This window comes from Dipteris shenzhenensis, chromosome 22 (assembly GCF_047967505.1).
Source record: "Dipteris shenzhenensis isolate YYH24624 ecotype China chromosome 22, Dip_SZ_1.0, whole genome shotgun sequence".
NCBI classification, from domain to species: Eukaryota; Viridiplantae; Streptophyta; class Polypodiopsida; order Gleicheniales; family Dipteridaceae; genus Dipteris; species Dipteris shenzhenensis.
The window spans coordinates 21157813-21437616 of record NC_141617.1 but is presented as its reverse complement, the minus strand read 5'-3'; the positions used below and the strand labels follow the sequence as shown (position 1 = coordinate 21437616).

The window sequence follows — 279804 nt, the reverse complement described above, 5'->3', positions numbered from 1 at the left end:
ATCTCTTCAAATCGAATAGGTTTAAAACGTTTATATAGTTTTTTAATCGTGAAAAGCACCTATATGCTTTTAGTGCTTTAGTCAAAAGCTTAGCGTTTACATCAAACGAAATCAAGGGCATAAGATGAAACCATATCAAGGGCTTAGATTCATGACACGTGGTCTTCTTTTTCAGAGGATCTTCCGACTTATTCAGTGCCCACTCATCTCTCAAGACTTCAAGTTCCTCTCTCTCTCTCTCTCTCTCTCTCTCTCTCTCTCTCTCTCTCTCAACTAAAAATAATTGAACAATCAACAGAACATAATTGAAAGAACTAAAAATTACAAAAGAAGTATTCATTAAAAAGACACAAACAAGTAAACAAAATTGAACTATCAAAACTTGAGTTGCAAAGGCAACAAAAATGCAAAATGCGAAAAAGAGAGGGAATGCGGGACACAAAAAGAGAGAAGAGGGAATGTGGCACATGGAAAGAGATGAGAAGAGGGAATGTAGAAAAGAGAGGGAATGCGGAATGTAAAAAAGAGATGGAATGTGGAATGCGGAATGCAAATAGCCTACATTTCTTGCTCTCACATTGTGAGGAAGACAAAATTCTCATGAACATAGCCATAGTCATTATGCAATTGAACAAAGTGATACTTACAGTGAACCTAAAAGCCAACACATGTACATTGTTATTGAAAGTATGGCAACCTCTCACATAATCAAAGGACGAATGCAATCACCATGTTAACAATGCAGAAGAAAATGGTCAAGACCCATGGTGTATTGATAGTGATGTATCATCTCATATGATTGGACATAAGGGATGGCTTTGTGAGGAGCTACGAATGTCATCTATACAGCTGACAATAATGCAACCTTTGTGAGGAGCTATGAATGTCATCTATACAGCTGGCAATACGTGAACCCTTATCCAAGGAAAAGGAAAAGTACCTATGAATAACGTTACAAGACACAAAGGATTGGTAAATGATGTACTATGTTTCAAAACTCAGCAAGGATCTCTTGTTAATTGGAAAAATGAAAGATAAAAATTATAGCATTATCTTTTATAAAAATATTGCATAATTAGAGACAAATAAACCAAAGAACCATTTTATTTATTTTTGACTATTTTTTAGTATCTGAACTTTGCTCAAAATTCCTTGCCAAATGAAAAGTTTACTTTCTCAAATTAGCATTCCCAAATCAAAATTTTATTTTACGGGGCTATCCTTTCCATGTAAAAAGCTTATCTACTCACACAATTGTTTTGCACTAACAATGAAAAAACTAGGAAATATAATTCTCATCTTAGTATAAATTTTATTTTTAAGAATTCTCCTTTTAAAACTTAACCTTTTCTCTTTATTAACAACTTAACAGTTTAAATAAATAAAAGTAATTTAAATGCATGAAAAAATATTGTGTGTGTGTTGTTAAGGCTCAGGCATGACATTAATTTATCATAAGAGTCCTCTAAAATCTCCAAGAGGAAGGAAGGGGGAAGGGAAGGGGAGGAGGAAGGGAAGGGAAGGGAAGGAAGGGAAGGGAAGGGGAAGGGGAGAGGGAGGGGAAGGAATGGGGAAGGGAGGGAAGGGGGAGGGGACGGAATGGGGAAGCAAAGGAGAGAGGGAAAGAAAGGGGAAGGGACGGAGGGGGAAGGGAAGGGAAGGGGAGGGGGGGGGAGGGGAGAGGGGAGGAGAGAGGAGGGGGAGAGATAGCGGAAGCGAGAGAGGGGGAGGGGGGCACAATCATGGCTACAGTACCCCCCCTTCTTCCCCCTCTCTCTCCCCCTTCACTCTTTCCCTTCTCCCTCCCTCTTCTCTCCCCTCTCGTGCCGTTGCGGTCGCATGAGGCATCAATATCACCCACCTTAAGGCTCTTTCAAATTATAGTGCCTATCAAATATGGTTTGGATGGTTGGGGACACATTATTCCTTTTTTTTCTACCACCCGTCATGCATAAACATGCTTCAGAGTGCCTTATACGAATGTGCGAGTCTCTAGTGTGCATGATAGCTTGCACGTGCCTCGATATCACTCACATTAAGGCCCATGCAAAGTATCATGCCCATCAAATATGGTTTGCATGGTTGGGAAAGCATCATACTATTTTTTGGACCACTCCTCATGCACAAGGGTTAAAACACGCTTTGGGGTGTCTTATTCGAATGTGGGAGTATCAGCTAGGCACGATACTTTGCACACATTGAAATTGCACCAGACTCAAGGCTTGTGCAAATTATAATGCCCATCTAATACAGTTTGCATGGTCGAGGAAGCATTATACCTTGTTTTGTAATCACCCATCATGCACAACGGTTTAAAAACATGCTTTCAAGGTGCCATATTCAAATGTGCAAGTCTCTGCTGGGCATGATACTTTGGAGGAGCCTTGAAATCACACATTTCAAGGTGGGCATGTGCAAAGTATTGTGCCCATCGGATATGGTTATCATGGCCAGGGATGCATTTTACCATGTTTACACCACCCATCATGCACAACGGTCATAAAACACGCATCATGGTGCCTTAATCAAATGGGCAAGTATTTGATGGGCATGATAGTTTGAACATGCCTCAATTTCATACACTTTAAATTTTTTGCAAAGTATCATGTCGATTGGATATGGTTTGCATGGTCAGGGATGCATTATACCATATTTTTCACCACCCATCATGCACAACAATAAAAAAACATGCTTCAGGGTACCTTATTCAAATGAGCGAGCCTTTGATGGACAAGATACTTCGAAAATGTCTTATTTTCAATAACCTTACAGCATGTTCAAGGTATTGTGCACATTAGATATGGTTTGGATGGTCAAGGATGCATTATACCATGTTTTTTCACCACCCAACGTGGACAAGGGTTGAAAACATGTCTTATTGAAATGTGTGAGTCTTGTGGGCATGGTACTTTGCACATGCCTTAATATCAATTATTTTACGTCAACTAAAAATTATCATGCCCATTGGATATGGTTTTCATGGCCGAGCTTGCATTATATCTTATCTTTTCATCGTTCGTTGTGCACAAGGGTAAAAAATACGCTTCGGGGTGCCTTGTTAAAATGTGCGAGCCTCTTTGTGTGGGTCTTCATGGTGACACACGTGTCGTGGGGATGTTGAAGAGATGCCGATGGAGCCTCCACTCCAAGCTACTCCTTGTGAGAGCAATGTAAGGCACGAGCCATTCACAAGTGTCACTCAAGCGGCCTCTAGATTGTTGCAATGTGTGTCCACGAGAGAAAGAGGGAAGGGGGAGAGGGGAGAAGAGAGGGGAGAAGGGAGGGAGAAGGAGATGGGAAGAGGAGAGTGAAGGGGGATAGAGTGGCAAACACAAGGGCACTACAATGGAAACAAGGGAACACCCAAAACACTCTTTTGGAAGAGAAGAGGGAGCTTGTATTTAAACTTGTGCAAACAACAATGAAGACCAAAGTCAACCATTTGGCCTTTTATACAAGTAACCTTTTGAAGGGAGGGCCAACCATAATCTCTTATACCACTCTCCCTTCTCATTCTTGTACCATTCTCTTGGGCCCATCTAGCTCCAAGACACAATCCTGGCTCTACAGACTTGCCACTGTCCATCAAATCACATCACTTAACCAGTGGTGGCATATTGTTAACCAATCTGTGAACATGCCCCCCTTCTTGTTGATCTCGATCCAATCCTCTGGATCATGCAACATTCATGGTTGTTGGATAGTTATCAATGAATAAATGCAAAGTAGTCTTTCGTGTGCACTGGGCTGAATCTTCTTCTGGTCCATTGCAACAACGGGATGTAGTGACTCCTTGTTATGAAATTCTTGCTGTAAGTATGGATGAGTGATTCATCTGGAACTAGCACTTCAGGGTTTGAGTGAGCTGAGTTGAGTACTTGTGACCATTCAAAGAAGGAATAAGAAAAAGGAAAAGAAAAATCTAAGGGGTAAGTTATTATGAAGAAGGTGTTAGTAGGGATTGATGTAAGATCCTAGTGGTGTTAGTGTTAGCAGAGTAAGTAAAGTGCATTCTCATGCTCCTCACAAGTCCCATATTTGATTTGGGTGGGACTTGTAATGGATTCTCATCAGATTATGTCCTTGTCATGCCATGTTTGAACGTTTAGAGTTGTGCATGACATTTTGTCTTACTTCTCTGCATTGAAGTTCCTTTAAAATCCATTTTATGGATTACATTTCATTGAGGTATTTGCTTGGAAGTATTCGAGCCCAATAAGGTTATGGCACCATCTGGAGCTTCTTTTTTTCTTTTTTTTTCAGAGTAATCAAATCGAGAGGAGTCTGAGAATATATCATACAAACCCCTAAAATGAGGACTATGGCTAAAGAGGTTTATAGAAGGGGGATTCTAGGAAAGGCTTCTAAGCTAGAACTGAAAGAAAATAAAAATAAAGAGAAGAGGATGAGTAGAAGTTAGATAGTTAATGTGGTGAGGTTAGTAAAGGAATGTGAAAAAAGCTTTGAAGGTCATAAGAAACTCATCCAAACCCATATTGGTGTAATCACCTTCACCTTGGAGTTGAATGCATCCTCGAGAGTTGCTTGTGGGGAACCACTTGTCGTTCCATGAGCCCTAAATTGCCCTTAATTAGCTGATGTGGCTCCTTTTATTGGCCATTTTACTTGATTGGATGGATTGGACGGTGCATGCAATGGTAGATGTGGCCTTTGTTGATAAATGGGTTGAGGAATTACCCTAGGATAATGACATTGGGATGTGTCATGATTTCCCCAATGATCACAATGGGCACAATAGAGTGTTGGCCTAGCTCTAAGATGAGGGCATTCCTTAGTGGGATGATTTCCAGTGCATACCCCACACCATAGGAGCATCTTTTGGTGCTTCTATATTCCATTGTCGGCTCAACTTGTTTAATAGATCTGTGGCCAACTCTTCCATGTTGAGCACCTTGGGCACAATGCTTCTATCCCTAGTTGCTTCTAAGGTTGAAGCCTGTGCTATTTGGGACATATCAGAGTAAGCAAAGGATTTATCCTTTTGGGGCGTCTCCCTCATTTTATCCCCTAAGCATATCGTTGTCTTGCTGCATAGCTCAAACGTTGTGGGATTCATAGCAAACAAATGATCATGCAGCTTGCATCCCTAGTTGCTTCTGAGGTTGAAGCCTGTGCTATTTGGGAAATATCAGAGGAAGCAAAGGATTTATCCTTTTGGGGTGTCTCCCTCATTTTATCCCTTAAGCGTATCGCTGTCTTACTGCATAGCTCAAACGATGTGAGATTCATAACAAACAAATGATCATGCAGCTTAGCATCCCATAGCCCTATGAGGAAGCGTGACAGAAGCTACACATCACTCATCCTCTCATGGGGTTCACATCACGAGTTCATATGTTTAATCCTAGTGATATAGTCTCTTAAGGACTCAGTGTCCTTCTGCTTCACCTCATAAAGCTGGTTAAGCAGGCTTCACTTGGGACCACTGGGGGCAAACCCCACAATAAAGGAGTTATGGAATGTGTCCCAATTTATTTTCTCCTCAGGGTTTAAGGCTCTAAACCATTGTCCAGCCTTGTCGTCAAGACTCAAGCTAAAAGCATTGACCTTGTCTAGATCCCCAATATCATCAAAGGTGTCACAGATTTGTTCAAATCTCTCAACATGGGAGACTAGGTCTCCTTCTCCTACAAACTTGGTGATTAGCTTGGAGATTGTAATAGGCTTGCTCCTTGAAGGGTTGGTATCCCATCTTGGAAACATTAGTGGTGGAGCGGCTGCCCCCCTTCCTATTCATCTACGAGGACTGTTTGTGATATAGGAGGAGGTTATGGAATGGTGGGCCTTGTCTCGTACATTGGTGGTCCTGATGAAGGGTTCCATGGATTGGATGGCACGAGGTTGGGATGGGGGATCCACGCCCACTAGGCATTTGCATTGTGACTTGGGTTGGGTTGGGCTGGGCCTAACAGGTTGGTGGACTGGAGGTCCTCTAAGGAGAGGTATGTTTCGTGTAGGCATAGGGCACTTGTTGGGTAGGGAATATCTCCCATGTTTTGTTGCCAAGGAGGTATCATAGGGGCTTCTGAGGTGGAGGGTCTTAATTGTGGACCTTCAAGATTACTTCTCTGCCCCCTTTGCTCTAGATTGTGGGACCCCCTTGTGAGAATGTGGGTCCCAATCCCTCCCCATAGGATTGTCTATCATCAAAGAATTGGTATGACAGGGGTTGATTGCCATTAGGTATCATGGGACATGCCTCCCTGAGTATTTCTTCTGACATCGGTGGTTGGGCTGGCATTTGAGCCTTTGACATTGTTCTAATCTGTCCAGCAAATGGGTTTAGCCACTCTACTGGGTCTGTTAATCCAAACCTTCCCATGATATTGGAAAAGGTTTCCCCTAAGGTGGTTGCTGATGTAGATGGGGTAGGAGAGTGGAGATCAGTGGGAATGGAATTCAGAGCCATTGAGGCTCTAACATTAGAGGGTTCACCCATGTCTCTATCTTGACTCATGGACTCTTTCGAGCTGTGTACAATTCAGCTGGTGGTGGTTCTTACAATGAGTGAGAACCGGCTTTTGAGCTTACTGACCCTGAGGACGCCAAGCTAGGTATGGAGGTCTACCAGATGGTATTTGAAGCACTGTCTTTAGGCTCAGGGTGAGGTTGTAGGACTCTTCCTGATCTCAAGATCATGTCTTCATTGGCATAGTTGAGGTCCCAATTCTAGGTTGAGTCCACCTTGACACGGGGTTAAGGCAATTTGCATGCAAATTTCATCATTTCTTGATTCTCGAGGTCCCAATTTTCATGTGTTCTTTCCTGATTTTTTTGTTCCCATAGCTATCCCTATGGCCGTGGGGATAGAGCTATGGCAACAACCGACAGGATAGAGTTACAGCAACGAGTCAAAGCTTGTTTGATCGATGGGATAGAGCTATGGCAACAACCTGTGGGGATAGCAAGTCCGCGGGGTAAAGTTAAGGCAACGGCCGGCGGGATAGAGCTATGGCGATGACCCGTGGGGATAGGGCTAAAGTAGATAGCCTTATGGCACCATGTCAACACAAGTTTGACTGATGGGATAGCAAACTGACATTGATTAATTAGGGTGGTGGGTTAGGTACTGACATGTGTCAAGTCGGCGGGATAGAGATAAGGCAATGGCCAGTGGGATAGCAAGTCGGCACTAAGATGACGGGTCAATGCAAGTTTGACCTTTTGGATAGAGCTATGGCGATGGGTCAACACAAGTTTGACCGATGGGATACGGCTATGGCAATGGTCGACAGGATAGTGCTATTGCGTCGACCCGTGGGGATAGAGACACAATTTTGCCGACTGGTTTTTGATAATTTTGTTACATATCAATGCTCCACTCTCGTGTAACTACGCGGGAACCAGCTAACTCTACTTGTAAGCCCCCCATATGAGGAGAAGGCATTTGAGTAGCTCGGTTATCCGGTAGGTCCTGGTTTGGACACCAGATGGGGGCCATGTGTGGCTTGATGGCTGGACAGCTTTAGATAGAGTTGGAATACTGCCAACCAGGCTACATGCAAGTGCGGGAAGGCATCCCATGACTGACCGCACTGAGGGTAGATGGAGATTTCCCGAGGCAGCCCACTCTCGGGCTGTAGGGCCCATTTGGAGACCCAGATGATCCCGGATGGTTGTGGGCCGAATGGATACCGTAGGTTAGTTGCTCTATTTTGCACCATGGTTCTATCGTGTGGTCGGTGGCCTATTTCGACCCCCAATTGGCCATTTTGGGCAGACTAGGTTGGTCTCCCAATTGAGTCTAACTGACTACGACTGGTGGCTATATAAGAGCAAGCCTGTGAAGCCCATATTCATCACTGGCTACAGCAACCTTGATTCCTTAACATCCAGCCTCCGTCCTCTACTGTTTCCAGCACGCCATCGAAGCTTCTCTCACAAGAGCGCATGGTTGGGAGGCAGCGCCATCTATTGTATCAATTTTACAGTAATCAAATTTTTGATTCTCCATACTATTTGCTTTTCTCTCTTGCATACGAGATCCTGTTATCTGTTGAGCACAAACGTTGTATTGTTTTCTTACAGATTCTTGATGATTTGGAAGTTTTTGTTCATGTTTTTTTGTGATGGGAGGATGCTAAACTACCTAATCTACCTACCCAATGAAAAAAACTTGAAAGAAAAACATTTAAATGCCAAAATGTAAGATTTCTTAAGGGGTGAGTGTTAACACACAAAATAACTTCGAAATTCAGCTTGATTCTTCATTTTTGGTTTTTTTTGTGAGTTTTGACATCATACACTCCTTAGCAATCTCACAAACTAAGTTCCTATCAACTCAAAACACTAAAAAGCATGAAAAACAAGCTTCAAATGATAAAAAAGACTCTCCAATAGAAAATGACAACTTTCCTAACTTTTTCGTCCAAAACTCTCACTTCTTCACTCTTTCCTCTCCTACAACTCCACTAACAAAGCTCCAAGTTAAGCTTGAAGCCTTGTGCAATGGGTAGATAATGAAGAAAGACAAGTGCAATGCAAAAGCATACCTTCATTCCCCAACAACGGCACAAAAAATGTGTGGGTCTCGACGGTGACACACGTGTCGTGGGGGGATGTTTGAAGAGATGCCAATGGAGCCTCCACTCCAAGCTACTCCTTGTTAGAGCAATGCAAGGCATGGCACGAGTCGTCCACAAGTGTCATTCAAGCAGCCTCCGGATTGTTGCAATGTGTTTCCACAAGAGAAAGAGGGAAGGGGGAGAGGGGAGAAGAGAGGGGAGAAGGGACGGAGAAGGATCTACGTTCAGTCAAAATAAAACCAGCAAAGCAATATGACTTTTGACAGAAAGAGTGATGATTTTGTCTAGCATAGGATTTTGGCTGGGCACAATCTAGGAGGTGAAATCCAACCTCCTTTTTGGGGATACTCTTCCTAGATCTCTTTAATATGAAAGGAAATATTTTTAATTTTAGACTGCTGAGCCTAAGAAATCATCTAACCCAAGGGTACTCAAGAATGTGCTTAACAAAGCGATTTTGCTTGTTGGCCATATCTAGAGAGTTATGAATCTTCAACTACAGTTTTGTTCCTAGTTGCTTGCTCGACTGGCGTCACAAATTGGTGCGGGGGGTGATTCTGTGTGAGTGACCAGTTTAGAGGCAGAAGTCATGCAGTTGCGGATGGAAAATGAGACTCTATGGAGTTAGTAGGAGTGGGTGCGGCAACTGGAGGATAGGGTGGCGGTTCTTGAAGCCCAGGTTCAAGTGGCAGAAGTGCATTCAGAGGCCACTCAATAGCTGCATTCGGAGTATGGGTCGGGCACTGAGCATGAGTTGCTATGCCAACGTACTACCAATGCACTGGTAGAGTACTTAAGGGCATTTTCAAGGAATGTAAGTGTCAATATGGAGCATATGGGCTCGCTTCTAGAAGCTCTTCAAGGAGATGTGTGGGCAGAATGGGACAAACAGGTGGCAAGATGGAGTGTGGTCGTTGTTCTGCAAACATGTCGAGAGCTAGTTCCACACGAATGCCAACCCCGGATGAGGAGCTGGTGCAAGTTTCGGTCCACAAAAGGGTCTGCAGTTGTTGACTGGTTCTAGACCAAAGGGGTCTAGTACATCTTTTGGTGGTGGTGGTGCAGATAAGGGGAAAGGAGTTATTGCGAAGTCAATGCAGATTGCAGAGGATTGGCAAGCCAAGGATGAAGAGTTGGCAGATGTAATTGTGGAAGTCATTCGCAACAACAAAAGAGTGGGTGCGCTGAAGTGGCAAATGCATTCACTATGTCTGTGGTTGGAATTGTGCGCCCATTCCTTCAGTCTGTCACTCCCTCCTCATCCTCCTTGGTGGAAAGAAGCGGATAAGTTTTTGGGAAAGTTTTATAATAAGCACATGCCTTTTCCTAGATTGTCGGATCCTCCTTCTTATGAACCGATGGTGATTCAGAGACCAGCGATGGCACAGGAATGTGGTGGTAGCAGCAGTTACTATTGGGTGCTTAGATAGATGAGGTGCTACCCATGGAGCAGTGGCTTGAACAACAGGTGGTGGATAGATCTAAACCGCATCCTTTGTAGCGGTTGACAAATCTCGAGCAAGATTGTAGACATAAAAGGCGGTTACGGAAGAGGCAGCTAGAGATTGCGTCTACTAGTGCTGGTTCGAGTGGAGCTCAACATTGCTAGGAATTCAAGCAAAGAACATATATTCTATTATATTTGCATCAAACATATTAATCATATAATTGATCATTCTTGGTATTATCCCAGCTACTAAGGAAGATTACCTCCTCATTTGGCAAATGCAAATGCACAAGCTTCACCAATTGTAGTAAATTATGTGGTAGTTCAAAAATGGCAAAATAGATGATTTACTGGCTCAACAAGAAGATTTTCCAATCAAAACATCAATTGGGGGAATCAACAAAGAAACTTAAATTGTGATTATTGCAGTGTAGGACACAAGCAAAGACCTAACTATGAATTGTGGTGCAAACACAGAACAAAAAGGGATATACCCATTATCAAAATATAACAATAGAGCTCCTCCAACTTAGCAATAACAACAAACTCAACTCCAATTAATGCAACCATTATTCAAGAAGTTGAAAATACGGACACAAAGCCCACATCTTCAAATTAGGTACCAGGTACTACCACAATATTATAGTAGTCGATAAGTAGTTTGAATAATTACACATAGAATGTGATTGTTCTACATGCATGCAAATAAAAGATATGAATCAACTCAGATTTCATAGATTGTAATTCAACATTTGTGATAAAAATCATATCAACATCAATCTCTTAAAGCTATTGATTTTTTTTGGGTAATTTCATTCGCTATAGCACCATTGCCTTCCATATTGTTTTCCAAGTTTGCATGTTGTTGTATATGATTATACCATTCATTATTAATACAAATTCTATTTGCAACATGCAATAGTGTATGTACAAGATGGTGCATTTCTTTCATCATTATCAATGGTCTTACTTTTCCGATTGCATAATTTGATTTGTATTGTAATTTATGTTTTATTCCAACAATTATTAATGCTTCATCATCAAGAAATCTAGGCAAAATGTGTTGGATTTTGGATGTGTTAGCTAAACCATTCACAATATTTTGCATTGTCCATTGTGTGTCAGCTCGCTTATTTGCAAGAATGATATTCTAGGTGACAACAATCATTCCTCTCAATGTCATTAATTTTATCAAATTCATGTGTAGGAAGATTCAATCTTATATGTTGAGGGGAGAAGAATTTTGGATACTTATTTAGTTGTATTTCTTTCTTGAATTCCATAAAATCCTATGTTGGTTTCCATTGAAGGTTGAAGCATTTGAAATTGATTCTTTCTTGTTACCCATTCAAATAGATTTTTTTAAAAAGTTGCATTGCTTCTTAAAGAACATATGATGCCAATCGGACAGTCATCGAATGAGAAAAAGAGCCTCAGAGGCTCCAAAATGTAAACCCTGATCAAAACATAGCAAGAGGGTGTCCGGAAAGGCAAACCCTAATGAAAAAGCAGCAAGATTACACTTCAAAATGATGCAAGATAGCTCCAAAGTGAAAAGCGGCTCCCTGGAACAGCTCCGAATGCTTCAGAGCTCTTGTAGATGTTCGTAGCAGATAGGTGGTGGCTGTAAATGCTCTAGAATACACACAACAGGGCCCAAAGTCCAAAGGCGGTTGCTGTAGGTGCTCCAAAAGTGCAACAACAGTTCTCTGAAGTGATTGGCAGCTCCCTAGAACAACTCTGAATGTTGTAATAGGCCACCACAATGAAAAACGATTGTTGTAGTCATGTCAATCTTCAACAACTGATTGTACAATGCATTGTTCAAGGAGACAACGGGTGGGATGATACACCATGGATGATTCAAGGTGAAGAACTAGTGATACAATGGGAGGACTTTGATTTCAATTCTACTCATTGTGCGGTGATCGAGCTACTTGTTGCATCGAAGGTAATTAAAAGGGTGACATTCTTCGAAGGGTGGGATGCTCCCCAAGCTTGGGGGGAGATTTGGTGCATCTGCTCATTAATTCCTATGGATAAGCTCGTCTTGAATGATTTCTTCTTGATCTCACTACAAAGGTTTCTAAGGCTCGGCTAGTAATGTTTCAACCAAGGTATCCCTTTGTACCTAATCAACCTTTTGCGTCTCATTTTGAGCTTCAAGTTATAATTCTTTTTGGTTTAAAGATAAACTATAAACAAAGGATTGCAAGTTTATTTGGTGCTGAATGTCTTGCTCAAGTATTGAATTCTCCCCACCCTCTCCTTCTACCTATCTTAGACTACCGAAAAACTTGGGATGTCCGAATTTTAGTCTTGGTGTGATGAAATCTTGGCTCCTCCAATTTGATGGTGCATACAAACCTTCGACCAAGGCTGTTGGTGTGGGTGTGAAGCTCAGTTCACCAGGGGGTGAGGTGTATTGTTATAGCAAGTCTGCACCAGCAAGTACTTGCAACTAAGCTGAGTACTCAACACTCATTTTGGGCTACAAAAGGCGCAAGAACACATCAAGCAACTTGAGGTGCAAGTAGATTCTCAACTCATGTGTGAACAGTTAGTGGAAGGTGGAAGGTGCAGAGCAAAGGCTTGGTTCCACAACATCAACAAGCATTGGAACTTTGCCAACAATTTGAAGGGGTAAAAATTCAGCATATCCCTCGAGCTCAAAATATAGTTGCTAATTTCTTGGCATGTGAAGCTTGTACTTCAATCACGCATGAAGCGAGTGGAAGCGCTGCCCCAACAAAGCCGCAAGCCACGAATGAGCGTGATCATTTGTAAGGAATACAAAGGTTGTGGTCATCATGAAACTAAGTGTTGGGTATATTTGATACGAGTTTACCGACTTCAAAAGATCATCAGAAAGGTCCTTAAGGACATTGCACAAAAGAAGGATGCCAAACCGCACACCCCTTGAAGAAACAGCATGGCGACTACAAGAGCTAGAAGAAGCTGAAGGTGATGTGCAAGCTTGAGAGTGCTCTCAACGGAAGCAAGAACGGAAGAAGGAGAGAGAGAGACAGAGAGCCACAAGTTTTGGTGGGTGCAAAACAACCCTAATCTTCTTTTTCATTCATTTATATATGTGTTTGAGTATTGTACATAACCGGGGTAAAGGCACAGTGACCTTTAACCCCCACAACCTCCCACTTAAAGGACAATGTGCCTTTAAGGGAGAACAACCAATGAGCATACTATCCAATGCCCATCAATACACGACAATACTCAAACCGCTGACTAGGTAGACTCTTCGTCAGCATATCTGTAGGGTTATCATCTGTATGAACCTTGACAAGCTCTATGCGCTTGTCCTCAAGTACCTCCCTGATGAAATGGTACCTGACCTCAATGTGTTTGGTCTTTGCATGAAAGACCGGATTCTGTGCTAGCTGAATAGCACTCATGGAATCATTATGCAATGTCGGTACACCTGTATGAATCCCCAAATCTCCCACTAGCCGATCAAGCCATATAGCCTCCTTGCAACCCTCTGTGGCTACAACATACTCAGCCTCTGTGGTAGACAAAGCAATGCACTTCTGTGCACGAGACATCCACGACACTGCACCACCTGCAAAGGTGAACACATAACCAGAAGTGGATCTCCTACTATCCACATGCCTTGCATAGTCTGAATCTGTGTACCCAAGTACACGCATGTCTCCTCTACCAAAGCAGATGCACATCTCCTTGGTACCCTTCATGTACCTCATGATGCACTTAACTACCTCCCAATGCCTCTTTCCTGGATTAGCCATATACCAGCTAACAACTCCCACTGCAAATGCAATGTCTGGTCTAGTAGCTATCATAGCATACATAAGACTCCCAAGTGCTGATGCATAAGGAACCTTGGCCATCATGGCCCTCTCCTCATCTGATTTGGGACTATTTGTATGACTCAGTTTCACATATGGAGGCAATGGAGTACTCACTGCCTTCCCCCCCTCCATATTGAAACACTGCAATACTTTTGTAACATACTCTTTTTGTGAAAGCCAAAGGAGTTTCCTACTCCGATCACGCGTGATGTGCATACCAAGAATATGACCTGCAAATCCCAAATCCTTTATATCAAAGGCCTCATGCAACTTGGCCTTTAATGCATCTAGCTCATAAGTATTCTTGCTAGCCAATAGCATATCATCCACATATAGTGCCAAGATTATCAGGCTATTGTCCTTAGCCCTTTTAGTCTAGAGGCAGTGGTCAATTTCACTCCTTCTAAAACCCTAGGACCGAATGAAAGCATCAAACTTCTGATACCATTCTCTAGGCGCTTGCTTAAGACTATAGAGACTCTTCTTCAACTTGCAAACTAAATGCTCTTTGCCCTTTTCTTCAAAGCCTTCCGGCTGCACCATGTAAATTTCCTCATGCAAATCCCCATGCAAGAAAGCTGTCTTGACATCCATCTACATAAGCTCCATATCCTCTACTACCACTAGTCCAAGCATGCATCTAAGTGTGGTCATCTTCACAACCGGAGAGAATATCTCATCAAAGTCCACACCCTTCTCTTGCTTGAACCCTTTAGCAACCAAATGGGCCTTGTACCTAGGCACATCATCACCTGTGACCTTCATTTTGTAGACCCATTTACATGGCAATGCTTTCTTTCCATGTGGCAAAGAAACCAAGTCCCATGTCTTATTCTTCATAAGTGAACTCATCTCTGATTGCATAGCATACTCCCACTTGCATTGATCCTCACGCATCATAGCCTCTCTGTAGCAAGAAGGCTCCCCGCAATCAGTAAGCATCACATAGTCTACCCCTGGAATAAACTTATCATGCGGTCTAGACACTCTAGAAGATCTTCTCAAGGGCATTTCAGCTTGCTGTCCCACCTGCATATCAGCCACATTTGGCTCATCATTTCCACCAATAGATGATCCATCATCTACCCTTGATTGTATACCTGTGGGAGTACTTGGTGGTACCATTTCTTGCACATTTGGTGCATGGATAGCTTGCTGTCTATCAACATATGCAGGTGGATTCACATCCTGGAAAGTGATTCTCCTCATTTCCACATCCCTCATGGGTATCTTATGCATCTTCTTCTCATTGAAGACTACATCATGGCTGCGTATGATCTTCTTTGCTTCTAGATCCCAGAGACGATAGCCCATCTCTCCTTTTTTCACCATAACCCAGAAAGATGCATTTCCTACACTTAGGATCTAGCTTCTTTCGAAGCTCTTTTGGCACATCTGCATATGCCTCACACCCAAATATATGCAAATGAGAGTAAGAGGGCTTCTTGCCACTCCATGCCTCTTCAGGAATACCACCATCCAAACTCTTACTAGGTGATCTATTGATCACATGCACTGCAGTCTTCATTGCCTCAGCCCAAAAACCACCAGAAAGACTTGCATTGGAAAGCATGCATTGCAACCTTTCTTGAATGGTACGGTTCATCTTTTCTGCAGCTGGATTTTGCTCTGGAGTACAAGGGGATGTGAGCTCCCTCTTAATCCCACGTGTATCACAGAAATGGTGGTACCATTTCTTGCACATTTGGTGCATGGATAGCTTGCTGTCTATCAACATATGCAAGGGGATTCACATCCTGGAAAGTGATTCTCCTCATTTCCACATCCCTCATGGGTACCTTATGCATCTTCTTCTCATTAAAGACTACATCATGGCTGCGTATGATCTTCTTTGCTTCTAGATCCCAGAGACGATAGCCCATCTCTCCTTTTTCACCATAACCCAGAAAGATGCATTTCCTACACTTAGGATCTAGCTTCTTTCGAAGCTCTTTTGGCACATGTGCATATGTCTCACACCCAAATATATGCAAATGAGAGTAAGAGGGCTTCTTTCCACTCCATACCTCTTCAGGAATACCACCATCCAAACTCTTACTAGGTGATCTATTGATCACATGCACTGCAGTCTTCGTTGCCTTAGCCCAGAAACCACTAGAAAGACTTGCATTGGAAAGCATGCATTGCAACCTTTCTTGAATGGTACGGTTCATCTTTTCTGCAACTGGATTTTGCTCTGGAGTATAAGGGGATGTGAGCTCCCTCTTAATCCCACGTGTATCACAGAAATGCTGAAAGTCATGAGAGAGATACTCTCCACCATTGTCAGTCCGTAGGCATTTAAGCGTTCTACCTGACTGATTCTCAACCAAGGCCAGCCATTTCTGAAATACCTGGAACACATCACTCTTCCGAGCTATAGCATAAGCCCACACTTTCCTAGTTGCATCATCAATGAATGTCACATAGTATTTAGCCCCGCCTAATGACCGTGTAGGCATGGGATCACATACGTCTGAATGCACCAAATCAAGCTTTTCAAACTCTTTCTTTCCCCTTCTTTTATGGGTTGAAATAGTCTGCTTCCCATAGAGACAGTGCTCACAAAATTCAAAATCAAAGAAACTCAAATGCGGTACGTAACCCAAACGGCATAAGAGTTTCATTCCATTCTGGCTCATGTGCCCCAACCTGCAATGCCACAAAGAAGTGCTTGGCTGCTCGGTTATTGCAACAACATGATCAAATACCCCTGATACATGTAAGGGATATAAAGTCCCACACTTGGCACCCCTGGCCAAAAGCATAGAGCCCTTCTAAATTTTCCAACTCTGAAAGCCAAAAGTGGTGTGAAAACCAGCATCATCTAGTTGACCCACTGAAATAAGACTCTTGGTCAGCTTAGGCACATGTCTCACATGTTTCAAAACAAATGCAGACCCATTTGCAAAAGAAAACTTTATGTCACCTGCTCCCACTATGTCACATGCATAGTCATTTCCAAGATGCACACAACCTGTCTTTCCACTGTCATAAGTGGAGAACCATTCCCTATGGGGAGTAACATGGAATGAAGCACCAGAATCCAAAATCCAATCCTGGGAATGTGCATCATCTGAAGTGTTAAGTAACTCTACATAAACTAGACATGAAGAGAACGTCATTGTCACTATCATGTGTGACTGCATTGATCTCCTCGATCTTCACTTTTCCTTTGTCGTCCCTTGGACTCTCTTCCTTTTGATTTGCACCCCAATTTGCATTCTTTTTCTTATCCTTTTGCTCTCTTTTCAGCTTGTAGCAATCCTTTTTCATATGGCCCTTCTTGCCACAGTGGTAACACTCAATGTTCCGTGCCTTGGATTTGCTACGAGACTTCCCTCTTTGTTGGGACTTCCCACTAAACTGTGATCTGCCCCTTTGCACATTTAAGGCTACATCCTACTTGTTGCCATCCATAGACTTCCGTATAATCTCCTCGGCCAACAAGCTACCCACAAGATCATCAAATTTTAGTACTCCACTAGGTGCAGAGTTACTGACAGCTGTACGGAAGGTATCCCATGAGGATGGCAATGAACATAAGAGAAATATTGCCTTAGTCTCCACATCAAAATTCATCTTCTGAGCCTGAAGCTGGCTGAAAATAATATTGAATTCATTCAAGTGAGAAGCAATGGAGACCCCTTCCTTCATCTGTAGCTCAAACAACCTCTTCATGAGGTAAACTTTATTAGAGGCAGTTTCCTTCTCATAAGTGGCACACAGTTTCTTCCACAAATCTTCTGTAGTCTGCTCATTTACTACTATGAAATAAATTGACTCTGCAAGATGAAGTCTAATAGTAGACTTTGCTAATGCATCTAACTCATTCCAATCATCCTCAGACATATTTGCAAGCTTAGCTTCAATCCCTGCCAAGGGTTTAATTTGCTTCTTTTGAATAAGCACATCCCTTATTTGTTCTTTCCACAAAGAAAAGTTTGTCCCATCAAACTTTTTAATGCTGAAAAACTCCTTTTCAGACATGGAAGAGGATGCCATGATGAAAATGAAACAAAATCCCAAATGATAGTGCCTGCAAGAGAGAATCACACCAAATACCAGGTGCACCCAAATGTGTATGCCACAATAGAGTGAAATATCACCAAAACTCAAAGCTCAAAGCATCAAAAGATGCATCTGACTCATGTGCATATACTATGCATCCATATGAGAAAATCTGGCCTAAAAGAAAATGCCAATAAGTGCCAAATGACTCAAGCATAAACACCGTCCACTGGCATATGCATCAATAATATCTCATCCAAGAGAGCATAGCACTATCAGTGCATCACCTGCAATGTGTCAAAGCTGTCCCTCAGCATAAAATAGCATCCATGTACAAAGCGTCCATTAAAAAAATAGCATCCCATAAGGCAATTTGGGCCTATCAGCGCATCCAATAAGGACCGCAATGCATCAAATGGCCTATAAATCATCCACTAGAACCCAATGCACACCACGAATGAGCGCACACTGCTCAAACTACAACCAGAGTGATCTGCATAAGGTATGCTCAAGAAATCATAGTCCCACGGTAATGACCGCTACTAAAAATAGAACTTGAGATGCCTCAAAACATGGGTGCCATTGCATAATTGAACTCAACAAGAAAATTTGCAAATATCTCTCTTCTGCCAGTTAGGTGGAAGAAAATCCAAAGGAGTGTCTTGTGGCCTTCAAGCACCGTTGTGTTTCTCTCAACTTTCTTACTGAAGATAGATGGCTGTTGGTTCTTCCCACATTTCTAGAGGGTTTGGCTCAAGTGTGGTATCAGAAGCAAGCCAAAGAAGTTCGCCAAAGTTGGCCGAGGTTGACAGCAGCTATGATCGAGTATTTTGACAAAGAAGAGGAGCCGGAGAATGTGTACCTGCAAGTGGCAAACTTGAAGCAGTCAGAAGGTGAGACAGCGCGTTGATATGTGGATTGAGCGGCCATGCTCCTGGATTGTTTAATTGCCACGCAAGAGGACAACGCCAGATTTTGAGCTGGAATGACTCAGTATGTGCTGGGCTACCTCGTAGTAGGAGCAAGTGATGAATTCTGCCTCAAGCTTAAATGGGAGAATCCAGAAACCATGATGCTAGCACATGAGATTGCTCAAAAGTTTGATAAAGTTCAATCTGACCCCGCTTCAAAGAAGATGATTGTCCCTCCCCTCAATTCTTGCAACAACAACTTGGGGGGTCCAACCCAGGGGCATACCCCCACCCCCATTAGGGATGTATCCACCGCCTCCACGTCAAATGTATTGTCTTCCCTTAGATGCTTACCCTCAACAAGGAGTATATCCTCAACCTCTGCCTAGAAGATTTTCCCAGCCTCACCCATGAGCCCCCCTCCTTCCGACTCCCCCGGCCCCTCCTGCTAAAGAACTCGGAGTTAATGACCTAGCCAAGGCCTTGAATGATCTTTGGCTTGAGATGGTGGGCATCAAAAATCAAGCCAATCACCCTCTAAGAGAACGTGCCAATGTTGTGTGCTACAAGTGCTACCAGAAGGGTCATTATCGCATGGAATGCCCCAATATTCCAAGGGTGAATTTTCTAAGTGAATCAGGCATCGAGGATTCTGACGTAGAGATCCTTGACCTCAGGAAAAGAAGTCGTACCACCTCGGACCCCTCTCTAAACCATGGACCGGGGCTGCCCCCAGAAGAAGGTGTCCTTCTCAGAGCCCTCAGATACTGAGATGGCAGACCCACCAACAAAGAAGACTAAAAGATCTCGCAGGAGTAAGTGGTCACCCTCGGATTTTCCCATTGGCTCGGGGCAAGAGGACTATTCGATCGTTCAGGACCTTGCTCATCGGTCTTTGAGCATCACACTTCCTCAACTAATAGCCCTAAGGTGAGACGTGAGCTACAGCAAGGGCTCTCAACAAGGAGGAGTAAGAAAAAGGAAAAAGTACGAGAGGTTTCTTCTATCTCTGAAGAAATTGATCAGCACCCGCATACAGTAGATGTCATCATAGATAATTGCTGTGTCAAAAGTGTGTGTGTCGATGGAGGAGCTGCATGTAATATCATGGTGCCCCGTATCATGAAGAAATTGAATTTGAAATGCACAAGGCATTCCTCCACTCAAATCAAGGTAGCAAATGGTCGATGACTCACCACCCTAGGAGTCATTGAGGATTTGCCCATCACTGTCAATGGGTTAACCACCACCGTCAATTTCTATGTAGTGGACATCGAAGATACAGGCAGGAGTTACCCAGCCATACTCGGGAGACCATGGTTGAGAAAGAGTGATGCAGTCAGCTATTGGAAGACATGACACATGTCTTTTGGTGCTTCTAAGGAGAAGATCCCGGTGCAACCAGGTGCCACTGAACCAGAAGAAGAAGAGGAGCAAGACAGTGATACTCTCTCATCCTCGGTGTCTGAATCAATGGAAGAATCAGACGGGGGGGAGGAGTTCTCAGAGAAGGAAGTTTATATGATGGGGGTGTCTCTGACCCTGCCACTTGTAGAATAGGTAACATCTAATCCTCAACAGCTTGAATCTATGCTTTCCCTAGACCTCACTCCAAGTGAGAAAGACGAGTTCCTAGAAATGTTCAAAGATTTCCTTGACCTCTTTGCAACTAGCTACCACCACCTTCACCATGTGACTACCATAGAGCACACTGATGCGAAGCCTGTGGCTCAGAAGTATTGGAGATTAGGGCCCCTATAGACCGATGCTTTGTGCTTAGAGTTGTAGAAACTTGTAGAAGCTGGGTTATTATTCCGGTTCACAATACTGAATGGGTTTCACTAGTGGTAGTCACCCCAAAGAAAAACAACAAGTGGCGGGTCTGCATTGACTATAAGAAACTCAATGCGACCACCAAGAGGGACCATCATCCTCTTCCCTTTCAAGACCTCATTCTTAAGAAGATTTATGTAGATGGTGTTTGCTCCATATTTGGGGGTTTTCTTGGAGGTGTTTTTAGATGATTTCTATATATTCTCGACACATAAGGAGCACATCATGAAGGTTAGGTTGGCCTTCCAAAGGGTCAATGATGGAAATGGCAGCCTCAACCCTGATAAATGTACCATTGGAGCCACTCAAGGGAGGTTATTGGGACATATTGTCTCATCCGAGGGCATCAAGCCTTGACCTCAAGAAGGTAGAAGCTATACTCAAGCTCTCCCCACCAACAACCAAATGTCAGGTACGCTCATTTATCAATCTAGTAGGATACTATCGCCGCTGGTGAGAATACCTTCGAGGCATGCTTTTTTACCATCATAGAGGAAGAATGGGAAAAAAATATGGAAATGTCCATTCTTGACCATGCAAACAGGACCCGATGACCACCATGATACTTTGTACGGGCCTCAAACTAGGTGAGTTTAATGCCATGCAAAGTATCATGGCCATCGGGTCCCGTTTACATGGTGGTCCAAGCAGTATCTTGGAGGATATCGATCAAGAAAAGGTGGTCCAAGAAGTATCTTGGGTATCAATAATGCCAATCTAAATCATGTAATAAGAAGCATATAATTAATTCAGTAAGGGGCATACATATAAGGCCACAAGAGTCAAATATGTAATGTGCCTAAATGACCCGATGGCCATGATACTTTATACAAGCCTTAACCTCACCTACTTTGAGGCCCGTGCAGAGTATCATGGCCATCGGCTCCCATTTGCATGGTGAGAATACCTTCAAGGCATGTTTTTGTACTTGTTCATGCTTCTCATAGGTATTTATGGAATCATGTTTGCAATAAAGGCCTTCGGGGGGGAGGGGGGGGGCGGGGGGGGTCATCTAGCCCTTTTTCTGGGCCTTAGTGTTGTGTATTGTTTCTATTCCTCATCTCCTTGCACTCTTCCTTGAAGGGGCTTGAGCTCCCATAGTCTCTACAAGCCCAACAAGTGAATTCTAGCACCAAACCTTCTCTCCTAGGCTACTACGATTTGTCCTAGATCATCCATGCCTTGTTGCAATTGCAACCCATGCCTCCTGTGGGCATCCCTAAGTGCTATGATTTGTCCCAGGTGCTCCGATTCCATGCCAGAAGCCTTTGTTTGTTGTGATTTGAGTTGCTAGCTGTGTTCAAATTAGGGCATCTAACCCTTTCCTTTATAGCACTCTATTGGGTTAGTGCTATGCACATATGATCACACAATGGTGCTATGCACATATGATCACATGATGTTGAGTGTGAACTCTCAACACCTTCCCCCAAGATCAACATCATGAAGTAGGCCTTCCCTCAAGATGATGATTATGGGGAATCGAAGAAGGACTGAACATTACATTCCATCACGCCCCTTTAATGGGAACGTCCTTCCTCTTCATCAAACCAAGAGCTAGTCGGTGTTTCTCAAAAAGCTCTTTACCAAGTGGTTTAGTAAAGATGTCTGCAACATTCTCTTTGCTATCACAAATGCTACAGTGTGATGTCACCAAGTAACACTCTTTCTCTAATGAAGTGCTCTCTAACATCAATGTGCTTTGTCCTGTTGGAATGATATACTGGATTCTTGGCCAATGCTTGAGCCGATTGATTATCACAATATATTGTTGTTGGCTTTGACTCATCAAAGTAATCTGTTTCTGACAATAGTCTTCTGAGCCGTATAGCCTCACATGCACCTGTAATGAGTACTCTATATTCTGCTTCAGTCAAAGACAAAGAAATAGTTGGTTGTTTGTTTGACAACCATGATATATGGTTGATATAGCACCTTGACCAAGGAAAAATGCATATCCCTGTGTCGATCTCCTGGTCTCATGATCTCCGGCATAGTCACTGTCATAGTATCCATGTAACCGTGGATGAGACTTCCTCTGTATTCTATTCCAAACTGTCTTGTACCTCTGATGTATCTCAAGGCTCTTTTGGTTGCATTCCAATGAGACTGTTTTGGATTTACCATAAACTATGCTAGTGAGCTTACTGCATAACAAATATCTAGCCGTGTGATAGTCAGATATATAAGAGATCCAATGAGCTACTTGTAGTACTTATCATTGATTGTAGGCTTTTCTGAATCTTTAGTAAGTTTCAAACTCTATTCCATGGGAGAGGCTGCAATCTTGCAATCTGCCATATGAAACTTCTTTAGGAGACTGTCAACATACTTGAGCTAACTCATGAATATGCTATCTGAATCTCTCTAGAACTCAATTCCAAGACAATAGTGCTTAAGTCGAAGATCTTTCATGTCGAACTCTGCAGCAGCATATAAGTTTTAGCTTTTTGATGAAGCTATCCTTGCTTCCGGTCACAATCAGATCATCTACGTGCAAAAGTGCAATAGTAATGTCTTCCCCTTGAATTTTGTAGTAGAGAGTGTGATCTGTAATGGACTTCATGTATCCCAGATCAGCAAAATACTTGTCGATTCTGCTATACCAACTTCTGGGTGCTTGCTTTAAGCCGTAGAGACTCTTTTTGAGATGGCAAACCATATTCTCCTTTCTTGGTTCAATATAACCTGGTGGTTGTTGCACGTATACTTCCTCGTCTAGGTAACCATTGAGAATTGCATTCTTGACATCAATCTAGTACACATTCCATCTGTTGATTGTCGCTAGTGATACCAAGAACTATATGGAATCCATCTTTGCTACTGAAGCATAAGTCTCATCATAATGTTGACCGTATTGCTGTGCAAATCCTTTTGCAACTAGTTTGGCTTTGTATCTTTGAATACTTCCATCTGGATTGTACTTCACTTTGTATACCCATTTGTTTGCTATGGCCTTCTTTCCTGGTGGAAGGTTGCATAATTCCCAAGTATTATTCTTATACAAAGCATCCATTTCTTCATTCATAGCAGTTTGCCATTCTGGCTTGTCTATTGCATCTTCGAAGTACATTGGCTCTTCTGTAGCCATGATAGTAGTCATAAGAGCATAGTTGGTGGTTTCAACCTGAATTGCTTTGCCTTTCTGAGCATATGTCAATCTGACTTGTGGTCTGCTTTCCCTAATCAACCGTCTGAGCTGCTATGGCTCTGTTGGGGTGTTTTCTGGCAATTCTTGCTCTTCTTCATCAACTTTTTCTATAGATGACTATGAAATCAGTGTGTCTATCTCCTGTGTGTTTGAGGTTTTCCACTCTGATTCCTCATCAAAGATTACATCTTTGAGATAATGACCTTGCGATTGATGGGATCATACAGTTTGTATGCTTTGGTTTCTTCAGTGTAGCCAACCATGATGCATTTGTGTGACTTCGCATCCAATTTTCTACGATGATTATCACGTATGTGGGCATATGCTATGCAATCAAATATGCAGAGATGCTCAATGTATGGCTTGTGTCCAATGAATGCTTCATAAGGTGTCATGCCCTGTATCGGTTCGGTAGGAAGCCGACTAAGCAAGTAGTTTGTAGTGGCTATTGCTTATGCCCAATACTAATTCGAAAGATGCTTCTCACTAAGCATTTCTCTAGCACTATCTGCTAAAGTCCCATTTTTCCTTTCAGCTCTTGCATTCTACTGAGGAGTATCTGCACAAGTAAATTGTCTTCAAATGTCGTGACTTCTACAAAAGTTCATGAATGATGAAGACATGTATTCACCTCCTCTATCTAATCTCATGAATTTGATCTTTCTACCTATCTGGTTTTCTACCATGGCTTTGAATCCTTGAAATCTGGAAAACACTTCAGATTTCTCTTTCAGAAAGTAGACCCAACAATATCTGTTGTAGTCGTCAATGAAAGTCAAGTAGTAAAGTGAACCATTGATGCTCCGAGTTTGGGCATAACCCTATACATCTATATGTATCAAATCAAGAATACCTCGTGCTCGAGAGGTGCTTCTACTGAAGTTGGCTCACTTTTGTTTGCCGAAGCAGCATGCTTCGCAAACTTTTCCAAGAAACTGTAGCTTTGGAATCCCTATTGCCATATTCTAATTCCTGAGATCTAGCAGACTCTTGAAATTGACATGACCATATCTCTTGTGCCATTTTGCAAATAGTGGCATCTATTGCGTGGTTAAGTTGACATGGCATGCATATCTGGTACTATAGCTAGTATTATGTACAAGCGTCCTTCCTTGACACCTTTTCCTCTACTAGCTGAAATCTTTTGGATTTGTCTCTGATAGTGCATTCATCTCCATCGAACATGGCTTGATAGTTGTGTTCAGTCATTTGACCTACTGACAAAAGGTTCTTGCTGAGCTTTGGAACGTAGAGTATATCTTTTACCAATCCTTTTGTACTAGTGAAATTGTTCATAGGGATAATGCATGTTCCTCGACCTAGATTTGGTGTATTATTTGCTATGTAGATGACATTCTTTTGTCCTAATGGTTTCATCTCTACGAACCATTTCTGATGATTTGTCATGTGAGATGATGCACCGCTATTAATATACCAAGGATCTTGTTCTGCTTGGTCGACTTGATAGTTGAAATCCTCTTTTAGATTGCAATCAGTGTCTAGGTACACTGTATCAATTTGCTGCATTTCCTCTTTTGCAAGAAACATATTCCCATGTTTATTTGCAAAATGATTGTGACTGGAATGTCCACCACCACGATGATTTCCTCTACCATGAAAATTCTCTCAATTGCTACTCGATTGACCGCCTTGGTCATACTGCCTCTTGCGGCAATCTCTTTCATAGTGTCCAAACTTATGATAGTAGTTGCACTGGATGTTTGACACGTTGGTGGATGCATTCCCTCGTCCTTGGAATCTTCCTTGATTGGAATGATTTCCTCTTTGCTGATTTTGATGTTGCTGGTGCTGATTTTGCTGATGACTTTGTTGCTGATGATGGCCACTTCTCTAGATTGATCTAGCTCTGCATCTGCCTCTACCTCTACCTCTACCTTTGCTTCTGTTTGACACTATGAATGCCTGATCATTAGAATGACCTTTGCATGCTTGAATGGCCTGAGTCCTGAGTTCTTCACCAAGTAAGATTGATAGAAGTTATTCCAGTGTCAGAATTTGCCGTTGGCTGGCAATACTCTGGACTAGATTCTCGTATCCCTCTCCTAGTCCATTCAGGATGACTTGAACCATTTGTGTTGGATTCATGGTCTCTCCTACTACTGCAAGTTGATTGTTGTAGTCTTTGATTCTAAGTACGTAAACATGACCAGTTTCGCTTCTGTTGCGGAAATTCTGGTTGATTTGGTTTCTCAATGTAAGAATCCTGGAAGTGTTCTTAGACTTGTAGAGAGCTACGAGCATATCCCATGCTTCTTTTGATGTCTTGACGGTGTTGAGCTGTCCTAGCATGATGACATCTTGCATATTCTACTTGATCAGATGATATGCATACTTATCTTTCTTATCCCATTCTGCCTGTGCTCAGGCAATGGCAAGATCTGCTATAGGTGCAAAAACTATTTGTGTAGTTAGAGATTCCACTATAGATCCCGCTATTGGTGCTGTGACAATAGCTACTACTAGTAGCTGGATCATCCAATGGTCTAGGTGTAGATCCATCGACATACTCCCATTTGTCCTGAAGTACAAGAATGGTCTCCATTTGGTGTTTCCATGTGCCATAATTGGAGTTGTCTAGCTTAGCAGATGCCTCCAGATTGAGGTTGCTAGTCGTAGACATGTTGCAAGAAATGTACTCAAAGTGTCATGAAAATCACTATGTGAATCAACTACAAAACACTGACTGTAGCAAGTGAAATCTGAACTATCGGTGAAGATAGAATTGTAATATATAAAATCCGATCTGAATTACAAGGCTTGTGGCAAATGATGCTAGGAATAGCTAAGAGGTTTTACAAGGGTGAAATGATGTGGATAATGCGGTGAAATAGCCGAATAGGCTATACAATGATGGCATGTGTGTGTGTGAAATCAAATCATATGCTATCTTCCCACTGAACAATCAACAATGCCTCTAAACACTCTGAAGTCTACTCACTCAATTGATGAACGTAAGGTTTCAGGTAATGTGATGATGTGAAACCTTATGTGAGCATATGGACTGACTCCGAGTAGGAACTAGTCGAGAATTTTGGGCATGGCTTAGATTGGCAACTTGGAGAAATTCAAAGCGTCCCCTCTATGGTGATCTAGTCTACTCTGATCTAGATCTATACCAACCGTCTATTGATGAAAGAACAAGAAATCATTTCTTTTCTTTGGTTCTTTTTATGTGCTCAGTCAGATGCATCAATGTAGAGGCGGATGTGTGTGTAAGAAGTGGAATTGTCACCGAGGTTCAAAAGTGAGTGATACTTGTGCCAAAATGTGGGTTGATGTGATGAGCATGTAGAGCACAAGAAATCGATTGATTCTTTTTTTTGGAGCACCGTCAAATTCTTCCTAGATCAAGGGATATGACTTGATCTAGGTGGAGGGGCAAAAGGAGTGCAAATGTGCTCAATGATGATGTGACAAATAGGGGGTCACATGCAGTGACTGTGCCTAGCAAGGACTGTGCCTGTGGAGCAATGATGAGGTGGCAGTTGTGTCACAAGAAGTGCCTGTGGAGAGGTATGTGTGCCTGGCTGGCACTGTATGTGCCACATGGCTATTGACTAGTCAAAGGTGACATGGCACTTTGACTTTGACTGATGAGGTGTCAGTGGTGACATGGCAGTGAGGATAAGGGTGTCACGTGTCAGCTAAGGTGGTAGATGAGGTGCCACATGGCGACTAGCTTAGCAAACCAAACCAAATGATAACTTAACCATGGTGTAATCTTATTTGCTGCCACGTGTCAAGGCCTTAACCAAGTTGTGGTGATCCAAGGTTAATTTGACTCAAGGTTAATCTTGCCAACCTTATCCTCAAATCTACCACGTGTTGGGAGGAGATCGATCGAAATCTTTGTAGATGCGTTGGAATCTTTGGAGATTCCGTTCTTCTTTGTTGACTGAGACTTATCTGTCTACGCAGAGGCTGGTGGAGTCATCCGTCGAGGGCATTGGAGCACCCTTTTCTTGGAGGCTTGAAGGTTTCACGGACATGAGAGCCTAGCTTGTGAGGAAGTCGAGTATGGCGCAGGAAGCGATTGTCGTAGGAGCTGTCGTTATAGGCTTTGGATGTTGGGACGTTGCATGCGACACTAGAAGACAAGCAGCTTGAAGACGAGCTTGTAGAACCAACTAGTTGAGAGTCACATTGCTGGGTGGAGAGCTGTTGGAGGCTTAGTGGAAGATCTGGTTGCGTAGGAGCTGTCGTTGCAGAACGTAGGCGGAGCTTTGGAGATGGCCAGAGAGTATGTCAACGAGCTAGTGCTTGGTATTGCAGTGCTGATGGCTGGTGGGAGGCTTTGGCTGTAGCAGTCGTTGGAGCTTGGATGCGTTGGCTGTGCGTTTGGAAGTAGACGTCGACTTCGCTAAAGGAGTCCTTCAAGGAGATAGGTCGATGGCGAGCTGGTTGAGCCGCCTTGCTGCATGGTGAAGACTTGGTCTAGTCACTGAGGAAGCTGTCGGCTAATGGTCATTTGTCAGTGGGTGTTGATTATGGAGCTCTTCATTGCAAGGGTTGTCTTGGACTTGCGAGCTTCCTGAGTGGTGTAGAGGTGGTGACTTGGAGTCCCTCTAACACAACTCTCTCTCCAAACAAAGAGAAGAGAGGGATTCCTTGCATAAGGAAACTTTCTCTCTCAGACAAATCTAGAAAAAGAAAATGCTCTCAAGCTCTCGAAATGACACTCTCTTTCTAACCCGAATTCACAGCAAAAGATCTCTCTCTCACACACAATGAAATCTCTCAACTCAGAATCTTTCAAGACGGAAGAATGCAATGACGAAAATTTCTTTCAAGAACAATGAAACAAATGGAAGGAGATTAACGAAAATCTCTCAAACTCTCATGGATGGAATTTCTCTATCAAAGGAAGCGGAGGTTTTGTCAATGGAAGAGAACACTCAATCTCTCGATCTCTCGATCTCTTTCAAGGGTTGCAATGCCTCAGTGGAAGGTAAGGAAGCTCTGATACCATGACAAAATATGAAGAGGGGAGAGGAGAAGAGTAGAGATGAGGAGAGAGGGCACAGCTAGAGAGCACACCACAAACGACTAACTGTACACTAGATTTAGTTGAAAATGTAGAATATACACAAACCCATTTAGGGTTAGGATAAGGACATCTAACCCTTTCCTTTATAGCACTCTATTGGGTTAGTGCTATGCACATATGATCACATGATGTTGAGCGTGAACTCTCAACATGGGGCTGATGAGATTATATAATTCACTTAGAGGGAGAGTACGAGCCCTTGAAGACCTATCAAATTGGATCACGAGCATGATAGGGGCGAAGCAAGGATGCCCTCTCTCACCACACAATTTGGGTTATACATTGATGAGATCACAACTTTCATAGGTGATGGGTTGCTAGTGGCTGATTTGATGGTACATAATACTGTTGTATGAAGATCCTCCTATCTTCCTCACAGCAGCAAGCCTACAAAGACCCCTGGAGACCCTAGAGGTGTTTTCCAGAGAGAGAAAGAGACCTGACAGTCAACCTTGGCAAGACCAAGGACGTGATCTTTAATACCTCACGGGTAGTGCTTCACTGACACACACACACATAGCATAGATTCTTGAGGTTCTTACTCTACAACCTTGAAAATTTCTCACTCATTTATGTTCTTGCATGCATTTACCCCAAACATCTTAAATCAAAATGTTTATAGGCTCTTAAAAAAAATGTGATGGAAAGCCATTTCTAGAGAGTTGAGTGCAAGATTCAAGGCTAGATTATAACACAAACCTTACTCCTCTCTCGAGCTAAGATTTGTGATCATCGCGGTAGAGCGTAATTTCAATTCAATAAACTCTAAAGTCTCCTTGGTGCATATTGGTTCCCTACATATGAGCCTACTGAAGTGGAACCTCATTGATTTTCTATTAAGGATCCCTATGAAGTCTTCATTCAGTTAGTCAAACTTGTCAGTTAGTTGATTTTGGTTGCCTTCGTTAATCTCTATTTAGAAAAAGCTTTAAATGTCTAAAGGAGGAGTGGATCTGTTAAAAACATTGGGTCTGGATACCAATAGTGTAGATACACCAGCTAGGTACAATAATCAACACAATGCAAGAAAGAACGATCGAAGTCTTGTTGCTGCTGTTAAGCTCATGTAATTAAAAGATGGTATGAAGTTCCTCAAATGATATTTTTGGAATTACATGAAGTTTCTCCAATTATATTTTTGGGCCTACATGAAGAGAAGTAATTTCCAAACAAAATCAATGTAAATGTTGCAATTTGTAATCATTTTACTCCAGAGGTCATCTTGACTAACCTCAATTGAGCCCATCAATTTACTGATAGGACTTGGTTTAGCCATCAAAGGAGTTTTAAAATATCAAAAGCTTTTAAATGTGTCAATTTAACCATGCCACATGGTCCACTATGAGGTTTTATCCAGCCCGATCAAGTAGTATCAGCTGAGCTGCCGTGTGCCACAAATTATCTTGGCATTTGATGAAGATTAGAATTGGCCCCCTCGTATCAAATTTTGCTTGATTAGAATAAGCTAAGCTGTGTTCATAACTCCATGCGTGCAGGAAGGAGACTGGGTTATGGGTCAAGTTCAAACTGAACCAGAGCCGTTGCTAGATTATATCTGCAGGCTTACGAAACGGTACGTCGACAGCCAATATGCGGTATGATTGGGGGGCCTAAATCTAGCCACGCCTAAAAATAGCAGGACACTGAATGATGATGATGCCTAGAAATAGCAGGACACTGAAAGATGATGGCAGCGGCTGACCGTTTTTAAGCGGAGATTTGGCGGGAGGGAAACCACCGGCTGAGCCGGTGAGAGCCGGTGACCAAAGGATATTGCCAGACAGTCACGCCGCAGGCGATACGGCAGATCTACGCAGATCTGCCAAACTTTAAAAGAAACCCACTCTAGCGATTTGCCTGGTGCGCTGGTGGGTCCCAGCCTCAGTACTCGTCACTGTCCCATTGGCTGACACGGAGATCCCCGAATCTGCTCACGCTTTAAATAGCCAATCCGGCCGATTCTGTGGGCCCCCCCGCCTACCTTTTAGCCCTACTTCCACCAGTCTGACGGTGCCCTAACCTCAGTACGGTTGCCAGCGTGGCCGGTCTCCATAACCGCCCCCGCTTTAACTCGTGCCTCGCGTTTGTTAACCCTTGCAGTTAATCCTAACCCACGTGTGACCCCCCTCGCTCGCTTTTATAATAAAGAGTTTTTAAAGCACTTCCAAGCTGGCCGTTCGTTCCTCCTCCTTACGACTTCCCCCCCCCCCCCCGCGGGCAAAGGGAATTTGCCCTTTGAGGCTCTTGAGGCAAATTCTTGTTCCTTGCCTTTTTCAAGAAGCATATTTTCTCATGAGAATTCCTCCCTCGTGTTCCTCTCAGGCTTTAGTGCACACCTTCTTGAAAATGTGGCACCGGAGGCTCTTTGCACAAAGAACGAGATGAAGGGAAGCGCGATTGGACTCCACATTCGCAACCCAAAATATGGAGGTGTCATTTCTAGCACTAGAGCACAATCGTTTCATCAGCCAATGGGAAATGGGACATGTGGTGCTAGCGTTGAACGGGATTGCTGGAAAAAGTACAAACTTCGATGGACAAACCAATCAAAAACCACATGCAAACCTCCCTACAAGTAATCAGACCTATATTGAATGCTGCATTCAATGCTTGAGGCAAGTTTGGCAATTAGGCGTGTAAACAGAAAGAAGGTAACGCACCAATGCTGCTTTTGTTGTTCGTGTGCACTAACCCTCACCTATTTGATTTTTCCTTTTTCAGTGAAAAAAGAGTTTATTATAATACAATTGTGAGTTCAAAAAAAGAGGAAAGAACAACCTTCTGATTCAAGCTCGCATAGTCTCACTATTTTAATTTTGGATTAGATCATTTTCTGTCATCTTTTCTCATGAGAATTACTCCTTTGGGTCGTTGGAGGCCATTCTTTATACTCCGAAGCAATTGTTGTTCCTTGCATCTTTCAACAAGCATATATTCTCATGAGAATTCCTCCCTTGGTTCCTCTAGCTATTTGGATTTGACTGTTTTCTATCATATTTGCTCATGAGAATTACCCCCCCCACTTTTGACTTTTGAATTTGAGCATTTTCTATCATCTTTTCTTGTTGTACAATATGGTCCTATATTCTTTATACTCCCATCGATGTTGAGGCAATTCTTGTTCCTTTCTACTTTCAAGAAGAATATTTCTCTCATTTTTTGGATTTGAGCATTTTCACATTTTCTAATCTGAATTACTCCCTCCAATTCCTCACATTATTTGATTTGAACTTTTTCTATCATATTTGCTCATGAGAATTACTCCCTTAGGTTCCTCTCGCTATTTGAATTTTTTCTATCATATTTGCTCATGGAATTGCTCCTTTGTGTTCGTCTCACTATTTAAAATTTGTATTTGAGTTGTTTTCCGTGATCTTTTCTCATGAGAATTACTCCCTTGAATGTGCACCCTAGTCTTAAAGACATTTTGATTTTTGGGCGTGGTTTTTAAGGCAATTGGTTACATGGATTTTGAGGCGATCCTTATTTCAAGGCTCTTCTTGCGAAAAGCATATTTCTCATTAGAACTACTATCATATGTGAATTTGAGAGTTTTCCATTATACATCTTCTCTCTCAGCTATTACCCTTCCCAACTAATTGAATCTCGATTTTTAAATGCTAGTTATATGTTCCCAACTTCCAAGTCATCCTATTTTCTTTTTACACTGCTTAAAGTGTTGGCCAAGCCTTAGACAAGCCGTAGGCAATTGGATTCCATGATTTAATTTAAATAATCTTCAACCTCTCACCACCAAGGAAGCAATATCTTGAGAATCCATAGAGAGGAGAGCTTTAATAATGTTCTTATTGATGCAGGGCCTACTAAAAGTAGAGTAAGCCCACAAAAGCATTTAAATCATGGTTTTCAAGTGGGTCACCAATGGACTCTACAAGGCCAATTGTGGTGTTTAAAGGCATTATGTCAAAGCTACTCAAAGATCTTGAGATGTTAGTTTTCAAAGGAAAAGTTCCAATATATCTGGAGAAATATATCTAGAGAGCACACTTTTGTATTATACATCCATGTGACTTGATTACTAAGGTCATTATATTCTTAATTCATCATGAATACTTATATCGCTTTACCTCACATGTTTCCAATATAAAGAATATATGCATGAAGGTTTGGTAAATGCATCTTTATGAGTTATCTATTTACACATGATTTATAATGTCAGGGTTAAAGATTTAATCCACACAATAACTTTAATTCATTCCCTTGTCCATTCAAGTTCCCCATTTATGTCTGCTTTCATATTCACTCGTTGAAGACTACATGTTACTATCAAGAAACTCCCATTCATATTTATCTTGGGAAAAAGAATGATTGCAACCATAGAGGAATATATGAATGGGCCATGAAGTTTTGAATCATTTTTACCCCTCAAATAATTATAAGTTGCAACAACAATGTTCAAAAAGTTTATTGTTACATCAGTAGTGTGAAAACATAACCATGACCAGACTAGCAATTTCTTGTGTCGTCTTTGAACTCTGACAATAATAACTACTTTTTTTAAACAAGGAAAGTAATATCCTTCAAATTCCACCTATATTTTTGTTTGATCTAAAATGATTCTATTCTTGTTTAAGTAGAGATATGACTCCCCAAGGTTTACATAATTACCAAACAATAGAAAGGGTTTGCTAATCGATATGCCAATAGACTTTCTCCTAAAGCTTTTAGTAACCATGCATACTATCCTTTGCACGAGCTACATTCATGTGTCCCATGATAAAAGTGATATCCATGTATAGCTTGTTCCAGAAGATCAGTCATGCCTTATGATTGACTACTTATCTTGAGAACTCCAAGCTTTCATTTATTTTCCAAAAATGCAAGTTTGTAGGATATGATTGAGTTTGTGTATGTATTGTGGTTAACTTGGGTGACATCTATAATGATAATGGAGCTATCTAGATTTCAAAATTGAAGTTACCTAATTCACAAGCTATAGGCAAAAGGTAAAATTGTCATACTTTGAATAGAGAAGGATGGAAATGCACAAGGCAATCTCTAAGCTTGATAGCAAGGTCAATTTTGCATCATATTTTTTAAAAAGTTAGAATTAAAGTTGTAAGAGAATAGAGCTGATTAATTGATTGAAGGATTTTTATCTGCATGATCATAAATACCATATGTGAATGCATGATTTTGGCTAGTGTGATACCAAGAAGTTGCTATTTTTTAATATATTAACTTTATAAGCTAAGCATTATAGAGACTCTTATAAATTTTACAATCTTTAGGACCCCTAATTCATAAATTTCAAACCAATGCATATTCAAACTTTCTTTGCTTTTATAGTAGAGCTGTACTTTGAAAACACCATGTCATTGATTATAAACCAACAGATTTGTAAAACGCAAATTATGACTTGCCACCATCAACAATGATGGCATTTTAAATATTTCCATAGCAATAATTAATGCAAAGTATTATTTTTTGATCTTGCCCAATGTGTACTAATCAACTTTGATTCATTAGGTAGATCCCATACCAGCAATGTTGATCTAGATCCAATTTTCTATTAGTACAAACATGCCACTAGATTAGAACATATAAAGTTTTATTTTAATGCTAGCAAATTGGGTGATAATAAACAACCCATTTTCTCTATTTGACTTCATGAAGAGAAATGTCACTAGGTCTCTTTTGAAGCCATTTTCTTAGTATAATTTTTAAGTCTCACCGATGGAATGATATAATAACTAGCTAGCCTTCCTGTATGCTTCTTTGTGAAATCTCATACAAATTAGCAATCCATGAGGCACGGAATAAAATTTTTGTCTTTACTCTACCTTTACCCTTTAAGATCATTGTAAGGCTCTATAAAAAGAGCTCTATAATAAAGTGCCTTCATGAATCTTGAGAAAAATGCCCTAAACTTTCATCAAGTCTTCAGTACAGGGTATACTACCTAGATGTGATTTTTCTTTACATGAAAATATGGAAGGAGAAAGGCGTTATAAGCTGGCTTTTATAGGAAAACATAGATTTACAAATCTATAGTTTTAGCTATGTTAGTACTATTTGTGTGTTTATTAATGATTGAAATGACACCGCTATCTCAATACAGCTGACTATTTAGGGTTATATAACTATTGAAATGAAATCCATATCTCAACGCAACTCAAAATTGCACAACTAACTTTAGTGGATGAAAATCTCAATGGCGCATGGTAGAAATATTTATAGAATATATGCCTCTCCCAATGGGGCCCCTTGGTGTGAATAAACCTGTATATTAATTAATTACTGTGTGCATGGATGGAGAAATCAACCTAAGGCGAGGGGTGCGATGGCAAAATATTTAATCTAAGGCGAGGTTGCATGCGATTGATGTGACAGTGGCTTCTTCGAGAAGCCACCATATCTCAAAGGTTCTGTCGCGGCATATAAGAGGGGAAGGGGGGCTGATAGACAGGGAGGGCGGCTATGAAGCCCTCCCTTCACAAGCAGAAAGAAGGAGAGGAGGGGGAAGAGAATAGTGGGAGGGAGGAGTGGTGAGGAGGGAGAAAGCCGTTGAGGAGGAAGAGGAAGGGGGAGAGAGAGTGGAAGAGTGGGAAGGAGGAGGAGGGGAGGAAGGAAGAGGAGGGAGGGAAGGAAGTAGGAGGGGAGGAGGAAGGAGCGATGAGGAGCAAGGAGGGAGGGAGGAGCAGTGAGGAGGGAGAAAGAGAGAGTGGATCAGGAGGGAGAGAGCGGTTGGTGAGAGCTTTGAGCGGTGAGGAGGACAACAGCCACGATGGAGGGAAGCGATTGTGAATAAATTTGAGTGTTTTAGCTTAGGTTAATCGGGAAAGGGGGTGGCAGAGTGTGGTAGATTAATTAATCAATAGGTTTTAGGCACAAGAGCGACTAGAGCATGAATAGAAAAGGCAATAAAATCATTCATCTTAAGTTTCAGCATCATAATTTGTAATACGCGACCTTTGTTTATCACCATTTGGCTATGAGCAAAATCTAATTCTATTTGAAATAAACATCATAAAGATAATTTATGCTATTAAAAAATGAGCCTTCTTCTTCATATGGGGATTGGGGGGGCATGTTATACACAATCCAACATTAGGATTGCCACATCAAACTTGTTCCAATTCTTTCCATGAAATAGAGTTGTCCTTGATTGACTATAGCTAATAGCTTCAATGAATATAATTATTAAGTCTCCTAAAACCGACAGAAAATGACTTCGGCGGCCACCCTAGTGGCCATTTGGCAAGACATCATCTTCAAGTTATGCACTACCTAGGAGCGTGGCACTCTAGGATCGAGATTTATAGTTGAAAGGTAGGACCACTTCTACAAGGCTTCGCCTGCATGGATTTCTTACACTTCCTCTGGTGCCCTAGGAATAGGTTGTGTTTTCTAAACATCCTTGCATTGTATGGAGGCTAGAAGCATGAGGTTTTTCAAGCATTACTTTTCTCAGGAAAAAAGAAAGTCTCAAACAACAAATGGTACATAATGATACACTATCAAGGGTTATAGATAAACAAAGCAAGAAAAATGTGGGAAAAGCAACCAACCATCTAGTTGTTATAACAATAGGATATATGAGCAAATAGCAATCGAGGATCCTACTGAGAATTTGAAGCTTTTGATAGTTTCACCCTTCGGAGTCACCCACCGCCCTAAAGAGAGATAAAATTGGATTTCACTATGTTGGTAGGCCACCAACTGTCTGCTATATGAAAGATACATAAAAATATGTCCACATCAAAGATAGCAAGCTTGAGCTTAAAAATAAAAACAACAAACTTGAAGTCCCAACAATCTTTTGAATATATCCACAAGTGCCTTTTTTTAATTTGCTTTCAAAAAGAAGACCCAATCTCTCCTCAAGTTAAGTCTAGCAATTGAGGATGGAGACCTACCCATGCAAGGTTGTTGATTGGTTTCTTAGATAACTTGATGGTATTATAGGTTAGGAACCGATGATATTCCCATGGTGGAATGATACCAAAAGTTGGCTATTGACTTATTTGGAGCTTAGACTTTAGGATTTCGGGAAATATAGATTTAACAAAAGATAAACGTAAAAATGCCTTGGACTAAGTAGGATTGGATAAGTTAGGCTAGATTTCCCCTTGCTTGCCTACGGTAAGCATGTTGGTTTACAACTTTGTAGAGCTTAGCTCATTTCTTTCTTTGCAGTTTATGATCCAAAGTATAATTATTGATTAACTTGGTCCAAATATTATGTCTCAATTAGAGCTCCATAGGCAATCTCTCTAAGACTTTCACACATTGAGTTAGTTAGGATGACAAGCCTTATTGGTTGCAGAAGCATGCTTTTGAATTGAATAAAGTTTGATGTGTTGGAAACATTTGGCGTATCCACCATTGAGGGCCAAGGACAAGCTTGCTCATAGCACTCCCAAAGTTGAAGATGCAGATCAAGGATGTTAAGGAGACATTGTTGTCATACTCCCATTCGAAGGTGAAAGCATGGTTGCTATCTGATGGGTGGCATAAAGGCACACTCTAAACAATGTGATTGTGATGGATAAAAATGAAAGGACAAAGCTATCCAGTGTGACCCATGTTTTAATCCAATGATTTTAGACAATGATGGTAAAGTAGAATGGCAATGCATGTGCATATTGCAAAAAAAGATTGGATATTTGCATAGGGTTGTTGGAACAACGCTTATGGCATCCTAGGGCATTTGTATAGGGTTGTTGGAGAAAGTATATGACACCTATTTCATTTGCATAGGGTCGTTGAAGAAAGTCTATGACCCTCTACTAAAAGATGAAAAAAACTTTAATGAAGATGCTATTTTTGAAATAGATTGAGTTGGTGATATCAATGAAAGTGGGTCCATGATTTAAAGGTGTCCTAAAAAGGAAAAGCAAACATTTGTAAGGAGTCTTTGTGTGGTGTAGTAATGTGGTGGACATCCAAGGCCCACCATGACCCTTGAGAACCATGAGTGGTACAAGATCTATAGATTGTGTGCAACACATGAGCATGAATAATTGGAATTGAATCCCAAATCAAACCTTAAGGGGTGTGCTAAAATGTGAGCCCTAGATAATACCTCATTTGGAGTTATTTTGGTGCAATGAATTCAACTTGTAGAAGACATTGTCCAATAACAGATGAGGCTAGCATGTAGTTGAGACTGTTGTTGATAAGGGAGAAAAATAATTGCTACTTAGATTATACTACATAGCATGCTTCCTTTTTTAGGAGTTTAGAAGCAAAATATGATACAATTGATTTCCTCAACTCTTTATTTTGCAATAATAATGACATTTCTACACAAGAATATGTTAGGTATATGTGTAACCAATTATGTTTAAGGCATATCATTAAGATTGATTGCAAACTTCATATTTGTAAATTTGACATTTTTTAAAAGATCTGAAGTAGTAATATTTTGTTTTAATTAAGTTTAAAACAACCATGCTACACCATGATAATAGATGAAGATATCCTTAATCATGATGAGGTCATGCCATCCGCACCCACTGGCTAAGCATCCAACCACTAGTATAACTAATCTTAAGTTCTACCCCTATGATAAGGACTTTTGTCCCTTTAATTATGCTTTACTAATTAGTATTACATGTATTTTGGAGCGTTTGGATTATTCTAAATCCTTTACCAATCATATTTATTCATCAACTATACTTGGGATACCCCTTTAGATCCTATCATATCAACTATAATTGTGACACCCTTTCCTATTCTATCGGTCTAGCTTGCTTCAAGTCATTTATTCACACTTATTCTTTTTAAAAAACTTATCAAATTAGCCACACCCTCCCTCTCCTAACATTAGGAAATTCCTCCTCCCTTGGTCTACCTTCTAGCCATATCTTCAAGACTGTGTACGGTCCCATGACAAAGACAAAGTATATGTAGTGGAGTGATCACATGGGCCCCTCATAGTAGAAATTATCTGATGCAACAAGCTCAAAAGAGTGCCACCTGCCTCCATGGGCATTTAAATGGTCCTTTGGACACTTTAACTAATGAAGAGATATTCAACTCATAGCCATGCCATTCAATATCTCTACTATATGGCCTCTGTATGGCTAGAGGTTACCCACTTGCCTTAAGGAGTCAAAATGTGTAGTTGGGTGCAAAGACATGCAAAATTCAATGGCCAATAATTTCCAAGGAGTAAAGTTACTCATGAAATTTTGTGGCCATGAACTTCCCATGCTCTGACTCAACCCCTCCAGAACTCGGCATGTTTATATAGATTTGGCGAACTCTGGGGGCCTCTTAGCCACCCTTAGGATTGGATACTGCTAGAGGGCTCGAGAAATGCAATTGTGCAAGGTGAGTCATCGGTTGCAGTTCTTTGTAATGCTACACGACAACAAGGTTTTGCCTCGGTGTCACGTCGAGGAGGCAGCATCACTCATTTGATGTGGATCTTTCCTGGCTTGCAAGTGTTTTTGAAGCAGATTTGGGAGATTGGGAGCGCCATGGCAATTGCGTAGACTCGAAAAGGACGAAGATTGGAACATAGCTCCAGGTGAACGAGGCGTTTAATGTTATTGGTGGGTGAAAGAGTGAGATGTGGTGGGAGGCAAGGCAATGCGACTAGGGGCGATGCGAGATTGCAAGTTTTCTCACCCCCACACCTAAGCACGCTATGCTTTGACAAGCTATACAGAAGGTGAGCTTCTGGGGAAATCGAACCCTAGGGCAGGCAGCTCAGGGGGGCGAACACCTGAACAGCGCAAGCCTCAAGGCTTATAGGGATAAGAAAAAAGGAAAACGGGGGAGGGGGCAGGGGCGGGGGGGGGGAAGGGGAGGGCCACGTAGGACGACGCGCGTGAAGCCGTCTTGTTCAAGAAGAAGAAGAAGGGGCGGCTGCTGACGTGGAGGAGGCAGGGGCGTGGGGGGAGGGGGCGGGCCACGTAGGACGACGCGCGTGAACCCGTCTTGTTCAATTGAGCTAAGAAGAAGATCATTTTGCTTATCGTTGCAGCAGCAGCAGTCGCCATAGCCTCATCTTGCCCATTCGCCATCGAAAATCTCTCCATCTTCGCAGTTCAGATCATCCTCGCACTCATCACCTCCTTCCATTCTGGTTTTCCATCTTTTTTCCGCTCATCATCGACCACAGCATCGATGCATTTCGTGCTTTCTGCTTCACCCTCTCACATGGTGTTTCCCTTTCGCAGCTTCGCCCTTCGCGGGAGCCGCAACTCGTCCACGAATCTCCTGCTTGCTATCCGTCACAATGTGCCTGTGCTGCTCAACTTGAACTATTCAGTACATGCAGGTTTCCTCGAGCGCTCAAAATCCACAACACGCTGTGCTATCTTCTGTTGAGAGTCCATACAATCAAAGCTACTTGTGCGGATAGTGGTCGAGCACCAACTTTTATTGCTGTCCTGACAATGGTGGTTATGCGTGTTGCTTGCATTCCACCCACCAGTGGAGAGGCCTTGTCATTCTCTTTCCTTGCGTCTAAGGTATCATCTTTGGCTCCATTTTGTGGTTTCGCTTCTTCAGAGCACTTGCTCGAAGAATCTCTCGTAGCCTTCGTTGAAGCTTTGCAGTTCATTTTTCTGAATCATGCTGATAATTCTTCGCAGTAATCATGGTCTATGGAGCTCTCTACCTACTCAATTCTTGCCCTCCAACTGATCCATTGCGTGCAGCAGGCAAAGCGTAATGTGGCCGTTGCCTTCTTTTTCGCTGGATCTTCATTGCCGCCAGGACGCACGCGAAGGGAGATGCATTCCTATATCAGTATCGGACGTGTGTGATCTCAAAGTTCTTCCTGCAGAATTCTTGTACTGTAAAATCCAGGAAGGAAGGACTCCAAAGTTGATTATGTTCACGCATGCTATTATTAGCATTTTGGCAATGACCGACAGGACTGATACAGGCATCGATATTCACAGGCATCGACATGTGCTTTGATTCTTGCGGTGGATTCTCTCGTGCATCGTCTGTCTTCGAATGGCCGAGGGTGGTGCTCGGACAGCAATCCGTGGACGCTTTAACTGTGCTTCAAAAGCTCAACCAAAGACCAGTTTCTCGGGAAAGGAACACTAGTTTTGCGGGATAGGAATTGAATGTACAAGTTCGCCACATTTTTTCAAACTTCCTTCATGCATGATTCTGCGGGTAATGGACAAGTTCGGCAGGAAGCGTATGACGGCACACAATGCAGAGGATCACGCCGCTTGAAACCGAACACCAACAAGAAACGTAAAGCTCAACAGTCCGTAATGCGAGCTTCCGGGACAAGTTAATCAGATCTGCAGCATTTTGCCTTATCGCAGGACGTGGATACGCGTTTTTGAACGTACTCCACCAGGGACATGCTACCGCATGCTGTCGAACGTTGGATTTTGAGGACGCATTTTTGTAAGAATGGGCGCCGGGGAAGAGTTTCAGAGGCAAGTGTCTCTACCGGAGCTATGTCGCGGTGCTTTCGAACCTTTGCGAAGTGCCATTCCCTCCGAGCTATTGGCAGGATGCCAGAGGCAAGAGCAGGAAGATGGAGATAAGGAAGCAGTCTTGGAACACATCATTTTGGATATGACGGGGACTCCTGTCGCGGAGGAGGATGCTGGAGATGCAGCTCTACAGCGAACTCTCCGCCGTACCAAACGTCTTCTGAGACGCACAAACAGCGTCCTATTCTTTCGTCTCGTGATCATGGTATACCACTCGTTATCATGCGATGCTCCTTGCTTCTTTGAAGCAAGAATCTATGCCTCCCTGAGGATGCTGTATCAACAGTCCCACTTTGGTCCGTATGTATGATACAGAGAAGCATGTTCCTTGTTCACTGTGCGATTGCTACGATTCCTTCCTGCATTTTGAGTTGTCTATAATCTCTTTGTGGGCTTGCAGACAATTGTAAGTGTAAGAGGCTGAGATGCGCAGATACGTTTTGTCTTTTGAAAACACTTGCGATGCTTTTTCCTTTGCATCCTGTAAGACAAGATAGTGTGTTAATGCGCCCCTGCTTTTTTTTCCTTAGAAATGCTCCACGAATTGGTTCGATTCTGAAGATACGGTCGAAGACGTAAATCGTAAGCACGTCTCGTCCTGCGCATGTTGAACTCCACGTGCTCTGCTATCGATTTGAGGATAATAGTGTTTAGATTAACAATTCGTTGAGCATCGAATGGCGTCGCCCATGCCTGTTCCGGCCCCCGGGTCTCCTTTCCGATGCCCATCCTTTGACGTTTCCGATTTGGAAAGAAGTAACTCTTGTGTTGCATACCTGTACATCTGATGCTAATTTGCAGAGCCAGTAAGTGTTTTACCCTCGAGTCTCACTTCTTTGAGCCAAGCCACAATGACAGTCGATCGTTTTATGCTGCGATGGGAGCCATTTGCATGTGTATGTGCGAATATGTAGGTCCAGGAGCATTTCACCTTGTGGGCAGAGGAAGTTTGGCCTTCGTCTATACCTGATAGCGGATCAACTGAGCTACTAAGCCGTTAAAAGTCCGCCAAACGAATTGGGTAATGCGTTGAGAGCGACATTTGAGTCTTGCAAGAACACTTTTTTCTGGTTGCATGTGGTTTTAACTATGCTGTGATGTGAAGACTGGGGTTCATTCAAGATCATGAAGATAGCTTTAAAGATACAAACCACAGCATTAGTATTTTAAAGATGGCTTAAAAGTTTTTTTCCTTCTGCTCACCAAAGGAGAGACGGTGCTCGCCAGCCTTTATTCCTAGGGTGGTTAGCCCGTAAAAGATCAACTAGTTACCAAAGAGGTGGCCTGACGAAACAAAGTGCACACTGCCCAAGGCCTATCCCTGCAAGACCAGGAAGAGGGTTACATACACAAACACTGATTCACATCTTACTGACCCGGATCTAAGGACTTCCTTAAACTGACCCTCTGCCTGGGCAGCTTAAAAGTTATCAACCATGGGTGTTTCAGCATTCTCACCCTGAGCAGAGAACAGAGATGTAGCAACCCAATGTTTTTGACTCCCTCGGGAAGATGTTCCTTGGCATCCTTGACCATGGGTGGGAAATACAGCCTGTATTTTTATATTTATTTTTCCAAGATCGATAGGGGTGTGATAGGGGAGTTCCTTGAAGCATACTTTGGGGCTATGCCACGTATGGAGTTGCTGTGCTTTCTCATGACATGAATTGTTTATCTGGCATTTCAACGTGCTGTTTAGGTTTTTTCTTACTAAAATTCCTTTGACAAGATCTCATGGTAATAAATGTTTTAGTGAAGATGTAATGCCACATATCTCAAAACTCTAATTCTGTTAACGTCTTATTATCTGTCTCCATTGCAACATAGTTTCAGTGGCACATTTTCCTGTTGCCAACGTGGATACTTCTGTTTTCAACATGCTACTAGCTGATTCTGCAAGTACGTCATTTCTCTTGCCTGGTGAGGACTTACACTGGAATTTTCTGCAGGTTCTAGTGGCATGCATGTTGATAGTTACAACTCTTCTCACATGGAACTTCACAAAGACTTTCAGTGGACGCTCGATTAGTAACCTGTCATTCGTCCTACGTCGTCAGATACTGCACAGCAGTCTAAATTCCATATCTTTTGTTCTTACCCAGGCCCATACTTTATCTCTTGCTGTTAATGCCATGCACCGGCAAGTTTTGCTCAAACATGGTAATGACACATGGTCAAACATCGAGGAGGAGGTATTGATTTTACCTTCTCCAACCATGACACCCTTGGTTTTGACAGTCCTTATTCATAGACTGGTTAGTAGTGAAATACTAGAAATCACACTTGTAACTGAGAGGCTCCGCATTTGGAATTAATATATTGCAGTGTCGTATAATTTTGCAAGAGTCACTACAATTCCCTGCTTTAATGCTAATGGACCCTTGGGTATTGACAGTTGCAGAGCATCAACTGGGATTTCTTTCGAACTGAAAAGCAGCTGAGCTCTGTTGCTTTCATTAGCCAGGAAGGCCATGTCACTGACTTCACCAGAGAAGTTAATAATTTGGAGTATCTTTTCTTTGTAAATAAATCCATTGCTGGGAAGAAAGCCATATGGTACTCTCAGGTAAATAGTTAAGTCTCTGAATGCACTTTTTAGTAGGCTCAGTACAGAATTCTAAGCTTTGCACGAGTACAGGTTGCTTTTGGGTTTCATCTCCATCTCATTGATTTTGACTGACTTCATTAACTGCCAAGTTTTGAGCTTCCTTTTCATACTAAGATGGCCCAAGTATCACTTTTCACTGAAAAAGGTTCACTAATCAGAAAGATGCCTTTAGAATTGACTGTGCTAATGCATTTTGCCCTTTCCATGATGGCAACCAATGTCTTCTTCTGCACAAACTCTAGATTAAGTTTCTTTGCTGCTACTATTGTAAGAGCAGCAAACTCAGGTTTAACAAGTCTCCCGCAAACAATATATTATGTCCTTTTCTGCTAGTAGTGCAGAAGCAATAGCCAGCAATTTACTACTTTGAAATTTGGAACATCATTGTATGTGTTCTTTCTGCAGCTCGATTTAATACTTGAAATTTGGTCAACAAGCATCTGTATTTTCCTTCAGTCGACTTCTCCAACTGCCCAGTTTTCACTGAAATTCAGGGCATTGATAACTGCATCACCAGTGTCTGTATATGCTGACAGCTCCTGTTGTTTGACATTGCTTGATGAGCACAAGAAAGGTTTCTATGTCAGGCTGCCTCGAAATTTAGCTCTATCTTATCCTGGGAAAGAACAAGTGCTTTGTATTTTCAAGGGCAAGATTCTTCGCAGTAGAGATGTGTTTGACAGATTCACATTTTTTGTGCCCGTTAACAGTTTTTTATTATTTGGATTTCGATTGAATTATCCCTGTTCTTGTGTCCTGAAGATGATTGAATGTATCGTTCTCGACCAGGTTGTTATTTATGCTGATGTGCTACTGCTCTGACCAGCTTGTGACGGGCTCGCTAAATGGGACTGGGTTGCAGCCTCCATCAAAAACATCAGCTCGACCCTACCAAGATGGATTCATAGATGAGATTGTGGCACATCATGATGTGGTAGACTTCTCGTCTGTTCTCTTAATACCTGTGTTATATTATGCACACAATTGTATTTCTGTGCAGCTATGATAATCAAATGATTGAAAAAACTATATAGGGATTCGAAGTGTAATTAAGCAGGAAAAATAAGCTAAGATAGTGGGGTTTGGGGGTGTTCCATAAAAGAGGGCTAAAAAGGAGGATGTGACAAAAGAGCCACATACGCATCACATACACTCATTTATGTTTTGATGTGACATCTCCACCCCTAATCTACTCAAGCTTTTAAACTTCTTGACTCACATTTGCTCCTCACTCCCCTTCCTCGTACCCTCTTCTCCAGAACTCCCTTTCCCTCTCTTACATTGGTATCAGAGCTCTTTGAATGTTCTTTCATGTCCTGCCCTGCTCTCCTTATTCCTTCAATTCTTCTGTGTGGGCATCATTCTTAGATGTGAGCTGAAGGAACAACCTGCACTGGCAAATCGGGTTACCCCTAGTGAATGGAAGACTGCCCATTATTACGAGAATTTAGCTATGCTCCAACCACCCCTCAGGTCTCAAAACATGGATGACTAGCTCACTAAATTGATTCGGCCCAGCGATTCCCCATTTGATGCTACGTCCCAGTTCAAAGAGAAGAAACTGTGTATTGACTCTAGGGCTTGAAATAAATTGACCGTTAAGAACCAGAACTCGACAGGTGGATGATCTACTTGATATGATGAGAGGCACGAAAGTATTCAGCAAGATAGATCTTAAGTTAGGTTATCACTAAGTGAGGATAAGGAAGATGAGATACACAAGAAGGCTTTTCGTACACCAACCAACTTTTTTGTATGGCCAACGAGGAGCATAAGGATCAATTTAACAAAGTCGTGAAAGTACTTCGAGAAAATGCTAATCACATTCTTGCATCTGTCTTCTACACTCATACTTGCATTGCATACTCTGACAAGAACAAGTCGGGGACTTCGTCGATCATCGATCTTTGAACCTGCAGCTCTTATTGCTCTAGTTTTGATCTGTGCAAGCAAACCATCCCAGTACATAGGTACAACCCACGTACCAAAAGTGAATAGCACCATAATCCTCGATAAAGAAATCGACAGTGTTGTGCAATCCTAAGGACAGCCGAGATGCTACTAGGCACCATGCTTCCAAGGTCTGTTTAAGAATCTTTGCATCTCGCAGTATCCAATCTCGTGGCCTTAGCTCCACTCTTGATTACTCCCAGATTATTCGAACCACCAAGTTGCTCTGGATGTGAATCTTCCACAGAGGGTGCTTGCTTCTGTTGACCTTACTCGATTCCCTAAAACTCAGAATGGACAGTCTAGCAGCCATGACAAGGAAATAAAGGGCTCAGGAGAAGTACATCTATTTGAATTTGGATCACCCGCCTCGCAAGGATACCTGTCCTTCAAACGTAGAGCTGATTTCTACAAGCTTGAACTGAGATCTCCTTTCACAAGGTTCTCACCTTGAGCTTCCAACACTTGTGAGTCTTCCTTAGGGCTTTGATGCCATGTTAGAAAATAGAGGTGGAGATTGCTTGCTACACTCCCTGCAGCAGCGGAAAGCATATGCGCAAAACCCACATACTGCTAATTCAAATCACACTTGTTTCCTTAATGTGTACAAGTGCATATATATGTGTGTGTGTGTGTGTGTAGAGAGAGAGAGAGAGAGAGAGAGAGAGAGAGAGAGAGAGATTGAACTATTCTCAAGGTAGTAGAAACCATATATATATATTGTTCCAAAGTTGGACCAAAACCATGTACAAACGGTGTGCACAGTGTGCCCCGATCTAGCAGCATGGTGCTGCCTTGATATGGACCACTGTGACTCCAAGACTGTTCTCCTACCTCCTTGTGGCACCTTCAAAACACGCGTGTGTGATGTGTTGGCAGTCCAAACTAAGGCTCCATAGACCCTGCAAAGTGAATACGGAAAGCCCCAATGGCATGGCAGCTCTGTTCTTTGTGTCTGCAGACACTCCTTTGTCTTCGCCTTGTGCCTGGCTGCCACATGGAAGCGCTGTTCCTTTGCCTGTCTGCTCCAGTCTTTCTTCCTCCCAACCAGCAGATCCACTCCAAACTGGTCCTGGATGCTGTGCAGGTCAACAGACCTGTTTGCTGCCCTCTGACATGGCCCTGGCATCCCCGCCTTGCTGGCTGGTGCTGACTGGGTCGCATTCTTGTGACAGCTGTCCGTGCTATCTATGCTGTCCGCATGGCAGCTTGCATGCTGGCCATGTGGAAGCTCGCATACCATCCCAAATATGCAGCTCTCAAACCTAGTTGGTACAGTCTCTGCATGTCTAGTCTGGAGCTGCTGAACTTGAACCAATAGGGCAGCTACACTTTCTTGTAATTGAGAGATTTGCTGCTGTAGGAGTTCAGTTTTTGGTTGTGAATTGTGAGAAGGAAAGTTTGATGCATCCATATGCCCTATATGTGAAGTGGGACGAGCTGCAAGAGGTCATGGCGAAGACATAACGTGAGTCTTACAGCAAGAGCACGAAGTGTTAACCTCTAGGCTATACCATCGTGCTCGGAGGGTTTTGGCTGCTTCTTGGAAATACTCATCTTGGAAAGGGAAAGTGTGGAGCAGGGGATGGCAGAATAGGATGAAACCAACTGTGGAAATTTGGCAAAGAGGGCACTACGTGCGAGTGGAACTGGTGTCGAAGCACGTGAAGGAGTATTTGTGAACCCGACAGTCCGGAAGTTGGATGTTGGGTATGGTGATGATATTTGTAAGGGGATGTATCTTGGAGAGGTAGCATTGTGTTATATGACATGTGCAAGGGTTGTACAACATTGTGGCAATTTGCAAAGATTGGTAGGTTGCTATACGGCAGACAAAGAGAGACTGCTATAGGTCGGAGTGAGCAGAGGTAGAGGTGGTGGTGCTCTATGGTTAGGTAGGTAAGGAGAGGCTGTCGTACGGCGAGGCACAAGGGAGAAGTTGCTATCCTTGTGGCAAATCTTAAATTGAAATTTTTGTAAGATTTCAGGGTTTAGTTGCTTGCAACTGTCCTCCAATGTGGGAGGTAGGCCTGTATGTCCCTCAAAGGGTGCCCTCGTAGACATATATATATTGTTTCACATAGGGTGGGTGCTTGGTGCCCATTTGGTCACGAAGCGGTGTGACCCATCACCAAAGGGGTGTGCATCCTTTTTAAGCACCCATTCGTGCGCATCACGTGAAGTATCCCTTTAAAGGGGTGTGTCCTTTTGTAAGGGTGTGTCTCTTCGTGAAAAAGGTAATGTCTTCGTGAAATTGCATCCTTCCAATGTATGAGCATGTCTTTTTGTGAACGGGTGTGACCCTTAGTATGAAGGGTTGTGCGGCTTAATAAGGTAAATCACAAAGAAGGGGTGTGATCCTTCATGAAAAGGTGTGTATCTTGGATGAAAGGGTGTGACCTTTCATTGTTGCAGGTGTGCCTTGGTTGAAGGGATATGTCTCTTCATGAAGGAATGTGCCTATTCAACAAAAAAAAGCATCTTGAGGCCTAGGACAGCCCAAGCATGTGAAGGGGACAAGTACTGTTGTGTTGATTCACGGATGTTAGGGTAGGGAGAGGCCGCTATGGAATCATGTTGGCTGGTTGTTGAAAATTTTCTCACTCCTTTTCTCCATCTCTTCCATGTGTAAATGTGTGGGGCCCCTTCTAGCATGGGCGGGTATCAGGTGGAGAATAAAAGGTGGGGCATTTCTTTTTAGCAGGATGAGTTTACTCCAAGAACACTATAAAAATCCTAGTAATATAATATCATTGATGGTAGCAGAAAGAAGACTGTAATGATAGCAGAATAAGAAACTATTTTATTGCACAGAATGTCTGAAGTGTATGATCCATACAATGCCTATTGTAATAGAAGTGAAGAGCCACACATGAAAACATGTGTGCTCCACGTGTGTGTGCATGAACAGGTGTGTACCTATCCCTTGATGGGAAGGTACATTACAATGTAATGAATAGAAGTCCTCTTTTTAAGCGTATGCCTTTTGCAGAAGAGTTGTGGCTCTTGTGAAGTGTTGTGCCTCATGGGAAGTAACATGTTGAAAGGGTATACCCTTCCACATAAGTGTAAGGCTAAGGAAAGGAATACGTCATGGATCGTAACTAATAGTATGATTTATCTTCAGTTTGATCATTACATGCATCAGAGATAGCAATGATACCTGCAAGCCATGGTATTTGAAATGTGAATGCGTATAGTGTGTTTGAACCAAGTGTCAATGTATTGACATATTTATGTGATCTTTGTGAATGTGATTTGGATGCCCTGTTATTTTAAATGCTTTCTTATCACCAAATGACTTGCTTACAATAACTTCTCTCGTGAATGAAGGTGTGGAGCATGGAAACTGGAGGATCGCAGGAACAGTTTGTTTCTCCCGCAGTTCCTGTGACAAATCCACAGACGAAACAATTTCTGGGCATGACTGTTGTGACCGCTACATATGGACCTCTACATCAGTACTTGTCTACAATTGATCTGATGGGAGGTTATCTCTACTTTTTCCGGTATGGATGTCTGGTATTGGCCATAAGTAATGTGTATAATATCAATGAGGATATAAAGTGTGAATATTTTTTACTGACCTCAACACACTAATATATCTGTTTAATGTCTAACCACAGGAGGAATGCATCTGGTGCCTCAAATCTTATTGCAACCTCATATGACATTCCAAATGACTTTTCAGTAGAGCCTAAAAAGGCATCAAACCCATTTGTTGCAGAAGCAGCTGGATATCTTGAGTCAACTTATGGTAACTTATTGCTGCTGCAGAATGAGACACATGCAGAAAGTGTGAGCCTGAATGGGAGGCTGTTCTACATTGACACCATGCCACTCACGAATCACTTCCAATTCCTTAATCTAGTATGTTCCTTTGTGCTTCTGTGATTGAATACAACGTGCCATGCTTCATAATTGATATTTTCTTAGGGTGATGTTCAACTTTTTAGCAGTTTCTAGCTGTGCCAATATGAGTTTTGATTGCATTTATCTTGTAAAAGACTGCGGTCATCATAGTTCCCAGAACAAGCGTCATGGGTGAGATGGATGCAAGAAGCAGAACAGTCATCAAAGTGTCAGTGGGTGCAGCCATGGGAATATTCGTGATTGGCTTTGTACTCATATGCTTCCTCACAAGGAGAATGAGCACACAGATGCAGCTAAGGCAAGAACTCATTCGCCAGCTTGTAGCGAAGCACAAGGCAGAACAGTCTAGCAATTACAAAAGTCAGTTCCTGGCCAATATGAGGTCAGTTTCTAACCTTGTTTTGTAGATGGATATGGCTGTGATTGTGGACTTCTTTTACCAGAGCTAATGATAGTACGAATTTCATTAAGCTTGTGGATTGGAAGTTTTGGTTTAGTGGCATATAACTTAGACTGCACCAGTTGTTTGATTGAAGCTAAGTGAGTGCTGTGATGCCACTGCTTACCATCTGCAGCAATGATTGAAGAGGCTGATTTGCATAGCTGTCTTATTTTTGCAGTCATGAAATGAGGACGCCAATGGCAGGCATCATTGGGCTTTTAGATATTCTTGCTTGTGATACTTTAACTCCCGATCAGGAGATATCAGTAGCTCAGATCCGTCGATGTGCAACAGGATTGCTTACTCTCGTTAACAATGTCTTAGATATAAGCAAGGTGAAGTGATAGCATCTTCCTTCACCTTAGCAGATTCTTCTTTTAAAGACAGCCTGATTGCATTGATTGGATGTGAAAATTTAAATGTATTGCTGTGGCAGGTAGAAGCTGGTAAAATGGAGCTGAAAGTGGCACCATTCAATCTATTGGATGAACTGGAGTCTTTGGTGGATATGTTTGCTGCACAGTCATTAGGATCCAAGGTTGATGTTACATTAGATTTGTCAGGTCAGCAAAGCTCTGCTCCTATGCACAGCACATGCAGCCTTTTGCAATTGGCCTGGTAAAAGAGTTTTAAGGTGGTGATTGCAGGAAGCTTTCCAATTGTGAATATTTAATATGAAACGTTTCCATGGACATGACTTTTTTTAATAAAAAATGACTCAAGTTACTGATAAGATTGATATTTGTGATATGAACCTTCATAGATTTTAACAGGCTCTACAGTGGACTTATCTTTTCGTCTGATGTGCAGATGATATCCCTCAAGCTTTAAAAGGCGATGTTACCTGCATCCGGAAAATTTTCAGCAATTTGCTGTCTAATTCTGTCAAGTTCACAGCAAGCGGCCATATCTTGATCCGTGGTTGGACAGACCAGTCTCTTCTGTCTGTCTCAAGAAAAAGTATCGATGTTCCTTTTCAGGATGCTGGAGATGCTTTGAAAGGATTGGGCAACCGCCGTCACAGGTCTGCAAGCTCAGAGTCACACAAAGACGAGGAAAAGATTGTATTAGTATTTGAAGTTGATGATACTGGTATGCTATTTCTGAAGTCCAAGTTGGTGTGTTTGTTGATCTGCTGTGTTCGAAAGGCTTGCTTCTTGCTTATATGTTTAGCTGTTTCTGTGTCGGAGGCATGACTTGATAGAGGGTCCTTAGCATTAAAGCACGAATGGCTAACGTTTTGAGACATTAGGAACCTTGACCAGACCTGATCAGATAAAATTTTGGTGGGATCAGAGGCCGGTATGCAAGCCAAGGTCACCTGTAGTGGTACACAAAGCCCAAACATCGACTGGGTTATAGCCAACTGAGGCTTCCAACTATAGAAGCAAAGGTGCACTAAGATGAACAGGTAAACTAGGCCAAGCCTTTTTAGATGGACATGTTGACTGGCTGATCAGCCTGACAAGAAATCAGCCAAGTCAGGAGCTGAGCTGCAGTATTCATCCTAGGAGTTGGCACATCCATGATTTTCTATCAGGCTTCAGAGCTGCAATACAATGGAATTCATACTTTTGCATGTGACAGAGAGAGCTGAATCTTGATTGCAGCATACAGCTGGGATCTGAGTTGGGGTAGTTTAGTTTAGAGAATATTGGTTTTAGTGTTGCTTATACCACAAACAACCTCAAGAGAGGACCACAGGGAAACCATTTTTGAGAAAGCTCGTTTAATAAGCATGGCTGTTAATGGGAAAAATGAAGCTAGAAGGCTTGGGTCAGGTGGCATGGGTAGGCCAGAAAAAATCCAGACTATTTCGTCAAACTGAATAGGAAGATGTTTATGGTGAACTACTCAGGTATCCTGTTGGGAATTACAATGTAGTACCACCTTGCGCACTGTCAGTCTCCTTCAGGTTGTATTGAAGGCTATGTTTTTTAAGCCTTATATTTGCTTTGTTTCAAAGATTGAGGTATTTTCTCTTTTTAAGAAGTGTTATGCACCTGCTCTCTCTCTGAACAGGATATGTGCATTTATAGGATGTTAATCTGAACCTGTTTAAAATCCAAACATGTTATGGGAAGTCTCTTTACAGATCATTTCTTACGACAGATGACAATGAAAGCAGCAAACAACTAGCTCCACTTTTGTGAGCTTTAGTTTTTGATGAAATACTATTGTTGCTGCAGGGTGTGGTATTCCAACAGCTCTGCAGGAAACAGTGTTTGATCGATTCGTTCAAGCAGATTCTTCTACAACAAGAAGTCATGGAGGCTCAGGTCTGGGCCTCTCCATTGTGAGATCTCTTGTAAACATGATGGGAGGAGATGTGCAAATAACTCCCAAGTCAGGACCGGGTACGAGGATGCGATTTCACTTGGTACTAGACAGAGTCAGTCACCCTGAGGATGCTACACTGGAGTCCTGTGTCGAACGGCCTCGCAGCTCAATCTCTCATGATGGGCTCAGTGCTTTGCTAGGGTCCCCTATGAAAAGGTTGGAAGCAGTCAGGATACCTTCACCGGAATTTCTTCACCGAACACGTGTGCTGGTTGCTTTACCAGAGACTGTTACCAAAACTGTCACCGTGCACTGGCTTGAAGGAAGGGGAGTGAGAGTCACTTCTGTGAACATATGGGAAGATATTATCCCTACACTGTGTAAACTATGTAAGACAGCTTTGACAGATTGCAACTCCTTGGCATCATTAGGGCCACTGGAAAAGAAGGGCGGCTCGTGTATGTATACAGAGTCTCCAGCGTCACCCTTTGCATTACCTAGTGGTGGTTCTAGCAGTTGTGTTTCAGAAATTACCCTTGAGAGTAGCCGATGCCCTGTTCTGGCCTTGATTGATGTGGCACTAATGCCTTGTCATATGCCACAAGCCCAGAAGCCTAGTTGGAATGAAGGGCTTGCTAGCTTCAAGGAGGCTTCTTTGAGGGGGTTAGACCCTGCAAAGATCCCAACTGATTTGCAAATTGTTATGGATGCCCTGCAACAAGTTCAGGTTAAGCATGATGTTCTGGTAGCCTGGGTTGCAGCTCCTGACATTGGACCTTGTCTCAAGCAAGCTTTACTATCTGTGTCTTCTTCTATAGTTTTGAAAAAGCCACTTCATTGCAGTCGGATGAGACGATTACTTGCTCTCTTGGCAGACATAGGAAAGCTAGACCAAACTCATTCTGAATCCTTGAGCTATCAATCTAGCAATCCATCTACTCCTCGACTCACTGGTGCAAGTAGTCCTCTGAAGGAAGCTACCACTACATACAATCCTTTACATTCTACAACAGTAAATGTCTCAGATTATATTAGTCGTGATCAGGATCACATGTATCAAGATGAACATATTGACATGAAGCAAGATTGTAATGTAAATTATGAAGATCAGGGTGCCACATCATTTCAAATGGACGGCATGGGGCATGCACCTGGGCAAGGTTATATATCAAGTATCCTACCGGGCACAGCTACAACCGCTGGTTTTCCTCAATCTTCTTTACAAGAACGGCTCTTTATAAGGCTATCCCCTAACAGTGGCCTTGGTCCTGACGACAGTCCAAGTACCCCAGAGTCTCCAACCAGTGGATTGATCACTCCAGAGGGTGCTAATTCCACTGCTGATGGTGTACAGGAGATCAAAAGGGACATCACATATTCTAGAGAGTTGGAGAACGAGTGGAAAGGTCCTGTTATCGACCTCAGAATCCCACATACTGGAAAGGCAACCTCAAAACCTGTAAAGAGTTGCTACATTCCTGATCAGACAACAAGTGAGAGCCCTTCGACAACTGAGCCTCCTAGTCCTCCAGGCAGCAACATGTTCGCAGGGCCAGGGCCTGGTGCACTTGCCAGCATGCACATCCTATTAGTAGAAGACACCCCTGTCCTTCAGCGTCTGGCAAGCATGATGCTTAGAAAGCTTGGAGCTGAGGTTACTGTTGTTGGTGATGGCCTTCAAGCTGTAGAGGCTGTTGCCCAGGTTGTTAAGTCTAATGAGACCACCGGTGCTACTGATGGAACGATTGTACAGGAACCTTCATACAAGAATTTTGATCTCATTCTTATGGACTGTGCTGTAAGTAGCCTCATCCTATATATATAGCCTATGAGTTTCCTGCATTCAAGGTCCTTGCTTTCAAGTTTTAAAGTTCTGCAGTGCTATTTGAAGCTCTTGGATTTTCCATTTGCTAGTTTCAAGGTCTCAGGCCTAACGATTGAATCTAATACATTGATGCAACAGATGCCAGTCATGGATGGTTATGGTGCAACGAGAACAATCAGAGATGCTGAAATCAATACAGGCAGACATATTCCCATTGTTGCACTCACGGCACATGCTTTGGCTAGCGATGAAGAAAAATGCCTCGCTGTTGGCATGGATGCCTATTTGACCAAACCAATAAATTGTAAACAATTGGTCTCAACAGTGCAAAGGTTGGTGTTCAGGGAAAACCATCAATTGTAATTTATGCATAGGCTATATAACATAGCTCAGATCACCATTTTTTCATGGACCCAACATCCCCAATTCGGTCCAGTTATAACCACAAAAGTGGATGTAACACTACATCAAAAAGGTTGAGCCATTTTTGCTGATCCTATTCCATCCATAATCCTGGGATGTGTGCCATGCTTTTGCATATCTGAATGTGAACTAAGATATTGGGGTGCTTGATACAATCACAGCCTGGGATATGAGTTGAATCTGTGGGCCAGCTGCCATAATTTAGTTATAAATCCTTAGGCTTCCAATAGATAGATAGATAGATAGATAGATAGATAGAGAGAGAGAGAGAGAGAGAGAGAGAGAGAGAGAGAGGTTTATTACTGTTTGCATAAGACCAAAAACGAATTGAAACTAACATAAGAGTACCCTCCACCCTCAGGCGTGATGAAGTCTTGAGTTGGCCCATTGTGGTTCGTATTGCATGGGAAATGTGAATTTGTAGGTATCTTGGTAAAGCTGTCTTCACTAAGATGGAGAAAATGTGTAGAACTCTATTTTGGTTGTATATAGTTATAGAGGGATATCCATGTCCTATGGTCGGATGTAGAGGAATCTTTGTGCTATGTCAAGCGCAAGAAGGGAGTATCTAGTGAATATCGATATGGAGGTAAGAAAGTGGTCAATGGACATTCCCTATGAGTGGAATCATTTGAAGACTAGTGTTTACTAGCATTGCTCATCTCCCTCTACGACAAGTTGCATAGATGATGAGAGAGCTAGTCATGGTGATCTCTATGGCTTTGCATCTATCGATACGAATTGTTTGACGTCTAGATAGATAGTAATATGGAATAGGCAGAAAATTTCATCCACAAAGACTCATGCCATAACCTTACCATGGTTTTTTTCCTTGAGTATAATATGAGATTTACACCATCTATGGAATACAAAGTGGGCTCGTGGTGGGTTGAGGCATGACCCATGCAAACAGCTACCTTCCTTCCAAGAAAAGCCCAAACAACATACCCTTCCAAGGATAAGCTCACACAGTAGGAACTTCTGTCGCTTGCCTGCTCAAAATCCATCAAGGATTATCCAACAACTATTCAAAGAGAATACACAATTTCTCTATTAGGTTGGATACTGTTTGTATGTTGGTTGGAAGGCCTTACAAATTCCACATATCAATTGCTAGAATATTATTGTTACCCTATGACAACAAGGATTAGTACAGCAAAAGGAGATCATTGTGTGTGTGGAAACAAGGGTCAATGCAGCCAATGTGAGATCATTGTGTGTGTGGAGTAGCGACAAAGTTCCAATTGTAATAGCTTGAGCTTGAAAGTAGGTGTGAGGAATCCAATAGGATACAAAACTCTCTAGAAAAGATCTTATCATACTTGCAAATTGGTGATCTAGGGAGAGAAAGACTAAAGTATAGAGATGAAGACTAAAAGCCTACACTTTTTGAGGTCCCCTACAAAAAGTATAGACACCCCAAGAGATCTCCTTGAAAAAGTTAAGAACCCCAAGAGGTCTCCTATAAAAGAGGTCCCACCCTTGAGGTTTCCTACAACATGTGTAGAGATTCCTACCCTTGAGGTCTCCTACAAAAGAGGTCCCAACTAGAGTTCTCCTAGAAAATGTGTAGAGACCATACATAAAAACCTCTCAATGGAAGGAAGCTCCCACTCTTCGAGGTTCAATGTGCATTTCACTTTGGCGTACATGTGCTTCATCTCCTTGGGTTCATGCTCCCTCAACACGATTATGTGATAGCATGCTCTAACGTTGCAATCTTCCATCCTCTCCCCTTCTCGTCCTCCTTTGTACTCCTCCTCAACCCTAAACCCCATGAGTATGTGAATGAGACTAGCTCTTCACTTCTCAACTGTGTGACTCTTTCTCAACCCTGAACTTTTTCTAAACGTTGGAACCCCAGTTAGCTTTCTCAACCCTACTCTCCTTTTTAACCTCGCAACCCTTTCCTAAACCCTTTAACTCCTATGGAGGTGAGAACGTACACCAATCTTTGTGATCAATGCTTCTTTCTCATTTAGGCATGCACAAGAACTACTTTCTATGCTTTATCTTACACACCTCACCAGAATACGACCCAGGACATAGCAATTTTGAAGATTATTGGGAAACTTTGTGAAAGTATTACTCAAAGGGAAATACATCATCAACAAATTGGCATTGTTCAAAAAGGACATCATCAATTGGTGAATTTCAACATCCCACAATGGAACCCATATGGGATCAACTTCCAAAGGACTACCTCGAATACATTAATATGTATTCCAGTAATATAATGGACCAACTGGAGTTAGTCCCAAAGAACTTGGCACACAATAGAATGTAATTTAAAGAGATGTTAGTTGCATGGATATACAATGTGCAGTTGCAACCATTATCTACGCATGGTGGGATTCGACCTCTGAATATTTCCAGCTCTCTCTCTTTCTCTCTCTGTCTCTCTCTCTCTCTTTCCCTCCTATACTAATGAAGAAACAAGTGACTATTTTCTATCTCTCTCCCTCACTCATCCCCTCAAACAAAAAAAAACATAGCAGTTCGAAATATAATCTCTCTCTCTATCTACCTATATATATATATATATATATCTTTCCCTTCCTCTATCTATCCCTCCTATACTAGTGAAGAAAAAAGTGTCGAAAATAGTTTTGTAGTTTTAAGTATCATCTACCTCGAATCTTTGCCTCTTTCGTGCCTTTTGTAACAAACATTAAGTAGATAAATTTGTGTCCTTATGGAATGTCAAGAAGAGCCATTGGATGGAGATTGAGAGGCTTTTACAAGCCTTCTTGTGGGTCAAGGAGGGGAGAAAGTGTTCCCTTGGGAATCCCTCAAGTTACCTAAGTTGAAAGGTGGCCTAGATGTTCTTGATGTAGGGTTGATGAATGTTTGATTGTTGTGTAAGTGGGTTCCAAGTCTCTTTGAATGTATGGCCTCTTGGGTGGCAATCACTAAATGGTCCATGGAGAACGAGAGAGCTAGAGAGGTGGGGACCTCGAGGAGTCTCTTGGTGTGACAAAGTGTGTTTGTGGTTTCCCTTGAAGATTGTGGGATTTGATTTAATCTCTGGCCTCATGGAAAATTGTGGGATTTGATTTAATCTCTTGCCTCATGGAAGCCTAGAATGCTTGCATTCATCTAAGGTCTTGGAGAGGGGGATTAGATGCGAGCCTTTGTAAGAAACAATGGTAGAGTTGGGTAGTTATGGTAGAGAATAGACCCTCCATCTCCCTCATCTCCATCTCCATCTCCATCTCCATCTCTACAAACTCATCCTATCTCTTGACCCGAGTTTGCCACCGTAACCCTCACCCTCGTGACCCTCTACTCCATGTCAATTAGTCCATCTCCCTCACCCTCACAGCCCAATCACTCCACCTCCCTCACCCTCGTGACCCTCCACTCAATCTCTCGTACTCGATCTCCCTCACCCTCGTAGCCCACTCACTCCATCCCTCATCCTTGTAGCCCACTCACTCCATCCCTCACCCTCGCAACCATCTACTCCATCTCCCTCAGCCTCACGACCCTCACCCTCGCAGCCCACTCACTGTCATCTCCCTCGCCCTCATGACCCTCTACTCCCTCCATCTTCCTCACTCTCTCCACTCCCTCCACTCCCTCCATCCTCCTCACCATCTCGTCCCTCTTTTATGGTACCAGACTTATATTTTCCCTTAAGTGTTTTCCTAGCCCCTATGGTCTAGGCACTTGACTTGGATGTTAACGAGCAATTCATGCTAGTCTTCGCTTCACCCATCCCTTCGATTTATCGACTCCTTGTTTCCTTCATTAGGGAGCTCCATTCACCCACTTCACCCTTTGGTCTATGAGCTTCTCCTTGGCTAAAGTCCAATCCCCAAAACACTAGTTCTAGGGGTCAACACAACATTGCCATGGCAAAGTGAACACTAGCTTTATTGTCCACTGAAGCAAAATATAGAGGGCTTACGAATACTATATGTGATGCAATTTGGTCTAAAAGATTACTTTTAGGGCTTGAAACTTTATCTCTTGATCCCATTGTAATTTACACTGATAGTATGAGCAATATTCATCTGGCAAATGCCCAGTCTTTTATGTTAGACCAATGCATATCGAAGTGCACTATCACTTCATCTATGTGAAAGTCTTCAATGGTTTAGATTTATCTTGTTCATGTTCCAACACAAGAACTAGTCACAAATATCTTCATCAAGCCACTCTCCTTTAATAAATTCACATACGTTTGACATCAGCTTGATATTCTCTAGAATTAACTATAACTTAAGAGAGGGAAGTGATGGCTAAGTCATATACTCTGCATCACATATTTTTTCCATTGCACTTGCAATTTGTGCACATTTTTTAACTTTTCTTGTCTATAACCTTTGTCTTTAGCATGCTAATCCAATACTCAAGATCTGATTAGCATGAGATTGCATGCTAATCTGTTCTCGCCTTCTTAGAGTCTATAGCCTGCATGCTAACCTGATCCCTAGCATAAGATTGCATGCTTATCTAACAAAGGAGAAAATATAATCGTTTCTTGAATTCTAGCTGCAACAACTAGTGTGTAGAAGATGTTTAATGTTAAAAGTTATTGTGTGCTTGCTTGTGCAAATTAAACAAGAGAGCATTCACATGAGATGGGAGTTTATGGTGGATGTCAATTCTTGATGAATTCATAACATAGGAATCACATGGAAGACAAGACAAAAATGCTTGTGCAACATTGGCTCAAGTTGGTCACTTCTCATTGCACACTTTGGAATATGATAATGTCAATAGAAATTTAGATAGTGTGGTGATTGAGAATGTGATTTTGTAAATGAGTAACTATTGCAACTAGAAGAAACATTGCCTTGGAACATACGTAAGCTCTATCTCCTCAAAAAACCAAAAAACGTAAGTGAACAAATACTCAATTATTTCCCTTCCTTTTGTCTTTCCTGAACCAAACTAGTGTCTCTCCTACTCCTTCTTCTGTGCTTGGCGCTTCCTCTTCAGCCAACAGCGCTTTCTCTTCAGCCAACGCACTTTGTATCTCTCCAAAATGAGCATCCATCTTCTGGATGCTGTAATCGACATCTGCTAAAATAACCTCTAAGGAAACCTTGGACGCCGCAGAGTCGTTTATTGCAGAAATAAGACGCTGGACCTCGGATGCCATGGGCTTAACGAAGAACTTTTTGTACCTGCAACAAATTGAAGTACTGCCTTAGCAAACAGATGTGATTCAACGATGATGGAAACGTTGACCCTCCATCCCCTCAACGTTGAAGACAAACAACAACAATCGTTTAAGACACGCAATCGTTTAAGACAAACAACAAGACCCATCAACGATTGTCTTCAACGCATACAGACAGGGAAACATGACTTCGCAAATTCATTTGACGGAATTAGTTTTTTGGCTTAGCCATGCAGGCGCTGGACGCAGGAACCAGTACGATATGCATGGGGTAGCTCGAAGGGCAGGCAATGTACGATTTAACGATAAGAAAAGTAAGTATCCACTACTCTGCAGTCTGAGGAGGGTTGCAAGGAGTGGAGTTCAGAGCTGGAGCGCGCAAGAGGAACAGTTGGGCGCTAGTTGTTGGCGCGTTGAGACTCTGAGCTTTGAGGTCTGAATCGTCTGATTTTTGAAATGACTAGCGGCCCATGTATTATGAGGTCCCAATGTGGGAGACTAGAAGAAGAAGAAGAAGAAGAAGAAGAAGAAGATGCAGTGGGTGTTGCATCGTCTCTGGCTCTCCATTCGCCAATCCATCCACACCTCCAACTCCCCTCTCCATTATACATAAAGCCTGTTCCATGCTGTGGGAGATCTCTCAATCCAAGGGAGGAAGCTATGAGGACAATTCTCAGAAAGTTTGGAACGGAAGCCATATCCACAAAACCAGTCCAGATGAGAACAAATGCCCTCGCTCCAGAAAAGAACAAATGCAAACGAATGGTCCAACGATCCAACGATAACACAGGAGAGCGTAGTGAGAACTTACCAATCTTTGGTGGATTCCGGGAGCTCCGAGGACATGCGGATGTCCTTAGCCAACTTGTTGTAGGTGCCCACCTTTTTTCTTAAAGTCGCCATTCTGGTGAGTGCCTCCATCGGGACGTCTCGCTCCTGATCGGCCGGCAAAAAGCAAGCTGCCATACGTTTGAAACCGGGGATCTCCAGTACTAGGTTCACCATGGAGATGATTTGCGTAGCAAAGTCTCTCCCACCAACTAGAGGTGCTGGAGGAGCTGCTGGAGCTGCTGGAGGAGGTGCTGGAGGAGCTGTAGGGTTGATTGAAATATTCAAAGTAGACGGAGACTCAACGACGATCTCGGTCTCGAAGGCCATGGCCGAAAAAACGTAGAAATAGGTAGAAGAGAATCATGACGAAGAAGAAGAAGAGGAGGAGAAACCATACCTGTTTTCATCACAGGAAGTGGAGCTGCTCCAATGATACGACGTACTAGACCTTCAAGGACAAATCGAACGCGAGAGGTGCTTTTAAAGTTGCAAAGTTGCATGTCGACGGAAAAAGCCGCTGACGGCCTTTTTAGCTTTGGAGAATAACGGGGCGACATGTGGCACCCACAAAGCCACGCAAGCATTTTGGGGGCCCCAACTAGCCACATGGCACACGCACAAGCGTGCTTCAAGGTTTCATCTTGCTGATCAGTAGGGTGTTTTCAAGCTGGCAGATATCGAGCACCAGTTGGTAAATTACAAAAGAGCTAATTGACTACAACCTAAACTCAATCCAGTGGCCTTTTTGATTCTGCTTGTACATACACTATGGCACAGAAAAAATGAAAAATTAGGTCTGTATAACGAGTGCTAACATCTTTGATCGGTCGTTTATGTTCTAGAAATTCAAGCTGCGATGTAGGTATGCTGTTAGGCTAAGCAAACGTTTATTCAGAATGCTTCAAAAGGGAGTTACTATCCGTCAGCACCCTGGGTGTTTCCATACCAAGGTAAAGGTATGGATAGCACACGAGCTCAATGCTTGTGGAAGAGCATGATAGCTCCTTCTGCCCTGATGCGATGTAAGCATTATATTTTTCTGTAATGACACACGAACAACTCATCCACGAGCTGACAATCATGTTAAGGGTGTGATTGAGTCCGGGTCAAGGTATTACCAGTATGGTTTGAAAAGCAATGAAAAGGAAGGGGGGGATGATAGTTTTCTGCTATGCAGCAACAGTCCATTGGTTCTTTTCCAGGGTTTGACAGTGCATTCATATCAGTCTTGAGTTCTAAGGGAAGCAAATCTACAAACAGCACAGTTCTGAGAATTCCAGACTTTGTTCCATTTATAAATGCATCCCGTTCCGGAATACATATTGCATGAAAAGTTTGTGAGCTGCTCAGCAGTTTTTGTAAAAGTCTTGTTTTTGTAAGGCCTCTCGGCAATATATAGTTTATGGAATATATATGAAGTTGCGACTTTAGTAATCTTGCATTTTTTTGATTTTTTTTCCGAATTGTTTAATCGTTTTGGGTTAAATGTTCTTGCTTGATTGCTTATGAATAAATGCACAGACCTGCCAGAACAAACGGCATGCAAATCAGAATCTGAAATTAGGAGATACGAATTTTTTTAATTAACGACACTCATTAAGCTTGAGTACAATAGAAATATGTACAGATTAAGATTCTAAACTCATTTTACAAGGAACAAGGCAATGGAAGAGAAATTTCTAGAACACATACGCCAAGATCTATCAGAAATAAAATTTACGAGGTTGGTGCAATTGCTCGCCAAAAATGAATACAATAGATATATGTACAAATTAAGATCCTAAACTCATTTTAAGATTCTAAACTCATTTTACAAGGAACAAGGCAATGGAAGAGAAATTTTTAGAACACAAGAACACATACCCCAAGATCTATCTATGTACAAATTAAGATCCTAATTTCCAGTTATGAACAGGGAACAAGGCAATGCAAGAGAATTTCTAGAACGCATATATCAAGATCTATCAAAAAAATTTGAAGGGATTGGGGCAATTTCTTGCCAAAATCTAGCTCAACCTGCTCACATCGTCATGTTCAAGCTCCTTTTGCTTCTAGCTCTCTTTCGTGACTCCTTTGCTTGCCTGAGGGTCTTAGTTATCTTGGGTCTCCTATGTCTTTCATAGCGCCATTAGAGCACCGTTCCAAAGCATGGAATCTACTTGAGCAACAGATTAACGGAGAGAGCAATATTCCTTTGGCATGGTCTCTCTCTCTCTCTCTCTCTCTCACACACACACACACACACATACCCCACTAACCTTTAGGATGCCATTAAATCATACACGACACAAAAGAGTAAAAGAGATAGGTAAGCAAATCGTTAAAATAAGTGAAATTTCAATCCCATAAATTGGTTTTGATGAGCCTTCTAGCAAGCTCTCATGAGCATTTTGATAAGGAAATTAAAAACCATGTCAAAAGACTAGAGTGATCTTGAGATAGAATGACTTAAAGGGAGCGATTAGATTATACAGATTCTATTAGAAAAATTGTAGATATGTCAAAAGAATAGAGTACTCTTGAGACTATAATGAATGAAGAAAGTACAATTGTACATATTCCACCATAGAAGTTGCAAACCATGTTAAAGACTAGAGTGATCTTAGGACTAAAGAGACCTAAGAGAATATGATTAGACTATTTGGTTTCGATGTATGTTCTACCAAGGGAATTGCAAACCATGTTAGAAGACTGGAGTGCTCCTTAGGCTAGAAAGAGTCTATGATCAGACAATTTGGTTCTCATGCACATCTTGCCAAAGGAATAGTGGATCAAGTCAAGAAGCTAGAGTGCTCATGAGGCTAGAATGAGTGAAGAGAATACAATTCGATGATTTTCTTCTCATGACAATTCTACCAAGGAAACTGCAGACTAGACTAAAGGGGTTCTAAGGCTAGAACTACTGAGAGTATAACTAGATGATTTTCTTCTCATTAGCATTCTACCATGGGGAATTATAGACCATGTCAAAGTACAGGAGTTCCATTGAGGCTCAAACAATTAAGAGTACAATTAGATAGTTTGGTTCTCATACACATTCTACCAGAGGAACACATAGCTCATATTGAGAGAGATTTGAGATACTTGGGTCCTAAGTTGTGGAGCTCCTTATCCCCCTACTTTGCAGTGACCAAGCAACACTTCCTAAACTAGGCCCTTAACCCTTGTGTAACAAATTCCAATAGAATCAGGATGCACAAGAGTAATATAATAATAAAACACAATCATATCTGTGTGGAAGACTTTGCAAAACCACTTTTCATATGAAATGAGAACAATTTTGACAATGGATTCAAAAAGACAAAACTACTAAATTTGATGAAAAAGTTTCAAAATGTAAAGTGAAACCCTAAAAATTTATCAAGAGGTAGGCATATTGGAAAAGTTTTTAGAGTGCATAAAATTTTCACAAAGGGTTTAGCTTTGATAAGTCATAGCAAGCATCATTTTTATTGAAGAGGGGAGTCTACATAGCCACCATGCAGTAAGAAAGATGTGGTGAGAACCAGTTTAAACCTTAGTTGGAAAGATAGGTGTCATAAACACACCTCCCTTGTTATCGGGGTCACAATAAAAATAATCATTAACTACAAACTTATAAAGCTTTAATGTAAAAAAAGTGAAGCAAGGCGGAGTGTGCATAAGAAAAGAGTGTTTTATAAAAGCAATGAATTTGGAACATTTATTAGAGGGAGATAATAATTTTAAAAAAATTACAGAGAATTAAACAAAGAAAAGATGGGGAGATTTGTAGCTAAAATTGAGCATGGTGAGGGATCTCCATTTCTTTAAGATACCTTTGTCACCTTCTTTTGAAATGAGCTTGATGATTCCCCCATTGATGTGGTCTGGTAGTTGCTGATTTTTCCTGCCAGGAGAAGCAATACAGTCCAATATCCTCCCATAAGGTTTTGTAGAATTCAATGGGGAGTCCATCCGCTCCAGGAGTCTTTCCTCAGCCATACAATTCCCAGCCTCCTTTAATTCTTTGAGGGAAATATGAGCTTCAAGATAAAGCTTTTTAAAATTTTGTACTAATCTTGATCTGACCTGTTGACAAATAGCCCTAGCATTCGTAAGCTCATCTGAATTTTCCATAGAAGTGGAAAGTAGACCCTAGTAATGCTGGAAAATTATAATAAGGTTTTCTTCTATAGAAGTAGCCTTAGTAAGATCTCCTTTGGTTAAGAAAGGAGTCTCCTCATTTGCCTTTGACATACATATTAATTTTGAAGGTCTCTTTTGTTGGCCTATCAATTTTTCAAACCCACCACTCTCTGAAGTAGATTCTGGTGTCATTAATTCTAATCTATTCCTACACCCTAAGTTTCCTTTTGGCCCTTCTAATCTCTAGTTAAGCTCTCAAGCCACTTTGTCTAGCCTGGCATTGCAAATCTTCCAGCTCTTTTTTATCTTATCCAGTCTTCTAGCTTTGATAATGGCTCTATTTTTCCTGGCTGCTTTTAGAATTCTCTGAGTATTCCCTATTGCTTCAGCCGAAGACACCAGTCCAAGACACTAAAGCTAAGATGTGACTAGCAAAGGAAAGTTTCTAGACACTCTTAACCTGCTCTTGGACTGATTTGAGCTGGAAGAGCTTAGGATCATCTTTAAACCAAGAGGTGTCTTTTAACCATTACCAAAGTTAGTTGTGGTTAACATAGGTTTATGGTCTGATTGCTGTCATCTTTGCTTTCTACCATGTTGAAATCCCCCATAATAATAGAGTTGTTTCCAAATGTGTTTAAGGAGTCCCAAGTGTACTTTTTGGATTGAGAACTAGTAGGAGCATAAACAAAAGTAACAGAGCATTGAATTCCCTTAATTTTGCAATACACATCAACATATCTCCCTATAGGATCACAATAATGACTAATAACACTTTCTTTGAAAAAGGAGAGGATACCTAAAGCTGTACCTCCTCTGTCATCTTCATGTTGTGTGACATGTGTAGAACCGAATTCTTCTTTCATCCATTGCCTTCAATCTATCTTACAAAGTTTGTTTGTAGCTTTCACTGCTCGAAGGGCTAAAAAAGTGGGTGAAAGGGCATTTGACCTCAACCAATGGGCCACTTCCCACCCTCACGTAGGGTCTGTCAAACCATAAACATTAAGGGTGAGGAAAGATACTAGTCTACTTACCATTCTTGCTTCCCCTTGTTAGCCCTGAGGGATGGGCTTTTAGCTATCATATCAGCCTCCTTTATCTGAGATAGTCTTCTCTTGCTCTAGATGGTGAGTGACAATGGCTTTCTTTTGCATAGTGAAATCCTCCCCTCCTATCTCAGGAGGGGGGAGTTCTTCCTCTGAGTTTGGACATCCTCATTCCAGTCTATGACCATAGCATCTAACTGATCGACCTCTTTCTCAAAGTCATGGGACCAATCCACCCTAGTCAAGTTGTCTGTCATGTCAACATTGTTTTCCTGCAGCCTTGTCCTCATCCACTAAAGCATCAAAAGCATTATTAGATAAGGAGGGTTGAGAAACAACCTCTTCAAGAAGGGGCTGACTTGGGCCTTCTTTTTCAACAGTCTTTGGTTCTTGCCTCTCAGCCTCTCAAGGTTGTTTCCCCTTTATAATCCACTTACCTTTTGGAGCTTGAGGAATAGGATGAAGAGGGGCATCTTTGGAAACTTTTGACTTTGATTTTCCTTTGAGGATAGTTCTTAACAAAATGGTCAGCCAAACTACAAAGGAAGCATGAGTGAGGAAGGTTTTTGTACACAAGTGGCACTATTCTCAAAGTGTGTAGTGCCTCAAACTAAGTTGTTAGAGTGAGGGAGTGTCTAAGATTAGCTTGACAGCTATAGCTATTTGTACTCATTTTGGTTCTATTTGCAATACAAGTGTTGTTTGCATCTCTGATTACTATTCCATTTCCTGCAATGCTTCTACCTTACTACACATGCTTTTTTACTCATTTTCAGATGGTTTTATCCACACAACATAGAAAGAACTCTTGATGTATAACTCTGCATCCCAAGCACTGAGTAGGTTTTGCATACCAAGAAACCATCAGAGTGCACTCACTTTGAGCAACATGTCAGTAGTCAACCAAAGGGTGAGAAAAAAAGACCATCAATACCAACCCATACTTGAATTAATAAAAAGGCCTCAATTAAATACAAATAGCCCTACACAGACATGCCTCAGCTTGAGACAACACCTCACTTGAAAGCAACATGACTCAGACTCAAAAATCACATATAAAGAGTAAAGAGTGAGGGACTCGTGACTTAAATAGGTCCTAGGACTCTAGTTGATTCTGGTGAAGTGCCTTGTAAACCCGGATCTAGAAACCCGCAACATTGCTTTTTGTGATTGGACCCTTGGTATGGCCTTTGCTTGATTTTTTCTTCGATTCGAGATTGTGCCATTGTGTGCATCAATGGTAGCTTCTTGGGTTACCAATCTTGATTGCCTAGAACTTGCGCTGGTTGGGTGACTTGGGGCTGACAAATGGAAGCATATCCTCAAGGTTCCAACCCTACATGGACTAATCTTTTCTCAAAACTTGGAGCTAGTTGGCTTCTGACAGCGAGGCTAGAGAGCCTTCAAATTAGTTCGGCGCCTCTTTGGAGCTAGACGTTGGCACTACAAGGACAAGGGAAGGCTGATGAAGAGTGGGAGTTGTGGAGGAATGAGGAACCTCCAACGATTCAATCATCATTTGGAATAAGAGGTTTGGACACCTAGGACTTGGTGGTGGCCAAGGATACATCCCACTAATGTCCACTGGGTGTTGCAACTGGTCTTCTTACCACTATTTCACCACAAGGTCCACTTTTGGATCTACCAATCCTAACTCTTCGAACTTGAACATGTACCTCTGGAACTTGAAGGGAGGCTCTTGCCATTTGGTAGTAGGGCTCTTGTAGACATCCAATAAGTGATGCCACATACTCTACCCAGCACAATGCAGATGGTTTTGTGAACAGATACAAGGCAAGATTAGTTGTCAAGGGGTATGCACAGACATATGGCATTGATTATGAAGAAACATTTAGTCCGGTTGCAAGGATGGCAACTGTAAGAGTAGTCATTGCTATGGCTGCATCAAAGGGATGGTCTTTACATCAGATGGATGTAAAGAATGCCTTCTTGTAGACATCCAATAAGTGATGCCACATACTCTACCCAGCATCTACTCGATCAAGCACAGGAGCTCAACATAGTAGACTAGTAATGTATCCATACTTGGCCTAGGCAAGAGTCTAATATTGTTGATGAGTGCTTGGTGCTCATCCTTGAACTTTGCTTGTTGGCATTGTGCCTTGTCCCTCATTGGGAGATCAAACTCATGGTAGGACTTATCATAAATGGAGATTTCAGGCAGAAAGAATATACTATTGAGGATGGCTACCTACTCTACAATGGTAGAGTATGTGTCCCGGATAATAATGACACTAGGTGCCTATTCTTTTTTAGTGTCATGATAGTCCGAGTGCTGGACACCCAAGAATTCAGAAGACGTATGTGCTTATAAAGAGGCAATTCTTTTGGCCTAGAATAGATAGGACATCTAATATTATATTTTGAAGTGGCAAAAATGCACGTCAATAAGGTTGAATGCCTTAAGGTAGGAGGTCTCCCCCGCACATAGGAGATTCCATCGAGAAAATGGGAAAACATCTCCATGGATTTTATTGTTGGATTACCTAGGACACAAAGGGGGCAGGACTTTGTGTTGGTAATTGTGGATCAGTTGACCAAGATGGCTCATATTATTCCAACAAATGAAGAGATTAAACTCGAGAATTAGGAAGACTATTTGTGGTAGCATATATATAAATTGTATGGGCTACCATTCGGTATTATTAGTGATCGAGATAGCAAATTTAATAGCCATGTTTGGAGGGTTCCATTTATAAGGTTGGAAACTACAGTGAATATGAGCACCACAGATCATCCACAGAGTGATGGTCAAACTAAAAGGGTCAATGAGGTCACCGAGGATATGCTTCGAGCATATGTAAGTAAATGACAAACTAATTGGGAATATTATTTGCCCATATTAGAATCTACATATAATAGTGCCAAACATCTAGCTAGTAATTAATAAATAAATTTCTTGAACAATTGAAAATCTCTTAATTCATTATACAGATCCTATTTTGTGTCTTTAATAATAAAATTTATTTTAACATTATGACCTAAATGAAAAGTGCTATGGATTAAATGCAAAGTTCTATATCCCAAATTCAAATTGCTACATGCTATATGCAAAAGACTATGTGCAAAATGCAAAATGATATGAACCCAAGGAAGGGCATGTTCCTTGGTCTTATAATTTTTGGAGAGGAAGTGTGCCAACTCTCCCCCCATACTATACGTGTGGTTATGTGCTAAATGCGATGTACCATGTGCAAAATACAAAGTGCAATGTGCAAAATTCAAATTACCAAAAGTGCTAAATTGAAACTGCTTTGTGCTAAGTGCAAGTTTAAAATACTATGTGGTGATAAATGAAAAGTCCTATATCCCAAAATACTATGTGCTAAATGCAAAATGATATGAACCCAGGGAAGGGCATGCTCCTTGGTCTTATAATTTTTGGAGAGGAAGTGTGTCAACTCTCCCCCCACACTATACATGTGCTTATGTGATAAATGCAAAGTACTACGTGCAGAATTCAAATTGCTAATTGCTAAATTAAAGTTCTGCTTTGTGCTAAGTTTAAGTTGAAAGTACTATGTGCTAAATGAAAAGTGCTATATCCCAAATTCAAATTGCTACAAAATATATGCAAAATGCTCTCTGCTAAATGCAAACTCCTATGTGCAAAATGCAAAGAGCTATTTACTATGTACTATATTCGAAATGCTATATGCTATATGCTATATTCAAATTGCTATCAACATAAACTAGAGATGTCATAAATTCTGTGTGTGAAATATAAAGTGTTAAATTCGTATTGCTACATACTATATGAAAAATGCTGTTTACTAAATACAAACTGATATGATCCCAAAGAAATGGATGTTCCTTGGTCTTATAATTTAATAGCCTGAAGCGTCCTAATTCCTCTCACACAAACATATAATTTTATGTTAAATGAAACATATTATGTGCTAGATGTAAAGTCTTATGTGCTAAATTTAAATTTCTACATATGTCTTGAATGCGATTCAAATGAACCTTAGAAATTGCACCTTCTTTCGTGTTATAACTTTTGGAAAGAAACTGTGCAAACTCTATCCTCACAAAAACATGAAGAAGGGGATGTTTGTTGGTCTTATAATTTTAAGATATGAATTGTGCTAGCTACTTTGCTATTTGCTAAATTTACTTTTTTAAATACAAAAGGTATAATTTAATGATGTATATAAATTATTATTTACAAATTCAAAATTGTTATCATATTACATAATATAGTCACACCTTATCTCATTTCTAATTAATTAAAACCTTTGTAAACAACCTTGACATTTTGTTTGCATATTATTCAAAGTGGTGAATTTCAAGTCATTCATAACACTCTGATCTACAATGGAAAAATAAATTAGGTACTTCTACTTTAACATATAATTTACTTTACAAATATGAAAAGGTCAGTTATTGAAAGGAGAGAACACGCTTCTCACATTAGCATAGAAAACAAGAAAAGACGATTACAACTGGGTTTCTCTTCATTAGCTATTCATCGATAAATTTCTAAAAGAACGAAACCAGATTACTTCTTTATATATTTCAAAGATGCAATATTGTGTGTTTTGTGGTAGAATAGAATTCAATACTAGATCTTTCACAAAGTTAAAATAAGCATTATCACTACTAGAATTAAGTATCCCACCAAATGACTTATCTAATACCTTCATAAGTTTGAATGTAGAAAATGGCCTAGGACATAGAATAAAAATGACTTGTAAAGCATGCATAGATAGTCCATTCAGAAAGTTGTACTCGGTTCCTTATGATCCAGACTATTTATAGAAATTATTACGTGCGGACATATTTCAAATGCAAATGCCTTTAATAATCAATATATCCCTAAACATTTTAAAAGGTATTTCATCTTTAGTGATAGGTATACTACAAAGGAGATCGATGTTGGATAATCCATTATTATGTTGGAATCTCTAGCACAAAGATTTTGTAGTAACTCAACAAACCTACTATCAACAACGAAACACGTTCTAGCGTTTAACTCTGAACGAACCCCATATTTAAAAAATACTTGACAATGTATGAATGACCACATCCAAAACTAGGAGTAAGTGTTCTTTCTTTAGAAGTTATTTCTGATATTCTTGAAAGGCACTCTGCTGACTCCCCGTCCGACCTTTGAAAATTGCACATGAGGAGAACTACTTGTCATTACTAGAACAAATCAACATGCTACCTACAACTCATCAGTTAAAAAAAAATACATCGCATGAAGTCGGCACTATTGTACTTTGCAGTTCAACAAGAATTATTGAGCATCAACTCATAACATCTATGGAAGGTCTGTCACAATGTGACGAGTTATTTAACACATGAGTATGCATTATTCCCATTTCTCTTTCCTTTCAGATATGGTGCTCATGGTGGCAAGATGTTCTTCAACGTATATTTGAAAATGAGAATATCAACATTGTTCTTCGTGTTTACTCTTTACAAACCATACTTGTTGATGCACGAAATACATCAATCTATTATAATTGCAAAGTGCACTTGCTAATAGATTAAAATCGCCACCAACTAACAAATATGATACTTCAAAAAAGCCCATTACGTGTTTTTCAAAACTCCTTCATGGCTTCAATTGACCTACATTATGATCCCAATATACATAACACAACACATGCGAAATTACTTCAAATGATGAATGAGTTCAAGGACTTAAAAAATGCAACTCTTTCTTCTAAACAACAAGAAATCTACGACAAGATTAATGGATCACCCGTAGGACAAGGAAAATCCATCATTCATGTCATTTGTTGCAATAAAACAAGGAAAATCCATTGTTTTAGCAGCAACAATAGGAGCTGCTACAATGAGACTAAGTTGATTAACAACCACTATCCATCATCCGTTTGCTCTACCAAAGAGACACAATATGTTTTGTGCCTCTTTACCAGTGTCAAATGAACGATACATAGAATTTTAAAATGTAAAAATCATAATAATTGATGAGATCTCAATGATGACATGCCAAACATTAAACACAGTAATCAGACAGCTATGAGAAACTTGCAAGGAAGCAATCTTGCAAACTTTTGAAAATAAAAAGATGCTCTTGTTTGGAGATATGTCCCAATTTCCTTTAGTATGTAAATGCAAGGTACAAGAGAATGAATTTTATAGAAAATGCTATATCAGTAACTTCGGTTTGTAGACAACTACAACCTTTTCATTCCTTCACACCTCAATACGTCACCTACAAGGTCCAACATACATAGAATTCTTAAACATAATCAGGATAAGACAACCAATGGTAGAAGAGATTCAATATTATCTAGGTGATGTGATAATAAGTGATAGTGAAGCAAACAATTTCATTGACAAGGACACAACTATATTGTGCACCCATCAAAATGACTCACGATACTATAATGAGCTCATACTACATAAGAAATTCAATGAGCATCAAATTAAAAGCATCATTGTGACATCTAATGCAGATCAAATCTTAGAATTACAAGGATGGATAATGGATCCCAATTTCCACTCCATGCAACAAATTGCAATAGGAGCAAAAGTCATGACCATAGAAAACATTGATCTCACAATGGTGCTATTACAAGCGTCATATCACTACAAATAGATAATAAAACAAACAACATTTTAAAAATTCATGCCAAGATCTTATCAAAAAATGAAAAAATCACACTAAGACGATCAAAACACAAACGGAAGCTATTAAACTCCATATGGTATCACAAAACAACTTTTCCAATCACTCTAGCATACGCAATAACAAGACACAAGTCACAAGGATGCACACCAAGAGGAAAGGCTCTTGTAGTCATTCAACATCATTTGCACTAGGCCTAACATATGTCATGCTTTGCAAGTTACCACTCAAAACAACTTGCGAATCTTAAATAAAATCAGTTCATCTAATTTCTTTTCGACTTAAGCAATCACTGACACATGTTCGGAGAGACAAAGAAGATATGCTACCAGACATGAAGAATATCTAAACCAAAGGCTAGTGGCTACATCCAACTATGGGAGGCAGAGTAAGTTTAATGCCCAAAGGGGGCTGACAGAGCAACTATCCAATAAGAGCAACTAGCATGAGAAGAGAGACTCGGTTATGCTACCCCAGGGGTGGAAGTTGACTACTATGCAAAGCTAGAAGATTAGAACAATGGTGTTAGGCATCCCAAAAGATTGGTGGGTGAAGGCCCGTCATAGGGTAAATGGAATCTGAGCACTCATCTACGGAGAATTTGGATTTTGAATAGATGGCCATCGCCTCGGTGGAACAAAAAAATGAACATGAAGACCAACTCAAAGAGTGATGAGAACATCTTCGGAGATACTCGGTGATCATACCTGAAGGAATTCACCCAGGAAGGTATGAAGCCAGAAGACCAGCTATGACAGATGGAAAAAGAATCCATTGTCATAAAGACAGGCATGCTTCTGGTGGTGAGAGACGCCACCATAAATCCAATGTGAATGAAGAACAGCTAACGAAGTTTGCCTGAGTTCCTATCAGAACACATAGAGAACCTACTAGGCCGACAGGTATATGACAAGTTGTAATACCAATCAAGTCAAGAGTCTAAAACGATCTCATAATTATGAATTTGACAAAAGGTGGGGAGGAGCGAGCGAGTCAAATCTTCCAAGCAGTAGACCGGCCTACTCGGGTTTTGGGGTGGAAAAATTTAGGTCCAGCTCCAATATCAAGGAAAAGTTCCAAAATTTTAAAGGAACAGGTGATGAAGGTCCTTATCATTTGCAGAGTTTCCTGCATGTCCACCACATCAATGGCACAATGACAGATGAAGAGTACATGGGAAATACATTGTATTTTCCAAGTACTTTAATTAAGAATGCTCAAAGGTGGTTCAATCAGTTTCCAATTGGATATTTTCCTGATTGGTATGCCATGTCACAAGCTTTCTTATGAAGGTTTTGACTAGAGATTAATGAAGAGGACGTGAGAACAAAGTTAAGTGAACTGAAACAGAATAAAGGCGAGTCCATCCAAGATTTTGTGCTTAGGATGAGATATCTTATCAATCAGTTGAGTACAGTGCCAAATGACAAGTCTATGCGATCTTGGTTGATTAAGGTATTTACTAGGTTGATTTGCATAAGCCAGAGATAGTCAATTCGACCAAAACTGCTAAATCGAGCTATTGCTTTGGAGAAAAGTGAAGGTTTTAAAAACAAAGTGAAGAAGAAGAATGCTGAGCGTGATACTGAGGAGACTCCAGCCAAGAAGGACAAGCTAAAAACTGAGTTGGAGAAGGAGTTAAAGAAATAGGGCATTCGAGGTATACCAAGTAGCAATGAAAAGTGGTGTAATAAGTGTTCCACAGGTGGATATGTGGAAGAAGAATGCAAGACTAAGTACTACACCAAGTTTGGCCCCACAATGACTTAGATTATTGGATTAATGGAAAAAATAGACAAGTGTCAGCAAACCAGGTCGCAGCAGCTGTTGATAATCGAGCACCAAGTGGCAAACCTCTGTGTCTTGAGCCAAAGGACAAAGCTAAGAATGGAAAAGACAAGAGTGATTCATCTAAAATGAAATGTTTCTATTGTGGAGAGAACCATTTGCATTTTGGCTAGGCTAATTGGGCGGAACACTTAAAATTCTTAAAGAATAACATGGAGAGAAAAGAAGTAGATCCAAAATGCAGAGCCGTTGTAGCTGACTTGCCTGAAATAGTTAATGCCCAAGTAATTACTCGATCAAAAGAGGCAGTGACAATAGTTGAAGACATTGAAACTTTGGGTAAAGACATCAATTGGAAGGAACTCAAGGAGTTGGTAGCCAAGATTGCAAGGGGGTTGAAAGGAAAGGTAGCTCCAACAGTTGAAACGCCCGAGTAGTTCTAGTGCTCTATTACCAAGCAAGGAGAACCCTCAAGAGCTAGCTTGAAAGAAGAATCCCTTATGCCACAAGAAACTAGTGCAAAAGTAGCCCAAGCATGGGAAACATTCAAAAATATGCAAGTCAGTCTAGCTTTTGCCGAGTTGATGCAAATAGCTCCATATTGCCATGACTTCTTTGCTAAGTAGATCAAGGAATCTACCAAGCAACCCAAAGAAGTACAAACCTTAGCCACTATGCCTATGATTGATACACCAGTTGTGGATGAAGAAGTTCTAGTCATTACTATCAATATTAAGAAGCAGAATATACCAGGTGTAATAATGGATAGAGGATTAGGAGTGAACATCACTTTTGAAGAAATTTCCCAAAGGCTAAAGTTCAAGTCATATCAACCATCACCATTCTAAGTGCATATGGCAAATCAATGACCAGTTGATCCTAAGGGTATGCTACAAGATGTGGTCATATTGATAGGTGGCATCTACTATACAATTAGTTTTATTGTGATTACCATGGAGCAACATGCCTACCCAATTTTATTGGGGAGACCTTGGCAGAAAAGTGCAAAAGTACTCCATGATTGGGATACAGAGGAAATGATTATTAAGACAGAAGGTCAAGATGTGTGTATACCAACCAATCCTCAGAAGGTTTCGAGTTGTTGTCACCCCAAGAATCTAGAAGTCAAAGATCCATTTCCACAAGATGTTGAATTTCGGTTAATGGAGTTGCATATTTTGCCTGTGGGTGAGATAGACATTTTTCAAGTAGTTGCAGACATCAAGCAAAAGTTGAGAGTTGAACAGATTGCTAAACAAAAATATCTTTCTCTGAGCAATTTACAGAGGATATTGAAGGAGAAAGATTTCTAAAATACCAGTAACAATCACACGCCTCGAAAGTGAACAGTTAGTTCCAGAAGCTACACAAGAGTTGAATCTAGGAACACAAGATCACCTAGCCATGATAGTGGTAAGTGCCAATTTTTCTACCGAGCAACTTGGACTGACAAGGGGATCTATTTGTCAGGTTTAAGGATGTGTTTGCATGGAATTACAAAGATTTAAAAGGAGTTTCTCTTGAACTATGTCAGCATAAGATACCTTTAGTTCGAGATGCTATGCTGATTTGACAGCAAGGGTATAGAATGAATCCCAATTATGCTAATGCAAGTCAAAGCTGAATTGGATCAACTTTTACATGCTAGATTCATACACGCCATAGACCATAGTGACTGGCTCTTCTCTACTGTGGTTGTGCCTAAGAAAAATGGCAAACTTTGATTTTGTGTGGACTACGCTCAAGTAGTTCCAAATACATTTCCCATACCTTTCACTGATGGAATTTTAGATCAAGTGGTAGGCCATGAGATGTACTCATTTCTGGATGGCAAATTATAGTGGCTCCTGAAGATCAATCAAAGACTGTAGGGTGCTTATGCTACCAAAGTGATGCCTTTTGGATTGAGGAATGCCCCATCCACTTTTCAAAAGTTTATGATGGATGTAAGAAAAGAATACAACGTCTGTGCTCAGCAGATAACAAGATCTCGTATGCAAGAGAGAAAAGCAAATAGTATGGAGAATCAAAAATTTGATTACTATAAAACTGACACAATAGATGGCGCTGCCTCCCAGCCATGCGCTCCTGTGAGAGAAGCTTCAATGGCATGCTGGAAACAGTAGAGGACGGAGGCTGGATACTAAGGAATCAAGGTTGCTGTAGCCAGTGATGAAATGGGCTTCACGAGCTTGCTCTTATATAGCCACCACTAGTAGTCCGTTAGACCCAATTGAGTGACCGACCCAATCCGCCCAAAATGGCCGACTCGGTCCCGAAATAGGCCACCGACCACACGATAGAACCGGTGCGCAAAATAGAACTGGCCCACAGCCATCTGGGATCATCTGGGGCTCCAAACGGGCCCCGCAACCGCTGCCCTGGGAAATGCTCTATCTACCCTCAGTGTGGTCAGTCATGGGATGCCTTCCCACACTTGCATGTAGCCTAGTTGGCAGTGTGCCAACTCTATCTGAAGTCGTCCAGCCATCAGGCCACACATGGCCCCCATCTGGTGTCCAAACCAGGACCTATTGGATAACCGAGCTACTCAAATGCCTTCTTCTCATAAGGGGGGCTTACAAGTAGAGCTAGCTGGTTCTCGCGTAGTTACACGAGAGTGGAGCATTGATATCTAACACCCCCCCTCAATGTCCACCTGCAAGTGAACTTACTTTTTCGGCCCAATGCCAAGTCGATGAAGATGCCTCTCCAGCAAGTCTCTTCCAAGAGCCTTCGTGAAGATGTCCGCAGCATTCTCTGTAGTCAAACAGTACACCAAGTCGACCTCTCCATCCATGATGAGCTCGCGTACAAAGTGATATTGAATCTCAATGTGTTTTGTGCGAGCGTGGAACACAGGGTTCTTTGCAATCGCCATGCAACTCTGATTGTCACATGATAACTGCGTAGGCTTGTTCTACACTACTGCACCCATGTCCCCTAAAATCCTCCTCAACCACACTGCCTCACAAGAAGCAAAACATGCTGATTTTTGTACTCAGCCTCGGTAGAAGAAAGAGCAACTATGGGTTGCTTCTTGTTGACCCATGACACAGCTCCAGATCCAAGTGAGAAACAGTAACTTGTCATTGATCTCCTGCTGTCCACGTCTCCTGCCCAATCCAAGTCACAGAATCCGGTCAAGATGTTGCCCTTGGTATAGGTGATGCCATAATCAAGTGTACCTTTGATGTATTTCAGCACCCGCATACCTGCCCTCCAATGGTTCTCCCGGGGCTTATTGGAAAACTTGCTTAGTACACCAGTCACAAAACTGATGTCCGGCCGTGTGTTGCACAAGTAAATCAAACTGCCCACAAGACTTCTGTACTTTGCTTCGTCCACCAGTGGTGATGGATCCTCGTTTGAGAGCTTCACGTTAACCTGCATAAGGGTGCCAACTGTCTTGCACTCAGCCATGCCAAATGCCTTCAGTATCTCTCCAGCATACTTCAGCTGTGAGATGATCTGTTTTGGCTCTTGCCAAACTTCAATCCCTAAACAGAAATGCATCAGTCCGACGTCTATCATTTCAAACTCTCTTCCTAGCAAATGCTTTGTCTGCGAGATCTTCTCTTCATGGTTCCCTGTTATGACAAGGTCGTCCACATAAAGTACCACGATCATACACCTACCTCCTTCTTTGAAGATATACAAATTTGCATCAGATGGGCTCCTCCTGAACCCGTTTTGCAGAAAGTAGGCAGCAATCCGCTAGTACCACGCTCGTGGGACCTGTTTCAGCTCATAAAGTGCCTTCTTCAGTTTACAAACTTTACCTTCTAAACCGGGGATCACAAAACCTGGTGGTTGTTCCACGTATACCTCCTCCTTGAGATCTCCATTCAGAAAGGCAGATTTTACATCCATTTGAAACACGGGCCAACTTCCCTGGGCTGCTAAAGCCAAAACACTGCGAATTGTGGTTAGTCGAGCTGTGGGAGCAAAAGTATCATGATAATCAAAACCATATACCTGTGCGAATCCTTTTGCCACGAGTCGAGCCTTGTACTTATCCAACGTGCTGTCGGACTTGTACTTGGTCTTGTACACCCACTTGGTGCTGATTACCTTACATTTTGGTGGACGATCCACAAGGTTCCAAGTGTTGTTCTTCATTATGGAGCCATACTCCGACTACATAGCCTCCATCCTCCTATCATTACCCTATACCTCTTTAAGACGCTTGGGTTCTTCAGCATGGATCACCTCTATCATCAAAGTGTAGTTGACCAAGTGTTCCTGCGCTCTTCTTTGCTCCTCTAATCTCTTGGACCAGCAAATTTCGGATGGTTCCTCCTCAATGGTTGGAGGTTCTGAGATGCCTTGTGCACTCCTCAACTCTCTCTAACACTCAGACATGTAAGGGCTTCCCTTTTTTGGATGTATACTTGTTCTGATAGTCCCGTGAGGGCTTCTTCTTTCTGCTCCCTTTGTCTCCTTCCTCTTGCCCGAACCTCTCCCTCAGTAAAGCTCTCTCTCGCTCTCTCTCTCTCTCTCTCTCAATCCCAATCCTCTCCCTCAACACAGCTTGGATACTCTCTCTCTCAATCTCAATCCTCTTCCTCAACACAGCTTGGATACTCTCTCCTCTGTGTGTGTGTGTCTCTCTCTCTTCTTTATTGAAGCTACCTCAAGAGGCTGCCATTAGTAGGCTGTCGAGGGAAAGCTTATTGGCAGCCTAGATATAGGTGTTCTCTTCTTGCTAATGTTAGTTTTGCCCATTATCTGTTTGTACCTAGACTTATGGAAGATGTCTTGGCTCATGCTTAATTGTAACCATAATCAAACCATAATCAAATGGAGGTGAAAAGTTTTGGAAATGTATATTTTCTTGATGCTTTGGAGTCATGCCAACACTTCATGTACTTATGCCAATATAGAGGGAGACATCATCTTCTGGAGTCTGGACATCAAACGCTAAAAATTATGTTTCATCTCCTTGTAGTGGGTAGTATTATCATTGAAACTGCTATAATTTGCTGAATTTCCAAGGTCTACTCAACGGAACCAGTGAAAGTTAGTAAGACTTTCTAATGAAATTTAGTCAGACTTAATGCAAGATCTTACTAATGTTTGTCCTTACTGTTGGTTGCATGTTGCAGCAACAAGGAGGAAAAATGGCATCTAGCCTTTATAGAGGAAATGGTAAGTGTTAATACTTTTAGGTTTTCTGGATCAGAAGCAGCTCTACCACGCAAGACAGTTTGTGCCAAATTGTTTGGCACCTTTGCTTTGTGAATAGATAAAAGGGGATCAGGGGATGATCTAACTCAAAGAAAGAGGCGAAAGAAGGATGGAAGGAAATGCTATCTTAGGAGGTGCAATCCATGTTGGAAATATCCTGCTATTGCAAAGAAGATGAGGTACTTGCTTTGTTATGATTATTGTTTGTCGTACTTTGCGTCGCTTTTCATTTTTTCCATTTTGATAAGAGTCATGTTGTTCCAGGATCTTCAGGATTTTTTCTCGAAAACGGGATAGTCCTGCGTAATACTATCTGGTGTCACTAGTATCAGGAGAAATTATGCATTGGCCTTTCGAACTGATAGGCATAGGGCTCTTTCATCTGAGGGAATAGCTAACATTCACAGTAGCTTTTGTGAACTTTAATTCAAAGCTTTTGCGAACCTTGAAGTTCTCAGTTGGGAATTCACTGGCTGCCACATGCAATCCCATAAAGTAGCTCGTCGATGCCCTATGTAATCTTATGTCCTTTGTGTAAGGACTCAAAAATTTGCAATGTTCTGATTATCACTTTCATAAAGGATTTTCTCTCTTTTTTCTGGTGCTCATAAGGTCAGGTTTTTTGTAAACTTAACCCCGTCTGCTGATGCGCTGATGTGACTACCAGTCTTATTTTTATCATTTGTGGCCCAAGCCAACTCTATGTTTCCCTAATTACCAGCTTTCAGTACTGAAGTCAGTCACATAAATTTTAGCTTTGAATTCAGGTGAAATTAATACCTGAGTCAAATCATGGCTTTGTTAATGCTTCAAGAAGTCATAAGGTCACATTGAGATCTTCCTGTATGACCTTCCAATATGACATGTGTCCTGCATCTTACCTGAAATGTCTTGCTTGATGGGTAACCATGCTACAGGGTGTGAGGGTTGGCTCTTCTGTTTTTTAGGAGTCTATATCTTAAGGGTGACCTGCAAATGGTTTTATAATGCAAAATAAGATGGTTTTATAATGCAAAATAAGAATCGAGTAGTTCTCACAAAAAGAAATTCAAAATATTGATCAGGTTATCTTGATCATATTCCAAGGATTTGCAGAAGTAGGTTTGAGAGATCAAGACAAGAATACTGGCATTAACATTTGCAGGACTGACTTGCTGTTTTATTGACATGTCTGAGTACTTTTGATTGTTGTCAATTTACTTCTTGGCTTCTGATTGATGCCTATTTACAGGCATCACAGCCATTCCAGATACCACATGTGCCATTTTCTTTCCTCTGTAATTTCAGTGTGGCTCATTAGGACTAATGCAAGAGTCGGAAGCAAGTTGTCAACCTGCCCTTGGAAGGATGCTTTTGATTGACGGAATACATACATGCGTGCGCGGCTCTCCCCCCCCCCTCCCCCCAACAACCTTTTCCCCCCTAACCCCCCCTAAACAGGGGTACACAGCCTTGTGACCATCAGTGCCTTCTTTTACCTTCTGAAATGGGAATGGGATTGTGTGGTCCTCATAAGGTTGAGACTTCCAGGGACATATCCCAGGCCCCATAGTAGTGCCCCTCGTTTCGTACTCTCTTTGAAATTTACGTTGATAAGTTCGTCTCTTTTGTGGACAGACCAAGAGCTCGAGGATCAATTCTAGCACAATATCTCATATACCTATCTTGTTATGTACCAAAAGTGTAACGTTGATCTCAGGAAGAACAGAGAGACTATACATGTATTTGATAGCTTTGTAGTATTTCACAAGAGTGGACATGAAGGTCAACTTGAGTAAAACCAAGGTTATGGTCTTCAACACTAATAGTACTCAGCTTCAGTGCGAGGCTTTCAACGTGTAAGGGGGTAGGTTGGGATAATCAATGCATCTTCATAGCTTACCATGAAATGGGTAGCATAGGCTTACTTGACTAGAGGGCATGCTTCTTGTTGAGATTGGAGAGAGAATGCTTCAGGCACAATTTCAGCACGTGAATACGAGATCACTCCTTTAGTTCCACTGGTGGTCCTATATGTAGGTGCTATTTGAGAAACAAGCCTCAAAGAGGATGAGTGGACTGGTTTTGAGAGGGTATATGTCCTATAGGAATGAGGCATCTATACGCAAGTTTAGTATATAGCTCATTCATTCAATTGAAAGGCTTGTTGCTCCTCCTCGAGCTCCTCTAGTACTATCTCTCCATCATCTTTGGATTTATGAAGAGCTTCTTGTAGCCTACTACATGATAAGTCTCTGGGGAGAAGAGCAAGGTCCCGTGGATATGATTGACTCCCATTCTATGCGCTAAATCTCCTCCTTGCATCAACAAGGTTTGGGATCTAGATAGGGTTCTTGACCTAGATGGAAGACAGTGACAGTGCTGGAGTTGACGTTGATGGGCTTTCCCATCTACATCGTACCCTCTAATAGGAATTTTTTGGCCATCAAGAAGTGTTAATAAACCTACCTTCCTCTCCCTCTCTCTCCCCTTCTCTCTCTAGAGGCACACATGCATACACGTGGAGAAGAAGACTATTAATATTTACCTAAGGCCAAAGAGGTGTACAAATCACCCTTGAGAGGGGATTTAGAGGACCAGGTGTATTTTTAACATGTGTGAAATGTGCCTCATCACCCCCCTCCCTCACACACGCACATGCATGCGCGCGCGCGCGCACACACACACACACACACAAGTCCCAAGGAAAGGGGAAGCCAGTTACAAGCTTTAGAATATCTCATTTTGTAACAAGAAGGCAAGATAAACTAGATCCCACGCATGTAGACAATCATAAAATGATTGCTGTAGAGATGCCCAAAAGAAGTGATATTTATTCCCTAGGGTCCATAGTGCCCAATAATGAGCCCAGTAAATAGGAATATCATATCCCTTCCTGACTGGATGAAAACCCAAACAACCAAAATTGCTTGCCAAAGCAAGCATTAGGAAAACAAGTTTGATGGTGGTGTTGTAACAAAAATAAGAAATCATTAGACTTTGGGCAATGCCAAAAAATATGGGGCATAGACTCTCGCAAGGACAGACGTCGCCTACTATAAGAGGTAGGGGCAATTTGACAGCAAGCTAGAATATGTTCATGAGGGGAAAAACCCAAACAAAACTTACCACAATAAAAACTTTTGTTGTAGAGGGAGTTTTGAAGCTAGCCCAATATGTTGTAAAATTTTCTGCCACCACCAAGAGGTGCGTATCGTAGACCAAATGCGATTGACGTGAAGAGAAACTTGAGGAGGTAGTAAGACTTTATATAAAGAGGCAACCATGATGTCAGCGAGTGATAGTGCATGGCAAACATGATCGTCCGATTGTAAAACCTAGCCGTGTTTAGCAATCTCAATATGAGGGATTACTTGATAACAATCCATAATAAAGGTCTATGTTATTTGGTCTAAAGGCATTTACCATGTGGACAATGTACTTGACGCTACTACAGGAAGATCTCAATGTGACCTTATGACTTCTTGAAGCATTAACAAAGCCATGATTTGACTCAGGTATTAATTTCACCTGAATTCAAAGCTAAAATTTATGTGACTAACTTCAGTACTGAAAGCTGATAATTAGGGAAACATAGAGTTGGCTTGGGCCACAAATGATAAAAATAAGACTGGTAGTCACATCAGCGCATCAGCAGACGGGGTTAAGTTTACAAAAAACCTGACCTTATGAGCACCAGAAAAAAGAGAGAAAATCCTTTATGAAAGTGATAATCAGAACATTGCAAATTTTTGAGTCCTTACACAAAGGACATAAGATTACATAGGGCATCGACGAGCTACTTTGTGGGATTGCATGTGGCAGCCAGTGAATTCCCAACTGAGAACTTCAAGGTTCGCAAAAGCTTTGAATTAAAGTTCACAAAAGCTACTGTGAATGTTAGCTATTCCCTCAGATGAAAGAGCCCTATGCCTATCAGTTCGAAAGGCCAATGCATAATTTCTCCTGATACTAGTGACACCAGATAGTATTACGCAGGACTATCCCGTTTTCGAGAAAAAATCCTGAAGATCCTGGAACAACATGACTCTTATCAAAATGGAAAAAATGAAAAGCGACGCAAAGTACGACAAACAATAATCATAACAAAGCAAGTACCTCATCTTCTTTGCAATAGCAGGATATTTCCAACATGGATTGCATCCATCCTTCTTTCGCCTCTTTCTTTGAGTTAGATCATCCCCTGATCCCCTTTTATCTATTCACAAAGCAAAGGTGCCAAACAATTTGGCACAAACTGTCTTGCGTGGTAGAGCTGCTTCTGATCCAGAAAACCTAAAAGTATTAACACTTACCATTTCCTCTCTGAAGGCTAGATGCCATTTTTCCTCCTTGTTGCTGCAACATGCAACCGACAGTAAGCACAAACATTAGTAAGATCTTGCATTAAGTCTGACTAAATTTCATTAGAAAGTCTTACTAACTTTCACTGGTTCCGTTGAGTAGACCTTGGAAATTCAGCAAATTATAGCAGTTTCAATGATAATACTACCCACTACAAGGAGATGAAACATAATTTTTAGCGTTTGATGTCCAGACTCCAGAAGATGATGTCTCCCTCTATATTGGCATAAGTACATGAAGTGTTGGCATGACTCCAAAGCATCAAGAAAATATACATTTCCAAAACTTTTCACCTCCATTTGATTATGGTTTGATTATGGTTACAATTAAGCATGAGCCAAGACATCTTCCATAAGTCTAGGTACAAACAGATAATGGGCAAAACTAACATTAGCAAGAAGAGAACATCTATATCTAGGCTGCCAACAAGCTTTCCCTCGACAGCCTACTAATGGCAGCCTCTTGAGGTAGCTCCAATAAAGAAGAGAGAGAGAGAGAGAGAGAGAGACACACACACACACAGAGGAGAGAGTATCCAAGCTGTGTTGAGGAAGAGGATTGAGATTGAGAGAGAGAGTATCCAAGCTGTGTTGAGGGAGAGGATTGGGATTGAGAGAGAGAGAGAGAGAGAGAGAGCTTTACTGAGGGAGAGGTTCGGGCAAGAGGAAGGAGACAAAGGGAGCAGAAAGAAGAAGCCCTCACGGGACTATTAGAACAAGTACACATCCAAAAAAGGGAAGCCCTTACATGTCTGAGTGTCAGAGAGAGTTGAGGAGTGCACAAGGCATCTCAGCTCAGATTATTTAGCACATCACTAAAGTCTAATACTATTGTGAAGTGGCCTTCATTACATCATTTTTAGACTGAGTCTGTGGGTCTAGAATTAAAGTCTCTGATTAGAGCTATACCATCTTGATAAACAGCCCATTTTCCTTCCTTTCAAGCTTCTTTTACTTTTATCAATTGTGCATTTCTTACCTTGAGCTGAGTCGGGGTGAGCTCCTCGGAAATCCCTATTCTAGTACCTCTCAGTTTGTTGGTTTGTCTGAGGACTTTGTTCCTTGCTGTCTCGTCATGAAAGATTACTCTTGCTTGTGCCCCCTTTTGGTAGGCAATTTTGGATCCCAATCAACCTAAGGAATTGTCTTCTTGAGATGTTCAATCTTTATTTTCATACTTCCACAATCTAGTGTCGAGTTCTCGGGCAGCCCTCCCATGCGTATAATCTGGTTATTCCTATCTCTGGTTTCTTGCACACCATGGAAAGGCAAAACACGAGCTGTATGGGGGCCTTGGCAAGCTGGGTACAACTCAATATTTTCCCAAGCCAGCCAAAATGGCTACACGGATTCACATGGCTGCCTGGACACACCTCGAACATTGTGCCACTTGCAAAAGTCAAAGTTCTCCTACAAACTGATGTGATAGGTAGGAAATGGTGGTGGTACTTGTCTATTTCATGACATACAAGCATTCACTAAGGCGGGATGCAAATAGGATGCAAGGGGGAGCCTCTGATACCGATCCAAAGGCAAGTGACGGGGGAGATAGATTGCCAGAGACTTAGGGCACTACCCTATATCAACAATACTATTCTAATTATATTCTTCGGGATCTTAATTTCCTTAATAGAAGTTTATAGACTGTAATAGCCAAGCTGCAGCCTTGTTGTGATCCCTTTTTATAATGTTTAGTCTAGGGCACTGCACCATCATATTTGAATGGGCAGATTCACATTTATTCCTCTAATACAAGAAAACTTTCTGTATTCTACCTCTGAATTATAATTTTGGTATGATTTTGTATTTCAAAATGAAATAAGAACGTGTATTATATGTGCCATAATGCTTTGATTTTATGCTATAGTTTTGATTCTAGGTGTTTAACTGACTATTGCACTGCACTGTATACTATTATGAGGTTGTGATGTTACCTCAGCCCCATGAGGCCCATCTGGCAGGGCAGAACAAGTTTCAGCTCCCAATTTGTTTGTTTGCTGCTGTAATGGTGCTTCAGCATCGATAGCCCTATCTTTCAAAATAAAGCCACCTTCATTAGCCTTCACTAGCTCATCAATTCGTTGAAACTGCCATGTCCAATCTGTATTGTACAAGAATTGACGTAGATCAAATCTGTTGTCCTCAGGAGAAGACCTCTGTATGAAAAAAAATACAACCCACCTGTCAAATATGAACATCTAAGGTCTACCAAATCCTAGGACTATACAAAATTAAAAAGTAAAAGACCAACAATTTTAGCTACAAAAAACCTCTGACTCACCTGCTTGAATAACAATGAAATACTGTGCAGCCTAGAAATTAGTTTTTAGTTTTTAAAGCATTTAGGCTGTTTCCCAAACAGTTGATCGAATGGATCAAAGGAAGGGATGAGGTAAGGGAAGCAGGCAGCAGCTGCATCAGAGGTTTCAAGAAAAGTCTAGCTTTATCCACGTACAATCCCCAGGTCCCCCTTGGCCCCTCCTGTCCCCTCCCTCTTCCCCCTCTCTTTTCCATTGTCACCTCCCAGCCAACTCACCTTCCCACTCATGTTCCGTCTTCATTAGGCACTACGATAGAGGTATGGGCTCCCTGATGAGGGACACTTTCTAGCAGGCGTTTCCATTGAGGAGGCTGACAAGGGTTTTCTATCAAGGATGACCAACAATCTCTAGAACAAGTGCTATAATTCTTATAAAGTGTATACGAGTTACAATGGCCAAAAAAGGGACTCGTATATATGAGTTACCATTTCATTATTCATGTTAACCGTCCAAAAACATGGTTGGTTCAGAAGATACGGACCCTAAGGTTAATGTGTATAACCCACCCAAACGTTTTGAATTGTGGCCATAGGACTACCATCATCAAACAAAACATGAATTTTCTGAGCTGCTGCTCCTCCCCGACCTTGCTGCTGCTCCCCTCCGCCTCAGCCGTACGATTGTATGGCCTGCTCTCCCTCTCCCCTCTACCATACGGCCTCTCCCTCTCCCCTCTGCACTCTCCTCTCAGCCTCGCCGCCCTCTCCTCTCCTCTCCCTAGCCTCTCCTCTCTACCTCGCCCTTCTTCTCTCCTCTCTACCCGCTCTCTCTACCCCGCTCCCTTGCTGCTCCCTTGCCGTATGGCCGTACAGCCTCCTCCCCGCCTGCCCTCTCTTTTCCGCCCCTCTCTTTTCCGCCCCTCTCCTAGCCTCTCCGCCCTACCCTCTCCTCCCTACCCCTCTCTTCCTCTCCGCCTACCCTCTCCTCCCCCTTCCCTAGCCTCTCCGCAGATCAGAGAGCAGAGTATGCCTTTCATGCCGGAGAGTCATTTTGGACACAAAAGGGAGATAGGGTCAACAAGCAGTTCTTCTCTACTCTTGGCCCCAAACATAGTAGGGAGAGCGTCTCACAGCTTGTTGACTCATGCGGAGTTCTTTAGACACATCCAGATGCCGTCTTGCAAGTTGCCACTGATTTCTATGCCTCCCTTCTTACAGCAGATCCAAACACTCAGGCCACAGATGATGCTAGAGTGGTTATTTGGCGACACTTACTTGGGTTGGTGACAGGAGATATGATTGTTTCACTTGACGCACCCTTCACCAACGTAGAGTTCAGGACTGCTTTCTCTGCCCTTCACAAGGGCAAGTGTCCTGGTTCAGATGGACTTACTCCCTTATTTTTTAATACTTTTTGGGATCAGATTGGGGATCACATTACCTCAACCCCGCAGGGTGTATGGGACTCTAGTGAGATGCCAAACTCACTTATGGAGAGCCTCATTCATTTGATTCCGAAAGTGGATTGCAGGAATTTAGTGTCTTAGTGGAGACCGATTACCTTGCTGGGTACCTTGTACAAAATCCTAGCTAAAGCTATCAGCCTTCGTTTGCAGCCCTTTCTACCAGATCTTATCTATGATACGCAGATGGGTTTTGTGCATGGCAGGAGCATCTTTGATAACTTCGGATTGGGCCATGCATAATGGCCACAGGCTGTGGCCATTCTACTCTTGGACTTTGAGAAAGCTTATGACAGGCAGCAGACTGGGGCTTTCTGGAGAGCACACTTGCTCATTTTGGCTTCTCAGATGCATGGATCAGAGGGGTGTCAGCCCTCTACAAATCAGCCCACAGCTAGGTTATTAGTGGAGTCAGGGGAGACAGGTTTGAGATTACCAGATCAGTCCATCAAGGATGCCCCCTAGCCTCCTTTTTATTCCCTTTTTTTTTTTTTTTTGCAAATAGAGACTTCTATTAAGTATTAAAGAAAAACCGTTAGAGCAAGCTCCATACGGGATACATCATGCAATGCACGAAAAGCTCAAGAGCCAAAAAGAAAGGATTGGGGCTGATAGTGCCATCTCAATCCGGTAGAAACCTTCGAGAAAAAGGAAGAACCCCTCCAAACTCAAAGAAATATAGTCCTTCTAGAAGAGGCTGCCCGTGAAGGGCCCTGCATGCTAGTCCATATGGCTATCAAAGTGTGAACCATGTCAGTCCAAATACCCGTGAACACCTGTAATGGGTGTATCTGGGTGCCATCCAAGGCCTCAGTACATCTGGCTCTCCAAATGTGCCAAGAGGAAATGCTAGCCAAAATCTCCCAAGAGGTGTCCACTGAAACATGAGAAGCTCTGAAGGGAGTAAGTGGTACATCCTACAGAGAGAGCAGGGCTCTATCACCTGCCGGCGGACCGAGAGTGCCCAAGAAGAAGGCTCACCTTCATAAAACACCTGGGGCCCGGTAAGAGATAACCATGTGACCAAGCCCCAAGTCATGAAGAAAGGGGAAGTGTGAAAGATGCTGAGTATCCGAGCAACCCCTTTCCAAACCTCGCCTAACTGCAGTCCCAAAGGCAATGTCGCACTGACTCCTCTGCAGAATGACATCGAGGACAAGTGGGATCAGCCCCAAATCGTGATCTCCACAGGTTCACTGCAATCCCTCCACGAATAGAAAGCCAAAAGAAAAGAGTGATCTTTCTATTTCTGAGGGATTTCCAGAGCCTCCTCCAAAAATTTCTACGCAAATCTGCATCCGTGCACTCTAGTACTCTCTTGAGCATGCAAGCCCGGTGACTGGTAATTTATTACATGATGAAGAAGCTTTCCCAATGGGGGGCTCTGAAGGGAATCCAACCCCTATTGTTCAGCTGAAACCTCCTGGCATTACCAACCGTGAAACAAAAGAAGGGAATCCCCCTCTCTCGGTGCCCATGATCTATCCATTCCCACTCTCCTGGGTCCCACTACAAGCACCTGATAGGTGCACCTCCATATAACCACAACCTCCAGGATCCCAAGGCCAAGAGCAGAGGGTCGGGGTCTAAGTACCACTGCAAGCCCGCTCCATGGTCCACAAAACCAACAATCCTGACAGGCTGAAAGGCAACCTCAAGAAGAATGCCATCCTTGGATGTAGAAAGTAAACCTCCATTCCCAACATCAAAGACCAATGCATCTTCCCCAAGACCTCGTTGAGCGATCACCTGTAAAGGAACTGATGTCCTCGAAAAAGCCTCCATCCAATTGGTGGAAGTAATCGGCAGCTCAATTGTCCATTCCACCGAGATGGCTGCATCTATCTGCTGAATCCTGCGTGCTACCCCTCTGAGGTGACTCACGGACTGCAGTCTCTGATCCTCAGGTAGCCTGATAAAAGATTTCCAAGTGCCTACTGTCTAGGCGGGGCCTCTCTCCCATTTAGACTACTGCATGTAATGGGAAGTGCCCAGTGGTCTGGCATGCTCGTCAAGAATACTATCATTCCAAATGATCGGCTGCCTATCAATCTCTTCGACGGTAGAAGATGGAATCCTTCGAAGAGTGTTCCTGAAGCTCCCCCAAGCTTTCAGGATGGCAGTCATGAGAGGAGAGGCAGGAGATCTGAGAGGGGCTGATGTGAAAATCCAGCGAGGGCTGTCCACCCAATCATCTCCCAAGGTTGGTGTGCAAGCCTGAATGCGTCCAAAAAAGAAATCCTTCCAAGGTTCCTGCCCCAGGCATGAGTCCCCTCACCACCACCTTACAAAGCAATGCCCTGCACTGCAAGTCCGGGTCAATGATATTAAGGCCCCCTTCACATGTAGGGAGAATAATAGTCTTCCAGGCCACCCTTGCTGCAACATCTGTTGTGCCATCAAGTCCACTCCATAAAAAATTCCTGACTGGTCTGATTAGCTGAGTGATGCAATCCCTAGACCGGCACCAACAAGAACACACAAACCACGAGGTGGCCAAGAGGACCTGGTTCACTACCACAACTCTAGATGCAAGGTCGAGTTTGGCAAAGCTCCAAAATAGGAGCTTTTTCCTTATACTTTCTAGTACTGGGGCAAACTGCTGTGCTGGAGAGATGTCCAATCTTACCTGGCATCCCAAATACCTGATAGGAACACCCCTCTGAATCCATGAAAAACCAATGTCAACTCCCCAACCTGGAGTGTCCTCATCACTGATCCAAAAGCCAAAGAATTTATGCCAGTTAATGTGTGCCCCTGCAGCTAAGCAAAAAATATCCAAGGCTGTCCGGAAAGAATCAAGTGACTGCAAGGAGGCCGAATAAAAATAGCAGTGTCATCAGCCAACTCACAGTCAAAAAGCTCCTGCTCCTATCTCAAGGGCAGTCTCAGCCCAAAAAGCTCAGCCTGAGATCTAAGGAAGATACTCATAGCTTCTGCCACAAAAAGAAAGAGGAAGGGGGCTAAAGGGCATCCCTGACGAACTGATCTAGAAATCTGAAACCTGTCACCCCTTACTCCTCCAATCAAAACCTGGCTGTGGGCTGATTTGTAAAGGGAGGCCACCCCTTTGATCCAAGCATCTGAAAATCCAAACCGTAGAAGAGTGCCCTCAAGAAATCCCCAATCTACTCTATCATAGGCTTTCTCGAAGTCCAAGAGTAAAACTGCTAGCCTCTGCCCACTCTGCATAGCCCACTCTGTGGCTTCCCAAAAGGAAAATATATTATCAAAAATGCTCCTGCCATGCACAAAGCCTTTCTGAGTATCATGGATGAGGTCTGGAAGAAGGGGCTGTAGGCGGATGCTGATCGCCTTGGCAAGGATTTTGTAAAGAGTGCCCAAAAGAGTGATGGGTCTCCAATGGGATACAAAATTCCTGTTGCCACCTTTCGGGATAAGGTGAATGAGTCCCTCGGTTAGTGAGTCAAGCATCTCACCCGAGTCCCAAATGCCCTGCAGGGCTGAAGTAATATGATCACCTATCATATCCCAAAAGGCTATAAAAAAAGGAGTAAGACCATCGGAACTAGGGCATTTGCCCTTATGAAGGGCAGAGAGAGCAGTCTTGAATTCTGTGTTGGTAAAGCGTGCATCAAGTGAGCATAACATCTCTAGGGTGAACAACACAGGTAAACTCTGCCAAACTTCATCTCTAGCCACCTCTCTGGCCTGTGAGTTCGGATCTCCGGAATGAAGGGAGGTATAAAAATCTGTCGCTAAATGCATGACGGTTTCCGGATGGGACTACAAAACGCCGTCAGAGTCAATAAGCTGCCTGACACTCTCTCTACTATGTCCGGGACCAAGTGTAGGGAAAAAGTGTTTATTAACTCTCCCTCCCATCTGTATCCGAAAGGACTCCCGTGCATGGAAGGCATACTCTGCTCTCTGATCAAGCAAGGTCTGCAAGTGAGCCCTTGCCGTAGCAAGGCGCTCCTGTATCCAAGCATCTGATGGTCGTTTTTGCTCCTCCCTCTGAAGGGCTGCCAACTGCCGGCGGATACCGATCTCTCGCCTGAGTACCTCACCTCGCCGAGCACTAGCAACGGAGTGATAGAAGTTGCTGATATTGGCAAGTGCTGTGGCCACATGTGAAGGACCGGCCACCCCTCCCTGCAAATGAGAAACCCAGATCTCCAACACTGCCTCTGTGAGAGTCTCATCTGTGTATAAGGCGTCTGGGATCCTGCTACTGTGAGACCGTCCTCTCAGATGAGGCTCTGAAATGGACAAAAATATCGGAAAATGGTCTGAAGTGGAAACACCGGGTGCAATGCAACCTGTCCCCCCTCTATCAAGAGCCCAGTCACCCACATAAAATCTGTCAATCCGAGCATGGATAGGCATCTGCACCCTATGGTTCGACCATGAAAACAAAAGTGACTAAGACTGAACAAGAAATGCATCATCTGACCAAACATCTCTGCCATTGAACCTGAACAAGAAGGCATCCTAGGCTGCTCTCTCAAGGGAGTGGATACCACCTTCTCTACCCCCTTTCTTATCAGAAGGTGCTTCAACCATGTTGAAGTCACCTCCAATAATCCACGAATCCGCAATGTCAGCCCACGAGAGCAACTCTTTCCAAAACAAAACACGGTCCCCTCTGTTGTTCGGAGCATAAAGGTTGAGGAAACCAACCTTACGTCCGTCAATCAGAAGTAAAACCCACTGGGCCCTGGAAAGGGTTATGGTACCGTGTCCAATGACCAGAGGGAGAATAGAGTCTGAAACTGAAATGCATGTACCTCCTCTGGTTCCCAAGGCAGGAAGCCAAAAATTCCGGCTTGAGAGCAACTTACCTGACTTGGAGCAATCTCTGATATCCAGTTTGTGTTTCTGAAGAAAAAGAATGTCTAGGGAACCACCTGAAACACCTGGATGGAGCTGATTCCTGATCAATTGTCTGCGACGGCGATGAGGGATGCCACCCAATCCCTGTATATTGCAACTGGCTATCCTCATCGGCGGGAGGAAGTGGGTTGGAATACCTTACCCGACCTGGTGGCAGAAACAGAAGCCTCTACCGGAGTAGACCTCCTGCCATACACACGAGGTCCGAGGGGAGGAAAGTCCACAGGCGAGAGAGAGAAGGATCTCTCAATAGGGATGCCGATAACTGGCTCTCCAAAAGTAGAGGGTACAAAATCATCATCTGGGAGGCTAGAGAGGTCCTCCAAAGCAGAAAATGAGTTCCGCTGAGCCAGTCCTCGGGAGGGGGTACGAAGGATTCCTACCGAAGCAGGAAGAGAATGTAAAACCCCCTTCCCTCTGTCTAAAGAGGGAGGCACCTATACTGGATCCTGATCAAAAAGTGGTGCAGACGAGATGCCAACAACTTGCGCTGCTGAGGAAGGTACAGCCGGATCCAAGGGTGGAGTCGAACAAGGCTTCTGAACACTAGTCTCCTCCTGAGGCTCCAAGGGGGTAGCCTCCAAAGAGGTGGAGGAGTGAACTAGAGTAGAGGGCCTAGCCGCGACCGGAGCCCACCGTGGGCTAGAGGTGGCGCGGGGTGCCGAAGGGACTCGAGTAGCCCTAGGAGAGGGGGGAGCCTATGTCTGAGGCCGTGTCTGTGGAGCGGTAGGTCCTGCTCTAGCTCTCTGTCGTAAGCTAGTACGAGCTGGTTGCTTTGTGGGCCTCTTTTTCTTCTTTGGGCAATCTCTGGCGAAGTGCCCCGAGGATCTGCAAATCCTGCACTGGTCCTGCCGACCTGCAACCTCAAATCTCTGGCGAAGGAAGGACCCATTGGGTCGCTGTAGCATGATGTGGTCATCTGAAATATTGAGGTCCTGGACAATGACCCTAACCCTGGATACCCCGTCCATCCTGACCGCCTCAGCAGCCGAAGGGGGCTCGCCAGGGAGAGGGGGGATCTCTGCCACCACACCAAACCTCTCGCCAATAACTGAAAGAAGCCGGTGATAAACTGAGGGAAGACCAGGGAACATGATGAAAACAAAATCTCCCTGCATGTCCTCTTCAACTGGGTCAAATCCCAGTTGAAAAGGAAACAAAAAGATCCTCCTGTAGCCTAGAAGTAGAAACCCGGCCTGTAGCAGGTCTCTCGTGACGTCCAGGGAATCTAGGCACACCTGAAAGAAACCCCATCCCAACCAACGAACATCCTTGAGGTGGGGGGCGAGGTCCTGAGGAAGCGTCGACAGCATCCAATCTCTAGCTTGTGACCTGGAGGGGTGTGAGCCATGAATGTGTGCGAAGAGAGTCGTGGAACACTCATGTTCGAAATCCTTTTGCAACTGCTGTAGCTCGTCTTTTGAAAAAGTGACAGTTCTCGCGGCCGGTGTGAGCGGAGACGGATTGACTAAATGGGAACCCATTCGTCAATCGAGGTGTGTTGACCGATTCAAACACAAAAAATAAAAACTCCGTCCGCTTTCCTGAAACCCAAGAGACCCCTATAAGAGAATAGGGGTAATCCAGATGAAGGAGAGAGTGAAGAAGAAGGGAGAGAGAAGAGACAGCAGGGAGGAGGGGAGAGGAGGGGAGGATAGGGGAGAGGAGGAGTGGAGGAGAGGGGGAGAAGAGGAGTAGAGGAGAGGGGAAGGAGAAGGGAGGAGAAGCAGCAGCAGGCTGCAGCGGGGGGGAAGCAGCAGCAAGTGCGTGGGGGGAGCAGCAGGCTGCAGCGGGGGGGGAGCAGCAGCAGGTGCAGGGGGGGAGCAGCAGGCTGCAGCGCAGGGGGAGCAGCAGCAGGCGCGGGGGGGGAGGAGGCTGCAGCGCCGGGGAAGGGGGCAGTGCGGGGGAGAGGGCAGGTAGGAGGGGGCAGCGAGGAGGGAGGGGGGGCTGTTGCGCAGGAGGGGAGGGGGCAGGTAGAGGGAGAGGAGGGAGGTGCTGCGCAGGAAGGAGGGGGAGAAGCAGGGTGAGGAGAGGAAAAGAGGGGGGGGGCTGTTTCGCAGGAGGGGAGAGGAGGGGTGGTGAGGAGAGGAAGAGAGGGGGAGCTGTTTCGCAGGAGGGGAGAGCAGGGGTGGTGAGGGGAGGAAGAGAGGGGGAGCTGTTTTGCAGGAGGGGAGAGCAGGGGTGGTGAGGGGAGGAAGAGAGGGGGGGCTGTTTCGCAGGAGGGGAGAGGAGGGGTGGTGAGGAGAGGAAGAGAGGGGGAGCTGTTTTGCAGGAGGGGAGAGGAGGGGTGGTGAGGAGAGGAAGAGAGGGGGGGGGGCTGTTGCGCAGGAGGGGAGGGGAGGGGTGGTGAGGAGAGGAAGAGAGGGAAGCTGTGTCGCAGGAGGGGAGAGAAGCGGTGGTGAGGAGAGGAAGAGAGGGGGGCTGTGTCGCAGGAGGGGAGAGAAGCGGTGGTGAGGAGAGGAAGAGAGGGGGAGCTGGAGCTGTTGCGCAGGAGGGGAGGGGGCAGGTAGAGGGAGAGGAGGGAGGTGCTGCGCAGGAAGGAGGGGGAGAAGCAGGGTGGTGAGGAGAGTAAGAGAGGGGGGCTGGAGCTGTTGCGCAGGAGGGGAGAGGGCAGGTAGAGGGAGAGGAGGGAGGTGCTGCGCAGGAAGGAGGAGGAGAAGCAAGGTGGTGAGGAGAGGAAGAGAGGGGGGCTGGAGCTGCGCGGAGAGGAAGAGAGGGGGGCTGGAGCTGCGTGGAGGAGAGGGAGCTGCGTGGAGAGGGAGCGAGCTGGTTGCCAAGGAGAGGAGAGTTGGGAGGAGGATAGTTGGCCACCCAACTAGGGCGCTTGTGAATGTGGTATATAAAGGGTGGAGAAACCAATGGAGGGGAGAGAAAGCCAGAAAGCAAATCCGCCAAATTTAACCTTATCCACCAAAAATAGTATATCCACTAAATTTAGCATATTCGTCAAATTTAGCTTATTGCCAAATTTAGCATATCTGCCACATTTAGCTAAGTGCCAAAAATAGGTTGGACGTGCATCAAGATGATGGAAGATGGAAGAAAAAGAGATGAGTGTGACAAAGGTGGAAAGAGAAGACATTTGTAAGAGGGAGGTTTGGTCATAGGGTGGAAAGAGAAGGTGTTTGTAAGAGGGAGAGGTAGAACTTGGACAGAGGGTGGAAAGAGAAGAGTTTTGTAAGAGAGAGGTAGAATTTGGACAGAGGGTGGAAAGAGAAGGGTTTTGTAAGAGAGAGGTAGGGGGTTTGACATAGGGTAGAAAGAGAAGGTGTTTGTAAGAGAGAGGTAGAACTTGGACAGAGGGTGGAAAGAGAAGAGTTTTGTAAGAGAGAGGTAGAAGTTGGACATAGGGTGGAAAGAGAAGGTTTTTGTAAGAGAGAGGTAGAAGTTGGACAGAGGGTGGAAAGAGAAGGTTTTTGTAAGAGAGAGGTAGAAGTTGGACAGAGGGTGGAAAGAGAAGGTTTTTGTAAGAGAGAGGTAGGGAGTTGGACAGAGGGTGGAAAGAGAAGGTGTTTGTAAGAGAGAGGTAGGGAGTTAGACAGAAGGTGAAAAGAGAAGGTTTTTGTAAGAGAGAGGTAGGGAGTTGGACAGAGGGTGGAAAGAGAAGGTGTTTGTAAGAGAGAGGTAGAAGTTGGACATAGGGTGGAAAGAGAAGGTTTTTGTAAGAGAGAGGTAGGGAGTTGGACAGAGGGTGGAAAGAGAAGGTGTTTGTAAGAGAGAGGTAGGGAGTTAGACAGAAGGTGAAAAGAGAAGGTTTTTGTAAGAGAGAGGTAGGGAGTTGGACAGAGGGTGGAAAGAGAAGGTGTTTGTAAGAGAGAGGTAGAAGTTGGACAGAGGGTGGAAAGAGAAGGTTTCTGTAAGAGAGAGGTAGGACTTGGACAGAGGGTGGAAAGAGAAGGTGTTTGTAAGAGAGAGGTAGGAGTTGGAGAGAAGGTAGAAGGAGAAGGAGTTTGTAAAACAGGATGAAAAGGGGAGGCCGTAGTTAGAGAGAGAAAGTAACACAGAGTGAAAAAGGGAGGCCGCATTTTAAGGGTGGTCATTTAGAGAGAGATAGTGGTACGGGATGAAGAAAGGTGGTCACACTTAGAGAGAGAAAGTGGCTCGGGGTGAAAAATGGAGGGCTCACTTATAGAGAGAAAGTGGCTCGGGGTAAAAAATGGAGGGCTCACTTAGAGAGAGAAAGTGACTCGGGGTGAAAAATGGAGGGCTCACTTAGAGAGAGAAAGTGACACTCGGGTGGAAAGAGAAGGACCCATTTAGAGAGAAAAATTTGGCGCCAAGGGGAGAGAGGAGGAGCCATGTAGAGAGAGAAAGTGACACTAGGGGCAGAGAAGAGGACCCTTGTAGAAAGAGAAAGTGGCCCTCACTCAGAGGGAGAAGATGTCACCAGGAAGGAGAAGGACTAGGAGGAGGTGGCATGACAGGAGGAGGAGGTGGCTCAGATGCCCGTGCAAGAGGGGGAGCAGGAGATACTTCTGCTGGTCCAGAAGTTATGGGTACCGTTCTGTTGACTGCAGCAATCAGAGGTTCCCCCGAGGTATACTCTGGAAGAAGCTTCCTTAATCCTTTAAGGTACCTACACTCAGAGGCATCATGTCCATGGATCTCACAAAATGTACAAAATGAGGTAGAAGTAGGTACCTTTCGCTTGGAGGGGCACTCCCAGTAACCATGGTTAGAACCCTTGCATTCGGTGCACCAAAGGCCACTTCGAATTTGGGCCTCAAAGGACGATTGGCCATCCACCTTTATTCTATCTTTCAGGCCTTCTTTGATTTCTTCTAACTCCTTCTTGAGTTGCTGCCATGCGGATGATCCCTCCTCTCTTGGGAGTTGGGTGGTCGTATTCGTTGATGAGGCAAAGCTTAACTGTGACCGTTCCATCTTGACAGCTTCTTTTAGGAAGTCTTGAAGTGAGGCATGTTCAGGGAGTTTATCCACCAACCTTATAGCAATGGAAGGGGGTAATGCTTTCAAAAACCATCCCTTCATAACAGCATCATTAGGTGGCACAGACATCTTTGCCGCCAAGACCCTCATCCTTGTGTACATCTCAGAGATGCTTTCTCCAGGCTTCATGGTGTCAGTGGACAACTCTTGGACAATCATGTGTTCGAATTTTTCCAACTTGAAAGTGCGTAAGAATTCCTCCCTTAGGTCTGTCCACGTCTGGAAGTGGTCCGGAGGAAACTGACTGTACCATACATCCGCTGCATCCTCCAATGACGAAGGAAAGATGTGAAGGAACGCATGCTCATTCTCCACACCTTTAGCTTTACATGCTGTGAGGAACTTCCTCACATGAGCTTCCGCATCCTCATGGAGGTGGCCTTTGAACTTTTGAGTCTTCACGTGGACCTTGTTGAGTAGCTCAAGAAGTCTAGCTCTGTCTGGGGGACTGAGAACGGCCATCCCCACTCGAGAGGTTGGAGAAGATGCAAGAGTTGGAGGGAGTCCTGATGGGGCTGTAATGAGTGTCGGTGTTCCCAAGGAGGAGACCACCCCGACAACTCCTCCTGTGGAGGACCACAATGGGGAAGTCACTACTGATGTAGTCATAGAGGGAGTGTACCCAGATGGTAGCGCGTAAGTGGGGGGTCTCGGTGTTGCAGAGGGAAAGGGTGAGAACATGGAAGATGTGGGGGTGAAAGAGGATGGGGGAGCATTTGGGAAAGAAAGGGACGGAGCTGAAGTCATGGATGAGTAGGCAGAAGGGAAGGAAGGAGGTGGTGGAAAAGGCAACACCGGTGTGGATGGAAAGGGAGGTAAAGGCATGGCCGGAGCAAAAGTACCCCCCAATGGAATAGATGTAGAAGAAGGATTAGCTAGGAGCCCGGAGCTATGCATAACAGATGAGGTCGCAGCTTGTCCACAAGAGGTTGAGGCAGGAGCAGATGGAGTCACCACTCCGGTAGAAGAGGTGGTTGATGAAGACATCGTTGCAGGAAGAGAAGAGGGGCTTCCTTGACCTTGATGAGTCCCTGAGGAGCCCTCGTCCTTAGTACCCTCTTCTTTCACCTGTTCTCCGCTTTGCACTTCTTCTTCTCCGGAGTCCGGATCTGACCACCAGGGTCCCTGTTGGTCCAAGTCAATGAGAGTGTCGATGAAGTTACTTGCTCTGGCTACTGCTCCAGTGGGCTCACTTTGTGCTCGAGTTGAGGGCTTCGCAAACTTACGTCGCACGTAATGCTTCTTGTACCTAGTTTGGTCTGCCGGAAGTCTTTTCTCCACTCTCCTCAAGTACCTCCTAGTTCTCTCACTAGCTCCTTCAAAGGTTTCAGTACTACTCGGCATAAGACCTCTCTCTAGGACCCTAGATCACGACTTCTCTCGTGCTACTCAATACCAGCAGTGTCCCACCGTGATCGCCATAAACTGTTTGAGGGGAGGGGTTCCTATCCTTCCGGAGGTGTTACCGGAGGCCAAAGGCCACTGGTGTGAGAAGCATGAGTTGTGCAATGCTCTAATGCAATGGATCGTGCAGAGCGCACCGTGCAGTAGTGTGCGAGTGTCGTATGCTATACTGCAGTGAACGACGACGTAAGAGTGCACTATGCTAAGTGACAATCACCGGTGAACTCCACAACATAAGCAAAATAAGAGAATCCTACACTGGTGAACAATCCCCATATCCGGAAGAGACAAGAGAGATGAGAAAGTGACCGAATTGGCCAATGTACATATCACTGGACGTGTCCCCAGGTCACAAGTCGCAAGTCACAAGAATACACAAGTCGCAAATCACCAGAATACACAGGTCTATCCCCATAGTAGACAAAGGGTACACACAAATCTCTCACATTCGCTCCTTGGCGAGCTCGTAGCTCTAGCCTCTATCTCTCCTCACTCTCCTCCTTTCGCTCCCGTGCCGAATGCCGAATGCTGAATGCCGCCCCTTTCTCTCTCCCTTCTCCTTCATCTTCATCCCCCGCCTTGGAGGGTCCCTTCTTCGCTGAGAATCTCCCCTCTTTCTTCCCATTGGTCATCCTCTTATCTCCTTAGCTGTTGAGAATAGCCGTTGCGCCGCTGGCTCTCTTGATGGCTTCGGCGACTCCCTGACTCGCCAGCCTGATGGTATAAATTCTCCATGTGCAGGTGAGCTGGTTCACCGCACCTCTTGATGGCTTCGGCGACTTTCTGACTCCCTGACTCGCCAGCCCGATGGTGTAAATTCTCCATGTGCAGGTGAGTTGGTTCACCGCACCACTGCACCACTGTATCACTGAACCACTGTGTAATATAAATACTCCTGACTGCTCCATGTGCTAAGCTCACTCTCCGTGTGCGCAGCTCTTGATGACCTGTGGTTGACATGTGTCGACCTGTGGTTGACCTGTGTCGACCTGTGGTTGACCTGTGTCGACCTGTGGTTGACCTGTGTCGACCTGTGGTTGACAGCCTCGGACAGTACTCCTGGATGAACCCGTGTGATCGCGTGGCTAACTTGTGTTGACACATGGTCAACATGTGGTCAACAGATGTCGTCATGTGGTCAACGCCTGTCGACAGGTGGTCGTGTGATAAGGTAACACATAGGGTTCACTTGGATTCAGAGGGGAGTCTCCGTCAGATTATCTGGGATGCCAGTTGGGTTGGACATCTCTCCGGCACAACAATTCCATCTTTGGGAGTTCAGCCAGACTTGACCTTGCATCCAGAGTTGTGGTTGTAAACCAGGTATTGTTGGCCACTGCTTGGTTTGTTTGCTCATGTTGGTGCAAATCTAGTGGTTGTATCGCTCAGCTCATGAGACCTATCAGGAACTTCCTATGGAGCGGTTTAGATGGCACCTCAGATGTTGTAGCCAGGGTGGCTTGGAAGACCCTCATTCTTTCCACAGGAGAAGGGGGTCTCAATATTATTGACCTGAGCTTGCAGTGTATGGCCTTGCTCTGCAAGTTTGTAGTACGTGGATTGATGCCTGGATAGGAGCCCTGGAAGGATTGTTTCTCACACAGCATTCAGTCTTGCATCCCTTCTCATGGGGGAGATTGGTTGGACAGCAGCAGATGGATATTTACTTCAGCCCATCTCAAATCCCCCCCTTCGATAGTGAACGAGGGCTTCTCCAAAACCTCTAGAGCTGCTCCTCTCCCCGTGAGCTGCTGCCCCCCCCCCCTCTCCCTCTCTCAGCCAGCCCCCTCTCCCTCTCTCTCCCTCCCCCTCACCCTCGCTGCCCACCCTCTCCCTCCCCTTCGCCAGCCCCCTCTCCCTCCTCCCTCCCTTCCTCCTCCCCGCTCTCCTTCTCCCCCCTGCCAGCCCACCCGCCCCCTTCCTCTCCCTCCTCACCCTACCTCTCCCCACCCGCTGCCCTCCCTCCCCCGCCCCCTCCCCCACCTGCTTCCCCCCCACCCCCTCCCTCCCTCTCCCGCTGCCCCCCCACCCCCTCCTCCTCCCCCGCCCCTTCCCTCCCCTTCCCACTGCCCCCCCGCCCCCTTCTCCTCCCCCACCCCCCCCCTTTCCCCCCCGCCCCCTCTTTCTCCCCCCTCCTCCCTCCCCTCCCCCGCCCCCTCCCTCCCCCGCCCCTTCCCCCACCCTTACTCTAACCCCCCCGCCCCCTCCCTTCCTAACCTGCCCCCTCCCTTCCTCTCCCTCGCCCACCTTCTCCCTCCCCACCTTCAGCCCCCTTCCTCCCTCCTAACCCACCCCCTCCCTCCCTCCTAACTCCCCCCTCTTTTCCTCCTCTCCATCCCTTCCCCTCTCTCCTACCCTCTCCTTTTCTCCTCCTTCCTACGCCCGTTTCAGGGCATCCTGGGCAGTAATTTCACGGACGGAGCTTTAATAGTGTTGGAATCGGCCTTTTCACTTCGATTGGCAAATGGATCCCCATTCAGCCAATCTCTGTCCACTTCCACCGGCCGTGAGAAACATCATTTTTTCAGAGGACGAGTTGTAGCAGCTCAAGAAAGATGTGGAATTAGAGGGCTCCACATCACTTTTCGCCCGCACCTTTGGGTCACATCCTTCCAAATCACAGGCTAGAGACTGGATGTTGGCGGCGTTACCAGGAGATCTCGCACCACACCTCAAGGATTTTGACTTCTGGGACGTGGATTCTTCCAAGTGATTTTCGACTCCCACGAGTCCACAGCCCTTGTTCTCAAAGCTAATCCCCTGGCTTTGGGTTCGAGGAGGATTTTTCTTTTGCCCTACACCTTGGGCTTCGATCCGGTCGAGAAGGACAATCAGGTCACATCACTGTTCATCAGGTTTCCTAGTCTTCCTTAGGTTTACCATCGACTTCTTGCTACTATCGGAGCAACTTTCGGAGTGGTCACTGAGATTCCCCCCCCTTCCTGGCATGCCTTCTTCCTCGACAGAGGCAATCAGAGTGGACGGGGTGCCTCGAGTTAGGGTCATTGTCTCTGACCCTAACATCTCAGATGACCACATCATGATTCAGTGTCCAGATGGCTCTCTTTCGATAGAGAATTGAGATTGTAGGTAGACAGGATCAGAGCAGAATTTGCAGGACCCTTGGGCACTTTGCTAGAGATTGCCCAAGGAAGAGAAAAAGACACAAGAGGTCTTCTGGTGCGGCTCCTTCACATACTACCCCGTCTGCACTCCCCTGCGGCATGTACCACGCACTCCAAGACTACCAGGAGCAACAGGGCACCCTGCTTTGCGCACCCCAGGACCACGTTGGAGAGCGGTCAAAGTGGCTCCTTTACCTTAGGAGGAGACCCTTGATCCAGTTCAGACAGATGCCATCCAGACTCCAAAGGTGGATGCTGTTGTAGCCCCAGATGCTACAGTTCCACATCAGGAGGGGACTTCAGATGCACCAGCCCCAATCATTTTCATTTCTGATCACGAGGGGGCTACCGATACTTCTCCCCCTCACACTGTTCATGCCACAACTAAGGGAGTGTTTGCACACATGAGGACTACAGATCCTTCTTCAGCCCAACCACAGGCCTCCTCAGCTCCCAGCTCCAGATCTGCTCATAGAGGCCTAGCAGGTCCTTCTTCTCCTTCCTCCACGAGTGTAGTTCTTCTTCGCACTCCTCGGCCAGACTTGCTTCTCAGGAACTCTTTTTCGAACTGGCTGATTCGGCGACTTTCATGGATGATGAGGAGTTTGTGCCCTCCACCTTAGGGGTCCCGGTCATTGGGATTCCTTTTGACAGGGCCTCCCCCTTAGCAGGTGTAGGGATTCTTTCACCTGTTGAGTTTCCTGCCCTCAACAGGAGTGTTTTGGCCCAGGGGAAGTTGGTCTCCTCTACTAGGTCGGGTAAGCCTTTTCATCCAGCATCCTCCCGTCGATGAGGATAGTCAGCTAGAACATACAGGGCCTAGGCGGAGCTCCACACTATCGCTGTAGGCAGCTGACCCGGAATCAGCTTCATCCAAGTGTTACTGGAGGTGCTCTAAGTCTGGCAAACTGCTTTCTGGTCATACTTTTTGGTCGCCTGCCTTGGGCACCAGGGGGGACACTTCTATTTCAGTTTTGCAGTCGGTTCTCCCCTTGGTTGTTGGACACGAAGTCATTATTCCCTCTAGAGCTCAATGGATTATTGTCTTGATTTGAGGGTGTAAGATTGGTTTCCTTAACTTGTATGCCTCCAATATTAGAGGGGAACATGTCTTTATGTGGAAGGATTTGCTCTCCTAGGCCCCCATTGCGGATTCATGGGTGATTGAAGGGTCGAATGAGAGAGAGAGTGCAGGTATCAAAGGGTCGCAGAAGAACACTCGTCACGTTAAACTTAGATAAACCAAAAACAAAGGAGTACAAGGTACAAGTACCTAGACCTAGGACTAAGTGTCCTATGTGGCCTAGAAAGCACTAACACTGTAAGTGCCTTTATTTATGCGTACAAGGCACATACCATGGCTTATAGGGCATCACTAGAACCATCAGGAGATGGCCTACAAACCCCCCTCTATGGGATGGGCTGAAGTACTCTGGAAACGTCTCAGAATACCTGGTATTTTCTGGTCATGGTGGCACATGTTCATCCAAAAGGATATAGCCACCTATGAATGTACAAGGGATGTCAGATCATGTAACAAAGGGAACCAAGTGTAAAGCCTGTCAAAAGACTTCGAACTTGGGACGAGGAAGTGCCTTTGTAAACATATCTGCTATGTTGTCCTCTATGGGAAGATAGTATAACTCTCTCTCTCCTGCTGACAACCACTCTCAAACATAATAATAATGAACTTCAATATGCTTGGTATGCGCATGAAACACTGGGTTACACACAATGGCCAAAGAACTCTGGCTGTCAGTGTAGACAATAGTGGAGGATGTCTGGCGAATACCAAGATCTGTAAGTAACTGTCGAAGCCAAACGCACTCTACTGTAGCGGTGAAAGCTGCCCTGTACTCAGCCTCACAGCTAGATGTGGCAACTGTTGGTTGCTTCTTGCTGAGCCAAGAGATACATGAATTGCCAAGCAAAAAACAATTGCCAGTATGTGACACTCTGGTGTCGAAACATCCTGCCCAGTCACTATCCGTGTAAGCATGCATGGTAAGTGAACCCTGATCACCATAGAAAATCCTAAGTGCCTCTGAGATATCTGAAGACTCTCTTCACTGCCTACCAATGCTGTGAACTGGGCATGTGCATGAATCTGGTGAGAACCTCAAAGCCAGGAGGTTGTGTGACATAGACTTCTTTCTGCAGATCCCCATGAAGAAAAGTAGTCTTGATGTCAAGTTGGTGCACTTGCCAATGATGATGGGCTGCAATGGCAATGACACATCTAATGGTAGTAATCCTGGATGTGGGAGTAAATGTCTCCTCAAAGTCAATGCCTTGTTATTGGGCATACCCTTTTGCAACAAGATGGGCTTTGTATTGATCTATGCTTTTCCTTTTTAATTTGTAGACCCACCTAGTTCCAATGGCATGCTTGCCTGGAGGGAGATCTACTAATTCCCATGTGTCATTTTTAGCAATGGAATGTAACTCAGCTCTCATTGCATCCATCCACTCTTTGCTGTCAAAAGCATCTTTATGACACAGAGGTTCTTCATTGCAAGCTGTAGCAAGGAGTGCAAACTCAAGAAAGTGACCATGCTGTCTATTCCCTGATCTTGTCCGAGCAGCAAAAGGCTGATCTTGTTTGCTGTCCCTCAATGTATCAAGAAGCCATCTGGGAACTTGCCTTTGCTGTCTATTGACAGCTCTTTCTTCAATGACTGCATCATGAATAGTGGGATCATTTTGTGCCGGAAAAGAAACCTACAAATCACATGAGGTTGTGGCTGATTATTGCTTAGTGGAGGGCCTGCAGGAGGCTCATGTTGCTGGTCAAAGTCCTCTTCTGAGGATGGTAGAGGTAACCAAGATTCAAAGGCATCAAAGATGTCAACATCTGGCTTAGCTTTGCAGTCCACAAGAGGAGAAGCTGAATGTTCAGCAAAGATTACATCTCTACTGACAATAATCTTCCCAGTATTTGGTTGGTATAACCGATACCCTCTGCTCTCCTGGCTGTAACTAATAAATGTGCATTTGATTGCCTTGTCATCAAGCTTATGTCTCAGCTGAGATGGTACATGAACATATGCAAGAGACCCAAAAACTCTCATGTGTGAAAGTGAAGGCTTCCTACCTTTCCATGCTTCATAAGGTGTAACAGTCTTCAATGCCCGTGTAGGTGATCTATTCAGGACATAGTTGGCACACATCACTGCATCAAGCCAAAATTTATTGGGCAAAGACTTGGCCTTAAGCATGCATCTGGCCATCTCCATTCTGGACCTGTTTTTCCTTTCAGAAACGGGATTCTGCTGAGGAGTGTAGGGAGTAGTGCATGAGTGAATAATGCCCCGTGAAGACAAAAATGCATCAAACTCCTTAGACAATACTCTCCCCCCCTATCTGTGTTGAGGGTGACAAGCTTGCATCCTGATTCATTCTCAACCATATTCAGCCACCTCTGAAAGCATAAGAAAACTTCATATTTGGCTTTTAAAGGATATATCCAGCAATATCTTGTGAAATCATCAATGAGAGTCATGAAATATTTGTACCCTCCAATGGCATTTGTCCTCAATGGGCCACAGACATCACTATGCACTAGCTGCAATTTCCTTTGTGAGAGTTTTGGACAATTCTTGTGAAAAGGAAACCGATGCATCTTACCCAAAAGACAACCCTCACACACATGTTTGGAAACTGTGTGAGTTTGAGGTACATCATTTGCCATCTGCTATGAATGTAGCTTTGCAAGAGCCCTATAATTGAGATGGCCCATTCTCTCATGCCAAAGATGAGTTTCAGCAAGCTGTGAATCTGAAATAGCCAATGCTTCAATAGAAAGTGCAGCTGAGTGATGATCAAGGTGATAAAGCCCCTTTTGCAAAGTGCCAGTGAGAACTATGGCATTGTCATCATGAAGATCATAAACCAGGCATCTGTAGCCATCAAAAATAACTCTGAAACCTGAAGTGGCAATTGCTGAAATTGAAATCAAGTTGACTTCAATTCCAGGCACAAAAAGAACATTTGTCAAAGTAACAGGATGGCTTGAAATGGATGTGAGCTGCACATCTGCAATTTCTTTTATAGCATATGAAGCATTATTAGCACATGTGACAGTCCCCCCTGGAGGTGCATCAGCTAAAGAATGAAACAACTGTCTGCAAGATGTGACATGCTTGGAAGCACCACTATCAAAGTACCAGGACTGAGCATCATTAGCAGCAAAGAATGCATCAGCTTTGGAGGGATCAAATGAGCAATGGACAGCCCATGCCCAATCATCCTGAAGAGCATGTGCATGTGAAGCATCTTCTGGCTCATGGGATTCAATAGCATGAGAGGCATTAACTGTCAATCCTGCTTTCTTTTTGTCCGAAGCAATGCGCTTCCTGCATTCTGAAATGTCATGTCCAGGCTTGCGACAATAGTTGCATCTTTTCTTCTTTGACTTATCTGCTGTATTTTTAGATGCATGGGAGGAATTGCAGCTGCTATCCGCAGATTTTGGCTTGCCCATAGGCTCGGAGGCCTTGCCTCTTCCTGTCTGCTGTGAAGCAAATGCATGATCAGGAATAATGGCTTGTCTATTAGCTCTACTTTGCTCTTCCTGCAAAAGCAAAGTCACTAGCTCATCAAAAGAATAGTGGTCTGGATTACCCATGGCCACTAATTGAAGGGTTGTAGCAAACCCTTGATATGTATCTGGTAGTCCATTCAATGTGGTACTGACAAGCTGTGAATTTGGCACCACCTCATCAATGTTGGCAAGCTGTTCCATGAGGTCCTTGACCTTTGTCAGGTATGCATCCATAGACTCATCTTCATTCATACTGACTTCCTGTAATTTCCTTCTCAAATATGCAACACGAGCTTCATTGCGAATCTGATAGAGAGAAGCCAATTTATCCCAAGCATCCTTTGCTGTCCTACAAGACCGGATGTGTGGAATAACGATTCTCTTGCATGATAAAGCAATGCATGAATGTGCATTTGCATCTCTTGCATCCCATCTTGACTGTTCTTGAGTTGGAAGAGCAGCATCAGGAGTGCTAGAGGAAGAGGCATCAGGAGTAGTACCCCCTGCAGAAGGACCAGCAGTAGAGGCAACCACTGTAGCATTGGCTGGCCTCAGATCAGCCCCAGAAACAATATTCCACAAATGCTTTGCAACAAGAATATGTTTCATGAGATAAGACCACATCGGATAGTTGGTGCCATCCAACTTATCATCTTCACGAAGAACTCCAAATAAATCTTGATTGTTCCCAGCCATAGCAAATGTGATACCCTGAAAAAGACCTGAAAACCAAAAAGCCTCAAGGCTATCACTGCAAAAAGCTGGCTGTCCAAAAATGACAGCAAATATCTGCAAATTTCTGACCTAAATCAAAGGGCAAATGCAGATCTGACCCAAATGTGACTGTGGCAGGCAATGTTCACTGCAAAAACAGTAAATCTGGCAAAAGCCCCAAATTTATTGAGGGCAAATAGGCCAAAAAGAGGGCAAATACAAAAAAGCCCCAAATTTTGCTGAAATTTTTGCAAATGTGACCCAATGTATGCAAATCTGACCCAATGTATAGCCTCAAGGCTTTAAACTGCAAAAGTATGATTTACTTTCCCAAACACCAGCTGAAATTGAGCTCCCAACACAAAAGCCCCAAATTTTGTTGACTTGAGTGATGACGTGGCACAATGTGACAGTCCTGAACCTGAAATTAACTGAAAACTTCAATTTTTGGAAAGATTTCAGTTGTCAACCTTGTCCAAAATATTGTACTGACAGGTTGAAGGTCCAAATGTCAAAAGCCCTAAATTTTCCTGTTGGAAATTAGGGTTTGATAGTCAAATACTGTCACAATGCAGTAGGTTCAGCAAAGGGGAGGCTGTAGGATCCTGTAGAGAGCAAATTGGACAACTCTAGAGAGGCTCCTAAATAACTCGCGTGGAGTAGGCGCCTGCTGTAGATGAGCATTCGCCACTTGGAGGTGCCTTGAAATAGAGTCTAGTGCAGATTGCGAGCTGAAAATTTGTATCCAGCTGGTCGGCTAGCCAGTAGAAGTACCTGCAATGGAGATAGAGTTTCCAGCAGAGCAGCAGCAGCAAGTCGAGGTGAAGGAGCAGCTACATGATGGCTAGAACTGCCTCAAAAGGCTTTGAGCTAACGATGTAGCTGCTGGAAATCCCTGAAGAGTGTCCTAGACAGATCGCGATCTGCTGTAGAAGTAGCCCGAAGTGAAAAGACAGCCGTACAAGGCCTAACCTAGCTGATGGAGATCTGCGAAGTGGTGTGGACAGACGCCTGTGAAGTCGCCGATGAAAAACTCCTAGAAGTCCCTGGAACAGCAGCTGCAGGAAACGTACGGTATCTGTACTTTATTGTACGGACTGTACGGAGAAATGGCACAGGATAGTAGATCTGTTGAACGATGGAGCAGGTACAGCACAATACATCAGGTGTACGGGCAACTAGTACGATCTGTACGGAAAGGGTGCTTGGGAACAGGTACAGCACTGTACGGCAGGTGTACGGGCAACTAGTACTATCTGTACGAAAAGGGTGCACAGGAAGAAGATCCTAGCTCTGATACCACTGAAGGGTCGAATGAGAGAGAGAGTGCAGGTATCAAAGGGTCGCAGATAAAGTGGCTGACGAGCAATTTCCTCTCTGGAGGAGGGAACTTCCCCTAGTTCGGTATCAGGGATCTTCCCCTGGTACAGAACTTAGGACTCCCTTGGCCAGATGGCATGCTCAGGGGGTTGTGGGATATTGGTTCAGGGGAGGTGTGGAGATGTCAGAGGAGGAGATCAGAGATAGACACGGACCACTTGGACAGATTGCTGCCACCAGATTATTGATCATGAGAGCTATTCCGCAGGAGTGGAGGGATACGCTTACAGATCCAGCCTATGTTCATCCCATCTCTACTTGGTCAGGTTGTTTTAGTGAGGCTGGGCTATGCATTGGAGTTCGTTTAGGACCGGCACCATTTACTTATTTTGAGTCGGACTCCTCTCACAGATTGTATCCCACTCAGCCACTGGATCGACAGGAGCTCCTTTGGCAGAGGGTCAGGGTCATTGGTTGCCTGAGTAAGGAATGGGCCACAGATCCCTCCAGGTTGACCATTGCAGAGGATCCTAGATGGAGACTATGGATTTTTCAGGGTCGACCTCTCGTGGAGCTCGACTAGGTGAGTGGATGTGGCCTGCTCCGGTGACAGGCGGCCGTCCTCTTCCCTTCTTCCAGTACTCGACGAGGGCAGGTTACAGGCTTTAGCAGAGAGACTCTCATCACCGACCATCAGCTTCTCAGCATTGGCATTCACAGGGACTTACTGCAGAGCTCTTGCTGAACTACTGGACTCATTTTTGGGGCATTAGTAGAGCCAGGAAAGTATCCTATTTTCTTTGGCTCACTATACATAGGGGTATACCGGTGGGTACATGGCTTCAGCAGATGGGTAGACCCTCCTTGTGTATGCGTTGTCAGCTTGCAGAGGAATCTAGTAAGCATTGTTTATGGAGCTGCCCTAGCTCTAGAGTGGTATGGGCAGGTATTTTCAGGTTGTTCTCATATGTTACATCCGAGTCCTTTCTGATGACATGGGGTGCTGCCCTATGGGGGAGAGGATCTGGAGCCTTTGCTCTCTTTGAGTCAGAGCCAGGAGACCACGGTTTCTTCATGCAGCGTCGCCAGAGACGGGGTCCGACTGATGTCAGCATCATGGAGCCGCAGGATTTACTTTTGTTACCTGTACCTGCTCAGGATTTCATGCCTACTTCACCTGCAGGGATAGCCTGGGAGGTGATTTCCAGCATCACTCTATGGCGGATATGGTGTTCGCGATGCTCTTTTGTCCTTGGGGGCCATTTATGCACGGAGGCTGACACTCTTGCTTCCATTTGGGCGGAGATTATCTTCACTCTCAGGAGTCAGTGGGAGCGGTGTACAGGCACCTCTTTGGCAGCTCGTGGGAGACTTCTATCCTTCATGAGGACATGGGACTGCTCATTATTTTTTCATTTGACCCCTTTTGGGATGTCGTGGCATTTTAGACCACCACCATGGCTTTTTGGCCACATTGTTGAGGCTAGGGATAGAGTACTTTCTCTCCCACCTGTTGTATGATTTGTTTTGAATAGAATATATCACTTTTCTCTAAAAGGGTTGCAGAAGAACACCCGTCACATCAAACTTAGATAAACCAAAAACAAAGGAGTACAAGGTACAAGTACCTAGACCTAGGACTAAGTGTCCTAGGTGTCACATAGGACTAAGTGTCCTATGTGGCCTAAAAAGCACTAACACTATAAGTGCCTTTATTTATGCGTACAAGGCACATACCATGGCTTATAGGGCATCACTAGAACCACCAGGAGATGGCCTACAGTGATTGGAGGTGACTTTAACATGGTTGAGTTACCGTCAGACAAAAAAGGGGGTAGAGAAGGAGGACTTAACTCTTTGGAGAAAGCAGCTTGGGATGCCTTCCTTTTTCACTACTGTGGCAGAGATACTTGGTTGGACGATGCCTTTCTTATTCAGCCATAGTCCCTCCTGTTCTCTTGGTCGAACAGGAGGCAGCAGATGCCTATTCATGCACGTATTGACAGATTCTATGTAGACGATTGGGCACTTGACAGAGGTGGATCGATATGCATTGCTGCTATGATTTCCACTTCAGACCACTTTCCTATTGTGCTGGCTATCTCAGAGCCTCACTTGAGAGGCCAATCTGCCAACATCAGGATTCCAGATGCCTTGTACACAGAGGAGGACCTTACAGAGGCAACCCTGCAGATATGGGTTTCTCATGTCCAGGGTGGGAAGCCATTGCCATCACAGGTAGCTGCTGCCCTTTATGGTATTAGCGACTTCTACCTCTCAGTTGCTCATACCAGGAGACGAGATATTCTCAGACGTGAGATTGGTGTTCGCTAGCAGTTGGCAGCTTTGCAGAGGGAAGAGCAGAAACGGCCTTCAGATGCTTGGATTCAGGAGCGCCTTGCTGCAGCAAGGTCTCATCAGCAAGTATTGCTTGATCAGAGAGCAGAGTATGTCTTTCATGCACGGGAGTCCTTCTGGATTCAGATGGGTGGCAGAGTCAATAAACACTTTTTCTCTACTCTTGGCCCTAGACATAGTAGAGAGAGTGTATCCCAACTTATTGACTCACATGGGGTTTTATAGACAAATCCTAATGATGTCTTGCGCATAGCTTCATATTTTTATGCCCCCCTTCTTACTGCTGATCCTGAGACACAGGATAGAGAGGATGCTAGACAGGTTATTTGGTAGAGCATCCCTTTGTTGGTGAAACCGGATATGCATGTTTTGCTTGATGCACCTTTCACCAACACAGAGTTCAGGACTGCACTTTCAGCCCTTCACAAGGGCAAGTGCCCAGGTTCGGATGGCCTTACCCCCTCTTTTTTCATTGCATTCTGGGATATGATTGGAGACTACATTACTTCAGCCCTGCAGGGTATTTGGGACTCTGGTGAGATGCCCGGGTCGCTTACAGAAGGTCTCATCTACCTTATCCCGAAAGAAGCTTGCAGAAATCTAGTGTCCCAGTGGAGGCCTATCACACTTCTAGGGACTTGTCACAAAATTCTGGCCAAGGCAATCAGCCTCCGATTGCAGCCCCTTCTCCCAGATCTTATTCATGATACTCAGACGGGATTTGTGCATGGCAGAAGTATTTTTGATAACATTTTCTCTTTCTGGGAAGCCTCAGAGTGGGCCATGCAGAGCGGCCAGAATCTAGCCATTCTACTTTTGGATTTTGAGAAAGCTTATGATAGAGTAGATTGGGGTTTTTTGGACGGCACCCTTCTATGTTTTGGCTTTACTGATGCTTGGATCAGAGATGTTTCCTCCTTGTACAGATCAGCCCATAGCCAAGTACTTATTGGTGGGGTAAGGGGTGAGAGATTTCAGATTTCCAGATCGATTCGTCAAGGATGCCCCCTTGCTCCTTTCCTTTTTTTGTTCGTGGCCGAAGCTATGAGTATCTATGTTAGATCTCAAGCTGACATCATTGGGCTGAGACTTCCCATTAGAAGGAAAGAGGAGTTACTTGACAGTGAGTTGGCAAATGACACAGCAGTTTACTTGGATGCCTTTTCACAAACGCTCACTTCTTTCGGGACAACATTGGATTTATTTTGCTTGGCGACAGGGGTGCAGATAAATTGGCATAAATCCAATGGCTTTTGGATCAGTGATGAGGACACTCCAGTTTGGGGCTTGACATAGGATTCACTTGGGTTCAGAGGGGTGTGCCTGTCGGGTATTTGGGCTGCCAGGTCGGCTTGGATATTTCTTCCATGCAACAGTTTGCTCCCGTGTTGGAGAGCATCAGGAGGAAGCTCCTTTTTTGGAGCTCAGCCAAGCTGGATCTTGCCTCTAGAGTTGTGGTGGTCAACCAGGTCCTCTTGGCCATGGCCTGGTTTGTTTGTTCTTGCTGGTGCTATTCTAGGGACTGCATCACTCAGCTCAGGAGACCGATCAGAAATTTTCTTTGAAGTGGGCTTGATGGCACAGCAGATACCTTAGCCAGGGTGGCTTGGGAGACCCTTATCCTCCCTACACAGGAAGGGGGTCTCAATATTATTGATCCAGATTTACAGTGCAGAGCTTTACTATGCAAGATGGTGGTGTGGGGACTTATGCCAGGGCAGGAACCGTGGAAGGCCTTTCTTATTAGCAACATACAGAGGTGCACACCTTATTCAGGAGGAGACCGGATGAGCAATATTAGGTGGATCTTCACCACAGCACACCGCAGATCACCTTCGTCCCCCCCTCTCATGGTTGCCATTCTGAAAGCATGGGCCAGTTTCAGGTTCACTCTTCGGAGGATTCCTCCTTCCTATTATGAAGAGATTGATAGGCAACCCATCATGTGGAATAACAGTATTTTAGATGATCATGGCAGACCACTTGGTGCCTCACTCTACATGCAGTGGTCCAGGTGGGAGAGGGGACCTGCATCATCTTTGGGGTCTTGGAAAGCTTTCCGCAGGCTTCCAAAGGAGACCAAGTCTCAGTTGACAGGACATCTCAGAGGGAGTGTAGGGAGGATCTTGCAGATTGAGGCAGCCCTTCCAGAAGAGTGGTTAGACACAGATGATATGCCACTCACTTGCTCCACTTGGGCAGGTACTTTTACGAGAGGTGGTGTTCCGCTTCAGGTTTTGGCCTTTCGAGATGCACAAGAGGATGCTTTAGTTTTTACTATGCAGGATGGTGGCAAATTGCTCAGATCCACAGAGGACATCTTGCTTGAGTCTGCTTTTCAGCCTATCAGGGTTGTAGGTCTTTTGGTGTAGGGATCAGATTCAGAGCGGTTCCTCGACCCAGACCCCCGACTACTCTCCACCGGGTCTTGGAGGCTTTGGCTCTACGGGGGAGTTCCCATTAGGTGTTTGCAGTGGGACCCTGGAGAGTGGGAGTGGATTGACGCAGGGCATCGGGAGAAGAGCATCCCCTTCTTTCGTTACATGGTCAGTAATGCGAGGAGATTTCAGCTCAGTAGTAGAGGTTGGAGACCTTCCAGAGTTCCTTATTGGGAGACATTTGATATCACTGTGGATCTGCAGAGGTGCTTCTGGAGGAGACTCTGGAAATCCCACAGGAATAGAAAGATCACTCTCTTCTTTTGGCTTTCTATCCATGGTGGGATTGCAGTGAACCTTTAGAGATCCAGGTTCGGAGCCGACCCTACTTGCCCTCGTTGCCTCTCTGCTTCGGAGACTATTCAGCATTGTTTATGGGATTGCACACAGGCGAGGATGATTTGGATGGGAGTAGCTAGGATTTTCAGTCACTTTGCCCACTCCCTATTCTTTATGACATGGGGCTCAGTGGCTTGGCTTTCTCTTACAAGGCCTCAGGTATTCTATGAGAGACTTGACTCCTCTCGGGCCATTTTGGTTCGACGTCATCAGATTGAGTCCTGTTCGTTGGATGTGGTACCACACCTTTCTTTTACAGATGTACATGCCTTTGTGGATACTTCTTGGGAGATTTTAGCAAGCATAGCATCCTGGCATATCTGGAGAGCCAGATGCACACAGGCTATGGAGGCTACTTAGGTTCATCCCTCACACACTTTGGCTAGTATCTGGACAGACATCTGGACAGACACCGTACATACTTTGATGGCCATATGGATGAGTATACAGGGAGACTCCCGTGCAGCCTCAGCTAGGAGGGCTTCTTTCTTTAGGGAATGGAAGGATCTCCTTTCTTCTCTGAGACTCCTACAGGGTTGAGGTGGCACTTTCAACCTCAGCCTTGGTTGTTTTCCACCTCACTTTGAGGGGGTTTTATTTATCCTCATGATTTCATGATGTTGTATTTCCGGTCAGAGTTTGCTCTAGCAAGTTTCTTTCTTACTTGATAGAAGTCTCTTTTTTTGAAAAAAAAAATCCCCCCCTCCCCCTCTCATGGCTGCTATTAAGCTTGGGGCTGCTTCTGAAACACACTTCGCAGAGTTCCTCTCATGGCTGCAACCAGTCATGTGGAATGACTCGATTTTGGATCATCATGGCAGGCCACTTGGAGTATCACATTATATGCCGTGGTCTAGATGGGAGAGGGGACCTGCCTCTACTATAGGCGCTTGGCAAGCCTTTATGAGACTTCCAGAGGATCATAGACTTCTAGCAGTTGGCCACCTCAGAGGGAGTGCACTCAGGATACAGCAGATATAGGCAACCATTTCGCCAGAGTGGATTGACACACATGACATGCCGCTTACAGAGTCCACTTGATAGGGAGTGTTCTCAGGGACAGGCATTCCGTTACGGATCATTGCATTGCAGGATGCACATGAGGATAACCTTATCTTTAATGTTCAGTCGGGAGGCAGACTTATCAGATCTTCTGATGATATTCTTTTGGAGGTTGCATTTCAGCCTGTCAGGATTGCAGGATTCATGGAGTGGGGCAGGGACTCGCAATGGAATCTTGACCCTAATCCTATTCTCCTTGCACTGGGGTCTTGGAGACTCTGGTTGTATGGTGGTTCCCCTATTAGGTTCTTGCAATGGGACCCAGGGGAGTGGGAATGGATTGATGAGGGGCACCGAGAGAAGAGCTTTCCCTTCTTTGGCTACAAAGTTAGAAATGCCCGGAGGTTTCAGCTCAGTAATAGAGGTTGGAGGCCCTCCAGAGCACCACATTGGGATAGTTTTCAGATTTCCGCAGCTGTGCAGAAGAACTTTTGGCATAAGCTCTGAAAATCCCTCACGAATAGAAAGATCACTCTTTTCTTTTGACTTTCTATTCATGGAGGGATTGCAGTGAACCTGTGGAGATCCAGGTTCGGGGCTAATCCTACTTGTTCTTATTCTCACATGGCAGTTGAGTCAGTACAACATTGCCTTTAGGAGTGCAGACAGGCGAGGACGATCTGGAAAGGTGTTGCTAGGATTTTCAGCATCTTTCATACAGCACCTTTCTATATGACCTGGGGTTCAGTGGCTTGGTTATCTCTTACTGGCCCACAGGTGTTTTTCGAGGGACATGATCCAGATCCAACTTTCATTGTACGGCGACACTCAATGGAGTCTTATTCCCTCCACGATGTTTCCCTCACTCCTTTCAAAGCTGCTCATGCCTCAGTAGACACGTCTTGGGAGATTTTGGCTAGCATTGCAACTTGGCATATTTGGAGATCCAGGTGTACAGACGCAATGGAGGGTATCCAGGTTCACCCTTCCCAGACTGTGGCCAGTATTTGGACTGACACAGTACACACTCTGATGGCCATTTGGGCGAGCATGCAAGGATCCTCTAGAGCAGCCACTACCAGGAGAGTTACTTTTTTCAGAGTTTGGAGGGGATCTCCTTTCTTCTCTGAGTTTCCTTCAGGGTTGAGATGGCATTTTCAGCCTCTGCCTTGGTTCTTTATTAGCTCACTTTGAGCTGTTTTTTCCTCATGCATTGCATGATGTACTCCCGCATTTGAGCTTGCTCTCGCGGTTTTCATTCATACTTAATGAAGTAATTTTCTTGGGAAAAAAAAAATTTTGTGGCCACAAATGGTCATGGTATGTGTGAAGACACTTTTTTGGACTATATACATCTTCCAAGCTTGATGAGAGCAAAACAAAACCTGGAATTAGTACTTTAACTATTGCTGCTCCCAGAAAGTAAAAAGAGAAACAAAACTCCTGCTTCCTTGGCTTTGGTAGAAGAAATTACCTTGGCATGATAAGATGGTGTAAGAGTGGTCATTTTATGCCGGTTCAAAGCATAGTATCGAAAAAAATTCTTAACCTTTGTTGCCACTTCTGCTGGAGTCAACCTTCCATGCATATCATGACAGATACGCTGTGCGAAACACAAACACAAAGCATTAACTACAATGAAAGATAAAATGCTTGTATTGATAGCACCAAGAGGAAATCCATTATTGAAATGACTAGGTTTACAAGCCAACCAAGATTCAACGGATGCACCTGAAACATTGATACTGGACCATGCCGTGAAATCTTGCGATGTTGTCCATAGGTTGAAAGCTCCTCATATGTCATTCCCATGTCCACTTCATCCAACTATTACAGCAAAGGAGAACCAAATCCAAATAAATATCTTGAAGGCATATCAAAAATTGTATGAAAAGGCCTTTGGGAACAAACAAGAGAGGGATGGAAATGTATAAATTAAAAAGTAACATCAGTCTCATGAGATTATAAATTAAAACCAATGCATGCCAAACAAAGGAAAAATTAACAAACAACAGCCCAACACAGCTAGTGGCCAAAACAAATCTCACACCTTATCCTTCCCAACTGACTTTAGTGATTGCTTATTCGGGAAAGAGTCATACGAATACAAATTGGTGGATCTTCTCAGCACCAAGAAGATCTGGTTTTAAGAGACACCGGCTTCTCCAGTTTTGACTCCAAGACTTGGTCATCCTTCAGTTAATTTGAACGAGGGTGAGAGCTAAACACTACTTCCCAAAGCAACCTGAGGGGACACATACAATGCCATCCAGCTCCGTGGACTCACCAAGTAATGAAAATAGACGAGTCCCAAACCCTTGAGCAGGTGGGTAGCTCTGTAAACAATTGCTCCATAAGTGTGGAGTATTTCCTTTGTGAAACTGCTTTTGCAATAGTTGTACATCTTCTAACACTGGTCAATTGGACGATAGTCGATTGTTTGCAATTACCATGTAGCGGGACGGTGTTCTTATGCAATTGATGCATGTTGTGTGAAGTGTGCTATATATGCTAGCACTTGTATATATGGTGGCTTTTGAGTTCCATTGTCATATGTTTGTTGTTCTTGCTTTTAATCTTGCATCATTGTATCTTATGCATTTCACATGTCGGAATAATCCATACTTTTGGGTGTCTATTGTATCCTTGGATTCTATTTTATGAGAGTACCTTTGCATGTTATATATGCCTTCTGTTTCTATTTGAAGGTTTTCATACATGGCATTCGCATCGGCATTGTTGATGAGGATGCGTTCATGATGATATTATGACTTGATGTCAGCAGTGTATGCGGTCTTGTGGAATAAGCACTTTTTTGTCATGTTGGTAATATTGGAATTGCATTGGACATTGATTGTCCTATTCTTTTGTGTTGTCAAATTTTGACATTGCACCATGTTCTTATGCATTTTAAGATGCTTCTATTGCTGAAGTGGACACTGTTCATACTGTTCGGAAATGGAGTCAAGATGAGTCAGTTTGGTGTGTTCTAGTGTGAGTTCTAGTCTAGTGTCTCCTATGGATGCCACATGTCACATTGGGAGTCATCCCATATGCATTGGTGTTCATATGTGTGTGTGCTCTATATAAGAGCTGTACTTGTCTAGTGTCAAATCAATCAAGTATCAAGCCTACAAGCTCTTTGGTCTACATGTGAGTACTTTCATTTTGTTCATTGCTCTTGCTATTTCATTTCCATTTCATTATGTCTCTCTTTGAGTATTATTATCTCTCTCCCTAGCCTACCCTCTCTCTCTTCCTCTCCACAATGCACCTTCATGTTGTATCATAGCCTCCTTTCCTACCTTTCCCTTCTCCATGCTCAATCTAGAGGATGAGGGAAGCCCGCAAATGTAAGCCATCCTCTCCTCCATGATTGAGCTCCCTTCCACTCCTTTCTCCCCATCTTGTTCTCTTCTCCTACCTTAGCCTCACCTTCGGAAGCTATGGAGCTTGGTTTGTTGCCCATGTAAAAAGGAGCAACTCAATAACCATTCTTGTGGGCATTTGTGGGCATCTTTGTAGAGGAAAAAGGCAGCCTATTTTTTTGCTCAAAAACAGTTCGTTTTTGCCGTTTTGGGAGCATTTTTGTGAAAGAAATAGTTGCTTACTGTTGTGGAGATGTTTCTATTACTGGTCGTCCTAAAAGCGACCTCATTTGAAGCCTATTTTTGAAAAAACGACCTTCTTGAAGAGAGCTGCTACTACATCGACCATTGGCGTCATTATGCGTGCCATTGCTGCTCATTGTCTCTTCTCCTCCACATGAGCTGAGACATCCTCAATTTGCCCACAAATTGCTGATCCATATCCCGCATGATGACATCTCTATCCTTCTCCTCTTCTGCCTTCAATTCCAGTCCTCAGTTTCATCTCTTTTTCTGCTCCTAAAGTGCAGAAGATTGAAGTTGCAATTTCCCGAGGTACACAATGAGTTCTCTCTCTTCAAACTCGTTGCTCGTGGAGAAGTTCAAGGGGGAAGGATTCCCTACTTGGCAAACTAAGGTTCAGCTGCTCCTCATGAAAGAAAATGTATGGGATGCTATTGAGGATGACGCTTCCACAACGAATCCTCAACAACTCAAGAAACGGAAGCAACACAACTCAAAAGATATTACTATCATCGGACTTTGCCTCGATGATACTTTGATTCATCACATCGACTTCAAATCAACGGGCAAGGCGATATGGACGCGTCTCGAGAATATTTTTGGTAACGAAATCCCGAAAAAGAGTTCCTGAGAAGCAGGTCTGGACAAGGAGTGCGAAGAAGACCTGCACTCGTGGAAGATGGAGAAGCAGGACCTGCCAAGCCTCTATCAACAGAACTAGAGCTGGGGATTGAGGAGTCCTGTGACTGGGTTGAAGAGGAATCTAGAGTCCTCATCTGTGCATGCATTCCCTCGGTCGTCCTGACTGTGGCAGGAACAGTCTGTGGGAAAGAAGTATCAATATCCCCCTTATGATCAAAAACCAAAGTAACTGGGGCTGGTACTGATGCATCTAAAGGCCCCTCCTGGTGTGGAACTGTAGTGTCTCGGGCTGCAGCAACATCTACCTCTAGAGTCTGAATGGTGTCTGTCTGAACCGGATCAAAGGTCTCCTCCTGAGGTAAGGGAGCCGCTTTGATCGCTCTCCATCGTGGTACTGGGTGTGCTATGGGCTTTGGGCATGCTGCCCCTGGTGGTCCTGGGGTGCGTGAACTAGGGCGCCCTGTTGCTCTTGTTGGTTCTGGAGTGCGTGGTACAGGGCACTGGGGAGGTGCAGTCGGGGTAGTACCTGAAGGAGCCGCACCAGAAGACCTCTTGGGTCTTTTTCTCTTCCATGGGCAATCTCTAGCAAAGTGCCCAAGGGTCCTGCACTGGTCCTGCCTACCTGCAATCTCAACTCTCTGTCGAAAGAGAGAGCCATTTGGGTGCTGAAGCATGATGTGGTCATCTGAGATGTTAGGGTCAAAGACAATGACCCTAACTCAAGGCACCCCGTCCGCTCTGACTGTCTCTGCCGAGAAAGAAGGCATGCCAGGAAGTGTGGGGATCTCAGTGACCACTCCGAATGTGGCTCCGATAGTAGCAAGAAGTGGATGGTAAACCTGAGGAAGACCAGGAAATCTAATAAACAGTGATGTGACCTAACTGTCCTCCTCGACCGGATCGAAGCCCAAGGCGTAGGGCAAAAGAAAAATCCTCCAAGCCAGAGGATTAGCTTTGAAAACAAGAGTTGTGGACTCGTGGGAGTCGAAAACCACTTGGAAGAATCCACGTCCCAAAAGTCGAACATCTCTGAGGTGTGGGGCGAGATCTCCTGGTAACGCCACTAGCATCCAATCTCTAGCCTGTGATCTGGAAGGGTGTGATCCAAAGATGCGGGCGAAAAGTGATGTGAAGCCCTCTAGTTCCATATCTTTCTTGAGCTACTGCAACTCATCTTCTGAAAAAATGACGATTCTCGCAGCCGGTGAAAGTGGACAAAGATTGGCTGAGTGGGGATCCATTCGCCAATCAATGAGGATGCCCTGAAAAAAGGGCACTGGAGGAAGGAGAAAAGGAGAGGGTAGGAGAGAGGGGAAGAGGAGGAGAGGAGGCAGGGAGGCAACAGCGGAGGGGCAGGAGGGGGGCAAGGGAGAGGGGGCGGAGGGAGGTGGAGGGGAGCTGCGGGTTAGGAAGGGAGTGGGGGGCTGGCTGGGAGGGAGAGAGAGGGCAGGGGAGAGAAAAGGAGGGGACGGGGCACGGGGGTGGGAGAGCGGGCGAGGGGCCTGGCAAGGGGGGAGGGAAGGCAGATAGGGGGAGAGGGAGGGCAGGGGAGGAGGAGGGAGGGGGCGAGAGTGGAGGAGAGGGGTGGAGGGGCTGGCGGGTGTAGGAGAGGGAGGGCGGGGAGGAGGAAGGGGAGCTGGAGGGTGAGGGAGGGAGAGGGGGATGGCGGCGAGGGAGAGGGGGCTGGCGAAGGGGGAGAGGGTGGGCGGGGGAGAAGGAGGGAGGGGGCGGGGGTGGAGGAAGGGGGCGAGGGGGTTGGCAGGTGGAGGAGAGGGAGGGCGGGGAGGAGGGAGGGGAACGGGAGGGTGAGGGAGGGGGGAGAGAGGTTGGCGGGGAGGGGGAGGGGATGAGCGGGGGAGGAGGAGGGAGGGGGTGGGGGTGGAGGAGGAGGGCGGGGGGGCTGGCGGGTGAAGGAGAGGGAGGGCAGGGAGGAGGAAGGGGAGCGGGAGAGAGGGAGAGGAGGAGAGAGGGAGAGAGGGAGAGGGGGCTGGCGAGGGGAGGGAGAGGGGGGGCAGCGAGGGTGAGGGAGAGGGAGAAGGGGCTGGCTGAGAGAGGAAGGGGGGGAGGGGGCAGCAGAGCTCACGAGGAGAGGAGCAGAGCTGACAGTTCTGAAACATTTAAAGGAGCTAGTGAGAGAACTAGGAGGTACTTGAGGAGAGTGGAGAAAAGACTTCTGGCAGACCAAACTAGGTACAAGAAGCATTACGTGCGACGTAAGTTTGCAAAGTCCTCAACTCGAGCACAAAGTGAGCCCATTGGAGCAATAGCCAAAGCAAGTAACTTCATCGACACTCTCATTGACTTGGATCAACAAGAACCCTGATGGTTAGATCCTCACTCCGGAGAAGAAGAAGTGCAAAGCAGAGAACAGGTGAAAGAAGAGGGTACTAAGGACGAGGGCTCCTCAGGGACTCATCAAGGTCAAGGCAGCCCGTCTCCTCCTCTTACAACGATGTCTTCATCAACCACCTCTTCTGCCGGAGTGGTGACTCCATCTGCTCCCGCCTCGACCTCTGCTGGACAAGCTGCTACCTCATCTGTTATGCATAGCTCCGAGCTCCTAGCTAATCTTTCTTCTACATCTACCCCACTGGGGGGTACTTTTGCTCCGGCCATGCCTTTACCTGCCATGATGGTTTCATCTCCCTTTCCATCCACACCAATGCTGCCTTTTCCACCACCTCCTTCCTTCCCTACTATCTACTCATCCATGACTTCAACTCCGTCCCTCTCTTTCCCAAATGCTCTCCCATCCTCTTGAACCCCCACATCTTCTATGTTCTCACCCTTTCCCTCTGCAACACCGAGACCCTTCGCGTATGCGCTACCATCTAGGTACACTTCCTCTATGGCTACATCACTAGTGACTTCCCCATTGTGGTCCTCCACAGGAGGTGTTGTCGGTGTGGTCTCCTCCTCTGAAGCACCAACACTCATTACAGCCCCATCGTGACTCCCTCCAACTCTTGCATCTTCTCCAGTCTCTCAAGTGGGGATGGCCGCCGTTCTCAGTTCTGCAGACAGAGCTAGACTTCTGGAGCTACTCAACAAGGTCCACGTGAAGACTCAAAAGTTCAAAGGCCACCTCCATGAGGATGCGGAAGCTCATGTGAGGAAATTCCTCACAGCGTGTAGAGCTAAAGGTGTGGAGAATGAGCATGCGTTCCTTCACATCTTCCCCTCCTCATTTGAGGATGCTGCGGATGTATGGTACAGTCAATTTCCCCCTGACCACTTCCAGACATGGACAAACCTAAGAGAGGAATTCTTACGCACTTTCAAGTTGGAAAAATTCGAACACATGATTGTCCAAGAGTTACCCACTGACACCATGAAGCTCGGAGAAAGCATCTCTGAGATGTACACAAGGATGAGGGTCTTGGCGGCAAAGATGTACTGAACATGCCTCACTTCAAGACTTCCTAAAAGAAGTTGTCAAGATGGAACGGTCACACCTAAGTTTTGCCTCGTCAACGACTACGACCACCCAACTCCCAAGAGAGGAGGGATCATCCGCATGGTAGCAACTCAAGGAGTTAGAAGAAATCAAAGAAGGCCTCAAAGATAGAAGAAAGGTGGATGGTCAGTCGTCCTTTGAGGCCCAGATTCGAAGTGGTCTTTGGTGCACAGAATGCAAGGGTTCTAACCATGGTTACTGGGAGTGCCCCTCCAAGCGTAAGGTACCTACTTCTACCTCATTTTGTACATTTTGTGAGATCCATGGACATGATGCCTCTGAGTGTAGGTACCTCAAAGGATTAAGGAAGCTTCTTCCAGAGTATACCTCGGGGGAACCTCTAGTTGCTGCAGTCAACAGAACGGTACCCATAACTTATGGCCCAGTAGGAGTACCTCCTGCTCCCCCTCTTGCACAAGCATCTGAGCCACCACCTCCTCCTGTCATGCCACCTCCATTGCTTCCGACTCCCCCTTTGCTCCAAGCTCCTGTGCCCAATTCAATTGGTTCCCCTTATTTCTATCCTCAGCCTTACTATGCACTGTACCAACCACCTATGTCAGGAGGTGGCTATGGACCCCCTTATCAACATGGTCTAAGGGGTGGTTTCCAAGGTGGACGTGGAGGTGCAGGCAGAGGTACAAAATTTAGAAGACCCATCATGTGTTACAGATGTGGTGAGTATGGCCACTACCAAAATGATTGTACACAGCCATTCAGGGGACCCTCTTGTACACAGTGCAACACAAACGACCACTACACTAGAGATTGTCCCAATGGAAGAGTGGAACCTGCATCCCAAGTGAATATGGTTGATGTAGTAGTGGCGGGGGAGGGCAACAGCCCCCATTTGATTGGCACAGTGTTGGGTGCTGTGACACGGTCACAAACAAAAGGTGACAAATGTAAGGATGACTAAGAGTCAGCACTGGAGACTTCAGCACCAATCAGTTCGACAAGTGTTTCCCCACCAAGGTCATTCTCCCCCTCCAAGGTACACAGTACGCCCAAGAATAAACCACCCATGCTTGCTTCTGATAGTGATTCACAAACAAACTCGAAGGGCACACAGCCATTAAGGTCAACCACTAACTCTGGAAGTGCCTCATCCTCGGGTGATCACTCTATGCCTTTGAGGTATCAGGAGGTGGTAAAGAGTGTTACGAGAGATCTTCAAACAAGTCCAGAACTGTGAGGTTTGCAACAAAAGTGATAAGCCTCGGACAGCACCGGGATAATGAGGCACAAGTAGGTCCTTCCACTTTGTCCCCAACATCACTCAACAGAGAAGGGGCGGTGGGGACAAGACCTAGTCCCGCCCAGGCAAAAGGGAAAGGGGTGATGGAAGAGGAACCACGGGATATAATGACTCACAATTCAAACGTACATCCGCATCCTCATGTGAGCTTCGACCCTCGGCCAGAGGCTAGGAGGATGAGGTCTTTGTCTATTGTCCCCCCAAATCAAGCATCAAACCATTACATTTCTTAACCACCTCCCAGGAGGTCGACAGAAGGGATCTACTCCGAGTGAGCCAACACCAGAGACATTAGATTCATGGAGTGGAGCTGAAGGACGTCTTCCTTGATGGTGGGGTGGCTGTAAACATTATACCAAAAGGTACACTCCAAAAACTGGGGTTGAGGTTGACAAGTGATGTTTACTTTCAAGTACGCATGCCTGATCAACACAGAGTAAAACCAATGGGTGCAATCAAAGGTATTCACATGAAGATTGGCAGAGTAACTTTTCTCTCCAATTTTGTTGTCCTTGATATGACCGAAAATGAACAGACTTACCCTCTACTTCTTGGTAGGCCATGGTTGCGGTCCACTAAGGCCATTCAACTTATGTGAAGTTCGATTGCCCCTGGGATCCACATCCCTCGAAATAGATATGGTCACAGGATAGGCAAGGCACATACCAATAGAACTGGGAGAGGAGGATTTTGAAGAACAAGCACCCAGCACGCCCAGCTGCATTTTGGTACAGCCCCTTGTCAAAAAAGCCTTTTTACTCTCCTTGTAAGATCTGAAAATCACGGGCCTATTCAGAATTTGGCATCCGAGCCTCGAGGGACCGGAATCTGAAGCTTCAGGTACCCACTCGACAGCTTAGTTGGCCTTAATTTAACTGCCAAACGGCTCTGTCTCACATAAATACCTCCTGACTCCTTAGTCCTGATCGCCCAAAAGCCTACAATTCTGCCATTGCCAAGGACGTTCTGAGAGCGCTGCTGATGATGAGAGTGCTTTCGTTTGCTCCCAAAGCCGAAGAGGAGCATTGGGCTTGTGGGGACTGGCCCATGGGTGGTGACCAAGATATCAATGAGGAGACAACCCTGGAAGGATTCGAAAGTTTGACCTACTTGTTGGATCAGGCTGATCAAGAAGACGAGGAAGCTATCATTTTGGATTGGATGGGAGCCCTGGGCTCCTTAGCCGTCAACATGGTGAAACTATGCCAACAAGAAGATCCCGAAGAACACCTACTTGCAGTATCAGAAATCCACCCAGAACCACATGCACAGGGTCTACCTGAACTAGTTTACGAAAGGATGCCCTTTGGACTTTGCAATAGTCCATACATGTATAAGAGAACGGTCACTAGGGGTACTACAATGGACACCACATAGCTGGTTTATGGACTGGAGGCCCCCGTCATGCCTTATGAATTTCATCTTGACACCCACAGAGTTCTTCTAGATAAAAATGACAACTTTGAAGCCTGCACAATGGAACACTTGTGGGATTTGAAGTCACTAGCAGAGCATCGACGTGAAGCAATCTTCGCTCAAGAAGTGTGGCAGAAACGACAAAAAGCTTGGCATGACCGAAACCTCAGAAAAAGAAATTTCAAAGTTGGTGATTTAGTACTCTTGTATTCCAGTAAATTTCTCAAACAAAAACCTAAGTTTGTAAGTGGTTGGACAGGCCCATTTCTCATTGCCAAGCTTATTTCAAGTAGCGGCGGAGACTACTTGGCCACTTTGGAAGGCAGACTCCTACCTGCACCAGTCTATGGGTCACGCATCAAGAGGTACCATGATCAATGAGGAAACACCCTCCTAGTCCTTCTATATACACTCTTGCCTTCTCTTTCCCTGGTGACATCTTCTCCTTCTGAGTGCCACTTTCTCTCTCTACAAGGGTCCTCCTCTCTGCACCTGGTGCCACTTTCTCTCTCTACATGGGTCCTTCTCTTTCCACCCCAATGTCACTGTCTCTCTCTAAGTGAGGCCTCCTCTTTAAATCTCTTGTCACTTTCTCTCTCTAAGTGAGGCCTCCCCTGTTCACCCCATGCCACTTTCTCTCTCTCAGTGCGACCTCCCCTTTTCACCCAAGTGAGGCCTCCCTTTTTCAACCCATGCCACTTTCTCTCTCTAAGTGCGACCTTCCCTTTTCACCCCATGCCACTTTATCTCTCTAAGTGAGGCCTCCCTTTTTCACCCCGTGCCATTTTCTCTCTCTAAGTGCGACCTTTGACACATGGTCAACATGTGGTCAACACACATTGTCACGTGGTCAACGCCTGTCGACAGGAGGAGTTGATCACATGGGTTCATCCAAGAGTACTATTCAAGGCAACCATGCATCGACACATGTCAACCATAGGTCAACTAGGAGTATCATGTCCAAGGCGATCACATCGAGAGCTGCGCACATGGAGAGTGAGCTTAGCACATGGAGCTGTCAGGAGTATTTACAGTTACACAGTGGTTCAATGGTGCGGTGATCCAGCTCACCTGCACATGGAGAATTTACACCATCCTAATTAGAAGAGGTTGGCGAGTCAGAAGTCAGGAAGTTGCCATAGCCATCAAGAGAGCCAGCGACGCAACGGCCATCCTCAATAGCTAAGGAGATAAGAGGATGACCAATGGGAAGAAAGGGGGAGATTCTCAGCGAAGAAGGGAGACCTCCAAGGCGGGGATGAGGATAAAGGCTAATTGGTGGAAAGGGGAGGGGAGGGAGAGCATTGAGCATTCAGCGCTCGACACACTGGAGTGGAAGAAAGGAGAGTGTGAGGAGAGATAAAGGCTGGAGCTACGAGCTCGCCAAAAAGAGAGTGTGGAGAGACTTGTGTGTACCCTCTGTCTACTATGGGGATAGACCTGTGTGTTCTTGTGACTTGCGACTTGTGACCTGGAGACACCGGTCCATTGATATGTACTTTGGCCATCTTGGTCACTTTCTCATTTTCCTTGTCTCTTCCCGATATGGGGATTGTTCACTAGTGTATGACTATGTTGTGGAGTTCTCAGGTGATTGTCATTTAGCATAGTGCACTCATACGTCGTCGTTCACTACAGTATAGCATACGGCACTCGCACAACACTGCACGATGCACTCTGCGCGATCCATTGCATTAGAGCATTGCAACACTCTTGCTTTTCACGCCAGCGGCCTTTGGCCTCCGGTAACACCTCCGGAAGGATAGGAACCCCTCCTCTCAGACAGTTTATGGCGATCTCCCCCTTGGTGCGTCCTTTCCTCACTCCCTCCTCCCTTCCTCCTGCGCCCTTCCTTCCAGCTGCCTCTCCCTTGCTGCACCCTTCCGTCCTGCGCCTTCCTTCCAGCAGCCACCCACTTCGCTGTGCCCCCTCTCCCTCCTCAACGCAAGCCCCCTCCCACTCCTCCCTCTCCTTCAGTGCTACCCCCCCACCCCCCTCTCCCACTCTTGCCTCTCCTTCAACGGAACCCCCTTCCCTCCCACTCCTCCCTCTCCTTCAATGCCCCCCCTCCCACTCCTCCCTCTCCTTCAATGCCCCCCCTCCCACTCCTCCCTCTCCAGCAATGCAACCCACCCCCTCCTGCTTCTCCTTCAATGGACCCCCCTCTCACTCCTTCAATGCCCCCCCCTCCCACTCCTCCCTCTCTTGCAATGCAACCCCCCTCTCCTGCTTCTCCTTAACGCATCCCCCCCCCCTCCCACTCTTCCCTCTCCTTCAACGCACCCCCCCTCCTTCTGCTGCTTCAATGCACCCCCTCCCTCCCACTCATGCCTCTCCTGCAATGCACCCCCCTCTCTCTCTCCTCCCTCTCCTGCAACGCACCCGTCCTCCCTCTCGTACTAAGGCCTTGGCTTCTGCCACGTTGAATGTGGTTGCTCTTTTTAGGAATCACGCCTACACCATCAACGGCTAGCGAGCAGCTCTCTACATATGCTCAGCTAAAGCTTTCCTTTGGAGTACAGCTTTTTCTTTGGCGTATAGGTTTTCTTTGGCGTACAACTTTTCTTTGGCATGCAGCTTTCCTTTGGCTCGTACAGCTTTCCTTTGGCATACAGCTTTTTCTTTGGCGTACAAGTTTTCTTTGGTGTACAGCTTCTTTGTTGCTCCATTGATTTATGAGTAAAATCGTGACTTGCAAGATTCGCTTCTCTCAGATCTTGCGAACCACCGCACCCCAACCCCCCTCTCTCCCTAAGATCAACGCAACCCCCTCACTCTCTCTCTCCCACCACTCCCCTCCTGGCTACTAATCCTTTCTCCTCTTTCCAGTCCATCTGTCACACTCCTCTCCCGAGTCTCTAATCCTTTCTCCTCTCTCCAATCAATCTGACACACACCTCTCCCGAGTCTCGACCGGCCTTTCCGGCCACAAGCTCCTATCTCGTTGGCCTCGACATCAACACCCCCTCTTTAGTCCTTGCCTCACCACACATCTTATCTTGTCGGCCTCGACATCAGCGCCCCTCTTTAGTCCTTGCCTCTCCAAACCTCGACATCAACACCACCTCCTCGCTCTTTGCCTCTCCATAGGGAGCATTTCATCCCTGCCCGTGCCCCTCGCCACAAGTACAAACCCAAATTACCCCGAGATACTCTATTCGTTGACTTTCATACGGCTCGGGCAGCCCGCAGAACAGGATCAGGACCACTCTCCATGGCATCACCTAGCAAACGCACCGCAGATGACCAGGGTGCCAGGTCTACACCACAGAGCACTTCCAAACGACCTCAAGCAATTGCAGATTCACCTATCTCCAACAGGATCACTATCATCGTATCAGATCAGGAGCTATCCCCTTTTTCGACTTTCTCTAATTCAGATCATGGAGGCTTTGACTATCTGCCCCCCACAGATACCATCAAGACACCATTCAAGGCATCCAGTGGGCACAGTACCGGTGGCGGTGATTTGGCCCCGCAAAGTAAAGCTTCCAATCTTCCACCCCTTGCTTCGTCTTTCTCGATCATTCGGGTGGTTTTCAAACCTTTCCTTGATCCCATACTTAACCTGTCCAACATCTTATCACCTGATGAGATAACTCGCATGTCTCTCATGGAGTTTGATGATGTCATACTTCCCCAGGTGGACATCCAAATGCGTACTGCGTTTATTCAGTCATATGACTTTGCAACAGACACATTTGGATTCTTGAATTCCTGTCATATGTTCACTCCTAGTCTCGTATCCACGTATCTCCGTCTTCCCATACTTTCCTTTTTGCCACCTCACACCGACTCACTCACATTCATGTCCTTCTTTACTACATGTAAACCTCATCGCCGAGGACATGAGTGCAAGAAGGTTCTCGAGGGAAATAGCAGAGAGGCGCTTTTAGCGAGGTATTTGTTCACTCACTTCTACTCTGCCCCGGGACACTTCTTCATCACCAAGGCAATCCATTCTGCCCTAGACTCCATTCTCTCCGTCACTCCCTACGATTTCACCTCACTCTTCTACGCTGCCTTCCATAAAACAATCTGCGAGCATCGGGGAACATATACCTGTATCCGTGCGCCCCGCCTCACCTTCTTATATCACCAGTGGAAGGCCAACCCTCTTTCCATTGTCTCAGGTCGCCTCCCTTCCTCATCCCTCTCCCCTCCTATCACCGCCTCTTCCATCTCTTTCACTGTCACTTCCACTATCACTTCCCCAGGAACTGCCTCCTCTCCTCTTTCGACAAGGAGGGCACCTTGGCGAGCACAACCTGATGCGTTCTACCCTGGAGCTTCTTCAATATATTATGTTACATGTTCCCCATCAGTGACATGTCTCATATCTCCATCAGTCACTTCGCCAGTGCCCGTGCCCGGGCTTGCATCTCCATCAGTCACACTTGTCGAGGCTTCTCTAGCGATCTCCAGAGTTTCAGTGGGTCTGATTGCACCAGGTACACCCCCTGTTGTACCAATGACGACGGGTGTTGTACCAGTGACTTCCTCAAAAAGTGTATTTTTGTGAAGGACTGCAACTGTTTCATCTTCCCTCACCACCACTTTCACCGATGCAGTCATCACCACAGTTCAGGCGACCTCTGACCATGTGTTAGACCATGTGTTGGACCTAAATCTTATTCTGGGCCCTGACTCCCACGGGCTTTCTTAGGGGCTGTCTTCTCAGGGAGTACTTCACATTTCGGCCTCCCCACCACGACCACCACAGGGCGGAGACAGGAGCAGAGACCGGAGTGGGAGACCCTCCCCAATAGATCCTCCATCAGCCACTTTAGCATCAGAGGAGGTATTTGAGGGAGGGAGTTTGCCCAAGTCTGTGGATTGCCCACCCCTTCATCAGAATGATATGTTCACAGCTTACATAGCTGCTTCATCAGGGCCACCGCTTTCAAATGTTTCTCTTGTTTAAAAACAGTTTAAAAACAGAATGAAGATTACAGCAAAATACTATCTGTTCTTCACAGGAAACGCTCACCAGTATGTGGGGACAGCAGTCTTCAATTCCATAGGTTATGCTCATAAGCTCCTCTCCCAACAGCAACATTTGAAGTTAGAATTTGAGAGAGCGCAAGCAGCCCAGCAGCGCGCCACAAAGGTGACGGTACGACAACAGGAGGAAAGGTGGCAGAAAGAGAAGGACTCATCTATTCATGAGGGTGACATCGATTGGAACATTCAGCGGGCTGCCCTTGAGGATCGCCTCCACAATCACAAGCAGGAATGGGAAGCAGAAATGACAACACAACGCAGCCAGCATGCAGCAGCTCCGGCAACTTTGCAAAGCCAGCATGCCATAGAGGTGACTCACACAATTAAAAGAGTCGTCGTCTTCCTCAGAGATTGCCCAGGAAAAATCAGAATATAAAGTGGCTGAATTGGAAAAGAAGCGTTCATCCATGGAGGAAGAATTCACAAACCTTCGGACACAGTTGGCCACCCTCCAGACTTCCCAGTCCACCTTGCAATGTCAAAAGGATCATTACTGCCGGCGATACCACCGGTATAAAGCCAAGTATGAAAATTTGAGAAACGTGATGGACACGCTTGAGGCTGAGGACGAAACACCCCATCCACAACTACATATGACTGGGGTAGAGCAAAGGGATGAGCAAACGGCCACAGAGCTACATAAGAAGGCGGAAGAGGAGAAGGCTACTGAGGACCTCCCTCAGTAATTTGATACATGGGTTTTTGGTTTTTTTTGCACTATTAGATTTTTGCCAGGCTGATTGGCTCTCAATGTAAATATCAGGGTATTTTATCTCAGGATGTACTCAGTTTTTTTGCAATTTTCCAAGTTGTCCCTTATCAAGCAATAGTTTATTTTCCCAGTTTCAATTTCATACAAATTTGGAATTACTCGCACGGCCAACCACTTACTCTGTACCATTTTCTTTTCCTACTCCATCACCATATCAATGCTTTGTAAGTTCTTTTTTCTTTGATGGGTTCCTCCTCCATTTCTATTCACCGGGACCGTGAATGATAGTGGCGGGAGAAACTGTTACAATAGAAACACCCGTGACCACACGACGACAGGCGTTGACCACCTGTCGACACCCATTGACCACATGACGACATGTGTTGACCACATGTTGACCATGTGTCAACACAAGTCAGCCACACAACAGGAGGATTTGATCACACGGGTTCATCCAGGAGTACTATTCGGGGCAACCATGCGTCGACACATGTCAACCACTGATCGACACATGTCAACCATAGGTCAACCAAGAGTATCATGCGCAAGGCGATCTCATCGAGAGCTGCGCATATGGAGAGTGAGCTTAGCACATGGAGCAGTCAAGAGTATTTACAGTTACACAGTGGTTCAGTGGTACGGTAATCCAACTCACCTGCACATGGAGAATTTACACCATCCTGATTAGAAGAGGTTAGCGAGTCAGGAAGTCAGGAAGTCACCGTAGCCATCAAGAGAGCTAGCGACGCAACGGCCATCCTCAACAGCTAAGGAGATAAGAGGATGACCAATGGAAAGAAAGAGGAAGATTCTCAGCGAAGAAGGGGGCCCTTCAAGGCGGGGATGAGGATGAAGGCTAAGGTGGAAAGGGGAGGGGAGGGAGAGCATTGAGCATTCAACGTTCGGCCTGGAGCAGGAGAAAGGAGAGTATGAGGAGAGATAGAGGCTGGAGCTACGAGCTTGCCAAGGAGAGAGTGTGGAGAGACTTGTGTGTACCGTGTGTCTACTATGGGAATAGACCTGTGTGTTCTTGTAACTTGCGACTTGTGACCTAGACACACTGGTCCAGTAATATGTACTTTGGCCATCTAGGTCACTTTCTCATTTTTCTTGTCTTTTCCCGATATGGGGATTCTTCACTAGTGTATGACGAGATTTTCTTATTTTGCTTATGTTGTGGAGTTCTCAGGTGATTGTCATTTAGCATAGTACACTCGTATGTTGTTGTTCACTCTAGTATAGCATACAGCACTTGCACAACACCACTGCACGGTCCACTCTGCGCGATCCATTGCATTAGAGCATTGCAACACTCATGCTTCTCACGCCAGCGGCCTTTGGCCTCTAGTAACACATTCGGAAGGATAGAAACCCCTCCCCTCAGACAGTTTATGGCGACCACGATGGAACCTTCTAGAGTGCACCATGCAGTGGTGTGCAAGTGCCGTATGCTATACTGCAGTGAACAATGACATACGAGTGCACTATGCTAAATGACAATCACCTGAGAACTCCACAACATAAGCAGAATAAGAAAATCTCGTCATACACTAGTGAACAATCCCCATATCGGGAAGAGACAAGAAAAATGAGAAAGTGACCTAGATGGCCAAAGTACATATCACTGGACTAGTGTCTCCAGGTCACAAGTTGCAAGTCACAAGAACACATAGGTCTATCCCCATAGTAGACACACGGTACACACAAGTCTCTCCACACTCTCTCCTTGGCGAGCTCATAGCTCCAGCCTCTATCTCTCCTCACACTCCCCTTTCTCCCGCTTCAGTGCCGAACGCTGAATGCTCAATGCTCTCCCTCCCCTCCCCTTTCCACCTTAGTCTTTATCCTCATCCCCGCCTTAGAGGGCCTCTTTCTTTGCTCAGAATCTCTCTCTTTCTTCCCATTGGTCATCTTGTTATCTCCTTAGCTGTTGAGGATGGCGACTTTCTAACTCCCTAACTCGCTAGGCTCTTCTAATCAGGATGGTGTAAATTCTTCATGTGCAGGTCAGTTGGATCACCGCACCACTGAATCACTGTGTAACTGTAAATACTCATGACTGCTCCATGTGCTAAGCTCACTCTCCATGTGCGCAGCTCTCGATGAGATCTCCTTGCGCATGATACTTCTGGTTGACCTGTGGTTGACATGTGTCGACCAGTGATTGACATGTGTCGACCAGTGATTGACATGTGTCGACACATGGTTCCCTCGGATAGTACTTCTAGATGAACCCATGCGATCAACTCCTCCTGTTGTGTGGCTGACTTGTGTTGACACATGGTCAACATGTGGTCAACACATGTCGTCATGTCGTCAACGCCTGTTGACAGGTGGTCAACGCCTATCGTCGTGTGGTCAGGGGTGTCTTTATTGTAACAGTTTCCCCCACCACTATCATTCACCGTCTCGGTGAATAGAAATGGAGGAACCCGTCAAAGAAAAAAGAACTTACAAACCATTGATATGGTGATCGAGTAGGAAAAGAGAATGGTACAGACTATCTGGTTGGCTGTGCGAGTAATTCCAAAATTTGTATTAAATTGAAACTGGGAAAATAAACTACTACTTGATAAGGGTGCTTGATAAGGGACAGGATGGAAAATTGCAAAAAAACTGAGTATATCCTGAGATAAAACACCCTGATATTTACATTGAGAGCCAATCAGCCTGGCAAAAATCTAACAGTGCAAAAAAAACCAAAAACCCATGTATCAAATTACTGAGGGAGGTCCTCAGTAGCCTTCTTCTCTTCCGCCTTCTTATGTAGCTCTGTGGACTTTTGCTCTGCCCCAGCCATATGTAGTTGTGAATGGGGTGTTTCGTCCTCAGCCTCAAGCATGTCCATCACGTTTCTCAAATTTTCATACTTGGCTTTATACCGGTAGTATCACCAGTAGTAATGATCCTTTTGCCCTTGCAAGGTGGACTGGGAAGTCTAGAGGGTGGCCAACTGTGTCCGACGAAGGTCTGTGAATTCTTCCTCCACGGATGAACACTTCTTTTCCAATTCAGCCACTCTAGATTCTGATTTGTCCTGGTCAATCTCTAAGGAAGACAACAACTCCTTTAACTGTGTGATCTCCTGCTGAAATCTGGTCACCTCTATGACATGCTGGCTTTCCAAAGTTGCCAAAGCTGCTGCATGATGGCTGCGTAGTGTTGTCATTTCTGCTTCCCATTCCTGCTTGTGACTGTGGAGGCGATCCTCAAGGGCAGCCCGCTGAATGTTCCAAGCGATGTCACCCTCATGAATAGCTGAGTCCTTCTCTTTTAGAGATCCCTCTTCCTCCGTAGATAGGTTGCCTGTAGGTGCCAATTTATCTAAGTGCACAAAACATGTCGGGGCCCTCGAGGTCTTTCTGTTCTCTGCGAGGCATTCCTGCAAAGGAATGGTGAAGATTTGATTCAGATCCTTCTCTTCCCCACATACTGGTGAGTGTTTCCTGTGAAGAACAGATAGTATTTGGCTGTAATCATCATTCTGTTTTTCCACAAGAGAAACATTTGAAAGCGGTGGTCCTCATGAAGTAGCTATGTAAGCTCTAAACATACCATTCTGATGAAGGGGTGGGCAATCCACAGCCTTGGGCAAACTCCCTCTCTCAAATACCTCCTCTGATGCTGAAGTCGCTGATGGAGGATCTCCTAGGGAGGGGCTGCCACTCTAGTCTCTGCTCCTGTCTCTGCCCTGTGGTGGTCGTGGTGGGGAGGCCGAAATATGAAGTACTCTCTGAGAAGAAAGCCCGTGGGAGTCACGGCCCAGAGTGAGATTTAGGTCCAACACATGGTCAGAGGTCGCCTAAACTGTGGTGATCACTACATTGGTGAAAGTGGTGGCAAGGGAAGATGAAACAGCTACAGTCCTTCGCAAAAATACACCTTTCAAGAAAGTCACTGGTACAACACCCGTCTTCATTGGTACAACAGGAGGTGTACCTGGTGCAATCAGACCCACTCAAACTCTGGAGATCCGTGGAGAATCCTGGAACAGAGTGACTGATGGAGATGCAAGTCCGAGCACGGACACTGGTGAAGTGACTGATGGAGATACGAGACATGTCACTGATGGGGAACCTGCAACAGAATATATTGAAGAAGCTCCGGGGAAAACTGCATCAAGTTGCACTCGCTGAGGTGCTCTCCTTGTCAAAAGAGGAGAGGAGGCAGTTCCTGGGGAAGTGACAGTGGAAGTGACAGTGAAAGAGATGGAAGAGGCGGTGACAGGAGGGGAGAGGGATGATGAAGGGAGGCGACCTTTGACAATGGAAGGAGGGTTGGCCTTCCACTGGTGAAGTAAGAAGGTGAGGTGGGGCCCACAGGTACAGGTATATGTTCCCCGACGCTTGTGGACTGTGTTACAGAAGGCAGCGTAAAAGAGTGAGACGAAATCGTAGGGAGTGACAGAGAGAATGGAGTCTAGGACAGAATGGATCGCCTTGGTGATGAAGAAGTGTCATGGGGCAGAGTAGAAGTGAGTGAACAAATACCTCGCTAAAAGCATCTCTCTGCTGTTTCCCTCGAGAACCTTCTTGCTCTCATGTCCCCGGCGATGAGCTTTACATGTAGACAAGAAGGATAGGAATGTGAGTGAGTCGGTGTGAGATGGCAAAAAGGGAAGTGTGGGAAGACGGAGATATGTGGATACGAGACTAGGAGTGAACATATGACGGGAATTTAAGAATCCAACTGTGTCTGTTGCAAAGTTATATGACTGAATAAACGCAGTACACATTTGGACACCCACCTGGGGAAGTGTGACAGCATAAAACTGCATGAGAGACATGCAAGTTATCTCATCAGGTGACAAGGTGCTGAATAGCTTGAGTGTGGATACACGTAGACAAGAAGGATAGGAATGTGAGTGAGTCGGTGTGAGGTGGCAAAAAGGGAAGTGTGGAAAGATGGAGATATGTGGATATGAGACTAGGAGTGAACATATGACGGGAATTCAAGAATCCAAATGTGTCTGTTGCAAAGTTATATGACTGAATAAACGCAGTACAGTCCACCTGGGGAAGTGTGATAGCATAAAACTCCATGAGAGACATGCGGGTTATCTCATCAGGTGACAAGGTGCTGAACAGCTTGAGTGTGGGATCAAGAAAAGGTTTGAAAACCACCCGAATGATGGAGGAAGTCGAAGTAGGGGGTGGAAGATCGCAAGCTGTACTTTGTGGGGCCAAATCACTGCCACCGGTACTGTGCCCACTGTGCCCACTGGATGCCTTGGATGGTGTCTTGATGGTACCTATGGGAGGCAGATGGTCAGAGCCTCCATGATCTGAATCAGAGGAATTCGAAAAAGGGGATAGCTCCTCATTTGATATGATAGTGATCCTGTTGGACGGAGGTGAATCTGCAGCTGCTCGAGATCGTTTGGAAGTGCTCTGTGGTGTAGACGCGGCACCCCGGTCATCTGCGGTGTGTTTGCTAGGTGATGCCATGCAGGGTGGTCCTGATCCTGTTCTGCAGGCTGCTCGAGCCATATGAAAGTCAACGAATAGAGTATCTCGGGATAATTTGGGTTTCTACTTGTGGCGAGGGTCACAGGCAAAGAGCAAGGAGGTGGTGTTGATGTCGAGGTCTGGAGAGGCAAGGACTAAAGAGGGGGTGCTGATGTCGAGGCCCACAAGATAAGAGAAAGAGAAAGGGGTGCGTTGCAGGAGAGGCAAGATTGGGAGGGAGGGAGTGCATTGAAGGAGAAGCAGGAGGGGGGGTGCGTTGAAGGAGAACCAGGAGGGGGGGGGGTTGCGCATTAGGAGAGGGAGGAATGGGAGGGGAAGGGTGCATTGAAGGAGAAGCAGGAGGGGGTGGGTTGCATTGCAGGAGAGGGAGGAGTGGGAGGGGGGCTGTTGAAGGAGAGGAAGGAGTGGGAGGGGAGGGGGTTTCGTTGAAGGAGAGGCAGAAGTGGGAGGGGGGGGTGGCATTAAGGAGAGGGAGGAGTGGGAGGGGGATTGCGTTGAGGAGGGAGAGGGGGCGCAGCCAAGAGGGTGGCTACTGGAAGGAAGGCGCAGGAGGAAAGGGCGCAGCAAGGGAGAGACAGCTGGAAGGAAGGGCGCAGGAGGAAGGGAGGAGGGAGTGAGCAAAGGGCGCACCAAGGAGAAAGCTGCTAGAAGTAAGGGCGCAGGAGGAGTGTTGCTTCTTCAGCCAAGGAGAGCCGCTAGCAATAGGAGCAAAGAGATGAAGGTGGCGAGGAGGTCAGAGGAAGGGGAGAAACATGGCGAGGAAGGTGTCACCACGTTTCTCCCCTAGCAATAGGAGCAAAGAGATGAAGGTGGCGAGGAGGTCAGAGGAAGGGGAGAAACGTGGCGAGGAAGGGTGCAGCAAGGGAGAGACAGCTGGAAGGAAGGGCGCAGGAGGAAGGGGGAGGGAGTGAGGAAAGGGCGCACCAAGGAGAAAGCTGCTAGAAGTAAGGGCGCAGGAGGAGTGTTGCTTCTACAACCAAGGAGAGCTGCTAGCAATAGGAGCTAAGAGATGAAGGTGGCGAGGAGGTCAGAGGAAGAGGAGAAACGTGGCGAGGAAGGTGTCACCAAGGGAAAGGTGGCAAGGGAGGAGGCCATGGTAGCGCCGAGGTAGCGGAGGTGGCAGGGAGGGTGAAAAAGGGGAGGGGGAGTAGATGACAGAGGTAGGAGATAGTAGAGAAGGAGGGCTAGCTGCAATCAGTGGGGAGAGAGATCCACAAAGGGAGCTAAAGGTAGGGATAGTAGGAAGCAAGGAGAGGAACTCCTAAATTAAGTGCTAATTTTAGCAAAGAGATGCTAAATTTAAAAGGGGATGCTAAATATAGGCAGAAGGTGCCAATCTTAGGGAAAGATATGCCAAACTTGGTTGGAGCGCTAGGGGTAGAGCTAAATATAACAAGGTGACATGGGGTGGAAAGGGATGAATTTTGTAAGAGAGAGGTGGAGGTGGACAGAGGGTAAAAAGAGAAGTGTTTTGGAAGAGTGAGGTAGGGATGGACAGAGGGTGGAAAGAGAAGGGCTTCGTAAGAGAGAGGTAGGGGTGGACATAGGGTGGAAAGGGAAGGGTTTTGTAAGAGAGAGGTAGGAGTTGGACAGAGGGTGGAAAGAGAAGGGGTTTGTAAGAGTTGGACAGAGGGTGGAAAGAGAACGGGTTTGTAAGAGAGAGGTGGAGGTTGGACATAGGGTGGAAAGAGAAGGGTTTTGTAAGAGAGAGGTGGGAGTGGACATAGGGTGGAAAGGAAAGGGTTTTGTAACAGAGAGGTAGAGGTTGGACAGAGGGTGAAAAGAGAAGGGGTTTGTAAGAGAGAGGTGGGGGGTTGGACATAGGGTGAAAAGAAAAGGGGTTTGTAAGAGAGAGGTCGGGGGTTGTACATAGGGCGAAAAGAGAAGGGTTTCGTAAGAGAGAGGTAGGGGTGGACATAGGGTGGAAAGGGAAGGGTTTTGTAAGAGAGAGGTAGGGATTGGATAGAGGGTGGAAACAGAAGAGGTTTATAAGAGTTGGACAAAGGGTGGAAAGAGAAGGGGTTTGTAAGAGAGAGGTGGGGGGTTGCACAAAGTGTGGAAAGAGAAGGGATTTGTAAGAAAGAGGTGGAGGGTTGGACACAGGGTGGAAAGAGAAGAGGTTTGTAAGAGAGAGGTGGGGGTTGGACATAGGGTGAAAAGAGAAGGGTTTTGTAAGAGAGAGGTAGAGGTGGATAGAGGGTGAAAAGAGAAAGGGTTTGCAAGAGAGAGGTGGGGGATTGGACATAGGGTGGAAAGAGATGGGTTTTGTAAGAGAGAGGTCGGGGTGGACATAGGGTGTTAAGGGAAGGGTTTTGTAAGAGAGAGATAGAGGTGGACATAGGGTGGAAAGGGAAGGGTTTTGTAAGAGAGAGGTAGGGGTTGGACAGAGGATGGAAAGAGAAGGGCTTTGTAAGAGTTCCCCCCCCCCCCAAAAAAAAAGACTTCTAGTAAGTAAGAAAGAAACTCGCAAGAGCAAGCTCTGTGCGATGATACAACATGCTAGGCATGTAATAAAAACACCTCAGAGGAATGAGGTAGAAAGAAACCAAGGCTGAGGTTGAAAATGCCAACTCAACCCTGTAGAAGTCTCAGCAAAGAAGGGAGAGTTTCTCCAATCTCTGAGAAAAGTAACTCTCCTGGAGGAGGCTGCTTGAGATAAACCCTGCATGGTCGCCCAAATGGCCATCAAAGTGTGTACCGTATCTGTCCAAGTACTGGCCAAGATCTGAGACGGGTGAACCTCCAAAGCCTCAGTGCACCTGGCTCTCCAAATGTGCCATGCTGCAATGCTAGCTAAGACCTCCCATGGAGAGTCAACTGATGAATGAGCAGCCCTGAAGATAGAGGCCGAACATCCTCTAGAGAGCACGACTCCACAAGGTGTCGTCGGATGTGAAGAGCCCAAGAGGAGTCAAGTCTCTCAAAGAAGACCTGGGGCCCTGAAAGAGTGAGCCAAGCCACTGATCCCAAGGTCATATAGAAAGGTAGGTGAACAAAAGTGCTGAAAAGTTTTGCAATCCCCTTCCATATTCTCGCCTATCTGCAATCCCAAAGGCAGTGCTGTATTGTCTCCAAAGCAGAAAGGCCACGAGGGCAAGACGGGTCAGCTCCGAACCTAGATCTCCATTGGTTCACTGCTATCCCACCATGAATAGAAAGCCAAAAGAGAGAGTGATTTTTCTATTCTGGTGGGATTTCCAGAGCCTCTGCCAAAAGATTTTCAGCAAGTCAGCAAAAATCTGAAAGTTCTCCCAATGATGAGCTCTGGTAGGCCTCCTACCCCTATAGTTGAGCTGGCATTTCCTTGCATTACTGACCGTGTTACGAAAGAAAGGGATGCCCTTCTCTCTGTGCCCTTCATCTATCCATTCCCATTCCCCAGGGTCCCACAACAAAAACTTAATTGGGACACCTCCATAAAGCCACAGCCTTCATGAGCCCAAGGTGATGAGAAGCGGGTCAGGATCCAAGTACCACTGTGAAAAAGAGCCATGCTCCATGAAGCCCACTATCCTGACTGGCTGAAATAGTACCTCCAAAAAGATATCGTCTGTGGATCTGGACAGCCTGCCCCCCCAAAGAAACATAAAAAACTAAGGCATCCTCATATGTGACATGAAGAGCAATCACCTGTAAAGGAACTCCCAATCTGGAAAGTGCCCCCATCCAAGTGGAGCAAGTAAGAGGCACGTCATCTATGTCCATCCAATCCAAGGGCAAGGCTGCATCAATCTGTTGGACTCTCCCTGCACTCCCTCTGAAATTAAGAACCATCTGGGCCTATTGGTCTGCAGGAAGCTTCCTGAAGGCTTTCCATGCTCCCACGGTAAATGCAGGGCCCCTCTCCCATCTTGGCCACTGCATTAAGGAGAGGCTCCAAGTGGTCTACCATGCTCATTCAAAATACTGTCATTCCACATGATAGGCTGCCTTTCAATCTCTTCACGGGTGGATGGGGAAATCCTGCGAAGAGTACTCCTGAAGCTGGCCCATGCTTTCAGGATAGCAACCATAAGAGGGGAAGAGGGAGATCTGAGGTGGGTTGTGGTGAAAACCCATCTGGTACTGTGTGTCCAATCCTCTCCTGAAGTGGGCATGCGACACTGTATGCATCTGATAAAAAAATCCTTCCAAGGCTCTTGCCCTGGCATAAGTTCTCTCAAAACGACCTTGCAAAGTAAGACTCTGCACTGTAGATCTGAGTCAATGATATTGAAACCCCCTTCTCTTGTAGGAAGAATCAAGGTCTCCCAAGCCACCCTGGCTGTAACATCACTTGTGCCATCTACACCACTCCATAAAAAGTTTCGTATGGGCCTCTTAAGCTGAGTGGTACAATCCCTAGAGTGGCACCAACAAGAGCATACAAACCATGCTGTGGCCAGAAGAACCTGGTTAACCACCACCACCCTAGAAGCCAAGTCAAGTTTGGCTGAGCTCTAGAAAAGGAGCTTTCTTTTGATGCTCTCCAACACCGGAGCAAACTGTTGTGAAGGAGAGATGCCCACCCCAACCTAGCAGCCCAAATATCTCATGGAGACGCCCCTCTGTACCCACGTGAAGCCAATATCATTACCCCAATCCGGGGTGTCATCATCACAAATCCAAAAACCATTGGATTTATGCCGATTAATGTGTGCACCTGCAGCCGTGCAAATAAATCCAATGCTGTCCGGAAGGAAGTGAGTGTCCTGGGCGAGGCATCCAAAAGAATAGCCGTGTCATCTGCCAACTCACTATCTAGGAGCTCTTCTTCCCGGTGGATAGGAAGCCTCAGCCCATAAATATCAGCTTGAGATCTAAGGTAGATAGTCATAGCTTCCGCCACAAACAGAAAAAGAAAAGGGGCAAGAGGACATCCCTGGTGGACTGATCTGGAAATGTGAAACTTGTCCCCTCTTACCCCCCCAATGAGCACGTGGCTATGGGCTGATCTGTAGAGAGAGGATACTCCTCTAATCCATGCATCTGAAAAACCAAAGCGAGATAGAGTACCCTCTAAAAAATCCCAGTCTACTCTGTCATAAGCTTTCTCAAAGTCCAAGAGTAGAATGGCCAACAATCTCTGGTGGCTCTGCATAGCTCATTCTGAAGCCTCCCAAAATGAGAAAATATTATCAAAAATACTTATGCCATGCACAAACCCTGTCTGCGTGTCATGAATCAAATCCGGAAGAAAAACCTATAGCCGCAGACTGATGGCTTTGGCCAGAATCTTGTAAAAAGGGCCGAATAGAGTGATGGGTCTCCATTGAGACACTAGATTCCTATTACCCCCCTTTGGGATGAGATGAATGAGACCATCTATAAGTGAGTCTGGCATCTCACCTGAGTCCCACACACCCTGCAGGGTGATGTAATGTGATCAGCAATCTGCTCCCAAAAAATAATAAAAAAGGAAGGGGTAAGTCCATCTGAACCTGGGCACTTGCCCTTGTAAAGGGCAAGTAATGCAGTCTTGAATTCTGCATTGGTGAAAGGCGCATCAAGAGAAACATACATCTCATCCTTCACCAATATAGGGATACACTGCCAAATAACCTCTCTGGCATCATCTATGGCCTGTGTGCTTGGATCTGCAGTAAGAAGGGATGCAAAAAAATCTAAAGCTATACGCATGACGGCATCAGGATTCGACTGTAACACCCCGTCTGAGTCAACAAGCTATGAGACACTATCTGTACTATGTCTGGGCCCATGAGTAGAAAAAAAGTGTTTGTTGACCCTGCCTCCCATCTAAATCCAAAAGGATTCCCGTGCATGAAAGGCATACTCTACTCTCTGATCCAACAATGTCTGCATCTGAGCCCTTGCTGCAGCAAGGCGCTCCTAAATCCTAGCATTTGTGGGCCTTTTCTGCTCTTCCCTCTGAAGGGACGCTCACTGCTGGCATATAACAATCCCACATCTCCTCGAATCAGCGACTGTATGATAATAGTCACTGATTTCGGATAAGGCTGCAGCTACCTGTGATGTGCAGACAGCTCCACCCTGTATGTGAGAAACCCAAATCTGTAAAATATCCTCAGTGAGGCTCTGCTCTGCATAAAAGGCATCTAGAATCCTGACACTGACAAAGCGTCCTCTCAAATGAGGCTCCAGAATCTGCAACACCACTGGAAAATGATCTGAGGGTGGAAACCCCCATAGAAATGCATACAGATCCTCCTCTGTCAAGTGCCCAATCATCTACACAAAATCTGTAAATATGTGCATGGATGGGCATGTGTATTCTCCTGTTCGACCAAGAGTACAAGAGTGACTGTGGCACAACATGAAAGGCATCATCCAACCAAGTGTCCCTGCCACTGTACTGAAAGAGAAAGGCATCCCAGGCTGCCCTCTCCAAAGAATGAATTCCACCCTGTCTGCCTCCCTTTTTGTCTGATGGCAACTCCACCATGTTGAAATCTCTACCAATGATCCAAGAATCTGCAATGGGGGCCCAAGAAAGTAACTCCTTCCAAAAGGAGATCCGCTCCCCTCTATTGTTGGGAGCGTAGAGATTGAGAAGACCAATCTTACGCCCTTCAATCAATATAATGATCCATTGAGCTCTAGAGGGGGAGATAATACCATGACCAGCAACCAAGGGGAGAGTAGAAAGAGAGACCGAAATGCAAGTACCTCCCCTTTGTTGGAACATAGTCTATGGTATGGTTGTATAGGCTAGTCTAGATGTTTTTATGTTCATTTCTAGCCTAGTTATTTCCTAGTGTTAGGTGGGTCAGGTATATATACCCCCTACACTCATTTGTATTTCATTCTCTCAGTTGCACTATTGGATCCTTTCAGTTATATCATTTTCATGATTCATTGCTCTCTTGCTCTCTCTCGCTTGTGTCCTGGGTGTCTACCCCAACATTTGGTATCAGAGCTCAGCTCTGTGTTGAGAGAGTGAGGTGAACTCACTGAGAGGAGCGCTTGAGGCTCAGCCTCCCGTTTTGCGCTTTTGCTGCAATTTTTTTTTTTGCTGCAAACAGGCTCAGCCTGTGTGTTGTGAAAGTCTTTTGCGAGTGAATGCTCTTTCTCTTTAGGGGGGGCTCTTCTTTCTGAGTTTTCTGCTGAATAGCTTGCTGGGTGATCTCCTTAGGGGGGGGTTGTGAGTTATTTGCTGTGAAGGAAATTGCTGAGAAGAGTTCTTCGTGAAAAAGAAGAGAGTTCTTTGTAAGGAAGAGAGTGTTTCTTGAGAAAAGAACAAGTTCCTAACAAAGGATAGCATTCTTTGTAGAAGAGCACCTTGCTGAAAGAAAAAAAAAAAAAAAAAAAAAAAGAGACGTTTTTCTTAGCGAAAAGAGTGTTCTTCGAGAGGAGTTCATTGAGCATTCTTTCATTGAGCATTCTTTCTGTGAGAGAGGAGAGTTCACGCAGGTGGCTGGAGAACAGTATCGCAGGAAGGCTTCTTTGCGAGGACTTCAACTCCTCAAAGCAAGTGCTCGTTGTGCGTTCAGGAGAAGGGTGGTGACACGCGCAAGCGAAGCCAGGCTGCTGGAGGAGAATCGCGGCGCAGACGAACACAGAAGCAGAGAACTGGCGCGAGCACGCCACGCCACAGGCGAATCAGGCCATCGCGACCAGCACCCGAGCACTCGCGGGTAGACAGAGGAAGGCGACGCGCGCAGTTCGTGGTCCAGCCAGGCAAGGCGAGCGGACTCAGCAACACAAGCACTCCGCCAAAAACGCGGCAAGCAAGCGGCGACAGGCGAAGGCGACGTGCAGGGTGGCGGCGAAGGCCATAGCCACAGCCAACTTTGGAGCCACACCAAATTTTTAGGGCATTTTTCCCAAGTTAGACTAACTGTGGTTAGTTTAGCTAACCGGTGCCAATTTGGTTTGATTTTTGGCCCCAGGCCAAATTTATGGGGAAAGGCTAAAAAGCCCCCTAAACTCCTTTGTATTTGGCATTCCTTTGTATTTTTGGGCTTTCTTGAAAAATTCTAAGTCCTAACAAAGGATTTTGCCCTTTGTAAAAGGGCATTCGGAGCACATTTTGACGTGCTGTAGAGCACCCGCTTGGCCAAATTTGGTCAAACTGAGCCTGCACATCAATTACCTGTATACAGGTCTTGAGTTGTGACACTCCAAGTGTCTGATAAACTCTGCCTACCTGTGGTATTTTTGACCCCGAAAGGTGCCCCCAGGAGCAAACTGCGACACAGACAAAAAGTGCTCACAGTCCAATTTTTGGACCATTTTCTGAGCAATTTTCGGGCAGTTTCAAGCAAAATCAACAGAGGTATTTCATCTTTGTCATACCCTCTGTCCATTGTACTGTTGTTCTATTTCATTCGGTATCACTTTTGGATACCCGGGCATCTGTTATAGCCCTTCAAAAACAGGTGCAGGGACAGGTACAGGACAGGTGCAGGTCAATTTTTCTTCCAGATTTCTTGCAGATTTTTAGCCATGGCATCTGAGTCATTTTCATTTGCTGAGCATGACAAACTTGACGGCACAAACTATGGTCTTTGGGCCTTCATGGTCAAGCATTTGCTGATAGGCAAAGACCTATGGGAGCTTGTGTCAGGTGAAGAGAAAAGGCCAGCAGGCCCTACTGCTAGTGCATCTTCAAGCAGTACATCGTCTTCTAGCAGTACAGTCACTGCCACTACCACGCCCGCGCAGAAGGCATTTGACAAAAGGAATGGACTTGCCATGTCCATCCTTGTGCATTCAGTCAAAAGGAACATTATTCAAAGCTCTCAAGATGACTGAGCATCAGTCTGTTCTTGAGCATACATCCAAGCTCACTGATATCAGAGATCAGTTCGCTGCCTTGGATGAAGCCATTAGTGACCGGAAGATGGTCACTCTCACTCTGAATAGCTTGGCGCCTTCTTACAGAAATTTTACGTCATCTTTAAACCAGACCATGCGGGTTGCACCAGTCTCTTACCAAGAGCTGGTTGGTTTGTTATTGCAGGAAGAGCAAACCATGAGAAACTTTGATCAAGGTGGCACTCATGAAAAGGCATATGCCATGCATGGCCGAGGCAGAGGCAAAGGCCAGGCCAAAGGCAAAGGACCGGCTCAGCCGACACCTCAGGTGGCTCAGCCACAGAAAAAGCAAAATAGGTGGACTCCTAAGAAACAGGAGCCACAGCCGAAAGCACAAGAAGCGAAGCCTATCAAAGGCACCTGCCACTATTGTAAGCTACCAGGCCACTATGCCAATACATGTCAGAAGAAATATGCAGACTCTTTGAAGAAGGGTAAGGCCAATCTTGCCCAAGATGATGCAGATGAGAAGTCTGAGCAGGCACACACAGTGTCAGATGAGAAAAGCTACTGTTTTGCTGTAGATCTCAGAGAGATTTCTGATGCAGACAGTTCCCAGCCCTCTACTTCAGAGGTGATGCTTGTTATGAATGATGCTTGGTGTATCGACAGTGGTGCATCAAAGCACATGACTCCTCGCAAGGAGTGGTTTGATGAATATGCATCCTCAGAGGGCAGATTTGTGACATGTGCCAACAATGCTAGACACAAGGTTCATGGAATTGGGGATGTGCCAATTAAATTTTCTGATGGCAAAACCCAATTCATTCGTGATGTGTGGCATGTTCCGGGTCTAAAGAGGAACTTGATTTCAGTTCCTACATTGGCAGTGAAGCAACACATGCTTGTGGAATTCCAAGATTTGCAATGCCGGATCAAGGATCCTACCAAAGATTTTCAGGTTGTTGCTACTGGTTCTTTCCATGATGGTGTATACACATTGGATGCATCTTCACCAGGAGAGGTTGCCATGGCAGTGACATCTCAGGATTTGGTCTCTTTGTGGCATGCACGGTTTGGGCACATCAACACCAGGAGCTTGCAATTTTTGTCCACCCATAACATGGTGACAGGCATGCCGGCTCTACCAACACCCAAATCAGAATTATGTGAGCATTGTGTGCTTTCGAAAATGCACAAACAGAAATTTCCCCTTGCAGGAGCAGTCAGAGCTACCGAAAGGTTGCAGTTGGTGCATTCAGACGTGTGTGGGCCACTCAGTGTTGCCACACATGCCAAGGCAAAGTACTTTGTGACGTTCATAGACGACTTCTCAAGATTTGCATGCGTCTTTCTGATGAAGGACAAATCTGAAGTCTTTGCCTATTTTCAGGAATACAAAGAGCTTGTTGAGAACAAGCTAAACTTGAAAATCAAGACCCTACGGTCTGATAATGGGGGAGAGTATCTTTCCAATGCCTTCACAGCTTATTTGGCAAAGCATGGGATCAAGCATCAGCTGTCCACTCCCTACACACCACAGCAAAATGGTGTTGCTGAGCGGAAAAACCGCTCATTGCTTGACATGACCAGGTGCATGTTGTCTCACAAGCACCTGCATAAGAAATTTTGGGGAGAGGCTGTCATGACAGCCACATACATTCAGAACAGGTGTCCAACCAAGGCCTTGGTTGACAAGACACCATACGAGGTGTTCTATGGGTCTCCACCGAAAGTGGGACATCTCAGGATTTTTGGTTCTGTTTGTTATGCTCTTGTGCCAAAGAAACAGAGAAAGAAGCTGGACAATAAGGCAGTGAAATGCATATTTGTGGGGTATTCACAGGCCAGCAAAGGTTACAGACTCTGGAATCCGGACACACGGTCCATTGTTCTTAGCAGAGATGTAAAGTTTGCTGAGTGTGACACTTTACCGGACACTCTACCAGATGTCAGAGATAGCATGGATGCACCCTTGACTATTCTCACCTTCAGTATGCCTACTGAACAGTCCGAGCAAATTGCTACCGCACCCCAGAATATACAGCAAGGTCCTCAGCCCGCTGTTGCATCAGAACAGCCCCTCATTGTATATAACAGGAGACCAAAGGTTGCTCCAGTTACTGCTGTACCAAAACAGCAAAAACAGGCTGTCATTCTGCCACAAGAGGCCCAGCCTCATGGCATGCAGACAAGGTCCAAAACAGCCCAGAAAAATCAGGTCAATTTAGCCTTGATGGCTGATGTGCTTCAAGCACCTGTAGAGCCTGATAACTACAGCATTGCTATGCAGGATCCACGATGGTACAAGGCAATGCAAGATGAGCTTCATGCCATCTCGAAGAATCACACATGGGACCTAGTTACTCCACCTGTGGGGAGGTCAGTCATTGGCACCCGGTGGGTTTACAAGGTCAAATATCATGCCGATGGCACAGTAGAGAAATGCAAGGCACGATTGGTTGTGCAAGGCTATGGGCAGAGAGAGGGCATTGACTATGAGGAAACATTTGCCCCGGTTGCCAGGATGACCACCATTCGTGGTGTGGTTGCAATAGCAGCATCGTATGGATGGCCCATCTTCCAGTATGATGTGAAAACAGCGTTTCTGAATGGAGATATCCAGGAGGAAGTTTATGTGAGGCAACCACCTGGCTTTCCTGTCACAGGACAGGAGGATAAAGTATGCAAACTCAACAAGGCATTGTATGGGCTGAAGCAAGCACCACGGGCTTGGTATTCAGTGATTCATTCATGTTTGTTATCTTATGGGTTTGAGCATACTCCCACGGAGCCCAATCTCTATGTGCTACAGAGGCATGACTACATATTGATTCTCATTTTATATGTAGATGACATTATTTTCACTGGCAGTGATCAGTCACAGGTAGAGGCAGTCAAGAAGCTACTGTTTTCACAGTTTGAGATGACAGACCTAGGCCTCTTACATTATTGCCTTGGATTGGAGGTTTGGCAGACACAGGATGGTATTCATGTCACTCAGTCCAAGTATGTCAGTGAGATTTTGTCTCAGTTTAACATGAAGGACAGCAAACCAGTGGCAACTCCTATGGAGAAAGGCTTTAAACTTTCAAAGTTTGATACGGCGGAGAGGTTTGATGGCACATTGTATAGACAGCTAGTGGGAAAGCTGATTTATTTGTGCTCTACACGACCAGACATTGCCTATGCCACGGGCATTTTGTCTCAATTCATGCATGATCCTACTGTCACTCATTGGCATGCTGCCAAGAGAGTTCTTCGTTACCTGCAGGGTACGCAGACTTTGGGTCTGTTTTATGCGAGGAACACTGACTTGCAGCTATCTGGATATTCAGATTCAGATTGGGCAGGGGATTGTGATGACAGGAAATCCACTTCTGGGTATACTTTCTTTCTTGGCACCTCATGCATATCATGGCTAAGTAAGAAGCAGCCCAGGAATGCACTCTCATCCAGTGAAGCGGAGTACATGGCAGCAGTCACAGCTACTACAGAGTGTATGTGGTTGCAGAAGTTGTTGTATGACACGCATATATCACAGGCTTCACCAGCGACAGTTCTTCATTGTGATAGCCAGTCATGCATAGCCATTGCCAACAACCCTGTGTTCCATGCTCGCATGAAGCACATTGAAAACCACTATCATTACATTCGTGGTTGTATTGAGGATGGCACACTTACACTCCATTATTGTCCCTCTGAGGACAATGTAGCAGATCTCTTCACTAAAGCCCTTGGTGCGGACTCGTTCATCAGATGCAGAGATCGGCTTGGTATGAGAGACACACCAGTGTCACGGGGGGTAGTGAAATGACACTGCTGTTTTTTTTTGTGTATGCTACCCTAGGTTGCTATATCCATGTCCCTTTGGATGAACATGTGCAACCAGTGGTACTTTAGGTATCACTAGGTACCTCTGAGACGTTTCCAGGGTACTTGACCATACCATTGAGGGGGGGAATGTTGGAACATAGTCTATGGTATGGTTGTATAGGCTAGTCTAGATGTTTTTATGTTCATTTCTAGCCTAGTTATTTCCTAGTGTTAGGTGGGTCAGGTATATATACCCCCTACACTCATTTGTATTTCATTCTCTCAGTTGCACTATTGGATCCTTTCAGTTATATCATTTTCATGATTCATTGCTCTCTTGCTCTCTCTCGCTTGTGTCCTGGGTGTCTACCCCAACACCCTTGTGCCCATAGCAGGTGACCAGAAGGTATGTCCTGAAAGTAGTTTGCCAGACTTAGAGCAATCACTGGCATCCAACTTGTGTTCCTGGATAAAAAGGATATCAATAGCACCTCGAGTGACACCTGGATGAAGCTGATTCCGGATCAGCTGCCTACGGCGACGGTGTGGAACTCCGCCTAGGCCCTGTATGTTCCAACTGACTATCCTCATCGACAGGAGGATGCTGGATGGAAAGGCTTACCCGACCTAGTAGAGAAGACCACCTTCCCTTGGGCCGAAACACTCTTGCTGAGGGCACGAAACTCAACAAGTGAAAGGATCCCCACACCTGCTGAAGTGGAGGCCCTATCAAAAGGAATCCCAATGATCGGGACCCCTAACGTGGAGGGCACAAACTCCTCATCATCGATGAAAGTCGCCGAATCTGCCAGTGTCGAAAAAGAGTTCCTGATAAGCAAGTCTGACCGAGGAGTGCTAAGAATATCTACACTCGTGGAATATGGAGGAGAAGGATCTACCAGGCCTCTATCAACAGAACTGGAGCTGGGGGCTGAGGAGGCCTGTGGCTGGGCTAAAGAGGAATCTGGAGTCCTCACCTGTGCCTGCACTTTCTCGGTCGTCCTGACTATGGCAGGAACAGTCTACGGGGAAGAAGTATCTCTCGCCCCCTCCTGGTCAGAAACCAAGGTAACTGGGGCTAGTACTGGTGCATCTAAAGGCCCCTCCTAATGTGGAACTATAGTGTCTGGGACTGCAACAACATCTACCTCTGGAGTCTGGATGGCGTCTGTCTAAACCGGATCAAAGGTATCCTCCTGAGGTAAGGGAGCCGCTCTGATCGCTCTCCATCGTGGTACTGGGTGTGCTGCGGGCTTTGGGCACCCTGTTGCCCCTAGTGGTCCTGGGGTGCGCGAAGTAGGGTGCCCTACTGCTCCTGGTGGTCCTGGAGTGCATGGTACAGGGCGTTGGGGAGGTGCAGTCGGGATAGTACGTGAAGGAACCGCACCAGAAGACCTCTTGGGTCTTTTTCTCTTCCTGGGGGGCAGGCTGTCCAGATCCACAGACGATATCTTGTTGGAGGTACCGTTTCAGCCAATCAAGATAGTGGGCTTCATCGAGCATGGCTCTCTTTCACAGTGGTACTTGGATCCTGACCCGCTTCTCATCGCCCTAGGCTCATGGAGGCTGTGGCTCTATGGAGGTGTCCCAATTAAGTTTTTGCAATGGGACCCTGGGGAATGGGAATGGATAGATGAAGGGCATTGAGAGAAGGGCATCCCCTTCTTTCGTTACACGGTTAGTAATGCCAGAAAATTCCAGCTCAGCTGTAGGGGTTGGTGGCCTACCAGAGCTCATCATTGGGAGAACTTTCAGATTTCGACTGACTCTTGCAGAAATTTTTTTGGCAGAGAATCTGGAAATGCCACCGGAATAGAAAAATCACTCTCTTTTTTGGCTTTCTATTCATGGTGGGATAGCAGTAAACCATTGGAGATCCAGGTTCGGAGCTAACCCTTCTTGCCCTCGTTGCCTTTCTGCTTTGGAGACAATACAGCATTGCCTTTGGGATTGCAGACAGGCGAGAATCATATGGAAGGGGATTGCAAGACTTTTTAGCACTTTTGTTCGCCTACCTTTCTATATGACCTGGGGATCAGTGGCTTGGCTTACTCTTTCAGGGCCCCAGGTCTTTTTTGAGAGACTTGACTCCTCTTCGGCTCTTCACATCTAACGACACCTTGTGGAGTCCTGCTCTCTAGAGGATGTTCCGGCCACTCTCTTCAGGGCTGCTCATTCCTCGGTCGACTCTCCATGGGAGGTCTTAGCTAGCATTGCAGCATGGCACATTTGGAGAGCCAGATGCACTGAGGCTTTGGAGGGTTCTCAGATTCACCCTTCTCAGATCTTGGCCAGGTATTAGACAGATACGGTACACACTCTAATGGCCAGTTGGGCGACCATGTAGGGATCATCTCGAGCAGCCTTCTCCAGGAGAGTTACTTTTCTCAGAGATTGGAGAGACTCTCCCTTCTTTGCCGAGACTTCTACAGGGTTGAGTTGGCATTTTCAGCCTCAGCCTTGGTTTCTTTCTACCTCATTCCTCTGAGGTGTTTTTTATTACATGCTTAGCATGTTGTATTTCCGCACAGAGCTTGCTGTAGCGAGTTTCTTTCTTACCTAATAGAAGTCTCTTTTTTGCACCCAAAAAAAAAAAAAAAAAGGTTCTCTGCCTTGGATAATCCTCCTAAAATGATATATTGCTTTTATATTTATGGTGTTTGGCTCCATGTCCCTAATTAGTCTCTGAAGCCAAGAGGGAAATGTATTGTGGGAGCCAGGTATTGGCTTTGATAGGTCTATTTATCAAGCCTAGCATATGAGCTCCACGATGTTGATACGTTAGTCTCCTAAACCTCTGAGTTGGCCATGCATCCATGCATGATGAACCTCTGAGCCATGTTAGTCGAGCATCTAAGTCTATACCATGCTCACTAGCCTTTGCACCATGCTCACTTGCCTTTGAGTTCGCATGGGATCCATGTCTAGTTCTAAACTGTCATTGCACAGTTTGATGACCGTCATTGCCATGTTCAATTCTTGGTTCCATTGTAGTAGTCACTCACCTTTCCTCCATGGGAGGGTGTTAGGAAATGGAGTCAACATGAGTCAGTTTGGTGAGTTCTAGTCTAGTGTGTCCTATGGATGCCATGTTGATACGACAAAACCTGTATCAAGTTTTTGAGCACTGTATATAGCTGTAGGTAGGCACATAGTTGTACACATCCAGGGTAGGTGTGGGCTTTTGGCATTTGTGGATTTTTCCTTCACAAGCATGATGGACTAATGTATAGTTTTTTAAGACAATAAAGTATGTTTTGCAGGGACTTCATGGGAAATGATGAAATGCAATGTGGTTGTACCAGAACTCCAGAGCAAGGGTATCCAGTGTGTGGTCAAGTGAAAATGTTTTCGGGGTCATGTAAATTCAAGTCATGAAGGGTTTTTTTTTTTTAATTTTCCTAAGTCAATGTGGTCTTGCATGTTACGGGAATTTGATATGTTCTAGTATCCATGTCAAGGGGCTTTTCATGTGGGTGTACGGGGGTGCATGCAAGTCTTAATGTGCATGCTAATGTGTGTGGGAATTGTGTGACCAAAGGTCCAAAATGTGCATTTAATGTGCCTTGGGGGATATTTGCATTTTTTTAATGGAAGAGTGGTAAATTCTACGTGATGATGTGGCTGGAAAATCTAGAAGGGAATGTATGCATGCAAGGTGGCTACGTGATTAAGGATTGGGATGCTCTGGCTGACGAGTGGGCTGATACGTGGGATGGCGACTACCAAAGAGTTCTGAAAAATGTGGATGAGCGGAAGAGATGAAGTTGGGGCGAAGAAAGAGAAGAAGGAGAGAGGAGAGGATCTGGCTGTGACGATCTGAGAGAGCGATTGGGCTGTGTACGGGCTGTCAATGCGATGTGATGATCTGAAAAAAAATAGCACAGGGCTGATGGGCTGTTAGCTGAGCGGAGAGCTGTAGTATGGAAGAGAAGAGACAGGCTGACGATTAGCTGAGCGGAGAGCTAACGGACTGATCGACATGAAGTACGAGTCGCTTATTTTTTTGGGCTGTGGATTTGTTACCTTTAATCACGCACAAGTGTGCAGGCTGCGTGGGGGAGCTTAGCTGGAACAGAATACAGATTGGGAGTTGTCGCTGCTGGAAGCACTTGTGATGTGGCTGCTTACAATTCTGAGTATGACATACAGCTTGTGTGCAGATGCAATAGTGACTGAACGGAAGTCATGATAGGGATCAAGGACTTTGATCGTTGAGGTTTCATGAATCTATAGGTGGAGGGGATGACTCAATGGATTAGCATTCTTGGGGATTCTTTGTGCATGAGGATTCCATACGAGAAGCCTAAGTACGAGCTGTTTTACTTATACAAGCTGCTGGAAGGAGGTGTTGTAGATACATCATGTGTGGTTGATCTGTCGTACAAAGAACGACTGTGTGTATGAACAACTCTTGGTTGACACAGAGCTACAACAAGTCAAAGCCTTCTTTCCCCTCTTTCAAAGAGTTTGTGTGTTCCTATGTGTGTTCTAGTCAGATTGTGTGGGAGATTGACTTGTTATTTGTGTGCTCTGGATACCTGCTCTGGAACCTAGTTCATAAGCTCATCATCTACGAGCCCACATTGCAGCTGATCCCTATGAAGTCTCAGCTATCTGACGTGGTGAAGTACATCATTCCTGGTTGTCTTTCCTTTTTTTTTCCTTATCAACATGTCACATTGAGAGTTATCCCATGTGCATTGGTGTTCATATGTGTGTGTGTGCACTATAGAAGAGCTGTACTTGTCTAGTGTTAAATCCAGTTCAATTCCAGAATGGCTGATCAACGGAAGGTTGTATCCCCAACATCTATCAAAGGAGTTCCCATGTAGATTGGAGGGATTACCTTCGTATCTTAACTTCGTTTTGATCGACATGGCAACGGATGACCTTATGTACCCACCCTTGCTAGGTAGACCATGGTTGAGGTCTGCCAAGGCTATTCAAGATGTTGAGAGACCACACTCAACATCATGTGATTACATGTGCATAGCACTAACACATTTTGAGTGCTATAAAGGAAAGGGTTAGATGCCCTAACCTTAACCCTAAATGGGTTTGTATATATTCTACATTTTCAACTAAATCTAGTGTACAATTAGTCATTTGTGGTATGCTCTCTAACTGTGCCCTCTCTCCTCATCTCAACTCTTCTTGTTGGAATATGAAGCCAAAGTGAGTCAAAAATGAGTGTACTACGTGTCTAGGGTGTGTTTTATAGTCTAGTGAGTCCTAGATATGCCACGTGTCATATTGGGAGGTATCCCATAGACATTGTGACTTTCTAGAGTCTAGTGTCACACTATATAGTGTTGTACTTGTCTTGAGTCGTTTCATATCAGTCAACATCAAGCCTTATGTCATGTGAGTATTTTGGTTATCATTGCCTAGCACTTGTTCTTTAATTTGCTTTCCATTTTGCCTTTCCATTATGCTTTCCATATTTCCATTCCGTTCCTAGTTAGCTTGGCATTCTCCTACCTCCATGTTTCTTCATATGGTATCAGAGCCACCTCCAAGAGATTGAGGTAAGAGAGTAGCCAGACCGGGGCGCACCCTTCCCTCCTCCTTGGAAGGTCCTCTCCTCCACTTGACCTCTCCCTTGAGCTCTCCTCTTTTCCACCGTGAGCTCTTCTCCTCCTACCCAAGCCTCACCAATGTGGAGCTACCCATCTATGACATGATGCTGAGATTCTACCACGACTTGGAGCTGCCACATATCCCGTGCTTTGCCCGCCATTGCTCAGGCAGCTGATTTTTTTCTCCTCTTTCCACCCGCCTCTACTGCTCCAAACCCCCCACCATTTCTGTGATTCTACATGCTGCACCCGTGATCTACGGCAAACCATCTGCCTCCACCTGCAATCAGCTCTAGCTCCACGCTCCACGCTGCTGCTGCTGCCCACGCAGCTCTAGATCTGCTGCTCATGCTGCCCTCGGGATTGTTGTCAAGCTGCTGCTCCTATGCCCGCCATTTTGCTCCAAAGAGTCGCCTGTTCTTCCTACAAATTCCGCCTATCTCCAGCTCTTCTCTGTCCTGCAACAGACCCTCTTCTCTGCCCGTCAACAACAAGTGAAGCTGCCCGAGCTCCACTTTTGACCGACTCTCCGAGTGCTCGTGACACCTCCGGCCTCTACTTCAACATCGGTGACTCTCCCTTAGCCATTTTGAGAGTCACTATGTGAGTGCTCCATTTAGCTACCCCATACACTTCACCGACACATCTTTTGGGGCATTCCTACCTAGCGCTTCATCGACATCGTCATCGTCTCGCAGGGATGTGCACACATGTGCAGTGGCTACTTGGAGGACATCTCTTATCATGAGATCTATTTTTTATTACTACATACTTGATGTTATTTTGGGGTCCTCTGTCCTAGGTAGTCCCCCTAAAATTATATGTATTGTATGATCTGCTCTTGGTTAAGGGATATTTGTACTTGAGGAGTTGCTGCCAAATCCCCTTGAACATTGCCAACATGAGGATCATTGGGTTCAGAAACTACAGTCTGATCATCAATTGCTTCCTTCTCTGAGATGGGATCAAGGATACCCATTGTCTGCTTACTAGCTTGACCTGTAGACCTCTTTACAGGCATCTTTAATGACTCGAATCAAGAGTAAATGCACTGTCTTAAGCCCTGATAAAAAACCAGTACCAAAAGCCCCAAATGCTAGTTTTGCCCTAATTTCGCAAGTCAAATTTTTGAGAAAAAACTTGAAATTTCCTACTTGATGAGGCGATCCTTATGCTAAGAATGAACCATAGAGCCAATCAGAAGTAGAAAATGGTAACATTGCACCTGGATTGCAAGAAATTGCTAGAACATTTGGCAAATAACTGTCCTGCGCTAGCTGTTGCAACTGAATTTCGAGTTTCTCAGTAACAAAAAATCAGATCACTATCAAACTTTATCAGCTGCATCTATGGAGCTGGGCGACCATATGCACTAAGGCTGACCCAAAATGGAGTTATAAATTTGAAATTCGAATTTGCTCATAGCTCCTCCAAATAGTCTCAGATCACCACCAGACTTAGGGAGCAGCCTTATGAGGTTAGGGCGAACAGAACAAGCCAAGAATGCCCTAATTTGGTGCAGGAAAACAGCAGATCATTGCTTTCTTCACTTTCTTGCGCCAGAGAGAAAAAAAACGTCAATGTTGACTCAATCCTCCTTCCTTTTAGGAATCTAATGCATAGAAATGATCAGGGAAGCAAGGGCTTTCCACTGATGTAAGAAGCCCCAAATTCTGAGCATTTCAAAAATTAGGGTTTCTCAGAGCCTGCCATGTGGCAGCTCTCAACAGAGAGCACTTCTGGTGCTGAATTTTTGCAGAGAGATAGGCTCTAGGCTCAAGAGTAGATTCTCCAAATTTCAAAGTGATTGGACAAAAAATTTCCCACCAATTCCCACGAAAAGTGCTCTGATACCAATGCAGCAAGACTGCTCCTAACTGATAGTAAACACACCCAAACTTGGTAGAATATGCAGGAAGGTTAGAATAGAGTAGTACCTTATGTTTTAGGAAAAAAGTAGGGGTAGAAGGTCATGGGCTGGACCTGCAACAGAGACTTGTGAGGGGCTGCACAAGGACAGGAGGAAATCAATCCTTTTTAGAATTCAGCTGAGTGTTGGACCTCTTGCTGTGTATTCTATTTCAGTAATGAAGTACAAGTCATGAATTGTCTTGCCAAGTACAACTAGAGCCCTTATATAGGTATGGCCCAGGGTAGTACAAAGCAGTATTGCTTATGGGATTACCTCCTAGGATGCCACGTGGCAACTTATGGTATCCCCTAAAAAAAAGAACACTTACAAGCCAATAAAGACCTTTCTACTAACTTTTAGCCTAAGTAAAAAGTAACCCTCTGTTACAAGCATGCACAGTTTTGATGACCGTCATTATCATGTTCTGTTCTTGGTTCCATTCTAGTAGCCTCACCTTGCCTTCATGGGGGGGTGTTGGAATATGAAGCCAAAGTGAGTCAAAAATGAGTATACTAGGTGTCTAAGGGGTGTTTTATAGTCTAGTGAGTCCTAGACATGCCACGTGTCATATTGGAAAATATCCAATAGACATTGTGACTTTCTAGAGTCTAGTGTCACACTATATAGAGTTGTACTCGTCGTGAGTCATTTCATATCAGTCAACATCAGCCTTATGTGATGTGAGTATTTTGGTTATCATTGCCTAGCACTTGTTCTTTCATTTGCTTTTCATTTTGCCTTTTCATTATGCTTTCCATATTTTCATTCCGTTCCTAGTTAGCTTAGCATTCTCCTACCTTCATGTCTCTTCACTTCTCCTCTCCCCTCTTCATATTTTGTCATGGTATTAGAGCTCCCTTGCCTTTCGCTGAGGCATCAAGATCATCATGTGAGAGATTGCCAGATTGAGAGATCGAGAGATTGAGAGATCTTAAGTGTTCTCTTTCGTGAGAGAAAAGTTTCCGTTCATTGTGTTGAGAGATTTCCATCCATAGTTTTCTATTCATTCCACTTGAGAGAGTTTTTGTGAGGAAGAAAGTCTTAAGAGCTTTGACTGCTCTAAGAGAGCCTATCTCATCTAGCTCAAACTCGTGTGAGAGAAAGAGTTCTTCTTCAAGTGAAAGATCCAAGAGAGATTCTTTGAGATTGAAGAAGAGCTAAAGTCCACGCGAGCTCCAACTAAGATACACAAGTGGGCTGCAGGAAGCGCACACAACTGCAAGGCAACTCAAGCTCCTACAAACAACAACTATAGCAACAAGGCCTTCATCTCAACAAGGAAGGGAAGGCCTTCATCTCCTTCGCCTTCATTTGGCTTCTACTACGACCTTCACCGGCTTCCCATCTAGGGACCTCCAATTGACGAGCAGCGCCATAGCGACCCAGGAGCACCATTGACGCCCGTCTGCAGAGCCTACCGTCAGTAGCCAACTCAGTTCTGTCATGTTATCCTGCCACATCACCAAGATGACATCAACATTACCACGTCATCTGTCATGTCATCTACCACGTCATCAGGGTTGACTAGTCAACTGTCACGTCACCCTATCCAGTCAACAATGCCACATCATCACTGCCACATGGCACTGTCTCCTACAAGACACTGTGACCCCTCTACAGACACACTGTTCACACTGCATGTAAATGCACCTGCCACATCAGCACACAGCTCCACTGACACACCTCTTCAAAGGCACAGTCACTGCATGTGACTGTGAGTGCCACATTATCATTAAGCACTTTGCACCATTTTTTGCCCCTCCACCTAGATCAAGCCGTATCTCTTGATCCAAGAAGAATTTTTGAGGATGCTCCAAAAAGAAAAATCCCTTGATTTGTCGTGCTCTACGCACTCGTCACATCACGCGCACATTTCGGTGCAAGTTGCACATATTTTTAATCCTCACCGACAAATCCACTTCCTTCACGTACATTAGCCTCTACATCGATGCATCTGACCCAGCACATAAAAAGAACCAAAGAAAAAATAATTATTTGTTGTTCTTTTCTTCGATTGACGGTTGATCTAGATCTAGATCAAAGTAGACTAGATCGCCATAGTGGAGATGATTTAAATTTCTCCAAGTTGCCAACCTAAGCCATGCCCAAAATGCCCGACTAGCTCCTACTCGGAGTCAGTACCTACGCTCACATGCGGTTTCACACTCATTACATTTTCTGAAATTCAGATCAGTGAGAAGTCTTCAGTGGTATTGGCACAATGTATCAGTGGGCAGATTGCACACTATTGTACATTTGCACTTCACATTGCCACCATTGTAAAGCCTTTAATCAAGCTATTTGTCTAGCATTTGTGCACATCATTTTGAGCCTTGTAAAGCCTCTTGGCTATTTCCGGCATCATTTGCCACAAGCCTTGTAACAGATCGGATCATATATTACAGTTCTACCTTCACCGACAGTTCAAATTTCACTTGCCACAGTCAGTGTTTTATAGTTGATCCAAACAATGATTTTCACGACAATTTGAGTACATTTCTTACACCATGTCTACGACTAGCAACCTCAATCTAGAGGCATCTACTAAGCTAGACAACTCCAATATGCAAATACCGAATGGAGACCATTCTTGTACTTCAGGACAAATGGGAGTATGTAGATGGATCTACACCTAGACCATTGGACAATCCAGCCAGTAGTAGCTCTACTCCACCTGTTGTCGCACCAGCAGCGGGATCTACAACTACACAAACAGTTTTCGCACCTATATTAGTAGATCTTGCCATTGCTCGAGCATAGGCAGAATGGGACAAGAAAGACAAGTATGCATATCAGCTAATCAAGCAGAATGTGCAAGATGTCATGCTAGGACAGCTCAACACCGTCAAGACATCAAAAGAAGCATGGATATGTTCGCAGCTCTCTTTGAGTCCAAGAACACTTCCAAGATTCTCACATTGAAAAACCAGATCAACCAAAGTTTCCGCAACAACAGTGAAACCGATCATGCTTACGTACTCAGGATTAAAGATTATAACAATCAACTCGTAGTAGCAGGAGAGACTATGAATCCCGCAGAAATGATTCAAGTCATCCTGAATGGATTGGGAGAGGAATACGAGAATCTAGTCTAGAGTATTGCTATCCAACGACGAATTCCGACACTGGAAGAACTTCAATCAGTGTTACTTGGTGAACAAGTCAGGACGCAAGCCATTTATTCACGCAAAGGTCATTCCAATAAGCAAGCATTCATAGCTTCAGATAGAAGCAGAGGCAGAGGCAAATAATTCCAGAGAAGTGGTCATCATCAGCAACAAAGTCATCAACAAAGTCAACATCAACGTCATCCTCAGCAACATCAGCATCAACAAAGAGAAAATCATTCCAATAGAGGAAGATTCCAAGGACAAGGGAATGCATTAACCAACGTGTCAAACATTCACTGCAACTACTATCATAAGTTTGGACACTATGAAAAAGATTGCTACAAGAAGCAGTACGACCAAGGCAGTCAATCCAGCAGCAATCAAGGGAATTCCCACGGAAGAGAAAATCATCCTGGTGGACATTCTAGTCACAGTCATTATGCAAATGAACATGGGAATATGTTCCTTGCAAACGAGAAAACGCAGAAGACTGATACAGTGTATCTAGAGACTGATTGCAATTCAAAAGAAGATTTTAGTCGACCAAGCAGATCAGGATCCTTGGTACATCAACAGCCATGCATCATCTCATATGACAAAGCATCAAGAATGGTTCACAGAGATGAAACCATTAGAAGGTCAGAACAATGTCATCTACACGACAGATAATATACCAAATCCGGTTCAAGGAACATGCATTATCCCTATGAACAATTTCACTGGTACGAAAGGATTGGTGAAAGATGTACTCTATGTTCTGAAGCTCAGCAAGAACCTCTTGTTAGTAGGTCAAATGATGGAGCTTCGATGGAGATGAATGCACTATTAGAGACAAATCCAGAGGATTTCAGCTAGTAGGAAAAGGAGTCAAGGAAGGACACTTGTTCAGAATGCTAGCTACAGTACCAGATTTGCATGCAATGTCAGCTCAACCGCAACAGAAGCTACTATTAGCAAAATGGCACACGAGATATAGACATGTCAATTTCAAGAGCTTGATAGATCTCAGGAATGAGAATATGGCAATTGAAATTCCAAAGCTACACTTTCTTGGAAAAGCTTGCGAAGCATGATGCTTCGGCAAACAAAAGCAAACCAACTTTGATAGAAGTACCTATTGAGCTAGTGGTATTCTTAATTTAATACATACAGATGTATGAGGTTATGCCCATACCCACAGCATCAATGGTTCACTTTACTACTTGACTTTCATTGACGACTACAACAAATATTGTTGAGTCTACTTTCTGAAAGAGAAATCTGAAGTGTTTTTCAGATTTCAAGAATTCAAAGCTATGGAAGAAAACCAGACAGGCAGAAAGATCAAAGTCATGAGATCAGATATAGGAGGTGAATACATGTCTTCAACATTCATAAACTTTTGTAGAAGTCACGGCATTCGAAGACAATTCACATGTGCATATACTCCTCAGCAAAATGCAAGAGCCGAAAGGAAGAATGGTACTTTTTTTTTTTTAAAACAAAAAGAGACTTCTATTAAGTATTAAAGAAAACTGTTAGAGCAAGCTCCATACGGGATACACCATACACAGTGAAGACAACAAAGCATACAAGTTGTATGATCCCATCAATCGAAAGGTCATTATCTCCAGAGATGTAATCTTTGATGAGGAATCAGAATGGAAATCCTCAAATACACAGGAGATAGACGCACCGATTACTCAGTCATCCACAAAAATGGTTGATGAAGAAGAGCAAGAATTGCCAGAAGTACCCCGAGAAGAACCACAGTAACTCAGACGGTCTACTAGGGAAAGAAGACCACCAACCAGATTGACATATGCTCAGAAAGGCAAAGCAATTCAGGTTGAAACCACAAACTATGCTCTTATGACTACCATCATGGCTACAGATGAGTCAGTGTACTTCGAAGATGCAGTAGACAAGCGAGAATGGCAAACTGCTATGAATGAAGAAATGGATGCTTTGTACAAGAATGATACTTCGACCTTCCACCAAGAAAGAAGGCCATATCAAACAAATGGGTATACAGCAAAAGGATATGCACAACAATATGGTCAAGATTATGATGAGACTTATGTTCTAGTAGCAAAGATGGATTCCATATGGTTCTTGATAACACTAGCGACACTCAACAGATGGAATGTGTACCAGCTCGATGTCAAGAATGGATTTCTCAATGGTTACTTAGACGAGGAAGTCTACATGCAACAACCAGCAGGTTATGTTAAACCAAGAAAGGAGAATCAGGTTTGCCATCTCAAGAAAAGTCTCTACGGCTTAAAGTAAGCACCCAAAAGTTGGTACAGTAGAATCGACAAGTATTTTGCTGATCTGGGATACATGAAATCCAATGCAAATCATACTCTCTACTACAAAGTTCAAGGGGAAGACATTACTCTTGCACTTTTGTATATAGATGATCTGATTTTGACAGGAGGTAAGGATAGCTTCATCAAAAAGCTAGAACAAGACTTATCTGTAGAGTTTGACATGAAAGATCTTGAACTTATGCACTATTGTCTTATTATTAAATTCTGGAGAGATTCAGACAGCACCTTTATGAGTCAGCTAAAATATGTTGACAGTCTCCTGAAGAAGTTTCATATGGAAGATTGCAAGATTGCAGCCACTCCCATGGAACAGAGTTTGAAACTTACTAAAGATTCAGAAAAGCCTACAATCAATGACAAGTACTACAGGCAGCTCATCAGATCTCTTATATATCTGACTATCCCATGGCAAGATATTTGTTATGCAGTAAGCTCACTTACATAGTTTATGAAAAATCCAAAACAGTATCACTGGAATGCAACCAAAAGAGTCTTGAGATACATCAGAGGTACAGGACAGTTTGGGATAGAATACAGAGGCAGTCATCCAAGGTTGCATGGATACTGTGACAGTGACTATGCCGAAGATCATGAGACCAGGAGATCCACACAAGGATATGCATTTTTCCTTGGTCAAGGTGCTATATCATGGTTGTTAAATAAACAGCCAACTGTTTCTTTGTCTTTGACTGAAGTAGAATATAGGGCACTCACTACAGGTGGATGTGAGGCTATATGGCTCAGAAGACTATTGTCGGAAACAGATTACTTTGATGAATCAAAGCCAAAAACAATATACTATGATAATTAATCGGCTCAAGCATTGGCCAAGAATCGAGTATATCACTCCAGGACAAAGCACATTGATGTCAGAGAGCACTTCATCAGAGAAAGAGTGTTACTTAGTGACATCACACTGTAGCATTGTGATAGCAAAGATAATGTTGCAGACATCTTTACCCAACTACTCGGTAGCTCTTAGTTTGATGCAGAGGAAGACATCTTTACCAAACCACTCGGTAGCTCTTAGTTTGATGCAGAGGAAGGACATTCCCATTAAAGAGGTGTGATGGAAGGTAATGCTCAGTCCTTCTTCGATTCCCCAGAATCATCATCTTGAGGGAAGGCCTACTTCATGATGTTAATCTTGAGGGAAGATGTTGAGAGACCATGCTCAACATCATGTGATTACATGTGCATAGCACTAACACATATAAAGTGCTATATAGGAAATGCTTAGATGCCCTAACCCTAACCCTAAATGGGTTTGTATATATTCTACATTTTCAACTAAATCTAGTATACAGTTAGTCATTTGTGGTGTGCTCTCTAGCTGTGCCCTCTCTCCTCATCTCCACTCTTCTCCTCTCCCCTCTTCATATTTTGTCACAAGATTGGTCTACCAATGAAGTCATGGGATCTACATCCTTATTAGATAGAGATGAGGGAAGGAGACTTTGAAAAGGAGGTAGGCATAGAAGAAGAATAGTGGGCACTTGGCTAATTGGGCCATAAATGGGGAGCAGCTGGCCTATATCAAATACTCCCCCTTTCAAAATGGAACAACCACCAATTTGAATGGACAAGTCTCAATCAAAAACCACCGTCACTTTTCACAAACAATGAGTAACAAGTTCAAACACTACTTGTTTGGATAAGCCTTCTATAGGAAACACCACCATCATCAACGACCTAGATAAGACTCCATCCATGAGCACCATATGCAACAGTTTGGATAGGCCTTCTATAAGAAGCACTACCAAATGTAGCTATTCAGTTAAGCCTTCTACAAGAAGCACCACTATCATCAAAAATTTAGATAAAGCGTCATCAACGAGCACCATGACAAATATGCATAACACACCAAGACCATCAAATTTGGTAAGCCTCTATCAGGAAACATGGTTTGATGATGTAAAGTTCACAAATAAGGACGTAGTAAAAGTCCAATACTTACATTAAGGATTAATGATATGCAAGCTCCACCTCATCCACTACTACCAATTTTATCTCCAAAAGAGTTCCAAAGACAGAGAAGAAACTACAAGGGTACTCTAAAAACACTTAGAAGAACAAGAAGCCATGCAATGTCACAACTCAAATCATAGAGAATTCACAAGAATTCCCCTCATTCTAGATGTGGAGCTAGTTAATCAATAGAGGTACTGAATCAACCTAACTATGCCAAATTGGTAAAGGCCGAGATCAAGTAGATTAAAGCAATTGGTTGTTTGCAATCGTAATTTTACCAAAGAAAAATGGCAAGTCGAGAGTCTACGTGGACTACCAGGTGCTCAACAAACAAATGATAAAAGACCCATTTCCATTGCCATTCACGAATAGCTTCTTGGTCAAAGTAGTAGGACATGATGTATATTCTATCATAGACGAATAGAGTTGATACAATCTAATCACGCTGGCCGGACAATATCAAGAAAAGACAACCTTCACCACCGAATGGGAAGTGTTAGAACATGAAGTCAAGTGTGAGTGTGTCCTAGAGTCCTAGGGTGTCCTACAATTGTGTGGGTGTGAATGTGTCTAGTAGGTGAGCAATTATTGCCACCTCCTAGTAGGGGGTTTCCATTTTCCGAGCAAAAACCCCCGAGCGACGAGCGGACAAAAGGTGGGAGGGTCCAAATATATAGGCTCAAGTCATTTTTGGGGAGCAAAAAAATCCAAATTATTTCAAGGAATATGTAAGTAAATATGAAATATTGATAAATAGATATAGATATAAATATAACTTTATATACTATACATATATAATGTCTAAGTGGTGACTTATTTACGACTTTCAAAAATCCTTTCTTTTCCTTTCACCATTGGTTGGATCATGAAATTTTGAGCAAATATCCTCTTTACAGTTCCTCAGGATGACCTAAGAAAAATATATAATACCTTTTTAATAGACCCTCTAAGTGTATTTTGCCAGAGGAATATGGTTTGAAGAGCTTGCCCCAACCCTATTCCGTCGGCGGAATACCCTTGGAGAGTCTACGCAGAAGGGGTCATAACTTTTGCTCCTTAGCTCAGATTGAGGAGCTGTAAAAGGAAAAAATGTTTAGAATCTCATGATCTATGCAATGGTAGGCTTAAAATTACACTTTTTATAGTTATAAAAGAGAAAAATTAAAAATTTCAAGATGTATATGAGAGTTACAACTTCTCCCTAATTCATATTATGGTAAAAAGGAGTTCAATAGAGACCACATTTCCTTAAAAGTACTTAGGTTTGGAGAATTGGGAATATTTTGAAAATCCCTCCCTTGCCTTCCCATATTTGATAATGTATTAGAGATTAATTTATGATCAATTATAATTGCTTCAAGTATGAGGTTTCCAATATCTTTTTCCTACTCATCCAAGGAATATGGTATACATTGTTATATGAGAGCTTCAAATATGGGATTGCTAAAGATTAGGGGAACTCTTTTAAATTGATTGAATTACCATAATCCTCAAAAGAGAGTATGGTTGGGAGGTATTTATAGGAGTTTCTCACTGTTTGTTCATATATAGATGATGTTCTCTAAAATGAGGGTTATAATGAAAAATAAGTAAGTATATGGTTCCATAAATGAGAAATTAAGAAAGAATTGTATATTCCTTTGAGAAATATATGAGCATGAGTGGTGTCAAAAATTATCGCTCGGACTTTTCTGCTCGTAGGTTTTTGCTCGAAAACTGTGCGCATCCCTCCTAGTGTTAGGGGTGTGAGAAGATAAGGCTGCCCAACCTATAAATGAGGCTCTTGTACTTGCTTATGTATGACTCAATCTCAATCTTATGCATTGTGCCTCCAGCGTTTCATTTCTGAGAAAATGTTGCTCTTGACAAGTTGACCCTTTCCTGAAGCATTCTCTACTTGCAATGACATGCAGCTGATTGCCTTCGGCTTCTTATTTTCTGAAAATTTCCTTTCTCCTCTACAAAACCGATAGTGAGGACAAATTTGATGCATTAGCTCCTCACTTTTTGGGGCTTTTCTCAATTTCATCCCATGTAAACAAAATCGAAGCATCCAGCATGTGAAAAATTGGGGCTTTCGTGAAATTAGTGCACATTCATCTCTGAATTGTACAATTGTTTGGGGATTTTGCTGCATTAAGCAAAATTGACCACTTTTGAGGCCGCTACTCAACATTGGAGCCACCAGCCCGACATTTTGAGAGTCATGATGTGATTTCCCTTGGTAGCTGCTCCCATGGACGTCATTGACTTTATCTTTACAAGGCATTCTCGCCATGCGCTTCATCGACATACTTCATCGACACAGGGATGTGCACACTTGTGCAGGCAGCTACTCGGGGAACATGTCTCATCTACATTTTTTATTCCTTTATTTACTTTGTGTGATTTGGATCCTCTGCACGGGTTGTTCCCCAAAATGAATGTAATGAAGTGTTATTGAGTGTCATTGAGTCAATCCTCAGCCTTGGATTGTCCTCCTAAAATGATGTAAATGTGGTATCAAATCCTCTTTCCTACCTTTCCCTTCTCCATGCTCAATCTAGAGGATGAGGGATGCCCGCAAATAGAAGCCATCCTCTCCTCCATGATTGAGCTCCCTTCCACTCCTTTCTCCCCATCTTGTTCTCTTCTCCTACCTTAGCCTCACCTTTGGAAGCTATGGAGCTCGGTTTGCTGCCCACAAAGGAGCAACTCAGTCACCATTCTTGTAGGCATTAGTGGACGTCTTCGTAGAGGAAAAAGACAGCTCTTTTTTGCTTAATAACAGCCCGTTTTTTGTTTAAAAACAGCCCTTTTTTGCTCAAAAACAGCTCGTTTTTATTCGTTTTGGGGCTGTTTTGTGAAGGAAATAGTTGTTTACTGTTGTGGAGATGTTTCTACTACTAGTCGCCCCAAAAACAACCTCATCTAGAGCCCGTATTTGAAGAAACGGCCTACTTGAAGAGAGCTGCTGCTACATCGACCATTGACGTTATTATTCATGCTCATTCTGCCCTCGGGATGCACGCCCAAACCTGTTGCTTATGTATGACTCAATCTCAATCTTGTGCATTGTGCCTGATCCCGTCTCCATCATATGATTGCCTATCTCTCTCCCTGTTCCTGGTTCCTTCATGTGTTTCTAGTTCCTTCAAGAAGCATATTCCAGCGAGGTGATGCCATTCAGGCTGAACCACGTTCCAACGCTCCATGGTGAAAACCTTTTAAGAGCATATCAACAAATTCCTAGCAATAGTTTTCTATCTACAATACGAAGCACAAATACTTTGAATACTTACAAAAGGTATTTCAAAAGTGCCAAGAGACATAAATCTATTATCCACGGGAACCCTTTTAAAAGTGGAAATTGGATTTCATAGGCCCCTTCATAGTCCCAACCCATCCAAGAAGAAACAAATACATCGTGGTGATGACCAATTATGCGATTGAATGGGCCAAAAGAAAATCCTTGAGGGACAAACAGACCAAAGCACATCAAGGTTCTTATATGAACATGCCATCTGCAGATTCAGATACCTCATTGAAATCATGTCAGACCAAGAAATTCACTTCATTAATTTCAAGGATTGAAATCATGAAAAAGGAATTGCTTCTCTACAAGAAATAAAAAACATTACTACCCGAGGACGAATGATCAAGCCAAAGAAACAAATAAGGTGCTCAAGACGATTCTCCACAAAAAAGTAGACAAGTATCGAAACAATTGAGACCACAAGCTCCAAATGATACTATCGGTCTACCGAACAACATTCAAAGTCACAACAAAGCACACTCCTTTCCAACTAGCATTCAGCCTAGAAGCAATATACCAGTGGAAATCCTTGTGCCAAGTCTAAGGGTAGCCGTTCCAGATAACAACCAAGAAGAAGCCCTCTAGAAACGCTTGGAGGAATTGTCCACAGTAGGTAAATTACAGCTGAGGGTAGCCTCTTTGCAAAAAGCGTAATTCAACAGAGGAGAAAGACTAGCATGACCACCACATTAGAAGAGAGCATTCAAAGAAGGCATGCTCATGCTCAATCATTCAAAATCATGATTGAGGGAAGTGCCAAATCAGTCCACGAATCCCAAAAAATGTACAACATTAAATGCTTGTGATTCCTTGACAGGACTGGACTGGACTAGAGGCAGTAGATAATGGAAAACATGGACGGAACCTTGAACACCCCACTATACAAGTCCAAAACATTTGGGCTCCCTTTTCTCACTCGAGCTCTTTGTGCAAAATACTCTCCTGCCTCCATAGCATCCACCATCCTCGCCACCTTCCTTTCCCCTTCACGGGATTGAATAAGTTGTTCGAACTCCGAGATGTAGCCCTCAAGGTCATCGATACCTACAATGTAGCAACAAAGACCTTCTAGGCGAAGAAGGGAAGGTAGGCTGTGTGATCAGCAAGGCCGACATTGCATCAACTTTCAAATTGTCAAACGAGGATGATGAATCATCGGAGGTGCCTATAGCCCAATGCGACGAGTGGTTCAATGAAGACGCATGGCTCCCAGCACAAGGCTACGTGACGACAAAGCGAAGAATGCAGAGGCCTCTCGATTCCTCTCCGAAGGCGTACAGCTAAAGACCCTAGATACATGTGTGCCTAGAGTGTAGGTCTAAAAAGCACTAAAATCCACGGGCATAGCATGGGTCAATTGGACAAAGCTCATGACCACCCAGATCCAAGATCAGGTCAATCGAGAACCAACAAGCAGGCCGAGTCGGAGCACACCTCTGTCTACTAGCACAAAGGGACGAGTGCTCCTCGGCCAGCTGCTGCCGCAAACGAACGTGCTGGAATGACTCTTTGACTCCTCGAGGCCCCATCCCACGTAGCAAGAAGAGGCATTGAAGCAAATGGAGGAGGCGCAATAATCATAGCTCCAACCCTAGCTTCAACCTCAACCATAGCCATAGACATAGCCCCAACCCCAAGCACAACCACAACCTCAATCTCAAACCCATCAACACCAAGTTAAGGGAAAGGACCCCATCCAAGAGGAGCAAAACATAGAAGAAAGGTTGTCTTGATTTTTCCAAATCGACCAATGGAGACCCTACAAAGCACCATGCCATCCCTGCCACCATGGATTGATGCAGCCGCCTCAACCAACGAAGATGTGCAAAGATACTACTACAATACCATCACATTTGCTCAACAAGCCCTATTCAAGAGAATTTCATCCCGTTTGGAGTGACGGACTTAAAAGTGTGAATAACCATAGAGGATAATGGAAGGATCGAGCAAAACTGTGATTGATGGAGTTGGAGGCAATACGGGCATTGGAAGAATGTGCCAAAGCAGTTCGATAGGTAGACAAAGCCAGGAAGGATGCAAAGGCACTAGGATGAAATCAAGAAGCTCAACACCACATGAACAAGCACCAGAAGCACCAAGCCGAAGTTGCAACAATGACCAACAACTAGGCAGAAGAAGAGAACATTGAGTTGAAGATTCTGACACAAATAGAGCAACAGTCAATGAAGTTGCTGCCATGGTTGCTACCAGTTTTGGAAGTTGCAAGTAACTTAAGGATTAGAGTTGAGAAACATTCCCATACTTGGATCCACACAAGGGATGAAAGAGGTTACTAGACCAGATGAAGCGGTGGTTGAGAAAGACATCTCTTCCACCTACAAAGAAGTTTTGAGTTGCTCTTCACTACATATCTCTTCCTTCACCTTCGAAATGGCAAAATGGTCCAAGCACCATTGATCATGTTGATTTAAATCAACAAAAACAAAACTGGTGGCTCGTGCTACCGACACAATAGACTCACTTCTTTCCCGACTTGAGGACTTCCCAAGCTTCCATCTCATGTATCGCTTCTTGTATCTTGTTTGGTCTGTAGAAAACTCTCCTCAGGTACCTCGTAGTCCTCTCACTCGCTCCCTCAATGTCATAAGATCATTATTGTTCGTCCTAAGCTCACGCGACTAGGAAAAACCCTTCAATATTACTCCACTATTTGGCTCCTCATCACCAAAAGATTCCCATCGTGACTGTCTCACGTGGAGACTTGTGGAAGTATTACCAAAGGTCTAAGGTCACCAGTGCAAGGAGATGTACTTCCTACTTCATGATACCAAGAGACAAAAAGCGCTATGGTGCAACGTACAAGGGATACAAAGGTGCAAGAAGCACCGTGGTGTGAGTATGAAGAATGTTGTAATGCACACAAGGCACTTTGGTACAAATGTACAAGAGGTGCTGTGGAACAAGTGCACAACAAGATGAACATCTAATACGTGATAGAGTGATAAGAACGTACACAGAGAGGAGAACACACCAAAAACCTAGCTTACATCTTTGGAAGAACTACTTCTCTGTCCTTGTAGCCAGTCTCAATCCCATGCACCAATACAACACTACATGGTGAGCTCGTAGTTCAAGCCTCTCTCCCTGCTCCCCATGTAGGAGCCTATTGTATGCCTACCTGGCAGCCTCTCCTACCCTCAAATCTGTGCATATGGCACCTCCATTCCATCCCAATGTGGCAGCACTTGCTAACCCTAGTTTGCTGCAAGTGTCACTAGTTATACTTTATGTCTCAGCCACCTTGGCATTCAATTCCTTCAGATGTCAAACATCCAACTCTTCTCTGAAACTACACAGCTCACTTCTGTAGAAAACCTTTCATTAAACAAACTTGACTGAATGAATCAGAACCAAGTGATTTTTTTTCAATGGTTTACCTGCATCCAACGACAAATGAGTACCTATATCCTTGCTGCTGACAGGATTCATGCACCTCTATTAACGAACTTATTGCATCCCAAAACAAGCATATGTTGTAAAGGACCAAACCTGTGTGTAATTGTTTCTCATAGGCTCCAGTTCAGCAGTAGGTGGAGCTGTAACAATGTCTGCTAGAGTCGAAGAGCCAAGATTAACAGAGCTCCACTCCAGAAATCCCCACAGATCAAGTTTGCTCATACTTCCTATAGGATTGATATCTGCAGAGCTACAGTCGTACTGCAGAAAGAACAATTAGATCACAATATGCAGCCAATAGCAGAAAGATCTTCCAATGAAATAAAGAATTCTTCAACATGTAGAACGCTGTTATCATATTATTGATTCCTGTTCATTCTGGTCATATACTAATTAAAAATCTTGAAATTTACCCTTAAGCAAATCTACTTTGATCTATAAACAAAGTCACCTGGTTGTAGTACAAACCTTTGTAAAATATCCTCGCAAGCATTCATCCATGTTGGAGCTTCCGAGCACAAGGAGAAAGCCAGGCTTGTTGTGGACCCATGGCATCAGGGAGGCAAGCATATATGATACTACCATTCGTGTGCGAGCTTGAATGTTCTGCAATGAGAGATTTTCAGCTGGGCTTCCTCCATCCACCTGGGAATCATTTGTACAGAAACTATGAGGCCAAATACATTACTGTACTCTATATACCCAAAACACTTGTCAGAATACAATAAATCTGTATTAATGGCATACCTTATACCGCAAGGTAATGCCTGTCAAAGACTTAAATAGGGTGGTGAGTGAAGATACTACAGAATCTATTCTGATGTTGAGATGAGATGCTCCAATCTCTTTTGCCAGCTGTTCTGCTCGATCACATGTGGCTTTTGAACTGTTACAGTTTAAAAGGAAAATTTACTTTCAGTCTGAGAAACAGTAATGGTTTTTAGACCATTCAGTTTTGAAACAAAAGAGACTAAGATATTGATGGGGTTCTAGACCTGTTCTCTGAGCCCATATACACAGTATAGAAGATTCTGCTTGCAAACTCTTTTGGATCCTCTGGCACTTCTCCATTCTGGTAATTGCCAATCTTGAACGCATCATATAGCACTTGCAAATCTCCTCCTTTGATGGCTGCATAATGTTAAAACTTGTTAATGAGAGTGTTAAATCTCTCTCTCTCTCTCTCTCTCACTCAGCAAATGGACAACTCATCAAACAAGAAAAAACTCACTTTCTCAGAACACTCACTTTTTCAGCACTTGTGGTTCACATAAAGTGCACTACACTTCTGTTTCACACTTCTTAAAGCGCACTCCACCGTGCACGTAACCAGACCGAGGAAATCTATTTTGTTTTTTTTTTTCAGCCGCAGGTGGCCGATTACTCACACTTCACTGCTACACACCTTTTTTACATTTTATTAAACCCTAAACCTTGTTATCATGGTGAATATAATAGAAGGTGACTTCGAAGGAGGTCCATCTAGACCTCTCGAGGTCTTTTGTTTTGTCAATGATGATGTACCAGACAATCCCTTCAGTAATGTCGGAAATCCGCAAAGGCATTGCCAAGACACAACTGCCACCACTTCCACTACCCTGACTATAGTCAAGGCTAAGGGCGTTTGCTAAAAGCTCGAAGAACAAGAGCAGGAAGATGCAGTTCCTATACCAAACCGTTCTGTAGTAGTCTTTGACAGCTTTATGCAATAAGTACAAGGTGAAATGCCTGAGGGACTGTACGGGCCGAAAACACGCTGCTGGTACAAAGTGCTTGACAAACACTGCGACCTAGAGCTGAACGTCAACACCAGAAAGGAGCAGGAAGCAGGAGCAACACACTGACGCTGGAAAACTTGCTTGCTGCCGGGAAGCAAGGTAGGAACTGAGTGCTACCACATGAAGGAACAAATGGAAAAAGGTTGTGAACACAAGTGAGCAAGAAATGATCACACAAAAACTCCAAATAGAATGCTCAATGAAAATGAAGTACAAGTACTTGGTATATATAGTACCCAAGTACTACACACCAAAATAGACTAAGTCCTAGTCTATTCTACACCACCATATCATTGTATGTGTCTACATGAGAAATTATGCAATTACAAAAGAAAATAAAAATGGCTCGTGGCATTACAACTCAGAAAGTGCTGCGCAAACCCAGGCAGACGAAGGGAACGAGGCAGCCCCGGAGAGAGGGATATGCTCATGAGGAGGGGGCTGAAGGCGCAGCAAGGAGGGAGGGGGCTTATGTGCAGTAGGGAGATGCACAGTAGGAAGGGGCTGAAGATGCAGCAAGGGGGATGCACAGGAAGGAGGTCTGAAAGTGCAACAAGGGGGGTTGCATAGGAAGAAGGGCTGAAGGTGTAGCGAGGGTGAGGCCAAGAAATAGCTGAGGGAGATAAGGCGAAGCAAGGAGGAGCTGCATAGATGATGTGCAGCTGCGCAAGGAGTGGCTGAAGAGAGATGATGCACAGCCACATCCTCCAGGAGGAGAGGAATGCCTAGGAGGAGGGGTAGAGATGGCGTGCAGCAAGGGGTAGAGATGGCGTGCAGCAAGGGGAGAGGAATGCCTAGGAGGAGGGGTAGAGATGGCGTGCAGCAAGGGGGGGCAACGAGGTGAGCTGCACAAAAAGGGGGGCTGCAAGGAGGTGGTGCACAGAAAGGAGGGCCTGAGGGGGCTGATGCACTACAAGAGGGGGTTGCAAGGAGGGGGTGTGCAGCAAGGAGAGGCTGGGGGGCTGATTCACTACAAGAGGGGGCAACAAGGAGAGGCTGACGGGGATGATGTGATCAAGGGGGGCTGTAGGAGATTGTGTGCAACAAGAGAGGATGGAGCAGGGGTAAAGTAGTCGCTAAGGGTGTTCAAAGAGCTAAATTTGACAAGGTGAGCTAAAAGTAGTAGAGGTGAGAGGTGAGAGAAAAAGCTGTGAGGGAAGGTGGGAAGATTTTATTTTTTTATCCAAAAAGATAAGTTCATTAATTATGAATGAAAATCGCAAGAGCAAGCTCAAGTGCGGAAGTACATCATGACATGCATGAAAGAATAAACCAGCTCAGAAAGCGCTAACAAAAATCCAGGTTGGAGGCAGAAAATGCCACCTCAACCCTGAAGGAGAATCAGAGAAGAAAGGAGATCCCCTCCAAACTCGAAAAAATATATCCCTCCCAACAGTAGCTTGCTCTCAAAGATCCCTGCATGCTCACCCAAATGACCATCAAAGTGTGTATAGTATCAGTCCATATACTGGCCATAGTCTGGGAAGGGTGAACCTGGAAACTCTCCATCGCCTCCGTACATCTGACCCTCCAAATATGCCAAGATGAAATACTAGCTAGAATCGCCCAAGATGTTTCTATAGAGGCATGGGCAGCTCTGAAAGGAGTGAAAGGAACATCTTGGAGGGAACATGACTGCACAAGATGGCATCGTACAAAGAAGGCTGAATCTGAGCCACGCCCCTCGAAAAAGTTCGCTCCCGTGTTGGAGAGCATTAGGAGGAAACTCCTTTTTGGGAGTTTTGTCAGACTTGACCTTGCATCCAGAGTAGTGGTTATGAACCAGGTGTTGTTGGCTACTGCCAGGTTTGTTTGTTCATGTTGATACTGATCTAGAGAGTATATCACTCAGATCAACAGATCTATCAGAAATGTTTTATGTAGTAGACTAGATGGCACTACAGATGCTATAGCCAGGATAGCTTGGGAGACCCTCATTCTCCCCACAGGGGAAGGGGGTCTCAATATTATTGATCCGGACTTGCAGTGTATGGCCTTGCTCTGTAACATGGTGGTGAGAGGATTGATGCCTGGACAGGAGCCTTGGAAGGATTTTTTCTTACGCAACATTTAGTCCTGTACACCTTCTCTTGGGGGAGATTGGATGGACAGCTCAAGATGGATCTTTACTTCAGCCCATATCAAATCTCCCCCTTTCCCTCTCATGGCTGCCATTTTGAAAGCTTGGGATAGTTTCAAAGGCACGCTTCGGAGAGTTCCACCCTCCTCTCGCGAAGAAATAGACATGCAACCTATCATGTGGAATGATTGTATGTTGGATGAGCATGGTAGATCACTAGGAGCGTCACATTATATGCAGTGGTCTAGGTGGGAGAGGGGACCTGCCTCCACGGTGGGTGCCTGAAAAGCCTTCAAGAAGCTTCCAGAGGATCAAATACTCTTATCAGTCAGCCACCTAAGAGGGAGTGTAGTCAGGATTCAGTAGATAGATGCAGCCATCCCCACGGGAGTGGATAAATACAGATGACATGCCGATCACAAAGTCCACTTGGTTGGGTGCTTTCACGAGTACTGGTATTTCTTTACAAGTTATAGCCTTGCGGGATGCGCGGGAGGATGCCCTTGTCTTTCAAGTTCAATCGGGAGGCAGACTTCACAGATCTTCAGAGGATATTCTTTTGCCTTTCAACCTGTCAGAATTGCAGGTTATATGGAGTGGGGCAGGGATTCACAGTGATATCCGTTCTCCTGGCACTCAAGTCTTGGAGACTCTGGTTATATGGCAGTGGGACCCTAGGGAGTGGGAGTGGAGTGGAGTGGGAGTGGATTGATGAATGGCACCGAGGGAACAACATCTTCTTTCGTTACACAATCTAAAATGCCAGGAGATTCCAACTCAGCAGTAGAGGTGGTTGAAGGCCCTCCAAAGCTCATCATTGGGTTAGTTTTCAGATTTATGCAGATGTGCATAAAAACTTTTGGAGGAGGCTCTGGAAATCTCTCAGGGATAGAAAAATAACTCTTTTCTTTTAGCTTTCTATTTACGGAGGGATTGCATTGAACCTGTGGAGATCCAGGTGACCCTACATGTACTTGATGCCATACAACAGTTGAGGCGTTGGCTCTAGGAATGCAGACATGCCAGGATGATCTGGAAGGGTATTGCTAGGATACTTTGTAGGAACAAAGTAGAGATAAGTTATGAACACAAGTGAGCAAGAGTGCACACACAAGAAAGCTCCAATAGAAATGTTTAAATGAAACAATACAAGTACTTGGTATATATAGTATCCAAGTACTACTGATCAACCATAGGATTGGCTTTATGCCTACAACACCATATCTTTGTAATTTCTTATAAATCCCCCCTTAAAGATGAGAGTGCTCTCAACGGAAGTAAGAACGAAAGAGGGAGAGAGAGAAACAGAGAGCCACATAAGTTTTAGTGGGTGTAGAACCACCCTAATCTTCTTTTTCATTCATTTATATATGTGTTTGAGTATTGTACATAACCGGGTAAAGGCACAATGACCTTTAACCCCCACAACCTCCCACTTAAAGCACAATGTGCCATACTATCCAATTCCCATCAATACACGACAATACTCAAACCGCTGACTAGGTAGACTCTTCGTCAGCATATCTGCAGGGTTATCATCTGTATGAACCTTGACAAGCTCTATGCACTTGTCCTCAAGTACCTCCCTAATGAAATGGTACCTGACTTCAATGTGTTTGGTCTTTGCATGAAAGACCGGATTCCGTCCTAGCTGAATAGCACTCATGGAATCACTATGTAATGTCGGTACACCTATATGAATCCCCAAATCTCCCACTAGCCGAATCAAGCCATATAGCCTCCTTGCAACCCTCTGTGGCTGCAACATACTCAACCTCTGTTGTAGACAAAGCAACGCACTTCTGTACGCGAGACATCCACGACACTGCACCACCTGCAAAGGTGAACACATAACCAGAAGTGGATCTCCTACTATCCACATGCCCTGCATAGTCTGAATCTGTGTACCCAAGTACACGCATGTCTCCTCTACCAAAGCAGATGCACATCTCCTTGGTACCCTTGATGTACCTCATGATGCACTTAACTGCCTCCCAATGCCTCTTTCCTGGATTAGCCATATACCGGCTAACAACTCTCACTGCAAATGCAATGTCTGGTTTAGTAGCTATCATAGCATACATAAGACTCCCAACTGCTGATGCATAAGGAACCTTGGCCATCATGGCCCTTTCCTCATCTGATTTGGGACTATCTGTATAACTCAGTTTCACATATGGAGGCAATGGAGTACTCACTGCCTTCCCCCCCTCCATATTGAAACGCTGCAATACTTTTGTAACATACTCTTTTTGTGAAAGCCAAAGGAGTTTCCTACTCCGATCACACGTGATGCGCATACCAAGGATATGACCTGCAAGTCCCAAATCCTTCATATCAAAGGCCTCATGCAACTTGGCCTTTCATGCATCTAGCTCATAAGTATTCTTGCTAGCCAATAGCATATCATCCACATATAATGCCAGGATTATCAGGCTATTATCCTTAGCCCTTTTAGTGTAGAGGCAGTGATCAATTTCACTCCTTCTAAAACCTTGGGACCGAATGAAAGCATCAAACTTCTGATACCATTCTCTAGACTCTTCTGCAGCTTGCAAACTAAATGTTCTTTGCCCTTTTCTTCAAAGCCTTCTGGCTATACCATGTAAATTTCCTCATGCAAATCCCCATGCAAGAAAGCTGTCTTGACATTTATCTGCATAAGCTCCATATCCTCTGATGCCACTAGTCCAAGCATGCATCTAAGTGTCGTCATCTTCACAACCGGAGAGAATATCTCATCAAAGTCCACACCCTTCTCTTGCTTGAACCCTTTAGCGACCAAATGGGCCTTGTACCTAGGCACATCATCACCTGTGACCTTCATTTTGTAGACCCATTTACATGGCAATGCTTTCTTTCCATGTGGCAAAGAAACCAAGTCCCAAGTCTTATTCTTCATAAGTGAACTCATCTCTGATTGCATAGCATACTCCCACTTGCGTTGATCCTCGCGCATCATAGCCTCTCTGTAGCCCACAATCAGTAAGCATCACATAGTCTATCCCTGGAACAAACCTATCTGGTAGTCTAGACACTCTAGATGATCTTCTCAAGGGCATTTCAACTTGCTGTCCCACCTGTATATCAGCCACATTTGGCTCATCATTTCCACCAATAGATGATCCATCATCTACCCTTGATTGTATACCTGTGGGAGTACTTAGTGGTACCATTTCTTGCACATTTGGTGCATGGACAGCTTGCTGTCTATCAACATATGCAGGTGGATTCACATCTTGAAAAGTGATTCTCCTCATTTCCACATCCCTCATGGGTGCCTTATGCATCTTCTTCTCATTGAAGACTACATCATGGCTACGTATGATCTTCTTTGCTTCTTGATCCCAGAGACGATAGCCCATCTCTCCACTTTCACCATAACCCAGAAAGATGCATTTCCTAGACTTAGGATATAGCTTCTTTCGAAGCTCTTTTGGCACATGTGCATATGCCTCACACCCAAATATACGCAAATAAGAGTAAGAGGGCTTCTTGCCACTCCATGCCTCTTCAGGAATACCACCATCCAAACTCTTACTAGGTGATCTATTGATCACATGCACTGCAGTCTTCATTGCCTCAACCCAAAAACCAGCAGAAAGACTTGCATTGGAAAGCATGCATTGCAACCTTTCTTGAATGGTACGGTCCATCTTTTCTCTACAACTGGATTTTGCTCTGGAGTATGAGGGGATGTGAGCTCCCTCTTAATCCCACATGTATCATAGAAATGCTGAAAGTCATGAGAGAGATACTCTCCACCATTGTCAGTCCGTAGGCATTTTTTTTTTTTTTCATGAAAAACACTTCTATTAAGTAAGAACAAAAACCCGCGAGAGCAAGCTCAAAGCGGAATACATCATGAAATCATGAGGATAATAAAAAAAACCCCTCAGAGTGAGGTGGAAAGAAACCAAGGCTGAGGCTGAAAGTGCCATCTGACCCTGTAGTAGATTCAGAGAAGAAAGGAGAATCCTTCCATTCCCTGAAGAAAGAAGCCCTCCTAGCTGAGGCTGCACGGGAGTCCCCCTGCATACCCGTCCATACGGCCATCAGAGTGTGTACGATGTCTGTCCAGATACTAGCCAATGTGTGCGAGGGATGAACCTGAGTATCCTCCATAGCCTCTGTGCATCTGGCTCTCCAGATATGCCAGGCTGCTATGCTCGCTATAATCTCCCAAGAAGTATCCACAGAGGCATGTACAGCTGTAAAAGGACGGTGTGGAACCACATCCAACGAGCAGAACTCAACCCAATGACGACGAACCGAAATGGCCCGAGAGGAGTCAAGTCCCTCATAGAAAACCTGAGGTCCTGTAAGAGAAAGCCAAGCCACCGAGCCCCAAGTCATAAAGAGTGGGGAATGGGCAAAGTGACTGAAGATCCTGGCTATCCCCATCCAAATCAATCTCGCCTGTCTGCAATCCCATAAGCAATGCTGAATAGACTCCGAAGCAGAAAGGCAACGAGGGCAAGTAGGCTCGGCTCCGAATCTGGACCTCCAAAGGTTCGCTGCAATCCCTCCATGAATAGAAAGCCAAAAGAAGATAGTGATCTTTCTATTCCTGTGGGATTTCCAGAGCCTCCTCCAGAAGTACCTCTGCTGATCCGCAGTAATACCAAAAGTCTCCCAATGAGGAACACTGGAGGGTCTCCAGCCTCTACTACTGAGCTGAAATCTCCTGGCATTACTGACCGTGTAACGAAAGAAGGGGATGGTCTTCTCTCGATGCCCCGCGTCAATCCACTCCCACTCTCCGGGGTCCCACTGTAAATACCTGATGGGAACTCCTCCATAGAGCCAAAGTCTCCAAGACCCGGTGGAGAGTAACTGGGAGTCAGGGTCTAAGAACCACTCTGAATCTGATCCCTGCATCAAAAGGCCTACGACCCTGATAGGCTGAAAAGCAGACTCAAGCAAAATATCATCTGTAGATCTGAGCAATCTGCCATCATCCTGGACACTGAAAACCAAAGCATCCTCCTGTGCATCTCGAAAGGCTAAGACCTGAAGTGGAACCCCGCCTCTCGAGAAAGTACCTGCCCAAGTGGAGGAAGTGAGAGGCATATCATCTGTGTCTATCCAAGCCTCTGGAAGGGCTGTCTCAATCTGCAAGATCCTCCCTGCACTCCCTCTGAGATGCCCTGTCAACCTTGACTTGGATTCCTCTGGAAGCCTACGGAAAGCTTTCCAAGATCCCAAAGGAGAAGCAGGTCCCCTCTCCCACCTGGCCCACTGCATGTAGAGTGAGGCACCCAGTGGTCTGCCACGATCATCTAAAATACTGTCGTTCCACATGATGGGCTGCCTATCAATCTCTTCCCGGGAGGAAGGAGGAATCCTCCGAAGAGAGCTTCTGAAACTAGCCCAAGCTTTCAGAATGGCAACCATGAGAGGGGATGAAGGTGATCTGAGGTGTGCTGAGGTGAAGATCCATCTAACACTGCTCATCCAGTCTCCTCCTGAGGAAGGTGTGCACCTCTGTATGCTGCTGATAAGAAAGTCCTTCCACGGTTCCTGTCCTGGCATAAGTCCTCGCACCACTATCTTGCAAAGTAAGGCTCTGCACTGTAAATCTGGATCAATAATATTGAGACCCCCATCCTGTGTAGGGAGGATGAGGGTCTCCCAAGCCACTCTGGCTAAGGCATCTGCTGTGCCATCAAGCCCACTCCAGAGAAAGTTCCTGATCGGTCTTCTGAGCTGAATGATGCAGTCCCTAGAACGGCACCAACTTGAACAAATAAACCAGCAGTGGCCAAGAGGACCTGGTTGACCACCACAACTCTAGAGGCAAGATCTAGCTTGGCTGAGCTCCAAAAGAGAAGCTTCCTTCTGATGCTCTCCAACACGGGAGCAAACTGCTGCGTGGTAGAAATACCCAAGCCGACCTGGCAGCCCAAATACCTGATAGGCACACCCCTCTGAACCCAAGTGAACCCTATGTCAAGCCCCCAAACTGGAGTGTCCTCATCACTGATCCAAAAGCCATTGGATTTATGCCAATTTATCTGCGCCCCTGCCGCCAAGCAAAATAAATCCAATGCTGTCCTGAAAGAAGTCAATGTCTGTGGAGAGGCATCCAAATAAATCGCTGTGTCATCAGCCAACTCACTGTCAAGCAGCTCCTCTTCTCTTCTGATAGGAAGTCTCAGCCCAAAGACGTCAGCTTGAGATCTAACATAGATGCTCATAGCTTCGGCCACGAATAAAAAAAGGAAAGGAGCAAGGGGGCATCCCTGACGGACTGATCTCGAAATCTGAAATCTCTCACCCCTTACCCCACCAATAAGTACCTGGCTATGGGCTGATCTGTACAAAGAGGAAACACCTCTGATCCAAACATCAGTGAATCCAAAGCGTAGAAGGGTGCCCTCCAAAAAACTCCAATCTACTCTGTCATAAGCTTTTTCAAAATCCAACAGTAGAATGGCAAGATTCTGGCCACTCTGCATGGCCCACTCTGAAGCTTCCCAGAAAGAAAAAATGTTATCAAAAATACTTCTGCCATGCACAAATCCCGTCTGAGTGTCATGAATAAGATCAGGGAGAAGTGGCTGCAATCGGAGGCTGATAGCCTTGGCCAGAATCTTGTAACAAGTCCCCAGAAGTGTGATAGGCCTCCACTGGGACAATAAATTTCTGCTACCTCCTTTTGGGATAAGGTGGATGAGGCCCTCTGTAAGCGATTCAGGCATCTCGCCAGAGTCCCAAATGGCCTGCATGGCTGAAGTAATATAGTCTCCAATCATATCCCAAAATCCCACTCTCTCTACTATGTCTAGGGCCAAGAGTAGAGAAAAAGTGTTTATTGACTCTACCACCCATCTGAATCCAGAAGGACTCCCGTGCATGAAAGGCATACTCTGCTCTCTGATCAAGCAATAACTGCAGATGAGCCCTCGCTGCAGCAAGGCGCTCCTGAATCCAAGCATCTGAAGGCCGTTTCTACTCTTCCCTCTGCAAAGTTGCTAACTACTGGCGAACACCAATCTCACGTCTGAGAATATCTCGTCTCCTGGTAGAAGCAACTGAGCAGTAAAAGTCGCTAATACCAGAGAGGGCAGCGGCTAAATGTGAAGGATGTGGCTGCCCACCCTGGACATGAGCAAACCATATCCGTAGGGCTGCCTCTGTAAGGTCATCCTCTGTGTAAAAGGCATCTGGAATCCTGATGCTGGCAGATCGGCCTCTCAAGTGAGGCTCTGAGATAGCCAGAACAACAGGGAAATGGTCTGAGGTGGAAACCCCCGCAGCAATGCATACCGATCCACCTCTGTCTAGTGCCCAGTCATCTACATTAAATCTGTCAATGCGTGCATGAATAGGCATCTGTTGCCTCTTGTTCGACCAAGAGAACAGGAGGGACTGTGGCTGAATAAGAAAGACATCATCACACCAAGTATCTCTGCCACAGAAATGGAAAAGGAAGGCATCCGAAGCTGCTCTCTCCAAAGAGTGAAGTCCGCCTTCTCTACCCCCTTTTTTGTCTAAAGGTAACTCGACCATGTTAAAGTCACCTCCAATCACCCAAGAATCCACAATGGGGGCCCAGGAGAGCAAAGTCTTCCACATAAGGACACGTTCCCCTCTAATGTTGGAGGCATATAGGTTGAGGAAGCCAACCTTACGCGCTCCAATCAAAAGAATAATCGACTGAGCTCTAGAGGGGATAATGACTCCGTGCCCAACAACTAAGGGGAGAACCGACTGCGAAACTGAAATAGAAGTGCCTCCCCTAGTGCCCAATGCAGGCGACCAAAAAGTATGTCCTGAAAGCAACTTGCCTGACTTGGCACAATCTCTATAATCCAGCTTGTGCTCTTCAATAAATAATATATCAATGGGACCCCCAGTAACACCTGGATGAAGCTGATCCCGGATCAGCTGTCTACGGCGGCGATGTGGGACGCCACCTAGGCCCTGTATGTTCCAACTGATAATCCTCATCGACGGGAGGATGTAGAGTGGAACACCTTACCCGACCTAGTGGCGGAAACAAACCCCTCAACAGGGGAAGACCTCCTGCTCGAGGAAGGAGGGAAGGAACCCAGTGGAGGAAAGTCAATAGGGGAAAGAATCCTGGCACCTGAAGAAGAAGCCCTGTCAATAGGAAACCCAACCACTGGCTCCCCAAAAGTAGCGGGCACAAACTCCTCCTCTGGGAAATCTGAACTCTCTGCCAAGGCTAAAAACGAGTTCCTGTGGAGCAATCCAGACACCGGAGTACGAAGGTTCCCTTGTGAGGGAAGAGGATCAACAGTGTAAGCTATCCCCTTCCCCCTATCCAAGGGAGGGAGTGAGGAATGCTCTCTACCCGGTGTCTGCCCAGCCGCGGAGATCTCTCCGTCCTCAAGAGGAACATCTGGCAGTGCTGGATCTAAGGAAGAAGCTGCAACTGGGGAGGAGGTCGAAGCTTCAGCGTCTCGGACTGTGCAAGGTGAGACAGAAAGGACAGCTCGAGGTGAAGCAGAGTCTACTAAGGTACCCTCGTGAAGTGAAGGAGGGACCTGCACACGTACTGGAACCCACTGTAAAGCGTCGCGTGTGCCTGAGGGAGGTGGGGGTCGAGGAGCAGGTGAAGGACCTGTACCACCCCCCTGACGAGGCCGAGGAATAGATACTCGACCTGTACCACCACCTGACTGAGCAGGACCGCCACGTGAAGAACGAGGAGCAGGAGCTGGACCTGTACCACCCCTCTGTCGAGGTCGAGGGGCAAGTGCCGGGTCTAATCCCCCCCCCTGTCCCCCTTGTCGATGCCTTGAGGCGGTAGCTATACCAGAGGGCTTCTTAGGCCTTTTCTTCTTCCTGGGACAATCCCTGGCAAAGTGTCCCGAGGTCCTGCAAATCCTGCACTGGTCCTACCTGCCTGAAATCTCAACTCTCTGGCGAAAAAAGGAACCATCCGGGCGCTGGATCATGACGTGGTCCATCTTGAGGTTAGGATCCTTGCAAAGGACCCTAACTCTAGGAACCCCATCAGCCTTGGTTGCCTCTACTGCAGTCAATGGCAACCCAGGGAGGGGTGGAATCTCAGCAACTGCGCCAAAATGCTCCCCAATAACAGAAAGAAGTCGATGGTAAACCTGGGGAAGCCCGGGGAACCTGATGAAGAGCGAGAAGATTTTCTTATCTGCCTCTACAGGGTCGAAACCAAGGTGAAAGGCTTCAAAGAAGATCTTCCTGTGTCCCAGGTGTAAAAACTCGGCCTTGAGCACAGTGCTCGCAGCCTCTGGAGTGTCAAAAACAACCTGGGAAAAACCTCGTCCCAGAAGGCGAACATCTACCAATCGAGGAGTGAGGTCTGGGGGGAGAGCCGCAAGCATCCAGTCTCTGGCTTGGGATCTGGAAGGGTGAGACCCGAAGATGCGTGCTAGCAATGTGGTAGAGCACTCAATCTCTACATCCTTCTTGAGCTGCTGCAACTCGTCTTTAGAGAAAGTGATAGTTTTCGCGGCCGGTGGAGATGGAGTAGGATTGGCTGACGGGGTATCCATCGCCAATCAAGGTGAGGAGGCCGACTCGAACAGAATAAAAGCTCCTTCCGTTCCAAAAAAGCTGCGGGGGGCAAGGGAGGGGAAAGGAGGCAAGGAGGAAGCAGGGGGGAAGGGGAGGGAAGGAGGAGAGGGGCTGGGGCTGAGAGGGGAGAGGGGCAAGCTGAGAGGGAGGGAGGGGAAAGGAGAGGATTTAAGCGTTCTACCTGACTGATTCTCAACCAAGGCCAGCCATTTCTGAAATACCTGGAACACATTACTCTTTCGAGCTATAGCATAAGCCCACACTTTCCTAGTTGCATCATCAATGAATGTTACATAGTATTCAGCCCCGCCTAATGACCGTGTAGGCATGGAACCACATACGTCTGAATGTACCAAATCAAGCTTTTCAAACTCTTTCTTTCCCCTTCTTTTATGGACTGATTTAGTCTGCTTCTCATAGAGACAGTGCTCACAAAATTCAAAATCAAAGAAACTCAAATGCGGTACATAACCCAAATGGCATAAGAGTTTCATTCCATTCTGACTCATGTGCTCCAACCTGCAATGCCACAAAGAAGTGCTTGGCTGCTCAGTTATTACAACAACATGATCAAATACCCCTGATACATGTAAGGGATACAAAGTCCCACACTTGGCACCCCCTAGCCAAAAGCATAGAGCCCTTCTGAATTCTCCAACTCTAAAAGCCAAAAGTGGTGTGAAAACCAGCATCATCTAGCTGACTCACTGAAATAAGACTCTTGGTCAACTTCGGCACATGTCTCACATGTTTCAAAAATAAATGCAGACCCATTTACAAAAGAAAACTTTATGTCACCTACTCCCACTCACCTACTCCCACTATGTCACATGCATAGTCATTTCCAAGATGCACACAACCTGTCTTTCCACTGTCATAAGTGGAGAACCATTCCCTATGGGGAGTAACATGGAATGAAGCACCAGAATCCAAAATCCAATCCTGGTAATATGCATCATCTGAAGTGGTAAGCAACTCTGTAGATAAAGTAGACATGAAGAGAACGTCATTGTCACTATCATGTGTGACTACATTAATCTCCTCGATCTTCACTTTTCCTTTGTCCTCCCTTGGACTCTCTTCCTTCTGATTTGCACCCCAATTTGCATTCTTTTTCTTATACTTTTGCTCTCTTTTCAGCTTGTAGCAATCCTTTTTCATATGGCCCTTCTTGCCACAGTGGTAACACTCAATGTTCCGTGCCTTGGATTTGCTACGAGACTTCCCTCTTTCTTGGGACTTCCCCCTGAACTGTGATCTGCCCCTTTGCACATTTAAGGCTGCATCCTGCTTGTTGCCGTCCATAGACTTGCGTCTAATCTCCTCGGCCAACAAGCTACCCACAACATCATCAAATTTCAGTACTCCACTAGGTACAGAGTTACTGACAGCTGTACGGAAGGTATCCCATAAGGATGGCAATGAACATAAGAGAAATATTGCCTTGGTCTCCGCATCAAAATTCATCTTTTGAGCCTGAAGCTGGCTGAAAATAATATTGAATTCATTCAAGTGAGAAGCAATGGAGACCCCTTCCTTCATCTGCAGCTCAAACAACCTCTTCATGAGGTAAACTTTATTAGAGGCACTTTCCTTCTCATAAGTAGCACACAGTTTCTTTCACAAATCTTCCGTAGTCTGCTCATTTACTACTATGAAATAAACTGACTCTGCAAGATGAAGTATAATAGTAGACTTTGCTAATGCATCCAATCATCATCAGACATATTTGCAGGCTTAGCTTCAATCCCTGCCAAGGGTTTAATCTGCTTCTTTTGAATAAGCACATCCCTTATCTGTTCTTTCCACAAAGAAAAGTTTGTCCCATCAAACTTTTTAATGCTAAAAAACTCCTTTTCAGACATGGAAGAGGATGCCATGATGCAAATGAAGCAAAAATCCCAAATGCTAGTGCCTACAAGAGAGAATCACACCAAATACCAGGTGCACCCAAATGTGTATGCCACAATAGAGTGAAATATCACCAAAACTCATGTCTCAAAGCATCTGACTCATGTGCATATACTATGCATCCATATGAGCAAATCTGGCCCAAAAGAAAATGCCAACTGCAATGGCAATCCAAAATGCCAATAAGTGCCAAATGACTCAAGCATAAACACCGTCCACTGGCATATGTATTAATAATATCTCATCCAAGAGAGCATAGCACTATCAGTGCATCACCTGCAATGTGTCAAAGCTATCCCTCAGCATAAAATAGCATCCATGTGTAAAGCGTCCATAAAAAATAGCATCCCACAAGGCAATTTGGGCCTATCAGCGCATCCAATAAGGACCGCAATGCATCCAAATGGCCTATAAATCATCCACTGCAACCCAATGCACACCATAAATGAGCGCACACTGCTCAAACTGCAACCAGAGTGATCAGCATAAGGTATGCTCAAGAAATCATAGTCCCACGGTAATGACCGCTACTGAAAATAGAACCTGAGATGCCTCAAAACATGGGTGCCATTGCATAATCGGACTCAGCAAGAAAATCTGCAAATATCTCTCTTCTGCCGGAACTCCAAAATCCCAACCGATGAGTGAGAAATGGGAGTCAACACTTATCCACTGCCATGTGGCATAAATCTAAGGTTTCAAAACCTTAGAATAAAAAATGCATAACAGAGAGACGAAATCGAATACACAGAGATCTATAACTCTGAAAATCCTCTACCGAATCGTGTAAGAACTGACAGGTAGGGGTTTTTGGGCGTCTGGAATGCAATGGGACAGACGGTTTTGAAAACTGTGGTCTCAATCACTAGATCCAACACACGGACTGAAAAACGTTTTTGAAAACAGAGTTGTTTGTAAACTCCACCGGAGTGCGAATGATGAGCAACATAGAAGTTTTAGGACCTCTTGAGTCCACTGGAACCGATAGATCTGCAAATGGTTGCTCCAAACTTGAGTTCCAACACCCGGGCAGAAAAACGCAGAAACTGACACAGTGAGTCAAAAATCCAATGAAATGATCCCATATTCAAGAATGAAGGTATTTCCAAGCTCCTGAAGTGAAGTGGACACCAAAAGCAAGCAATAGTTGCCTCTACAAGTCAATATGGAGTCTCTGTCATCGAACGGAATAGGGAAAAGCTCAAAAAATGACTTTTTCTTTGAAAACACTTAACAGGTTCTCAAAACCACTTCGCAAAACCAAAGTGACTTTTCCAAAGGTTCCTCCAAGGTCTCTACACACTCGGATGCAAGTAAAGTCACCCACAAAGCTTCTCCTTCCTCCCACAGAGCTGCTGAGCTTCTAAGCATTCACGCACGCTCAGCTAGATCACCCGGGCTCTGATACCAGTTGAGAGTGCTCTCAACGGAAGCAAGAACGGAAGAGGGAGAGAGAGAGACAGAGAGCCACACAATTTTTGGTGGTTGCAGAACCACCCTAATCTTCTTTTTCATTCATTTATATATGTGTTTGAGTATTGTACATAACCGGGATAAAGGCACAGTGACCTTTAACCCCCACAAAAGATATAGTTGAAAGTATCCTGGAAACATCTCAGGTGTACCCTACAGTACCTAAAGTACCATGGTTGCATCAGCATCTTTAGTGGCCTCACGACGTCGATAATGCCTCCAAACATGAGGCTGTCTATTCTCATTAATTAGTTGCAAATCTGAAACATTTGAGGGAGAGCCATCCTCAACATGTGGCAAGCCATCTGAACTATGAGAAGTAGAAGGGGAAAGGGAAGCATAAAGAGACTCCATCTCATCATCCTCAAACTGGATGATGTCCAAAGGGGTGTCATCGTATAGTGGCAAGTCTGCACTAGCGGGCTGCATGCACTCATTCTTAGCAAAGAGAACATCTCTGCTGATTATTACCTTCCTGTTAGCAGGAATATAAAGCCTAAATCCCCTGCTTTCAATGCTATACCCCACAAAAATGCATGTGACACTCTTATCATCAAGCTTTGTCCAATGTACATCTAAAACCAAAGAATATGCCACTGAGCCAAAAACTCTGAAATGACTAACCTTTGGCTTAAAGCCATACAAAGCCTCAAATGAAGTCACATTAACCAAAGCTTTGGTAGGGCATCTGTTTTGAATATAAGTGGCTGTCACAACTACTGCTCTCCAAAAAGCCTTTGAGACTCTCTTGAATTTTAGCATGCATCTCATCATTTCCATGAGAGTACGATTCTTCCTCTCATGAAGTGGATTCTGCTGTGGTGTGTAAGGGCATGTCAAGTGTCTGAGGGGGGGGGTTTCCTAACACTTCCGGAAGTAGGAAGCTGCAACTTTCGTTGCAGATTTCGTTGATGGAGGAAGCTGCCAGGAAATGTGTTGATGGAGGGAGGGCTGCTATCGCTGGTGGAGGGGCTGTAGGAGAAATCACTGAGGGAGGGAGAGGGGCTGCGATCTTGATGGAAGGGGCTGCAGGCTGCAGGAGAATTCGCGATGGAGGGAGAGCTGCAGGAGAAGGCGCTGGAGGGGAGGCTGCAGGAGAATCTGAGGGAGGGAGAGGGGGCTGTGATCTTGATTGAAGGGGCTGCAGGCTGCAGGAGAATTGTGATGGAGGGAGAGCTGCAGGAGAAGGCGCTGGAGGGGAGGCTGCAGGAGAATCTGAGGGAGGGAGAGGGGGCTGCGATCTTGATTGAAGGGGCTGCAGGCTGCAGGAGAATTGCGATGGAGGGAGAGCTGCAGGAGAAGGGGCTGGAGGGGAGGCTGCAGGAGAATCTGAGGGAGGGAGAGGGGGCTGCGATCTTGATTGAAGGGGCTGCAGGCTGCACGAGAATTGCGATGGAGGGAGAGCTGCAAGAGAAGGCGCTGGAGGGGAGGCTGCAGGAGAATCTGAGGGAGGGAGAGGGGGCTGCGATCTTGATGGAAGGGGCTGCAGGCTGTAGGAGAATTGCGATGGAGGGAGAGTTGCAGGAGAAGGCGCTGGAGGGGAGGCTGCGTATGGTTTCGTTGTTGGGAGGGGGACAGCCATAAATACACAACCAAGAGATCCAAATTTAGAAAAGTAAGCCAAAAATAGCATGAGTGGGCTGCAAGATGCGGTGGATGAGGTGCATGAGCTGATCCCAAGGATACACGCTGAGTTAGCCAGATGCTAAATATAGCACTGGTCGGAATTGGGAGATAAAGGATAGACGCTGAATTTGGTGGCTAAATATATCCTTGGTGGGAGGTGGTAGGTGAGAGAAAAAGCGGTGTGGGCAAGAGGAAATATTTGAATGAACACGGTGGGAAAATCGGAATTTGAATTTTACTCTCTCTTGTATAGGCTATTGGATGAGGGTGTCATAGAGGTGAATGAGGCTGAATGAGGCTGAAGGAGGGATGAACCAAGGGTGAACCAAGGATGAACAAGGGGTGACATTGGTGTGCCCATAGGTGCCTGAGGGTGAAAGCGGCAAGAAGTGACCTGGGGTGAACAGGGGAGGAACAAGGGGTGACATAGGGAGGAGCATAGGTGACAGAGATTGAGCTTGGGGGGTGACCTAGGAATGAACATAGGAGTGCACCGGGGTGACCTAGGAGTGAACATAGGTGACCTAGGAGTGAACATGGGTGACAGAGAGGTGAACATGGGGAGTTGACATAGGAGTGAACAGGGTGACCTGGGAGTGAACAGGGGTGACCTAGGAGTGAACATGGGTGACAGAGAGGTGAACATGGGGATTTGACATAGGAGTGAACAGGGGTGACCTAGAGGTGAACAGGGGTGACCTGGAGGTGAACATGGGTGACAGAGAGGTGAACATGGGGAGTTGACATAGGAGTGAACAGGGGTGACCTGGGAGTGAACAGGGGTGACCTAGGAGTGAACATGGGTGACAGAGAGGTGAACATGGGGAGTTGACATAGGAGTGAACAGGGGTGACCTTTTTTTTTTTTTGCCGAAAAAACAGTTCTAATTATATTACTTCGAGAACAAGATACAAGAGGTCAGCTTATAGCTGACGGGCTGCGTTCACAAACCGGACGCAGCCCAAAAGGTAGCATAATAAATCATACTCTCACGGAGGAATATGCTGAGTGTGAATGAACAGCCATCGGGGTGGTGAGTAGTGCCACCGAAGGCCCTGCGTAGTCTGCTCGAAGAAGAGGCTCTGTGAATCCCAAGCCTGGAGGAAGCGTCTCCGCTTCTCCTGACCAGCCCGGGAGTCTCCCTGAATCTGGTCCCACTGGCCTCTGAGGGTATGAATAATCTCACTCCAAATCTCCGCCATGATCTGGGCAGTCGATAAGGAGGTGCCACCGAGGATCTGCGCGCAGCGCGAGGTCCAGATGTGCCATCCTGTAATGCTGCTGATAATCTCCCAGACTGGCTGCCTCTCCCGAACTCCTGTATCAGCCTCTGCTAGGTGCTGTGGGATACCCTCGAGCGGCCCCCACGTCCCCTGTGTGATAAGGAAAGTGGGGTCCTGCTGGCATGCCTCGAACAAGTGATGAAGACCAGGTGCGGTGCTGCACCAACAGAACGCGCCCCAAGTGATCACTCCTAGCTCTGGTGCTGCACGAGTAAGAAGCCCGAAAGTCCACCTCCACACTTCCTGGGCGCGCATGCAGCTCCACAGGCAGTGTTTTGGTGACTCCTCATCCGCATGGCAAATCTGACAGCAACCGTCCTGGCCTATCTGCCTCAACCAGCTCCCCACTGGAAGACCTTTGTGGGTAAGAAGCCACAGGAAGTATGAGATCTTCCGCGGCCGCCAGCTCTCCCACAAGGCCTTCCAGAAAGCCTGCAAAAAGAACCTGGAAATACCCTGTGCGTACCAGCTAGGACGCTGGGTGGGGGGGCGGCTCTGCATCCTCCCGAGAACTCGCCTGCCCAGAGTCGTGCTGTAAGCGAAGAAGGAAGTCTGCCCCTGTCCTGTCACAATCTCTGGCCACCACCACTCTCCTGGGTCCCACTCAAGCTCTGACAAGGCCCGCCCCTCCCAGAGCCAAAGACGCCAAAGCTGCAACTGGTCCTGCTCGATACTAGGGTCGGTATGCCAGACCTTCCCCAGAAGGCCTACGACCCTAACCCTCTGCCACGAGAGTAGGGGGTCAATGAGCGCATCCTCTCTCCTGAGTCGTCCGTCCCCTGAAACCGCGAAGAAGGCGATAGAGGAGTCATCCAAACGTCCTGCGACCACCAGTGGGATGCCACGAGGGGTGAACTGTCCCAGCCAGTGGGTGTCTCCAGGCATGAGGACCTGAGGCTCAGGTGGAGCCAACCAAGCGGCTGGGATCGCACCGTCGATCTCCGTGCGTCTCGCCTGGACTCCGCGTGCACCTCCCGCTGCGTCTGCCAGATCGGCCATCTCCAGATGTCTGTACGTGTCCCTCCAAACTCGAAGGGACCGGGCTGGCCCCCTCATCCAGCCGTCCCACCTGATATGTGATCTCTCCCCCAGCTGAAGGCCCTCGGCGTCTCTGACCTGCCCATTCCAGACGAGCGGCTGGCGATCGATCTCCTCCTGACAGCTGGGCTGGGACTGAATGAGACTGAGACGGAGCCGCCTCCAAACCATGAGGAGGCTACGAACGAGTGGGGAGCGGGGCTGAGTGAGCGGGGCGGAAGTGAAGATCCACCTGAAGGACGGTAGCCACTCTCCACCTCGGCGCGGGACACAAGAGCCGACTCCCTGCTGAAGTAACATCTTCCACGTCTGCCCCCCTGGGGTCAAACCGCGGATGATAAGCTTGCCTAACAAGGCCTGACTCTGAAGCTCTGGATCAATGACCCCCAGACCCCCCTCCGCCTGCGGAAGAATGACTGTCTGCCAAGCAACCCTGGCTCTGGTATCTCTCTGCCCATCCTCCCCAGACCAAAGAAAGTTCCGAACCAACCTCCTGAGCTGTGCCACGCTGGATCTCGAGAAGCACCAACAGGAAGCCACATACCAAGCCGTGGCTAGAAGGACCTGGTTAACTACTAAAGCACGACCTGCAAGGGACAGCTTAGCAGTGCTCCAGAAAGCCAGCTTCCGTCGGATGGAATCTAGCACCGGGAGAAACTGCTGAGCTGGCGTAATGTCTAGGCCAACCTGGAAGCCAAGGTATCTAGCTGTCTGTCCACGTGGAATCCATCTGAAGCCCAGTAATCGCCCCCACTGAGAACACGCCCCCGGGTCTGTGAGAAAACCAACTGATTTGTTCCAGTTGATTTTCGCACCAGCGGCCGAGCAGAAAACCTCCAGGGTCATCCGCACCCTCTCTAGCATCCTCTCATCGTCCTGGACATAAAGGGCTGTATCATCTGCGTACTCTGAGTCCAGAAGCTCCGTGTCCTCCCGGAGTGGAAGGCGAACACCCCTGAGCCCTGTGGACCTCGCCCGAAGGTAGTAAGTCATGGCCTCGGCGAAGAAGAGAAACAGATAAGGAGCCAGGGGACAGCCCTGACGTACTGATCTCTCCAAGCTGAAACGCTCACCCATCCTGCCTCCAATGATGACTCTGCTAGACGCTGTCCTGTACAAAGCTGAGATACCCTGAATCCAGCCTGCCGGGAAACCTAGTCGCTCCAGAGTCCCCTCCAAAAAGGACCAATCCACGCGATCGTAGGCCTTCTCGAAGTCGAGAAGTAAAATGGCAAGGTGTGAACCGCTGTACTGAGCCCACTCCGCCGCCTCTGAAAAGGTGAAGACATTATCCAGGATACTGCGATCCTGGACAAAGCCTGTCTGAGTGTCATGGACGAGGTCTGGGAGTAGAGGTCGAACTCTGGCACTGATCATCTTGGCGAGGATTTTGTAGGCAGTGGTAAGGAGAGTGATCGGACGCCACTGGCGGATCTCCTGTCTATCTCCTCCCTTCGGGATGAGGCAAATCAGTCCCGAGGAAAGGCTCTCTGGCATCTGACCGCTGCTGAAAATCCCCTGCAGAGCTGCAAGGAGGGGCTGATGGATCTGGTCCCAGAAGGAGGTGAAGAAAGCTCGGGATAGCCCATCCTCACCTGGGCATTTCTGCCCATCAATAGCCATCAAGGCCTCCAACATCTCATCCGCGGTGAACGGCGCCAACAACGTCGCCTGCATGCTGGGCTGGACCAGGGATGGAATGTGCCTCCACACCTCCTCACGGTTACGACTAGCACGAGGGGCAAGTGGCTCCTGCTGGAAGAGGGTCCTGTAGAAGTCAGTGGCCAACCCCAGGACCTCCCCCGGGTCCGTAACAATGTGACCATCCGCTGTCCTGAGACTCCGTAGCTGATCACCTGCAGCTCTCTGGCCGTGTGTCCTGAAGAACTCCCTGCACATCCGGTCACCCTTCCGGGCCCAGAAGGAGAGAGAGGCGTGAAAGGAGAACTCGGAGCGACGCTGGAGGGTCTCCTCCAAGAGGGCTCTGGCTCGAAGGGCCTGGATCCGAAGCTCCTCCGAGCCCGGGGAAGACTGCTGAAGTCGCTGAATGGAGGCGAGGTCCCTCCGAAGAGCTCTCTCTCTGCCCCACCAATCCTGTCGAACCTGTAGGGCTGCGAGCTGGCAGATCTGGCTGGACTCCTGCAGAGCCTGCGCGACCGAGTCTACCAGATCCATGCCCTCCCCCCAGTCTCTGTCCCAAAGACTGCAAATGCTGCTACGGACGTCCGCCCTCGAGAAGATGGAATCGGGAATCCTGCATGATCGGGGGGGGAGAGTCTGGGCTGCCGAATCTAATGAGAGGAGCACAGGCGCATGGTCGGATAGTGTCGTCCCTGGAACAATGCCCGCCTGGCCACCTCTGCTGATGGCCCAATCGCTGACATAAAACCTATCAAGCCGCTCCAGGAGTCTGCCTCCTTCCCTGCGGAAGCCCCAAGAGAAGTCCAGGCTCCCGTGCCAACGCCGGAAGGACGGGTCTCTCCAACTGTCCCTCCCTCCTGTCGCGAAGATGAAAGAGTCCCAAGCTGACTGCTCTGCCTGAGCCATACCTGTGAACTCCGGATCTCTACCCTGCTGGTCCTCCAAGGTCTCCAGGTTGTTGAAGTCTCCTCCAACAATCCAGGAATCCATGTCTGGAAGAATCCCTGTAAGTGTCCTCCAGAAGGTGGCTCTGCATCTGAGGTCTGTGGGAGCATAAATGTTGAGGATTCCTATCTTGGATCCCTCCAAATTCAGGCCTACCCAAAGGGCTCGGCCTGGGATCAACGTGCCGTGACCGAAAACTGACTGAGCTAACTGCTCGCACACGGAGGTACAGACCCCCCCGCTCCTCCCCTGTGCGCCGATCGAAGGCTCCCAATAAGTGTAGGAGCGTCCAGGGAGAACCTTCCCGCAGCTACGGGCATGAGCCGCAGAAAGCTTGTGCTCCTGGAGCAACAGTACATCCAATCGACCAATCACTGCAGGCTGAAGTTCCTGACGCAAAATGAGCTTCCTGGGACCACGGGTACTCGAAGAGTGAAACCCGTTCACATTCCAGGATACGAGGTGTAGGCTCATGGAGAGGGATGGGGGGCTGCGAACAGCTGTCTGCTCGCAGAAGAAGTCGAAGAAGAATCAGACAGATCGGAGTGGAGGCGCTGCCGCTTGTGAGAAGGTTTGGAGGGGGAGACGGGGTCGTCCTGCCCGTTCTTCAACACCTTCAGCAAAGGCGAGAGGCCTCTAGTGCCATGAACAAATGCTTTCTCGAGCCAGCTCGAGATCTCTGAAGCAGTCATCCCGTAGAAGGTTCGGAGTTTCTGTTGGGACCAAGCTCTGACATCCTGGGGAAGAGGCCATGCCAGGGGGGGTCTGAGGATCACGATCAATCGGAAACGTTTGGCAGCGCAACGCCACCGCAAGCGCACATCGTCCTCGGACCACTGAGTCTCGAGGAGCTGCCCACCGGACGGGCCTATCCAGGAGCAAATCTGGGCGTGTGTCTGCTCTCTGAGAGCCTCCCACACCGAGTCGTCTGTCCAGGTCTCGGTGCCATCGCTGAGGAACGTGAAGGCGAAGCTAGGGCCATCCCTGGGAGCCAAGGCACCAATCCTCCCATCCGCCCCTTTGCGGAGCATGAAGATACTAATGTCGAGACAAGCCGGGAAGGTCCCAAGGTCGGCCACATCCAGGTAGTCCCAGGGGCCAGATCTGTAAAAGTCTCGAGGGAGCTCTCTCTCCTGGAGCTGAGACCCAGCTGAGTCTGCCACTGAGGGGCTAGCGGGAAGGGAAACCTGCTCCACTGGTGGTACAGACACCGGGTGTCCTGCAAGCGGGGGAGGAGGGGGAGGAGGCTGCGGGATAGGCGACTCGGGCTCCACGGAGGCGACTGGCGGAGAAGGTGGAGGAGGTGGAGCGGAGGCTGCACTCGGCTGGGAAGGCGACGGTGCAGCTAACTCTGTAGGAGGGGCGAGGGGAGCAGGGGGGGGAGGGGGATGGGGATGCATCTGGAACTGGGGCTGAGAGGGAGGGGGAGGGGGAGGGGACTGAGGAAAAGGAGGCGGGGGCTGAAACTGCGGGGCGGGCGAAGGGGGGGGAAACTGGGGAAACCGGGGAGAAGGCGGGGGGGTGGGAGAGAGGAGGATCTGAGGCTGTGGAGGGCGGGCTGCCGTCGAAGAAGAGGCTCTCCCAGGTCCCTGGGGCATCTGCCTGTCAGGCCTGTGGAGTGCTGCTGCAGGAATGGTGACCTCTGCCTCCTTGCCTTTATCCGAAATCTTCTTATTCTTTCCTCTTTTCCTTCGAACCTCGGTCCAACCGCCCACTACCTCTGGCCCAGGCTCCGACTACCTCGGCTCCTCCTGACGTGGCTGTCCGGGGGGGGGAGGTGGGGGCGGAGGGGGCGGGGGCGGGGAGGGTCGAGACGAGCTGGCAAAGCGTGGGCAAGTAGCCGCCAAGTGCCCAAAGCCATGGCACCGCAGGCACTGACCTGGCTGTCCGGTGACTATCATGCTCTGGGTGATACTGCCGGCACCTGTAACGATCTCGATCACTGCAGGGAGAGTCGCAGGATCCGCCACAGCCACACGGACTCGGGGAGCTCCTGCCGTGGTCACCGCGTCGGCAAAGGTGTCGTGCATAACCCAGCCAAAATGGGAGCCCAAGTCCCTGACAATCGGCCGCAGCTCAGTAGCAAGCCCTGGAAAAACGAGTGTCACTGGGTGGCGAGGTATACGGAACCGAGTGTCGAAATCCGCTGCGCTGAAACCACGGTACCACGGGACTATCATGATGATCTTCCCATCCACCGATGTGGGGGAACCGGCAATCAGATTGCTCGCAGCTTTCTCACTGGAGAGTTTGAGCCAGAAGATGCCCCTTCCCATAAGGGCCACCTCCTCGATATGGCCATCCTCTAGCAAGAGAGTGGACTGGAGCCAGTCCCTGATGGTAGACCTGGAGGGGGAGTGTCCAATGACTCTACCGTAAACAGAGGTACGAGAGAAGTCACTGGCTACCTCCTGAACACGAGATGATTGTTGCTCTGTCAGGATAACGCGGTAGGCATCTGGAGAGGGAGGGTCCGACTGGGCCTCCGGATCCGGGCTGGGGGCCGCCATACCGCCAAGACTAACTGCAAGCTTCCGATGAAGAAAAACAGGCTGCCACCCAAGAAGAGATGAAGCGTCGGTGGAGCCTGGGGGTGAGGCGGCGAGGCGGGATGGAGCGGAGGGGGCGGCTGGAGCGGAGGGGGCGGCTGGAGCGGCGGCGAGGCGAGGATGGAGCGGAGGCGGGCGAGGCGAGGCGGGATGGAGCGGAGGCGGGCGAGGCGAGGCGAGGCGGGATGGAGCGGAGGGAGCGAGGCGAGGCGGGATGGAGCGGAGGCGGGCGAGCATGGAGCGGAGGCGGGCGAGGCGAGGCGGGATGGAGCGGAGGCGGGCGAGGCGAGGCGAGGCGGGCTGGAGCGGAGGGGGGGGCTGGAGCGGCGGCGAGGGGGGGGGGTTGGAGCGGGGGCGAGGGGCGGGTTGGAGCGAGGGGGCGGGATGGAGCGGAGGTAAGGGGCGGGGATGGAGCGAGGGGGCGGGATGGACCGAGGGGCGGCTGGAGCGAGGGGCGGAGGTGAGGCGAGGGGCGGAGGTGAGGCGAGGGGCGGGATGGAGCGAGGGGCGGAGGTGAGGCGAGGGGTAGCGGGGGGGGTGCCGGCGGGGGGGGAGGAGAGGGGACGGGGGTCGAGGGCGGACGGGAGGGGTGGAGGTGGACGCGGCGAGGGGGGGGGGGAGCGAAGGGGAGGTAGGGGCTAACGGCGAGGGGGGGAGGGGAAGCTCGCAGGAGCGGGGTGGCTCTCCTCAGAGCTGACTTCAGCCTTCATAATCAAACCTGCTGGATGCTTAGGAATGAACAGGGGTGACCTGGAGGTGAACATGGGTGACCTAGGAGTGAACAAGGGGTGACAGAGATGTGAACATAGGGGTTGACATAGGAGTGAACAGGGGTGACCTAAGAGTGAACAAGGGTGACCTGGACGTGAACAGGGGTGACAGAGAGCTGAACATGGGGATTTGACATAGGAGTGAACAGGGGTGACCTAGGAGTGACCAAGGGTGACCCGGAGGTGAACAAGGGTGACAGAGAGGTGAACATGGGGAGTTGACATACGAGTGAACAGGGGTGACCTAGGAGTGAAGAGGGGTGACAGAGAGGTGAACATAGGTGACAGAGAGGTGAACATGGGGGTTGACATAGGAGTGAACAGGGGTGACCTCGGAGTGAACAGGGGTGACCTGGAGGTGAACATGGGTGACAGAGAGGTGAACATGGGGATTTGACATAGGAGTGAACAGGGGTGACCTAGGAGTGAACAAGGGTGACCTGGAGGTGAACAAGGGTGACAGAGAGGTGAACATGGGGAGTTGACATAGGAGTGAATAGGGGTGACCTAGGAGTGAAGAGGGGTGACCTAGAGGTGAACAGGGGTGATCTGGAGGTGAACAGAGGTGACAGAGAGGTCAACATGGGGAGTTGACATAGGAGTGAACAGGGGTGACCTGGGAGTGAACAAGGGTGACCTGGAGGTGAACAAGGGTGACAGAGAGGTGAACATGGGGAGTTGACATAGGAGTGAACAGGGGTGACCTAGGAGTGAAGAGGGGTGCCCGGGAGGTGGACAGGGGTGACCTGGAGGTGAACATAGGTGACAAAGAGGTGAACATGGGGAGTTGACATAGGAGTGAACAGGGGTGACCTGGGAGTGAACAGGGGTGACCTAGGAGTGAACATGGGTGACAGAGAGGTGAACATGGGGAGTTGTCATAGGAGTGAACAAGGGTGACCTAGGAGTGAAGAGGGGTGACCTGGAGGTGAACATGGGTGACAGAGAGGTGAACAGAGGTGACAGAGAGGTGAACATGGGGAGTTGACATAGGAGTGAACAGGGGTGACCTGGGAGTGAACAGGGGTGACCTAGGAGTGAACATGGGTGATAGAGAGGTGAACATGGGGAGTTGACATAGGAGTGAACAGGGGTGACCTAGGAGTGAAGAGGGGTGACCTGGAGGTGAACATGACAGAGGTGACAGAGAGGTGAACATGGGGAGTTGACATAGGAGTGAACAGGGGTGACCTGGAGGTGAACGTGGGTGACAGAGAGGTGAACATGGGGATTTGACATAGGAGTGAACAGGGGTGACCTAGGAGTGAACAGGGGTGCCCTGGAGGTGAACATGGGTGACAGAGAGGTGAACATGGGGAGTTGACATAGGAGTCAACAGGGGTGACCTAGGAGTGAAGAGGGGTGACCTAGAGGTGAACAGGGGTGACCTGGAGGTGAACAGAGGTGACAGAGAGGTGAACATGGGGAGTTGACATAGGAGTGAATAGGGGTGACCTGGGAGTGAACAAGGGTGACCTGGAGGTGAACAAGGGTGACAGAGAGGTGAACATGGGGAGTTGACATAGGAGTGAACAGGGGTGACCTAGGAGTGAAGAGGGGTAACAGGTGAACAGGGGTGACCTGGAGGTGAACAGAGGTGACAGAGAGCTAAACATGGGGAGTTGACATAGGAGTGAACAGGGGTGACCTGGGAGTGAACAGGGGTGACCTAGGAGTGAACATGGGTGACAGAGAGGTGAACATGGGGAGTTGACATAGGAGTGAACAGGGGTGACCTAGGAGTGAAGAGGGGTGACCTGGATGTGAACATGGGTGACAGAGAGGTGAACAGAGGTGACAGAGAGCTGAACATGGGGAGTTGACATAGGAGTGAACAGGGGTGACCTGGGAGTGAACAGGGGTGACCTAGGAGTGAACATGGGTGACAGAGAGGTGAACATGGGGAGTTGACATAGGAGTGAACAGGGGTGACCTAGGAGTGAAGAGGGGTGACCTAGAGGTGAACATGGGTGACAGAGAGGTGAACATGGGGAGTTGACATAGGAGTGAACAGGGGTGACCTGGAGGTGAACATGGGTGACAGAGAGGTGAACATGGGGATTTGACATAGGAGTGAACAGGGGTGACCTAGAGGTGAACAGGGGTGACCTGGAGGTGAACAGAGGTGACAGAGAGGTGAACATGGGGGGACATAGAAGTGAATAGGGCTGACCTAGGACTGAAAAGGGATGACCTGGAGGTGAACAGGGGTGACCTGGAGGTGAACAGAGGTGACAGAGAGGTGAACATGTGGAGTTGACATGGAGTGAACAGGGGTGACCTGGGAGTGAACAGGGGTGACCTAGGAGTGAACATGGGTGACAGAGAGGTGAACATGGGAAGTTGACATAGGAGTGAACAGGGGTGACCTGGGAGTGAACAGGGGTGAAGGACTGAACATGGGTGACAAAGAGGTGAACATGGGGAGTTGACATAGGAGTGAACAGGGATGACCTAGCAGTGAAGAGGGGTGACCTGGAGGTGAACATGGTTGACAGAGAGGTGAACATGGGGAGTTGACATAGGAGTGAACAGCGGTGACCTGGAGGTGAACATGGGTGACCTAGGAGTGAAAATGGGTGACAGAGAGGTGAACATGGGGATTTAACATAGGAGTGAACAGGGGTGACCTAGAGGTGAACAGGGGTGACCTGGAGGTGAACAGAGGTGACAGAGAGGTGAACATGGGGGTTGACATAGGAGTGAACAGGTGTGACCTAGGAGTGAAGAGGGGTGACCTGGAGGTGAACAGGGGTGACCTGGAGGTGAACAGAGGTGACAGAGAGGTGAACATGGGGAGTTGACATAGGAGTGAACAGGGGTGACCTGGGAGTGAACAGGGGCGACCTAGGAGTAAACATGGGTGACAGAGAGGTGAACATGGGGAGTTGACATAGGAATGAACAGGGGTGACCTAGGAGTGAAGAGGGGTGACCTGGAGGTGAACATGGGTGACAGAGAGGTGAACATGGGGAGTTGACATAGGAGTGAACACGGGTGACCTGGGAGTGAACAAGGGTGACCTGGAGGTAAACATGGGTGACAGAGAGGTGAACATGGGGAGTTGACATAGGAGTGAACAGGAGTGACCTGGACGTGAACATGGGTGACCTAGGAGTGAACATGGGTGACAGAGAGGTGAACATGGAGAGTTGACATAGGAGTGAACAGGGGTGACCTAGGACTGAAGAGGGGTGACCTGGAGGTGAACATGGGTGACAGAGAGGTGAACATGGGGAGTTGACATAGGAGTGAACAGGGGTGACCTGGGAGTGAACAAGGGTGACCTGGAGGTGAACATGGGTGACAGAGAGGTGGACATGGGGAGTTGACATAGGAGTGAACAGGGGTGACCTGGAGGTGAACATGGGTGACCTAGGAGTGAACATGGGTGACAGAGAGGTGAACATGGGGAGTTGACATAGGAGTGAACAGGGGTGACCTAGGAGTGAACAGGGGTGACCTGGAAGTGAACAGGGGTGACCTGGAGGTGAACAGAGGTGACAGAGAGGTGAACATGGGGAGTTGACATAGGAGTGAACAGGGGTGACCTGGAGGTGAACATCGGTGACAGAGAGGTGAACATGGGGATTTGACATAGGAGTGAACAGGGGTGACCTAGGAGTGAACAAGGGTGACCTGGAGGTGAACAAGGGTGACAGAGAGGTGAACATGGGGAGTTGACATAGGAGTGAACAGGAGTGACCTAGGAGTGAGGAGGGGTGAACATGGGGATTTGACATAGGAGTGAACAGGGGTGAACTAGGAGTGAACAAGGGTGACCTGGAGGTGAACAAGGGTGACAGAGAGGTGAACATGGGGAGTTGACATAGGAGTGAACAAGGGTTACCTAGGAGTGAAGAGGGGTGACCTAGAGGTGAACAAGGGTGACCTGGAGGTGAACAGAGGTGACAGAGAGGTTAACATGGGGAGTTGACCTGGGAGTGAACAGGGGTGACCTGGGAGTGAACAAGGGTGACCTGGAGGTGAACAAGGGTGACAGAGAGGTGAACATGGGGAGTTGACATAGGAGTGAACAGGGGTGACCTAGGAGTGAAGAGGGGTGACTTGGAGGTGAACAGGGGTGACCTGGAGGTGAACAGAGGTGACAGAGAGCTGTACATGGGGAGTTGACATAGGAGTGAACAGGGGTGACCTGGGAGTGAACAGGGGTGACCTAGGAGTGAACATGGGTGACAGAGAGGTAATCATGGGGAGTTGACATAGGAGTGAACAGGGGTGCCCTAGGAGTGAAGAGGGGTGACCTGGAGGTGAACATGGGTGACAGAGAGGTGAACAGAGGTGACAGAGAGGTGAACATGGGGAGTTGACATAGGAGTGAACAGGGGTGACCTGGGAGTGAACAGGGGTGACCTAGGAGTGAACATGGGTGACAGAGAGGTGAACATGGGGAGGTGACATAGGAGTGAACAGGGGTGACCTAGGAGTGAACAGGGATGCCCTGGAGGTGAACATGGGTGACAGAGAGGTGAACATGGGGAGTTGACATAGGAGTGAACAGGGGTGACCTGGAGGTGAACAGGGGTGACCTAGGAGTGAACATGGGTGACAGAGAGGTGAACATGGGGATTTGACATAGGAGTGAACAGGGGTGACCTAGAGGTGAACAGGGGTGACCTAGAGGTGAACAGAGGTGACCTGGAGGTGAACTGAGGTGACAGAGAGATGAACATGGGGGCTTACATAGGAGTGAACAGGGGTGACCTAGGAGTGAAGAGGGGTGACCTGGAGGTGAACAGAGGTGACAGAGATGTGAACATGGGGAGGTGACCTAGGAGTGAACAGGGGTGACCTGGGAGTGAACAGGGGTGACCTAGGAGTGAACATGGGTGACAGAGAGATGAACATGGGGAGTTGACATATGAGTGAACAGGGGTGACCTGGGAGTGAACAGGGGTGACCTAGGAGTGAACATGGGTGACAGAGAGGTGAACATGGGGAGTTGACATAGGAGTGAACAGGGGCGACCTAGGAGTGAAGACGGGTGACCTGGAGGTGAACATGGGTGACAGAGAGGTGAACATGGGGAGTTGACATAGGAGTGAACAGGGGTGACCTGGAGGTGAACATGGGTGACCTAGGAGTGAACATGGGTGACAGAGAGGTGAACATGGGGATTTGACATAGGAGTGAACAGGGGTGACCTAGAGGTGAACAGGGGTGCCCTGGAGGTGAACAGAGGTGACAGAGAGGTGAACATGGGGGTTGACATAGGAGTGAACAGGGGTGACCTAGGAGTGAAGAGGGGTGACCTGGAGGAGAACAGGGGTGACCTGGAGGTGAACAGAGGTGACAGAGAGGTGAACATGGGGAGTTGACATAGGAGTGAACAGGGGTGACCTGGGAGTGAACAGGGGTGACCTAGGAGTGAACATGGGTGACAGAGAGGTGAACATGGGGAGTTGACATAGGAGTGAACAGGGGTGACCTAGGAGTGAAGAGGGGTGACCTGGAGGTGAACATGGGTGACAGAGAGGTGAACATGGGGAGTTGACATAGGAGTGAACAGGGGTGATCTGGGAGTGAACAAGGGTGACCTGGAGGTGAACATGGGTGACAGAGAGGTGAACATGGGGAGTTGACATAGGAGTGAACACGGGTGACCTGGAGGTGAACATGGGTGACCTAGGAATGAACAAGGGTAACCTGGAGGTGAACAAGGGTGACAGAGAGGTGAACATGGGGATTTGACATAGGAGTGAACAGGGGTGACCTAGGAGTGAACAAGGGTGACCAGGAGGTAAACAAGGGTGACAGAGAGGTGAACATGGGGAGTTGACATAGGAGTCAACAGGGGTGACCTAGGAGTGAAGAGGGGTGACCTGGAGGTGAACAGGGGTGACCTGGAGGTGACCAGAGGTGACAGAGAGGTGAACATGGGGAGTTGACATAGGAGTGAACAGGGGTGACCTGGGAGTGAACAGGGGTGACCTAGGAGTGAACATGGGTGACCTGGAGGTGAACATGGGTGACAGAGAGGTGAACATGGGGAGGTAACATAGGAGTGAACAGGGGTGACCTGGAGGTGAACATGGGTGACCTAGGAGTGAACATGGGTGACAGAGAGGTGAACATGGGGAGTTGACATAGGAGTGAACAGGGGTGACCTAGGAGTGAACAGGGGTGACCTGGAGGTGAACAGGGGTGACCTGGAGGTGAACAGAGGTGACAGAGAGGTGAACATGGGGAGTTGACATAGGAGTGAACAGGGGTGACCTGACAGTGAACAGGGGTGACCTAGGAGGGAACATGGGTGACCTGGAGGTGAACATGGGGTGTTGACATAGGAGTGAACAGGGGTGACCTGGAGGTGAACATGGGTGACCTAGGAGTGAACATGGGTGACAGAGAGGTGAACATGGGGAGTTGACATAGGAGTGAACAGGGGTGACCTAGGAGTGAAGAGGGGTGACCTGGAGGTGAACATGGGTGACAGAGAGGTGAACATAGGGAGTTGACATAGGAGTGAACAGGGTTGACCTAGGAGTGAACAAGGGTGACCTGGAGGTGAACATGGGTGACAGAGAGGTGAACATGGGGAGTTGACATAGGAGTGAACAGGGGTGACCTGGAGGTGAACATGGGTGACCTAGGAGTGAACATGGGTGACAGAGAGGTGAACATGGGGAGTTGACATAGGAGTGAACAGGGGTGACCTAGGAGTGAAGAGGGGTGACCTGGAGGTGAACATGGGTGACAGAGAGGTGAACATGGGGAGTTGACATAGGAGTAAACAGGGGTGACCTAGGAGTGAACAGGGGTGACCTGGAGGTGAACAGGGGTGACCTGGAGGTGAACAGAGGTGACAGAGAGGTGAACATGGGGAGTTGACATAGGAGTGAACAGGGGTGACCTGGGAGTGAACAGGGGTGACCTAGGAGTAAACATGGGTGACCTCGAGGTGACCATGGGGAGTTGACATAGGAGTGAACAGGGGTGACCTGGAGGTGAACATGGGTGACCTAGGAGTGGACATGGGTGACAGAGAGGTGAACATGGGGAGTTGACATAGGAGTGAACAGGGGTGACCTAGGAGTGAAGAGGGGTGACCTGGAGGTGAACATGGGTGACAGAGAGGTGAACATGGGGAGTTGACATAGGAGTGAACATGGGTGACCTGGGAGTGAACAAGGGTGACCTGGAGGTGAACATGGGTGACAGAGAGGTGAACATGGGAAGTTGACATAGGAGTGAACAGGGGTGACCTGGAGGTGAACATGGGTGACCTAGGAGTGAACATGGGTGACAGAGAGGTGAACATGGGGAGTTGACATAGGAGTGAACAGGGGTGACCTAGGAGTGAAGAGGGGTGACCTGGAGGTGAACATGGGTGACAGAGAGGTGAACATGGGGAGTTGACATAGGAGTGAACAGGGGTGACCTGGGAGTGAACAAGGGTGACCTGGTGGTGAACATGGGTGACAGAGAGGTGAACATGGGGAGTTGACATAGGAGTGAACAGGGGTGACCTGGAGGTGAACATGGGTGACCTAGGAGTGAACATGGGTGACAGAGAGGTGAACATGGGGAGTTGACATAGGAGTGAACAGGGGTGACCTAGGAGTGAACAGGGGTGACCTGGAGGTGAACAGGGGTGACCTGGAGGTGAATAGAGGTGACAGAGAGGTGAACATGGGGAGTTGACATAGGAGTGAACAGGGGTGACCTAGGAGTGAACATGGGTGACAGAGAGGTGAACATGGGGAGTTGACATAGGAGTGAACAGGAATGACCTAGGAGTGAACATGGGTGAGAGAGAGGTGAACATGGGGAGGTTACATAGGAGTGAACAGGGGTGACCTAGGAGTGAACATGGGTGACAGAGAGGTGAACATGGGGATTTGACATAGGAGTGAACAGGGGTGACCTAGAGGTGAATAGGGGTGACCTGGAGGTGAACAGAGGTGACAGAGAGGTGAACATGGGGGTTGACATAGGAGTGAACAGAGGTGACCTAGGAGTGAACAGGGGTGACCTGAGGTTCAACCTGAGTAACAGAGAGGTGAAGAGGGATTAAGGAGGAGTGTGTGTCAGAGAAGGCAAGGGCTGTTTCCGTCTTGCCAGAGAGGAAAAACTCAGTTTTTATTGGTCTCCCACCAAAGAGTGCAACGGGGTAGAGAGTAGAAGCTTGACAGGGTTAGGAAAGGGAATACATTGTTGTTGTTTGAATAAATAGAAATTCAACTAATAGGAATGGAAATCCTTATCCAAAGAGAGAGAGTCAATGTGGATGATACTTCTTTACCCGTGAGCCATTTACAGGTGCTGGTAACTTCTTGCCCTCCAAGGTGGCCAAATAAACCCCTCCACTGGGAATAATCCTTGTGATAAAGAAGGGCCCTGTCCAACCACTGACAAATTTGGGTTTATGCTTCAGGAACTTACTGGAATATAACAAGACCAAGCTGCCAACTTGGAATTCCCTCTTCCTGAGATTTCTGTCATGCCATGCCTTCTGTCTTCTTTGCCAGACTTCTGAGCAAGGATCGCTTCACGACGATGTTCATCCAAGGCTTCAAGATTCCATAATCTCTCAAGTGTGCATGCCTCCAAGTTATCATCCATCTCTGCCATGACCCTAGTGGTCTTCATGTGGAACTCATAGGGCATAACCGCCTCCAAGCCGTAAACTAGCTGGAAGGGTGAATATCCAGTGCTAGCCTTGTATGCGGTTCTATAAGCAAAAAGAGCAGCTGGTAGTAGAATATCCCAATCTGCCAAGGAATGAAGGCATAACCGAGCCACAATATGAGACATGGTCCGATTGGAGCTCTCGGCCAAACCATTGGCTCGAGGGTAGTATGAACTAGAGGTCTTGTGAACAATTTGCAGTTGGGTGATGAGGTCAGCGATGACGTCATTGAGAAAGTGGGTACCTCTGTCACTCATCAATTCCACAGGACATCCAAACCTAGAAATGATTTGATCATACAAGAATGAGGCCACATCTTGAGCAGTGCAGGTCTTCGCGGCCTTAGCCTCCACCCATTTAGTGCCATAATCAGTAGCAATCAAAGCATACTTGTTCCCTCTTCGAGTTGCAGGAGAGATGGGTCCAACAAAATCCAATCCCCATCTATAGAAGGGTGGTACAGGGCTGGATGGCTGAAGGGGAAGGTACTCCCATCGGGTAGGCTTCGGCCCCCCTCTTTGACATGAGTCACAGCGGCGCACATAAGCATAGCAGTCTTGGAATAGCTTTGGCCACCACAACCCAGAGCGCATTATCTTTCTAGCAGTGGCCTTTGGTGCCATATGACCTCCCCCCATTCCTGAGTGAGCCTCCTGAAGGATGGCTTGTGTTTCATGAGGGAGCACACACCTCCTTAAAATGTGGTCCTTCCCCAACTTGTACAGCTGACCCGCGATCAGTTTGAAAGGAGCAGCCTGAAGAATCTGCCTCCGCTTTTGTGCTGGAGTTAACCCTTTGGAGAACTCCCCTATAGACAACAAGTGTACAATGTTTGCATACCATGGGGGAAAGCAATCCACAGCAAACAGGCAGTCATCTTTTGGTACTGTGGCATCGACACGGAAGAGGCCCGCATCTGGAAGGTCATCATCAACCCCTATGGCTGCTTCACCTGAAGAGATCCTTGACAAGTGGTCTGCTGGTTGATGTAATCAGCCTGCTCTCACTAGGATGTCAAAGTCAAACTCTTGAAATAGAAGAATCCACCTACTCACTCTCCCCCCAAGCGTTGGTTTGTTCAGTAAGTACTTGAGAGCTTGATGATCAGTAATGATGATAAAATTACTACCCAAGAGATAGTGCCGATACTTTGTCATGGCATAGACCATGACCAAGCCCTCGCGTTCAGTGGTGCTATAGTTTCTTTCTGCTCCATTGAGTTGTCTACTTGCAAAGTACACAGGTAGGTCGAGTTTGTGCTCTTCATCTGGTTGGGCCAATATCGCCCCAATCGCCAGCCCACTTGCATCTACATGCACATGAAAAATGACATCCCATTGAGGTTGCCGCAAGATGGGTGCAAACGCCAGTTGTTGAGGTGCCGACCAGTTGAAGGACTGCTCCTGCCGAAGGAGTTCCGTCAACGCCACCGCTATGTCGGCATAGGACCTGATGAATCTTCTATAATAACCCACATGTCCCAAAAAAGACTTGACTTCTCTGGGTGTGCGAGGAATAGGCAAGGTCAATATCACTTCCACCTTTGCTGGGTCCGTGGTCATTCCCTTAGCTGAGACGATGTGGCCAAGGAGGACCCCTCGCAAGGCGAGGAAGAAGCATTTGTCCGGATTCAAGCACAACCTAGCTTCTCTGCACTTATCAAAAACCCACCTCAACTTACTCATGTGATCAGTCTGAATAGCAGGTTCGAGGTGAGAAGCATTCTTACCATTGAACACAGAGAAGTCATCCAAGAATACCTCAAGGAACTTTCCGATGTTCTCTTGGAAGAGTTTGGTGACAAGACGTTGAAACGTGGCCGGTGCATTGCATAGACCAAAAGGCGGTAAGCATAAGTTCCCCATTGGGTGACGAAGGTAGTCTTTAACTGATCTTGCTCTCGCACCCGAACCTGGTTATACCCACTGTATCCATCCATGAAGGAGTAGAGAGCATGACCAGCTACGGTTTCTAGCACCCTGTCAGTGAAGGGGAGAGGAAACCTATCCCGACGTGTGGCGGTATTCAAACTCCTATAGTCGACACAAACTCGGAGTTTTCCAGTCTCTCTTTTGGGCACCACTATGATGCCACTCAGCCATTCGGAGTAGTCAACAGGGTAGATCAACCCTGCTTGCTCCATCTTTTGAATATCAGCATGGACAGCCTTGCCATAGTTAGGATTCATGCGATATGGTCCCCTGATCACCGGCTCTGCTTCCGGATATAGATCGATGCGATGTTCCATGAACTCAGTGGGTACTCCCTTTAAATCCTTATATGACCAGGCAAAGACATCAACATACTCTTGAAAAAAATCAGACAATGCAGCAAGGAGATAGTCATGTTCCCAGACCCAACTGGCTACCTTAAGATGTCGTGGTTGGTCTTCTGTCCCTATGTTCAAATACCTCCAATCCCTGGCATGGTCAACCTGAGGTATGCTTCCTGATGTGGAGTTGTTCGGTTCTTCTACTCCCACTGCTTGGTGTGCAGGAGAATCATCTGGAGAAAAATTCCCCACTACTTCTTCCATCCAAGAGCTCGGATAGGACGGTTGGGTGTGTTCTGGAAATGGTTGAAATGTAGAGGCAGCAGTTGGGCCCATTCTCTTCTTTCCTTTTTGTGCTTGCTTGAGCATTCCTCTGTATGGTAGTCCAACCACCTCGTATGTAGTTTCATGAACCTCCTGTGTCATTGGGGAGTCAGCTTCTGACATATATAAGTCGAGTAGAACAAGGTCCGCGACATCTTCTTCTCCCTGTATGCTGTGGGCTTGCCTTGAGGGTCTGAAGTTCCAGACTCCAGTGTGAATGTGGACGGCTCCTTCAAATTGTCCGGCCTCTTGACCCCTCCTAGGTTGGTCAGGTTGCATAATGGATTCAATAACCCTAAGAGTCATTTCCGGTACCTCCTGCCTTTGAATGACATCAGTAAGTAGGTGGTCATCCTCTTCTTCTGCAAATCCATGAGGGTCTTCTCCAATACCATCATTGTGCTCAGCCAGCCCACGATCTATGTGGTCATCTTCTTCTTCCATAGATTCATGAGTGTTCTCTTCAGGACCATCATTATGCTCCGCTCGCTCATCATCTTCTTGCATAGCATCCTCTTCCTCCTCTGTTGTGACCCCATGGTCATTTTCTTGGTGTGAGGCATCCATGTCGTGTGCATCCATTGCTTCCATTGCTGCTTCATGGTCTTGTCTTTGAGTCACCCTGGTGGCCTCCCCACCACTTGGTCTGGTACTTGCGGACATCATTCGCTGATACATGTGGGGATTATTAAGAAGGCCAAAAGGCATCCGTTCATACATGAGATCAGCCAAACCAGGTGGGGAAGAGGCTTCCTGGCTCACCTCTTGCGCATTCCGTGAAGTACCAAAATGGGCTTCAGGATCCTCTTCTGGACACAACTCCACCATGTTGATGGCTAAGGATCCCAGGGCCCCCATCCAATCCAAGATGACAGCTTCTTCCTCATCTGGTCTAGCATGATCCAACAAGTACGTCAAGCTCTCACCATCATCTCGTGCTGCTGTTACATAGGTTTCACCTTGGAAGGGTGAGTCCTCCACATAGGCCAACTCTTCTTCCTGTAGGGGCCAATCCCCAAGTGCCCATCGCTCCTCTTCCACCCCTTCTTCTTCTTCAAAATCCTCTTCCCCAAGTTCCACAGGTCGGTGGCGGGCCCCTCTAGTAACCATGTCTATTTCTAAGGATGTGGATCCCAAAGGTAGTCGAACTTCATCACTTGACCAATCTTGAATGGCCTTTGCTGAGCGTAACCATGGTCTACCAGAAGTAGAGGATAAGTCTGCTCACCCTCCGTCATATTAAGTACAACAAAATTGGACAGGAATGTAACTCCCCCAATCTTCATGTGAACACCTTTTACAGCCCCCATAGGCTTCACCTTGCGTTGATCCGCCATGCGTACTTGGAAATGTACGTCAGTTGTCAATTTCAAACCCAGTTGTTGAAGAGTACCTCTCGGCATGATGTTTACTGCTGCCCCACCATCCAAGAAAACATCTTTCAGCTCCACCCCATTGATCTCCACTGCGAGCTTGGGACTTTGTTCACATGTGAGGGCAGCATAGGCTGAGCAATTGTCTAGTGTTACTCCATCTTGAACTGTTACTGTCTCTGGTGTGGGTCCGCCCTGAACAGATCCCCTTTGGCGCCCTCCTGGCATGCGATTCAAAAATGCAATAGTCTGATGCTTGATATGTGGAGACAATTGACAGAGTTGTCGTAAGGTGATATTGGGCCTAAAATCCATCAAGTCATCCATCAAAGAATAGGGCTGGACAGTAGCAGCAACCTTTTGTGCCTTCATCCGCCGAGCTTCTGGCCGAGGGTCGAAGCTTACGCGAGGGAGAGGAGGTGCCTCTAGATTCTCAGTCAATATTTCCTGTGGTGACTCTCCCATCGCCCATTTCCCCTTTTCTTTGGCACTACTAGGCTTCACCCCTTTTTCCTTCTCTTGCTTCATTGTGCTTCCTGAGTGGAAGGTGGATAGGCCTGCCTGCGACTCTTCACGTTTTTGCCCTGAAGTTGTCACTTCTGTTGCAAACCTCACTATTTTGGACTTGCGGGAAGGAAACTGAGGTGTGACGCCTTCATCTTCAGAACTAGATTGAAGATCTTTGGTGACACTCCTGATCACCTCCTGATACCTTGAAGGCATAGATTGCTCACTTGGAGCTGAGGTAGTTTTAGAGCTATTGATAGGTCTTGATGGCTGTGGGGCCCTTCGGGTCCTTTCTAATCCTGTTACAGGAGAGGACAAGGGTAATGTAGTCTTGTGCCCATTGTCCACCTTGGAGGAAGGACGTGGGGATGCTCTTCTAGTGACTGAGCTGGTATTAGTTGGTGATGAGGCCTCCGATATTGATGTTGAATCATCCTTACTACTGTCACCCTTCATTTGTGACCTAGTCACAGCTCCCAACACTGCACCAATCAAATGGGGTTTGTCACCCTCCCCCGCCACTACTACATCAACCATGTTGACTTGCGATGTTAATTCCCTTCTGCCATTGGGACAATCTCTGGTGTAGTGGTCATTTGTGTTGCACTGTGTACAAGAGGGTCCCCCGAATGGTTGTGTACAATCATCTTGGTAATGGCCGTACTCGCCACATCTATAGCACATGATGGGCCTGCGAAAGTTGGTACCTCTGCCTCCACGTCCACCTCGGAACCCACCCCGTCGATTGCGAATATAAGGGGGTCCATATCCACCCCCTGACATAGGTGGTTGATACTGTGCATAGTAGGGCGGAGGATAGAAGTATGGAGCCCCAAATTCACTAGGAGTAGGAGCTTGGAGCAAAGGAGGATTAGGAAGTAGTGGAGGTGGAATGATAGGGTGGGTGGGTGGTTCAGGTGCCTTCACAGGGGCTGAAGCTAGGGGTACTGGCCCTGAAGTGGTCGGTGCAGCTTTGTTGATTGTAGCCACCAGTGGTTCCCCAATTGGATACTCCGGCAAAAGCTTCCTCAACCCCTTAAGATACCTACACTCGGAGGCATCATGTCCATGAATTTCACAAAATGTGCAAAAGGAGGTCGGGGTGGGTACCTTACGCTTCGATGGACATTCCCAGTAGCCATGGCCAGAACCCTTGCAGTCGGTGCACCGGAGACCACTTCTTATTTGAGCTTCAAAGGGTGACGGTCCATCCACTTTTGTTCTGTCTTTCAGACCTTCTTTGATTCCTTCTAATTCCTTCTTGAGTTGCTGCCATGCATGTGAGCCCTCTTCTCTCGGAAGTTGGGCGGTTTGGGCGGGTGTTGAGGCAAAACTTAACTGGGACCGTTCCATCTTCACCGCTTCCCTCAGAAATTCTTGTAGTGAGGCATGCTCAGGAAGTTTGTCAACCAGCCTTATAGCAATGGTGGAGGGTAAAGCCTTCAAAAACCACCCCTTCATGACGGCGTCATTGGGTGGCACCGACATCTTTGCCGCCAAGACCCTCATCCTTGTGTACATCTCAGAGATGCTCTCTCCAGGCTTCATGGTGTCAGTGGATAACTCTTGGACAATCATGTGTTCGAATTTTTCCAACTTGAAAGTGCGTAAGAATTCCTCCCTTAGGCCTGTCCACGTCTGAAAGTGGTCCGGAGGAAATTGACTGTACCATACATCCGCGGCATCCTCCAATGACGAGGGAAAGATGTGAAGGAACGCATGCTCATTCTCCACACCTTTAGTTCTACATGCTGTGAGGAACTTCCTCACATGAGCTTCCGCATCCTCATGGAGGTGGCCTTTGAACTTTTGAGTCTTCACGTGGACCTTGTTGAGTAGCTCGAGAAGTCTAGCTCTGTCTGGAGGACTGAGAACGGCCATCCCCACCCGAGAGGTTGGAGAGGGGGCCATCCCCACGCGAGAGGTTGGAGAGGATGCAAGAGTTGGAGGGAGTCCCGATGGGGCTGTAATGAGTGTTGGTGCTCCCAAGGAGGAGACCACCCCGACAACTCCTCCTGTGGAGGACCACAATGGAGAAGTCACTACTGATGTAGTCATAGAGGAAGTGTACCCAGATGGTAGAGCGTAAGTGGGGGGTCTCGGTGTTGCCGAGGGAAAGGGTGAGAACATGGAAGATGTGGGGGTGAAAGAGGATGGGAGAGCATTTGGGAAAGAGAGGGACGGAGTTGAAGTCATGGGTGAGTAAGCAGAAGGGAAGGAAGAAGGTGGTAGAAAAGGCAACACCGGTGTGGATGGAAAGGGAGATGAAACCATCATAGCACGTAAAGGCATGGCCGGAGCAAAAGTACCCCCCAATGGAATAGATGTAGAAGAAGGATTAGGTAGGAGCCCGGAGCTATGCATAACCGATGAGGTAGCAGCTTGTCCACAAGAGGTTGAGGCGGGAGCAGATGGAGTCACCACTCCGGTAGAAGAGGTGGTTGATGAAGACATCGTTGCAGGAGGAGGAGAGGGGCTGCCTTGACCTTGATGAGTCCCTGAGGAGTCCTCGTCCTTAGTACCCTCTTCTTTCACCTGTTCTCCGCTTTGCACTTCTTCTTCTCCGGAGTCCGGATCTGACCACCAGGGTTCCTGTTGGTCCAAGTCAATGAGAGTGTCGATGAAGTTACTTGCTCTGGCTACTGCTCCAATGGGCTCACTTTGTGCTCGAGTTGAGGACTTCGCAAACTTACGTCGCACGTAATGCTTCTTGTACCTAGTTTGGTCTGCCGGAAGTCTTTTCTCCACTCTCCTCAAGTACCTCCTAGTTCTCTCACTAGCTCCTTCAAATGTTTCAGAACTACTCGGCATAAGACCTCTCTCTAGGACCCTAGATCACCATTTCACTCGTGCTACTCAACACCAGCAGTGTCCCACCGTGATCGCCATAAACTGTCTGAGGGGGGGGGGTTTCCTAACACTTCCGGAAGTATTACCGGAGGCCTAGGGCCATTGGTGCGAGAAGCGAGTAAGACGTGCCATAAGTGTCACTGATGGTATGTAGGTGAGTGCTTGTCGATGGTGTCAACTATGTGCAACCGGTAGATGGTGTCAACTATGTGCAAGCGGTACAAGTGCTGAAGTGATGTGAGCAAGAGGAAGACCAAAGCGGAACAACATCATGAAAGCCATCCCTCGACATGAACAGCAAAGAACTTCAACCACATGACACAGGTCCGTTGTACCAGGTGAAGGGAGAGGAGGGGAGGAGAACACAACGAAAAGAGATTTTAGAGTAGCGAGCAGAGATGGGAAGTAGCATAACTCATTAGAAAGCAAGATGACTGATACACTCCCGGAAGATACACACGAGGCGAGCTCTTGACTCTAGCCTCTCACTCCTTCACTCCCGCCTCTCGCCCCCCCAGAAAAGTCCCCCTCCCCCTTTTCCCTTTCCCCCTCTTCACCTTCTCCTCTGTTCCACCCCCCGCTCCTAATCTCCACACCTTCTTCCTATTGGATGTCTTCTTGCACCCTTAGCCATCCTTAGCCATTCCACCGTTTGTGGGCCGCTCTATCCTTGATGGCTTCCGCAACACTCCAGCCTGTCCTGGTTCAGTGAATCCCATGCTCCATGTGTTCTCCTGCGCTCCTGACACTAGTTGGTTGAGAGGGTTGGTGCACCACCTATGCCTCTTAACTGTTGGACTGCTTCCCATGTGCACCAATAGGTGTATCCCTTGTACCATTGTGCCAATACTTCCCTCTGATTGACTTTGACCATGGTGAGTCGAGGTTGAGGTTTGGCACTCTTCAGTCACGTATTGCTTCCGTCATACCCAAGTCATGTCCAGGTCAAGTCCTGTCCCAGTCAAGTCCATGTCATGTCCAAGTCATGTCCATGTCAAGTCATGTCATGTCCAAGTCATGTCATGTCCAAGATGTGAACACATGTGAACACGCTGCGACTAGGTATGACCAAGGTCTAACAACTTGGCATGTTGCTGAGGTGACCATGACGTGACCCAGGTGTGACTCTTGGTGGGTCGCCATAAACTTTGAGTACAACATCAAGTGATGTTTAATCCCATGTTGCTTCAAAAATCCCTGGAATGCATGTGACATGTACTCTCCCCCTCTATCTGAGTTGAGTGTTCCAATTCTAGAATTGGTTTGGTTCTTAGCCATAGTTTTGAGCTCCTGAAACCAATAGAACACCTCAGATTTTTCCTTCATGAGGAAAAGCCATGTGAGCCTGGAGAAGTCATCTATAAAGGTCACAAAGTACCTTGCTCCTCTATGCGTGGGACTAGTCATGGGGCCACATACATCACTGTGCACTATCTGCAACACTCTGGTTGCCTTGACCCAATTCTTGCCTTGTTTACTAAATGGCAAGCGATGCAATTTGCCAAGTGCACACCCCTCACACACTTCATTTGCTGGTTGCTGTAATTTTGGCATTCCCTGAGTCATATTATTGTTGTACAAGTAGGACAATGCTCTGTGATGGACATGTCCAAACCTGGCGTGCCATAAATCAGCCTAGGAATTTGCTACAAGCAATACCTTCTGATCATAAGGCTGAGCATCAAGCTTGTATAAGCCTCTGTCATATGTGCCTGTTGCTACAACCTCATACTCTTTCTTTGGATCCTTGATCCTGCATTGGTTATCCTCAAATTCGACCAACATATGTTGATCATGGGCAATGTTTGAAATTGAAATCAGATTTTGCCTCAAATCTGGAACATACCAAACATCTCGGATATACTTAACTTTCCTATTATCAAGCTGAATAGGAATGTGCCCAACTCTGATGATGTCTTGAGAAGCATCATTGACACACGTAACCTGTCTACCATGAACAGGTGTGATGCTCTCAAGCCACTCTTAGCAAGGAGTCATGTGCTTAGTAGCACCACTGTCGATATACCATGTATCACTTGCAACAAGGGAAGCATCCCCTGATTGATTTTCAGCATTCAAATCCCCCCTGGCATCCATCTTCTCATTAAATGCAGCAAACACAAAATCTCTATCACCTTGGGCAAGATGAGCTTCACCATGTGCATCTGAAGCACGAGTTTCAGTGGGGGCAACAAAATTACTGCTAGGGCTATCCCTTTGCCTCTTCTTCTCATTGGCAATCCTTTTCTGACACTTTGCGATGTTGTTGCAGATATTCAAGTTCAAGCATTGAAATTCAAGCCGAGCTGACCAAGTGACAACTATGTCACGGAGCTGTCCAGACGACAACCATGTCACCGGTCCGACCAGGTGACAACTATGTCAGGGAGCTGTCCAGATGACAACCATGTCACCGGGTGACAACTATGTCAGACAACTGACCAGGGTGACAACTATGTCAGACATCTAACCACATGACAACCATGTCAGCGAGTTGGCCAGATGACAACTATGTCGATGTGCGAACAAGATGACCGCAATGTCACCATATCAAGCAGGTGACAACTATGTCGACTAGAGATAGAAATAACCGTGGTCACTTGCGTACTCCGGCGAGATCTCTCGTGAGCCCACTTGTCAGAATTATGTCAATGGTGGTGCAAGGGCAGCCAGCCCAAGAGCTCACATGGAGAAGATAAATGCACACCAGCAGTTAGTCAGTCAGAGGGCCAAGCGGCGCACAGAGAGGTGCACATGGGGTAATCATATCACCAACTGGGAGGAGGCTGACAAGTCAGAAGTGGTTGAATCCATGAAGAATCCTAGGGGTGGAATGGTGACGAGGATTGGCTGAAGGATGGTCCATCACCAATCATGGTGGGAACGCCGACTCGAACACAATGACACTCTGTCCACTCTAGAAATGCTGTCAGAAAGGAGAAGCCTAGGAAGGGCATAGGACGGCGGAGGGAAGGCGAGAGCAGGGCAGAAGGAGGTAGAAGGAGTCGGAGACAAAGGGAGGAAGGGGAGGGAGCGGGAGAGGGGGAGGGGAGGAGAGGAGGCTGAAGGGGGCAAGGGAGGGGGCGGGGGAAGGGGATGGGGGAGGCATGGGCAAGGAGCAGGGGAAGGAGGGCGGGGGAGGGGGAGGGGGATGGGAGAGGGGGCGAGGGAGGGGGTGGGGAAAGGGGGACGGAAGAAAGGAGTAGGGAAGGGGGGCAAGGAAGAGAGCCGAGAGGGATGGGGTAGATGGCAGGGGAGGGGGGTAGAAGGAGAGGTGGAAGAGGGCAGGGTAGGGGGCTGAGAGGAGGGGGAGGGGGCTGGCTGAGAGGGATCTAGTATGACGAAGGTCTGGTATGACCAAGGGGTTGACCAAAAGGTGACAAAGGGTGATCCAAGGGGTGACAAGGGGTGGACCAAGGGTTGACAAGGGATGACAGAGGGTAGACCAAGGGGTGACAAGGGGTGAGGGGTGACAAGGAGGTGACCAAGGGTGAACAAGGGGTCACTAGAGAGTGAACAAGGGGTGACAAGGAATGACCAAGGGTGACAAGGGGGTGATAGAGGGTGGACCAATGGTGACTGAGGGTGAACAAGGGGCGACCATAGGAGTGAACAAGGGCTGGCTAAGGAGTGAAAGGGTGAAGAAGGGGTGACAAGGGGGTGGCAGAGGATGGACGAAGGGGTGACAAGGAGGTGACCAAGCGGTGGACAAGGAGTGGGAAAGGGATGATAAGGAGGTGACAAGGGAGTGAACAAGAGGTGACAGAAGGTGGACCAAGGGATGACAAGGGGGTGACAAGGGGTGAACAAGAGGTGACAATGATTGGACCAAGGAGTGACAAGGGGGTGACAAGGGGTGAACAAGGGGGTGCAAGGGGTGACTAGAGGGTGAACCAAGGGGTGAATAAGGGGGTGATAAACAGTGAACAAAGGGTTGACCAAGGGTGAGAAGGGGGTGATAGAGGGTGGAGCAAGTGGTGACAAAGGAGTGACCAAGAGGCGACAAAGGTGAACAAGAGGTGATCAAATTGGTGAACAAGGGGTGGCCAAGGGGTGACAAAGGGTGAACAAGAGGTGACAAGGGGGTGGCCAAGGGGTGGACAAGGATGGATGACAAGGAGGTGACAAGGAAGGGGTGACAGAGGGTGGTGGACCAAGGGGTGACAAGGGTGGACAAGGGATGACAAGGAGTGGACCAAGGGGTGACAAGGGGTGACAAGAGGCTGACAAGGGTGGACAAGGTGGACCAAGGGTGACAAGGGATGAACAAGGGGGTGCAAGGGGTAACAGAGAGTATGCTCTCCCCGATTGTTAGAATTAAGTATTCCAATTCTAGAATTGGTTTGGTTCTCAGACAATGCTTTGAACTCCAAATGTCGATGCCCTCTATGGGTTGTGACATTCATTGGTCCACAAACATCACTATGCAAAATCTGTAAAACCCTTTGTACTCTTACCGAACCTAAACCATTCTTTTGGAACGATAGGTAATGCAACTTTCCAAGAGCACAAGCTTCACATACCTCTTGAGCAGGCTGCTGTAATTTTGGCAAACCTTCAACCATATTATGATTATGCAAATATGCCAAAGCTCTATGATGTGCATGACCAAACCTGGCATGCCATAAATCACCTGGAGTAGCAGAAGAGACAACCATAGCATGCTGATTATAGGACTGAGCATCAAGCTTGTAAAGACCCATGCTGGACTCATAAGAACCTGTAGCCACAATCTCATACCCTTTCTTTGGATCCTTGATCTTGCATTGATCATCCTGAAATTCCACAAGCATGTGCTGATCATGAGCCATGGATGGAACTCAAACATGATTTTTCCTCAAATCAGGAACATTCCAGGCATCACAGATATACTTTTCCTTTCTTGAATCCAGAAGGATGGAAACATCTCCCACTCCTATGATGTCCTGAGTGGCATCATTGGCACACGTAACTTGTCTGCCATGAGCAAGTTTTTTTTTTTTTTTTTCATGAAAAAGACTTCTATTAAGTAAGAACGAAAACCCGCGAGAGCAAGCTCAAAGCGGAATACATCATGAAATCATGAGGATAATAAAAAACCCCCTCAGAGTGAGGTGGAAAGAAACCAAGGCTGAGGCTGAAAGTGCCATCTCAACCCTGTAGTAGATTCAGAGAAGAAAGAAGAATCCTTCCATTCCCTGAAGAAAGAAGCCCTCCTAGCTGAGGCTGCACGGGAGTCCCCCTGCATACCCGTCCATACGGCCATCAGAGTGTGTACAATGTCTGTCCAGATACTAGCCAATGTGTGCGAGGGATGAACCTGAGTACCCTCCATAGCCTCTGTGCATCTGGATCTCCAGATATGCCAGGCTGCTATGCTCGCTATAATCTCCCAAGAAGTATCCACAGAGGCATGTACAGCTGTAAAAGGACGGTGTGGAACCACATCCAACGAGTAGAGCTCAACCCGATGACGTCGAACCGAAATGGCCCGAGAGGAGTCAAGTCCCTCATAGAAAACCTGAGGTCCTGTAAGAGAAAGCCAAGCCACCGAGCCCCAAGTCATAAAGAGTGGGGAATGGGCAAAGTGACTGAAGATCCTGGCTATCCCCATCCAAATCAATCTCGCCTGTCTGCAATCCCATAAGCAATGCTGAATAGACTCCGAAGCAGAAAGGCAACGAGGGCAAGTAGGGTCGGACCTCCAAAGGTTCACTGCAATCCCTCCATGAATAGAAAGCCAAAAGAAGATAGTAATCTTTCTATTCCTGTGGGATTTCCAGAGCCTCCTCCAGAAGTACCTCTGCTGATCCGCAGTAATACCAAAAGTCTCCCAATGAGGAACTCTGGAGGGTCTCCAGCCTCTACTATTGAGCTGAAATCTCCTGGCATTACTGACCGTGTAACGAAAGAAGGGGATGGTCTTCTCTCGATGCCCCGCGTCAATCCACTCCCACTCTCCGGGGTCCCACTGTAAATACCTGATGGGAACTCCTCCATAGAGCCAAAGTCTCCAAGACCTGGTGGAGAGTAACTGGGGGTCAGGGTCTAAGAACCACTCTTCTGATCCCTGCATCAAAAGGCCTACGACCCTGATAGGCTGAAAGGCAGACTCAAGCAATATATCATCTGAAGATCTGAACAACCTGCCACCATCCTGGACACTGAAAACCAAAGCATCCTCCTGTGCATCTCGGAAGGCTAAGACCTGAAGTGGAACCCCGCCTCTCGAGAAAGTACCTGCCCAAGTGGAGGTAGTGAGAGGCATATCATCTGTGTCTATCCAAGCCTCTGGAAGGGCTGTCTCAATCTACAATATCCTCCCTGCACTCCCTCTGAGATGTCCTGTCAACCTTGACTTGGTTTCCTCTGGAAGCCTACGGAAGGCTTTCCAAGATCCTAAAGAAGAAGCACGTCCCCTCTCCCACCTGGCCCACTGCATGTAGAGTGAGGCACCCAGTGGTCTGCCACGATCATCTAAAATACTGTCGTTCCACATGATGGGCTACCTATCAATCTCTTCCCGGGAGGAAGGAGGAATCCTCCGAAGAGAGCTTCTGAAACTAGCCCAAGCTTTCAGAATGGCAACCAAGAGAGGGGAAGAAGGTGATCTGAGGTGTGCTGAGGTGAAGATCCATCTAACACTGCTCATCCAGTCTCCTCCTGAGGAAGGTGTGCACCTCTGTATGCTGCTGATAAGAAAGTCCTTCCACGGTTCCTGTCCTGGCATAAGTCCTCGCACCACTATCTTGCAAAGTAAGGCTCTGCACTGTAAATCTGGATCAATAATATTGAGACCCCCATCCTGTGTAGGGAGGATGAGGGTCTCCCAAGCCACTCTGGCTAAGGCATCTGCTGTGCCATCAAGCCCACTCCAAAGAAAGTTCCTGATCGGTCTTCTGAGCTGAATGATGCAGTCCCTAGAACGGCACCAACATGAACAAATAAACCAGGCAGTGGCCAAGAGGACCTGGTTGACCACCACAACTCTAGAGGCAAGATCCAGCTTGGCTGAGCTCCAAAAGAGAAGCTTCATTCTGATGCTCTCCAACACGAGAGCAAACTGCTGCGTGGTAGAAATACCCAAGCCGACCTGGCAGCCCAAATACCTGATAGGCAAACCCCTCTGAACCCAAGTGAACCCTATGTCAAGTCCCCAAACTGGAGTGTCCTCATCACTGATCCAAAAGCCATTGGATTTATGCCAATTTATCTGCGCCCCTGCCGCCAAGCAAAATAAATCCAATGCTGTCCTGAAAGAAGTCAATGTCTGTGGAGAGGCATCCAAATAAATCGCTGTGTCATCAGCCAACTCACTGTCAAGCAGCTCCTCTTCTCTTCTGATAGGAAGTCTCAGCCCAAAGATGTCAGCTTGAGATCTAACATAGATGCTCATAGCTTCGGCCACGAATAAAAAAAGGAAAGGAGCAAGGGGGCATCCCTGACGGACTGATCTCGAAATCTGAAATCTCTCACCCCTTACCCCACCAATAAGTACCTGGCTATGGGCTGATCTGTACAAAGAGGAAACACCTCTGATCCAAACATCAATGAATCCAAAGCGTAGAAGGGTGCCCTCCAAAAAACTCCAATCTACTCTGTCATAAGCTTTTTCAAAATCCAACAGTAGAATGGCAAGATTCTGGCCACTCTGCATGGCCCACTCTGAAGCTTCCCAGAAAATGTTATCAAAAATACTTCTGCCATGCACAAATCCCGTCTGAGTGTCGTGGATAAGATCAGGGAGAAGTGGCTGCAATCGGAGGCTAATAGCCTTGGCCAGAATCTTGTAACAAGTCCCCAGAAGTGTGATAGGCCTCCACTGGGACAATAAATTTCTGCTACCTCCTTTTGTGATAAGGTGGATGAGGCCCTCTGTAAGCGATTCAGGCATCTCGCCAGAGTCCCAAATGGCCTGCATGGCTGAAGTAATATAGTCTCCAATCATATCCCAAAATGCAATGAAAAAAGACGGGGTGAGGCCATCTAAACCTGGGCACTTGCCCTTGTGAAGGGCTGAAAGTGCAGTCCTGAACTCTGTGTTGGTGAAAGGTGCGTCAAGTAGAACATGCATATCCGGATTCACCAACACTGGGATACTCTGCCAAATAGCCTGTCTAGCATCCTCTATATCGTGTGTCTCAAGATCAGCAGTAAGGAGGGTGGCATAGAAATCTGAAGCTATGCGTAAGACGTCATCTGGCTCTGTCTGTAAAACCCCATGTGAGTCAATAAGCTGAGATACACTCTCTCTACTATGTCTAGGGCCAAGAGTAGAGAAAAAGTGTTTATTGACTCTACCACCCATCTGAATCCAGAAGGACTCCCGTGCATGAAAGGCATACTCTGCTCTCTGATCAAGCAATAACTGCAGATGAGCCCTCGCTGCAGCAAGGCGCTCCTGAATCCAAGCATCTGAAGGCCGTTTCTGCTCTTCCCTCTGCAAAGCTGCTAACTGCTGGCGAACACCAATCTCACGTCTGAGAATATCTCGTCTCCTGGTAAAAGCAACTGAGCAGTAAAAGTCGCTAATACCAAAGAGGGCAGCGGCTAAATGTGAAGGATGTGGCTGCCCTCCCTGGACATGAGCAAACCATATCCGTAGGGCTGCCTCTGTAAGGTCCTCCTCTGTGTAAAAGGCATCTGGAATCCTGATGCTGGCAGATCGGCCTCTCAAGTGAGGCTCTGAGATAGCCAGAACAACAGGGAAATGGTCTGAGGTGGAAACCCCCGCAGCAATGCATACCGATCCACCTCTGTCTAGTGCCCAGTCATCTACATAAAATCTGTCAATGCGTGCATGAATAGGCATCTGTTGCCTTCTATTCGACCAAGAGAACAGGAGGGACTGTGGCTGAATAAGAAAGGCATCATCACACCAAGTATCTCTGCCACAGAAATGGAAAAGGAAGGCATCCCAAGCTGCTCTCTCCAAAGAGTGAAGTCCGCCTTCTCTACCCCCTTTTTTGTCTGAAGGTAACTCGACCATGTTAAAGTCACCTCCAATCACCCAAGAATCCACAATGGGGGCCCAGGAGAGCAAAGTCTTCCACATAAGGACACGTTCCCCTCTAATGTTGGAGGCATATAGGTTGAGGAAGCCAACCTTACGCCCTCCAATCAAAAGAATAATCCACTGAGCTCTAGAGGGGATAATGACTCCGTGCCCCAACAACTAAGGGGAGAACCGACTGCGAAACTGAAATAGAAGTGCCACCCCTAGTGCCCAATGCAGGCGACCAAAAAGTATGTCCTGAAAGCAACTTGCCTGACTTGGCACAATCTCTATAATCCAGCTTGTGCTCTTGAATAAATAATATATCAATGGGACCCCCAGTAACACCTGGATGAAGCTGATCCCGGATCAGCTGTCTACGGCGGCGATGTGGGACACCACCTAGGCCCTGTATGTTCCAACTGATAATCCTCATCGACGGGAGGATGTAGAGTGGAACACCTTACCCGACCTAGTGGCGGAAACAAACCCCTCAACAGGGGAAGACCTCCTGCTCGAGGAAGGAGGGAAGGAACCCAGTGGAGGAAAGTCAACAGGGGAAAGAATCCTGGCACCTGAAGAAGAAGCCCTGTCAATAGGAAACCCAACCACTGGCTCCCCAAAAGTAGCGGGCACAAACTCCTCCTCTGGGAAATCTGAACTCTCTGCCAAGGCTGAAAACGAGTTCTTGTGGAGCAATCCAGACACCGGAGTACGAAGGATCCCTTGTGAGGGAAGAGGATCAACAGTGTAAGCTATCCCCTTCCCCCTGTCCAAGGGAGGGAGTGAGGAAGGCTCTCTACCCGGTGTCTGCCCAGCCGCGGAAATCTCTCCGTCCTCAAGAGGAACATCTGGCAGTGCTGGATCTAAGGAAGAAGCTGCAACTGGGGAGGAGGTCGAAGCTTCAGCGTCTCGGACTGTGCAAGGTGAGACAGGAAGGACAGCTCGAGGTGAAGCAGAGTCTACTAAGGTACCCTCGTGAACTGAAGGAGGGACCTGCACACGTACTGGAACCCACTGTAAAGCGTCGCGTGTGCCTGAGGGAGGTGGGGGTCGAGGAGCAGGTGAAGGACCTGTACCAACCCCCTGACGAGGCCGAGGAATAGGTACTGGACCTGTACCACCACCTGACTGAGCAGGACCGCCACGTGAAGAACGAGGAGCAGGAGCTGGACCTGTACCACCCCTCTGTCGAGGTCGAGGGGCAAGTGCCGGGTCTAATCCCCCCCCTGTCCCCCCTGTCGATGCCCTGAGGCGGTAGCTGTACCAGAGGGCTTCTTAGGCCTTTTCTTCTTCCTGGGACAATCCCTGGCAAAGTGTCCCGAGGTCCTGCAAATCTTGCACTGGTCCTGCCTGCCTGAAATCTCCACTCTCTGGCGAAAAAAGGAACCATCCGGGCGCTGTATCATGATGTGGTCCATCTCGAGGTTAGGATCCTTGCAAAGGACCCTAACTCTAGGAACCCCATCAGCCTTGGTTGCCTCTGCTGCAGTCAATGGCAACCCAGGGAGGGGTGGGATCTCAGCAACTGCGCCAAAATGCTCCTTAATAACAGAAAGAAGTCGATGGTAAACCTGGGGAAGGCCGGGGAACCTGATGAAGAGCGAGAAGAATTTCTTATCTGCCTCCACTGGGTCGAAACCAAGGTGAAAGGCTTCAAAGAAGATCTTCCTGTGTCCCAGGTGTAAAAAATCGGCCTTGAGCACAGTGCTCGCAGCCTCTGGAGTGTCAAAAACAACCTGGAAAAAACCTCGTCCCAGAAGGCGAACATCTACCAATCGAGGAGCGAGGTCTGGGGGGAGAGCCGCAAGCATCCAGTCTCTGGCTTGGGATCTGGAAGGGTGAGACCCGAAGATGCGTGCTAGCAAAGTGGTAGAGCACTCAATCTCTACATCCTTCTTGAGCTGCTGCAACTCGTCTTTAGAGAAAGTGATAGTTTTCGCGGCCGGTGGAGATGGAGTAGGATTGGCTGACGGGGAATCCATCGCCAATCAAGGTGAGGAGGCCGACTCGAACAGAAAAAAAGCTCCTTCCGTTCCAAAAAAGCTGCGAGGGGCAAGGGAGGGGAAAGGAGGCTAAGAGGAAGCAGGGGGGAAGGGGAGGGAAGGAGGAGAGGGGCTGGGGCTGAGAGGGGAGAGGGGCAAGCTGAGAGGGAGGGAGGGGAAAGGAGAGGAGAAGAAAGGGAGGAGTGAGAGGAAGAGAGGGGGCGGGAGAGCAAGCAGGGAGGGGGCGGGACAGCAGGGGAGGGGGCGGGACAGCAAGGGGGAGGGGGCGGAGGCAGGGAGAGGGAGCGGAGCAGCAGGGGGGAAGGGGCGGAGGCAGGGGGGAGAGGGGGAGCAGCAGGGGGGAGGGGGCGGAGGCTGGGAGAGGGGGCGGAGCAGCAGGGGGGAGGGGACGGAGGCAAGGAGAGGGGGCGGGACAGCAGGGGGCAGGGGGGAGCAGCAGGGGGGAGGGGGCGGAGGCAGGGAGAGGGGGCGGAGCAGCAGGGGGGAGGGGACGGAGGCAGGGAGAGGGGGCGGGACAGCAGGGGGGAGGGGGCGGAAGCAGGGAGCAGAGGGAGGGAGCGAGGGACAGGCAGGGGGAGGGGGCGGAGCAGCAGGGGGGGAGGGGGGGGAGCAGCAGGGAGGGGCTAGGGACAGGCTGAGGGGGGAGAGAGACGGGCTGAGGGAGGGGGAGCAGCAGGGGAACGGGGAGGAGCAGCAGCTCGCGATGGTCCGAGTCTGATACTTTGAGTGCGCATGCCATGAGCAAGTTTGATTTCTTCAAACCACTCTTTTCTTTGAATCATGTGCTTTGATGCACCACTATCTAATATCTATGGCAGCAAATGAAGAATCATCATATGAAGCATGAGAAGCATCATGTGCAGCTAGATCCCCCCTTGAACCAAAGCTGTCCTGAAATGCAGTAAATACATAATCCTTTCCCTCTTGTGCAAAATTTGCATGAGATGGTGAAGCATTGGCATTTTCAGCTGGTGCAACATAACTACTGCTTATGCATTGCCTCTTTTTCTCATTGGCAACCATTTTCTGGCACATTGAAATGTAATGACCAGGCTTCTTACAATAATTGCACCTGCCTTTCTTCACCTTTGCACCTTTATCTGCACCACCAGGTTTCCTCCTGGGCTTCACCTCTCCACAAGGTTCCAGAGGATCATCGTAGTGATGCCTTGCTACAGCTTCCATCCTCTCCATGGGCTCAGTTATGTATTGGTGTTTCTATGTATTGGTGTTTCCCACTTAGAGGCTCATTGTGTCTGGTTCTTTAAGTCTCATAGACCTCTCTCTCTCTCTCTCTCTCTCTCTCTCACACACACACACACACACACACACACATTGGTGTTTCTATGTATTGGTGATTCCCACTTAGAGGCTCATTGTGTCTGGTTCTTTAAGTCTCATAGACCTCTCTCTCTCTCTCTCTCTCTCTCTCTCTCTCTCTCACACACACACACACACACACACACACATGTATGTATGTATGTATGTATGCAAGAGACTCCCAAAGGAAGTAAAGTTTGCAAAATGGGCCCAAAATAATGGGTCAAAAAGATAAGGGGTGACGCTCTTCTCGAATGCCATGCATATCACAGAGAGACACAACATCTACACCTTAATACCAATTGACTTTTGAGACAGGTTAATGCATAAAACAATTGCTAGATTACCAAGGGGAGGTTTTGAAATTGACAAATAACTTGGTCACATGAGTGTCATAAACATATACATCTTTTTGAGCTTCCGATAATGTAATTTGGTGCAACTTCGTTTTAATAGATCCTTTGTTGTCTCTGTCAATATCAAGTTGTTCCAACTCTCTCTCTCTCTCTCTCTCATCCGGGGTTACCGTTGCCCTCATCCACAGGGCCACCCGCCGCCCCCGTCGACCGAGCTCGACTAGGCCGCATGACGTCAGAGGCCAATCATCTATCGCAGGGTTTTTTCCGGCCTCCCATTTGACGGCCCCTCTATGATTGGTCTCTGACGATCACCACCTGCACATATATACTGTATCTCCCCCCTCTGTCCCATTTTTGGTTCCCCCCCCTTCTTTTTTGTATCATCTGGAGGTAGACACATATTTTTTGTATCAAGACTAGACACACCGTCCTTCATAACCTCTTTTTTGTAGAAACGGTTGGCTGGCCCGTTTTGAGACCGCCACCGTTATGCTCATTGTATCAGTTATCTTTAGTCTCATAGACCTTCACGGTCTCCCAAAGACTTTAATAAACTTTCTTTCTTTCTTTCTCTCTCTCTCTCTCTCTCTCTCTTACGAGTCTAGAGAGTATTGTCAAAAAGTATAGGCAATACAAAATGGTAACTCATAGAGAGTTGAGAATCAAGGTACGTATCCCTTACACCTCCATGTTAGCATCTATGGAAGAAGAAGGCACATCCATTGTTATGTCCCTACTCGGACTAACCAAGGCTTAACGATGATTGAATAGTCTAGGATTAGGCCAAATGAACCTAAGATTTGGTCTCGGGTTGAGATTGGAGCTAGAATGGATGAGCTTTAGCTCTCATGGATAGAGCTATTCTAAGAAAGGCAATAGAAAAGACAGCTATTTGGGACATGGCTTCGATAGTCAGAGTCAAATGCTAATAATAGCTAGAGCAAGGCTTATAAATTTAATCCAAGGGCACAATATTCAGGATGTCCGGAAATTGGTGACTCTCAATGGTGTTGGACTTGATGGCTACGGAACAGTAGGGGCGTTTCTTATGGTCACATGACCCAACCATCAAGTGGACTAGCTTCATCGATAGTCTAGACCTCAGACTCAAAGGTGGTTCTAAGAGGCTAGGAGGTGCTAGCTCAACCATTCCACTTACTTGTAGTTGTTTGTTCTTCTCTATGGTTTGATTAGCCTAGGGGTTCTTACATTTGTGAGCAATTCTGGAGATGTCAAAATAATTGGATATCTTCTGAGAAAAATAGAACCCTGAATTGAATCATGACAAATGGAATAATCGGGGCATGATCAGACCTTCGTAAGCAGAACCCTAGGTGGGCTGCATGGACATGAAGTTTAGTCAGACAAGAAATATTGATTGTGTACTACCAAAGTTTGGTTGAATGACTTTTTGAGCAAGGTTGATGCTGCACCTGATGATTTTTGAAAGCCCTGGAGGATATTCGATGCATAGATAGATGCCAAGTGGGTGCAGCTGTGGCAACGATTGAGTGTGCATGTGGTAATTGAATCCCTAAAGGATTGGTATCTTGGCGTAGCACAGAGAATTCAAGTGCTGGTTGGGTAATGCGAGTGCGGACCTGATGCTAAGCATGACTGGATGCACTTTCAAGAACTTGCTCGATAGTGTTTCTTAGACATGAATTCTTTATGCTACGAGCCCTCCTCCTCCTCGCCATCGCCCCCCACTCCTCGCGTGTCTGTCTCTCCCTCTCTGTCGCCTACCTCCTGCTCGAGCTCGCACAAGCTGTCCTCTCCCCCCCCCGTTCAGAACTTCGCCGTGCTCAGATTCTGCCCGTTCAGCTCGTCACTGCCGCCGCCTGCTCGTATCTCAGGTGTCTCCCCCGTCCAGCTGCTCGAAGCTCCGCCTAGCTGCTCGAAGCTCCGCCCAGTTGCTCAAAGATCCCTGCTCGCTGCAGATCGTGTGGCAGCCCGCCGCCTGTTGCCTAGAAGACCCCTCCCCTGGCTTGGCCTTGTTCGGTTGAAGGATTTGCCCCTGTGTGTGACTCGTTCCCTCATCCACTCCCAGGCTCCACCTCTCTTCTATCTCTCCATCTCGATGGTAGCCTCTTCCTTCTTTGGAGTTCTCGCAGTTTGTCTTTGCGGTATGGCGGCTCCCTGCCCGGAACCGGAGGCCCAGCCGGACCCCCCCTCTCCATTAGCCTACCGTGTGATTTTGACAGAGCAGCAGTCATCCTTGGTGAAACAGGCTACCAATGACTTTGCCCGCACTTCCGTTTATGGCAGAGTCATTGGGCACTCTCCCTCCAGGGCAGCCATCAGGGATTGGCTACAGTCCACCCTTGTGCTAGAGGATAGCCACATTGAGGAGGTGGCCCTTATGGGAAGGGGCATCTTCTGGCTCAAGCTCTCCACTGCGAGAGCTGCGAGCAACCTGATTGCTTGTTCCCCCACATCAGTGGATGGGAAGATCATCATGATTGTCCCTTGGTACCGAGGCTTCAGAGTAGCGGACTTTGATGCTCGTTTCCACATACCTCGCCACCCGGTGACGCTAGTATTTCCAGGCCTTGCTGCTGAGTTGCGGCCGATAGTCAGGGACTTGGGTGCCCACTTTGGTTGGGTGATGCATGACACTTTTGTCGACGCGGTTGCTGCGGCAAGAGCTCCCAGAGTCCGCGTGGCTGTGGTAGATCCTCCGTCCCTCCCTGCAGAGATCGAGGTTGTGACAGATGCTGGCATCATTACTCAGAGCATGGTGGTCACAGGACAACTAGGCCAGTGCCTGCATTGTCATGGTTTTGGGCACCTGGCTGCTACTTGCCCGCGCTTCTCCAGCCCCTCTCAACCCCCCCCGCCCACTCCCCTGCCGCCCCCTCCCCCCCCCCCTCCAGGTAGCCACGCCAAGCAGAGCAGAGGCAGAAGGAGCCCTGCACCCCGCGCCGAGGAGGAGAGTGGCTGCCGTCCCTCAGGTGGATCTTTACCTCTGCACCACTTACCCGCCCCCGTTCCCTGCTCATTTGTAGCCTGCTCACTGTTTGGAGGCGACTTCGTCTCAGCCTCATCCAGTCGCCTCCTAGCAGTCAAAAGGAGATCGACCTTCAGCCGCTCATCTGGAACGGTCAGGTCAGAGATGTCTCGGGCCTTCAGCTGGGGGAGAGGTCGCATATCTCGTGGGATGGCTAGATGCGGGGGCCCGCTCGGTCCCTTCGAGTTTGGAGGGACACTTACAGGCACTTGGAGACAGCTGCACTTGCAGCCGCAGCAGGGGGCGTCCGTGGTGCTCAGGCGAGGCGCACAGAGATAGATGGAGCGATTCTTGCCCGCTGGTTGGTACCACCGGAGATTCAGATCCTCATGCATGGTGATGCCCGCTGGCTTGGACAGCTCACCCCCCGTGGCATCCCACTGGTTGTCGTAGGTCGGCTAGCCGACACCTCTGTCTCCTTCTTCGCCGTTTTGGGTGACGGCCGACTCAGGAGAGAGGGTGCGCTCATCGACCCCCTTCTCCCGTGGCAGAGGGTTCGTGTTGTAGGCCTCTTGGGGAAGGTTTGGCAGGTCGATCCTAGAGTAGAGCAAGATCAGTTGCAGTTGTGGCGTCTCTGGCTTTGGGAGGGGCGGGCCCTTTCAGAGCTTGACTGGGACCCAGGAGAGTGAAGATGGCCAGAGGTTGTGGCAGACCAGGGGCCGACCCCTTTCTTCGCATACAGTGCGAAGCTCGGCAGGAGCGTTCTCGAGAGGATGCAGAGCAGACTGCCCACCCAGCGGCCCAGATGGTATGCTCAGGGTATTTCCAGGCTATTTCTTCAGGCATTCTGGAAGGCCTTGTGGGAGAGTTGGCGGCCGTGGAAGATTTCCTACTTCCTTTGGCTACTCCCCCACAAGGGACTTCCAGTGGGGAGCTGGTTGCAGCAGTTTGGTCAGGAGGGACTCTGTCAGATTTGTCATGAGGACGAGGAGTCACCAAAACATTGCCTGTGGAGCTGCACTCGCGCCCAGGAAGTGTGGAGGTGGGCTTTCGGGATCCTCACTCGTGCAGAGCCGGAGCTAGGTTTGATCACTTGGGGCGCATTCTGCTGGTGCAGTACCATACCTGGCTATCACAAGATGTTCGAGGCAAGCCCACAGGACCCTATGTTCCTCATCACCCAGGGGACTTGGGGGCCGCTTGAGGGCATAGGGCATTCCCGCAGCATTTGGCAGAGGTGGACACACGATCTTAGGTGAGGCAGCCAGTTTGGGAGATTATTGGCAGCATCGTTGGATGGCACATTTGGACCTTGCGCTGCGCACAGATCCTCGGAGGTACCTCACCCTCAACTGCCCAGATCATGGCCGACATCTGGAGCGAGATTATCCACACGCTCAGAGGTCAGTGGGGACCAAATCCAGGGGGACTCCTGGGCCGGCCGGGAGAAGCGGAGACGTTTCCTCCGAGATTGGGATACGCAGGGCCTCTTCTTCGAGCATACATCTCAGGGCCTTCAGTGGCGCTACTCACCGCCTCTCTGTCTATTTACTCACACCCGCCTGATCCCTCCATGAGAGAGAGCTTTTGATTCCTCTTAGGGCTGCGTCCGATTTGTGAATGCAGCCCCGTCAGCTGCAAAACTGACCCCATGTATTCTTGTTTCTCGAAGTAATATAATCAGCACTGTTTTTTTCCCCCCCAAAAAAAAAAAGAACTTGCTCGATCTGCTCTGTTAATAAGTCAACCATCAGTGAAACATGCTAATCAACAACATGTTCTGAGCTGCCACCATCCAAGTGAATGGAAACCTTGCATCCTCCAATGTGAGTGGCTGGCTGACCTTGCATTATTGACTAACTGGAAGGAGCTGCCTTGATGGGAGCAACTTCACTGCCAGTGTTGGTGTGAAGACCATACTTGGAATTGAAGAAGATGCTGCAACTAGCATGGCCTCTTACAGGCTTCTAAACTTCCCAGATTTGGTAATCAAATTTTAGCATTGACTAGGTTGACCAAAAGTCACAACTGACCAGAATTGCATTTTCAAATTTGGTTTGTCTCTGCTATTGTTGAAAGCTTGCTGGCCTTCATGTGTTGATTTCACTGCCTGGCAACCATTTTACCTTTCCCTGGCTGTGCCTATGGTCTGTAGGCACCACCACACAAATGCTTACATCATCCTGACGAGGATGAGAGCCATAGAAGACTTAGTTCAAGGTCAAAAACTGCAACAGGAGTAGAAAGGCGAAAGAATTGCATGCAGTAGAAAGGCAAAAGAGGTATGAAAGCATCCTTTTAGTTTCATCTTATCAAGACATGCCCAATAAAATGACTTAAAGAAAAACTGACGAGGTTGACCAAAAGTCACAATTGAACAGAATTGCCCTGGCTGTGCCTATGGTCTGGAGGCACAACCACACAAATGCTTACATCATCCTGACGAGGATGAGGGCCATAGAAAACTTAGTTCAAGGTCAAAAACTGCAACAGGAGTAGAAAGGCAAAAGAATTGCATGCAGTAGAAAGGCAAAAGAAGTATGAAAGCATCCTTTTAGTTTCATCTTATCAAGACATGCCCAATAAAATGACTTAAGAAAAACTGAGTAAGAGCTAAACATGTCTGCTCGATGTTAGTGCAATTTACTTGAAACACTTTGGGTGGTTCTATTATTGTAGCATATAGAATTCGGCTCATATGCTTACTGTATTTAATTGAAAAAAAAACATCATGTACGATGTCCTTGTGGCAAAAAGAAGATCTGGAAAGACGAACATCACTCCCTACATAGACTAAGTTTCATCCAATGAAGTTATGAAGAATAAAAGGTCATAGCAAAAAGCTAAACATGTCCATTTCGTGTTAGTGCATTTACTTGAGATGTTCTAGGGTATATGAACCACTCAATTTTATTATCTTAACAAATAGAATTTGGATTGTCACTGATGTTTAATGTGATTTGGTGGAAAAATAAATAATGTAAGACATCTTTGTGGCAAAATACATGATCTGGAAATAAAAATACCACTCTTTATTTTATCAAATGTCAACTCACAACAGTTTTTAAAAAGACCTAATGATTGTCAAAGCTTCAGAATATGTCTTACCTTCAACAACAAGGCGACACATGCTACCAACAATTGTAGCTACAGATGAACTGTCTGCTCCACCAGAAAGTGGCAACAAGTAACCACTTGCACCACTACGTCGAAGGTAGTCCCATAGCCAGCAAGCAGGCCCCAAGGCCACCTCCTCATGGGGCAAATATGACTTGACCTACAATACATATAATGAAAAAAAAAAACTCAACACTCATACTCTTGATGACCTGCCCAATCTTAACAGAATTTTATGTGTTTGAGTTAAAGGTCCTCTGCCTTGAGTACTCCCTCTAAAATGAATGTTTGAGGAGTTAATAAAGGTCCTCTGCCTTGGATAGTCCTCCTAAAATGATGTATTTCCTTTTAGTTATGGTGTGTGGCTCCAGGTTCCTAGTTAGTCCCTGGAGTCAAGAGGGGGATGTATTGTGGGAGCCATATATTGGCATTGATAGGGTCTAGTTATCAGGCCAGGCATATGAGTTCCATGATGTTGGTGCATTGGTTTCCTAGACCGCTGAGTTGGTCATGCATCCATGCTGAGACATGAGCCTCTGAGTCATGTTTGGGACGTAAAGCCATGTGAATGCTCAGTCCAACCTCTGAACCATGCTCAGACTTCAGCCTCTGAGTCAGCATGGGAGCCACGTCTAGTTTAGACATTGCACAGAGTAGTAGATACCGTCATTGTCATGTTCTGTCCTTGGTTCCATTCTAGTAGTCTCTCACTTTGCCTTCATGGGGGGGTGTTAGAACATGAAGTCAAGATGAGTCAGTTTGGTGTGTTCTAGTGAGTTCTAGTCTAGTGTATCCTATGGATGCCACGTGTCACATTGGGAGTTATCCGATATGCATTGGTGTTCATATGTGTGTGCGTGCTCTATATAAGAGCTGTACAACCAATGAAGTTTGTGAAGGGTGTGCTCTTGGCAAAAATTGCACCGCCTTCCTTTCAAGAAGGATGGCTCAGGTTCATTGAAAGCAACTAGACTTTTGCAAATAGTACAGTGTGATATATGCAGTCCCATGAATGTGACAACCCATAGAAGGGCAAACTTTTTTGTTACCTTCATTGATGACTATTCTAGATTCACATGGCTCTTCCTCATGAAGGCTAAATCTGAAGTGTTTTATTAGTTCGAAGAGTTCAAGGCCGCTAAGAACCAAACCAATTCAAGAATACAAACATTTTGTTCAGACAATGGGGGGGAGTACACATCAAATTCATTTGAAGGGTATTTGAAGGAAAAAGGGATCAAGCATCACAAGACAATGCCATACACACCACAACACCATCCTATTGCATAAAGAAAGAATAAGACACTTTTGGAAATGACAAGATGCATGCTGAAAGTCAAGAAAATGTCAAAGGCATTTGGGAAGAAAATGCTCAAGAAGAGAGAATTGACTATGAGGAGACTTTTGCTTCGGTAGCCAAAATCACTACCATCCGTTGTGTCATTTCTCTTGCTGCAAATTATGGTTGGCCAGTCTATCAGATGGACGTTAAGACTGCATTTTTAAATAGAGATCTCAAAGAAGAAGTCAATGTGCAGCAACCCCAAGGATTTGTGGTAAAGGGACAAGAGAGGTGTGCAAGCTTAGAAAAGCTTTATATGGGCTCAAACAAGCACCTCGTGCATGGTATCACAAGATGCACAATTTTCTGTTGTCCTAAGGCTTTGTCAATATACATACAGAGCCTAATCTATATGTTTTGCAAGAAAACTCATATTTGGTCATTCTAGTGCTTTATGTGGATGACATATTACTCACTGGTAGTAATACACAGCAAATTGCAGTAGTACAGTCCGTTTTATGTCAGACATTTGACATGACAAATTTGGGTTTATTTTACTATTGTCTTGGCATTGAGTTTTGGCAGACCTAAGAGGGAATATGCATGTCACAGACAAAGTATGCTAAAAGTCTCTTGCAAAAATTCAAGATGGAAAATTGCAAACATGTGGTTACTCCATTGGAAAAAGGACTCAAACTTACTAAGCATGATCAGGCTGAAAAGTTTGATGGCACACTTTACAGGCAGCTGGTTGGTAGTCTCATTTATTTATGCTCCACTCGGCCAGACATTGCCTATGCTACAGGGTTGCTCAGTTAGTTTATGCATTGTCCCACTATCACACATTAGAATGCAGCCAAAAGAGTTCTCAGATATATTCATGGTACTCTCTCTCATGGTTTGCATTATGCTCCAGATAGTGACATTTCTCTAAGTGGTTTCATAGACTCAAATTGTTCAGGGAATATTGATGATAGAATATCCACTTCTGGCTATTGCTTCCCATTGGGTTCAGCTTGCATATCTTGGCTCAACAAGACGGAGTCTCTCTTTCCTCTAGTGAAGTAGAGTATAAAGTAGCAAATGCAGCCACCATGGAATGTATGTGGTTAAGGAAGCATTGCATGACTTGCATCATGCACAAGATGGTGAGGCAACCTCTATCCTTTGTCACAACCAAAGTTGCATTGCCATTGGAAACAATCATGTCTTTCATGCTCGCATGGAACACATTAAAAATCATCGTCACTATATAACAGATTGTACTTCAGATGACTTCATTGACCTTATCTATTGTTCTACTGACGACAATGTGGTAGATATCTTCACCAAAAGCCTGTCAACACCTCTTTTCACACGTCATCAACATATCCACACATGGATGAATTTATGCAACCATGGTACTTTAGGTACCGTAGGTACTTCTGAGACTATTCCAGAGTACGTCAGCCATATCATCGAGGGGAGGATTTGTAGACACATACAATGATATGGTGGTTTAGGATAGACTAGGACTTAGTCTATTTTCTAGTGTTGTACTTGGATGCCATTTCATCAAACATTCTATTGGAATTTATGTGTGACCACATTCACAACCATCTCTGTTTGTTCCTTCACCATGAAGGCTACTGAGTTGGCTCACCAATTTGTTTAGTAGTTTTTCAGATTATATGGATTGCCTTGTGACGTAATCAGTGGGACAAAGTTATATGGCACATGACACCTAATTATCACACCTAAGTTTGAGAATAATGTGTGATAGTGGGACTCATACTCAAAGTAGTTTTCAAGTTTCAAAACACTTCTTGAGAGAAGTGCCATATAACTTTGAATCACACTAATTAGCTGTGATAATCAGGGCTGACCATGACACCTAATTATCACACCTAAGTTTGAGAACCTAATATTGTGATGTGCTATGTCATGCACTTAGTAGACTTGCTCCTAGGGATGGAGTGGTTTAAAACCCACACTGTCCAGATTGATTGGAAAGATCATACTCTTTCATTTTTGCAATGAGATACACGAGTTTCTATTCAGTGTGATGATATTCAGCCCTCCTAGCGACCGTGTTGATTACAAACGATTGACTAAATTGACTTGGATTTGAACATACATAAGCATAAAAGGACTAGAACCTGTACTTGAATGCTTTATTCTATTGTAAGCAAATTCAATCATGGGTAAATATTGTTAAATATGAAGCCAAAGTGAGTCAAAAATGTGTGTTCTAGTGTGTTTTAGTGTGAGTTCTAGTCTAGTGTGTCCTATGGATGCCACGTGTCATATTAGGAGTTATCCCATATGCATAGGTGTTCATATGTGTGTGTGTGCTCTTATATAAGAGCTATACTTGTCTAGTGTCAAATCAATCAAGTATCAAGCTACAAGCTCTTTGGTCTACATGTGAGTACTCTCATTTTTGTTCATTGCTCGTCATTTCATTATGTCTCCTTTTGAGTATCACTTCCTCTCTCCCTAGCCTACCCTCTCTCTCCCTCTCTCTACCATGTTCCTTCATGTGGTATCAGAGCCTCCCTTCCTACCTTCCCCTTCTTCTTGCTCTATCTAGAGGATGAGAGAAGCCCGCAAATGGAAGCTCCCCTCTCCTCTAAGGTAGAGCCTCCCTTCCCTTAGCCTCGCCATGGTTCCTTGCCATCAAGTACTTCACAGTCCTCGTTTGTGAGTTCAGCTCACTCCCGCATCAGTTCGTGGTTCTCCCTCAACATTGGCGGACATTCCTCGTCAGTTGGTCGCCAGAAACTTGTTTTGGAGCAGTCTAGCAGCTGTTTTTTGACCTTTTGAGGTCCGATTTCTACGTTTTTTGAAATTTTGGCACGTCCCAAACATAAACGACCTTGTTCCGCAGCTTTTCGAGGAAAAAAAATCTGACTTTTTTGTCTGTACAGCTGTATGGACGTCCATATGGACCTCTGCAGCGGATGCGCGACAGTGCTAGGAGTTCGTATAACTTATCAGGAGGCGATTCCGAGCAGTTTTAGGCTATTTTTTGGCATTTTTTGCTCAGATTTGGACTCCTGTGACATCCAGCAATGATTTGGGCGGCTCCCTTAAGCACTTTCGCTGATTTTTTTTAGCCTCTTCTGCACATTCGGTGACTCTCTGATCGGCACATTGAGAGTCATGATGTGATCTCCCTTGGTAGCTGCTCCTATGGCCTTCATCAACACATCATTCGAGGGCATTCTCGCCTGGTTCTTCAACGACATACCCCTTTGCATCAGGATGTGCACACTCTTGTGCGGCAGCTACTTCGGGCTCAAAGGTTCTCTGCCCTTGCTATGCATAAAATGAATGAAATATATCTTTACTACTTTCTTGTTTGAGTCAAGGGTACTCTGCCCTAGGTTGTCCCCCAAAATGAATGCAAATAAATCATGTGTGTTGAGTCAAAGGTTCTCTGCCTTGGATAGTCCTCCTAAAAGGATGTATTTTCCTATTTTGTTTTGGTGTATGGCTCCATGTCTCTCATTAGCCCCTAGAGCCAGGAGGGGATGTACTATGGGAGCCCTCAGCCATGTATTGGCTTTGATAGGTTTAGAGGGGAATGTATTGTGGGAGCCATGTATTGGCTTTGATAGGTCTCGTTATCAGGCCTGGCCGAGTTCCAAGATGTTGGTGTATGCCTAGAACTATGAGTTGGTCATATAGCCATGCTATAATGTGAGCCTTTGAGCATGTTGAGTCTCAAGCCATGAGAGTGCTTGGATCAACCTCTGAACACGCTCAGATTTTAGCCTCTGAGTTACATAGGGTGCACAATTTGATGACCATCATTGTCATGTTCTGTTCTTGGTTCCATTCCAATAGTCCCTCACCTTAGACCGTCATTGTCATATTCTGTTCTTGGTTCCATTCCAGTAGTCTCTCACCTTGCCTTCATGGGTAAATATTGTTGGAATATGAAGCCAAAGTGAGTCAAAAATATGTGTTCTAGTGTGAGTTCTAGTCTAGTGTGTCCTATGGATGCCACGTGTCATATTGGGAGTTATCCCATATGCATAGGTGTTCATATGTGTGTGTGTGCTCTTTCTTATATAAGAGCTATACTTGTCTAGTGTCAAATCAATTAAGTATCAAGCTACAAGCTCTTTGCTCTACATGTGAGTACTCTCATTTTTGTTTATTGCTCATCATTTCATTTCCATTTCATTATGTCTCCTTTTGAGTATCACTTCCTCTCTCCCTAGCCTACCCTCTCTCTCTCCCTCTCTCTACCATGTTCCTTCAAATATTATTTCCATGAAGATTGCCTCTTGGAAACATACGCACGAAGCATGTCTTCCAAGACTTGGTTTAGTACTTCTGTATGGCCATCGGACTATGAGTTCTAAGGAAATCGAACTAAGGCCATATTTAACTTATCAAAAACAAGTGTCCAGAATTCACTTATAAGCTTAGATTCCCTTTCATTGACTAACTGGAGAATCTTGAATCTAAGATCCGACACATCCAGTACACAAACCTTGTTATTCCGAAACAACAACCCATTCCGAATCATCCACTGGCCCCTTGCTGCCTATATCCTAGGTGGCACAATCCTTGAGTCTTGGTCAACAATGGAGCTCCAATCTTGGACCTTCTGCTAGTAAGGCAAAACCATTCGACTACCTCTAAATCAATGCTAACAACTTTCCTAGAAATCTTGTATCCTCAGTAAATGATCTCCTCATAAAGAAGTACATTTACTCACCTTGGCATACACTGATTCTGTTTTAGTAAAACTAAGGCAATCCGAAGATGATCAATACGTTCCTCTAATGTCTTGCTGTCTGTAAACCAAGACGTCATCTAAGAACAGACAAACCTGCCCGAATAATCTCAAAACAAGTCATTCATCATTTATTCAAAGGTTGTGGGAGCATTAGTCAAACCAAAACGTAATATGAGAAACTCGTAATGACCATATCTGGTCCAAAAGGCTATTCTTACTATATGTTTAACATACGTAAGTACATAAGTAAGATTCTGGACTAGTATGCAGATCTGTTTCCACAAGATTCCCCTAGGGTGCTGTGACACCAAAAATTGATATTTTTAATTTGGCATTGGTATTGTTTTTCTCTATGTTTGATAAGAGTTTGAGTATCAAGTGATAGCCTAGCGGCTCTCACTTATTTCTAGTTTCTATGATATTGTATGGGATGGAGAGGATGAGTGGAATGGCTCATTGTAAATACCATAGGTATGAATTATAAATACCTTGGTATGGGGTGAGAGTTATTTGTGTATGGGATATTATGGAGTTTTTTAGAAAATAGGAAGGGTGAGTCATATAAAGAGGTGGGCTCATGTCCATGTGTTCCAATAATATAAGAGAGGCCACATGTTAAGAGTGTGGAAGGCATGTGGAGGAGTGTGAAGTCAAGAGGAATCCTTCTAGAACTCCTATGTGGAATAAGGAGGATGTGGACATGTGGAAAAGAGAGGGTCCCTATGGGCTCCATATGAGGAGACTCTTGACTTTCTCAATATTTTAAGAGTCTTGAGCATCTTGTGATGGGACACATGGCAAGAGTAGCCAAAAAGGACATGGATGGTGACATGCGTGCTTATGTGATTGATGGGGAAAGGAATCTACAGACAGCAATTGTAAATGGGTGAAGGAGGGTAACAAAATCTCTATAAAAGAAGCCCTCCTCTCCCTTGTTCATCAATCTCTTCCACCATTAGGTCTCATGTTGCTATAGCTCTAGTCTCCCCAAGCCTCTTCCATGAGCCTTCTCTCCCTCTTGTAGATATTCTCTTATGTAGACTCTTAAGTCCATCTCTCTCTAGTTTATTCTCTCTCTATGAGTAGTCTTAGAGCTTTCGCTCCCTCTTGTATGTATAAAAACTTTTCTTCTCCCTTGTGTTTGTAGTGTTGAAGTGGATTCTAACTCTATTTGTAATGAAGGTCACTTCAAGTTCTCTCTCTCTTGAGTGTCTCATCCCTTTTCTCTTTTAAAGCCTTAAAAGTTCTTTCTATTCGACCGCTCACTGTGCATACATGGTCCATTTGTTTCTCGAGCCATCATGCAAACTTCTTCCCCTCTTCTAGGCGAAATCTATGAGGGGTGGATCGTTGATGAAGGTGGAGTCTTGAGGAAGCATCCTGCTCAGGCGAAATTAGCCTGGGTGGAGGGTAGTTTTCATGACAGTTTGACCCCCTGTTAGTGTTTTGCTCATAACTTTTTGTTCGGTAGTCCGATTGTAATGAAATTTATATCAGCGCGAAGCTCTCTTCAAGGCGCATGTTTCTATGTGATCAGATCTTGAATCAGATACTGTTGCAAAAAGTTATGAGTCTCTGTGTCTGACAATCTGTTTTCATGACAGTTTTTACCCCCGTTTAGTAAACTGTCCATAACTTTTTGATCGCTTCTCTGTTTCTTATGAAATTTATATCAGCGCGAAGCTCTCTTCAAGGCGTATGTCTCTAGTGCTTAGATATTGAATCAGATATTGCTGCAAAAAGTTATGATTCTCTGTGTCTGATAGTCTATTTTCATGACAGTTTTTACCCCCTTCCAGTAAACTGTCCATATCTCTTCAACCGTTTGTCTGTTTTCAACGAAACTTATATCAGCGCGAAGCCCATCTCAAGACGCATATCTTTATGTGATTGAATTCTGATATCATGTCTCTACTGAAAGTTATAGGCCTCTGTGTCTAATGACAGTTTGTAGAGTGTTTTGAGCTAAGTGTAAAGGTGTCTATGAAGGAGGTGCAATGTTTCCTCGGAATCTACCCATCCGACCCAATCAGCCCCTTCAAACTCCTCAATATATATCAGTTCATGTCATGTTGAGCCGCAAGATCTTCTTTCAACAACGTATCGCTCTTCTCTTTGGCACAGACAGGCTTGCTGAGATTATGGCCTCTGCTGATCCTTTTCTTCTCCCTATGCTTGATTACAACATCTTTTGGGATGTTACCATCTTCATTCTCATCTGAGGGAGGAAAGTATGGTGTGGTATCTTGGCATAAAAGCTTCTTTCTAATGTCCCATTCTCAATGATGAATATCTTTGTCAGTCAGTTCGAAAGCAGCAGGAAGTGAAGAGGTGCGTGAAGTTTATTACCCCCAACTTCATGTCACATCTTTTGGTGGAGACGCCGGGTACGTTTGGTATTGGATTCATCCCACCTTACTAAACGGTCTCGGGTGTACTTGATTGCATGTTATGCCTAGAAGAGGCATGTGTTTTGATGAGATAAAGAAGATGCCTGGAAGAACTCCGTTAGAAGAGATTGCAACCCATTTAAGAGAACTTGAAGATTGTGAAGGTGATGCTCAAGTTATTCGCACAGTCACCATGATCATAGCCTTTATGTTTGCACTGTTGAATATGTTGGTGAATCGACAACGCCGGCAACAGGCACAATGATGGGTTGGGGATTATTCCATGCACTGGTAGCTTGGTGTGAAGAAGAGTTGAGTCTTTGGGTAGTTTTTGACTATAACAATGGAGTGGTGATTCTCAATGCTTTCAACTTCTTTTGCTATGCAAATGATGAAGAGTACAATATCTTGAAGCTTTTATGTGCACTTCCTATTGTGAGAAGGGTGATTCTAGAATGCATGTATACACAATGTTTTCATGGTGCTGGTTGGTCACTTATTTTTGAAGATTTTGTTGAGGATCACATTGTGGAGGGTTTTCAACAAGTGGTTATGCATAATAAGTTGGTCTTGGTATACTAAGGCTCTGTGGGATCTTGTTCGGATCTTGTTTGGGATATTATTTGGATCTTGGTGTTTCCTTTTTGTGTTTCATCATGGTGAAGATTCCAGTGTTTCGAAGGACCCAAGGGGAAGACCCGGAGTCTTATCTTCGGGATTTTGTTCGAGGATGCCGGCTTTTTGGATGGTCCATGAAGGATCGGGCGGAGCCTCGTCTTTGGAGCCTCGTCTTCGCTCAAAAGTAATGAGTAAAGATCCAACAACATACGTGGAGGCACTTCGCATTGCAACCAAGAAAGAAGCTTCTCTAAAGATCGAATCCTCTTTTGTGTCTTCAACAGCAACTTCTAAGGTGGAGGTAATGGGTACTCCACAGATACCAAAGTCCTCTGAGTTAGATCATAATATCTCCCAATTGATGGCAGAGTTTGTTGATTTGAAATTGCATTTGGTTAATGCACGACAACCTAGAGCACCAAAGAGTGAAGATAGGCCTCGAGATAGGAGTGGGATCACTTGCTATGAATGTAATGAAAAAGGTCACTATCGCCCCGAGTGTCCTAGATTGAGAAAGAAAGAAGAAAAACAAGTATCCTTGTTAGAAGCTTCTTCAGGGGATGAGGAAAGAGAGGTAATGATGGCTAAACGGGGGCGTGGTAAAGCAAAAGAAGAAGAAGAAAGCAAGAAAGAAGTAGATGAGGAACATCAGGAAGAGAAACACTGTAGTAAGAAAAAGAAGGCATCTAGAAGGAGAATTAGCCAGTCAGACTTTCCTTTAGGACAAGGAATTGGAAGCTATGACTTTTTGTCCGACCTTAAAGAAAAGGAAGCTCATATCACCTCTGGTCAATTACTTGCTTTGTCTCCAAAACTACGGAAGGAATGGGAAAAACTAGCAAGCACAAGAGTGTCAAAGAAGAAAAAGAAGAAAAGTGCCATTCCTATTGTTCAAAATGTAGATATAGATGTTGGTGATGATGTACCTGTGGTTGATGTGATCATTGATGGTCAAGTGATTTCTAATGTGTACATTGATGGAGGTGCATCGATTAATGTCATGAGTGAGAAGACCATGATAGATGCTGATTTAAAATACTCTAGTACTACCTCTCCTTATCGCATCAAATTGGCTGACAACACTAGGGTTAAGACCTTGGGAGTTGTGAAGAATCTAGAAGTGGATGTATGTGGAATTTCTGTGCCCACTACTTTTCAGGTGATCCCTACCAAGCCAGATGCACGTGCCTATCCATTGATTTTGGGAAAGCCTTGGCTACGCAAGGTGAAGGCTGTTCAAAAGTGGAATACTGGAGAATTGATTTTGCAGGGAAATGATAAGAAGGTGCGCTACAACATCAGAAGCCGCAAAAAGGAAGTTGTCAAGGAGGAGTCTTCAACATCAGAGAGTTCAAGCTCTGACTTAACCGATGAAGAAGAAGAGACAGGGTGTAGCTCCGAGGAGTCCAACTCAGAGGGTGAGGTGGAAGGAGTGGCCTTTGGTCTTTGTCTTGGTGCTGATCGGGATGAGTCAGGAAGGAACAAGGTGGTGGTGCAAGAAGATCCTGTAGAGACACTTCATGTGGAGGATGTGGAGCACACTAAACGACGCCAATGCAATGAAGAGCTTCTTGGTGATTCTCTATCAGGTAGTGAGAAGCTCCAGTACCTGGATATGCTAGATGATTTTCCATGTCTCTTTGCAACAAGCTATTTGAGAGTGCTCTCAACGGAAGCAAGAACGGAAGAGGGAGAGAGAGCGAGAGAGAGAGACAGAGAGCCACACAAGTTTTGGTGGGTGCAGAACCACCCTAATCTTCTTTTTCATTCATTTATATATGTGTTTGAGTATTGTACATAACTGGGGTTAAGGCACAGTGACCTTTAACGCCCACAACCTCCCACTTAAAGGACAATGTGCCTTTAAGGGAGAACAACTAGTGAGCATACTATCCAATGCCCATCAATACACGACAATACTCAAACCGCTGACTAGGTAGACTCTTCGTCAGCATATCTGCAGGGTTATCATCTGTATGAACCTTGACAAGCTCTATGCGCTTGTCCTCAAGTACCTCCCTGATGAAATGGTACCTGACCTCAATGTGTTTGGTCTTTGCATGAAAGACCGGATTCCGTGCTAACTGAATAGCACTCATGGAATCACTATGCAATGTCGGTACACCTGTATGAATCCCCAAATCTCCCACTAGCCGATCAAGCCATATAGCCTCCTTGCAACCCTCTGTGGCTGCAACATACTCAGCCTCTGTGGTAGACAAAGCAACGCACTTCTGTGCGCGAGACATCCACGACACTGCACCACCTGCAAAGGTGAACACATAACCAGAAGTGGATCTCCTACTATCCACATGCCCTGCATAGTCTGAATCTGTGTACCCAAGTACACGCATGTCTCCTTTACCAAAGCAAATGCACATCTCCTTGGTACCCTTCATGTACCTCATGATGCACTTAACTGCCTCCCAATGCCTCTTTCCTGGATTAGCCATATAGCGGCTAACAACTCCCACTGCAAATGCAATGTCTGGTCTAGTAGCTATCATAGCATACATAAGACTCCCAACTGCTGATGCATAAGGAACCTTGGCCATCATGGCCCTTTCCTCATCTGATTTGGGACTATCTGTATGACTCAGTTTCACATATGGAGGCAATGGAGTACTCACTGCCTTCCCCCCCTCCATATTGAAACGCTGTAATACTTTTGTAACATACTCTTTTTGTGAAAGCCAAAGGAGTTTCCTACTCCGATCACGCGTGATGCGCATACCAAGAATATGACCTGCAAGTCCCAAATCCTTCATATCAAAGGCCTCATGCAACTTGGCCTTTAATGCATCTAGCTCATAAGTATTCTTGCTAGCCAATAGCATATCATCCACATATAGTGCCAGGATTATCAGGCTATTATCCTTAGCCCTTTTAGTGTAGAGGCAGTGATCAATTTCACTCCTTCTAAAACCCTGGGACCCAATGAAAGCATCAAACTTCTGATACCATTCTCTAGGCGCTTGCTTAAGACCATAGAGACTCTTCTTTAGCTTGCAAACTAAATGCTCTTTGCCCTTTTCTTTAAAGCCTTCCGGCTGCACCATGTAAATTTCCTCATGCAAATCCCCATGCAAGAAAGCTGTCTTGACATCCATCTGCATAAGCTCCATATCCTCTGATGCCACTAGTCCAAGCATGCATCTAAGTGTGGTCATCTTCACAACCGGAGAGAATATCTCATCAAAGTCCACACCCTTCTCTTGCTTGAACCCTTTAGCAACCAAACGGGCCTTGTATCTAGGCACATCATCACCTGTGACCTTCATTTTGTAGACCCATTTACATGGCAATGCTTTCTTTCCATGTGGCAAAGAAACCAAGTCCCAAGTCTTATTCTTCATAAGTGAACTCATCTCTGATTGCATAGCATACTCCCACTTGCGTTGATCCTCACGCATCATAGCCTCTCTGTAGCAAGAAGGCTCCCCGCAATCAGTAAGCATCACATAGTCTACCCCTGGAACAAACCTATCAGGCGGTCTAGACACTCTAGATGATCTTCTCAAGGGCATTTCAGCTTGCTGTCCCACTTGCATATCAGCCACATTTGGCTCATCATTTCCACCAATAGATGATCCATCATCTACCCTTGATTGTATACCTGTGGGAGTACTTGGTTGTACCATTTCTTGCACATTTGGTGCATGGACAGCTTGTTGCCTATCAACATATGCACGTGGATTCACATCCTGGAAAGTGATTCTCCTCATTTCCACATCCCTCATGGGTGCCTTATGCATCTTCTTCTCATTGAAGACCACATCATGGCTGCGTATGATCTTCTTTGCTTCTGGATCCCAGAGACGATAGCCCATCTCTCCACTTTCACCATAACCTAGAAAGATGCATTTCCTAGACTTAGGATCTAGCTTCTTTCGAAGCTCTTTTGGCACATGTGCATATGCCTCACACCCAAATATACGCAAATGAGAGTAAGAGGGCTTCTTGCCACTCCATGCCTCTTCAGGAATACCACCATCCAAACTCTTACTAGGTGATCTATTGATCACATGCACTGCAGTCTTCATTGCCTCAGCCCAAAAACCACCAGAAAGACTTGCATTGGAAAGCATGCATTGCAACCTTTCTTGAATGGTACGATTCATCTTTTCTGCAACTGGATTTTGCTCTGGAGTACGAGGGGATGTGAGCTCCCTCTTAATCCCACGTGTATCACAGAAATGCTGAAAGTCATGAGAGAGATACTCTCCACCATTGTCAGTCCGTAGGCATTTAAGCATTCTACCTGACTGATTCTCAACCAAGGCCAGCCATTTCTGAAATACCTGGAATACATCACTCTTCCGAGCTATAGCATAAGCCCACACTTTCCTAGTTGCATCATCAATGAATGTCACATAGTATTCGGCCCCGCCTAATGACCGTGTAGGCATGGGACCACATACGTCTGAATGCACCAAATCAAGCATTTCAAATTCTTTCTTTCCCCTTCTTTTATCGGCTGATTTAGTCTGCTTTCCATAGAGACAATGCTCACAAAATTCAAAATCAGAGAAACTCAAATGCGGTACATAACCCAAACGGCATAAGAGTTTCATTCCATTCTGGCTCATGTGCCCCAACCTGCAATGCCACAAAGAAGTGCTTGGCTGCTCGGTTATTGCAACAACATGATCAAATACCCCTGATACATGTAAGGGATACAAAGTCCCACACTTGGCACCCCTAGCCAAAAGCATAGAGCCCTTTTGAATTTTCCAACTTTGAAAGCCAAAAGTGGTGTGAAAACCAGCATCATCTAGCTGACCCACTGAAATAAGACTCTTGGTCAGCTTAGGCACATGTCTCACATGTTTCAAAACAAATGCAGACCCATTTGCAAAAGAAAACTTTATGTCACCTGCTCCCACTATGTCACATGCATAGTCATTTCCAAGATGCACACAACCTGTCTTTCCACTATCATAAGTGGAGAACCATTCCCTATGGGGAGTAACATGGAATGAAGCACCAGAATCCAAAATCCAATCCTGGGAATATGCATCATCTGAAGTGGTAAGCAACTCTGCAGATAAACTAGACATGAAGAGAACATCATTGTCACTATCACGTGTGACTGCATTGATCTCCTCGATCTTCACTTTTCCTTTGTCCTCCCTTGGACTCTCTTCCTTTTGATTTGCACCCCAATTTGCATTCTTTTTCTTATCCTTTTGCTCTCTTTTCAGCTTGTAGCAATCCTTTTTCATATGGCCCTTCTTGCCACAATGGTAACACTCAATGTTCCGTGCCTTGGATTTGCTACGAGACTTCCCTCTTTCTTGGGACTTCCCCCTAAACTGTGATCTGCCCCTTTGCACATTTAAGGCTGCATCCTGCTTGTTGCCATCCATAGACTTCCGTCTAATCTCCTCGGCCAACAAGCTACCCACAACATCATCAAATTTCAGTACTCCACCAGGTGCAGAGTTACTGACAGCTGTACGGAAGGTATCCCATGAGGATGGCAATGAACATAAGAGAAATATTGCCTTAGTCTCCGCATCAAAATTCATTTTCTGAGCCTGAAGCTGGCTGAAAATAATATTGAATTCATTCAAGTGAGAAGCAATGGAGACCCCTTCCTTCATCTGCAGCTCAAACAACATAGTTTCTTCCACAAATCTTCCGTAGTCTGCTCATTTACTACTGTGAAATAAACTGACTCTGCAAGATGAAGTCTAATAGTAGACTTTGCTAATGCATCCAACTCATTCCAATCATCCTCCGACATATTTGCAGGCTTAGCTTCAATCCCTGCCAAGGGTTTAATCTGCTTCTTTTGAATAAGCACATCCCTTATCTGTTCTTTCCACAAAGAAAAGTTTGTCCCATCAAACTTTTTAATGCTGAAAAACTCCTTTTCAGGCATGGAAGAGGATGCCATGATGCAAATAAAGCAAAATCCCAAATGCTAGTGCCTGCAAGAGAGAATCACACCAAATACCAGGTGCATCCAAATGTGTATGCCACAATAGAGTGAAATATCACCAAAATTCAAAGCTCAAAGCATCAAAAGATGCATCTGACTCATGTGCATATACTATGCATCCATATGAGCAAATCTGGCCCAAAAGAAAATGCCAATAAGTGCCAAATGACTCAAGCATAAACACTGTCCACTGGCATATGCATCAATAATGTCTCATCCAAGAGAGCATAGCACTATCAGTGCATCACCTGCAATGTGTCAAAGCTGTCCCTCAGCTTAAAATAGCATCCATGTGCAAAGCGTCCATAAAAAATAGCATCCCACAAGGCAATTTGGGCCTATCAGCGCATCCAACAAGGACCGCAATGCATCCAAATGGCCTATAAATCATCCACTGTAACCCAATGCATACCACGAATGAGCGCACACTGCTCAAACTGCAACCAGAGTGATCTGCATAAGGTATGCTCAAGAAATCATAGTCCCACGGTAATGAGCGCTACTGAAAATAGAACCTGAGATGCTTCAAAACATGGGCGCCATTGCATAATCGGACTCAGCAAGAAAATCTGCAAATATCTCTCTTCTGCCAGAACTCCAAAATCCCAACCGATGAGTGAGAAATGGGAGTCAATTCTTATCCACTGCCATGTGGCATAAATCTAAGGTTTCAAAACCTTAGTATGAAAAATGCATAACAGAGAGACGAAATCGAATACACAGAGATTTATAACTCTGAAAATCCTCCACCGAATCACGCAAGAACTGATAGGTAGGGGTTTTTGGGCGTCCGGAACGCAATGGGACAGACGGTTTTGAAAACTGTGGCCTCAATCACTGGGTCCAACACACGGACTGAAAAACGTTTTTGGAAACAGAGCTATCTGTAAACTCCACCGGAGTGCGAATGATGAGCAACATAGAAGTTTTAGGACCTCCTGAGTCCACCGGAACTGACAGATCTGCAAATGGTTGCTCCAAACTTGAGTTCCAACACCCGGGCAAAAAACGCAGGAATTGACACAGTGAGTCAGAAATCCACTGAAATGATCTCAGATTCAAGAATGAAGGTGTTTCCAAGCTCCTGAAGTAATGTGGACACCAAAAGCAAGCAATAGTTGCCTCCACAAGTCAATACGGAGTCTCTGTCATCGAACGGAACAGGGAAAAGCTCAAAAAACGACTTTTTCTTTGAAAGCTCTTAGCAGGCTCTCAAAACCACTTCGTAAAGCCAAAGTGACTTTTCCAAAGGTTCCTCCAAGGTCTCTGCACACTCGGATGCAAGTAAAGTCACCCACAAAGCTTCCCACAGAGCTTCTCCTTCCTCCCACAGAGCTGCTGAGCTTCAAGCATTCACGCACGCTCAGCTAGATCACCCGGGCTCTGATACCAGTTGAGAGTGCTCTCAACGGAAGCAAGAACGGAAGAGGGAGAGAGAGCGAGAGAGAGAGACAGAGAGCCACACAAGTTTTGGTGGGTGCAGAACCACCCTAATCTTCTTTTTCATTCATTTATATATGTGTTTGAGTATTGTACATAACTGGGGTTAAGGCACAGTGACCTTTAACGCCCACACTATTCACAGGTTCGACCAGTCTCTCTTGTGGAGCACAAGATCGAGTTGAAGCCAGAAAGCAAGCCAGTTGTGCAACGCTTAAGGCGATTGGGGGTGATCCAAGCTGAGGCACTAAAGAAAGAGGTAGCACAACTACTTGAGGCGGGATTCATCTTTCCTGTTGATGATTCAGAATGGATATCTCCTGTAGTTATCACACCAAAGAAAGGAAATAAGTGGCGAGTTTGTGTGGACTTTCGTCCTTTGAATGCATGCACTAAGAGGGATCATTTTCCTTTGCCATTCCAAGATGAAATACTAGACCAAGTAGCAGGGCATGAGATGTATTCTATATGTGATGGGTATTCTGGGTACTTTCAAATTCGTATTCGGGAGGAAGATCAAAAGAAAACATCATTTGTCACACCTTGGGGAGTTTTTACTTACAGAGTGATGCCTTTTGGGTTGACCAATGCACCAGCTACATTTCAAAGGTTCATGAGTCAAGTCCTGGAGCCTTACTTGGGAAAGTTCATACGGGTGTTTTTGGATGATTTTTGCATTTATTCTCGGCGCATAGATCACATGGAGAAGTTAAAGATGGCCTTAGCTAGGATTGATGAAGCAAAAGGGTGTCTAAATCCTAGCAAGTGTCATTTGGCTCAAACAAAAGTAGTCTTGTTGGGGCATATTGTGTCTGAAGAAGGCCTGCAAATGGATCCTGACAAGATTCAAGCAATCATGGCATTGCCAAGTCCTGAGAATGTCACTGGTGTTCGCAGAATTCTAGGAAAGAGCAAGTACTATCAACGCTTTTGTGATGATTTCATAGAGATAGTGCATTCCATGAACTTGTTGACAAGAAAAGGAGTTTCTTTCCAATGGGGTGTGGAGCAACAAGAGTCTTTCCAGCAACTTAAGGAGGCCATGAGTAAGGGCCCAATATTGAAGCCCCCTGATTGGTCTCAAGACTTTTATGTAAATCCAAGTGTATCTTTGCATTCAGTTGGTGTTGTATTGCTACAAAAAGGAGAGGCAGGTAGAATGCAACCCATCTATTATGCCAGCCGACAGCTTACAGATGTGGAAACAAGGTATGAAGAAATGGAGCAGCAAGCTCTCTCTTTGGTGTTTTCCATCAGAAAGTTTCGCTCCTATTTATTACCTCGATCATTTTTCTTCCTTACCTCTCAGTCTGTATTAGCATATCTAGTTCGCAAGCCTAATCCTGGGGGGAGATTTGCAAAATGGTTGTCAGAGCTTCAAGAGTTCTCTTTCTCTTTTGTCACTGAAAATACCACTAGGTCCACTATGGAAGATTTGCTCACAGGACGGGAGGATCTAGGAGAAGAAAAGAAATGTAAGGAGAACATTAAAGATGAAAGGGATACACCACCAACAGCTTTTGTTTTGTATTTTGATGGGGCTTTTAGTCTTTCATGCCAACAAGGAGCCGGGGGAATAGTCTTGATGAATCCTGAAGGTAAAGAGGTATGGGCAAGAGGACAAGAGCTTCCAGGTATCACAACTAATAATGTAGCTGAGTACAATGCTTTGATTCTTGGTTTGGAGGGTTGTCTTCAAAGTCAAGTTAAAGAATTGGAAGTAAGAGGAGATTCTCAGCTTATTATAAAGCAAATGCAAGGGCATTACAAGACAAGAAGTCCTCATTTGAAGGAGCTTAATCAAAAGGCTATGGCACTATGTAGTCAGTTTGATATTTGCAAGTTTGTTCATATAAACAAAAAAGAAAATCAAAGGGCAGATGAGTTAGCTACTCAAGCCATTGTAGTACAAGACCGGGAGGTGGTTTCTTGGGTAGACACTGGATGGCCAAAACTACAAGATGTTCAGCAATATGTGGAAGAAGGAATGTTTCCTCGAGGGTTAACTCCACAACAGAAGCAGAGATTGGTTACTTTTGGCCACGCCTCCATAAGGATGTATATGAATGTCACGAATGGAACCTATCAGCTTGAGGATGTTGATGGCATGGTGATACCCGGACGCACCAATGAGTATCGCCTTAAATTCTTCTATGCTCGACCACCTTGAGGGCCAGCAGACCCTCTCTGTACTAGAGAGGATCTGCTGGGGGGGGAAAGATGTGACACCAAAAATTGATATTTTTAATTTGGCATTGGTATTGTTTTTCTCTATGTTTGATAAGAGTTTGAGTATCAAGTGATAGCCTAGCGGCTCTCACTTATTTCTATTTTCTATGATATTGTATGGGATGGAGAGGATGAGTGGAATGGCTCATTGTAAATACCATAGGTATGAATTATAAATACCTTGGTATGGGGTGAGAGTTATTTGTGTATGGGATATTATGGAGTTTTTTAGAAAATAGGAAGGGTGAGTCATATAAAGAGGTGGGCTCATGTCCATGTGTTCCAATAATATAAGAGAGGCCACATGCTAAGAGTGTGGAAGGCATGTGGAGGAGTGTGAAGTCAAGAGGAATCCTTCTAGAACTCCTATGTGGAATAAGGAGGATGTGGACATGTGGAAAAGAGAGGGTCCCTATGGACTCCATGTGAGGAGACTCTTGACTTTCTCAATATTTTAAGAGTCTTGAGCATCTTGTGATGGGACACATGGCAAGAGTAGCAAAAAAGGACATGGATGGCAACATACGTGCTTATGCGATTAATGGGGAAAGGAATCTACAGGCAGCAATTGTAAATGGGTGAAAGAGGGTAACAAAATCTCTATAAAAGAAGCCCTCCTCTCCCTTGTTCATCAATCTCTTCCACCATTAGGCCTCATGTTGCTATAGCTCTAGTCTCCCCAAGCCTCTTCCATGAGCCTTCTCTCCCTCTTACAAATATTCTCTTATGTAGACTCTTGAGTCCATCTCTCTCTAGTTTATTCTCTTTCTATGAGTAGTCTTGGAGCTTTCGCTCCCTCTTGTATGTATGAAACCTTTTCTTCTCCCTTGTGTTTGTAGTGTTGAAGTGGATTCTAACTCTATTTGTAATGAAGGTCACTTCAGGTTCTCTCTCTCTTGAGTGTCTCGTCCCTTTTCTCTTTTAAAGCCTTGAAAGTTCTTTCTATTCGGCCGCTCACTATGCATACATGGTCCATTTGTTTCCCGAGCCATCATGCAAACTTCTTCCCCTCTTCTAGGCGAAATCTATGAGGGGTGGATCGTTGATGAAGGTGGAGTCTTGAGGGAGCATCTTGCTCAGGCGAAATTAGCCTGGGTGGAGGGTAGTTTTCATGACAGTTTGACCCCCTGTTAGTGTTTTGCTCATAACTTTTTGCTCGGTAGTCCGATTGTAATGAAATTTATATCAGCACGAAGCTCTCTTCAAGGGCATGTTTCTATGTGATCAGATCTTGAATCAGATACTGTTGCAAAAAGTTATGAGTCTCTGTGTCTGACAATCTGTTTTCATGACAGTTTTTATCCCCGTTTAGTAAACTGTCCATAACTTTTTGGCCGCTTCTCTGTTTCTTATGAAATTTATATCACGCGAAGCTCTCTTCAAGGCGCATGTCTCTAGATGCTTAGATCTTGAATCAAATATTGCTGCAAAAAGTTATGACTCTCTGTGTCTGACAGTCTATTTTCATGACAGTTTTTACCCCCTTCCAGTAAACTGTCCATATCTCTTCAACCGTTTGTCTGTTTTCAACGAAACTTATATCAGCGTGAAGCCCATCTCAAGCCGCATATCTTTATGTGATTGAATCTCTGATATCATGTCTCTACTGAAAGTTATAGGCCTCTGTGTCTAATGACAGTTTGTAGAGTGTTTTGAGCTAAGTGTAAAGGTGTCTATGAAGGAGGTGCAATGTTTCCTCGGAATCTACCCATTCGACCCAATCATCCCCTTCAAACTCCTCGATATATATCAGTTCATGTCATGTTGAGCCGCAAGATCTTCTTTCAACAACGTATCGCTCTTCTCTTTGGCACAGACCGGCTTGCTGAGATTATGGCCTCTGCTGATTCTTTTCTTCTCCCTATGCTTGATTACAACATCTTTTGGGATGTTACCATCTTCATTCTCATCTGAGGGAGGAAAGTATGGTGTGGTATCTTGGCATAAAAGCTTCTTTCTAATGTCCCATTCTCAATGATGAATATCTTTGTCAGTCAGTTCGAAAGCAGCAGGAAGTGAAGAGGTGCGTGAAGTTTATTACCCCCAACTTCATGTCACAGGTGCATCCTCCTAGATCTCTTGATCATGTCACCATGAGCAGTCCCTTATGTAAGAGCTCGATATAGATTCACACAACAAGAATATACTAAGTTAAAGCTTCGCTTAGAGTATCCATCTTATTTTCAAAGAAGCAAGATAAAACATATCATCAATCCATCGATTATAGAGGACTAAATAAGCATACCATAGAGAATAAATGTCCTCGTCTCCAAATAGATGAGCTGTTAGAGCAATTATCTGGAGCTAAGTAATTTCTAAGATAGATCTTAGATTGGGTTATCACTAGATCCAAATAAGATTGCGTTCAGGACTCGCTATGGGCATTATGAGTTCAAAGTGTACAATCTTACCTTTTGGTTTGATAATGCTTCTATCAACACATTCGTGTGCCTAATATCTAGACAATTTGTCCTTGTTTTTTTCAATGGTATCTTGATCTACTCAAAGAATGAAGAAAAACATGAGATTCACCTAAGGACTAATTATGAAAGTTTTAAGTACTTGTTTTACCCAACCACAGTCTAACAAAGTTATTGTGGAAAATGAAAATAAAGTGGCGATGCTTCAAAATTATAGAAGACTCAATAAGGTTTGTTTTTTTTTTTTGAAGTCCTTTACAACTGAAATACTTCGTGTAGGAAACGCTACCCCATGCTGTACCTCCAGTATCTCAATCAGAATTTCAGTCACAATCATAATCACAATCTCAATTACAGTTGGAGATACAAACGAGTGTCAATCTCAGTTAGAAATCTTGAACAAGTTTGCTCCTAGAACCTCAATCTTGATCTCGATTTTGATTCTTTCTAAAGTCGCCTTGAAATCCATGCAAGTAGCGTTTTTTTGAAAATTTAGATATTGTTGTGATTTAGCAAGTCTCTTTTTTTTTCACTAGACAAATAATCCCGTTTGAAGCTCTATATCTCCCAAACGATGCGGAATCTGGAAATAATTCAATAATTTGACTTTGAACCATCTTTTGATTCCCTATAGCTTTGGTCTTCTCTTTTTGCCGAAATCCACCATCTTAGGCCTCGAATATGCGCTTGAAATTTTGCACCTAAATGCAAGTAGAACAACCAGTCCAAAGTGTTTTTTCTTGATCTTTGGAACATTATTTCACCATCCAAACGGTTGAATCATGTAAATTGCAAAGTACCTACAACTCTTTCATACAAACTTTTCTCAAAATTAATCATCTCCCATACAATTTGCCTTCCAAAAGTCACCAATATCAATATTTTGATGACGAAGTACCAAAAAATGTGTAAATGAGACACAAGCAAAATAGAGTGCACTGAGCTAGGCCCTCACACACATAGCATGATGCCCTCAATATTGTGGTAATCCCACAATGAAGTCCATGGAAATACTCTCCCATTTACTTCCAAAGATATCTAAAGGATGTGGCAACCCTCCAGCCTTTAGGCGTTCTATCTTATCCACATGATAATCTTGGCCTTCATCTTAGCCTTTTTTACCGGTTCGCTGAATTCCTAGATGATCTGCAACCAAAGCATCATGACATTCATATAGGATATTGCCCCTAACCTCAACACCATTGGGAACACAAATGTGTTTCATTTTGGAACAACAAAACATTCCGAATGCAAAACTGACCACTCGCCACCTAAACACATGGTATAGTCCTTAGTCGTTGTCTATTTGTGAGGAGCCCCTCTGCTGCCCATACAAACCAAAATGATTGTTGGTCCTACATAGCCCTCAGCTCCAATCTTGCTATGACTACCTCACCAATCTGACTCAAAGCATCGGCTATCTTGTTCAAGTTAGACCTTCCAATCTCTGATCTCCATGTCAAAATCTTGCATCCAAGTCAGCCAACCGTGCCTTCCTTCCCCTCAACTCAAGCCTATCAAAGATGTATTTGATAGACTTATAACAAAATTGGATCCATAAAGATATTGTCTCCAAGTCGCTTATAACTCCTTTTCCAGAGTATGTCACCGAACCTGAATATTGTTCTCAAAAGCTACAGGTCAGTCCTCCTAGGATCTTAGTGAACATAGGGATCCCTTATTTAAACTTGAGAGTCTGAAAAGCCTCATCAAGATTTTCATTCCCAAAAATAAGATTGTTGAACGGATGTCCACATCCCTTAAGGAGGTGCATCATAAGAATTATTGGATTTGAATAATCCGTCACTGACTCTTAAGAAAGTGCATCTTAGAAGAGCTCAAAGTTGCCTTAATATCTGAGAAACAGGCCAATCCAAAACTTTTGGATCCTCTCATGATCAATGCTCATGCCCTCTCGAGGAATCTCGTGTCCAAGATAAGGGAGTTCTTTATGAAAGAACTCACTCTTAGACTCCTTCACATACAATTTCTCACACCATATATCTCTAATGCAATATGAAATGCTCGACTTGCTTGTTAAGAGTACAACCGTATACCATGATATCCTCTAAGAATACAGCCATAAACTTCACTAGATAATCTCAAAATATTCTCTAAAGTTCTTTTGCTTAGCACATGTAGTCGGCTGAGGTATCCCTTTGGCCATAGTGACATCATAGATCTTTGCATATCTAATAACATCCTTGAGGTCTTTAGTACAATTATTCTTCACTCGGACCTTATGTTCCTTCACCAAGACATTTATGAAAAATCCACATAAGTAGTTCGATCCATATGTGTGGCCTTTGATTACAATTCTCCAAATCGTTGTAGGTAAACATCAAAGGAAAAGCTTGCCATACTTAGTATAGTGAACCTAGAGATGAGGCCCAAGTTTTAGGCTGTACTTTTAACTCAACAAGTTAAGGCCTTTCCTTTCCACAACTTGCCATCAGTTCAACCATGTATCTATTGAAAGATCATAGTGGTAGGGAGAGAAGCAAGCTAACACTTGGAATGGAAAGGAAAGATAACAAGCATAATGGAAATGAAATGGAAAGGAAATGAAAGCAATGGACCAGTACTCACATGATACCAAAGAGCTTGATGTTGACTGATGTAATAGACAATAGACAAGTACAACACTATATAGTGTGACACTAGACTCTAGAAATCCATAGTGTATATGGAATAACTCCCAATATGACACATGGCATGTCTAGGACTCACTAGACTATAAAACACACCTAGAACACTCATTTTAGACTCACTTTGGCTTCATATTCCAACACCCCCCCATGAAGGCAAGGTAAGAGACTATTGGAATGGAACCAAGAATAGGACATGACAATGACAATCATCAAACTGTGCACCCCATGTAACTCAGAGGCTAAAATTTGAGCGTGTACAGAGGTTGATCCAAGCACTCTCATGGGTTGAGACTCAACATGCTCAGAGGCTCACATTATAGCATGGCTACATGACCAGCTCATAGGTCTAGGAATACACCAACATCCTGAAACTCGTCGGCCAAGCCTGATAACGAGACCTATCAAAGCCAATACATATGGCTTCCACAATACATCCCCCCTTGGCTTCATAGCAGGACATGTTACGAAGCCACACACCAAAATAGAAAAATCAATACATCTTTTTAGGAGGACTATCCAAGGCAGAGAACCTTTAGACTCGATGAAAACCAAACACTGAATACATATCATTTTAGGGGGACTACCCAGGGCAGAGGACCCCAAAATACATCAAGCTGTAGGAATAATAAAAATAGATCTCTTTGAGTAAGAGATGTCCTCCAAGTAGCTGGCGGCACATATGAGTGCCCATTCCTGTGTGTCGATGAAGATGTCGATGAAGCACTATGCAGGAATGCCCCAATAAAGATGTTAGTGAAGTCCATGGGGGGCAGCTACATGGAGCACTCACATGGTGACTCTCAAAATGCCAGTCGAAGAATCACCAGATGTCAAAAAGAAGCCTCAATTTGGGTTAATTTTGCTTAAGGTAGCAAAATCCCCAAATAAAAAATACAAATAAATGATGATTTTACATGAATTTTGGAATTCCCAAAAAGATTTACATAGCGAAGGCTTCAATTATGCCAAGTAAAGACAAGAAACAGAAAAGCCCCAAAATTTTAGGGAGCTAACTCATCAAATTTCTGTCCTGAAGTAATCGATCACAAAGTATCCAGGAGATTATGTGCAGCAAATAGGGATGACAACCTCGAAAAATAATCCTCCTCCAAGCAAATTGTGACGCAGATTGTAGGCACAAGATAGTGAGGATGAATCAAGTTGTTGCAAAAATCGTGGAGGTCATACTCCACCAAGGATGGCGACGGCTCCTCTAGAAGTGGCAGATAGAAGTAGAAGGACAACAGCTCCAAGAGAATGATGAGCAGAATACGCGCACCAACTTGCAAGCAGCAGCTCCAAGAGAATATCGGGCAAAAGGAGCAAATGGCAGGCTGGAGCAGAGGTCAATGATGAAGAGGATGGACAGCTCCACGATGAGATGGCTGCATCATGCTTGGGCTGTCAAATCATTGAGCTCCAGAACAAAATTCGCATGCAGAAACAAATTTCGTCACTTCTTGCAAGGGCTGTAACTTTTCACAAAAAACTCAGATTGCAATGATGTAAAAACGAAATTTGTAGTACTCAATGTCCTCTACAACTTTGCTGAAGGCACAAAGCTGTGATTCTGCTTCTAGATCTGAATAGAAGCGTCACATCGTCCGCAGGTCACAGAAAGATGTAGCTGAAGGAAGGAGAAAAGAGGTGGCAGATCATGGCGTGGAGAAGAGAGCTCAAGGAAGGAGAGAAGAGGGCAGCCTTCCAAGGAGGAAGTAGAGTAGCTTCATTGGCCTCCCTCACCTCAACCTCTTGAAAGGGAAAGGGAAAGAGAGAGCAGGGCTAGGAACATGGCTCTGATACCACATGAAAGATCATAGTGATACGGAGAGAAGCAAGCTAACACTAGGAATGGAAAGGAAAGATAACAAGCATAATGGAAATAAAATGGAAAGAAAATGAAAGCAATGGACAAGTACTCACATGATACCAAAGAGCTTGATGTTGACTGATGATGTAATAGACAATAGACAAGTACAATACTTTATTATAGTGTGACACTAGACTCTAGAAAGCCATAGTGTATATGGGATAGCTCCCAATATGACACGTGGCATGTCTAGGACTCACTAGACTATAAAACACACCTAGAACACTCACTTTAGACTCACTTTGGCTTCATATTCCAACATCTATGCAGTCAGGCGTACGCTCTTTCTTCTTAACTATGACACTCCCTTTGGCTCCCATTGCCAAGCCCGTAACTATGGCTTGCAACACCACAATCGTTTGTGTTTGTGCATTGAGACATGACTCTTGGGACATGAACATGTACTTCAAGTCCTTCAGCCGCGTTTCAAAATATATCTTTAGCTCAACATGTTCCTCTTTGGTGACAAGGGTTGCCTCCCTTTCCATCCCAAGGCTCCTCATGAGGAGGCATTCTGGTTGTAATTGCTGCAGCTTCTTCACAATGCATGTAACTCCCTTCACCATTGGGTAGAAGAATTTGAAGAGTGGTGAGGTAAGAAGAGAGGGAAGGAGAAGATGAGTGAAGAGGAGAGTTTAGAGGCTGGAATCGAGCAAAAAAAGGGCGCCTAGAGAGAGAGAGAAGTGGGGAGTATTAATGCAGACATGATTCACAGTTTCTGTAAGCTGGTTCACAATTACTGTGGGCTGGTTAGGAGCTTATAGGTTGCTAAATAGGAGGGGGCAGCGCCCCCAAAAGCCAGACCCTTTATTCTAGGTAAGCCATCTTGAATAAGCATCCTCAAAGAGAGAAAAAGCAGCCTCTAGCTTTGGAAAGCCTTCCCTATTTCTGCTTTTCTAGAACCTTTAGCCTTGCATAGGGCCTTCCAAAGCATCAGCCAGGATTTAAAAACAGTTGCAATCAGTAGCAGACCACAATCTGGTGCTCCTACTGAACCTGTTTACAATTCGCTCCTCCATCTCCTTAGTTAAATTGCAGCCTTTCGACCAATGTCTAACCTCAGTAGCATCTTCAGTGAATCACTAGTAGCATAATACCACAACTGGTTGAACAATTCTACCCGGGTGATCTGTGATCAGATCACCTGCTGTCTTAAAACTCAACCATGATTCACAGACAGTCGTCTAGCACTCAGCAGATGAACTGACAGGAGGCCATGCAGCGATCATTAATCGAGAAAATTTCCTACACCACCCATAATCTACTGGCAGATAGGTCTGCCCAGCACCTGCTCATCACTCCAGCAACTAATTCAGAATAGAAGCATGTAGGTTCTGCTTCAGCAGTTCATATACAACAGCAGCCTCCCTCACAAAACACCAGCCCATGGTTGTGTGAACTGGTTTCCCATCCAGTCATTCAGCCCCCGAGGTTCACCCTGATCAACAATCATTCAAGCCTACCTAAATCACACTTTGGGGTGACAATCAAAGCCTAATGTGATTCGAAAATAGGCTTTACACACCCCTTTCATCCCCTGGGGCTTTACACCCACAATCACCTTGAATTTCCAGAATTGCAACCCATCCCATGAATCAAAAGCAATCTTTTCCTTAACACATGAAGTACAGAAGACATACCTAGCACCTACTTGCATGCCATCCAATGATTCCTCGTGTATTAGGGCTTATGTAATACCAACTGTAGAATCCCCTCTAGGATCTAACCCTAAACACATGTCAAAACAGCAATCAGCAAAACAAGAAGACAATCAGTAGGCGACTTGAGCCAACCCCCGAGCACATGGGCTAGAGATCAGACTGCCACAAGCTCGTGCAGACTCCCACGAGCTCGTGCATATAGCTTTGGTGCCCCATACCACTAGAACCTGTTCCCAAGGAACCTTTGGCATAGCATCCCATGTAGATGGCAAGAGCCTTGGCTCTTGATCCAGACCAAACCATGCAGTGGTGTGTGCACACTGAATGCCTTCAGCCTTGGCCAGTCTTATATAGCTTATTTAATGAGCATCCCTGGCTAAACATAGCCAACTGGCCCTTTGCATTGCCCGAGTTAGCCCACTTCTCTTCATTACTCAGGTCTCCCCGGTCCTCTAACCCTACTAGATCAAGTCCACTAATCCAAGGATTACTATCTAGGTACATAACACTGCCTACTCAGACCTTGAGAGCTCTTAAATCAGCACCACAGACTTTGTAGATTTCTGGGGCCTTCAAATGAGCTTCAAGGCAAAGGCTTGCGGGCAGAATTGACAGCAATCATTTCAGCCTCAATGTGTGTCAAGGTGCATTTACTACTGAACTGCTTGAGGATGACAGTACCATTGTCCCTCGTAAGGTGGATAAGAGTGGGAGAAGAGTGGTAGGGCACAAGGAATACCAGACATCTGCAACTTAAACATCCATCGTCACAATAGACACACATATGAAGAGTCGTATCCATTCACATGGGTTGTATTCCATTCACATGGGGTATACAACCCCTTGATAAATATACAGGATTTCACTAAACAACCCTTCACAGTTTAGCCTCTTCTTCTTTTCTTTGGCAGTACAAATATCTTTCATTACAGTGATGCACTTACATTTTTTATTGTGTGTGAAAAGCACCATAACCACATAACATAACGTCTGATGCCTTACTTGAACAGGTGAAGAAGGTATCATATTAAAAGTGCAAGTGCTTTGGCATAAACGTCGGTCCACTTTCACAGAAGAGAATGATGCCTCATAACTGGCTTGTTCTCTAAAACTGCTTATTTCACCCCTGTAGCTTGAGACCTGCTCAAATTTAACGACAACAAGTTATGTGATGAGCTGCCTTAAGACACGAGAATGTTCAATCCTTGAGGTCGAGTTCCTCCAGTCAAACTTGTAGTTATCTTCTCCTTGTTAAAACTACATGGAGTTTACGAGAGAAGTGCTTAATGCCAAGGAACTTACAGTATCAAGATCAACACAAGCTGTCAAGACCTCCACTTCTTTCAAGGAGAATTGAGATCCTTTAGCAACAATATCACCATTTATTGCAATACATGCGCAACCATCTGCGGACATGCCAGATTTTTTGCTTGCAGTTAGCAGCACAGTAGTGGAATTGTGGTTTAACGTTTTATAACGATCCCTCGATTATTTTTCTCAAGCTGAAAGTGGCATTCTCTTGTACAAAATGAAGCCAATAGGAATGTAATTTGAAGAACAAGATTCGATTATAGGTTAAAATGTTGTGCATGTGATACAAGACCTTAAATGAACCGAATCTTGAGACCAAAATACAGACTTTCAAACGCCGTTACGATACATTACCAAAATATAGCCGGCCACCGTCACAGCCCCTTTGATTGGAATAAACGTAAACACCGCCTGCCTTCTTCGTAGCGCACTGGATCAGGTGAAGTCGTTCATCCCATTTTTTCAGCTGATGATGACTCCCACTGCCGTTCGCAATAATTTCGACGCCATTTAGCGCCAAAGCAATATGAGGCGACGCAAGTGTAAACAGCTCCTCGCAAGACTCAGTAGCGAACGTTCTGGAGGAGCCTCAGAAATTACCACAAAGTAAAGATCAGATGATATTTCCTGGCGCTGTCTACATGCGTAAGTTAAAAAGAGCATTTTTTTGCTACGTCTAAAGCCTTCAATACTTACGTGTCAGAAAATGCCAAGTATCCATGACCAAAAGGCACCGTTTCTTGTGATACTGCATCTCTAATGATGTCTGGAAGCCGAAAATCTACCAGCTGACCAGAGTGTTTCCACGAAGTAAACCAGCGCAGTTCTCTGTAATTGCCATCGTTGGCAACGTCGAGTTTGGGACGTATAAGAAGCACCCGACCGTCACAACAATACACCCTGCAGTTGAATCGAACTCCCGCCCGTTCCACAGGCATGCCTATATCGCACACAATATCGGTGGTCAAACCCGATACCAGAATTTCCCTCAGGCACTCCCACCTGCAAAAACACGCAGGAGCGCTCTCATCTCAGAGCGATCATATAAAGGATCATAAAAACGATCTCTCTCTCTCTCTCTCTCTCTCTCTCTCTCTCTCTCTCTCTCTCTTTCGCTCGCTTTCCATACTTACGAGTGCATTATCGTGTCCGGTTCCAAGAAGTGATCCTCGCATCCATATCCCGTGATTTCCAGCTCTGGACCAACTCTAAGGACGGCGCCTTCTGCCTTAGCCTGCTTGATGGACGCTTTGATCCGCTGTAAGTTGCCGTGGAAATCCAAAGCCCACTGATTTAAGTTGCAGGTTGCCAATGTCAGGAGCCTCATGATTTCCTGAGCAGAGTCGCTCTGCGGAAAGAAAAATTGCGACGAAGGAGAAGAACGGAATCGGTACTATCAAACATCCGGCACTCGAACTGCTGTAACAATAGCTATCTTGTTATGCATCCTTTTCAATTCAGAGGGTGACGCTAACGTGCTTTTTGTTAAAGTTAAATTATAGCTTTCCATCTCTTTGGATTTTAACTTAAAATTTTGAAAAAATGCCCGCTTGAATTATTATTGAAACTTTGCGGCTTTAAATTAAACGCACATGATTTCAAACGTTTTATACCCTTATACAGGGAGGGCTTGTCATGCGCTCCTAGTTGAACTCATTCATTGAGTATTGATGTGACTCGAGACATAAGGAGACTAGAATGGCAAAGAATGTGCATGCCCTTCACAATTCACAAGAAGGGCATGCACTCGTGGTCAGTGTCACTCTGACCAAGTTATCATATTTGATGAATTATATGACCAAGTTATCATCTTTGATGAGCTGATTCACACATTTCTTTCAGTGATATCAAATAACGTTGTTCTAAACCCAATCTTATCTGTTATAGAGTACATATAGTTTTATTTTGAACGTAATTGTCGCTAATTTGGACATTAATCTGATTTTAGCATTTTTAAAAAGAAGTAGAAGAATTTTAGAGGTCTACAAGATGTGGCATCAAGTCCATTAGACCTGATCTTCCTTGTAAATATCAGGGGGGGTACTTTTATTATCCGTGATGGACAAAGAGTAATACAAAAATAAGGAACGCTTGCACGAGCTAAAGAGTTATCTTTTAGTGATGGTCATTACGACTTTTAAGATATTATGACATGGACTATGATCACTGATGTTGGTGTTGTCGTCTGTCAATTTTGCATTCTTGATAATTGTTTCTTTCAATTCTCTAGTACTCGCACACCAACAAAAACATGCATAAAAAAGGAGAGGAATGGTTAGGTAATATCATAAGTTTATAGGATTATGTTATAAAAATGGTATTATACATATTTAATTATCATGAATAGAAAGCATCTACTAGTTTCAAAAAACTCCAAAATAATAAAAGTTTAAAATTTAAGAAATTGAGAAAAGCTAAGAAAGATGTAAATTTAAAATAATCCATACATGACATATGGGGAGAGGTGGCACATTTCCTCTCTAGTTATTTATAAGAGATAAGAGAGATGCCCCTCTATCATCATCATTTGTTTTCAATTCTACTTTCATCTCTACTTTCACATTAGCTTCCACTCAGCTCTTTGCTTTACATAGTTTAGATGAGGAAAGTTTACCTTTGATGAGTAGCTCTTGCGCTCCTTTTGAAGATAATGGTCATATTTGAGTGGACACTTGTTATGGCAACAAGAATTAGTAAACTAAATTTAAGAGAAAGTTTTTTGAGATGGAGAAATTAGTCAAAATCTTGTCTACCAAAGCTTCTTATACTTAAGCAAGGATAGGTGACCTTATTTGCGGTTTACGTAGCATGACACTCTTTCAAATAAAAAAGATCGTTCATGATGAGGGGGTTTGGGTATTCAAGAGCAACTTTTCAACTCTCAAACCAAAATCCCAACACTCACCAGGCGTGCCTTCGTTGAGACACGTTTTCATAGCACAGTCCCAGGAAGATCGAGCTAACACACTACTTCATCATCCACCCAGTACAAGGATGGTGGCATTCACAAACAAAGAATCATCCAAAAACTAATATGAATTTGCATATCTGTTAGCTTGAGAGCAAATAGAATAGAGGTTAGAGCACCTATTTTCATCCTTTTTTCCAATAATCTGGATACTAAATTCGGAGCAACTGTGGCTATCTGATCCATTAACAAAGCTCAAGAAGCTTTCTACACTTAGAAAGCGGATTCAATCTCATATGTTGCACTCATAGCAAGGAATTTGAGCCCCTTCTGCTCTAGAAGTATTCTTATGATCTATACTTGGATTTTCATGATTTGATGCTAGAGGAGGTGATGGGGAGAGGCTTGAGAGACGTCCAAAAGCTGCAAGAAATTTTTGTCTACTATCTACCATGAAATTTCCTTAGACAAGAATGACAAGTAGTCAAATAATTCCAAAAGAAGTGAGATTTCTCCTCAAGGGCTCATCTCGTGACCACTCGTCCAATTGTGAGCTTGAAGGAGAAGCCTTGCTCTCCTACGGCTCAAGATAGATCCATGTGAGGTCTCTTTGTCATATATGCACATATGGACCCCGCCGTGGAGGTCTTATGCCAAGTAGTTCTAAAACTTTTGAAGGAGCTAGTGAGAGAGCTAGGAGGTACTTGAGGAGAGTGGAGAAAGACTCCTAGCAGACCAAACCCAGTACAAGAAGCACTACATGCAAAGGAAGTTCATGAAGTCCTCAGGGAAATCACAAAGTGAGCCCATTGGAGCAGTAGCTAGAGCAAGTAACTTCATCGACTCTCTCATTGACTTGGATCAACATGATCCCTAGTGGTCAATCCGGACTCCTAACAAGAAGAAGTGCAAAGCAGAGAGTAGGTGAAAGAGGAAGGTACAAAGGACGAAGGCTCCTCAGGGACTCATCAATGTCAGAGTGGGACTCCCTTTTCTCCCAACTCGACATCTGCTAGTCAAGTTGCTATCTCATCCGTTATGCATAGCTCTGGGTTCCTAGCAAATATTACTTCCATATCTATCCCATTCGGGGGTAGTTTTGCTCCAGCCATGCCTTTACCTGTGTGAAGGTTTCATCTCCCTTTCCATCTACACCTATGCTACCTTTTCCACCACCTCCTTGCTTCCTACTACCTACTCATCCAACATGACTTCAACTCTGTCTCTCTCTTTCCCAACTACTTTCCCATCCTCTTTTACCCCCACATCTTCTATGTTCTCACCCTTTCCCTCTGCAACACTACATATATAGCACCATCTGTGTACACTTCCTCTATGGATACATCAGCAGGTAAGTTCCCCATTGTGGTCCTCCCCAGGAGGTGTTGTCTCATCCTCCGGAGCACCCATACTTATTACGGATCCATCGAGAGGCCCTTCAACTCTTGCCACCTGCTTCAGCCTCTGGGGTGGGGATGGTGGTTCTAAGTCATGTAGAAAGAGCTAGACTCCTTGAGTTAAGTACTCAACAAGGTCCATGTGAAGACTCCACAGTTCAAAGGCCACCTCCCCACAACAAAATGAGACTAAGCCTGATGTTCCAATCGGTATCATTGGGGTTGATCAACAAAGTGACCTCCTTCCTCCAAGGTGGATAGTGGGCCCAGGAATGCATCACCCTTGTCCTCTCCTACTAGTGGATGAGAGAGAGCCCGAAGGGCTTCACAACTATCAAGACCTGTCACTAGCTCTCAAAGCACCTCAACTCCAAGTGAGCAATAGATCTATGCCTTCAAGGTACTGGGAGTTGCACAACACTGCATTTGATTGTTTTAAAATTTTCTCCTCTAGAATACTTTTCGTAATTGTAATTGACAGTAAACCTTTCATTTGTTTTATTGGAGGGGCATTAGGATCAAAATTTTCTTTCTAAGGCTCAAGAATTTTCCTATAACAAGCACAAACAAAAGAGTTTTTTTAAGCTCAATTGCTATTATCATCCAATAATCATTGTCTTGTGTTGCATTCAAAATTGCAAACACAAAAGAAGACTTACCTTGCTTCCTGAACTATGCGCTTGCATCCTCTGCTGCCAGCTTTCAAATTCACTAGGTTATACATTTTTCTATTTCTCAGTCTATCTCCTAAAGGTTTGGCTTTTCTTCTGGCTTTCCTCAACATCTTCTTTGTCATCTTGTGTTCTTTAGTTTCTTTTTGTAGCTGCTCTTTAAATTTAGAGCTTTCTAATACCTGTTGCAATTTCATTCCCATCTCTTGTTGGTAAAAACCTTTGTACATTTCCATGGCCACAAATTGAGCTTTGACATATACAAGTAGGGCCTTATGCCATCACCCACAAACTTCAGTAGCATTGTTAGATTGGAAAATGGAGGAGTAAGTTATTGATTGGGCATTTTGGGTAAAATCGATATGTTGTAAGCCTTCTATCCTCATGTTCTCTCTTTTCATTGCACCTACTTGTGGACCCTTCTATCATTTTTGCATAGGTGCATACTCTTCTTTTAAATCAATATGGAGGTGGTAAAGTCTCTTCTTGCTGAATTGTTCTTCAGTGGCATGGTCATATGTTGCCATTTTTTTGAGCAACATTGTCCCATTGCTTCACACCCTTGTCAACTTTTATAAAACACAGTGTTAGCAATGGTCTTACTATGATAAATCCATGTTAATCTTTCGTGGGGATGGTTAAATTTTATTTAAAAAAAGATTCTAAAAGGTTAGTTATGAGTTTCTGACCACAGAATCTTGTGGCCTACATAAGTCAACAACGATAAGTCCATATTTACCACAATAAGTCCATGTTTATCTTTCATGCGAAGGTTTAAAATTTTGAAAAAAAAAAAAATCTTAATCGCTAATTATGGGATTCTAACACGAAAATCTATTGCTAGCATGAGTGAGGACAACACCAAATCCACTTTAAAGAGAGAATAAGATAAGAGATTTAATGCCAATTCATTTTTGTAGATTTTGGAGCAAAGAAAATGGAGAAAACAACAAATTTCTTATATGGCCCCAAAATGAGTTCCCTTTTTTTCTAATGTTAGATATGGTTTGCATAGTCAGGATGCATTATACCACGTTCTTTCACCACCCGTCATGCACAATGCTACCTTAAGGCTTGTACAAATTATTTCACCCATTAGATAGGGTTTCAATGATGGTTGCGAACAAATTATACCATGTTTTTCACCATCACAAGGGACAAATGCATGCTTCAAGGTGGAGTATTTGAATGTACGACTTTTTGATGGGAACCATAATTCTTAGGCACCTCAACCCCATCCACCTTAAGGAACATTCAAATTATCATGCCCATCTTATTTGAACATGTGAGTCTCCGATGGACATAACACACCTCAATAGAGCCCAAAATAAAGGCTAATCCAAATTATTATTCCCATGGGATATAGTTTTCATGGTTGGCAATACATTATACCATGTCTTTCACCACCTGTCATGCAAAACACTAAAAAAACACGCTTTGGGGTTCCGTATTTAAACATGCATGTCTTTGATGGGTATGATACTTTGCATGGATTCTCCATGTCAACTTCCTTAAGGCATGTGCAAAGTATCATGCCAATCGGATATGGTTTGGATGGTCGAAGATGCATTATACCATGCTTTTTCACCACCCATCATGCACAAGGTGGCTTATTCAAATGTGCACATCTTTGATGGTATGATACTTTACACACACATAAAATATGTACAAATTAAGGTGTGTGCAAAGTATTGTTCCCATCAAATATGATTTGCATGTTTAGGGACACATTATACCATGTTTTTCACCATTCATCGTGCACAAGGGTTACAAAACATGCATCAAGGTGCCTTGTTCATACATGCAAGTCTCCAATGGGAACCATACCTCGCACATAACTTACTTGCATCCATCTTAAGACCCATTCAAAATATCATGCGCATCAAATAAAATTTGCATGATCGAGGACACATTAAACCATGTTTTTCTCCACCCGTCATGCACATCACATTAAAAAACATGATTCGGGGCACCTCATTAGAGCATACGATTCTCTGATGGACACAATATTTGACACACCACCCGTCATGCATAGTGGTCTAAAAACACACTTCGGGGTGTCTTATTCAAACATGTGAGCCTCTAATGAGCATGATCATTTTGCATGTGCCTCAATATTATCAATTTAAAGTCCTTAAAAATTTATTGTATCCATTGGATATCGTTTTCATGGACAAGGATGCATTATACTATGTTTTAAGGTCTAGAAAATACATTTTGAGGTGCCTTTTTTGAACATGCAATTTTTAATAGGAACTATACTTTGCACATAACTCAACCCATGCACCTTAAGTCCCATGCAAAGTATCATGCCCATAGGATATGGTTTGCACGGTCTAGGATGCAGTATACCATGTTTTTTGCCACTCGTCATGCACAAGGATAAAAAAATATGCATAGGGATGGCTTAATCAAATGTGCGAGCCTATGATGGTCATGATACTTTTCACACAACTCTATGTCATGCACTCTAAGTATCCTGAAATTTATCATGTCCATTAGATGTGGTTTTGATGTTTGCGGTTCACCACGCGTCATGCACAAGGGTTAAAAACACGCTTTAGGATGTCTTATTCGAGTGTGCGAGTATCTGATTGACATGATACTTTGAAAGCACATTAATATCACCCAAAAAAGGCTAATCTAAAATATTGTGTCCATTGTATATGGTTTACATGGTTGGGAACACATTACACTTTGTTTTTCACCACCCCTCATGCATAAGGGGCACAAAACAAACTTCGAGGTGGCTTATTTGAATGTGTGAGTCTCCAATACTTTGTACACACCTCAATTTTACCAACCTTAAGTCTTTCTATTAAAAAATTGCCCATATTATATAGTTTCCAAGGTCAAGGATGCATTAAACCATGAGTTTCACCACTTGTCATGCACAAGGGTTAAAAACAAGCCCTAGGGTGGCTTATTCTTAGTCGATACAAAAAAAGTTGATGTGAACGTAATCCAAGGGGAACTTGATGAGAGCGAAGTGAGCAGGAAAGGTTACACTTCCATTTTCAATGCAGTATCAACAACCTTGAAAGATCAAAGGATGAAATATGTGCTCTTACTGAAGTTTATCGAAGCCTGTGGAAGTGTGGAAGTTAAGAGGCCTACTCAACCAACAAGTAGATGATTATATTGAAGGAGTGTACGAAAGTGACAAGGGGACCACTGTATATAGATCTTTTAACAACATTTTTGTCGATCTTCAACATGTGCAAATGAGAATGGTTGAGTTTTATGATATGACATTTGAAGAGTGCCAAGGGCTTCCGAAATTTGTTATAGAGCTGGATGAATGTGAAATTGTCAAGGAGAAAAAGATTGAACGAGTGACCATGACTCTAATGAACAAAGATCTTGATCCCTCAATTACAACAATAGACTCAAAACACTTCAGTGTGCAATCAGAAAAGCATACCCCAATCATGGAGTACTTTTGCATTTTGCCAAGGTTGTCCCAATAGTGTTGAATAGGCATGCTACTCCATATCAATCACAATAAAACTTACTATATAAAACATTCCACCCATAGAGATGACCTTGTAGCATATCTTTTGGGTCAATTGCCATTAATCTACCATGCATACTCAAAAAAGGTGATGGTTTGAAGAACTTGTCTTCAACCTCCTATCAATTTCTTTCAAAATAATGTTGATTCTAGAACCATCACCATCTACTATCACTCTAGGTATACTCTATTTCTTAACTTTGATGGTGACTACTAGAGTGTTAATGACAAGTATAGTGGCTAAAGAATCTACATCTTTCGATTTCTTTGGATGAATCTTTTATCTATTGGGCAAAGAAATCCCAACAACAATGTTGGGATTTCTTTGCCCAAGAAATCCCAACAACAATATGGTGACTACTAGAGTGTTAATGACAAGTATAGTGGCTAAAGAATCTACATCTTTCGATTTCTTTGGATGAATCTTTTATCTATTGGGCAAAGAAATCCCAACAACATGGAGCTATCCACATTAGCTCAACAAATGTGAGACTGACTTGCATGTTCTTGAACATTTCTCATGCTCGGGCCAGCTCTGTGCTAGACTTTGATGAATCACTTGGTTCTAATACATTTGCCTTAGATTTTGAGTATTCTCCTTGCTCAGTAATGGATTGCGAAATCTATTTAAGCATTTCTAATGCTCGAGCTTTCCCCCTTAAATCCCTTGCAATTTTAGTAGCCAACTCCTTTTGAGTCTTCCAATTAATGTCATGAGTTGAGGAATCTGTGTTTGTATGGTTGCAACTAATCCCTTTGACCTAGTAACCACTTGGGCATTTATTGCATCTGGTATCTTGGCTACCACTACTAAACATTTTGGATCCACTTCCTTTTATTCCATGTTAGTTTTATTCCATGTTCAGTCCAAATTGGAAAATCAGAATGTAGAGGATTTTCTCCACAACAAAAACACTTAATCTTGGATGGATCTATTTCTCCTTTTACCATTCTTACATTTGTCCTTCTACTTGGGACATGGTGGCTTACCATTCGACGGCCACGAGCATCAATCCAAACTTGGTGATTTTTACCATTGAACCAATAGTTTGAGTCATCATGCCCAAACTTGGTATAGGTATTGCAATACTTAGTTTTGCATTCTTCTTCTAAGTGTCCAGCCCCAGATTACTTATTACACCATTTCTCATTGTTGCCTGCTTTCCCTCAAATGCCCAATTCTTTCAAGGCCTTCTTTAGCTTGGTTTTGAGCTTATCTTTCTTTGCTAGCGTCTCCTCAATGTCGCTATCATCATGTTTCTTCTTTGCCTTGATCTTTAAGCCTTCACTCTTCTCTAGAAGGCTCTAGAACAACAGCTCAGCCTATCAACTCTTCATAAGTCTTAATCGAATTGACTATCTTTGGCTTGCGCAAATCTACCTAAGCGTGGCCTGTGATCAGCCAGGCTTGCATAGACTTATCATGCTCAATTGATTGATAAGAGCTTGCATCCTAAGTAAAAAGTCTTGGATGGACTTGCTTTTATTTTGCTTCACCTCACTTAGCATTGTTCTTCTTTGTTGATCTCTTGTCTAAACATTTGCAAGAAGGCTTTAGTCATTGTATACCAATCAAGAAAATATCCACCAATTGGAAATTGGCCAAACCATCTCTGAGCATGTTTTATTAAGGTACACAAGAAATAGTCCATGTATTCTTGAGCTGTTGTGGCACCGTTATTGTGGTAAACTCGTAAGAAATATTGCAAATGACTATATATATGGGCCTTCATCCATTAGTGCCCTTGAAGTTTTGAAATTTTACCTTAATGTTGGTGCTAGACTTAGATTTCTCCACTCATTCTAGAGGTGGTTCCATCCTCCATAGCTAGGGTGATCCCCTTGGTCACACTGAGCTCCCAATCATGTCATCGTACTCCTCTAGCTTTGCATAGTCTAAGAGCGTCTCACACAATATTTCCTCCCCCTTTGCACACTGTGAGAGCTTCTCACACAATCTTTCCTCCCTAGTCTTGAAATCGTGACATGTAAGAGCTCCTTACACAATCATCTAGACTCCCCTAATCTTGAAATCATGACATATGAGATCTCCTCATAACACAATCTTCAAAAGCTTAATTTTGATTTTCTCTCTAAAATGTGAAGGATGGATACATTATCTGTCAAAGTTAGCAGATTAACATCAGTGATAACAACATGATTAAAAACATGCTAGGCATTCCTAGAGGCAATTTGCAATCATAATTCTTGGAGAAGTTGTGGAAGAAAAAGGATATTTAGCCTTATACCTCAATGCTCAAATTGGTGTAGATGGTGGAGTCAAGGTTTTAAGCTTACCAATAGATGTTTAGGATAGATGTTTAGGATGTGTTGAAACAGACAAGGCAGTTCAAATAAATTTTTTGAGAAATATGATAAGAAGATGATTTTTCTACATATGAAAGCCAGCACTAATGCATCAAAGATAGCGCTATGTGAGAGAATGCTTAGGGAGGGTGCAATGTTGAGGATGGTGTAAATTGCACTATACCTTAAGGGCATTAGGGGCAAACCCTAACCCTAATTGTAAGGGGTTCTCATGTATATATTCATGTTTATGTTCAATACAACATAGTGTATAGGTAGCTATATCGTGTGCACTCCTCTCTCTCTCTCTCTCTCTCTCTCTCTCTCTCTCTCTCTCTCTCTCTCCCACTTGATCGTGGTATTAGAGCAACAGGTGCTCCCAAGCTCTTGCATCTCATCAAGGCACCAAGCCCTCCTTGTGCGAGGCATTCTCCAATCTCTGTGAGAGATTTTTCTATTAGAGAGAGTGAAAGACCTTGTTCCATCAAGGAGTAATCCCTCCCTTTGAGGCATCTTCATTACTTTCCTAGCTTAGCTTGTAGAGCTATTTCCCCTCTCCATTTCAAATTAAAAAGCTTATAATTTTGCTTCATGGAGTTTTAGGTATGCTAATTTTAGCTTTTCACTTTTGAATCCTTGTTTTCATTGAGGTTTGAGGGATATTTTGTAAGGAGAGTTCAATTGAGGGAGGAAGTATCATTGGAGGGCTTAGTAGAGTAGATTAGACTCTCTATGAGAGCCTATCCAAAGGAGTTGTGGACTGCTTCAACAAAGATCTACAACAAAAGGCAGCAAAACTCGGGCTCTAAGGCCTTGACTTCAACAACACTGATTGAGAGAAGGTTTCTTCAAAGAAGTCGGGCTGCCTCTATAGGCAATCGGGGGAGTACAAGCATTAATAAACTAACAACAAGCTCCTAACTTGTCCTATGACCCTTATCCACAATGCTAAAGCCATAGCCTTCTACAGAGGTGACTTCAACCTATCCACATCTATAGCTACCATTGAGCTCTAGCAGCACGACTTCAATGTCCATGACCTAGCTAGCCTTGGCTGAATCTACAACTCCAATGATTGAATGAAGTTGGGCGGCTCCTCAGAGACTATAACACACAACGAGTAGGTTGTCTAACTCATTCAATGCCTCCTTCAGCAAACATAGACTAATAGAGGCAACTCCAGCCACAAGGCAATGCTCGCAACTTACAACTCTACTATGACTTGGGGACTAGGAGACTAGCTACACACAACCAGACTGGCTAGAGATATTGTTCTATTCTAGCCATCAGCAATAATATAAGGAGAGCAACTGACATCCCAATGGCTCTACACAGTGCCACAACCATCAACAGCGAGTGCTGGTGCTGACAAACAACAACGTCCATCAAAGGTGACCTATGACACAAACGAGCTACACAAAAGCCAGCCTCAACAAGTTTCATCGCAAATGACGAGATTCTACAATAAACTCCATATATGGTACCACAGCTATGCTCACAAATGAGTAGCAGACTCTTCAATGACTCCTTCAAGTCTCCGAGTGACTCCTAACAAACCCGTCAGCTCGCTAGATGATCATCAATGCCTCAATGAGGCAAACCATCTCCAAATGCCCACATGCCTATGCCCCATCGCCTATGCCAAGCTCACAGCCTTCTACACCTACAGAAGAGCATGCACATGCAAGCTTAGCAACACTCCAAGTAGACAAGCCTCAATGCCATTGACCCAACATCAATGATAAAAACTATAGTGAGGCAACATCGTGCAATATAGCACATGCTCTCAATGACCAAAAGCTTCTCCATAGCAATGTATAATGCAACCCGCCAACAACACACTCTGAGTTGTGCAGCGGCCCTCTATTAATGTAATCTTGATAGATTTTGGTGGAATCTAAAGATTCTGCCAATACACATGGCAGAGCTTCTAGCCAACCATAGGCTTATCCTAATCCAAACACATGCTTGGTCATCTATGTGACATATGGCACATTATCCACAAAAGCACATCATCACATCTTGTTGATTAGCATGTGGTAGCCTTATCTAGACACCATGTCATCAGTGGCTCTCTTTGTCACATTAGCAAGAAGGTGTAGTTGACACATCAACATAATCTACCATGTCATCAAGTAGGGACTTAGTGCCACATCATTAATTGTTCATCTTGACATTTCATTAAGAGTGCCACATTAGATGACATGTGTTAACTAGACACTTCAACAAGACACCTCCACATATGCCACCTCAGCAGCACACCCATTCAACCTGCCACATAAGCATGCCATGTCATCATGTCATGTTGCACAGCCCCCTACTAGGCACACTTGCCTCTTCACATCCATGTGCCACCTTAGCACAAAGTGCCACATAAGCACACTCTTGTCATCAACATGTGACCCATAGTGCCACATCATTGCATCCACATCATCATTTTGATCACCCTCTAGGGATCAAAGTTTGGCCATTCTTCTGGGAGCCATAACTTTTGATCCAGGTGGAATTTGGAGGTGATCCAAAAAGCAAAAATGATTGGTATATCATGCTCTAAGTAGTGACCACCTCAAACCTACAATATAACTTAATATAACTTAATAATAGGTCAAAAACATCCAATCATCATCATCAAAACCACCTCCTAATCCATTGCAGCCATCTAGCACATAAAATGAACAAACTAAAATTCATTTTGTTGCATTTAATGTGTCGATGTGTAGTCTAGCCATAGACTAGCATAGCTGGAATGAGCACTATTTGCAGTTGAGGTGCAAGAGATTATGACAGAGCAATGAGTAGTAAGTAGTAGTGTGGAACACCAAATGCAATGATGTTTTGAAGGAGATTTTTTATAGTCAGGAGACTAGAGTTGTAACAAGAAGAGGCAGAGAGAACATGAGATCAGGGTGTCAAGTTCTCTCCCTCTCACCTGAGCTTGCTAGGTTAGGAAGCCTATTGAGTTCATTGCAAGCCGAGGCAGCTTGGTTGTAATAAAAAGATCAATATAAGTTGATTCTCTTTGTTTATAGACTCTTGTTCTTTATGGTGTATTGCACTCAATTACTTTCTCAAGTGTGTGTATGCAACTTGGAATTCTCCCATCATCATATGGTTTTCTTGTAAACAACTAACCCCAAACTTTGAGTGTTGATGTTGTCATCTGTTCTATCGCTTGAGCACATCGAACTTAATATTACAAGAGTGAGAATCTTCACAAACTGCTGCACAAGGTCAAGTTAGCACCGAGCACCTTAGGTCAGCCACGAGTGAGAACCAAAGAGTCAACATTTTGGCAATCCTGCTAGGGAAGGGTTAATTGAATTGTGAGTTGATGAGTTGTTAGTTTAGGATATTTGAGGGAGATTTAGAGAACCAAGTTAGTAAGCTTTGAGTTGAGAGGACAGAGGTTCATGTTGAATAGTACAAAGTGAAACAATTACTAGGAAGTGCGGGCTACTATAAGAAATTTCTCCAAGTAACTCCAAATAAGTGGCATAGTCTAATGGTATGCTTGAAGACTAGTGTGTGGGATACACAAAGTATTCACATAGATACTTGAATACTTTCTACCTTATTTAATGGCTAACACACATTTGGAAAGAAGACAAAGATATACAGCCAGGCGCAAAGAATTTTTAAGCCAAAGGGATTGGTTACATCCTACCATGAGAATTGGAGTGGTCACAAAAGCGGAGTTCAATGCCTAAAGGAGACCAAAAGAAGCAACAACTACTAAACATGAGTGAAGAGTGTGAGGATAGAGACTCGGCCACGCCACCCTAGGGGTGCAAGTTGATTACTATGTAGAGTCAGAAGGACAAAACACTGTCCTTGTGTGGAGGCATCCTAGAAGATTGATAGATGATGACCCATCATGGCAAGTCAAGTTTGAGCATTCATCTAGTGGAAAGCTTGGATTTTAAGCAGGTGGCCATTTCCTCTCAATGTGAAGACCAACTTAGAGAATGAAGAGAATGACTTTGATAGTACTCGACTATTATCCCAAAGGAATTACATCAAGAGAGATATGAAGGAAGAAGGATAGCTACTACAACAGATATCCAAAGAATCAATAGATAGGAAGAGTGGCATGCTTATAATGGAGAGAGATGACACCAAATACGTGAAGTGAATGTGGAGCAGCTAAGGGAATTTACCCAAGATGTTAAGTCACAACTAATGGAATTACAAATACTACTAGTGGGTCAGATTGATATTTTTCAAGTGGTTGTAGATATCAAACAGAAGCTAGAAGCCAAGTAGATTGCTAAGCAAAAGATCTCTTTCTTAGTAACTTCAATGAAGACATTGAAGGCAAACGAGTGTTAGCTGAAATGCTGGTGAGTATTAACAAGACTTGCTACTGAGTAGTTAGTACCCGAGCCAACACAAGAACTCAATCTGGGAATAGAAGATAACCCTACAATGGTAGTGGTAAGTGCAAATGTTTCTTCCAATCAATTAAGGGTTACAAAAGATTTATTTGTTAGGTATAAGGATGTTTTTGCTAGGAATTACACTAATTATGAGGAGTTTCGGTCAATTGGTCATTGATCTACCTTATGTACTCATAAAGGTGATGGTTTGTAGGACTTAAACTTCAACCTCTTACAGGACATGAGATATACTCATTTATGGATGGTTACAGTGGGTATAATCAAATCATTGTAGCTCCAGAAGATCAATCCAAAACTGCCTTTATTAGGGAGTGGGGTGCTTATGCAACCCAAGTATTGCACTTTGGATTAAGAAATGATCAGTCAACTTTCTATAAGTTTATGATAGAGACTTTTTGAGATTATCTCACTGAGTCTTAGATGATTTTTGTGTTTACTCTTCAGAGAAAGATCATCTCGATTATCCAAGAAAGGTATTTCTAAGATGCATAAAGGCAGGTATTTCACTTAGCCAGGCTAAAAGTGTATTCTGTGTGTGACTAGGAATATTGCTTGGTCATGTCATTTCTGAAGATGGTACATGAACTGAGCTAGGTAAGACTCAAGCCATACAGTAAATGTCTAAGCCTTAAAATCTAACTCAATTGCATTCTTTTGTGGGGTCTATCAGCTTCCATAGATGCTTTATTTGGTCTTCCATGATTTTTAAACGCGAGCAATGGCTACACCTATTTTAAGGCAACCAAGGTGGGATATTGCTTTCAATGTGCATGTAGATGCTTTTGGGTATGCCTTGGGTGTTATTTTGGCTCAAACAGATGATCTACTACATCATCTAGTGTATTATTTTAGTCAGTTATTGATGCCTATTGAGTCTAACTATAGTACTACCAAGCAAGACGCCTTGGGAATGATATTTAGTGTGCAGAAACTAAGGCCTTATTTACTCAAAAACCCTTTTCTATTTTATGTGGATCACTAAGCACTACTTTATCTGATTAATAAGAATGTTATATAAGGGTGACGGATGCTTCTTCTGCAAGATTTTGGAGTAAAAAATTATTTATAAACCCGGGAAAACCCATGTAGGAGCTAATTGTTTATCTAGACTTCCTGCACCCAAGGATACTCAAGGAGTTATTACTAAACTTCTAGATGCTAAACTCTATAGCTGACTATTATGAGCATGAGTATGCCAAGTTTATGGATTATTTGTCTAAGGGTACATTTTTTGATACAATGCCTCGTTGTAGATAACTAGACTTGAAGCTTGGAAATACACTTTAATTGGTGGAAACCTTTATCATCACTGTGCAAATCTACTCGTCCTTGGGAAGCTTTTCAAATATGGGTTTTGTTTGTTGGACCTTTCAAACCTACCAGGTTTACACATAATAAGTACATCAACCTAGCCACCACTAATTATGCTACTAAGTACATAAAAAGTACATCAATCTAGCTACGATCGATTATGCTACTAAGTGGACTAAAGCTAAAGCACTCCAAGATCACTCAACTCAAAACACTACAAAGTTTATTTTGGAAAATATAATTTAGCTATAGATATGGATGCTCTCTACAAGCTATCATCGATCAAGGTTCACATCCCCTTAATGACATTGTGCAATTGCTCAAGATTAAATTAAAAATCATGCATAGAGCTTCCATTACTTATTATCCTCATGGAAATGGCAAAGCTGAGTCCACAAACAAAACTCTTAGCTTATACTCATGAATTCAAATTAATCATCTAAGAGTGAATGGGATACCAAACTTTATTATGCTTTATGGGCACATAGAATTGCATATAAGGTCACTAAAATCTTATTACTTTTTGTTTGGCCTTTGACTTGGAAGATCACTAGAAATCTTATACGGTAACTACACATATTGCCTATTTTTGTATGGCCTTTGGCTTGGAAGCAATAGTTGTTAGCCCAAAGTTAGGCTAATAGTTGCGCATAGTCATCGAGTGTTAGCTTTAGTTGGGAGAAAGGATTGGTGGAGATAGTTGAGCACCCATTTTATAGCAGAGGTGGAGTAGATCATGGTGATATAGCCAATCGATGAATGGAGGTTGGCACACTGAGTGCACACTCTTTTTGAAGGCAGTTTAGGTAGTTATTTTAGTGTAATAGGCAGAGAAGATAATGAGAGAGCAATGTGCCAAGTTCTCTTCCTCTGACTTGAGGGTTGGTGCACCGAGCGCACATTCTTTTGGAAGGTGGTTGATGTAGTTCCTTTATTGTAACAGGTAGAGAAGAGAATGAGGGAGTAGTGTACCAAGTTCTCTTCCTCTTCCTTTGACAAGGTGGTTTAGGTAGTTATTTTATTGTAATAGGAAGAGAAGAGAATGAGAGAGCAGTGTGCCAAAATTCTCTTCCATTGACTTGATTTGCTGGGTGTTCATTGCAAGTCAAGGCAGCTTGGTTGCATCAAGTTAGTTTGATTCAATGGATATCAACGAGTAATTAATTGTCTATTGTGAGCAATTTTGATGTATTGCCTCATTGTCTAAGTTTTATGTTGTTTATAGATTGGAGTTCTCTTGTCAACCTATGATTCTTCCATGTTAGCTAACCCAGCCCTTCGAGAGTTTTTTTTAAATGTTGGCACCTATTCTACACCCAGACACACTTCCCTTAGGATTGCAAGAGCGAGCATATTCACCGAGCACAACACTGGGTTGGGAAGTAAAGCTAGCATTTTTGAGTTAGCAGGGTAAGGGATTGAGAAGCGTCAACATTTTCGCAATCCTGCTTGGAAGGGTCAAGTGAATTTTGAGTTGATAAGCTATCAAGGTAGGAGATTTTGAGAATTGAGTTGGTAAGCTTAGTGTCAATAGGGCACAAAGAGAGAGTTCATCTTAGCCCATGATGAAGTGAAACAGCTGTTGGGAGTCATGGGCTATTATTGGAAATGATGAGTAGCATCAACTAGTAGTGTGCTTGAAGATCGGGATCTGGAATGCAAAAAGTACTCAGATTGCTCTTCCACTAATTTTTTACTTAAGGGTTGACACGTGCTTAGAGAGATGAAGAAGATACCTGCCTAGACGTGAAGAGTATCTGAGCCAGAGGCAATGGCTACATCCAACTATGCAAAGTGGAGCAATCTTGGAACCAGAGTTCAATGCCCAAAGGAGGCTAGCGGAGCAACTATCCAACAAGAGGGACGAGCATCATAAGAGAGACTCAACTGTGGTACCCTAGGGGTGGAAGTTGATATTATGTAGAGCCAGGTTAGAACGGTGGTGTCTGCCTGGCCGAGGCATTCTAGAAGATTGGTGGGTGAAGGTCCATTATGGAAAATGGAATTTGAGCACTCATCTACAAAGAGTTTGGATTTCAAACAGATGGCCATATCCTCATTGGGACAACAAAATGAAGGAGAAGACCAGCTCAAAGAGTGACAAGAATGTCTTAGACGACACTCGGCTATCATTCCAGAAGGAGTGCATCTAGAAAGGTATGAAGCCAAAAGACTAGCTATGGTTGATGGACACGTCATGAGGACATGCGTGCTTCTAATGGAGAGAGGCACCACCAAAGATCCAAGGTGAATGAGGAGTAGTTAAGGTAGTTTGCTCGAGTTCCTCTCACAACACACAGAGATATTACTTGACTGAAAGGTACATGTCTAGCTATAACCTTAGGGCTTGAAGACAATACTAACTGAGGCAGAAGGAATTTACAGTGACCTCACAATCATGAAGGTGGTTATTACCTCACAATCATGAATGCTTGAAGGTAGCGCCAACTAAGGTAGGAGGAATTTACAGTGACCTCACAATTATGAAGGTGGTTATGATTAGTGGAAAGCTAGTGAATCAGTTCTTCCAAGTGGAAGACCTTCTTACTCATGATTTGGAGAGAAAAAGTTCAAGTCCAGCTCCAACATCAAGGTAAAGTTCCAAAATTTCGAAGGCACGAATAATGAAGATCCTTACAGCCACTTGCATAGTTTTTTTGCATGTCTGCCACATCAATGGTGTAATAATAGATGAAGATTATATGGATTATTTTCCATGTACCTTAATTAAAAATTCTCAAAGGTGGTTCAATCAATTTTTGATTGGGTATTTTTCCGATTAATATGCAATGCTAGAAGTTTTCTTGCAAAGGTTCTGATAGGAGATTAATGAGGACAAAGCTGAGTGAACTAAAATAGAACAAAGGAGAATCTGTCCAAGACTTTGTGCATAGGATGAGAGATCTTGTCAATCAACTAAGTACGGTTTCTGATAACAAGTCTATAAGACCTTGGTTAATCATAGGATGTACCCAAGTAGATTTGCGCAAGTCGAAGATAGTCAATTTGACTAGAACCTTTGAGGAACTGTTAAACCAAGTGTCACCTTGGAGAAGAGTGAAGGGTCAAAAAACAAGGTAAAGAAGAAGGATGGTGACATTGATACTAAGGAAACACCAGCAAAGAAAGATAAGTTAAAAATCGAGCTGAAGAAGGCCGTAAAATAATTGGGCATTTGAGGTAAGCCAGATAATAGTGAGAAGTAGTATAATAGGTGTTCTAGAGGTGGA

General features: G+C 45.3%; 3 protein-coding genes across 6 annotated transcripts; 1 reads left to right on the top strand and 2 right to left on the bottom strand.

Annotated features, from left to right (window-relative positions):
* The first annotated feature begins 39750 nt into the window (after window positions 1-39750).
* On the top strand, window positions 39751-54717 carry LOC147887866 (histidine kinase 1-like). 3 transcript variants are annotated; one of them, XM_087393138.1, is made up of 14 exons: window positions 39751-39933; window positions 40052-40244; window positions 40437-41445; window positions 43190-43432; window positions 43636-43806; window positions 44675-44782; window positions 49132-49307; window positions 49425-49668; window positions 49806-50053; window positions 50292-50448; window positions 50550-50676; window positions 50924-51205; window positions 52303-54191; window positions 54357-54717. In XM_087393138.1, exons 3-14 carry the CDS (start codon window positions 41155-41157, stop codon window positions 54579-54581), a joined length of 4161 nt encoding a protein of 1386 aa, XP_087249264.1. In that variant the 5' UTR covers window positions 39751-39933; window positions 40052-40244; window positions 40437-41154; the 3' UTR covers window positions 54582-54717. The 3 variants fall into 3 exon arrangements, with proteins under 3 accessions (XP_087249264.1, XP_087249261.1, XP_087249263.1); XM_087393135.1 differs by having other exon boundaries at window positions 39751-40244; XM_087393137.1 differs by having other exon boundaries at window positions 39751-40244; window positions 40368-41445.
* Window positions 54718-59505: 4788 nt separating this feature from the next.
* LOC147887865 (uncharacterized) lies at window positions 59506-60933 on the bottom strand. Its single transcript, XM_087393239.1, has 2 exons — window positions 60587-60933; window positions 59506-59779 (listed from the first exon to the last, which is right to left on the bottom strand). Exons 1-2 carry the CDS (start codon window positions 60931-60933, stop codon window positions 59506-59508), a joined length of 621 nt encoding a protein of 206 aa, XP_087249365.1.
* Window positions 60934-71740: 10807 nt separating this feature from the next.
* On the bottom strand, window positions 71741-261471 carry LOC147887864 (glutamine-dependent NAD(+) synthetase-like). 2 transcript variants are annotated; one of them, XM_087393416.1, is made up of 16 exons: window positions 261203-261471; window positions 260766-261071; window positions 260424-260647; window positions 260061-260164; window positions 259761-259898; window positions 231507-231675; window positions 171184-171319; window positions 170936-171074; window positions 170657-170833; window positions 170282-170449; window positions 116216-116311; window positions 115959-116087; window positions 85646-85867; window positions 83664-83706; window positions 83467-83566; window positions 83053-83381 (listed from the first exon to the last, which is right to left on the bottom strand). In XM_087393416.1, the coding sequence occupies exons 1-16, from the start codon at window positions 261394-261396 to the stop codon at window positions 83339-83341; spliced, it is 2388 nt and encodes a 795-aa protein (XP_087249542.1). In that variant the 5' UTR covers window positions 261397-261471; the 3' UTR covers window positions 83053-83338. The 2 variants fall into 2 exon arrangements, with proteins under 2 accessions (XP_087249543.1, XP_087249542.1); XM_087393417.1 differs by lacking the exons at window positions 83053-83381; window positions 83467-83566; window positions 83664-83706 and adding an exon at window positions 71741-71973.
* Between the last annotated feature and the right edge of the window lie 18333 nt (window positions 261472-279804).

Coding starts and splice junctions, on each gene's coding strand:
- LOC147887866 (XM_087393138.1), top strand. CDS start 41,155: ATGGGCGCCGGGGAAGAGTTTCAGAGGCAAGTGTCTCTACCGGAGCTA. Junction 44,783..49,131: donor TTGTGGCACATCATGATGTG/GTAGACTTCTCG, acceptor TCGTGAATGAAG/GTGTGGAGCATGGAAACTGG. Junction 50,677..50,923: donor TGTTACATTAGATTTGTCAG/GTCAGCAAAGCT, acceptor TCTGATGTGCAG/ATGATATCCCTCAAGCTTTA.
- LOC147887865 (XM_087393239.1), bottom strand. CDS start 60,933: ATGGCCTTCGAGACCGAGATCGTCGTTGAGTCTCCGTCTACTTTGAAT. Junction 59,780..60,586: donor CCGGAATCCACCAAAGATTG/GTAAGTTCTCAC, acceptor AATTTGTTGCAG/GTACAAAAAGTTCTTCGTTA.
- LOC147887864 (XM_087393416.1), bottom strand. CDS start 261,396: ATGAGGCTCCTGACATTGGCAACCTGCAACTTAAATCAGTGGGCTTTG. Junction 259,899..260,060: donor CTTGTGTTGATCTTGATACT/GTAAGTTCCTTG, acceptor AAATTTGAGCAG/GTCTCAAGCTACAGGGGTGA. Junction 231,676..259,760: donor TACCTTCTTCACCTGTTCAA/GTAAGGCATCAG, acceptor TATGTATTGTAG/GTCAAGTCATATTTGCCCCA.